Consider the following 288,358-nt stretch of genomic DNA (forward strand, 5'->3'; position numbering starts at 1 on the left):
CCCTCAGCACTGATCCCCAACCCTTACCCCTTTCTTCAAACATTCTAACCAATCTATCACTCACGCTGCAAAACTCAGTTCCTAGCTAACTGAATTATTTAAAGTTATACACTCCTATTTCCTTGCCTCTCTCACTTACCAAAACAATTTTCTATAGCAGCATGCATACTAGCACCTCATTAAAGAGGAAAATTAACAGGGACCCAAGATAGAGTACTGAGTGAATTTTTACTACCAAGCAGGGGCATTCCGATTCAGCTGAGTCTGACCTCTAAGGATGAGTTTGGGGAGAGAGAAAATGGAGTAGTGTTTTAAAGCTCCAAAACCAGAAACTATATCCTGTATTAGGACTGTGTTACTGTGAGCAATCACTGGGCAGGGCAGAAGCGGGGGTCCTCTGCATTTGTGGGGTCCTGCCTCAGGACCATAACTTCTAGCTGCCTGTTGACATATGAAATGTCCAGACCTGTAGAGAATTTTTATTTGAGTCAAATTGATTACATGTCAGGAAACAAGATCTTAAATGTTCCAGAGAATGAAGGTTTTATAGTTTTTTTAAATATACATTTGGAATTAAGGAGGGAATGTAAGAAAGATTATTGAAGGTGGGAGAAAGCAAGGTACAGGGTAGTTAACAAGCTTATGTGCTCCATAAGCTTGTGGAGTGGTTATATCTCCCAGGGGTCTGAAAAAGAGGCATTTCAAAGGTGTGTTAACCTAGATGCACTCAACATTGGACAGGGCTTGCTTAAGGCAAAGATGTCCTTTTCACTAGGAAAGTTGGAGGCAAGAGGCATGACTACTCACAGTGATATACCCAGTTAGATAGAGATTTATGATCAGATCATCCTGTGAGGTCACTTTCAGTTATATTTATTACATAGCCCCATTCTGTCCATATGCCTCTTCTACAAGCTAGGTGGCCAAACTATGATTTTAAACCAGCTTTCTTCCCACTAAAACATCCACACCATTGCCTCCATCTAGAAAGAAACTGGAGTATAATTTTAGTCACCCAAGAGATTCACTTGGGCAGAGGAAAGAAACTGGTAAAAATTTCCATAGAGATAACTTTATAACTCATAAATGAGGTGAAGAAATAAGTTTGCAAAAATCATTCTGCTACCTACAGATCCAAAGAAAAAGTGAAATTGGTTTATGAGAGTGAATTTATTTTGAAATGAATGGTTCTATTAATTAGAAGGGCAAAGTTCTGAAACATGTTCATTTGAATTAAAAGTGTTACGTAAATTATTACTGTTTGTATTAGAGTGATCTGATTATCTTAAAATTTTACTCTTCTGCCTCTTTGTTAAGTACCTTATTTGTTAAGTACCTTTTAAAGCCTCTGTCTTATGTTAGCGAATCCAATATTACTTGTTTTCTGTACGTTTAGATGCCATCTTTTTAAGTTTCATAAAACCTGTAGAAGATTGGTCAATTTTCTCTTTACTAAGAAATAGGTACTGACATTTTCAGAATAATTATTGCCAAGTTGTTAAGTTTTGGATGATAGTTTTACTATTTTGTATATTCCAGATTTTGAACAATAAACATGTTACATTTTTTTCTTTTTTAATTTTGAGAGACGTTGAAAGTACAGAAAAGTGCAGAGACAAATATAACTAATACCTGTTTTCCCATAACCCAGGGCTCATCTATAATGTTTATAGTTAACAAGGTAACACGAAATTAGTATAGGTTTCAGAATGGTGCATGAGATGATGTGCCTACTTGACAGCCTCAGATCCACTTGGTGGGTATTTTGTTTTTGTTTTGTTCTGTGAGGCAGCAAAAGTTATACTCAGAGACTGATTCTATCTTTGTGAGCAATTTATTTCACACGGGTTCACTGTGGAAATATAATAATTTCAAAAGCCAATAACAGGGTATCTTTTAATAAGCCAAATAAAGAAATAATATACAACAAGCAAATGACAGATTAATCACACTATTGTTCCAGGCAAAGGAAAGTGAAAGAATAGTGTCCAAATTTAATATGGCATGTATATAAGAAGGAACGTAAGAGAGTAGGTGACAAACCTAATTTCTTGCAGCTGGTGCAAAAAACGTCCTGTTGCTAGAACATGTTGCCAGGGAACAAAGACGCCAGTGTTGGTAGGTGGGTTGATTTCTTCATAGGGGTACTGTGGTTCATAACCACTATCTACTAGGAGTACCCCAAGCATCTTCAGAGAATTTTTAGGTTAGCAAAGAGTCATCTTTTTCAAACCGAAACTCTCAAAAAGCCCCACAAACTCTCAGAATTTATCATCTAAATGTCCTCTTGCCATAGTTACTCCTCTCTACATGTTCTTATTGATAAGGTCGCAATGGGGCCCATCAACAGCTTGGCTGCTGCTGACTGCTTATCAAGGACAACAGATGTAGAATGATGACATCCTGACACAACTTAGTTCATACTTATGTCAAAGCAACTTTTTTTGTCTTTGTCATAAACAAGTGGATTAAAACAACTTAACCGAAGTCATAAACAAGTGGATTTGAAATCATATTAAGCCAATATACAACAGTGGGCTTTCAGTATGAGCTCCACCTGTATAACCTTTGTGCTGCTGATTTTTTTTTTCACTTTTTCTGACTATAAGTAAAGTAAAACATTATTTTGTAGAATGGAAAGAGGCAGACTGATGGTGGACTCTGAAAAGAGAGGTCATTATTAAATATGTAAAAAGTAAGATAGTATTTTCTCAAGCCCAGCTGCTCTAGAAAGAGTAAAATCATAGGTAAGAAATAATTTCAAAAGATAACGAAGATCCCTTCGACAGTATCTTAAGGCCTGGGGCTAGAAACTGTAATAGTATCACTTCTGCCATATTCTATTTGTCAAGCAAACACAGAGCCCAGATTTAGGGGAGGGAACATGGACTCTACCTCAATGGGAGAAGTGCCAAAGCACTTGGGACCACGTTTTAAAATCTCCACAGTACTTAAGATGATTTCTAGGTTTAAATGGCTGTGATCTCCCAGCTTTTGATGACTCTGTGGCTCCCATGGAAATGAGCTGACTTGGGGCTCTGTTTTAGCTTTCATACTAAAGTTACTTCTCTCATCAACACTCTGGAAGACCTGGAAAGAAAAAAAAATCCACCAGCTCCCATGTTGCACCAGTGTTGACAGAGGTATTTAGACCTCAAACCTTAGATCATACCTCCTGCCACTTATAACAGTCCTCTTATTATGGAACTTTTCTGAAGTGCTTTGTTAGTTTTTCACAATATCCCACTGGGAACTATTATCTTGTAAGCCTGAGTCAGAAGACACTAGAAGAAACAACACACAATACAACCCTCAAAATCAAACTACTCAGCTATTACTCGTCTACCTCCATTCCTGTGTGTGTTCTCTGATTCTCCTACTTCAGGAGGAGTCCTTTTGGTACCTGTTACACAGAGTCTGTGAGGTTAAGAGGAGCTACTATTTCCACAGTACATATCCTGTTTGAGAGCTTCAGTTCCAGGCAACACAGGCTACATAATTGCAAGGCCCAGTGCAAAATGAAAAGGTAGGACTCCTTGTTCAAAGAGCAGGAAACAGGTGCCCTTAAAGGTACCAAAATATAGTTTTTATTTTCTTCAGTCTCTCTCCTGACTTGCCATGGTGTTTTGTTTTTCTAAGTAAAGAAAAATGAAAATATTAGCGTGAATTTTACCATTTATTTAAGTGGTATTCAATGTCAATTTTAAATGCAAAGAAAAGAGCCTTCGACTTACATGCAGAATCACCAAAATTATACAATTAGTATTTCAGAGTTTGTATTTGCATAAGTATTTTGTTCTTACCAAGACTGAAACAGTGAAATACTGAACAAAACTCATCTGTTTTTATTTCACTTTTTTTTTAATACTGTAATTTAAACCTAGATTCTTTTATTTATTTCCAAAGAGAAATTAGAGAGTAAATGTAAATTAGAGGTCCAAATGACTAGTTCCCTGGTTATAGACTTTCCTTTGGGGTGATAGAAATATCTTGGAACTAGGTGGAGGTGACAGCTGCACAACTATTTCATTTCTTGGTATGCATACATTCTACCAACACGTTCTACCTTCAGCTTTCTGGTGAGTAAGGAACAACTATAAAGGAAAGAAAACATGAGTTACCTTGTATTTCTCTTTCCGTTATGCCATCATTTTCACATGACTAATACAAGGGATTAAGAAAGGCAAGAAAGGATAAACTTCCTTGGTGATTTATGTTGTTTAGAACATCATTGCCTTTTTTTTCCAGGCTACAGTTTTGGGAAAATTGAGGGAAGTCAGATAGTGAAGGCCTCAGTGACCTAGGATTAGAAGCTTTCTGTCTTTTTGGCTTAAAGATTTCCTTCTGTCCCAGAGTAGCTGAGAATTCCATGAAGCTGAGATTCTGAAGGATTCAGCTTTGATTCTTCCACTGGGGCCTCAGTTCCTTTCTTTCACAGGGACAGCCTTAGTTCTCATGGCTCTGAAATACATTTCCCCCTTTTCCAACGCCCAACAGCACTCCATGCATCTTTACAAGTGGATGAACTAGAATGGTTCTCAAGTCTCTTAGAAACGAAATTCTTTATCTATGCAGCAGAAATGAAGATATTTCATTGCCTTGGGGCTGGGAAATCATTTCTCCAGGATTCCTCTTCCCTCTCTCGCCCCCTTAGGAACCGGATTGGCCTTAGCTTCTAGGCATATCTGCTGTCTTCCTTCCACTTTCCTTTGAGCTCTTTTGGGTTTGGGGATCTTAATTTTTATTTCCCAGCTTTTTTTTTTCTTTCTGATCAGTTATTTTTTGGGGGGAGGATCCCTCTTTTTTTTCTTCTAAGAAAGCTTTTGCCTCTTTCCCCCTTTCTTCCTCTTTGAAGATAACAATCATGGTAACGGAATGTGACTGCTGATTTACCAATGTATTTAATGTAAGTAAAAAAGGGGGGGGGAGTGTAAAACAAACAAACAAACAAAAAAAAAAAAAACAAGTTCTGGTTCAAGCAGATAATATAGCCTCTAGGGGCTGTCAGGACCTCTGTCCTTACTCAGTCATAGATGTAATATGCTACCTTGTACTTGCTTTGAGTCTCGTGGAACTCCCACACATTGTGAAACGACAGAAATTCTGGGCCTATGAGCATCAGGAATGGTATGTGCAAATGGGACAGCAATGAACAGCAGACACATATATTGTTCATATCTTCAGTGTTCCTGCACGGCTTTCATTGTCCCATCAAACTTTACCTACAAAATATAAGTTCAAAGATGAAGTTATTAAGAATTTTAAGACTGTGACAGCAGAGCATTAAACCAAGTATGGAACCCTTCGGAGCACAGACCCTTGTGCTACTGTGAAGGTTGTATGTTCATGACCCCCACTCTGGTTTTAGGGCCCAAATTCAGCCCTCTCAGTATGTTTACCAGGCCCTGAGCAAGAGGCATAGTCTAGCAAACTATTGTGATATTTGGGGACATCATTTGGAATTAAAATAAATTTTTAAAAATTATTCTATTTTGAAATGGGATGGAGTATTTAATAGCATTAAGAAGTTAGACATTCTCTTACAGGCAGCTTTCTTCCTGCTGCTTGCTCTGTCACTGTTTGATTTTCTAATTTCCTTTTCTTTATCTATTCTATTTTTTGAGTTTAAATTGAGATGTAATTAACATTTTGTTAAATGCACAAATCTTAAGTGTATAGCTCAATGGCTTTTGACCTGTGTGTACACCCATGTATCCGCTGCTGAGGCATGCTATAGAATATTTTCATCACCTCAGAAAGTTCTCTGTGCCCATTCTCAATCAGTAACCAAAAAAACTCCCATCAGAGTTCCCCACAAATCTTACTTATGGTACTCTAGAGTAGATTTGCCTATTTATCTTTTCTAGAACTTTATAAAAATTGAATTAAACAGTGTGTATTCTTTTGTGTCTGCTCTAAACAATGTTTTTGAGATTCATCTTTGCTGTTGCAGGTATTCTTCTTTTAATTGTTGGTATTCCATTATATAAATATGTCAGAGTGTGTTTATCCATTCTAGTGTTCATGGACAGTTGAGTTGTTTCTAGTTTGGGGCTATTATAAATTAAGCTTCTATGAACATCCTGTACAAGTCTTTATGTGGACATTTGTTTTCATTTCATTTGGGTAAATACTTAAGAGGGTCATAGAGTGGCATGTATTTTACTGAAGTAGAAACTGCTGAAGTAGTTATGTAATTTTACACTCCCACCAGCAATGCATGAGAATTTTTCTCATTTCTTTTGCTTCCTCTTTTTTCTTTTTGTTTTGCTCTCTTGCTTCCCCAACCTCATAGTTGTTTCCTTATAATTACAAAGAGAGCTTTTACTTTAGGAACAAACTATGTTCATGGCTAGAGAAGAGAAGGAATTGAACATCTAAAGGTCCCAAGCAATTTAATTCTTAGTAATATCTTAAAGAGAAGTGTGTATTCATACACGTGTGTGTGTGTGTCTGTGTGTGTGTAGATGGAATGTGTGTTCTTCATGTGTTCTTAGATAATTCATGGGGCCAACTGGGAATTGAGAACTTTAGGAACATTGAACATATTCCCCTACTCTTCATATTTCAATTTAATCTTTGAAGATTAGCCAGCCCAGGGTAATGTAAGTAATTATTTTGTCAAAAACTTTGAGATATTTATTAATGGTTATGATATGCAACTTACATGTGACGTTTTTAGAAGAGATAATTTAACAAATAATGCCAGATAATGTTATCTGGTTTTATTGAGTTCACTTAATGTTTTGTTATTTGAGAGGCCACGGCATTTTTTTTTTCCTTCCATAAAATCTTCCTTGTTGGTAAAATGGCTACATTTAAAAGATTTTTTAAAAAGTATGTATGGGTGTGAAACAGCATGGTTAACACCCTATGACAACAATAGAAGAAGAGTCATGAATGTACAGCTGTGATACCTCACCTGCGCTAGCTCAAAGGGAAGCTGACTTAACAGTGTTGCAGGTCAACAGCCATGAGCGGCTTCAGGACCTGATCCCAGAAGAGGGCAGCCAAGAGCTGCCTTCATTGTGGAGGAGAAAACCTGCTGAGACCTTCAAAGGTGATTATGAAAGTGTTTCTTCTCCATCATGCAAATTTCCAGAGAGATAAAGACCAGTTTGGGGCTTGATGAGCTCAAATTTGACTAGAGTAGAAATAAAAGTTAGTGGAGGAAGCTAGGAACCGGCTCAGGTACCTTAGAGTGAGATTAAGGAAAAGAAGAAAGTTGCCAAGTGTTAAAATCAGGGACAAGAGAGAGATAATACAAGATGAAGATCTACAAAAGGAACAGATTGACTGGCAAGCTTTCTCTATTTAAAATATATATATATATATATTTCCATTTTAAAGTATGCATGATCATTATGATACCCTAGAAATTACAACAAAGGTTTGTTTTAATGATGAGTTTGGGGACACTTTTAGGTTTAGAAGCCAGAAGGAAGTTGTGATATACCATACTAGACCTTAAGCCTCTCTCGAAGTATTTTTGGAAGTGAACTAATGCTTAAAAGCTATCCAGATATTAGCTGAGGTCTTCTATGTTATGAGCTCTAGAGAGGATTAGCTTGAATGTTCATTACTTACTGTGGGAAGTCCAAAGCCCTCTCTAAGATTTCTGTGACTCTGGGGGGGATGAGGTAGGTGTTGGATATTAACTTTTTTTGGTCATCTTTATATATGTAAAGCAAAGCATTTAAAACAAACCCCGGCACACTTTACAAGTGATAGTTACTTACCCTTCTTCATTTCTTTCTCCTTTTTTGCTTCCTCCTCCTTCTCTTTGCTGTTGTTATGACCTCTGGCTCTGAGTTCGGGCTTCCACCGCCATGGCCAATCAATGGATTATCTCACTACTTCTTATGCAGGTTGTCCCATTCTATACCATGTAAATTGATTTGTCAATTCCATTACCTTTCTCAATCGATACATACTTATAACACCACCACCACCCTGTCCCCCTCAGAGATGTATCTGTTAAATGAAACATTTTGTTCCTTTTTTTAAATCAGAATTTAGTGAAAATTTGGGGAGACAAATGAGATATAAAAATATTTACAGCTCGATAATGTGAACTCCTTCCATTTGAAAACTAGGCACTTCTTAAAAGTCGTTTTCTCAGGAATTTTTCTATGGCTTCATACTCATATAGGGGCTCAGCAACACACTAGCTATCTTGTTTCTTTTTATCTCTCCTGGATCCCTATCTCCCTACAGTCCTCTTCTTCCTAGATTGCAGTCCCCAATGCAAATTCTTATTCTTTTTGCAGAACACTGGTATCTACTTTCAAGCTAGGGTCCAGACCCACTTTTGTATATTCAAACCCATCCAGATGTTCAGCAGAACAAAAAAGGTTTTTATTTACCATGAAGGGGTTCTCCTTCAAAGGATGTTGTGGTTGTAAATTTCATTTCCCACCTCTTCTTTGCATAAAGCAAATAGAGTGAGGGAGATTTAGCAGGAAACTACCAAGAAGAAGACAAACTGGAAGAAAAGTGGAGCATTAATATTTAGGGAACAAGTATCTGCAGTAACATGGCTGTTTCCATCTGGAAATCCAAAACCTAGAGGAATTCAAAGGAATGAGGCATACGAAGAATTCTATCCAAAACAAATTGAGGGAAAGGAAGAGTGAACAAAAGTCCCCCCAAAATGGAGTTAGTGAATAAGATAATCAAACAACTCAATGCAATTACTAGGGGACTTGATAAAACTCGCCCATATTCCTGGCACCTGTGTTGTGGGTCCTGAAGGGTATGGATGGAGCTCTCTAACTTGAAAAATCCATGTTAAAAGATTTAAGTAAATATCTTAGCTGCTTGACATGAATCTGAAGACCCTCTGACACTCATGATATAATAATTTTTCCATTCTAGGGGGAAGCAGGTATAATTAAATAAAACTTACAGCTCTCTATCACTCTTAGAGAAGTCACTATGTACCCCTTCCCACAAGATAAATTGTACCTATTGCAACAAGGTAAATATTCAATGATAGTATAATTTCACTGAAAATCTATTAAACATTGACCAAGTACAACACAAAATCATAACAATAGTATAGAACTCATGGAGGAAGACAGACCAGTGGAAAAATAAAGAGAGCTCAGAAATCTATGAAACTTGACATTTGATAAAGGTACCACCACAAAACAACGTTGAAAGGTCGTTTCTTAGGTAGGATGTGAAAACTGGCTCACTGTACAGAGAAAAATAGAGCTTGATCCTGCATTTTTTTACCACAAATGATTATTGTGATTGCATAAAATTTAAAAATTCTGTTCAATGAAGTACAAACTTGGGAGACAAGTGGCCAAAAGAAGATATTAGCAATGACTAAAATCTATAGGGCATTAAAACTAGAATATACAACGAGCTCCAGCAAATCAGCAAAAATAAATCTGGAAACGGTATGAAAAAGTAGATAAAAGATATGAATAGGCAATTTGAAGCAAGAGAAGTCCAAGGAGCTAGTAAATAATGAAGATATACTCGACCTCACTAGTAAGCAGATAAATAAGAAATTAAAGCAAAGATGATACACCATTTTATACTCATCAGATTGGCATAAATTAGAAAGAATGATACATATCAGTTTGGCAAGGATATGAAGAAATAGCGTAAAAAGAAAAAATTCTAGAAAGCCTTCTAGCAGATTTCAGTGAAAATAAGTTATGCATGTCTCAGACTCAGTCATCTTAGGGTATATGTATACCAGAAAAATTTTTGCATGCATATGAAGGACAATTATTCAAGCATATTTATTATAGTGTTTATGTAGTATTGGTGAAGATGTGGAGGAACTGGAACCCTTTTGCACTGCTGGTGGGAATGTAAAGTGTAGCTACTATGGAATACGTTATGGCGGTTCCTCAAAAAATTAAAAATTTTAATTTTTCCTAATATTTTGATTCAGTATATGATCTAGCAATTCCACTTCTGGGTATATTCCCAAAAGAATTAAAAGCAGGAACTCAAACAGATATTTATACACCAATGTTCATAGCGGCATTATTCACAGTAGCAAAGAGGCTGAAGCAACCCCAGTGTCCATCGACAGGTGAGTGGATAAACAAAATATGGTATATATACTCAATCCAATATTAATCTGCCTTAAAAAGGAAAGGAAATTCTGACACATGCTACAACACTGATGAACCTTAAGGAAATTGTGCTAAGTAAAATAAGGCAGTCACAAAAAGACAAATACTGTATGTACCACTTATATGAGGTACCTTGAGTAGTCCAGTTCAGAGACAGAAAGTCGAGTGATGGTTGCCAGGAGCTGGAGGGAGAGGGGAAGTGGGGAATCGTTTAATGAGTACAGAGTTTCAGTTTTGCAAGACTCCACATTTAAAGACTCTGGGATTACATTGGGTCCCCCATATAATCTAGGATAATCTATTTTAAAGTTATCTGATTAGCAACCCTAATTCCCCTTTTCCACAGTACCTAACATATTCACAGGTTCTAAAGATTAGGGTGTGAACATCTTGAGAGGGGCATTATTCTGCTTTCCCAGGGGATAAAGTTCTGAGCAGCAAAGAGGCCACACTAACTAGCCATAGAGAGGATCCATAGGGCAGATAGGTGGACCTGTCTCTCATACACAGGTGTGTCTGTCTTTCATAGGTATGTGTATCTTTCTTTTATAAATAGGTGTATCTATTGCAGCTTGATGACAGTAGATAGTAAAATCATTTAATTTCCCTTGTTTTAATTCCACATTTAACCAGTTAACTTCTGATTTTACTGATGTACATATTTTTTCAAGGTGCAGAAACTGTAACCAAACAATATTATGGCTTCTCCATTTGGCAGTTATAGTTCTCATTGTAAATTAACACCTTTGGGATGCTGGTTTCAGTCTTTCGTGTGTTTTCTGGACAATAGAAACTGATTCTCTTGGTATATTCAAAAAGGTGGAGTTTTTTTAATTTGAGGGCTCTACTCTAGACTGTGGTGAGCACAGCAAAGCTCAGCCATTATGTGAGGCCCTTCCCCAGGCAGCACATCTCTGTCTCACCAGGCATTTCTTATAAACATAGCAAGGATCAGTCATCATAAATAGAAGTTAAAATGAGTTATGACCTTTATACAAAGATAAAGGTCATAACTCAAAGAAAGAGAACTTTGCCTCTCATGATATTAAAGCGCAAGAAATTCGAAAGCCAAAGAGGCCATGTGGAAAGGCAGCCACAGCCTCCAGAATGCCCAATATTTACCTGCCTTCCTGTGATATAACACACTGTGACTCCAAAGGCAGCCCAGGTCCAAGAAATAAACTAAACCACAATGCCATCATCAAGTTCACCTTGACCACAAAGTAGAGAACAACATACTGGTTTTTACAATAGATGCCAAGACCAACAAGTATCAAATAAAGCACACCAAAAAAGATGCATAACATTAACATGGCTAAAGTCAACACCCTGATCAGGCCTGATAGAGCCCAGAAGGCATACATTGATCCAGTCCTTGACCATGGTAGCTCAATGCTGCCAGTAAAACTGGGATCATCTAAACAGTTCTAAACATTTTATCATCAAAAAAAAAAAAAAAGAAAGAAAGAAAAGAAAAGAAAGAAAGAGAAAAGAAGGTCGAGGGGTTACACGTTGTGAGTAGAACAATTATTTCCAACAGAAAATATCCAAACTCTTTAGTATGTAGTGTTAATGATATTTTGAAATATTAGTTTTAAATTTCTCCCATATTTTCCACTCTTTTCCATCATTCAAGCAGATAGCTGGCTCTTTGCTTCTGTAACATTGCAGAAAACAGAAGCCTGTCGGACATCCTCTCTTTATGTCCAAAATTTCAATCAGTCCCATAGGAAAACTGAGAGTTTTCCAGAGGAGTTAGAAAGGGTTTGTGGGACAAAGGACTTGCATGAAGCAATTGAAAGAGAAGTTTCTTCATTGAGACTGCAGAAAGATCTCTCATGCTGCAGGGCAGAGAGGAAGAGCCTCGGGTGTTTTGGAGCAGAACCTCCCACCCCCACCCCCCGTGGTGCTCCCAGGCTTATCGGAAGGATGCAACAAGCCTGCAACAATTGAGGATTGATTTCTTAGGATGGGTAGGGCAGGACTGCAAACTCAAATACCTACGGGGCCAGCCAGGTTACAGTAATCAGTGAAGGGCTCTTGGGGGTTAAGCTACTACTGAGCTGCTGCCTAGTATTGTCAGATAAGGATGCAGAACCAGAGTTACCATATCTTCCAATTTAAAAAGATGAATAAATCTGGATGTTGTAGATCAAATCTCCTGATTGTTATATGTTGCATTTCACATGTCTAAATGCCACTATGTGGACCAATATAAAATCATCTACAGAGTCTCATGTCTTGAGTGCCACTGGACTGGAATGAGCTATTTGGGCAGGAACAAGGGCCAGTTCCACTGTGGCCTGTTTGCAGGGATGACCAGTGACCACAGGGCCCTATCCCACTCCAGATACTTTGACTCCGTTAGAGCTTTATTTCCCAAAGAATAATAGGTTCATTTCTTATCAGCCCAGCAGGATGGGGCTTGAAAAAATAATTAAATTCATTCATAAAAGTGATGGATTGTGACGTATCTTTTAGGTGTGAGTATATGGACTGAGATTCGTGCCTGATGTGTAATTAAAGACATCTAAATTCCCTGTAATCGGGTTCATGTCTGTTAAGGGTGGAAAATTTTCAAATGGCCAACTTCTGCTTCCGTTGTTTAATGTTAAACAGGGTATAGTTCTAGGAGATATTCTTTGCAAAGATATGCTAATGTTAAGGGTGTAGTTATGCTAATGTTAAGGGTGTATTATCCTGTGTAAAGATGTGTTAATAGCCAGCCTCTGCTTCTGTAAACCTGCTTGCTTGCTAGAGGGGGTTTTGGGGCTTTTAAGCTATCCCCTCTAGAGGCTTGGGACTTATCTCTTCTAACCCTGTGTGGAAGAGAGTCAGTCGCCAGCCGGCTAATAAAGGCTCACCATTCATCTCAATTGGCTCCGTGGGTCTTAGATTTGATCACACCACAACAATGTCCTATCTTACAACTGTCTCTACTTCAGTCCACCCACATGCTAACTGAACTCAATCACTCCAGATTCTTTGATGACAGAGCCAGAAGGGCCAGACTCTAATCCATTCCCTTTATGTGCCCTCACATCGGCCCTTAAGGCTTTGCTTACTCTGTTCCCTCCTCTGGGATGTCCCTTCCCGCCCTCATTCCTGCCTACCAAAAACCTATCATCCTTTGAAGAAGCCTAGAATTCCAGTCAGAATATATCTTTTCTCCTCCTGTTCTAGGAGCATGATACCTTGCCTGTACCGTGGTTCTTCATGGAGTGGCCTCTCATTCCTAAATATGGATGAGCATTGCCTTAAGATCTATGCTTCTGCCCTGGTCTCAGGATAGGAATAAAAAAAGTGGTGGCTGACTGGACTTGATGAAATGATGCAGTGATGTGACTTTTCTTTGAGTTGTATTGAACTAGTTTCTGTAGTGGACACTCTCATGCATGACCTAGTCCTTCCTCTTTCAGGAGCAAAGGTTTTATTTCTCCAACTGTCAGGAATGCTAGGAGGAATCAGCCCTCAGCTGCCAGCCCTCTTTGGTGATTGCCTGGGCTTTAAGAAAACTGCCTCGCCTAAGATCACCTGTTCTTTCAGGGCTGGCCTCCAGCCAATGACTAACAAGTGTGAGAATATAAAGGGTTGACTCTCTCTCCTAAACTCTAGACAACTCCGAAGGGCCGTCAGTCTTTAGGACAACCCAGTGTGGACAACTGAGGCCTTTGTTGGTCCTGTATCAAGGTAGACTTTCTAATCCTGGTTTCTTCCCCCACCCCTCACCCCAACCCTACCCCTTTCCTCAGGTATTGATCCTAAGAATACACTTTAATAAAGAGGTTACATGCTAACTTCTGTCACAGAGTAGATTTCTGGGAAACCCAATCTGGAAACGGTTTCATACCAATTAACTACTATTTTCTTGTAAATTTGTGGCTGTTCATACAGACAACAGAGGTGTTAAATCCACATTATTTATGTTTATTTTGTGATATAAATTCAGTGAGAATAAAAGTGAAGAAAGATGGATGTATAGGGTGGGGAAATAGGTAGTATTTACTGAACTCTAGAATAATACAAATTAGTGTCATGAATTTAAAATTGAATTTATTACAATTTGGTTAAATTAAATAACTCGTTGTATTAGCTATTATTTCAGTAAAATTAACATCATGCCCGCAAAGATATACAGATCATTCTAGCTTTTGTGCAGTTTGCTTTACATCTCTCTCCTCAGTTTTCTTTAATCCATTTCCCATTTGCCCACTTGCCAGCGGTGCTTGTCGCTGCAGTGTTTACCCCAAGATAACCTGTGGATTACAGTCCTAACCTTATGCCCCCAAATTGCCACTAAATATCTCACTTTTATTATTATTTTCTCATTGCTCTAGTATATCGATAGCCTTTGGAAACAAATGACATCATTCTATTTATAGCATTCTGTTTTTAGTAGTGGTATTTTCATTTGTAACATTCTGTTTTTAGTAGTAGTATTTTCATTTACAAAATATAGTAATTCTCGATCACTGAAAACGTCAAGTCCTAGAAAATATAGCATTCCTACATGTGATGTTAACATCATTCTCAAACAGTTGTTAACCAAAAATTTATTTGACGAATCTGATTTATGTGTACATTTCTGTTACATTAGAGTTAGAGACAAGTTCTGTTTAGAAATAACTTCAAGAAGTTTTCATATTCTATTTTCACATTGAGAACCAGTCAGATTTGCTTCAGCCTCAAAGAGCATGATTACGTAAAATTAATGCTGGCAGCAAGCTGCATTTTTCTTCTAAACAGAAAATGGGTTAATCAACAGCTCTTTGCTGGGAAGGTTTGGGTTTTGGTTTGCTGCAAGGAGCATCCAGGCCCAAAAGCTGTACTGACCTTTTCATCAGCTTCATCTCTAAATGTGCTTGACAAAGATAAGGAAATGAGACTCATCTGTGTCAAGCAAGTGGGCAATAAAGATGCCGGCAAGATACTTTCAATTTGTTTTGCTCTTAACTGTGAACAATAACAGCAGAGATATCTTGAAGGCATCCCCTTACGCTAATGGTGAGCCGCTGAAGGTCAGGAAAGTCTGAAGGTCAGGAAAGGTCAGGAAGGGCAAGTCGCAGAGGTACAAGAGATGGAGGGGACAGAAAAGGGCAGGCTGGTTAAATGGAAAGTTGTAAGCTCATCACTGTTAACATTCAGACTGCTCGAATTCAAAGTTATAGCTGTCTCCCTAGTTGTGTGACTGAACTAGTTCACTTAACTCTTCTGAACCTCAGTTTCCTGAAACTTAAAATAGGGCAAAGGATAGTTCTCATCCCATAGATTTGTCATAATGAGTAAATGAGTTAGTACCTGTAAAGTACCTAGAGTAATGGCTGGCAATGAAATTACTTAGGCCTGGTCCTTCTGGACTGGGAGTTGGAGGCTGAGCTCCCTAGTCCCCCAGGAAAGACCAGAGCGAATCGGAAGCAGCATCAACAGGAGAAGACAGCCTGTCTTTTATTGTATTATTTAAGTCAACGGACATTAATTAGCACCCAATAAATGGGTGACCTGTGGGTATACAAAGATGATGCAGACAGAGACCCTCTGCTCCAAAAGCCTATTGTCAGATGTGGAGCATAAAGTTGCCTGGCTCCTGGTAAGTGGAGACCTATCCTTTCAGATTCACAGTGGAGTGAGCATTGGGGTGACACTCCACTGGCCAGTGGTCATTCTATGGAGAAAGCCCTCCCTTGCATGAAGCCACAAGTACAGGGCAAAGAGCACAGTTTTAGAGGTAAGGTAGCCTTGACTCTGAATCTCTGGTCTGTTTTGGGTAATTTGGGGCATTGCTGTGCCTCAGGTAGCCTCGTCTGTAAAACGGAGATGATACTTATAGAGTTGTTTTAATAATTGAGATGATGCAAGTAAAACATCTAGCACAGGTACTCAGTGAGTATTAATTCACTGAACAAATATTTATCGAATATCTTCTCTCTCAGGCAACCAAAACAAAACATAACAAAAAAAAAAAGAAAGAAAGAAAGAAAGAAAGAAAGAAAGAAAGAAAGAAAGAAAGAAAAGAAAAAAGGCCTGATTCCTAGTGTACCTAAGGAGAAATAAAATTCAGAAAGCAAGAACTATTTCTAGAAAGGCTTGCTAATAATATTTTTGAGTGCTTACTATTGCCAAATGGAATGCTTTACGGCTAACTCATTTGATTTTCACATGATTAGTGGTTATGATTTGGACACTGTTACCATTTATTACCCCCATTTTATAGGAGAGTGGCTAGAGGAGAGGCAAGATAGGTAGGGCGTGTTCTGATCACAGTGAACCTCATAGCAAAGATCATGCAAAAAAAAAATCTGAAGCCTGTGCTGGATACTTTGTGTTGGCTCCTCTCAATGCACTCTCCTCCACTCTGCTCTGCCTTGCTCAGGGCCCAGTATCAAAGACTGTGTGTAAAACGGAGATGATACTTATAGAGTTGTTTTAATAATTGAGATGATGCAAGTAAAACATCTAGCACAGGTACTCACTGGGCTTCAGCCACTGGTTTTCTCTGCAGACGACAGAGGGATGGGTGTAGGTCAGGGTGTTGATTCCCCTGGCTCCCTCCCTGTGAGCTGGCCTTGAGTTGGCTGGATTCCTCACTGAAGGCCACTTCTCTAAGGGAGGCCAACCCACATGACTCTTTCTTCTTGGTTCCAGTTAATGCTCCCTCTCCTCAAATCTCTACACTTGAGGGAGCTAACGTCCATAAGGTCATCAACAATGGATCATTGCACTATTTTGTGGGTTTCCCCACATCTACAGCTTTATAAACTTTATAAATAAACCCATATGCTTTTTAATCTCTCTCCTTTGCCACTTCCCCTGTCCAGGTTTCCCCTTCACTAGATAACAGAATAGCATTCTAATTTATTTTTCTTTATCCACTCTTTTGGGAGGTAGGGGTGGGAGGAGGGGACAGAGGGAAGGGTATACAAATGAAATGGTTTTATTCTTTGCCAATCATTGATTTTTGGTGGTGGTAGGATTGAATCTTGCTTTTCTCTCCCTCAGTGATATCTTGGGTAGATTTCACAGCTTTATGGTTACTTTAAGTTATTAAAATTTAGTTAGCTTTAATCCCAAATTTTATTAATCTATTTTTTTGTTTTAAGATGATACTTATAGAGTTGTTTTAATAATGGATAATTAATTAAAATTAATAATTTAATAATTATATTAAAAATATTTTTATTATGAAAATTTTCAAGTATACAAAAGTAGAAAGAAAATAATATAAGTTTCCATTACCTCAGCTTCAATAATCGCTAACATTTTGCATGCTAATATCCTTTTATCTTTTCTTTGGATTATTTTAAAGCAGATTACAGATATTACATTAATTCACTTGTAAATTATTCAATATGTATCTTTAACATATAAGGTCAGTTTTTTTTTTTAAACAACTCCAATGGCATTACCACACCTAGCAAAACAATTATTTTTAAATTCCACACCCAATACACACTCAAATTTATTCAATTGCCTCCAAATGTCTTTTGCAGTTGTTTTGTTTCAATCAGGATCCAAACAATATCCAGTACTTTCTCTTCATCCTCCTCCTTTCTCTTCTTTTTCATCTCATTTATTTGTTGAAGAAAGTTTGTCATTCCTACACAATGTCCCACAGTCTGGATTTGGCTGATTGTATCCTTGTGGCATTGTTTAACATGTTCTTCTAGCTCTCATGTTTTCCATAAACTAGATCTAGAGGCTTGATTAAATTCAAGATAAATTTCTTGGCATATATGGGGCTATAAACTTCATCTTTTATGTGCACTCTTAATATCTTTCAGTCTATTCTCTGTGTAACAACCAAATGATTTTTAAACATATGTAAATCTGATAATATCACTAGTATCCTACCCTCACCATGCCTGAAAACTCTCAGTTGCATCTTGTGATTCTAAATCCAAAGATTGAAATACTTAACATAGTTATAGGAAACTGCTTTTCCATTTTTATCTTGTACTACATTTACCATATTCCACCCACACTGGCTGTCTCTTCTCATTCAATCATTATGTTCTCTCCTCATTCAAGGCTCCAGAGCTTGGTATTTCCTCTGACAGACATTCTTCCCTCCTTTTTTTGCCTAATTAACTCCTGCTTTTCAGACTTTAGAGACCACCTTAGTTCCTCAGGGAAGCCATCCCTGACTGCATAGATAGAATTCTTTTGTCTTTTAGTTCCAAGCGAAGGGGCAAAAAACTCAAGTAAGCAATCAATCAGATGGTTTAAGTAGAAAGAGGCAAGTTAACTGGCTCACATAACTAAAATGTTTAGTTGATATGAAGCTGGGTCTGTATGTTTAATTAATATCCTTTAGAATCTCTATTTCTTGGCTCTGCTCTCCTCTGATAGTGTCATTCTTAAATATGCTCTCTTCACATTGTGGCCGCCAGCTGCTCCAAATGCATTGTATTAGCTTAGCTGCTCAATTGAAGAAGTGGATCTCATTTTTTAAAATTTATTGTCAATTACAGTTAACATACAATGTTATATTAGTTTCTGGTGTACAGTATAATGTATAGACATTTACGTACCTTACATGCATCTTATTCTTAATGTTTCCTGGAAAAGTCCCTGTAGCTTTCTCACTAGTCTGTCCTGAATCACATAAATTGATCACTGTGGTCATGGGGATGCAGAACTTTCATTCGTCAGAGCTGGTTCATGCGGCTTTCAATGAAGTCAGTGGTGTGGTCAGCCCCACATTAACTGCATTGTCAAAGAATGTAGAAGGGATGGTTCACCAGAGGAAAATTGAAGGGCATTTTCTAGGAGCAGAGAAAATGTTGGACAGGTGAAAATAGATATCTCCTCCTAAAAAACAATAAACTTTTCCCTCATGGTACTATTCACAACTAAAATTTTGATTTATTCATTTGCCATTTTGATTAATGCTTATCTCTTCTGCTAGGCTGTAAGCCCCATGAGGATAGGAATGTTTTTGTTTACATTTTTATTATATATCTAGTGAGTGCCTGCCTCCAGTGGGTGCACAATAAATTCTGTTGAATAAATAGATGAACTGTATTTTGGATATCCTGGGGGTGTTATGTCATGGTGATTTTGGAGTTAGACAAATCTGAATTTTAGTGTTGGCTGAAGATTTACTTACAACATCTATGAAATAGGAAAATACATGGTTCATTGGACCTTTTTACGGATTCAGATAATGCAAAAGGTTGGCATATTGTAAGAACTGATATTTCTTTTATTCCATCTATTATTGCCAGGAAAACTGGCTATCCATATTTCCATGGCAGAATTGCCCTATAATTTAGTCCCCCATTCAGACACTCTTTTAACTGTAATTATGGCATATATCCCAGTATTTTCCATTCCACAGGGGTCCACCCTTCGACTATTCCTGGGGAAAACTACTTAAGCTACATACTAAAGCTCACAGACCACCTTACAAGTGACTGAGAGAGAGAAAGAAGGGTCATCCAATGAGCAACATACAATAGATGGTTGGAGGTCAGGTGTATCTCTTGTCTCTTCTAGTCACTTATTGTTTTGTATATTCTCAGCAGTCAAACTGATTAACACAATGGCCTTTAATGCCCCCAACCTCCCCATCTCCACTTCTATTTGCAACCTTGCCCTTGTCTATAGCCTCATTTAACAGAGGACTCCATCCCAAACTATCCAATCTGCTATAATAAGCAGGGAAATCGATAGGTGTTTTAGACCAACCTGGGTACTAAGCACCAAAAACACCTAGTACAATAGCCAGTACTATTGTACAGAAAGAACCAGGCTGAATGATGCAAAAAGAAATGAGTACTACTCCAAAGATGCTCAAGGCTACATGCCAGAGTTCTGCCCTAGAGTTACAGAGTTACCCTTATTCCTTCCTTAGTCTAGGTGTGTGGGGGCCAGTAGCTAGTAAAGCACAAGGCTTGAATAGGAAGGAAAAAATTCCATGAAAAGGGTTGATATGGGTGTTGGGAGTGGGCAAGACAAGAGACCAGAATGCTGGTATTATATAAGGACAAAAATAAGAGGAGCAAAAGGTGCCTACAGAAGAGGAATTGAAATGGTAGACCATAGGGAATGGAAACAATAGATATGACACCGTTTTGATTTTGAAGGCATTATCAGAGGAGACAGACATGAAAACTAACAACATAAAATACAAAATAAAAATTATAATACAAATCTGTATTAAGTCCTATGCGAGACATTCAACCTTTGCTTACAGTAATTAGAAAAGAGTTTGGTAGAGATTTTAAAGAACAGAAGACATTTGAGATAAACTTGAAGCAAGGTGAGGTTTCTTGAATGCCTGGTGGGTAAAGGTGATCTGCGTAAAAGCAAAACATGAGCAGACATAGAAGCATAAAAGTGTACATGGGTCAAGTATTGGGCAGGTGATTTAAATATAGCTGAAAATTAAGCTATGTTTGCAGGAATAATAAGTATAAAGGTTGGATATGGGACAGCAGTGTAGGGCCAAATTGCTCAGAGTCCGGATGTAGCAGCAAACCATTCAGGCTAAGAACTTGGGTTTTTGAGAAACAACCCTGGCTTTGAAACTTGGATGTAGTGTAAAGACAACACATTGTTATTCCTATTCTACACTTTGGGAGGTGACTCCCTGTGGAGGAAACTATTAGAGTCCTCAAATTCGAAAAATAGATGCTTTTCTTGTGGGCCAACCCCATTGCCTGACTGTTACCTAGTCTCCAGTCACTGACTCAAGTCTCTAGTTCAGTTGTTCAAGGGATGTATTGTCAGCAAGGTCATGTCTGATCTGGTTTCTTAAAACATAAAGCCAGCTGACCCTAAATTATAGATTTACCTTTTTGAGACCTCTTAATGTCAGAGAGGCAAAATTTGGAGAGCGAAGGGCTGGCTGGCAAAAGACCATGGTTGCAATAGAAAACAGAAGGATGGTAGCAACAGACATCATCTGGTGCTTCTGTTTTGTTAAATACCCTCCAGGCTACTTTGGTAAGCCTGTGCTTGGCAAATCCCTTTGTTCTTCCATAGCACTTTGGCTCTAAACTCTTTGTTTAGGCCACAAAGAGCCTTCAGGAATGCCTTTGACTTTATAACTTATGTTGGCCTGACACTAGAGCTCAGATCTTCATCGAATTTGTCATGAATGGGACCTTTGAACACACTGCCTGACATGGGACATATTTGGTCACTGAGTAGTCTGTGACTAGTTAATGTTTCACCAATGTTTCCAAGTACTCACACACACCTAAGATATCTCTTTAATTTTTTATTTTATTCCTGTTTTTATATTATTTTTTATTTTTAAAAAATTGCTGTAAAAATGAACATTTAAGTTGCTGAGGTAATGGCCAGTCACTTCCACAGGGTGTAAATCTTAAGAACCAAGACATTCAGATACATAACTACCAAGTGGTAATCTAACTCAAGAAATTTAATATTGATAAAATACTATTATCTAATATACAGTCCATTTTCAGTCATCAATTGTTTTGATATCCTTTATAGCAACTCCCCCCTACCCAACAATCTAGGACTCTTTCATGTCTCCTTACTTTGAAATGCTGCCTTAGCCTTTCATTGAAACTAAGATATATTAATAATTTTTATCAATAAAAAACACAAATACAGAGCACAAATAATAACAAGTAATGAGGCATATGCTAGGGGATGAATATTTTAAGTGTCATTTCATTTTATAACAGGAGGCCTTTGCCATAGTCCACACAAGAGATGATGAAGTTAAATCAGCTAAAGAGAAATAGATTTCAAAAGATTTATACAGAGGACTCGATTTGGTGTGATGACTCCAAGTTTTCTAACATGGGAATCAGCATGAACAGAGATGCTGTCCATTGCTGCAAAGAATAGTGGGAGGAATCATCTTGAAAGGGAAGATGAATTTGGATATGTTGAGTATAAAAGGTGCCTTAGGAGTGACCAAGTAGAGTTATTTAGTAGTAATGTGACCAATTTGTCCCAGTTTGCTTGGGCTTGCCCATTTTTAACACTGAAAGTCTACATCCTGGAAATCCCTTTATTCCTGGGCAAAATGGGACAGTTGGTCACCCCTGTAATCAGTTGGCCATTAGTGACGTGAGTCTGGAGCTCAGAGAATGGATGAAGTTGGTGACAGAAGGACATACCTACGTAAAGGTGATCATTTGAAACCTTAGGAGGAACTGAGATGTATTGAAGGGAAAAGCTAGGTGAGAAGATCTCAAAGCCTAAAGTGGAAGCTGAAATCCAGAGCGTCTCTCTTTCTGGGCAAGCAATTTCCCTAGCCCAGCAATCATAAAACAAGCATTGATTTACTTACTATGTATTTCAAATTACTTTTCATACCACTGTGAGCTCTTCATAAACTTGCTGTCTTAAGAACAGAAATTAAATCAACTTCATTATCCATCAAAGAGGTTATGATCACCCCTTTAGCCTGTGACTTCTTTACTAGACTCATTATTAAATTTGGAGATTTAACTTCTTTTTTGGTATTACTCACTTTTCATTTAATTCTTTATAGCCAATGGCTTGTGATCATTGCTTTTTAATTCCAAGTTTCCCAGTATAGCCTTTTCTACAATATGGTCCATTTTCTGCATCATGAAGTTCAGCAGAGTGGAACTTTGGTTAAATAAAATGAGAATGAATTTAAAAGTTTGTTAAGTTCTGGATCTTATACAAATCATAGGAACTATGCTTCTCCTCTGTTATTTTCCAAAATGAATGAGTATATTTGGACCTCAGTGAATCTACAGATTCACTGTATTAATACATTAAATGCATTTTTGTCATCTAATTGTTAGTTGGTCATTATTTTGTCAAAAGTGGTTTAATTCAGTAAGTCAGTTATAAATAACTAGTTTGGTTCAAGGTCTTCATTACAGATCTGATAGGGCCTCAAAGGTTATCTGCATTCCCATCCAAGACTATTCCTGCCTTTGCTTCTATATTTAGCCTTCCTGAATACAGCAAATGTTAAACTTGATCCATTTATATAGTATTGTAAAGCCTTATGTTTCCACAGCAGTTTCTCATCTTACTTAATTCCTACAGCTGTCAAGTAAATAGGTCAAGTATTGCTACCACTCTCATTTCAAAAATGAGGCACCTGAGATACAAAAGTGACTTGAGCAAAGTCACAAGATGAATCAATGGAGATGCCAACAGAAGGATACAGAATTTCTGACTCCTAAGCTGTTAGTTTTACCACATCAGGTGACCAGCCTTTACTCTGCATTCATGTGTCATCTGAAGTTATAAAGTACACTTGAACTGTAAACAGATAACCTTGCCGGCCACACTGCTCTTGCTCTTTACCATCTTTTTATAGAATTTGAGCCCTTATATAAAAAACTAGAACCCACGGAATAGAAATTGACTTATTTGATATGGGAGCTAATGCGAAGGATCTGAGAGAATAGTTTTCTTTTGCTTCCCCTCACTGTTCCCCACCAATCACTGAATGCTTTCAGTGGGCTCTGTATATAACTGTGGTACATTGTGTTTTTCCAAAGATAACCACAACAATCTCTCCTATCCTACCTACTATTTTCACAAAGTACTTTGATACTTCTCCCATGGAGAGGTGGTGTCTATGGCTTCTCCCCTTAAATCTGGGTGATTGGGTGATATGATGTGACTTCTGAGGCTAGACCATAAAGGCGATATAGCTTTGCCTGGTTCTCTTGGGACATTTGTTCTTGGAACCTAGATATCATGCTATAAGGATGTCCTAGCAGCCACACAGTTCATGTAAATATGTTATAGCTGATAACTCCAGCTAAGTTCCCATCCAATAGTCAGCATCAACCACTGGATGTGGTAAGTAAGCCTTCAGATGATTCCAATCCCCAATCTAGAGGGACTGTCCTGACAACCCTCAGTCCCGGGCAAACCAGGACAGTTGCTCACTCTACCCCAAGTGATAAATAATATCCCCCTCCCTCAGAATAACTTCTGAGAATTTAGGATCTTCCACTTTTACATGGCCCAAAGCTCCAGGCAAAACATCTCCTTCAAAGTGAAACAATTCAGGCACAACCCAAACCCAGAGGGGACTGAATTTCCTCCCCAGCCTAGCATCTGACATTTAATTTTCACAGTAGAAGATTTACTCCACAGTTCAAGAGCAGTGTGGCCTGCAAGGTTATCTGTTCACAGTTCAAGTTAAACTGTTGTCAATTTTTTTACACACCTGAAGGAAGAATTGGAACATATAACCTCTAAGGCGTATCCAACCCTAGAATGATAGGATTTACATGTTAATATAAATGAGTTGATCATTTCCTCTGCTAGAGGTGGTTTCTTATATAGAACCCAGAAGGGAGAATATGAGAACAATGTGTCCCTGAAAAGAAGTGATTATCTTACTCTACTCATTATCCTTTTTCTCCTGTATATTCAACCTGTATCTGCAGTTTCCTTTTCAGTAGTGTTTATGAGACTGAGGAGCTGGTCACCAGCAAAGAGTGCTGCCCTGGCAACATTTATACATGTTCGAGTTTCTCCTGCCACTCTTGTCTTTCTGTACCTTTTCTCAACCAAGCTACTTTTTTTTTTTTAATTATTTTTCACTTTTAAAAACTAAAATATACCCAAGAGAAGTGAAAATATATGTTCACACAAAGATTTGTATGAAGTGTTCAGACAGTCTTTATTTATAATAGCCATAGACTGGAAATAACTCAAATGTTCATCAACAAGTAAAAAGATCTACAAACTGTGGTACACCCATACAATGGAATACTACTCAGGAACAAAAAGGAACAAACTACTGACAATGCTACCACATGGAATTATCTCAAGAACCATTATGCTAAGTGAAAGAAGTCAGACACAAAAGAGTACATGGTATATGATTGGAATTCTAGAAAAGAAAAAACTAATCAACAGGGATAAGAAGCATAATAGTTAGTGCCTAGAGCCAGGGAAGGAGATAGAGCTGATTGCAAGGGGCATGTGAAAGTTTTTGTAAGTGGTGGAAATGTTTTATATTGTGATTTTGTGATAGTAGTTACACAATGTATATACATTTCTCAAGTCTTATAGAACTGAGTCTTAGGTACATTTTATTGTATGCAAATTAGTCCTTCATAAAGTTGATTTAAAGAATAAAAAATTAAAGTGAAATAAGTCAGACAGAGAAAGACAAATACCATATGACCTGTCTTACATATGGAATCTAAAACAAAAAGCCAACTCACAGAGAATAGATTGGTGGTTGCCAGAGGCAGGGGGCAAGGGGTAAAGGGTGGGAAAAATGAGTGCAACGGATCAAAAGGTAAAAATTTTCAGTTATAAAATAAGTCCTGCGGATGTGATGTAGAGCAAGGCAACTGTAGTTAATAATACTGTTTTGCATATTTGAAAGTTCCTAAGAGAGTATATCTTAAAAATTCTCATAACAAGAAAAATTTGTAACTATGGTGAAAGATGTTAACTAGATTTTTTTCACAAAATATAGAAATATCAAATTATGTTGTACATCTGAAACTAATATGTCAATTATATCTCAATAAAAATATTTAAAAATTCAAATATAACACAAATGAAAAATGTACAAGCCATAAAAGTACAACTTATTGGATGATCACAAAATAATTTATTGACTACCGCCCAGGTCAAGAAAGCGAATATTGCTAACATCCTAGAAAGTCCCTCTCATAATCCTCCCAGTCACTACTCCCTCCCTTATCCTCAAAGGTAACCTCTTGATTTTAACACCACAGTTTAGCTATGCTTGTTTAAACTTTATGTAAATTGAATCATGCATTATATAATTAATGTCTGTCTGGCATCTCATTCTTCATTATGTTTGTAAGGTTTATCATATTGCTTCATGTAGCTATTTCTGTGTAGTATTCCAATGTATATACATACCACAATTTACTCAAATATTCCTTTGTTGATGGACATTTTGTTATTACCAGTTTTTGGATATCATATATATGTTTCTATAAACACATACTTGTACACGTTTCTTGATTAATTTCTGTCGGATATATACCTAGGAGTGGAATTACTGGGTCATAGAATATATACATGCCCAGCTTTAATAGAGAATGCCAAATAGTGTCTAAATTTATACCAATTTTTCACAAGCAGCAGATGAGAGTTTTCTTTACTCCATATCCTTGTCAACACTTAGAACTGTCAGTATTTTAAGTTAAGCTATATTTAAATGTGTAGTATTATCTCATTAGGGCTTCAATTTGAATTTCTTTGGTTATTAGTGAGTTTGAGCATATTTTCATATGTCACTGGCCATTTATATAGTCTTTTTTGTGAAGTGACCATTTAAGTCTACTGCCTATTTTTCCATTGAGATATCTTTATTTAAAAAAATTGATTTGGGAGCATTTTTTGTTTGTTTGCTTGTTTGTTTGTTTACACATGCTGGATATGGCTGCTTTGTCCCTCGCAAGTATTGCAATATCCTCTCCCACTCTATAGATTAGATTTTTACTCTAATTATGGTATCTTTTGATAAATGAAAGTTTATTTTAGTTCAATTTATCAATCTTTTCTTTAATGGGTAGGGCTTTTAATGTTCTGCCTAAAAATATCTTTTCCTACCTCAAGCTATAAAACTAATTTCCTAAATTACCATCTAGAAACTTTTCTGTTTTACCTTTTACATTCAGAACCAAAACCTATCTGGAATTAATTTTTGTATACTGTGTGAGATTGAAGTCAAGTTTTGTTCTTTCCTGTAAGGAAACCGAACATTGAAAATACTACATTTTCTCAACTTCTCTGCAATGCCACCTTTAACATAACTAGCGTCCAAGCGCATGTAGGTCTGCTTCTGGACTCAAATTCTCTTATCTTGCACCTATACCTTATGGTCTTAGTTACTGTAATGAGTCTTGATGTCAGTTAAGCAAGTCTCCCTACCTTATTCTTCTTCAGTGGTTTTCTACTATTCTTAGCCATTTGCATTTTCTTGTAAATTTGAGTATCACTTTCTTAATTCCCAAAATTCTTGTTGAGGCTTTGACTGAGATCACATTAAACTGCAAGTCAATTTATGAAGAACTGACATTCTTTCAACATTGAGTCTTCCAATATAAAAACATGTTATATCAATTTATTTCAATTTTCAAAAATTTATCCCAATAACATTTTTTTGCTGGATTTTTTAAAACTACTGAAAATTATGCCTTTTTGAAAACTTATTTTCTCTTTATTGCGGGGGCATAGAAATAGAATCAAGTTTATATATTGACTTCACACACATCAATTTTAATGACTTCATTAAATCTAATTTATCAATGGACTTAAATTTTCATATTTAAAATTATATTACTTGAAATTAATGACACATTGTTTCATTTCCAATCTTTATACCTATTATTTCTTTTTCTTGCTTTATTCTGGCTAGTACAATATTGACTGGAAAGCAGACATCTCATTTTCCTTTCAATATACATATAAAATATATATATAGATTTGAAATCAGAGGCTCTACTTTTAATTACTTAAAAAAATGTATTTACTTTTATTGAAATGTTATACAGAACTTCAGTAAATAGAGGATAAATATTGAACTTCTCAGCTTTAAGCTGAGATGAGAGCTTTGGAGCCCACTCACACAGCTGTTTTTTTCTTTGCCAGCAAGTAGCAACCTCAACAGCAGCTCTTCAGAACACAGGTTGAAAACCACTGCACCAAATCAACTTGCTTACTTCAAACCATTTCCTTATTCTCCAGAACTATTACTCATGCAGTTCAATAAAAGTGAAATAATAAATAGTTAACATCTATTGAACATTTACCCTGTTCCAGGTATGTTTGTTGTCAAGGGTTTACATTCATTATCGTGTTTCATCATCACAACCATCCTAGGAAGTACATTCTATTAACACATATAACATCTCATTTTATAGATGAGAAGACTAAGGCTTGGAAAGTTTAAGTAATTTAGCTTAAGATCACATAGCTAGCAGGGGGTAGATTTTATTCCATTATCTATTACTCTTAATGGGTAAACTAATCTGTTTTCCAGTATAGACACTTTTCATCCCTAACCAATGTAGCTAGCCATGGTTGAAAACACCTCATGCTTTAAGTTGTAGGAACATCTGTTACACGTTTGTTTTTGCCTACATAGCAGTACAGCTGGCTGAATGGGTGATGAAAGACACATAATGGGAGGTGACAACAAGAAGTGATATTTACTATTTGAAAAATTTGTATCCAGGGTAACACATTTCTTTGAAAATGTATTATTGAGCCTAAATATATTAATTATTCAGATGTCATCTCAAATGTGGTACTTGTCAAAAACAGAGAGAGCTATTTTCCCAAAACACATCACACTCAATACATCTAATATCAGAAGCTGTTTATGCTCATTCTCAATTACGTCAGTACTTCTTTGTGGGCCTTTTCTATTAGACATGCATTGCCTTAGGTGAGTTATTCATTGTGTTAAAATATCTGGGGACTGAGATACTGATTTATTTTATGTTCCAATATGTTACAGTATAGATGGCATTGAATCTGATCTTTCATTTTCATTATATTTCTTTTTAGTGAACTTTCTGAAGGATTTCTCTCTCCTTATTTTTTCCCTCCCTCTTTTTCTCTCCCCCTCCCTCTCACTCTGATTCTCACTCACACTTCCTCTCATTCTCTCACAATCACCAATAATTGTATTTCCTCCCCAGAGATTTATTTTTTTTGGTTTAACACATCACAAATTGGAGCTGTATAAAGCTGTATAGTTAGATGTTGCACACTAATTACATTTTTCTATGTATTTATGTTCATGACCAAGATTCTTCAGAAGGTAAGGCAGACAGCTCTTCCCTCTGAGTTATAGGTATGCTAATGGAAGCCCCCCCAAAGGAAATCCCATATGACCCATCCAGGACTCAACCTCTCTTCACCTGCCATTCTATTTCCATTTCCTCCCCTCTTTGGACAGACCGGGGCATTCCTAGTTCTACTGACCTCTCTTTTCCTGCTTCTCCCTCTTTCCTCTAACAAAGATTCCCTGAGTCCCTCTCACTCTTTCCATCCCCAGTGCATGTCAAGGCCAAGATAAAGAAAGTCAAGAGGAAATGTATCTATTTTTTCCTTGGTAGGAATAAGTAGGTGACATACAAGTATAGTAACCCCACTATGTCAAGAAATAATAGAATCATAGTATAAGCATTGCCTAAAGCAAGGGATAAGACTATGTTAGCACCCCCGAAGTACCTAGCACTCCCTGTGACCCTTCCCAGTGACATCCTTTTTCTTCTCTCCTGGAAGTAACTTTTCTCCTGATTTTGCAGTAATAACGGTTTTTTAAAAAAATTTTTCTTTCTAGTTTTTTATTTCTGTGTATGCATCTACCCATTATCACTGTTTTCCAAAGTCGTACCATTTTGCTTTTCCATCTTAATGTGTGAGAGCAGTGGTGTGTGTGCTATGCTCAACAGAATCCTTCAGAGGCTGCAGGAGAGAGCAGGGTATGAGTTGGCCAAGTTCTGTGTTTCCACCCCAATACACTTATTATAGATTTTATATTTTTCATACTGAGAATCAGTAATTTCTTATTGGCAAAAAGGTTTTCATGGCTTAACAACAACAACAACAAAGATTGAAAAGAATTAATCTAGAACACTGCAAGCTCAATAAATGTTTGCCAAGTGATAGATGATGAACAAATAATTGAGTTAAAAAAAAAACTTAATGAATGAATATATTTCCAGAAATGAGAGTTAAGAGAGAACATCTGGTTCTTTCCAGCTATGGCCTTTGCTCACTGGGAGATAGGCTGCAGGGAAAGATATGTGAATAGCACACATTTGTCTTGCTCTTATTTCTACCTTCTGATAATTTACAGAGAGTCAGTGCAACAGAGAGATAGAGAGGTAGAAGCAGAGAAGGGAGATGGAGACAGAGTTACAGAGAAAAATGAGACAGGGAAGGAAAAAGTGAAGAAAAACGTGGTCTTTTTCTCTATAAGTCATTCTGTTTCACTTTGCTAAGTTCCCAGAGCACAACCTGAAGACCAAGCAGCTACTGGAAACTGCCCTTTCTTGGTCTCATCACTGGTCAGCTCTTCCATTTTTGAGTTATTTTGTTCTTGATGCTCTGTGGGAGCTTGAATTTGTGTTAATCTGGGGAAACTCACTATACCCCATTGGTCTCCCTAGCTGCCCCTTGGCAGGTTCTTACAACTTCTTTAAACACAGTTTACAAGAACTTTTCCATACTGGGCCACAGGGTTCCTCTGGAGGTCAAGACCCTCCAGGAACTGTCTGTCATTAATGCCCTACTTCTTGTTGTCCTTCAACCACTGATAGGCTTGCAGGTTCTTTTCTTTGAGGCAACCCAGCTAGCCTGCTACATATTTATATAATCCTTGATGTTATGTCAACCAAAAAGGAAAGCATTCAAGAATCCTGGGAGACTTTTACCCCCAAAATGATTAACTAAAAGGAATGTGGTCTTCTTAATAACATTTCTCTCTCCTCATTTTATTCAAGGGTCTCATATAATCTAAATTCTATAGGTGATGAGAGTGGTGAGTTATCTGAAGATAATACTGTCTACTTTTACTTTTCTCTTTTCTTTAAGGCTCTATTTCTAGTTCTTTCACCTGTAGATATATGTGCTTTCTAATTTCAATAGCAGCTTTTCTTCTCTTTAGGAAAAAAACCCCATAATTTTCTTTAAAGTTAATATTATATGAAATTCAAACCTATTCATATGGTAATTCCATCATTCAAATTTATAGCTGTAATTGAGAACCTTACATTATTTGATCTAAGGATAATCAAAATGAATAGGGCTATGGTCAGATTAAAGTGGGTTTTCAACACATGCAACACCAAAACTAAATGGGGCGATTTAAGACAGCCTAATATAATATTCAATATTCATGGAATGCTTCCCTCAATTTCCTCAGACAAAGTTATTATTCTCTTTAAAGGACAAACCTGAATAAAGAGCCACCACAGATGTTATTGCATATCAATTTTGGCACCTGGAACATCTTACCGTATATCAACTTTTCAAAGGCGCTTATTCAATCATTCATTCTATTATCATTTGTAGAGTGCCTATTAGACTCTGTGTTAGGTGCTGAGATTACAAAAACAAATCAAAACAAACAAGAAATGATTGGCCCCTTAATGATTATTTGGGTGGCAAAGAGTTGGGGAAAGAGACCTCAAGAAAAAAATGAGGCAGCAATTAAAATTACAGTCATGAGCCACTTACCAATGGGTATAGTTCTGAGAAATGCATTGTTAGGAGATTTAATCATTGTGTGAACATCATTGTATGAGGCTGCTCCCAGCATAATGTGGCATACTGTTTTACAGCATTTTTTTATAAGTAAGAAGAGTACACTCTAAAATAACAATGAAAAGTATAGTTTAATAAATACATAAACAAGTAACATAGTCATTTATTATCAACTATCATGTATTGTACAAAATTGTATATGCTATACTTTTAAAAGTTTAAAGACTGACACTTGACATACAGTCTAGCCTTCGAAGAGACTATTCTCATCTACAGATACAGCTACATGAATAGACATGTTTGTACCACTTGACCCAGCTAAGTTAGGACAAACTAATTCTTGGTATGAAGTAGGATGTTCAAAGACCTCAGAGACGTTGTTGGGATTGACCTGAAAGGTCACACTGGGTCAGAGTAGCTTTAATGAGCCATATAAGAGCAGAAAAGTTTAGTTCTCTGAGGAACACAGTTGATCCTTGAATAACACAGGGGTTAGGGGTGCTGACCCCCTTGTAGTCAAAATTTATGTGTAACTTTTGACTCTACAGTTTGTCCTTCACATTTGCTGATTTAACTTTGATCTGCAGTTTGGACTCTGTGCTTGGGAATCCACCATTGGGAATGTGAAATACTGTTTTCAGTCTGTAGTTGGCTGAATATGTGGATGTGACACCCTTGGATATTTATTGAAAAAAATTTGTGTAAGTGGACCCACTCAGTTCAAACCCATGTTGTTCAAGGGTCAGCTGTCGTTAAAATCCTAGAAAAAACTGTTCAAGTTAATTCGGGAGATAGAGCGTTTGAGGGGAGATAGAGAGTTTGAGAGAGATTCCTTTGGGGCCTAATTATATATCTTATAACTGCCTTCCATGAAATTATCCTTAGGTATATGATAAGTCTTTTTACTTGTCATATCAAGCAGCTTTTCTGTTTTGTAATCACACTATTTATACTACTATACCAGGTCTCTGGCTTGATAACAGGATAGAAGTGCCATTCATTCAGAGGGAAAACAAGTTTTGAGGCAAAATTGTGAGTTCAGATTTTTGACATTTGCCTTTGTGGTACCTATAGGGCACATAGGCAAGTCCAATGTGGACACAGAAGACCTTACAGGAATGTTACAGACCAGAGTTCAGCTCCAGAAGCCACCTCCCTATAAAAATTAATTGGTGCCATTTTATTCCAGTAAATGGGAAAAAAAGAGCTAGAGATGATGGGAAGTCTGCCCTTCGAAGGTCTTTTCTGTTCTGGAAAGGAAGAGAAACCTACAGAGGAAGATAAGAGGAATAGCCAGAAAAGTATGATTCATCTTCTATGCATCAGGTGCTGTGGTGAGTCCATTGTTTTTGTTTGTTTGTTTGTTTTTGTTTTTATTTTAGCAAGGAAGAAGCCACTGCTGGTTTTGGCAATAGGAGATTTGGAGAAGTAATTTGGATAGAGGAAAGACTGTGTGTGGAAATCATAGACTAAGCTCTCAGTGGGCTAGCTATAATAGGAAAAAATGATATATGGGTAACTGGAAGGGAACATAGAACAAATAGAGGTTTCTGGGGATTTTTGACTAAGATGAGAGAGACCTAAACTTGTTTACAGAATGAGGGAAGAAAATCAGTTGATAGAATTTAAAGATACTTGAGAAGTGTTAACTGATATATTAAGGTTTCTAAGACTGTGAGAGAGATAGATGCAGTGCCTAGTTGAATAATTATCTTCTTTCATAGTGGTAAGAGGGAATAAGGTAAAAAAGTAAAAATAAAAAAGATAAGAATGCAAATAAATTTGTAGGTTGAAAAGAAAAGTAAAAAGAATGTAGGAATTGTTTTTCCTGATGCCTTCTAATTTGTCTCTGTGTAGTACAATGAAGTACCAACAATTAAATTTATATTAACTGGAAAAATGTATGAGAAAGGTAATCTGGAATTATAAATTACTTAAGAAACTTCTCCCTCTTCCCTTCAGACTGTCTCCAAATGTGAAATAGGGGTGAGTTCTTGGAATCACTTAGGAAGTAACCCATAGAAGGGAAAATCACCTCTGGGGTCATGAAAATATATATAAAACTTAAACTGGTTATTTGTATAGATAAAATACAAATACCTTAGGTAATACACAGATACAGATATACACATATACATATACATACACAGATACACATATACACATATATACCATTTTAGGTTTGAAAAAGGAGATAGGATCTTTGAGTGGTGAACACACAATGCAATAGATATATATATATGACATACTGTTGAATTGTGCACTTGAAACTTATTGGATTTTGTTGATCAATGTTACCCCAATAATTTTTAATAAAAAAATGAAAATAAATACAGAGAAAGAGATATAGTTGAGGTCAAAGGATTTATAAAAGAATATTTTGTGCATTCCATGGTAGTAAATTCAAAATTTAGAGTGAAGGAATTTTGCCTAACAAAATATAAATGACGAAAAGTTTTGAAAAACCCCAGTACAAATACCACAAAAAAATATTGGAGAACTTAATCTGCTATTTAAAAAAGTGTGCCAGCCTATCTTTCCTATATGAACTGTATTTAAGGGTAACTAAATAGTTGATAAGGGCAGATTCCTGTTGAGGAATTTCAGCTAATAAATGCAGAAGGAATGGTAGAATAAGAAAATAAAATCACCATTTTTGTAAACCCTGATAAAACAATGGCTCTAAGAAATGATCATCAATGGCTGCTAAAACTATTAGGTGAAAGTCTGATGAGGAACTTTAAAATGAATGGATCTGGCTGACAATATTTGAATTTATCCATCAATCTCAGTATCATTATAAGATAGACAACCAGACATTAAAGATAATCATGATGTGATACAATATGGAGTACATCACAACACTTGTAAAGAATCCTTGACAAAAAAAAAAAAAAAATTGAACTTCAATAAAAAATGGGAAAGAGGAACAAGTTAAACAACACTACAAAGATACAATCAAAGAATAATCCAATATCTGAAATATTTTGTAGGCCAAACAACCTGACTTTTAAACAAATAAATGGCATGGAGTTGAGAGAGTAAGAGGAAACTTTTACAAATTAAGAGAAAAATCAAGAGACAGAACAATCAAAATACAATGTTGGAGAACTTGTTTGAATTCTGATTAGAACAAACCAGCTGTAAAAGGATATTTTTTAAACAATCAGAAAATTTTTGTTAGATATGATTAAGGGGCTATGTTTAAAAAAATCAGACATTCTCTGTTAGAGGTACATAGTGAATTACTTACAGATAAATGGTATGAAATCTGAGATTTGCTTTAAAATATTCCAGCAAAATAAAAGAAATGCTAGATGAAATAAGAATGGAAAATTGTGATAATTGTCAAAACTAGATGGTAGGTACATAGAGTTTGTTATACTATTTTTTCTACTTTTGTATATATTTGAAATTTTCATAATAATTTTTTTTAAATAATGAAAAAAGCAACAAGTCTGGACAGTGTTACAGCTGAATTCCCTCTAATATTCAAATCACAGACAATTCCTATGTCTTCTAAACTATTCCAGAATATTAAAAAGATGAATGTGTTCACAACAGTTTTATAAATCCAGCATAATCATAATAATGAATTTTGAGAAGACAAAAAAAAGAGAACTATAAAGTAATTTCATTTATATAGGTTCAAAATTTCTATGTAAAATATTAGCAAATCAAACCTAGCTGTGCAACTTTTAAAAATACAGGACATATGAAACAAATAAAATATTTCCTCTATAAATATTGTGTTATCAAATGTTAATTTTCCCAAAATTAATTTGTAAATTTAATTCAATACCAAAAATGTTTTTTTCTTTTAATCGAATCCTAAAAGGTACATGGAAGAATAAATAATACAAATATTGAATCATTATTTTGTACAGTAATATAATGAAACTAACATAATGTTGTATGTCAACTATATCTCAAAAACATATATGTAAATAGCCAAGAAGAGCATAAAAGAGAGAGAAAGAGGGAGAATGATAGTGTGAGTGAACTTGCCTTCTCAGTGTTGGAATACATTAAAAGCTAATATACTACTATAAAGCTAATGTACCTGTGAAGGAACAAAATAGAAAAAATTTAGAAACAGATACAATATAAACAAAAACTTAATACATGGCAAAGGTGACACTTAAATTTGATGAGAAAATGCTGAATTATTTACTAAGTAGTATTGGTGCAATTGAGGAGAACTGAAATTAACCTTGTATTTTACAATATTAAAAAAACAAATTCTGGTTGGACCAAAGACATAATTGTAAACAATAAAATTAAAACAGTGTTTTAAGAAAATATAAGGGTCTACATGAACTATCTAAGGGTGTGGGGACCTTAATCAAGCCTGGAAATTCAAAAGCAAATTCAAAAAAGTAAATATATTTAACTATATAAAAATAAAAAACTTTTTATAGCGAAAGATAGCATAGATAAATAACATGAAGAAGTTGATAGGCAAGTAATAGATTTGGAAACATTTGCAAAACAGCATAAATCTAAATAACCAACAAATATATTTTAAAGTATTTGAGTCATTGATAGTGAAATGCAAATTAAAATAACAATGAGATACCACTTATCACTCATGTGATGTGACAAAATATTAAAAAAGATCAATAATGTCTATTACAGTACTTATAGGGATTAGTAGAAAGTGTTTCTACTAACATTAATACCTAAACTCAATAAGAACAGTGTATTCTATTGCTGAGGAAACAAATTATTACCAACTTAGTGGTTTAAAACATCACAGACCTATGCGCTGTTCAGGTTAGAAGTCTGAAATGGGTTTTATTGGGTTAAATCAAGGTGTTAGTAGGGCTATGTTTTTATTTTTTTGGAAGTTCCAGGGAAGAATCCATTTTCTTGAATTTCCCAGCTCCCAGAGGCCAGCTGTGTTCCTTGGTTCATGACTCCTTTCCATCTTCAAAGCCAGCAATGGCTTATAGAGTCTTTCTCATATCATCTCACTCTGACTTGACTCTTCTGTTTCCTTCTTCCATATTTAAGAGCCTTGATTTAAGTGATTACATTGGGCCCCACCCAGATAATCCAGTAAAATCTCCCTAATTTTAGGTCGACTGACCAGCAAACTTGATTTCATCTGCAATTTTAATTTCTCCTTGCCAAGTAACATATCATATTCAGAGGTTCCAGGTATTAGGTTGTGGACATCTTTAGGGGACCATTGTTCTGCCTACTACTAATGGTATAAGAAAAAATAATTATAAATAAGGTGACCGACTGTTGTGATTTGCCTGGGACTGAAGCATTTTCTAGAACATAGGTTTTGCAGTTTAACACTGAGAAAAATAATTCTGAGTGAACCAGGACAATTGGTTATCCTAAGTAAATCAATATGGCTTATGAACACAAATGCAAAATTTTAAATAAAAATTTAGGTATGCAAGGTTGTTTTACAATAGGTGATTTTTCCGTATAATTCACCCCATTTATAGATTAAGGAGAAAAATCCTACAAATATCTCAGGAGATCGTAAAAGCTTTGATAAGATCAGTCACTTATATATGTTTAAAAACAAACTATTTAGAAACATGAATAGAACTTTCTTAACTTGATAGAAGGGTATTTGTCACATACCTCTAGCCAATGCAATAGTTAATGAAACATTTCAAGATACATTACCTTTAAAGTTGAGAACCAAATACAGATGTCTTCTGTTTCACCACACTGTTGACCATAGTACTTGACCAATAAAATAAGGTTGAAAAAAGAAACAATATAAGAAAATTGTCATTACTTGTGGATGTTATTATCATTTGCAGAGAAAACCCAAGAGAATCAAGATTGCCAGATACACATTCTTGAAAGATATCCATGAAATATTAAGTGAAAAAAGCAAGTTGCAAAGTAATGGGCATGGTATTGTCCCATTTATTATAAATAAATAAGCACATAAATAAGGAGAAGAAAAAATCCCAACATATGTATATTTCTCTGTCAGTGCCTAGTCAGAACAGAGAAATCATATTAGTTCTATGAAAAGAAAAAAATTAGGTATAACATGATGAATTAGGTATCAATTTACTAACTAGATAACTAAAAGAGAACTTGGAGAATTCTGTTATCATTGTGATAGTAACTACAGTTAGCAGCTACCACCTCTAAAGCTAGGGTGGATAAAGGAAGGTGTCGGGAGTATTAAAATTTAGGAACTTAGAGGAGGGGCCTGTAGAGCCAAAACAGACTTTTAGGAACAAGATATTGGTGATTTGGCACAGAGGAAGGAGCCTAGTGCCTAGGATGAGACTTCTATGGAGCTCCGGCTGCTGGTGCTGATATCTGGAAGTGGGCGTGATGGTTCTGGTTCTGCAATCCTTGGGAAAACTGCAAGCCAGAGTCAGCTACTGCCAGGGACTGCAGAAGCAGATGTAGAAGTAAGCATTGCTTGGGTGATTCCTGGGATCCATGAGCAAACCAGAAGCAAACAAAGATCCTAACAGGAAGCCAGAGAGCAAAGGAGAAATATGATTTGCAGATTACAATCCCAGCATCACAAAACAGGAGTGAGGCTGGAAGTGAGAGACGAGGGCTTAAAAACTGACACCATATGTTTATACATAATTGTGTGGATATGAAGAAAAGCACTGAATGGTACAAACCAATCTGCTCATATGAACAGCAGTTACCTCAGGGTTAAGAAGAGACTGGAAACAAGTGGGTAAAGGGGATCAAATATATGGTAGCTGAAGGAAACTGGACTTTGGGTGGTAAACACACAATAGAATATACAGATGTCAAATTATAATGTACACCTGAAAATTATATAATTGTATTAACCAACATTACCCCAATAAACTTAATAAAAAAAATTAGAAAATAAAAAATAGTAAAATAAAACAAAAACAAAAAAACCCATGTGGCGTTTGCTGGATTACAACGTGTACATACTATTTGTGTAATAATAACTTTAGAAATCCCACATAACCAACGAAGCATAAAAGTAAATTAAAATAAGGAATAGAAATATTCATCCTGAGACGTGGCCTGGGGAGAGGATAGCTGTCAGTGCTCCTGGACCTGAGAGGCAGCTAGCTGGTCAGGAGACTGGTTTGCACTGTTGACTGACTATACAGCTAAACTTGTGCATCAACTTTTTAAAATGTTTCTACAACGTTGGAGGCTTCTTGATGATTGTTGAATGTGTATGATGGTTATATGGGGGTTCATTGTACTGTATACCTTTGTGTAGGTTGATATTTTTTTTTAAGATAAATACTGTAAAATGAAGATTGTGATGTAATTACCATTTATTTTATGATCACAGCCCAAGAAAAGAAGAAAATAGAGGTATTTTTCCTAACTCCAAGAAAATTTGACAATTCCTTTATAATAATTGAATTAATTACACTAAGATTAGTTACAATGTTGATGAGTAAAATTAAAATTGAAATTCCTGTAACAAACTATAAGAAAATAAAATGTCTTGAAACACGTAAAACAAGCATCACTGTCTCAAAATTAAAGGTAATATCACAATAAACCATTATAGTTAAAAATCAAGATGTAACTGGAGAACTTCTTAAATGCAAACTAGCCAGAAATCAACTTCATCATGATAAGAAACAAACCTATCAAGAGGAATATTTACCTCAACCCGGCTAATATTTACATTTTTAGTTTCCTCAAAACATCTAATTGGTTAATAGTGTTCTTCTTTAATCTTTATCTCTTTAACAAGCTGTAGTGGCCAGCTCAGAGTTTCCTAACCTTAAAATGTCTGTGTCACCATCTCATCTACCCAAGGTTCCTGTTTTTGAAACGTAAGGCACCTCTGGTGCAACTGTAATTTTAATCAAGGCTGAATCAAAGATATTTAGAGCTTACATTTAAAAAAATCCTCTGCTCCAGGTCTGTAACTTTGAGAACCTAAGAGTAGAGGAGGCTTGAAAGAGATGAATACTATGTGAGGGAACTTGCCCTCTCTTGAAGCCTTGAGATAGCTCCTGCAAGATCACCAAGGGAGCTGGTAGCAGTACGTCATGATCCAATAAGTTAGATCATATAGGATTAAGTATCAATAATATGTATGCCAGCAAGACGTCATGGAAGTGGTCCTAATCAGACTCCAGAGCCATTTCTACTTGGGTATGGAAGGTACTCTGATCCTCTTTAGGCTGTGAAAGCCCCTAGGACTTTTAGATAATTCAGAAGAAATGTGGAAACTTCAAGAAGGAGATACCAAAGTTCCTGCAAAAAATGCTTATGGGCTTTGGGCTCTGCAGTACCTTGATATCTAAGTATGTGGAGCACCTTCAACAGAATACACTTGTGAAATGCAGTCAGTATCCTCTTCTGAGGCTCAGGATAGGTCTGTAGAGTAGAGGAGTCAAGGAAAGTGGCAGAAGTTTGAAATAGTTGCCACGAGGAGTGGAAAGTAATCTGACAAAGCATTCACCGTAGGACTTTTGGGCGGTGAGGAAGAATAAGTTGAGGTTGTAGAGCCTTACTGCTTGATTTTCTCAGCAGCCATTAAGCAACTTGAGTTCAGGGGCTGAGAGGATAGATAGATAAAGACTGGGGTGAGATGGGAGGCAAAGGGGCAAAAGTGGTGAGATCATTGATGAGACAATGATTGAACTGATACAACACGGGATCTATGCTGAGTAAAGATAGAAGACAGAAAGGAATGGAAGTTAGGGGGAAACATAGGAGACAGTCCCTGGGGGAGAGGGGCCTGACTAGATCAAAGGTCAAATTGGAGGAGTAAGATGTGGGAGAGCCAAAAGGTTGTAGTTAGTGAGCAATTCACTGGAATTGAATATATCAGAGGTGGAGCACATAGATTGCAAAGGTCCCCAGGTGTTCCTATGGGAGGAAGCAGTTGTTATGGAATAAAGGTCATTGAATATATCAAATTATCATGAAGCTAGAGTGCTAGATGACTTATCTTATGGGTGTCAACACTGATGACAGCAAAAAGAAAGACACTTTGGCACTAATTTAGGAGAATACCGGAAGATTGATATATGATAGGGTGCTTTTATTTGGGACTATCAATCCCAGCCTCTGGTCTCTTGGAGAGGAATTCAAGGACTCTGGTCTCCCCCTTTCCCTCCCTCCACCATCCCCCCGCTTCTGGAAATCTTTTCCAACACGTGGGCATGCACACACACACATACACACACACACACACACACACGCACACATGCACACACACCCCAGAGGCCTCTCTCATTTTAAATTAGGAGAGAGCAATTCAAAGTTTCTAAACACAAATCCCTCATTAATTCAAAAGAGAAAAATGTGAAAATGATACTGATTTGTAAGAAAGATGAACAGTTTACCATAATATTATGAGTCGAGAAATCATGGGATTTATTGCAGGTTTACTTTGTGCTCAGCAAAGAGTTGAACTGTATGGGATTTGGATTTCAGCAGTCCAAAGACCAGATCTGTTAATAGCTGCATGAGCAGGACAAATTACTTTACCTTCCAAAACTTCAGATTGTTTTTTTTTTAATTATGATAATACTGCCTATTTCACAAAGTTGCCAGAAGGATAAAATGAGATGCTTCTTGTAAAATATGAAATATTTAGAATAGTAAATACCCAATCCCTGCTAGCTATTATTATTGTTCTACTTCCTTATTCCTGAGGGATTTTTTCACACAGGTCCCTCTTTACTCATTCTAGAATCAAGTAAAATTCATTCACATCTAGTGTTTGCCTAGTAATGTGGTGAATCTGGCTTATACCAACTCGGGGTTGTGTGTTTCTCTTCCTAACTTGTGATTCAGTAATGTTGATAGCTGAGGTCCACCATGTTAGAAGTATTTGCACCATGGAAATTGGCAAATATTAAAAAATAGAGCTTTTGAAGGGTGGTCAGAATTTGTTTACCAGCACACCGCTGCCCTTGGTTTTCAGCTTGAGTGTTCCTTTTTCAGATATGTAGCTACTCTGATGCACAGCTCCTAGTCTGATTCTTACAAATTTTCATTTAGTAACACTATATGGGCCTGAGATCGTATCTTCTCCTGTCCCAGTTGCCTCTGTCATCCTCCAATTAGTGGGATCTGTGAAACATACAACTGCTGATCCCTCTATTTTCACAGCTCTGTCTGTCCTGATGTCTCTAGAATGTTTACTTAGGGGACTACAACACCCCTGGTATTATTCCACTTCCTGCCTAGTTTTTATCATGAAATTTAAATGTTTTTAGAAAGAGAAGGAAGGGAGGACTAGGAGAGAACACTTCAGCTCCCTCAAAACACAGCTTCTATATGGGAAAGGCTGGCTGTCAAAGGTTTCTCATTGCTACGATCTTTAGTTTCTTCGGTCAGGACAAAGGGAAAGGCTTTTTGACCTGCCTTCTGGCCTGCAAGTTTGCTGTTTTCTCCAATGGTGTAGAAAGGGAAAACAATTGATAAATTTTTCTAAACGATTCTATCTTATTAATATTTAATGGAGTTTCTCTCTTGCTTCTGCCCATAGATTGTCAGTTTTTATTTTGATTTTGAATTTTATCTTTTTTCTTAAGTATTTTAATTGGAAGTTGGAAAAGGTATGTCAGGATCTGCTAGCTGAATGCCATTTTATATTGGGGAATTGTCCCAAAGTAAAGTTAATCTTACTTATAAACTTTATTTTTGTCCTATCTTTTTTCATGCCCCCCCAAAAGTTATTAAATATAATTATTTTATATTATAGTTCCTACAGAAAGCACAAATAGTAAGGACAGGATCCAATTCAACTTAGAGTTTCTAGGAATTTTTTAGAATATACAGTAGTACCCTGAAAAAGATTCCTCCAATATGCACAAATTAAGTAACAGAATTATGAACTCTCTTCATGTACTGTTGGTGGGATAACAGATTGGTACAGCCACTATGGAAAACAATTTGGAAGTTCCTCAAAAAATTAAAAATAGAACTACCTTATGACCTAGAAATTACACTTCTGAGTATTTATCTAAAGAAAACCAAAACGCTAAATTCAAAAAGGTATATGTACTCCTATGTTCACTGCAGTACTATTTATAATAACCAAGATATGAAAGCAACCTAAGTGCCCATCAATAGATGACTGGATAAAGAAGTCATGGTACATATATACAATGGAATATTACTCAGCCATAAAAAGAAATCTTACCATTTATAATGACATGGGTGGACCTAGAAGGTATTATGCTAAGTGAAATAAGGCAGAAAGAAAAAGACAAGTACTGTATGATTTCAGTTATATGTGGATCTAAAGAACAAAATAAATGAATAAACAGAAATAGACTCATAGATTCAAGGAACAAACTGGTGATTGCTAGATAGGAGGGGGGTTGGGGCTGGGTGAAAAAGTTGAAGGGATTAAGAAGTACAAACTGGTAGTTACAAAATAGTCATGGGAGTGTGAAGTATAGCAAGTACAGCATAGAGAATATAGCCAATAATTTTGTAATAACTGTGCATAGTGCCAGGTGGGTACTAGACTAATCGGGGGAATCACTTTGTAAATTATATAAATATCTAATCACCATGCCATATACCTGAAACTAACATAAAATAAAATTAAATGTCAACTAATTGAAAAATAAATATTTTTTTTTAAAAAAAGAATTATAAACTGCCTAGAAAGAGAGCTGAGAGCTAGGAAATTCTCAGTTATGTTTTCAAAACTGAGTATATTTTCAAAAATTACCTTTAATCTGAATAGATAAAGCCAATACCCAAATTGAAATTTTAAAATTCCCCCTGAAACTAGTGAATTTAGGTCAAGCAAGAAACAAAGCCCCAAATCAAGTAGGTATTGGATACCATTTACCAAAATAATTTCTGGCAGAGAAAAAATTTATCAAAAGCTATGCCAGAGGACCTGAACAGACTCTTCACCATAGGGGACATACAAATGGCCAACAAATATATGAAAAGATGCTCAACATCACTAGCTATTAGGGAAATTCAAATCAAAACCACAATGAGATACCCTCTTGCAGCTGTTAGAATAGCTATAATCAACAGAACAAGTAATAACAAATGTTGGAGAAGATGCAGAGAAAAAGGAACCCTCAAACCTTGCTGATGGGACTGGAAATTGGTACAGCCACTATGGAAAACTATGGAGGTTCCTCAAAAAAACTAAGAATTGATCTTCCATATGATCCAGCAATCCCTCTACTGGGTATTTACCCCAAAGACTTGAGAACCCATATCCAAGAAGATATTTGCACACCAATGTTCATGGCAGTATTATTCATAGTGACCAAGATATAGAAGCAACCGGTGTCCTACGATAGATGATTGACTAAAGAAGCTGTGATATGTATATACAATGGAATATTACTCAGCCATTAGAAAGGACGGAATACTACCATTTGCGACAACATGGATGGACCTCTAGACAATCATGCTAAGTGAAATAAGCCAGACTGAAAAAGTTGAAAATCACATGATATCACTTATATGTGGGATATAAACCTAAAAGTGACAGATGAACAGGACAAACAGAGACTCATGGACATGGGCTATAGACTAGTGGTTACCAGAGGGTAGGATGTGGGGGAGGAAGGAGGAGTTAGATGGGGTAAAGGGAGTCAAATATAGGGGTTAGGGGGAGGGCAAAGTGGGTAAAGGGGATCAAATATATGGTAGCTGAAGGAAACTGGACTTTGGGTGGTAAACACACAATAGAATATATAAATGTCAAATGATAATGTACACCTGAAAATTATATAATTGTACTATCCAATGTTACCCTAATATACTTAAAAAAAAAAAAAACTATGCCAGAAAGTCCTGTATTTTAGAAACATCCTTAAGAATGAACCTTATACAGTTGATAGTTCACATTTTCGAGTAAGATCTAGTGATTAGAAAGTGAACAGAAAAGGTAACCAGTAAGGCGTCAGTGGACTATTCAAAGGTTGGTCTTATGCTGTGGAGCTTTGTGTACTGTGTGTGGGTGCTGGGAACAGCAGGGGTGAGGCTATAGCCCTCTTCCCTCAGTTTTCACCAAAGGGCAGTCTAGGAGGATGAGTAATGTCAGTCTGACTTATTTTATCTATAGGCTGCCAGGTTGGGATTAGCTGTCAAAAGGTGTAACTTCTCTCCTGTGAGTGAGTCATCCAGTTGTTTTATTTCTGCAGGAGTAACACCTTCCCTTTGACATGGGGAGAGCCTGGAGAGTGTGATTGTGTTAAGCTTTGTTAAACAAATCAGAATCCTTTTATTAGGCAGTATGCGCCAACTTGGGTTAATCAAGAGCAAGGCCTGCCACAGTAAACTCATTGTCTTTCTTACATGAGATTAATATGAGAGAGGAAAGCTATTGATAGTTATTTCATGGTTTAATGAGACATTTGACAAAAAAAAAAAAATCATGATATTCTTATGCATGGGCCCAGGAAATGTCCAGTGGAAAATAATACAGTGGATTGTGAGGATTAGATTCTTGGCTAAATTAAATTAATAGTGGCCAAACATCTCTTATTAGTCAACCTAAGTTGGCTTGGAAGGTTTTTTTTGGGGAGAGGGGAGGATTTATGCAAAAATCATGAATTATTCATGTTTTTATTAGCTACCTAGATGACAACTTAGAAAAACTACTCACCAAATAGGCATATAACTAAAAACTGGAGGAATAGATTACACAGTGGGTGATAGAATCAAGATCTTCACAGACCACAGCATAGACTCTTAAAAGATAAAATTTGGCATGGTTTAATAAGTCTACACTTAAATTTTAAATATCAGTCTCATAAACAGAAGTTGAGGGAGACCTACGATAGGAAAAAAAAAGTCTGAAAAAAAGCAAAGGTTTTTGTTGATGTTTAGCTTATCTTACTTGATAGTTTACTACTAAGAAAAAGAGAATATAACCTTAGGTCATGTTAATGAAAGTATAGCAAAAGAATGAAGCCCAATGTTTTCTGTAATAATCAGACCACAGTCATTCATGATTATTTATTACTATGGTTCAGGCCATCATTCTAGAAGTTATGGGAATCCAGAGATGGATTGGTGTGAATTACTTCAGGCAACTTCCAGTTTATTCAGAGGATAAATCTGTACTTTAATAACCACAGCAGAAGGTAGGCATTGATGTATTATAGGAGAGATATAGGTAAATTGTATGTAAATTCAGAGGAGTCAGTGATTATTTCTAGGACTAGGAATCAATAAAAGTTCATTGAGCAGAAGGAATAGCTGGAGTAGAGAACATGGTCAGATCTCTTGTGATGTGTATGAGTATTTAGGGGCTTAATATCTGTGGCCAGCAGATTTTGGCACATGGGTACAGAGGACAAACTTAAAGTGTCAGAGGTAAAATGATGATTAATTGGAAATCTCCAGTGCGGAAATTATACAGAAAATAATTTAAGTTTAGCTGAGTTTGTCAAAGGCCATGATTGAAAAAAATAGGCAAAATAAATTGGAGCCACATAATTGTGCTTTATTAATATCGGTGGGAAGGGACCTCAGCTTTTCAGAGGTTCTTTCCTCTTAAACAAGGGCTGAATTTCCAAGCTTTGCTTCTGTTTGTTGACCATCACAGTCTTAACTCTGGATTATTATTCTCCAACTCATGCTATTCAGGATTTGATGCCTCCTGCAATCCAGAACTATTCATGACTCTGATTTCCCTTATCTCTACTTTTGCATCCCACCTATTTATACTCTTTCCAAGACCTAAACCAGTCCTTTCATGTCTTATTAATACTTGTAACAACTACACCTCATGCAGAAGGGCTTTCATGGCGAGGAAAGCTGTTTTTATTTTACAGAATAGGCATAGAAGTGGTATAACCACAGAAGTGCTTTGAACACAAGCTACTGTAGAGGGCCGATAGAGTGAAAAGGGAAAGATTGGGACAGAGAAAGTGGTAAGGAATATCAGATTTAGAGTTTTATTTGTGGGAATATGGAGGAGGGAGCCATTTAAACGATATACATAGTCATCTCTAACATGGGATCTTGCTTACTGGGGAAATACTGTACACATTAATTCTCAAGTTAGTAACCAGGCAAATATGATCACCATCTCCATAACAAATTATTTCTAGCAGACTGTACAAACACTCTGTAGAAAACAATTAAAAGGTTAAAAATTAAAAAGTAAGAGACAAAACCATCTTTATTTCCAGGTATGATAGTTTATCTGAAAAAAATTCTAAATTGAAAACAAAATGAAACTTACCAGTCTAACTGTATATCAAATTGGCGATACCATAAAGAGGAAAGAATTATTTTAAACTGTCTATAGAACAGAACTCTGACTATATAATCTTAGTGAGATAAATATCATGAGTTAAAAAAATGGCAAAGAGATCTAACACTTTACTTAGTAGCAACTCTAGTATTACTATTGATATAATTTTGAAACTACTTCATGTATATCATAGGATAAAATGAAAAAAAATTATGTTAACATTATTAAGTACCCGTATTTTCAATGTGAGGGAAGTGATATAATATAAAATCAAAGAAGTTAAGAAAAGCGTATATCATTTTCAACAAACTAGGAAGGGAATTTCACTGATTTGGTAAGGCACACACACAAAACAATAACAACAACAATAGCTAATGTCACTTTAAGAATGAACTATTGAATGTTCCCCTCCTTCTGTTCACAGTGTCCTGGAGATCCAAGCTAGAGCAATAAAAGAGTAAAAAGAAATAAAAGGCATACAATTATAAAGGAAGAAGTAAAATTCTCTTTACTCACAAATGATTTGATTGTATACTTAGAAAATCCAATTGAGTCACAGACAAATTTCTAGAATAATAAGTTGAATTTAATAAAAGTATCTGGAAAAATATTTTATTTTCACATATTAAACTACCATTTACAATAACACAGAAAAACATCAGATACCTGGTAATGAAGTCAATCAAAGATGTGCAAGGCTTTGAAAATGAAAACTACAAAACACTACCAAGAGAAATTAAAGAAGACCTGATTAAACAGAGATCTACCATTTCAGGGATTGGAAGACTCAGTATTGTTAAGATATCGGTTCTCCCCACATTGATCTATAGATTTAAGGTTAATTCCATAAAAACCTCAGTAGACTTCTTAGAGAAATTCACAAGCTGATTTAAAAATTTATATGGAAAAAGCAAAAGATCTATAATTGTCAGTCTCAAAGGAAAATAGATTTGAAGGACTAACCTGCCAGAAATCAAGAATTTATCTAAAACTTAGTCTAAAAGAGTAATTAGGAGAGTGTCCTATTGGCATAAGGACAAATAGATTGATGAAATAAAGAGGAGTCTGGAAGTAGACCCATGAATATATAGTTAGTTACTTGATTTACAACAGAGTCACAATGTAATTCAATGGGAAAAGAATGACCTTTTTTTTCAATGAATGGCGTTGGAAGATTTAATATCTACATGGAATAAAAAGACCCTAGTAATGTGCTCTGCCTTCAAACATGCTGAAAAATTAATTTGAGATTAAATCATAGGTCTAAATGTGAAAGGTAAAACTATCATACTTCTTGAAAATATATAAGACAATATATTCATGGGATTGGGGTAGAAAAAATTATAACTAGGACATGAATTAATCATAAAAAAATGAAAAGTTGACAAATCAGACTTCATCAAAATTAAAAACTTCTGTTCATCAAAAGCACCATTAAGAAAGCAAAATAAGATCATATGTCTACAAAGAGAATTGTACTAGGATATTTATAGCAGTTTTACTCATAATGGCCAAAAACTGGAAATGGCCCAAGTGTCCATCAGCAGAATGGAGAAATAAACCATGTGCATATGGGTAATTACTGGACAGTCCTTTCAACTTTTCTATATTTTAAAATTTTTTCATAATAAGATTTTGGGCAGAAAAGTACAGAAAAGAAACAAACATAATAGAGTGCTAAAGATCCTTTTAAGTTATCCCTGTGTATTTAAATCTGGAATGAATTTGTGAACTGGCAAGGACACGTATCACATTATATAAAATCATTTCTATTTTATTTCTTGTATAGCATATCTGCATATTTTTAAATTTAGTATGTATATTTTAATAAATCATGAATTTTACTTTATCATATGGTTTAAAAGAATAAGAAGCATATGTGCATCCTGTTACTGCAGCTGCACCTGTGATAGATCCAAGGCCAACGTGATATTTTCTATGAGATTTTTAGTGTATGGAATTGTCTGACTTTTTTATAATTGCTCTTTGAGTGCATATTACCAAATAAGATAGTTATTTTTAAAACATAGAAAATACAGATATATCTGTAGTCAGCAATAATTTGGATATCCTTCTTTGCTGTTTAAGCTGGAAATTTCTTATATTGCTTGAACTATTTCTAGAATATTTTTTACTCAAAAATGCAGGGAGTATTTTCACGGAAGTAAATGTACAGTGATTTGAAAAACAATAGCAATAACAAAAACAACAAAATGAAGGTAAAGCATGGCTTTCCAATATAAATGTATGAAGTCAAAATTTTTTAAAAAGAAGACAAGGATGAAAATTGGATGAGGCAGTGGTACAGTCACAGATAGCACAGAGCTTCAGGCATGAGCGAACACAGGTAAACTGAAAAGACCATTGCCTGGAATGCTAGCTCTACCAACAGGCCCTTCTGAGAGTTTCCCTCCCTGAACCCTCACAGAGAAGAACAGCCTATTGGTGCTCCGGCCTTGGCTGACTAAAGTAGATTGTCTCAGAGGAACTGTAGTGATTTCCTGGGCCAATCAAATTCTTACTCTGGAGAGTTTGCAAAGTTTCAAGAGAAAGCTGAGCATTTGGCAAATTGTAGTAGAAGCTTAACTCACACAGAGAGAAAACAATATGAGACACCATGAGGGAGTGGAAGCCATGAGTAAGCAAAAGCCATCAATTAGTAGAAGCCATGAGCACAAGGAAGGATGGTGGATAGTTGGTTGACAGGAGAGGGAAGAAACAGAAATGGCTTTGAATCGTCAGTAATGTTCATTTGGTGCTTACTGCTTGCCAGAGAATGTTCTTAAGTATTTTACATACACTAACTACTTAATCCTTAATGTAAAGTAGATACTTTATTATTCTCATCTTTACAGATAAGGAAACTGAGGCAGAAAAGTATTAAGTCTCTTGGCTATCAGGTTCCCAGGGCCCTGATTTTAGCCACTACTCTTTACCACCTGTTCCACAACATGGTCCCCCCTCCCCAGGAGAGGGGGCTCAGCTGCAGAGGCAGTTCATGCCCTAAGCCATACAGGATTCAGGCCCAGCTCTATGGCTGTTCTTGTTGTTCTTCATGAAGCATATCTGTGCGACCTGTCCTGGGATTTTACGAAGTCTGGTTCTCTGTCTGAGGGTCTTATCTTATAACACACAGGGACAGAGGAGAAAGAAAAGCCACCAGGAGAAAAAAATTGTATGAGTTGACACTTGCGAAGTAAGCAGAGACCTTATCAGCTATGTTAAGATGTTTGAACTTTATCCTGAAAGCAAGGGATGTCATTGAAGTTGTGGGGGATCATGATGACAGCTGCATTTTTAGAAAGATGATCCTGGCTGCTTTTGTGGAGGAGTGAGATAGGAGGAAGCATGAGTGGTGGAAGGCTTCTAGGTGAAGGGCGATGACAGCCTGAATTAGGGAAATTGGCAGTGGTGATAGAGAGGTATGGACAAGTTGAAGAGAGATTTAAGTGGGAAAATTCAAGACTTGGTGATTTATTGGATCTGAGGGATGAGAGAGAGGAAAAATCAAGAGTGATAACCGGGGAAACTGAGTTGATGATGCCATTCATTGAAAACACAGTAGGAGAGAATCCATCAGGTAGGGCTGGCTGTCATGGACATGTGAACTATGCAGTCACACAGGGCCCTGCGCTCAGAAGGGTTTCATCATTGGCTTAATGCTCTGTTGATGCTGCTGCTTTTAGTAATTTTTGAAAAAGAAACTCCACATTTTGGTTTTGCACAAGGCCTTAGATTATGTAGTTGGTCCTGCCATCAAGCGTTTCGGAGTGAATCATCGGAGCTCAGAAAAATAAGGATTTGAGTAATGTTCCCCAAAGTGTGTTTCTCAGGGGTGTTAATAGGTGTTGTGGGTAAGAGGAAGTAAGGTCCATAAAAAGGGACTTTGTGGTCAAGTAAACTAAGGAAATATCAGGTTAAGCAAAGTTAAATTATTGTTTTAAACTGCAGAGTATCCCAGAATTGTTAACATGCTAACAAGCTGTGGTATAATAAAGAATTATCTGGTCATTGTTCTTGGTTTGAGCTTCATAAACCTTTGAGATTTCCTGAGTGATAGGAGTGTCTTCGTGATGCTAATGACATAATATAAAGAGGTGACTAGATAGCCTTAACTTGGGGGTTGATCATCAGAAACACCAAACATGTAATTAGAGGATTGGGAATTTTGGCTACCCAACCTCCAAGGAAGGGAGGGGGCTGGGGATTTGAGTTCAATTACATGACCAATGATTTAATTTGTCATCTTATATAATGAAACTCCAATAAAAACTCTGGACTCAGAGGCTCAGGGCGCTTCTGGTTGGTGAACATGTTGGTGTGCTGAAAGGATGATATGCCTAGATTTTACAAGGTGACAGCATGAAAGCTCTGTATCCCCCTTGACCTTGCTTTATGTGTCTCTTTCATTTGGCTATTCTTGAATTATATTCTTTATAATAAAACTGTAATTAAAAGTACAGTGCTTTTAGTGAGTTCTGGGAGTCATTCTAGTGAATTATTGAAACTGAGGGGATTGTAGTAACCCCCAACTTTATAGCTGGTCAGTCAGAAGTGCAGTGGTCCCTGAGACTTGCAGCTGGTGTCTGAAGTGGGGGCAGTCTCAAGAACTCTACCTTTAACCTGTGGGGTCTGTGCTAACTCTGGGTAGTTAGTATCAGAATTGATTTGTAGAATGCCCAGCTGGTGTCAGAGAACTCATTGAGCTGTAGTGATACTTTGGTGTGCCACCCAACCTAGGTAATCCTTTAAAACTGAAGTACTCATTATCCCAGCAGAGGTATCAGAGGAGCTGGTTGCTGACTGCTCTTACCTCCATCCCTCTCTGAGAGATGCCCTGGAAGAAGAGAGCTGAATTGCCCTGGCACAACTGGCATCCAATACTAGGGAAGTCTTTTCTACACAGAGTGAAACAACTGGATAGCTACATGCAAAAGAATGAAGTTGCTATCGCACCACATAAAAAGTTAATTCAAAATGTATCATAGAACTAAATTCAAAAAGTAAAACTATAAAACTCTTAGGAAAAACGTAGGAATGAATCTTCATGAATTTAAATTAGGCAAAGCCTTCTGAAATGTAGCAATGAAAAATATGTTTCATTGGATTAAATCAAATTTCATCCAAATAAAAACTTTTGTGCCGTAAATAATACCATCAAGAAAATGAAAAGACAACCAGAGAGTGGTGGAAAATAATTGCAAATCATATATTTGATAAAGGATTCATATCCAGAATACATAAAGAATTCTTACAACTTGAATATTAGAAGACAAATAATCCAATTTAAAAATGGGCAAAGGACTTAGGCATTTCTTGAAACACGATATACACATGGCCAGTGAGCACATGAGAAGGTGCTCAACATCATTAGCCTTCAGGGAAGGAACAATTGAAAGAAGCAAATCCACAAGAGAAAGGCTAAAAGGATGAGGCAAAGTTTAGAGAGAAAGAAGGATTCAAAACAAGGATACAAGTGGAACACTTATTTTTGGAAAATAGGATATTTCTTCAAGACAATAGGAAAGAACAATCCGAAACACAAAGACATTTGGAGGTGATAAAAGAAAACTTGACGGAGTTCTCTTCATCAGGTTTTCTACCTTTACAGTAAATCATAAAGCAAGATTATCCAAAGAAAGTGGGTTGACTATTTCATTTGGCTCCGAATAATCAAGATTTTTAATGAGTTCAAAGTTTTAATGAAATATATGTAATACTTTAAAAAAAAAAAAAACTTCTTTCTAGTGAGAAAGTTATATAACCTCTTTATAGAAAAAAAATTTAAGGCATTAAAGAAGAAAATAAATACTTGTGACCTTGCAACCCTGACATAACTGCCTTTAACATTTTGATGAATTTCTTTCTAGTCTTTTTAATGTATTTAAAAATTTAATGTACTTAAAGTGTACAAGTAATTAGTATCTTAAGGGTGTTTTTGTTTGTTTGTTTGTCTTTATTTGAGTCTCTCCACTTCTTTCTCCTGCCTTGCCACCTGTGATGGCATATAGCCTTAAAATAGCAGTAATTTTTAGGTGCTGTACAAAATTAATAAATAAATTTATTATAATTAAACAATAAATCCCCAGGGATTGAACATTGGTTTCAATTTTTCCAATATTATCTATAACTCCAGAAAAAATATTTTCAATACCTAGTATTACTTCTTTAGAATTACTTGGTTAAGAACTATAAATACTTTAGTGCCTCATGATCTATAGTGTTAGTTCAAGTACATATTTGGGAAACTGTTTGACCTCAGCAATAATTAAAATAAAAACAAGGTATCATTTTTGGCCTACTGTCAATTTAGTCTACCAAATTAGCCAAAAAAATAAATAAGTAAAAATATTCATTTTAGTAAGTTATAATTTTTTTAACAAAGCAATTTGACAGAAAATATCAACAGCCATAAACATTTTAATGCTCAGGTTGCAACATATTTCAAGGACATTACCAAGTCAAAACAGGCTCAGCAAAGGTATTCAAGATTTTCCATATTTTTCTATGGAAAGAAGTGGTCTGCTTAAATTTTCAAAACTGAAAATGAGCAGCCTTCAGGTAGATATGACCAAATTTAGCAAACAAGACATTACATTACAAATTCTATGTTTAACAAAGACTTAGTTACTCATCAAAAACAATGAAAATGAGCAAGAAAATTATTCTCGGCAAATATACACTTGAGCAAATAGATGAAATTTCCTCAACTTCAAATTTCATAACAAATGAAGATTTTAATTATTGATTAAAAAGTGCAAATATAAGTAGACTTCATTTATACTCTTGCCCTTGAACCTGCCAATATTAGGGGTGGACCTGTGAAAGCAGAGAAAGGGTGTTAACATTTTGATGGGTCTGGTTTTTTAATCTTTCTCAGCTCTACTTTATACTTTTCATTTCTTTTGTTTGTTTTATTTATTGAGATATAATTGGCATATAATATATTTCAGATGTACAACATAATGAATCCACATTTATATGAATTGCGAAGTGATCACCACAATAAGTCTAGTTAATATATGTCATACATAGTTACCCAAAAATTTTATTTCTTGCGATGATAACTTTTAAGCTCTACTCTTTTAGACTTGAAAATCCATATCCAAAAAGATATTTGCACACTGATGTTCATAACAGCATTATTCACAGTGGCCAGGACATGAAAGCAAACAAAGTATCTGACAATAGATGATTGGCTAAAGAAGCTGTGGCACATATATAGAATGGAATACTACTCAGCCATTAGAATAGATGAAATACTGCCATTTGCAACAACGTAGATGGACCTCGAGATAATCATGCTAAGTGAAATAAACCAGATAGAAAAAGCTGAAAATCACATAATATCACTTATAGATGGGATATAAACCTAAAAGCAACAAGTGAACAGGACAAGCAAACAGAGATTTATGGACATGGACTATAGACTAGTGGTTACCATAGGACTATAGACTAGTGGTTACTAGTGGGGTGGGGGAAGAGAGGGGAGGTAGATGAGTTAAAGGGGGTCAAATATAGGGGAGTAGGGGGAAGGAAAATCAGGTAAAGGAGATCAAATATATGGTAGCTGAAGGAAATTGGACTTTTAACACATAATAGAATATACAGATGTCAAATGATAATGTACACCTGAATATTATATAATTGTATTAACCAATGTTACCCCAATAAACTTAATTAAAAAAAAAAGATCTACTCTTTTAGTAATGTTCAAATATATGATACGGTGTTATTAACTATATTCTCATTACATCCTCAGGACTTATTTACGTAATTTTCATTTCTAAATCAAATATATCAGTATTCAAGATAGACAAATTTTGAATATGTTTATAAAAATATAAATTAAAGTGAAATTTTAGTCTACAGCCATGCTACCTTGAACATGCCTAATCTTGTCTGGTCTCAGAAACTAAGCAGGGTTGGGCCTGGTTATTACCTGGTTAGACCACCTAGGAATACCAGGTGTTGTAGGCATTAAAAAAAAATAAAGTAAAATTTTAAAAATAAATTATTATATATTTTAATATGTTTTACATAAAATTATTTTATATGGTTTATATTTTACCATAAAAATGATGGTTAGTTTGATGTGTCAAATTGGTCAGGCTATATTACCCAGTTATTCAATCACACTAATCTTGGCATTGCTGTAAAGATACTTTGTAGATGTGGTTAGCATCTACAGTCAGTTGACTTTAAATATAGATTACCCTCAATAATGTGAGCGGGTCTCACATTATCAGTTGAAAGGCCTTAAGAGCAAAAACAAGTTTTCCAGACTAAAAATTCTGCCTGAAGATTACAGCATCGGTTTCCGCCCAAGAGCTTCCAGTTTGTGCTAGCCTGTCCTATAGATTTCAGACTTGCCAGCCCTGACGATCACATCAGCCAATTTCTCTCCCTCTCCCTCCCTCTCTCCCTCCCACCCCCTCTCTTTTCCTCCCTCTCTCCCTTTCTCTCTTCCTCTCCCTTTCCCTCCCTCCCTTCCTTCCTCCCCATCTCTCAGATCCTAACACACTGATTTAAAAATTAAGTGTTTTTAAAAATTTTTCATGATTATTGAAGGTAAAAGGTCCAGTACAAATTAGAATTCATTCATATAAAAAATTAAACCCAAAGTATTTAAATAAACTTGTACTTTAGTTTTTTGCAAGTTTAATTAAATACATTAGTAAAAATAAAGAATTCACATTCCAGCACTAAGTGCCCATCAGTTGCACTGTAAAGAGCATTGTTATGCTTCCTGCTTACTACATTCAGACCTGTTATATCAGTCAGGGCCATTTAGGAAAACAAAAATAACACCAGTTATTTTAACAGCAAAAACTTAAGGAATTGAGTATCAAAGGGGTAAAAAACTGAAAAAGGATCATGAAGGTAACATGAAGATTGTATCTATAGAAGCTACCATGCCCAGGCCTGGGAGAACAAAGAAACTGGAAGCTTGGAGAAGGTCACTGCCGAACTGGGATGGAGACTTTTGAACAGGGAGAGTTGTCTGGCCAATGGATGCCAGGATACTGGTTCTGGGACTGCAATAAAAGCTGGGCACAAACCAGCTGTCACTGCCAAGCTGAAGGGCTATTGTGGAGGTGATGCCATAGGAACACCTAGAAAACAGGAAGGAGAATCAAGTCCCTTCCTTCTCCTGCCTTGCAGTCTCCCTGTAGCATTCTCTATTGGTGGAAAGTAGAAATGTAGTTTGCAAAGACCCAGCAACTGCCTCACAAAGCAAAATATAGAAGATGGTTTGGCTCTTAAGGACAATATAAATTTAAGAATAAAACAACTAGTTTAATCTTAAAAAAATGTTCCTCTGCCACCATATGCAATTGTTGTGAATGCAACATTAATTTGTCAGTTTCTCCAGAACCATATATTGGAACACAAAGGAAAGCAAGAATGCTTGGAATTGTTGGGAAAGGTTTTACTACAGGAGACTCTATTGTCTTTCTGCTCTCTGAGAAGGATTTGACAAATGAACAAATTTATCTTTTTTCTAACCTAAGTACTTCTGCTGTTCAGATCTGTCTTGAATTCCAAAAAGATATTAACCTCCAATGTGGGCAGTCGAACTAGCCACATATTTCATAACATTTGACACAGTTGCCTCCTTCTTTGAGGACACCCATAGGGCAAACCATGTGAAGAAGAATTCCCTTAGGACCTGAAGAGAAGCAGATGTTTAGGGTTAGAGTTTGTGCTGTGCCAGTGCTGATGGTAGGATGTCACGTGGCAGAAATGCTCTCTAAGTGTGTGTGTTTGTGTTTATGATATGCAGCGACTGTGGTGTTCAGGGCAGGTCTAAAGCATTAAGCCCAGGACAGAGGTACTTCTTGTCTGGATCTACGAGTAGTGCTGCACAAGTGTAGCCTGGCAGTGTGGCAGAATTAATGCCTCATGTGGAGAAATCTTGACAAATGAAATATGGGAACTTACAGATAAATTTTTCTCTTTTTTTCCCTCTTCCTTTCCCAAGATGAGCTGAGATGCCATTTACGTGGCTTCTCAAGGGCAAGATCTTATGGTTTTGAGTTATCAGTTGTACTCACTGGTGGCCAGCTTGATAAATCCTTTTCACATTGGCTCCTTCTTTTTCCCTGCTTCACTACCCTGGAACCTCGATCCTGTTTTCTGGGTCTACGTTCCTTAGTAAATTACCTACAGGTAAGCCCTGGGCTTCAGGCTCCTTTTTCTGTGCACCTGGGCTAAGACACTGTCAGTACTGCTAACATAAGAGCCATAAATGGAGAGTATTTCTATTCTGGTAAAGAAGACTGAGATTGGCTTTCTAAGGCTAGTCCAAGATGAGAGCGAGGCAAGAGAGAGGCCTAGGTGCGACATTTAAGGGGCCATTCATTCCCTCTTCCTCACACTTGTCTGGCCTTGCTGTTGGAGGTTAGAGGTAATCAGTCAATCAGTCCTGCATTTGGAGTCACAATTAATTGGACGTAAATAGAACCAATATAACAGAAGCTTTAATATTATCTAGGCAGCATCCAAAACTCCAAAATATAGGATTTTTACTAAATTGCATTGGAAGATGTGGAACTTGCAGTATAATTTTCTTCAAATTCATGTAACTGACATTTTTCTGAATGGTTCTGTATAAGTAGACAAACAAATTCATCATTATTTTTCAGCAAAAATGATGTTTCTATCATTATATTTCAGGTGTAGAGAACTGAGTTAATCATTCTCAGTGTGTGACACTATTACTGTTGGTTACAGGATGTCATTTAGACATTAATGGCCTTCTTTTAAATGGCATTTTAAATTTTTATTTTTCAGTTCTATGCTTTCTTTTCTAATTAATTTCTTATAACTGTATAAAATTTGGGAGGCTTATTAAAATATTAAAATACCAATAACTCTACACCCAGTGGTACCATCATTAACATTTTGATAATTCCTTCTAGACTTTTCTCTGTGCATTTTAAATTTTAGAGTATGTATTGCATATACTTTATACTTTAATTTCTTCCTCTTTTACTCAAGGTTATATCATGATCATTTTGCAATGCCATTAAAAACTTTTAGTAAAATTTTAATATGGAAATAGCAACTTGATTTTGGTAACAAAAGCAATACATACTTATTGTAAAACAATGTTGCTAGTATAGAAAAATATAAAGAATAAAGTCAGAATCACCTGTAATTCCATGTCCTAAATATGTACCACTACATATTAGTATATCTTTGTGGTAGATTGTATGCAAAAATTGCCACAATTATTTTCTTCCCTGTATCCACATCCCTGTGCAATGTGACTTGGCAGCTCCTTAATGTAAAGAGGTGGAGTCTGTTTTCCTTCCCCTTAAATCTGAGCTGTCCTTATGATTTACTTTGGCCAACAGAATGTGGCAAAAGTAACGTGCCAGCTCTCAGTTTAGGATTTACTTTTGTTCTCAGAACCCTGAGAGGTACACATGGTCAAACCCAAACTAGTTTCCATGGGAATGAGAGACCAGGAAGAGCAGAGATGAACTGCCTATCTGAGACCACTTTAGACTAGCTAGTTTCCAGCCAACAGGCTGCTGACCACAGATGCATGAGGGAGCCCAAGGCCAGAATTGCTCAGCTGAACCCAGCTCAAATTGTTGCTCTGCAAAATCATGCACTAAAGAAACGGTTGTTTAAAGCCACTAAGTTTTAGTGTGGTTGGTTATGCAGCAAACATTAACAATACAATCTTTCCAGATTTCTTTTCTGTGCTTCACACACATACTTTTTTAAAAAAATGAACTATAATTTTACTCTATGCATTATTTTGTAAGCTGCTTTATTTTATTATTTAATATAGCATGTGTTAAATAAGTACCTTTCTGTGCTACATAAATGTAGCTATCATTATGTTTATTATTAATTTTAATATTATGATATATCAATACTATAATTTATTTTAGTAATTCTCTGTTAGGGGACACTTAATTTTCTACTATAAAAAGCCCCCATTCACATTCTATACATATCTTTACAAATTTGTACTATTATTTCCTTACATTTTTTAGGAATAGAATTTTTAGGTCAAAGGCCATGTTCGTATTTAAGGATAATAATACATGTTATTAAACTGCCCTCAAGAAAAGTGACACCACATTGCTAGTTCTTTATTGTCTCCATTATAGATTTTAATTCGTTATTTCGGAGTTCACCTCACTCATTCCATTTTTATTCCATCTTAGTTCATCCTATGTTTTTCTGAATCTGTTTCAAAATTTCAGTTACTTTGCATTCTTCTGGAAGGTAAAACTATTCAAACTTTTTTTTTTTTTCCAATTCCTGTAGGAAATCTTTTCAAGGGCCTGCAAATTATTTGAGTTTGAGGATGAATCCCCTTCTCTTGTTCTTGGTATTTTTCTACAGGCTCGATTTTGTTATTTGGTAGTTTATTCTAAGTATTTTCTGAAGAAGAAAATCTGCTCAGAGATCTCACTTGGATTTGCCTTTTGCCCTCACTGATGCTCTCTCTTCACATGGGTGCTTATAGGGTCCATAGGTCAGATCTAGAGAATGGCTGGCAGATGCACACTGCTTCTGGCTCAGTTCAATAGTCTTTCATCAAATATCTCTGCTGGAATATGACAGGATCTTCTACACCTATTTGTTGGCTCTCTCAGGACACTATGGACAGAGATGGTCCATAAAAGAATACTAACCCCTGCATGCGCATTTCAAGGGCACTCGCTCTCTCTGCCTTGCCCTTATCTCTAGGACTCTGCTTGAAGGGTAGCCACATCACAACTTAGTTGAGTGTTTTGTATCTAATGGCTTCCTAGTTACTAATTAGATCATCATATAAAGACATTTGCATTAAAAAAACAACATAACTGACATACCTCTGTCTATCAACAGAAAGGCCTAGGAATGACTGTCCACTGTGATTAAGTATTACATTTGTGTTTGTACTCTAGTATACACCAGTTCTAAGCACTTGGGCAGCAAGCATTACCTGCAGTTCTCAAAACAACCTCAACAAGGCAAGTAAGAGGGAAGTGTTTTTGTCCTTGAACTTCTTGGAGAAATAGAGGCACAAAGGGACAAGGTGATTCATCTGCCTCATTAGTGGAAGGTAAATTTGCATGAGTTATTCAAATATTTGAATTGCTTTGCTGCTTCTTAGAAAGTGCTGTTGATGCAGACTGCCCTGCTCATCATTTGAGGTGTGGTGCTGAATAAAACTGTACACCACCCAGCCTGCCCCAAAAGCCCTGTGTCATAAGTTTACCACCCAGACTCTGTAAGTCTTAATCCACTTCATCCTCAACAACAGCTTAGTCAGTATGAAGTGCTTCTAATAATAGTAGCAGCAGATGAGCATACACAATACCCGTCATCCTAAAAGTACTTTAGGAAACTATGCACAGGTGTTTCTGTGTCTGTCTGGTCATAACTTTAACCATGCATTTGGAAGCAGATGCTCATGATGAGGTAGATGGAATTATTTGGTATCTGGGAAATCATGGGTCTATACACTATTCAATAGAAAATGTAGCTAAGCCCAGCTAACCACATTAGATGTGCCACCTGCCATGAACTTGCATTCCTAAGAGAATGCAAACCAGTATTTACTAAGTATGTTTTAAGAATCTTTTGGTTCTTATGGAATGTAGAACCATAAGGGGTCCAGCAGGTGCAGAAGGAAGCCGGCTATGAAAGGGTTAGTAGGCTCAATAGCCTAATGGCTAATATCAGAAACTCAAAAAGTAGTCGTTTGTTGGACGTAACAGAAGTGGAAGTTGGTAGAGAAAATAAAGCGAGGGAGAAACAGAAGGAGAGAGAATAATATTGTTCTTGTTTCAGAGAAAGGGAGATTTACATTATCGATAGGAGAGGTCATGAAGCTGGTTAGGTTCCCAGGGTGTGAGGAAAGAAAACAAGAAAATTCACTTGCAAGTGAAAATGAGGTTGATATGGGATCCAGGAGGACTGTAAAATACTTTAGCCATCCTCCTCATTCTGCAGATGAGATGTAGTCCTTTGCCCAAAGCCGCACGTCAGGTATGAAAAGTTGAGACAGAAGTAATGGGGAGTGGAGAAGAAAGATAATGACAGGGAATCTGTGATGGATTAGTTGCTTCAAGTTTCTGAAACAAATGTATGTAACATATACACAATATATAAGCACATACACATATAAACATCTGTGACTCTTCCAGGAGGAAATTCTGATTCCATGATTTCACTTCATGAATAAATCCACCTTATTATTATTAATTTTTTAATATAAATTAAATTTTACTCATGGACTCAAGTCTATTTAGAAATCTTTTTTTCTTTACAATCTCATTGGCTCAATGACTTATACAAAATCTCTTCTCTGCAGAGGCTTCTCATTTTGCTCTCTACACTATGAAAATTCAGTTTCTAGTCAACTATAGAAAGAGAGATAATTTTATGAGAGTGAGCCTAAAGGTAGAAAAGCACTGTAACTTTTAATATACAAGTCATACTTCTGGAGGGGAATATACTCAGTATCAAAAGAATTACAGTGGGTAGGGCAGTTTCGAGTTTCACTTCCTTCTTCTTCAGCCGTAATTTTAGAGGAGTGCCACGCTAAGCCATTAAACCAGAATTACACTCTAAATTGTACTCACAGGCTTGGGTATGATTTCAGGGATTCTGGAGTGACTAAATATTTTCATTGACCTTAAGTGGCTAAATTGAGCATTCATTTTTTTCCCTACAAATTTATATTATGAAATTTTCAAGCATTCAGAAAAGTTGAAGGAATAGTTTAATGAACACCCATATACCTTCTTCTTAGATTCAATAATGGTTAATATTTTGCCATATTTACTTTTTATTCTATCTGGACATTATATATATATATTTATAACCTTTGAAAATAAGCTGTAGGTATGACATTTTACTCCTAAATATTTCACCAAGCTTGACACTTGTCATGCTCATCAGAAAGTAAGACTTCTTGAGCAGTAAAGTCTTATTTAGAAAGGATGGGGAAGATGAATTGTCAGCATAACTTCTGGGAATGGAGGTTTCTATTGCTTAGCTAATTCTCATATTGATTCTCTGATAGATGCATGATGCCATTTTACAAAACTTGCATAATACATTTCACCTTGGTAGTTCTTGCTTCAATAATTTCAAAAGAGATAAAGCAAATCTATTTTAATTCTGCACTTTTATGTCTATTTTCTTCATTGTTTACTTCAAAAACGCATCTTAGATTATGATGTCCTCTTGCACATACATACTAGAAGATAGAACTTGCTTTTTTCCCTCTTAGCATACTAAGTACTAGCATTATTTTGTAATATGTATTTGGCACTATTAAGAGAGAGTTAAGATCTTTCATTATTTTACCTGTGACTTGAATCATAATAAAATACTTTCCAAGGTGAAAAATGTATTAAATGTCACATGAACATTTATTGATGTTTATAAGACATCATTGTACAGTATATTATAATAATAGTTATCTTCTTCAGAAAAATAATACTGCTTTAATGCAATCATATTATCTCTGCAATATTTAACTGCCGTTTTGTTCCCAGACCATCTTGTACACAAACACAGAGTTTAGTGCCAGTTAATCAGTGTCTAGATCATAGAAGGGAGAAATTATTCATTGGGAAGCTAAAGATGTCTTGTCTTCATTTTAAAACAGACCAGATGATTTAATTCAAAGTTCTAAAAAAAATAGTTCTAAAAAGTTTTTGACAGACAGATGAGATATGAATTCAATGAAGCAGCTACTGAGCAACACTCTCTAATATGTCAAACCCCTTTCTGGAACTTTCCTTTTTTTCTCTCAACTCCCTATTCCTCACAATAGGTCAACATGTGGTATCCATAACAGATCCTCAACAATAATTGTCTAAAATCAGACAAAAGCCATTGCAATTGGACAATAATGGTATATAAAACAAAGTAGGAGCTAGCTGTTTTAGGTAAAAAGTAGTTAGGCTGTAAGTCGACTATCCAGGAACCTGGCTCTGCATTGTGTGTCTTGCTGCAATTCAAGTAGACATTCTAGTTCAGTGGCTCTCAAAGTCCTGGGTGCCTAAGGATAACTGAGTACCTGTCAAATGCCAATTCCTTGGTCCTGATCCTAGAGGTTTTAGTTTGGCAGATCTGGGGTAGGGCTCAAGAATCTTCATTCTACTTAGTTCCCCCATGTAATTCTGATGCAGGTTGAGATGCAACGTGCTTTGATTTATACTGTTTTCAGCACCTAGGATGGCCTGAGATTGGGTCATTGCTCAGCCTGATCCATTGTATGTGAGCTGATTTAATGCTTGTCTTTGCTTAGCACTGGTTGACCAGTGCTAATGGTCTCCATCCCATCTAAGATCAGTCACTGGTCAGAAAGAACAAGGGACTCATCTCCTGCAACTAAGAACCATTGTGTAGGTTGATTCTGAAAAAGATACTTTTTTCTCCTGTCAACCCTGAAACAAACATAGGACAGGACATGTGCCTAGTAGTATTTAAATATGTGTGTGTGCGCGCACGCGCATGCACAGCTATTAGACCCAAGATTAGTCTTTCATGGGTCTGCCTTACACTCCTGATATAGTTCTGCTATAATGTGACTTCATAAAAATCAGCATGCTGTACACAATAGTGCAATAAAAACCACAGAACTTAAGAGAAAAGATGAGATTAGAGAGACAACACTCAAAAACTTCATCAGTGAAACACTAACAAAAGATACAGGAACCTAAAAAAAATGCTAGCACAATTTCATACATGTTAAATGGTTAAGAAATTCATAAGTAGTCTCTTCTCTGGCTGAAACTATGGAGGTATAGAAGAAATGAAAAAAGAAGGTTCCTGCTGTGCCAGAAACCATTAAGAAAAAGCAAAGGAATTTTGCAGAGCTAAAGATCAAGCACCTGAGAAACACGGTTGCCCAAAAGATGCTTCAAAAGACAAGGAGGAAGCTTATCCATGAAAAGGTTAAGTGCCATAATAAAGAAAATAGGTACATGTACAGAAATGAGAATTGAATGGTGAAAATGGCAAGAAAAGCAGGAAACTTCTAGTAACTGTGGAACCCAAACAAATTTATCTTCAAGATGGGACATATCAACAATGTGAGCCCAAAGATCCAAAAAGTGTTGCAGCTTCTTCACCTGTGTCAGTATTTCAGTGACACCTTTGTTAAACTCAACATGGCTTCAGTTAACATGCTGGTCACTTAATAAGCAGTTTTTGAGTCAAAAAAAAAAAAAAAGGAAATTCATAAATAATACAATAAATATGACACTACCACAAAAAGACTTGAAATTTGTTTGAAGAAGTGAGCATTGGAAGGGTGGTAGCTTATAATAAAGTTGTAGGAAGGTATAAGTTATCTAAAATCAGAGGAAAAATTGTAATACTTTGTAATACCAGTCATAGATGGGCCCAGCTCATAACGTACACAGTGATCTGAGGTAGCTGGTCCATATTTGAGGTGTGTGTGTGTGCGTGCACGCGCGTGTGTGTGCGTACGCACATATACATGCACATTTTGTGTATTCCCAGGCAGCTCAGTTCAGCTAGGTGCAGTTTTCTGCTTTCATCTAGTGTTTCTTGCTTGTAAGATCTCACATAGGCAAAGGCATATTTTCATTACACTCATATTGTTTCCTAATATATCAATCACATTGGAACAAATTTGTGTTTTTAAGACAAGCATAATAGCAAAACTGACATATCTGTAAGGAATTCACATCAAAGTATTGGTTTCAAGTTGCCTAGACTCTGAGAGTAGTTAGAAGAACATTACTACCCTACAAGGAGTATTGGCTGTTTGGGAGGGTTTGGGGACTGAAAATATGAAGGTAGAGATAATGGTGTTCCCTTCTATCCACAGGGCCATGAAGGAACTCAGTGTCTTATAGGTATTATCTTATTCTATATTTTTATAGAGTAACCTAGATTAACAACTACTCAAGGGTTTAGGATAGCTAGATGAACAAATAAAACAAACAAACCAAAAAAACAAAAACAAAAACAAAAAAACCAGTATTAGAGTAAGCTTCAGTGGACTCACTTTTCATTCTTAGTTCTGTAAGTCGTGTGACCTAAGGCAAGTCCTTCTATTTCTCTTGGATTCATTTCCTTCTCTGTAAAATAAAGAAACTGGAGCGTATTTCTTCTAAGAGTCTCACTTCTCACCCTGACCTGCTCCAATATTTCGTGACCCCCAAGCCTTCTATGTTAATTAAATGCAGAGAAAATGAACACTTTCAACCTCTTCAAAAGTCTCCACAAGGCTCAGCAATATTTTTTCTCATCCCAGGTTGTCTTTCTTGATCATTTCCCAAAGTGAAAATTCCAGGTTGTTAAGGCCATCATTTTGTGTCTCCACCAACAGTTGGAATTCAAAGAGGCAGATCAAGTCTGAGCTCACAAAGCTCCTTTATTGATTTTGTTAACAGCTTTATTGAAGTAAAATTTACATATAATAAGCCGTACGTATTTATAGCATATGATTTGATAAGTTTTGACATATGTATACACCCATGAAACCATCACCACCATCAAAATAATGAATGTAGCCAACACCCTCAAAAGTTTGCTCCTGTCCCTTTGTAATTCCTCCCTCCCCTTCTGCTCCTTCTGTCCCCACCATGCCCAGGTGACCACCAATCTGCTCTCTGTCATTATAGACTAGTTCACGTTTTCTAGAATATTATATGAATAAAATCATACAGTATGTATTACTGTTTTGTCTAGCTTCTTTCAGTATTGACTTTGAATCTTACAACATTGTTAAACTCATTTATTAATTATATTAGCTTTTAAATATATTCCTTCTGATTTTCTTAGACAATCATGTCCTCTATTAATAAAGATAGTTTCACTTATTTCTTTCTAGTCTTGCTGCTATTTGTTTGTTTATTTATTTATTTATTTATTTATTTATTTATTTATTCTGTTAATATCTATAGAATCTGTGGTGGTATCACTTCTCTCATTCTTGACATTGGTAATTTGTGTCCTCTTTCTGTTTCTTTTTATGATCAATCTGACTAGTGGTTTATCATTTTTAATCTTTTGGTTTGGTGTTCTCTCTTCCACAAGGTAGCCTCTCACATTTGTGGCACTAATTTGGGATTCTGGATTCTGACGGACGCCGCTTTCCTTTGGTAGATAAATAGCTTCATTGAAACTTCCCTGGACAGTAGTCAGTGTCCTTCCATTTCAATATCATAAGCAGAGCAGCTTTGTGAGATGGCCTTTGTGAGAAGCCCAAATCCTCACCTCTCATCCCCATAAAACCACTAAGACCCCAGTCCTTGGCCTCTGAGGCTTATATTAATTTGTCAATATCTTCTTGAACAGTTTGATTCCAACTCCTATTTTGTGTACCTGGCACCTGGCGATTTCCTGTACTTGATTTCAGGCTTAGTTATGAATTAATTTTTTTCCTAGATTTTTTTTTAAATTAGCAATATTATTGTTTGTGAGTGATCCTTTTATATCAGCTCAGTTTGACCTATTGCTTAGAAATTGGAAGTATATCTTTCTCATCTTGAGTCCTCTTTATCATGGAAGCCAGACAAGACATGTAGAAAGGATGAACAAATGTTGAATGTATGAATAAATGAGTCGTGTACAACTGTGTTGATCTGCTGATCCCAGTCTTGCTTTCCATAGACTGATGTCCACAGTCATAAAGTCTTTGGTTATAGAAGGACTTCTTTGTGACCTAAAATGAAATGAGGGCAACTAATGTAAAAACCAAGAACTTTCCAAGTTTGTGGGCATTGTCTTACTTAGCCAATTATAGATACTGACCTGAGTATATATGCCTGAGCAGGGAAAATGCTCCTGACCCCAGAGAGTGCAGCAGAAAAACAATATGGCTATCAGAATTTCACTTGAAGTATCATCTCAAAGGGCCTATGATGACACTCTCATTGCCACTGAAGGGAGAAGCGAGGGTTCTTGGAGGGGGTGGGCCATGGATTACAGTCTTTTATTGGAGGCCTTCCACACTACATTGTGTGGATAATGCGATTCACTTTTGGAAGGATAGGAATCAAAAGGATCTTGTCTGGGATCATCCATGATCATCATTCTTCTAATGAGGTATGTCCAGAGTAGGATATTTTGCAGAAAAAGAATATTAGTTTTTCCAAAGTCTGTATGGAAATGGATGCATGAAAATGAAACAGGACTAACGATTTGTCAGCACTCTGAAGGAGAATGGACTGGAAGAGGCAACTGACATGATGAGTAAAGGGAAGAACTAATTAAATTGAAAACAAGTAATATTTGAAGTCTGGGGTCCAAGAGGTGAGTTGGATTTGGGGTCCCTGTTACACAATCACAGACTGTATACATTTTCTTCATAGTAATCAGTGTCACTACAGTAGAGTAATCATTTGTACAATTATTTGTTAATTGTTTATCTCCTTCACTAAACAATAAATTCCATGAGGAGATAGACTATGTCTGTCTTATTCATCTCAAGGCCTGCAGTGCCAGACACATAGTAAATATTTGTGGAACAAATGAATCAAGTCATGAAATCAACCTTTGTTGAGCCTTTTTACACAGTCCTTTCCTGAATCTGAATTGAATTCTTTGTGGAACCTCCAAACTCACTGACCACCCAGCAGTTCCATTAATAAAGCCAGAGAATGTAAGGTATTGAATGCCAATCTAAGGAATTGAAACTTAATTTCCCATAGGTAATAATAAGCCATTGAAGAATTTTGAACAGAAAACAAATAGGAAGCCTTTGAATGGGGCAAAAACACAATATTCTACATTTAAGTCATTGCTTCCCAAATCAGATGGATTGCTAAAATCACCATGGGAAGGTTATTGTAAAATACGAATTTATAAGCTACACTCATTGAAGTCCTGAGTCATTAGAATCTCTTGGAGATCCTGATTTTTCATCCTGATTCATTCTGTTCTCAGGGGAGGCAGTTCCCCCAGTAATGGTGACAACAGTGGTGACTCCCAGGGTCCAGAGGTCAGCAGAGCCATTAACAACATTCAGTTTACAGCAGTGATGGCAGCAGCAGCACTGGTCTCTAACTAAGCTGGCATGATCTTGGCAGTGGGCCCAGCTGCTTGCCCCACTTGGTTTCATACTCCTTTTCTGAGCGAGTTTCTTCAGGTTTTCTGATGATAAATTCCTACTCTGCTTAATTATCCAAAACCTTTGTTGTTTTCAACAGTCTTCTGACCAGTACAAAAACCAAGTGGAGTTTTCAGGCATGTTCAGTCCCTGCTCATTTCCCCCTATCTACCTATAACAGAAGAAAACATGCAGATTATCACTTTGTCCTCTGAGAGAAAGCCTAACTGCTTGATAGTGTAGTCTACCCTTGGCCATGAAATATGCTGGAAAAAGTTCCAAGTGCTAGAATGTAAAAATGAGATTTACACCAAGCATATCCATCCCCTTTCTCCATTCCCAGTGCCTTGCTCCCTACCTTGACATAGATTTATTTGGTGTGGATTACTTGCCCAGTCAATCAAAATTCCTCTCAACTTTCTAATGCTTTGGCAAAATCTTGAATCTTTAGCCCACTACTTCCTCTCAAATTGAATTCCTCAGATTTCAGAAAAGTTGCAGCTGTGAGGCTGCCAAGACATTTTGGGAAACAAGCAGCTGTCTACTACAGGTTTTAATTCTTTCTATTTGGCATCAGAGGTAACTTGTGTGTCTTTTTTTAAATCCCCGTTTGCCGTAAATAGATTTTAGGAAGAAATGATGTCCCTTAGCTTAGCTGTGGACCTTCACCCCAAGACAAGAATGTGTAATTACATGGAGTCCTGAGCTTTTGTTTTGACAAGGGACTTTCTTCTTGTTCTTTACCATTTGTGGGTTCAGGAACTGTAAAGGTATAAATTTTATTTTAAAATCAGCTCATTTGTATTGTTCAAAAGTTCTCCATTTTGATCCTAAGACTCTAATGGCATGTTTTTTGCCTCCTGGTGAAACTAAATGGGTCACAAGGCACAGCCTGGAGAGGTGAACAAAGATGAAGCTGTTACACACACAGGAAGTAGAAGGCTATGTACGGTCTGTCCCAATAGGAAGCATGTACTGTGAAACAGCAGGAGCCAGACTTTTGTAGAAGATGTTTGTGTAGCAAAGCTCAAGGACTTATCGATTCTACCACTGACAACTATGGTCACTTACAGGTGACCTTGGAACATTAATTTAGAATAATGGGGAACAATACCAAATTTCACCTAAAATAGTGATTTAGTGTGTATCAGAATTATCTAATTGTTAGAAATATAGATTTCTAGGTATTGTATCAGACCTGTAGACTAGGAATATCTAATTCTAGGTAAACATGTGTATGTGTGTGCATGTGTTTGTATGTTGGAGTTATGGGGCTTGGTCATTTTTTTTTTTAATTAGCAAAAAGACTTTAATAAGGGCATAACAAGTAAATTGAAAATAAGTAATGATCAATATTGGTAAAGATGTTAATATTAAACAATTGTGAAATATTAACTTTTTATTAAATCAAACTTTTTATTTTGAGGTAATTATAGATTCACATGCAGTTGTATGACAGTGCTTGTTAATGTTTTGTTAGATTTATATCTAAGTAGTTTATTGGTTTTAGAACAATTCTAAATGGTATTATATTTTTAATTTAAGTGACTATGTGTTTATTGTAGTATATGGAAATACTATTGATTTTTACATGAGTTTCTTGTATCATGAGACCTTGATGAATTCAGTTATTAATTCTAGGAGGTCTTTTATTTTTCATTCCTTTGGATTTTTCTATGTAGACAATCATGTAAAAGGGATAGTTTTATTCCTTTCCAATTTGGGTGCCTTTTATTTCCTTGCTTTGCCTTACTGCACAGGCTAGAACTTCCAATACTATATTGAATAAGAGAGTTGAGAGCAAATATCTCTGCCATTCCAATCTTATTGAGAATCATATAATCTTTCACCAGTAAGTATAAAGTTAGCTGTAGGTTTTCCTGTAGATGTTTTTTATGAGGTTGAGGGAATTCCCCTTTATTTCTATTATAAAGAATTTTTTCATTAATGGGTTTATTTGATAAACTTTTTTTTCCACGTCAGTTGATATAATCACATGCTTTTTTTTCCTCTAGCATGTTGATATAGTGAATCACATTAATTGAATTTTGAATGCTAAACCTGCCCTGAATACCTGGAATAAACCCTTCTTGGCCTTGATGTGTTATTCTTTTAATACATTGTTGGATTTTACTTGCTAAAATTTTGTATCTACTATATAGAGGTGTGTGTTTGTGTGTGTTTGGGTAAAGGACATGGCCATTTTTAACAAACATCCTACGTGGCTCTGATATCTGTGATCCCCAGACCACACTTTGAGAGATGTTGAATTGAACTAGAGATAGTACCAGCTCTAACAACTAGCTAATGATTTAGGTCAGGTAAAACTAACAGACCTAAGAGAAACAGGTGATGAGCTAAGTCAGAATTTCCAGTGTCTAGAAGCCCTCATAATGTCCAGGAGATGGAACTGGAAAGTCAAGAGATAAAACAGAATATACTCCTCCTCCAGAGAATGGGGCTGCTGCGTGGCAGCTGTGCAGCGCGCCTCAGGGATAGGTAGGACGGGCTGTGGGCCCACACAGAGAGTGAAGACTGGAGAATTCTGGATAAGATTTAGAAAACCGCCCTGTCTTACCCCAGTGGTATCCCCAAACTGTCCTAAGCTGAGTTCATGTACTTTAGTCTACCACCGAAGTGGGATAGCACCAAGTTCCTGTGAACCTTAGGAACTAACTGTACAAACAGAACCAGTCCCAGGGTTTTCTAGTTGTATTAGGATCAAGAACTTGTTTTGTGTAGAAGAGCCTATTTCTATGATCTCTACTTAAGTGCTTCAGCTCTGGGGACTAGAGAGACCAGAGTGCCCCTACAGGCCAGAACTGGTTGTGTCAGCAGCTTTCACACCTGGCAAAACTTTAAGTTGCCTGTGGCCCTGAGGAAGTTATATAGGCGAGGGTTTTGCAGGGCTGGAATCAGGAACAATTGGGTGGCTGACCCATTCCTGCACGGAGATGTGCTTCCCAAGGACAGAACAGAGAGCTGTTGGGAACCAGAACAGCCAATAGAGTAGCCTGACCAGTGATGACAGGATTGAGACAACTCTTTCTATCACAGCTATACACATAAGAACCCAGTTGCAGGGTTAAAGACCATAAAATGAAAAAAAAAAAATACATGAAAGGCTGTGCATGAAAGGACTATAGTCATCTAGGTGCAGTAAAGAGAGCCCTTTAGAATCATCGCCTAAGAATGAATAATAATCACATCACTGAATCATCTTTAACTAACAAAATAGTAATAGACACTATATGATAATCACTATGTACTACATTATATGTGCATCATTTCTAATCTTCTTGTGACATGTGAAATATCACGAACATATTAAGCGGATGTATTTTTGTCCTAGGTAATACCTGGTGCCAAGTCATCTTATGGATCCCATTTCTGGAGCCACTCTTGAGGCATTTAGAACATAGAGGTTCATGTCATAGCATAAAGTAGATGCTACTTCCATCAAATGGTTAGGCTATGAAGCCATCTGCCCAAACAAACGAGGAGGATATAACATAGAGAAAGTGAAAAGTTGAAATCCATATCTTTTGCTGTCAGGAAATTTTAAGGGAAAGAAGGTGTATATGTAAAAAGAGAAAGAGAGCTTTTTTCTCTTTGTTCCTCATGGCTGACACTTCAGATAGAGTTACAAACATCCAGTGTATATAAGAAATATCCTAAGATCCAAAGAATATCAGTCTTGGTGACTTCCTTCCCCAGGTGTTTTCCCGGACTGGGATTCTTTCTCTAAGTCTGGGTAAGGAGAGGTGATTGAAAGGAGCTGTGACTCACTGGGATCCTATAGGAGAGGAACCAGGAGAGTTCCTCTCTTCCTCTGATAGCCACCCTTCAGGGCTTCTCAATGGCCAAATACAACTGGAAGCTGATAAGCAAGGGAGCCACAGAAGTAGTCTATAGAAGTCTGCCTCGGGACAAAGAGCAGGGCAAAGGAGAGTGTAACAAGAAGGGACAAATGGAAGACATGTGGAACACCTGCTTACCTTTATCATCTCTTTCTGTAGCCTTCCTATTTCACACACACACACACACACACACACACACACACACACACACACTAACAGTTTCTACCTTGGATTTGTACATGTTCCTACTGTCTAGAACAGCCTTTCCCTCACCTACACTCATCCTTCCAATCTCAGTTGAGAATAATTTCCTCCAGGAAGCCTTTCTTGATCCCCAAGCCTGTATGGCTGCCACTCTTCTACATTCCTACAATAATTGTGGTTAACATATTTAAAGTGTATCTTGTGGCAGGCACTGCTCTAACTAACCCTTAGTAGATATTAACTTATTTATTTCTTAGAACCTATCAAGAAGGTACTATCATTATTCCCAATTTACAGACAAGAAAACTGAGGCACAGAGAAATTGTTTGCTGATTAAAGTCACATGAAGAGTGAGTGATGGGACCTACATGTAAGTTTGGGCAGACAGGAGCTGGAGCCCATGCACTGAACTATTGTGCTAAACTGCTTCTAGTCCCAAACTGTGCTTAGACCATTCGTAGTGCCTAAACATAGAAGACACTAAGTAAATACTAGAAAACTTAACTAATTAACTAATCTATGTAGAACAGAAGTCCTAAGTCATTTTTTTTTTTCCAGAACATCTGGGTGAGCAGAATTTGATATCTAGCTTTTGCTTTGTCTCCATTAAATGCTTACATGAGATTGTGTTTTAATGCCCAAGATCTGGCTAAGAACTTCTTATACACAAGAATTCATTATTCTGGTTGCTCCTGGGAGTACATGTGTTCATATGATGAAGGATCTGACAGTACAATTTCTGCAAAAGCCATTAATGATATCCACTTCGGCAATTATATTTATCATTCCCCACCTGGGAATTCAAGCCCTATCCTTCACTCACTTGGATGTGCAGTAACTTATGGATCTGCTGCTGTGTCTGACGCCACAGTTTCTGCAAAAAACATTAGTGGTGTCTGCCTCAGCGATGAGGTACAGGAATCAGCTCTTGGAAGAAATTAAAGAAAAGAGGAAGGTAGCTATGTAGATGACTTGTGGGAAGATGGTCTAATATACAGGAAGGAAACAGCTTTAAGGGAAAGAATGAAGAAGGCATATCGGATTCGATTAGATAAAGAGTTAAACTGAAATATTGCAAAATGAAAAGGATAAAGAAACTAGAATTTTAGGGTGCACCTTGCATATCACAGGCACCATGTTTTAAATAATGATTCATTTCATCATTACAACAATCTAGAGATATTTTTCAGTTTACAGGTGAGAAAAGTGAAAGTCGAAGAGGTTAGGTACTTGTCCAAGGTTATGTAGAAGGAGGCCATGCTGGGATTCAAAGCCTGTGTTCTTTCTACTGCTCATAGCCCTCATGATACATAACTTAGAGCTTCAATGTCTAGTACAGAGGCCAAAACATCACTCACTCACTCATCCATTCATTCATTCATTTATACGTGAATATTTATTGAGTGTCTACATTGTGCTAAGTAAGCACGTCATATTACAGTGTGATCCATGGCCTCAAGGCTGATATTAATCCTTGTGAAATACCCAATGACAGGATGCTATGGGAGTGCAAGAGCATTTAACCCATCTTGGTGGAGGTGAAAAAAGACATTGGCATTAAGGAAGGCTTGACATAAAGGAAGTTTATTTAAATGAAGTCTTGAAAGACTAGTAATTAGCAAGGAAAACAAGCAGGTAATATATTTCAGGAAGAAGTTACAGATGATATAAAGGTCCAGAGAGCTCCCAGAACTAAAAGTAGCTCAGCAGGAGGTAAGATGACTGCAAGAGATAAGACAGGGCAAATAAATGGGGTTCCAAATGTGTAGAGTCTTGTGTAATATGTAAAGGATTCTAGATTTTATCTTGAGAACCATGAGAAGACAATGGAGTGACATTATAGGATATGTGTTGGGGAAGGATCACTTGACTGTGGTGTGAAGAATTAGGACAGAATGAAAGCAAATTGATAGCTTAAACTAACATCCTGGCACTAGAGTAGAGAGAAAGATTGACAAAATAATCAAGAAGGCAGAATCAACAGGACTTAGTGATGCAGTGGTTATGATGAACAAGAGAGAGGGGAATCAATTATGATTCCATGGTTTCTGGTTTGGACCACCGAAAGGGGAAGGGTATTGGCATCACAGAAATAGGGAAGGCATGAAGAAGAAGAGGCTTGGGACAGATTACATTGACCTTAATTTAGGATATCCAAATGGAAAGTCCCAGTAGGCAGTTGATTATATTGATCTGGACCTCAGGATGGAGATCTAGACTGAAAAGAACAAATGATCAACATAAAGATCACTGTTTTCGAACTTGGCTACAAATCAGAATTGCCCATGGGGCTTTTTGCAAATAAGATGTCCAATTTTGTCTAAAATCAACTAAATCAAAATTTTCAGGAGGCAGGATCTAGATATATATGGTTTTAAAGAGCTCCATTAGGATTCTGATGCCCTGTTATGGTTGAAATTTATTGATATGTGTGTTAGCCATGAAAGTACTAGAGAGTCTAAGCTAGAGGCAATAACAAAAAAGTTTCATCTTCATGGGAGTCCAGTGTTGACATGGAAGTAAACCATGATGCACTAAAAGTAGGGTATCTGGAGGACTTAGTCCCTACTTAGTTTCTGTAAAAAGTCAGCTATGGTCCAGGTTGATTTTATTTTCAAGAAACTCATACTAGTCTAGATGAGCCCATGAGCAATGATAGTACCACAGTTCATTCTAAGATGACATGAATTGACCATGTAATTAATAACAGCTTTTAGGAAGGGAAAGGCAAGAGTATATTAATCATATGTCCTGATTTCAGAAACATTACAGTATGAAACATGTATGCCTTAGAGTCAAGAAAATAAGACAGCTGGTTCTGTGTAACTTTATCACGTCCCTGGCTGTTGGAGGGGGAGACCTCAGACCTCATCAGAACACACTGTGTTTATTACATGAATAAATGATGAAGGTATTGAGTGATCACCAAAGAGAATATGAAGAAATGAGATGACAAAAGTTCAGTCTGGGTGAGGTTAGTAAGAATTTCCTAACATTGATCATTCTAGTTTGGGCTGATCTTTGTTAATCATAAAACTGGGTTTATACTAAGACTTGGTATATACTCTTAAGGGAATCTAAAACAGTGGATTTTCATTCTTTTGAAATGAGTTTCCTGGATATAAACCAAAACCTTGATAATTGCTCAACTTCTCTACCAAAGTGACTTATTTGTCATATTTCTTCTATAATTCTTGTTTTCATCTTTACCCTGCCAGTTTAGACCCTTGCTTATACCTAGGGCAAAGTTTTGTATAAATAAGTCTTCATTTAGTCTTTCTCTGAGACTTGCTTCTTTAAATCCTCAAATAAGAAATTAACCTAAGAAATTTCCTAAATTTCCTCCACTCTATTTACATATCAAAATGAGCATAATGCTGGAGTGATTTGTATGCTTCAGGAGGCAAAACCAAACCACTACTTGGGGTAATTTACTCAAATGCCAGGTTCTCCTGGGGAAACTGGGGTCTCTTTATAACTTTATTCAAATAACTGCTCTGATTCTCAATAGCTTTTTATGAAATTACCATGTAGAAACTAAATTGGTGCAGCTGAATTAAATAAATATCAGAGCTTAACATTCTTAATCGCAAACCTTCAATTTAACCACCCATTTATTATAATCAAAAAGCAATCAATATGTTGATTGTGGTGACATGCAAAATGGAGATAAAATTATTAGTAATTACTCTATATTTGTGGTTCAATGTGATGAAAAATAACTGGAAAGAAATTTTAAAGCACACTACAGTTAAAGGACTGGTTGCTGTGTTTTGGAGTAGTGTGCTATATTGATTGTAGTCTTTAAATAAATTGAATAACACAAGTTGCTGTTAAACATGTGAATTATTCATGACCAGAGTTTGGGAACACTAAAGCAGACTCTGTTATGAATATTCAGATGTGCTAATGTGTAAATGACTGACCTAGCAGTCACCAATTCTTGCATGAAGAAAAGGTCTCAGAAACAAAGTAGAAATATATTAAGCAAACTGATTCACTTGGGTCACTCACTTGAAGCATAACCTGTGTGTAAGATGGAGAATGAAGCATGAACCCCAAGTCAGAGAGGCATTTGGCCAAGAAGAGTAGCATTGGGGGACTTTTTAGACTGAGAATACTTGGTGACATCAAAGTCTTTTCTGTAGGCCCCAGGGACCTTGGAGTTTCTCTGGTAACATTTCTGGTTTGGCCTTGGGTTCTTCCCTATCAATTGTTGGAACTATGTATCAACACACGTTTGGTTTGTCTTTTTTCAGTCTTATTCATGAAAAGATGAAAGAAAATTGTAGAGCATCCATTTCTGAGAAATCCTACGATTTTCTTGTCTCTAAATAAGACTACAGTAGCCTATAAGTATATTTTAATATTTTTAAGTCCTTATTAGGAGCAAAATCCTTGTTTCCTGAAAACTCTGGATATCATTTGAGTCTTGCAATGATATATTTTAGTAAAAAATAAAATGGGGAATTTGTCTCAGGCCATCACACAAAGATAGTTCTCATAAGGAGATAGTGATTTTTGACCAATTAGGGTCACCAACCAATTTGTGACCAATTAGGGTACCCAATTCTCAGAGGGTTCCAAAAATAGGACCTTCAATTTTAAAACATGAGATGAGTTTATCACCCTACCAACTATACCATTTTGACCAGAGGAATCTCCCAGGATGTGAGACTTTCAGTGTTAAAAACCGTGGAAGCAACCAAAGTGTCCTACAATAGCTGATTGGTAAAGATATGGTACATATGTACAATGGACTATTACTCAGCCATAAGAAGAGATGAAATACTGCCATTTGTGACAACATGGATGGACCTTGAGATAATCATGCCAAGTGAACTAAGTCAGACAGAAAAAGATGAAAAACATACGATTCCACTTAGATGTGGGATATAAAACTGAAAGGAACAAACAGAGACTCATGGACTCATGGACATGTAGATTAGTGGTTACCAGAGAAAAAGCGGGGAGGAGGAGTGGTAGATAAGGGTACAGGGGTCAAATATTGGTGACAGAAGGAAATCTAACTTTGGGAGGTGAACACACAATGCAGCGTATTTACCACATTACTGTTGAATTGTACACTTGAAATTTATTTGATTTTATTAATCAGTGTCACATCAATAATTTTCATTAAAAAAGACAATGATTGAGACATGCCAAGTAACTTTTTTTAAACTGCTTAATTATAAAATCCAAATAAGATCTGTAGTTAATAGCAGTGTATCAATACCAATTTCCTTGTTTCGATAATATATTCTGGTTATGTAAGATGTTATAATTGGGGGAAACTGGGAACCCCATACTTTTACACCTTTTGAAGCCAAAACTATTTCAAAATAAAATTTAAAAAAAAAGGTAGGAAAGCCCTGGGCCAACCTGGGTCACCTGACCCAAACCACAAAGTGAAATGAACAGATCGTGGAGGAGGAGGCAGATCAACTCATGTTGATCAACTTTCTAGAAGGCTAATCTACAAAACTGAAAGCTAATGTATTAATTCACAAAAAAATATAAACTTTCCTTAGTGGAATTTATGCATGCCATCTAGGGTACCCTGTCCCATTTTCAACATGGCCGAATTTTTAAATAGAATCTTTCAAGTGTGTGAATCAGAGCCAAGGGAGAGAAAGTGTAAAGTATTAATCACCATAGGAGCTTTGTAAGAATATGAATCCTTGAGCCCCACTCCTAGAGATTTTTCATTTAATTTGGGATCGGAAGCTGTATTTTTTTAAATTAAAATTATTGCAGTGACATTGGTTAATAAAATCATAGACTTCAAATGTACAATTCAATACGTGTATATTACATTGTGTGTTCGCCGCCCAGTTTTCCTTCTACCACCATATATTTGACCCCCTTTACCCTTATCTACCTCTCCTACCCCGCTTCCCTCTAGTAACCACTCTGTGTCTATGAGTCTGTTTGTCATGTTTGTTTGTTGCTTTCTGTTTTATATCCCACATCTAAGTAAAATCATATGGTTTTCAACTTTTTCTGTCTGACTTATTTCTCTTAGCATGATAATTTTGAGAGCCATCCATGTTGTCACAAATGGCAGTATTTCATCTTTTTTTATGGTTGAGTAATATTTCATTGTATATATGTATCACATCTTCTTTATCCAGCCATCTATCAAAGAACACTTAAATTGTTTTCATAATTCGGCCACTGTGCATAGTGCATCAGGATACATATATCTTTGCAGATAAATGTTTTCAAGATTTTTTGAGTAAATACCCAGAAGAGGGATTGCTAAGTTATGTGACAATTCTAGTACTAATTTTTTAACTAACTTCCTTACTGTTTTCCATACTGACTGTACCAATTTACACTTCCACTAGCAGGGCATTAAGGGTTTCTTTTTCTCCACGACCTCTCCAGTACTTGTTGTTATGTGTCCTGTTGATGATAGCCATTCTAACAGGTGTGAGATGGTATCTCATTGTGGTTTTGATTTGCATTTTCCTAATAGCTAGTGAAGTTGAGCATTGTTTCATATATCTGTTGGCCATTCGTATGTCTTTTTCTGAGAAGTGTCTGTGCAGGTCATCTGTCCATAGGAACTGTATTTTTATAAGGTCCCAAATGACACCAGCCAAACTGAAGAACAATTGGTCAAGGAAACACTTTATTTGGGCCAAGATGGAACCTGATAAATTATTCCTGCCCTGTCACGGGGCACACTTCTTAGGTGACCATGATCTTCATGTCCCACATGACACTGTGAATGCTTCGATTCTCGCCTTCTGGTATCAGAAACCCTTGTTTCACTCCTCACTCTGATACTTAAAACTGAAAGCTTAAGCAGGTCACTTATACTCCCTGACCATTTATTTCTTCTTCCATTGAAAAGACATAACAAGAGAAGCTATTTTGTAGAGTTGTTATAGAATTATGTGAAACAATGTATGTGAAGAATTTAGAAGTCTGAGAGCCACAGAGTTCAATGAATATTAGTTAAAGTTATTTAACATTTCTTTCTGAAACATGGTGATGAATAAACTGCAAAATTCTTATTCTTATCTCTCTTACAAATTTTTCTAAAGATCACCTCTTTATATTAGTGCACTTCTTCTTCAGATACAGTGCTTCACATTATTAAGTTTCAGATTAAAATATTTGACTATATTAATGCATGTGCTAAAATTTCAGATCTACTGGTATGATCATGTTTCTGAAGATTAGACCCAAGTCAGACCAGTTTTTCCTGGGTGCTATTAAATATTCAGTCATCTGCCTCTAGCAATCTATTGGGTAACAGTTATACACAGAATGAAGCCATTCCATCTGGCAACCCAGTCATGAGTTAGATGGTTAAAAAAAAGTAACTTTTGGAATATAGGTGAGAATGCCTTTTTTCACAATGTCCAATTAATTCTCTTCTTTACATTGGTCAAATAGGTGAGAATTGGATATATTTCATGAATTTGTGTTGACTTCGGCTAGGTTAATTTTCCTTTCCTCAATTTCTAGTTCTCAGAAGGATGCCTCACTCCTGCCTCCATGGACCATGTGGAGTTACCACATTGAAGTCATCGCCATATTGGTTATCCTAGTGTGGATGCGACTGGCTAGTTGCTTACCAGATTATTTCCTTTTTCCTCACATAACTAGATGTTTCTCAGTTTTCCTTGTGGTTAAACATGGTAATATGACTGAACCCTGGCCAGTGGAATTGGGTAATATTGTGAGTTGCATCTGGGCTTGTTTAAGAAAACTTGCTGTGCACCCCTGCAAATTCTCTCTTCCCTCACTATCTGACCTGATGCAAAGGGTCTAGTACAGCAAGTAGACTGAAAGCACGGTGGTTCCTGAGTCACTGCTCATGGAAGAGCTGCCAAGGAACAGCTGTGTTGGATTATTGGATTTGTGAAAACTAACCTCTCATTGGGTTTAGTCGCTGAGATGTTGAGGTCATCTGTTTCATCAGTTAGACTATCCTGACTTTTCAACTAGGAAGGAGGGGCTGTAATGTCTATGACAGACAACTGTCAAGCAGTATTTTTGGCCTCCAACATTTCAATTATAAAATGTGTTTTTAAGATAAAGTTATGCAAGGCTTTATAAATTTATTCTAGAAAATTTAGGGGAAAAAAAGAAAGTAAAAATAACCCACAATTATACCATATATTCTTCTGGACTATTTTCTATGCATATGCAGATACATTTTTCCCATAAAAAACAAGCTCATCTATCTTTAGTATTTTATAACTTTTCTAATACTTAGCATTTAATGTAGATGTTGTTACATTTCAGTATTCACTTTTAATGTCTGTACCATCATTTATTTAGTGCCCTCTATTGAGCATTAAGATTGTTCTCAATTTTTTCCTGTAAAACAAATCCTGCTATGAGTATCCTTTTACATTAATCTTTGCTTGCATCTTTATTTTCTTAAGATAAATTCATCAAAGTAGAATTGCTAATTTTACATTTTACTCTTATAACTAGTGCAGGGTTGCCTTATTTTATTGGCTTTGACCAAAACCATAACCATCTTTTAATTTTATAGATTGTAAATGGGACCAAAGGAGGGCTTGCCAACTTTAATCATTATGTCATGGGAACAGAAGAAGGAAATGTTAAGTCTCATTACTTAGAATTACAATCTCTCACCATAAAAAATTTTTGAGAAGGTTTATTACAACTGAAATTTCTTGGAAAATGAGATGTGAGCCTAGTCTCGGGTCGACAGGACCTTTGTTATTCCTTTCAGATTTTTCTATGTCTGAAGTCTGCAGTTACATACTGAAGTACATATTAACCTAAGTGCTACATTTAACATTCTGTAGAAATTATCTGGTAAAGAAATGTTTATTTGCTTGTTTATGTGTTCATTTTTATTTTTAAAAAATTAATTAATTAATTTTTTATGGTGACATTGGTTAACAAAATCCAGTAAGTTTCAGCTGTACATTTTAACAGTAAGGTATATATATATATATATATATAATATATACATTATATATATATGTACATGTATATTTACATTGTGTGTTCGCCTCCCACAGTTAGATTTCTTTCTGTCACCACACATTTGACACTTTTTACCCCATCTACCTCCCCCATAACTGCACATCTCTGGTAACCACTAGGCTATTGTCCATGTCCATGAGTCTCTGTAAAGAAAGTTTTTTGTTTTCAAATTTGCATGAGTACTTACTCAGTTAAAAAAAAAAACTTCCTTAAAATTTATCTTAGGATGAACTCATAAAATGTCGTATATACTGCAAGTCTTGCCATCTGAAAGTTTTAAAATCTTAGTGGACTCATAGATTTCATAAATCAGTTATTTCAGAGCAAAGAAGGCTATAGTATGCATTTTTTTAATTTCAGAAAGGAGTCCCCACTTTCCTGGTAATAACACCTCTCTGGTCTCACTGACATTGTGCAACCATGTGGGACGCAAACAATTTCAAAGACTCTTGTCTTCTATCTGTGGATGACTTTGTGTGCCATTGTCAAATGATCCTCTTTGAAGTCTGAGTGACCTTGCAGTTAATGCCCTTCAACAGCTGGCTTCAAAGATGAAGAACAGTGCAAGTGATTGAAGACACAGATAGCACAGGTTATGTGCTCAATTGTTGGCATGTGCAAGAGCTATTTTTGGAAATACAATAGATAGGAACATGCTGCCCTAAACATTTTTTCATCAAGATTACACATGTATTTTAAAAATATTTTATATGGCAACATTGGATTTCGTTTAAGCCATTTGGATGGATGGTAGAGTCTAAAGACAGATGATGTAAGTGCTTCACAGATCCCTGTTTCATAAGACACCCTTACTATCAAAACAGTAACAAAATGGCTGGGCCATTTGCTAGACAAAGGCACACCCCTTACATATCAGTGTTCATTTGTAGCTGCTCAATCACCAAAACACAGTCTAAGAAGATGATTGTGCCTCATGAATAAATATCTTCTCTAGGTGGTGACTTAGTGGCCATGTGGAAAGTGTCACTTTTGGTGGTGTGCCTGTTTAAAATAACAACCTGCTTTCTAGCAACTCAAAGCCAAATAGATTAATGCATAGATCCTTGGAGTGTGAAGAGAACTTAAGCAAGTAGAGGCTGTGGTTTTTATTTTGGCCTTTGCCCAATGAAAAAGTAGTAACTGTTGCAATGCTGAATGATTTCTTGGCTCTTGACAGTAGAAAAAAGTAGCCTGAAATTGGTAGCCATGTTCATAACACTTTGCTGTTGCTTCAGGAAAAGATATTTTAATGGTGATGACGGTTTTTATAATAGAGATCATGTCTTAAAATGGAATCTCATCCAAATTATTCCTGATTAGTGAATATCTCTCCGAATTGTCTGTGACACACTGAATTGGCATTCAATACTTCTTCATTTTTTCCTAATAAAGAGAAACTTCTCTGATAAACATACTTCTCTGATAAATCATGCCCATCTACTATACTTTGTAGGCTTAGAATTAAGGTAAGGCTTAGTTGGCAGTAGGGTTTTTCAGAATGGAGATGGCAGGAACATAAAGATAGGACAGATCTATGGCCCGTACACCCCACACTTGACATGTGATCCTAGCATGTCCTTTCTTTCCCTCAGTCAGATCATCTGACAATCCTCTAAAACTGGTGCTTTGCCCTTTGCAAAAAAACAATTGTGTTTACTGATTAACTTACATTTTTATACTGACCACTTGAATTCTCCTGCAATTTTAGTAGCCATGCTAAGCCATTTGTTAGATGTATGATATTGGACAAGTCACTTTACCACTCTGGCCCTAATTCCTGCCAGTAAGTAAGATGATTGGTTGAGCTTTAAGATCCTTTCAAGCTCCAAATTCTGTGATTATAAAACATCTGAATTCATTTATTCATCTATCTTTTCAAGAAACGGTATTGAGCCTGACTGCGCGGTTTGCATTGTGTTGAGTGTGAGCTGCACTATGAACAACTTCAGATCTAGTTCCTTGCCCTCTAGCAGCTTATATCTCAGCACGGGAATACAGAATCCGGTCTAGGATGCCTGGGGCATGTGAAGTTTGACAAAGCTCCCGAGGAAATCCTGGTACTTGCTCCGTCTATCAGTCGAGAACTTGATATTCACTCTGAAAAGGTCAGGCACAATAGGCATTTAGGACACATTATTCCCCTGTAGATTGGCTAGATAAAATTAAGCAGGAGGTCACTCCACTCTGTATAGTCACAGCACAGTGCATTTGTATTCTTCTAGCCAATGCTAGGTAGCTGGTCTTTCAGAGGCACAGGATTTCATTTGTGGTAAAGCATTGCTTAATATTCTCTGAGTGATTCTGTCTCTTTGTATTGTCAGGGAGTAAACATAAGGGAGTTGTTAGAGAAAGGACTAGTTGAGTGGAGTGTCCTTTGACTTGGGGCCCTCTTTGCTACACATTCCCTGGTTTTATGGGGGGAGAGGAGGGTAGAACATGACAGCTGTTGGCTATAAGGGTGCAGCTGCCACACAAGTCTGCTGCCATTCTAGGGGCGAGGGCTTCTGAAGCACTTTGGGCTCATGACTTTCCTTTAGTTTGTGATCAGTCCCTCTCTAAGAGCCAGAATAGCCCTCTGCGTACCTATTACATTCATCAACACTTTGAACTCATCCTTCATACACACATGCACACACACACTCACACATTCACACACTCATACACATACCTGTATAATGATAGTTAATGGTACATTGCCATTTTCCTCTCCTCATCATTCATTTATTTATCAGTTCATTGATTCATTCATTGATTTGTTTATTCAGCCATTTATTTATTTCTCCGTAGATCAGCTTTGAAAAGCTTTACATACAAGGGTAACTCAACCCCAGCATAAAATGCTTCAGAGAGACATCTGCTTTCTCTCTTTACACCACTTTCTTTTAAGTATTCTTCCATTTAAGACCTCAGTTAGAGCTGGTTCCCTTCCATCCATCTCTTGTTCTTTTCATCCCATCCTTTCTCCCATTGAGACAACTCTGATACTTCACAGTTTTAGAAGATCGGGACTGGCTGCCTAGAAAGAGCTCTGTAGACCGGTGGCACCAGGAAGCCATAGAAATCAGCTAACAATCAATTGCAGAGAATACTGTAAATATTTAAAATCTCAACTCAGAGAGTTTCCCAAGTTTTCCTTTATCTTTTTAATAAGAGCAACCCATGAGGCTCTTCCAGGGACAGCAAAGGGAAGGGATGTCCTGGAGCCTGGAGACTCCAGTGTGCCTGGTAGTGTGCTCACAGCTGGGCCAACTAAAACAATCAAGTGCCCCACAGCTTACTGAACATTGTTAGCCCACTGCCTCTTTTGTCTAGTCTGGAGCCTGGTATCTCTTTTCCTCTCCTCACAGAACAGTCTTTCTACCCCAGCTCAGCTACAATTGATTCACATAGAGGTCCTTAAGCAACACCTACTTTGTTCTTGAATTCTCCATCTTCTTTCACAGGCCCTGTTCCTTAAAATTGAGCTTCTGTCATTGAGCCCGTTCTCAATAATTTGGCTTGTGTCCCTGTCTGCTCTTAGAACAGGAGCTTCCCTTGGCCTTGCCAGTCTAGTCACCAAGGACCAGAATCGTGTGTGTGTGTGTGTGTGTGTGTGTGTGTGTGTGTGTGTACATACATACACATCTCCCCAGTGCTGATAGACTCGTGGCTTGGTGACCTGAACGTCTAAGGGTGATCTATCCTGAATGTTCCAATCCTATACTTCCTACATCTACTGGGCTCCTCTTCTCTCTCAACTGCCTGCTCTGGCCATCTGCATTTGCACTCCCCCTGGGCCATGCTCAAAACTGGAATTCACTGCTGTTGCAGCTGCTGGTACCTTCTCTCTCCCTTATGTTTGACTCCTCAAGACAGAAATTTGTTCAAATCCTGCTGCTTCCTCCCCTTCCATCCGTTAGTGAGTATTGCCAGGCCTGGCTGAAACCCACAGAGTGACACAGGCAACAGTCATGCGTGAATTAAAGGTTGTGGTATTTGCTGTTCTGTAGATCTGTGCCACAAAAAGAATAGCCAAAACTTGAATGACCGGGAAAATTTCAGGGCTACATAAAATCCTTTCTAAGTGAAATGTTTGAAAGAAAGAAAAAAAAAAAGAGCGTGAGAGACAACTAGCTATGTAGTTTTACTATTTCCCAATTTACCTTCTGGAACATGACTGTAAAAGTATCCTCAGTGTATATGCTATGCAGCTTCCTTTTATGCGAAACCCTCTTATAATGTGATTATTTTGTATTACTTTATCAAAATCATTTTCATAGGCCTTCAGAGGACCTACTTAGTAGCAGGGTATCCTGGTTGAAAGAGTATTGGGCTGTGTCCTGGTGCATTCTCTCTGGGAAATACCAATTATTTAAATTATGCAAAGCATTAACCTCTGAGGGGCTCAGTTTTCCCATCTATGAAATGTGAATAGCATTTCTCTGCCTACCTGAGAAAAAGCGGGGGATTATGGTAGAATATATAAACATAGTTATTTATTTTTTTGTTTGTTTATATTTATGCATATATATTAACATATTATGTTATTATATATTTTTTTAAGAATTTGGTTTCTGTGACATTGTTACCACAGACATTTATTTTAGGTTATTTGTAAACCTTTCTCAAAATTACCCTTATGTTATCGTTTTATAATAAACCACTTTGTGAAATATGTTGAAAAAGCATTATGGTTTCCATTTTTATGGTTGAGAAAACTGAAGTCAAATGATAAATATACAATTTTACCCAAGATACTGCTGATAAGCAGTAGAACCAGAGTGTGAACCCAGTTTTCCTCCTTCCCTAGGCCAAGATTGTTTTATTCTCTTCACTCAGGGCCTTTCTCTAACCAGCTCTAACACTCATCTCCCTTTGTCTAATCTCCTCTGAGACAGCAGCTGCAGAGCTGAGGGAAGCTCTCAGGTACTAGGCAGGAGAGCAAGATGCTGAACAGTAGTAGATGAGTGGAGGGGTAGGCTCTCCAGAGAAGTGGACCAAAGTTCAGATATCTAGCCAGAGGTCGGCTACCAAAGATTTTTTGAAAACTCTTAGTGGGTAAATATGACAGGCAAAAATGGTACAAGCAGATCAGGGTCAAATCAATTGCAGTTGACCAGGCGTAATAAATATATACAAGTTGGATCAGGCCCCTTTGAAGGCTTGTGGCCTGACTCTGAGGATGTGCCCTCACTAATCTCTAAGATCTTTAACTCATTTAGTCAGTTTGCATGCAGGTACCAATACATATTTAGTGAGTATTTACTATGGGCTATGGGATGCTAAGTGCTAGAGATACAATTGTGAATAAACACCTATATGGTTACTGTTCACTGGAAACACACAGTCTAGTGCAGGGTTCTCTCGACATTTTGTTGTGAGAACTGTCCTGGGTACTGTAGCATGTTTAGCAGTATATCTGGCCTCTACCCACTAGATACTAGTACTATCTTTCCAACTGAGACAATCAAAAATGTCTTCAGATGCCGACAAATGGGTGGGGGTAGGAAGAGGAAGGGACAGATCATCCAGGGCTGAGAACTGCTTGTCTAGTACTAATAATGATAACAAATACTGAGCACTTACTAGGTACCAGGCACAGTGTTTAGCACAACCAGGCAAAAGGTAGATAACAATGGAAACTCCTTAGTGGACCCCACTAAAACAACTCATTAGATTCTACAAGGCTCTCCATTTTCTTCATGAACCACAAGGATAAATTCCAAGGGCATATGGACTATTTATAGCCAATAACTCTGGGTTGCCTGTGCATTTCTGCTCCCATATGATGAGTTATTTGCTTACAAAAAGAAATCGTCTTTGTTTTCAAATCTGTTTGTGCTTATTGTAATTGTCATAATTGTGCGATTTGATTAAGTAGTACACAGAAATTGAATAAGAATGTGAAGAATTGCTCCTAAGAGAATTAAGTGTAATACTCTGGAATGATATGATAAAAAATATTTTTCTCAATTAAATATAGGTAAGAACAATTGTAGCAGTTTTTAAAAGAATATCTACAATCTATAAGTTCTTGCTATACCTTAAAGAATCCCAAACTAGAAACTGTTGCCAATTCATTATGGATCTGGATTAGATTTAAAAATTTTTTTTGTGAAGTACAGTAAGTCAAAGAAAAGGCCTATGCTCTACATAAAGATGTATAAATAAATGCATATTTATGCTTTAAGTTAAAAAATGTTTAACATGTGTATGACATTTTATGGTTATCCATTTTTAGTTGTTCAACTACCTATCCCAATTGCTTGACATGAATGGAATTCTCTTATATTACCCCATTTTGGAGATGAAAAGTTGAGAAGTAGGTAACTTGCCTAGAAGTACACGTTCAGGAGATGGTGAGCCAGTAATGAAATCTGGGTGTGTTTGGCATGGTTTAAGCTTTTGACCATGAAGTAATGTCAGCAACCCTCCCCTTTCCCAAAGATGCTCTTGATTATATTGCAATTGAGAATTTTTGTTTAGTAAAGGACATTATGAACAAAGTTACTAGATGGTAAACTGGGAAATGTTTGCAATGTTTAAAACCAACAAGGGTTCAGTATCTAGAATATACAAGGAAGTCCTGAAACCCAAAAGAAAAAGAAAGCAATGCCAACATAAATATGGGCAAAGAATGTAACAGGCTATTCATAGAAGATGAATCTCTAAAGATCAATAACTTTAATAATCAGAGAAAAGAAATTTAAAACAACAAAGAGATACTCTATACACATTAGGTGGAAATTGGCTGGATAGTGCTACAAAGAGGCAGGGATGAGAAGATAGAGGAACCCCATATGCTGCTGCTGAGAACAGGAATGGGAACAGCTCCTCCAGGAAACAATCTGGCCCCACCCTATGATCCAACAATTCCTTCCTACATGTACATCCCAAGAAATATTTATACAGCTTTTTTAAGAGATATGTACAGGACGTTTGGTAGATATCTGACAGAGAAAATGGGGAAGTCTCAGAGGAGAGTGTCATACCACAATGTAATTCTGATACCAAGTGAAAGAGAGAGGAACGGAATGTTGGTGGAATGTCCTAGACTGAAAGGTTCTTCAAGTCCACCAGGAAGTCCTCAAGCCAAGTCAGCTGTGAGAGGAATCCCATGTTTCCCAGCAGTGGGCTTGTCTTAGTGCCCCTGCTGCACTTAGTCACTGGCTGGGACTGCCCCTGGGAAGTGTGACCTTGGGTAAAACATAGATGGATTTCAGAGCACAGCAACTGAGGTCTTTGGTCAGCTACACTCCCTGTGACTAGAGGTCTGTTAGGAGCATTCTCATGGATGCCACACATTATTGGGGTTAGCAGAGAGAGAAAGGCAGCCTGTGTGTCAATCATGAGGAGAGTAGATAGAGAATATGTAGTAGACACACACTAGTGAGCAGTTAGAAGCAAAAAATTAGATGCATACCTAACTGCATGGATAGGTCTTAAAAATGATATGTGGAGTGAAAAAAGAGAAGAAACAGAGTGAGATATCCAATGCAATAAGATTTACTAAATTTAAGAATGCATGCATGTAGAACAATAACACTCAATATGCAAGTATACATGTACAAACTAAAAGATGTTCATTATACTCATTGGAATGGTTGCATGGGTAGGATATGAGAGTAAAGTGGAATAAATATAAAGGAATATACCAAAAAAAGGTCTTACATGAGATCAATGAGGATAAAGTGTCTTGAACTGAGTATGAGTAACTCAACTTTCTGATCCCGAAGACCTAAATAAAACAAATCAACACAGTGCCCATCACCTGCCCCCTAAAGACAACTGACCACAGAAGAAGCCTCTTTGGAATTCTTTAATAGCAAATATAAAAGCAGTCTTCTTTTTCTAGCTGATCGCTGGCCCTTTAAATTCAGCCCATCCTATCAGTGCCTCATGTTGCAGCAAATCCAGAGCACCGGCAGCCAAGGCAGCCGGCAGACAGGGCACACCTCGCATAGAACTGCCTCAAGCCACCTGCCTGCTCACTCTCTACTGCAACCACTCCCTTCTGGCTAACCCCTGGTTTTTCATTCTTGCTCTGGTCCCCTGGTTCTTTTTCTTTTTTTTTTTCTTGTAGTAACTTCATTGAAATATAATTCACATACCATACAATTTACCTATTTAAAGTGTACAATTCAATGGCTTTTAGGATATTCGCGAAGTTGTGCAACCATTACCACAAGTCAATTTTAGAACATTTTCATTACCCTAAAAAGAAATACTGTGTTCTTTAGCCATCAACCTCCCAGTCCTTCCATGTGCTACCTCTCCCTCCCCCCATGCCCACTCACCCTAGGCAACGACTGATCTACTTGCAGTCTCAATAGATTTGTCTATTCTGTACATTTCATATAAATGGAATTATACACTATGTGTTCCTCTGTGACTGTCTTCTTCTAATTTCTCTGCATCTTCATCAACATTTGTTATCATCTGTCTTTTTTTTTGGTCCCTTAGTTCTTGCTATTGGCTCCTGGCTCCTCTGGGCCCACTGAACTTACTTGTCCTATAATTCCTTGATTTCAGGGCTCTTCTGGGTCTTATGTAAAAGGCATCCAATATCACACTGGCAGAATTAGCCCTTAACTTCCCCCACTAAGGAAAAGGGGTTGCAGATAGTGGGATTCTCAGATTCCACCTCCCCAAAAAATAGAGAACAAGGAAAGTTGAATGTGACTAACAGTTACCTTAGTCCTCTTTTTCTTCTGCTTCAGTTGGTGATAAGATGAGGAGTCAAGGAGGGGCCGATCAGGGGATAGAAGTCATTCTGGAATTTCAGCCTGAGAGTGACAAGGATGACAGTGTGGCAAGTACAGTTACCAATTTAGAGGTAGACTCTTATTTCTTTCAGTCTTTTTATTTTCTGCAAATGCAAAGATAAGGAAGAGAACGGTCAGCATTAGGCATGGTAATAATAAATCACTGTTTTTACTGACAGTTACATAATTGATAACATTAATTGTTTCTCTTATCAATGACTTCTTTTTTATGGCTGGTTTGTTTGGAAACAATTGCTGGCATTTGTACCATTTCTATTTGTTCCAGGCTGAAGAGTCCTAGTTCAGGATGAGACTGATTTTAAGATTATCACAGCTAAAGGAGAAATGCTGTCAGTACAAAGACAAAAACCATCAGGAAAGTCATGAATTGTGTTTTTGTTTAATTCTCTGTTCTGAGGCTGGGATCACTCAAGTAGAGTTTTCTCTCTTGCAAAATCGACTTGGGTTTGGATTTCTCAAGCATATTTAAATTTTGCCCTAGGAAAGTAGGCTCAGTGAGTATACTTTCCTACAGTAATCATTCTATACACAGCAGAGCCTTTATTTAACAATCATTTAGACCTGAGAATAGATTAAATTTATCAACTAGGCCAGTGTTTTCTCCCTTACCATAGTCATTAACCAAATTGCTAGCTTTAGTTGTAACACAGATAACCACATTTAAACGTAACGTAGACCTACTGTTCAACATTTGTATTTTAATAGGCATGACTAGGAAATAAATTCTTAACCTATTTAGTTTTGTAGACTTCAAGTATAAACTTTAAATATCAACTCTCGAGGTAAAATTCACTTACATTTAAGTGCACCTGTTTTAAAGGTACTGATCAATGAATTATACATTTGTGTGACCACTGCCATAAACAAGATATAGAACATTTTCGTCACCCTTTCTTCTGCCCTTTACTGTCCCACTTTCCTCACCTACTTTCTGACCCCAGGATAGCACTAATTTAATGTCTGTCACTAGATTAGTTTTGCCATTTTGTGAGCCTCGTGTATAAAAGGAAACAGTATTTTTGAGATTCATGTATATTATTGCATATGTCAGTTGTTCATGCCTTTTTTGCTGCTCAATAATATTCCCATCGTATGGATTTACCACAATGATAAAGTTAAACATTGAAATCGCCATATTACCAGAATAAAAGTGGAAAGCCCCACGATCATCTCAATACATGGAGAAAAGGTATTTAACAAAATTCACACCCACTAATAATAAATAGTCTCAGCAAAGTAGTAAAAGCAGGGAATGTTCTAATGGGATAAAGGACATATACAGGAAACATGATACTTAGTGACTGTATTAGTTTTTCACTGTAGTGTAAAAAAATTACCCCCAAACTTAGCAGCCGAAACGATAAACACTTATCTCACTATTTCTTTGAGAGCGGTTTGGTAGGGTACTTCTGACTGAGATTCTCTCATGAGTTTGCACTGAAGCTATCAGCTGGGGCTATAATCATCAGAAAACTTGACTAGGGCTGGAGGATTTGCTTCCAAGACAGCTTATTCATGAAACTGTTGGGATAAAATTTTAGGTTCATACTTGCTATTTGTAGGAAGCCTCAAGTTCTTACCATATAGATCTCTCCATAAGGCTTCTTGAGAGTTTTCAAGAAGCCATTTTCGGTGAATGACCTCCCACAGAGTAAGTGATCCAAGAAAAAGAGAAAGAGAAAGCAAGGAGGAAGCCACAATGCCTTTCATAACCTGGTCTTTTAGAAGTCCCATACGGTCATTTCCAGCAGAGTCTATTCATTAGAAGCAATTCATTAACTCTGGCTCGCATTCCAGGGAACGGGAATTAAGCTCTACTTTTTGGTGTGGGATGAGTATCAGAGAAATTGTAAATATATTTCAAAACCACCACAATGGTAAAAGATAAGATGCTTTCTACCAGAAACATTCCATCAGAAACAAGGAAGAATAAACACTCTCAACATTTTTATTCAACATTGTCCTGGAGGTCCCACAAGAAAAAAAAAGGCATATGGATCAGAATGACAAAAGTAAAACCATCTTTATCCGCAGATGACATGTTTGTGAACCTAGAAAATCCTAAGGATTCTACAAAAAAAAAGCTAGTAAAAAATTAGTTTAGCAAAATTGGATACAAGGTCAGTATATAAAATTTAATTAAATTTCTATATGCTAGCAACAATCAATTATAAAATTAAAAAATTTAAATGCCACTTAAAATAGTATAAAAAATACATAAAATACAGATGAGTTTAACAAAAGTTGTGCAAGACTGGCACACTGAAGACTATAAAATGTTATCAAGAAAGTAAATAAGATGTAAATAAATGTAGAAATATGTCATGTTTATGGTTTGGAAGACTTGCTATTGTTCAGATGTCAGTTATCTCCAAATTCATATAAAGATCTAACACAATCTCTATCAAAATATTGTCAGGCATTTTGTAGAAATTATGAACTGATTCTAAAATTGTTATAGGAAAGAAAAAAAGATGTAGAATAGCCAAAATAACTTTGAAAAAAAAAAGTCAAAAGGTTTATACCTAATATCAAGATTTATTATAAATATTATTATTAGAAGTCATCAGAACAGTATGGATTGTCTTAAGGACATATAGAACAATGAAAAAAAAGATGGAGCCCAGAAGTAGGCATTGTATATGTAATGTATATAATATATGTATAAACATATTTCAGCCTATTCATATATATGTGTGTATGCCTATGTGTGTGTGTATATGTGTGTGTATCGTGTGTGTGTGTGTATACACACATATGTATATATTCAGATGATTTTTGACAAGGGTGCCAATAGGGAAAGCTTTTCAACAAATGGTGCTGAGACAACTGTATATCTACATGGGAAAAAATGAACCAGATCCTTGACTCATGCCATGTCTAAAAATTAACTCAAAATAGATCATAAACCTAAATATTAAAGTTAAGATTATAATATATTTTGAAAAAGGATATCAAAGAAAATCTTTGGAAACTTAGAGCAGGCAAAAATTACATAAGGTATGAAAAGGAAAAAAATGATTGAACTTCATTAAAATTAAAGTCTGTTATTCAAGTATAAATGTAACCAAGAGAAGAGCAGGGATTGGGGTGGAGAAGTCTATATGTACATCAGATCCTGTGAGGGGCAGTTAGTAAATGACAGTGACTGGGAGTGAAGGTAATTTGAATGAGTGCAAGGATTCTCAGAGGGTGGAGCCTCCTGGCTTCCTATCAGAGGAACGGGACTTGGACTTCACCTCTTGATCCTGAGGTTTGTGTACTCTGAAAGGATGATGTCCTAGGGGATCAGGAGAAGGGGGCAGATTTCAGGAAAGGTAGGTGGTGGAGGGAAATGCCTGGGGAAGTGGTTCCAGGTTGGAGAGGTGTGTGATCACAGAGTATGACTTTCTGGGGCTTGATGGAAGGGTTTGGAAGGAAAGTAAGACATGTTAGGAAGAAAAGGTCCTAAGGATGGAAGATAAGGATGGGCCACGTAGAGGAAAACAAGGACATAAGGCCAGGAAAACTTAACTTAGTCTTCTCTGTCTCCTACAGCAGAGGTCTTCCAACTTTTTTGCTTGAATATTCTCACAAAAGAATTTCAAAAAAACCTTTTACTGTTTTTTTTGTTTTTATGAAAATATAACTTTTATAAAATATACAGATCTTAAATATATGCCTCTGAGCTTTTCCATAATAGTGGTTACTTAAGGGTAGGAGAGGGCAGGTGCTGGAAGGTTCTACGTCTAGATCTTGGTGGTGGTAATTTGGGACATAAGGCCCAAAGACTCGCCAGGAGTTTGTTACCTGTGTGAAAGAAGGCACTGCTGCTATAATATTTTTATGAAACTTTTGCTTCATACCCAGGTAACTGCCTCACAGTTCCTCCTTACAGGAGGAAGCCACACACTCTCAAATTGTCCCTTGTTGGGTGCCTTCGAAATTTTTATACCTGGGAACACATATTGGGGATTTGGGAGAAGGGTCATTGTGAAAGGGAGATGGGAAAGGAGAATTGATAAGACTGTGGCAGGCCAAATTTAGTAAAGAGTACAAATGGAAATTGAAGATATATAACCAATCAGCTTAAAATGATCTCTGCCTACTCACCTCTGGGAAGCCTATGTATACTCCTAGAGCAGGGTTTCTTAATCTCAGCACTATTGACATTTTGGGTCATTTAATTACTTGAAGTAGGGGCTATCCTGTGCATTGTAGGATATTTAGCAACATCTTTGACCTCTACATACTATATGCCAGTAGCAATGCCCCCCACCTCAATTATGGCAACCAAAAATGTCTCCAGACCTTGCCAAATGTCCCTTCCGCGGGGGGCACAATCACCCTTGGTTGAGAACCACTGTCCTAGGGTACTGCAGTTTGAGGACTGCTGTCCTGGAAGATAGTAGCTTCACAGAACTTACCCACAACCCGGAAAGGGGAACCACAGTCACAGTGTGGGTCCCTTTTTCCTTCTTTGTTTAGTCCATAGAAGTGGGACTTGACTTTTATTTCCAAATAGTCTAGGTGGCAGCAGGAGTGGGAAGGCAAGGAGCTAGTGAGTATAGACCAAGCGGTCCTTCTTGTAGGGCTGAGCAGAGGGCATAGGCAGTTGTCTTCACCCTTGCTTCTAGCCTTTGGCTCTAAGGATAGGGCGGAGACCTTCTATAAATGCTGTTTGACGACATCATCAAAGATGCCCTTTAGAGATCCCAAGGAATAACAGAAAGACTTTGGAGGGCTAGGGATCTTTTCACAACAGAGAAGGGCAAGTGTTAGAAAAATTCTTTTATATTCTTAAAATAAGCCAACCCTATTCAAATGTGGTCTAGGGCAGGACAACTCAAAGTGTGGGTCCATGAATTGTTACTTGTCTCGGACTGGAGAAGAAGCTTGTGCCAAAATATTGATCAACACACTGCTTCCTTCATTGAGAATACCTTGCTCTGAAAAAAATTGTCAGCTGCATTTAGTGCCTAAAGACTTTAGTGCATAGTGACATAGTTTATTTACATTCTGTCTCCAGTTCCTTAACTTGTCACAGCAGCAGTCGACAGTTTGAGTAGCTTTAGAGGGTCATGAAATCAATTTTGGGACTTGCAACTGTTGTTTAAAAAAAAAAAAATCCAATGAAATAAAAAAAATATAAGAGGATGTGCTACTTAAAAAAAATTATTGTTTCATAGAATTTTTGTTTCAGTTATATATGTATGAGTATAAAAACATACACATATGTATACTGGGTCACAATGTAAAACTATATTTCTAACTGTGAATATTGGTCAGAAAAGTCTGAAAAGCACTGATCTGGGGAAATATGAAAGCGTTAACTGCTGACTTAAGGCTGGATTGAGGCCCATTATGATTCTCAGATCTTTTTCACCTGTACATCAGCAGCAGCTACTGCCAATGCGTTAGCCATGTTCCTCAGTCTACTCTGGAGTCACCTTCAGACAGCACCCGTATGCACCTAGTTTCTGCCTCTTTTTGCCTAAGGGTGTTCTCTGGCTCAGAAATTGAGGTTGTTTCTCCTGAAGGGCAGGCTGTAAATGCCTAGAGTTAATGCCAGGAGCGACCTTCAATGGGGTTGGGAATTAGTAGATAAAATTTCAGTTAAGTATTACACATTGTCTCTAAGAAGGTTACGACACAGATTGAAAAGAGGAAACTGAGGTTCAAGTAAATTAAATGGCTTATCCAAGGTCACAGGCTAATAATATTTGAACTCAGGTCTCTTTTATTCTAATGTTCACTATGCTGTCACTGTTACATTTTTTCTCTCAAGGTGCACTTCCCTGGCCCTGAAAATTATTGACCTAACCATTTCTCCAAGTTAACCTTTCTTGTTTTCTGGGCCAGTCCTTAGCCTCCGCCATTAATTATATTCTATATTCTTCCCTTGAACTGCTCAGTATGACAGGGGCGCCAACTCCTGCAAGCTGAATTTCCCAGGCTCCTGGGTCAGCTGACTTCTTCCTGGATTCAGGTAATGGGAGGCACGTCTGGGAAATCAGAGGGAGGAAGAGAGAAGCTGGGACATTTGTTTCTCTCTCTCTGTCTCTGGTGAACTATAGTGAAATATTGTAATGGCTGGATAACAAGTCCTTTTGCATGTCAGATAGCTTTTCATTCTCTCCTTTCAGCAAAATGGAAGGTAATCAAAATATCAATGTATGAAGATTAAAAGTAATGTTTGGCAGAAGATCACATTGTGGTATATTTCTAAGGTGTTCAAAGAACTGACTGATGGTTTAATAATAAAACCCTTCCATTCCCATCTACTTTTTGTATGAATATGGTTTCTTTGAGCTTACTTCTAAAAAAAAATAAAGAGTAAGAATATAATTGATGCTAAGCTCATTCTCGTTTTAGCATTAAGTAAGATCCATCCACAGGTATAAAAACTAAATTTTTAAGGTCCCATTCATCTTATTAAGAGATTGATTTCCAATTCAATTTTGATTTTTTGTTCAATAAGCTTTAATCAAAATTTGTTATACATGTATATTGTTTCAATCGTGAGTCAATAATATTTATACTGGTAATTTAATCTAGAGGAAAAATATTAATTTTAAGTTCCAATTTATAGAGATTTTTTGTTGCAGATAGTAAAGTATCAACAAAAGACTTCTAGGCATGAAGCATATTACACTAGGATAAATTCTTTGGAGGAAAGAGAATGGGCATATGAATTCAAGGAGAAAAAAGGATCATAAAATTTTCTATTGTTAAAGAAGAAACTTCATTTTTTTAAAAAGAATGATTGATATATAAAATTGATGTGATATTTAGAGTCCATCACATATATTTTAAAGGGTTATACAATAGCTTCATTTTAAAATGACCATTACAATATGTTGGAAACTATATCCTTTGTAACTATTTAAACTTATATGATGAAATTAGATGTCAACTTGTATATGTGGAAAGGGGTACAGTTCTTCAAAATTATTTTGAGAATAATTCTTAAATTTAAAGCCACCGAGTTGTAAGATCTAACTGGTTTGTCTTATAAAGGTATGTTAGCTTGATTCATCCTTCTGATTATAAAGATAGTCTTGACTTATAGATCAGATAAATTCACATATCTATGGACCAGGTTCCCATTTCCTTTGTAATTAACTGAGGATTCTCTCTCTCTCTCTCTCTCTCTCTCTCTCTTTTCAATTTAAATTTTTATTTTTATTTTTTAATGGTGACAAAATTATTCTGTTACTTTGTAAGCTTTTGAGGGACCAGGACTTTTATGGTGATCCCATAGTGGCAGGGTCCAGGATAGCACTTACTTTTTATATAATGTCACTTGTCGAGTAGTGATACAATAATAACAACTACAGTAAAAAGTAATTTTTTATTTCAATTCCCTGGAATAAGGGGACTTTTTTTAATTTGTACCACTGCTTGTCATCAAAAAGAATGAAACATACACGTACATACAGGAGACTTTACACACTTAATCATAAAAGGAATGTGTTATATAAGACTTGGTTAACGAAATCCAATGTTTCAGCTATATACTTTAATAATAAGGCATATATATATTTACACTGTGTGTTCACTTCCCATAGTTAGATTTCTTTCTGTCACCACATATTTGACCCTCTTTACCCTGTCTACCTTCTCCCTCCCCCACCCCCGTCTTCTGGTAACCACTAGTCTATAGTCCATGTCCATGAGTCTCTGTTTGTTTGTCCTGTTCATTTGTTGCTTTTATGTTTATATCCCACATATAAGTGATATCATGTGATTTTCAACTTTTTCAGTCTGGCTTATTTTGCTTAGCATGATTATCTCGAGGTCCATCCATGTTGTTGCAAATAGCAGTATTTCATCTCTTCTTATGGCTGAGTAATATTCCATTGTATATATGGACCACAGCTTCTTTAGCCAATCATCTATCATAGGACACTTTGATTGCTTCGCTCTCTCTTCTTATCTCTATGAATGTTCTTTTCTTTATTTAGGCACCATATACATCATCAACCTTCTGTGGACAATTTTGTTTAAGCAAAGCTTACTGCAATGAATTGGCTTTTTCATATAGTAGGCATTCAAACAAAAAATATTTGAATTTCACATGTAACTGTATATGTTTAGAAAAATGCAAGAAGTTTGATGTGATGGAGAGATGAATTGTGGCATTACAGTTTTATCCAAAGCCACGTTGAGAGGCGATATTAGGAGGATGTTCTAGGTTAGTCTACCAACTGGAAACTCACACTTAACATGACTTACTTAATGTGATTTATTTGGCCTACATTGTTCAAAAATTTTTGGTTGACAATTTTTAAAAACCAAGGAAGTTCACATAAAAATCCAGCTTTCCAGCTGTTCTTGGAAAATAGGAATGTCTGGAAGCACTGGGCTCACATTCTCACAAGGCAAGAGCCAATCTACTGAGCCTAAGTTAGTGGCTGCCCCATTTAGGCAGGATCACATCTGCTGGTTTGCTGTTGCCCCTACTTTCATCTTCACACTGGTCTGCTTCGCTCATTCATTGTCCCTGCCTGACTACTATAGGCACTTGAGATGAACTTCGGATAGTCTATTATTTTTCCTGGGGTTAGATGAACTCTGTAGAAAACTAAATATTTGTATTACTTTACCCTGTCCCTATTAAAACTTTTAGTAGGTCATATATTCAAGGATGGTCACTAAAAAATGAGCTAGTGGGTTTGAGGTTCTGGTAGAGGATATTTTCCTTTACATTACTCTTACTGTATAGGTCAGGCAAGACATTTCTTTTAGAGTGTCCTGAGAACTTTTGCTTCCATTGAAGAATTTGTATATTTCTCCTCAAAGACAATGAACAACTCTTTGCATTTACTTTTGTTTTGCTTTGTTTTTTGTTTTTGTTTTGTTTGTGCTTCAGCTCCAGAAATCTCTAAGCCAAATTTATGGTTTAATTCTCATATTATGTATTACACTGCATTACCTGCATATTCTTGTTCTAACTTTTTCTCTGGTGTTAACTTCTTAGCCTAGTTTCACTGGTCGTCATTTTATACATTTGGATTTTCCTATTTAACTATGGATTTATTGTGAGATATCTCAAATCACACATTCATAATCTTTTCTTGATTTATTTCATTTCTAAAGATGGCTGGAGGATCTATTATATTTCGGTTCTCCTTAGGAAGTTACCATGGTTTCAGTTTTGAGTTTTCCTTGCTCTCGTTCCCATCCACTGCACATAAAAATTATTCTGTTACATTGTAAGCTTTTGAGGGACCAGGACTTTTATAGTGATCCCAAGGTGGCAGGGTCCAGCATAGCACTTACTTTTTATATAATGTCACTTGTTGTGTAGTGATACAATAATAACAACTGTAGTAAAAAGTAATTTTTTATTTCAATTCCCTGAAATAAGGGGACTTGTTAAAATCTGTACCAACTGCTTGTCATCAGAAAGAAACATATATGTACATACAGGAGACTTTACACACTTTATCATAAAAGGAATGTGTTATATAAGACTTGGTGATAAAATTTTTCCCTAGTGATTAGGGGTGGGAAAGTAGCACTCGTGCCTTAAACTGTGAATTACTTTAGCTTTGCTTATCTTTGTATGAACCCTTATTTAATATCCTTGACACAGACTACATAAACTATATATTATGATGGATAAAATATAAAAAATCAAAATTACAAATGCCTATACAGAATCTTTACAGTTTAATAAAAGGAGAATCTGCAGAAATTCTACTTAAGGGGATGAGTCTGTATATTTCTTAAACATGGCAAAATGGAACCTAAGGCCATATTTATAGTTTGGATTAGCCATGTTTTGCTATGAAAAAAATGTTTTTCCTTAGTGTTAAGTCGGAGGCAGGCTGTTGGAGATACTTTCTTCATGACTGAGATCCCAGGCTCTATGGCCAAGTTCAAGACACTCTTTAATGGTTCTGTCCACAGTTGCGTGCTCACTGCCACATTTCTAAAGTTAATCACTTACACTTAATTTCAAGCCATTTTTTACTTGAAAACTCTAAATGCCTCATTGAGGACAGTACCTACATGTGCCAAGCCTCTGGTTTCAAAGTTTAGATGGTTTTGAGTTATTTGACTGGACAAAAGATTGAAAGATATCTTTCACAGCAGGGAAAGTATAATTTTCCATGATTTTATGATATTTGGAAATGGTTGAAATGATTTGTCCATAAAATTTCCATAAATAATTTTTACCAGTGGAGTAACTTTGAGATGCCTTGGCAAAAATATTGAAAGTAACCCTTTCCCTCCTACCCATACTCCAGTCTCCAGCCTCATCCTCAGTATGTACCTTTAGAGGGGAAGAATCAAAGGTGACCCCAGGTTAAAACCCTGAACTTCCATGTTCAGACCAAGAGTATAGAAAGTTTTAGCTTCTAAAAAGTCTATTTGTGAGATTACAGCAAGAATCTCAATTCTATCATTTAATATTACATGTTTCAGTAACAGTAATGTTGTCTGAGATCTTCTCCAGTTCTTTGTAGGGTCCTGTAGTACCTTCCAGATTGTGTAGCTCTCTCACTTATCTGTGAAACTTACAACAGACTTTTCCACATTCTTCGACTTGCTTTTCCATCCATAGTTATTTCTGGCTTCTGGCCTTAAGACAATCCCATGCCAAGGCAACAGGGCATGCTGACTTGAACTCTTTGTAGGATTTACCTCGGTGGCTACCAATGAATTTTTAGTGAGTATTTTTGTGTACTTTGGTCAAAGTCGTTTCAGTATGGATACAGACCTGCCAGAAGTTAGACTACGGCTCCCAAGAAGAGCAAATGGCCATAAGGCATGTGTAGGAGTAAGTATATCTGTTAAGCCTTGCCTTCCTTCCTTCACCCATCCACCTGCCCACAGGACTAGTTTCCATTCTGACCCTAAGCAAATGTTTGGCTTTTGGGGAGAAAGGTGGGAGGTAGAGGTTTTGAGACTCAGTCCAGGGACTTTGATATGCTATTCCTGCCCTTCCATAGGTCTATCAACTGTGTACCTCTGGGTCACCCCCTGGACTATTTGGCGATTAACGACCCCTAGTACTGTTCTAATTTTTTTTTTGTACGTACATAATTTATATTTTATGAGTGTCTTCTTTGAATTGTGCCACATCAATTCTTTGCCCTGTTGATCTTTTACCTTTTCTTCTGTACTGTCATTATTTTCCAGAGACTGTTTGGCAGATGACCACTTCATGGTCCACTCTCAGAGCCATTGTACTGATCTCCAATTCGTGCAGGTAGCTCCCAGGAAACTCAAAGTGCCTGCCTGGTCGTTAACCTCTCATTTTGGACTGACCCTGACGTCCATCACCCATTTCTCCCATTTCTCGGGGCGGGGAGTGGGATGGGGGGGAGGTGGTGGTCGGTCTCTCGTCCATCAGTCTATTCCATCAACCACCTCCTCTCTTCTTAAGGAAGTCTGTCATTTCTCCAAGTCTCCTGCCTGCTTCCCCAAAGCCCTACTGGACCGGGGTGTCTGTCCGTCGGTCTTCAGCAGCCTCGGCAGGCTCTTTCGCCTCGACTGGCTGGACGTGGGTCTGCCCCGCGTTCGTGCTTCCATCCGTATCCCGCATGCCTCCAATTCAGTATGAACTTTACTCCAGCGGAGAGAGGAAGAGCGGGTGAGCGCGGGTACGAGTCCCGGAACCCGCGGCAGGTGCGGGACGCGGCTTGGGGTGCCAACCGGGGTGGTCGTGCACGAGAGCCGGGGGCATCGCGGGCTGCCCTTTCCTGCGAGGGGCCAAGCCGCCGCCGCCGCCGGGCGGGTGCCCGACGGACCGCGGCGGCGGCGGCGGCGGCGGCGGCGGCGGCGGCGGCTGCGATTGGCTCAGGCGCCCCATCCGGGGACTGGGCTCGGCGCTGCTCGTTCGCCCTAAAGGTACCAATATGGCGGAGGTGAGCAGGGAAACCGGGCAGGGGCGGCGGGGCTGGACCGGGCGCCCGGCGGCCTCCCGCTGTCCCCGAGCCGGCCGGGGGGATCCAGGCCTCCCCCGTGGCCCCACGGGAGGCGGCGCGGCGGCGCGGGGGCCGCGGGGCGGCGACCGGCCGCGGCGGGGCCGACCGGGGGGCGGGAGCGGGCGCGGGAGCGGTCTCCCTACGGGACTAGGCCGCGTCGGCTCCTGCCCCGACCCGACCGGACGACAGAACCGGACCCCAGGCGGTGGCCGGCTGCAGCTAGCCTCGGTCGGGGTACGGCGCCGTGTCGTGCCCCGGGGCAGCTGACGCGGGCCGCTGGAGCCTGTGCGCCGCCTCCCCGGGCCGGGGTGGGTGGAAACCGGCCGAGCCCCCCCTCCGCGAGCGGATTGCAAAGACGGGAGCGGGTTGCGCCCGCGCCCTGCGGGAGAAGTGCTCTGTGCTCCTGGCCCACCGGGTCCGGGCTGCGGTGCAGAGGAACCTCACATTCCACTTTGCCCCAGGCGCGGAGGCGAGCGGGATGCGCGGCCGCTGGGCTCCGCGGGAGGCGAGCGGGACTCCTGGTTCCGCAGCCCTGGAGATGCGGGAGCCTTGGGAGTGAAGGTGGACGATCCAGACTCTCTACTCTTCGAGGGGCTCTCGGCAGCCCCACTTCCCTCTGGGCTAACTAAGGGAGGCAAGACGAGCGAAGCTGTCCTGGCGGTGTCCCCCGAGACTTGTGAGCTGGGGTGGGGGGAGGGGGTAGCGCACCAGGAGCCCCTCGGCAGGAACTCGCTGGGGCGAGGGGCTCGCTGGCAGGCCTGTGGAGGGACTGAGCACCCTGGAAGGAACCAGAATTTCTGCGACTGAAGTGCTGCGTCTCCGGATTCGGGGGAGAGGATGGGGATTTGCGCTTGGGTTTGGGGGAGAGTGTCCGGTCGCGAGCTGGCCTATGCTCGGCGGTAGAAGACAGACCCGAAGTTGGGGGCCTCGGGTCCCAGGGGGCGGACCAGGTGTTCAGAGGGCGATTCTCTCTTTCAGGAAAAGGAGTATGTTGCGAGGTGGTGTTTGGGGCTGTGGAGAGCCGGGTGGGATTTGGGGTACTGCTGAGATGCTGAGGGTGGGGGACCGATGTTAAGAATCTACTGCTCTGGGTTTTGCATCTTCGCTTTGTAACTTTCTGAGCTCCAAGGGACTGCTTAGTGTTGCCTGTTACACTCCCGGCTTCATCCCGGGTCTACGAGTTTGTACACTGGGAATTCGGGGAGGAAGGCGAAGCAGCCAAGAGGGGCCCGAAAGGGGCCGGGCGCGATTGGAACGAAGCTACGTCTTGCACTTTTGGCAGCTGCGGTGGAGCGCTGGGCTCCGCCTCCTCTGCGCCCTGTTGCCGGCGCTGCCTTTTCCCCCGGCTTTGCGATCTAACCGCACGTTTTCTTCTCTCTCCTAGGCTTCTTTTGGAAGTTCGAGCCCAGGTTTGTCCTTTTTCTTACCTCTTCAGTGGGTCCCAAAGGGTAATGGGGGCTCAAAGATCTCTTGCTAAAGGTTTTCCCACAAAAATTTGGCCTGCGAGTTTTTCGTCACTTGTTTTTAAGAGTTTCAGTGTACGTTTTGGTAATTAAGTCGTTTGAGGAAGGAACAGTTCTATTACCCCTTTTTTTTGTTTGTTGAAAACATACTTGTTACAAAGCTACTAACAGAAAAGTGTTCTTTTACGTAATATATCTTTCGCACTTATCTCGTTTTTCTTTATCTCCAAGCCTGAAACACTTAATCCCAAATCATCCTTCAACTTTAGGAATTTAGTTTAGATTTTAATTTTGTTTTCTTCGAGAAATCAACTCTTTAATTTGTCAGAACTTTGGGGTTGCTTATATTACTTATTAACCTTGACTCTCATGTCCCCTTATTTTGTCTCATATATTTTTCATAATTGAGAGATGTCTATAGATTGTGTTAAAATTGAAATTTGAGAGTTAGGTAAAGCTTCCTTAATCAAATGAAACAATCTCCAAGTTTAGCACAGGAAGGTGGTAATATAGAATTTTGGAGGTGAGACAACCTTAGATCATCTAGGACAGTGTTTATTAGTCTTTTGGGGGCCGGAAACTCCTGTTAGGATCTGATGAAAGCAAAGAACTCTCTCATAACTCTGTTCGTATACATAATTGCACACAATTTGGGGCTTGTGGAACCCTCGCAACCCATCCATGGTGAGGACCTTTCCTCTTAAGCTAAAATGTAAGGATAGCTTTGTTCCAGTTTCTCATCCCCTTTACAGCCTCCTCTTGGCTGCCTCTTTTCCCTCACATACTCTCCAGAAAAGGGCTTCTGAACTAGTCCAAGTCCCTTATTTTACACTTGAGGAGACTTTTAAGTAACTACTGAGAGTTACCTAGTTTAATAGAGCCCAGTATGAGCTTCCAAGTCTTAACAATATAACGTGTTGCTTTAGAGTGAATAGTCCATTTCCTTGCATATTACTTTGTGTATTTGGTCGACTTCTGGGTTCTCCTTTGATTATCATTTAAGGTATTATGAGATAGTTAACACCAAGTAGAAGAAATTCTGCCTGGTTATTTTAAAAATAGCTATTTATCTCTTTACATTTAAAAATCATTTTAAAACATTTCTCTAATTTTGAGACTTTTTATAACATTTCAGGAAGAGAATATTTACACGATGCCAAACATCTGGATGATAGTGGAATTTTTCCATTTTGTGTCACAGCTTTTAAGAAGTTGCAATCTAAAAATCAAAACCACTTGGTTTTGGTGTTTAAACAAATTTATAACCTGCTTTTAATTGATTAGCCAATTTTAAAGGGAATTTTATAGCCTGAAGAGATTCGAGGTCATTTAAGCCACCCCTATGTGTTTTACAAATGAAAAACTGGACCTAGGCCCAGAAAGTTTAAATGACTTGCCTCAGGTCCCAGAAAGCCAGGACAAAGCCAAGAGTAGACCCTGAAGCCCTTCGTTTCTGGCCTTTATTGAATACCTTCCACTTTAATAGAGAGCCTGCGCCAAGTGATGCCAAGTGATACAAGGATTACGAAAGAAGGCAGAACTCTGCCCTCAGAGGGGTAGAAAAGTTACCATCTAATTCCCTCCCTGACACTCTGGCATACCACAGAGGTTTCCAGGAATTCTTCAAAGAAAAAAAAATGTAATGGTGAATATTCTGCTCTTGAGCTATTTAATACATTTTTTCTTTAAAATTAAGTTAAATCGCCAATCCTTCAAGTTTTAAAAGGAGCAGATAATATTTTTCAATATTAAAAAATATAATGTAAATCTCCTAAATAATTAAGTTCCCTAGAAGTTGTATTATTTTTGGAACTAAAGATCAAAGTTCTTCAAACTTATAATAAAAAACATTGAATTATATCCATACTCCTTTCCATAGTGAAAATTTTTTGGTCTAGTTCAGTATTTTGTTAATCTCACACTCTCTTTAAATGTTCGAAATTTCAAAATATAAAATAGCTTGACTAAAAATAGGTCATACTTTTTATGTTGAGTGTTCTACTTCCTTCACCCCAAGATTCTGATACTTCTTTCCTGCTCTGAGTGTCATTGGTCTGAGCGAATTGGATAAAACAATGGAGACATTCTCGTTTTTCATTATTTGATTTTATTCTCTTTGGATTTTAGATCTTATCTTTTTCCCACTTGGTTTCAGAGTATCCTGTTAACTTCATATTTGCCATTAAAATGAATTATAATTTTATAAATAAGTATGATTTGACTAAAACAACTTGTAATGGGATACATCTTCCAAAACTTTTAGATGATTTTCTATACTTCCTTCACATAATCTTAAGAACTTTATTAGTAATCCAAGAGAAGTATACTCTTACTGTTTAATGCCTGTTTGATTAAAGCTGAGGAGCTTGACATATTATGAAAAGTGATTGTGCTTTTAAAGGCTGAATTGCTGTATATATAGCTGCTTCACAGATGCTTATATTTGTTCAAAAACCGTATTTCTGTTGTGTTTTGCACCTTTGAGTAAAATTTATATTCTCTTATCCCAAAGTGTTTAGTCTTAGCATATAACAGATTCTTGTGAAATCTTTCAATCTTTCTGACATTTTTGTATTGCTTTTGGACAAATGTTAATGCATAAGCAAATTTGACTTTTCTATTAGAACATTTATTTGGGCGGTGGGGGGACTGTTCCATTTACAAGTCACTTTGCTGCTAATATAAATCTTACTCTCATGGATTGAACTTATAAAAAAGTGTTGTTAAATTACTTTGCCTTGTTCTTTTGCTAGTTTGGGTATCTTTTCAAAACTATGATCTTTATAAGCTGTAAAATATATAGTAAGTGCATTTAAAGCTAGCCTATAAATATTAAAAGGAACTGGCAGAATACAAGTTATATGTTTTTTGGTAAATAGCCTTATGAACTTATAAAGTGATTGAGTTTATTTCATTCCAGTTGGGTCTTTGTCTTCTGAGGATCATGATTTTGACCCCACTGCTGAGATGTTGGTCCATGACTATGATGACGAAAGAACTCTTGAAGAAGAGGAAATGATGGATGAGGGTAAAAACTTCAGTTCTGAAATTGAAGACTTAGAAAAGGTAAAGGATTTCACTTTAGCATTTTAATACGAACTTTTAGTAACAATTTTGAAATTTTATTGTAAATTATTTTATAGGCTACCTGAAATAAAAATAGGATTGGCATAAAAAAAAAAATAGGATCGGCATCTTTGTTTTTGACCTTTTACAGAATGTCACTGATTTTTCTCATTGTTTTGGAGGATAGACGAATATGTACATTTTATTTAATTTTTCAAATTTATTTCATATCTGTTAACCTAATTTTTACATTTATACTAGCACAATGACATAACTACATGTGCTCACTCTTACATATATAGACAGCTGTAGGCCCTAAACTTAGTTCCGAATCCTAGCCCAGCCTTCTTTGCATTATACCACACTATTGTACTGAGGGTTAAACTTGAATTTAAGCACTGAAGTAGATACAGGGGGAAGTCTTTTCCTTCAAATTATCTGCTAGAATACTATAAAAAAATCAAGAAAAAAGTTTTTCTCTTTTAAAATGGAAATTGATGAAAGCCCATTTTCTACTCTCAGTCATCTTTTAAAAAATTGACAGGAATAAATGTAGTTTATAAGTTTTTAAACCGAAAATAAATATAAATTCAAATAAACTGGATTTTAAACACATATTTGTACCAGGACTACAAAGAGAGACTTCCATAGAGGTCATTATGAAGAAAATGTAGAGTTATACTTATCTATAAATTAACTACTTGCAAATCTTTCATCAGACCAAAATAACAAAGCCTTTCAAGAATACTATTGAATAATAATAAACCTTTAAGTTTTCATACTTCTTTTTCTTCAAGACAACAAAGCACATTCTTACATAATCTTTTCTGCTACCTTTGTGAGGCAGGGGTGGGCTATCATTGCATTTCTTCCTTTATGTTAATACACAAGGAAACAGAAGGCAGACTTGGGGCTTAGACCCCAGGCTTGCTTTGGTAGGCCTGAAAATTTCTAAACGCATTTATGTGTTTGGCAAGTTAATCTAGCACGGTTGCAGTTAGATATTAGTCATTTAAAAAATATATATATTTCCTCTAAAAGTCAAACATACTTGAGAATATAGAGATGAAGTTGTTAGGAAATTCTCAAGAAGAGAAGTTTTCCCTATTGCTTCTTTCAGAGGTGATAATAAAATATTGCCTGTTGATGAGAAAAGATACCGAAGAGTTTTGAGCTCTGCCTTGGCTTTATTCAGGCAATTCTTTCCTATCTCTTATGCATGGGTAACCTAGGATAACTGAGAGTTACAGTCCAGCTAACATGATCACTAAGCCCAGGACTGTGGTAGGTCCTGGGATTGCAAAAATGAGCAACTTGACAATGTTTCCGAGTTCTAGAAGCTTATAGTCTAGTGTGAAGCGACAATTGAGAACAAAGATTTTTAATATAGTATACTAAGAGCTAAGAAAGTGGTAAGCAGTGAACTATGGAAGAAAAGATACACATATTTAATAAAAGATGTTTAGCCCTATGTGGAAGTTCATGGAAGGCTTCTTAATCACTTCTCTCCTGTGGATTTTTAAGTCAGGACACTGCTGTGGACATGGGGCAAAAATCTCAGATGTTCTCATAAAGCACTTTCCTCGATTATGTGTTTGTTGTTAAAGATAGGGAGACAGTAGTCTAGTTACAGCCAGCATGACATAAATGATATAAATGTGCTAGACTGCATTTTAGCCATGCACATAGCTGTTTTTTCAGTAAAATAATAAGTCTTAAAAATTTCATGTAATGTGCTAACTCATTGACTACTTCAGTATGAGTAATCTTGTAGAAATTTTTATGTTCTGGTAAAATTTTCAGATTTAATAGGTTTTATTTTTCTAGAGATTGTAGTAATAACTACTTTGATCTGTGTTTAGTGAGTTTTAAAAGGAAATTAGAGTAGAAATAATCAACAGCAAAGAGTTGATTACCTGTTCACAGAAATATCTAGCACTATTCCTGTGATTTTCATTTTATTTAGTAAACGCTGGTAATTAAATCTTTGCTTTGTAATGATATCTATCACTGAACTTGTAGATTCAGAAAAATTACAGGCCTTTAAATATTTCAGCTTCTCTGTACTTGGATAGTTCTGTTTCTTGGCTTTTGATCAAATTCTTGGTAAACGAAACAAAATAATACAGATGCTCTTTAAGCAAATTCTAGTGACGACCTAAAAGCTGAGTCTCTATACAGAAGACTGATCCTTCTCTCATTGAGCAAGGGTCAAGAGGAGCTATTTCTAAGAGTGACTGACACTCACTTCCCCTGAACTGTGATTCTTTTCCGTAGTAAAGCATACTATGTAGATGTGCTCTGGATTCTTTATTAGTTTAATGAAGCATGAAAATGAATAAAAGAAACAATAGATAGAGTCACAAATATAAAGAGTAAAGATCATTTAATTTTTTGAAGAAATTTGAAATTATTTCTACATAATTTAAAATAATGTATTCTATTAATTTTGTATTGAAACGGATTTAGGTACTGGTATATGTTAATAGCCTTACGGGCTAGATGTAACTGTTCATTTTCAAAATTTACCGTGTTTCTTTAGCTGCAAATAAACTCAATAGTTTGTAGACTGTAAATATGACCTATATTTTGGCAATTTTTAGTACCTTATTTGGTATGGAAAATTAGAGATACAATTTGCCTATAGCAACGCTTTGGTAAGTATAAAAGATAGATTATATGACTAGATTGTTGTTTTTAAACATTAAAATAAGGTTTATGTCATGTCTTTCTATGTTTTAATTTATTCATGTTACTGTTTCCTGAGAGGTTTTATTCAATAATCCTAGATTTAGAGCTATACCTTTTTAAAAAGTCCTCTACATTTCTTTTATTAATATATAGGTTTTCCCCTGATATTTTTTTAAGCAGTTAAAAAGTTATTTGTATGCTTTTTGGCAGCCCATATTTTAAGATATCAGACCCATGTCTATTCAAATTGATCTGCACTTCACTTAGACAACCTCATTTGACCCACACCATTAGGTGTGTGAGATGAGTATTAGCATTATTTTCTTGGCCTTGTTGCTTGTGAGATGTGCCATATATTTAGAAATCAATAGATGGGGCAAGGAAGAACACTACTATGAGAAATCTGTACATTGGTATTGGGATGCATCCTGATTTCTAATATGTGAGGATATGTATCATAGAATCAAGGAAATTGTGGTATTTTTCTGTTTATAGATAAGGAGATTGAGGGGAGAAAGGCTGGGTGATTTGCCCACAGTAATAGCAATTAGTGAGTACTCTGCCTTTATTATTTTTTATTTATCTTTTTTTATTGTTTATTGGGGTAACATTGGTTAACACAATTATATAAGTTTCAGGTGTACATTATAATTTGACATCTGTATATGCTATTGTGTGTTTACCACCCAAAATCCAGTTTCCTTCAGCTACCATATATTTGATCCCCTTTACCCACTTAACCCTCCTCCTATCCCCCTATATTTGACACCCTTTACCCTGTCTATCTACCACCTCCTGCCTAGATTCTATGCCTGCTGCCTTCAGTTTATTCTCCTACTTATTTTTTATTTCCCCACCCTGCTACCCTTTGGTAACCACTAGTCCATTGTCCGTGTCCATGAGTCTCTGTTTGTCCTGTTCCTTTGTTGCTTTTAGTTTTATATCCCACATATAAGTGATATCATGTGATTTTCAACTTTTTCTGTCTGGCTTATTTCGCTTAGCATGATTATCTTGAGGTCTATCCATGTTGTTGCAAATGGCAATGTTTCATCTCTTCTTATGACAGTACTCTGCCTTTAAATCTTGTTGTCTTCCTGATATAAACTCTTCAACTTAAAAAACAGTTCATTTATAAGTGTACCTAAACTTAAATGTGTCCCTTAAAATTTAAATAGGTTCAACAAAATACCTGAGAAAAAGACAGAAAAATCTTCATACCTGGGGTAAGGTGCTAGGTCAAATTTCTAAGCTGATCTAGTCACCACAGATCCTCAGAGACTTTGAAATTTACTAATCTAGTTTTGAAAAAATGTCTTTTATGCTTTAAAGCATTAAGTGCTTTATAAATAGGCTCTAATAGAAAGCTCATTTGCAAAGTGCCTCGCGGACTGAGTGCACCTTTTCCAGTTGTGCTTTAAAAGTTTTAGGAAAGATTATTTCTGTGTTTTAGAACCAGGTCCCTTTAGGGGACTATTCAGTGTCAGCCTTTGAATGTATTAATGAGGTGTGTCCATTAAGGTGGTCACTTTCTCCTTCAACAGATGGTCAGGATTTAAAGAGTAGAGTTTTCATAGGTGACTACGTGGAACCTCTATTTCGCCCCACACATACAAACTTAAACTTCTATACTCATTCTTCCTTCTTTCTCTCTTGTCCCACAAGTATCTTCCACATCCCAGGCTAATGCCTAGATTCCATCCCCGCTGCCCTCAATTTATTCTTCTACGTATTTTTTATTTCAGCATAGAATCTTACTTATACGTTTTCCACACTTGGAAGAAGTTCTCTTTTGACCTTGTGTTGCTCTTAATCATTCTCCTTTTAAAGTTATGGACTTTCCCTCCTTCCATTCAGTCCTCAGCTTTGCTTCTCCCAACAGGCTGTAAGGTCAGATTTCTAATCGACAGAAACTAAGAATTCATGTCTATCTTTATTTCACTTGATTTCTCTTTGCTATTTGATCTGAGTCACCATCCTTGGTATCTCCATACTCACTTTTTCCTAAACATTCATACTCCTACTTTCTTCTAGTTCTACTTTTACTCTCTGGTGTCTGCCTTTATCATATTTATGGGCTCCACAACCCTCCCCCCCACCCCCACCACACATACACATTTTAATTGATGGTATTCCCCAGGGTTCTAGCTTTTGTTTTCTTAACTCTGTATTCTTTTTCTGGATAATCAAGTTCAAGCCTGTTACTGCAACTTTTACCTTACATCATCATCTAACGTTCCACCATCCACCCTCAAGTTTGTCTTGTGTTTCTGTCTTATGATGCTATAGCTATTTAGCATTCTCAGGCCAGAAATGGGCAATTCATTTAGACACCGTGTCACTTTCATTCATTCTATCAAGTAAGTCAAGAAACTTTTTTTTTTTTTAATTTCACTTGGATAATTCCCTTTTTTAATTCAGGCTCTCGTTCTTTACTGTCCCAGAATGTTATTTCCAGAATGCAAATCATGTTTAAAATTTCTAGATATATCCTGTTGCCTGCAGGGTAATATATCTGAAAGTTCTGAAAGCAGGCATATATCCCCTGCTCTCTCTACCTTCTCTCTGAGTGAGCTCACTGGCTCTATGGCTTTAAATATCATCTAGATGCTAATGAATGCCAGATTTATATCTTTAGCCCAGCCTGATCCTCTGAGCTCCAGGCTCCTGGCCAATTCGACTTTTCCATTTTGATATTTTGTTGTCCTCTCAAACTTAACTTGTGCCCTATGTAGAACTCTTAATTTTTTCCTTCAAAGCTCTTTCTCTTTTCTAGTCTTTTCTGTATTAGTAAAAGTTACCACCATTTGCTAAGCAATTGCTTAAATAGAAATCTGGGAGTCATCTTTCCCTCTCCCTTTCACTCCCACGTCCAATAACCCATTTGATTGCACCTCAGAATATGTATTATCTCTTCATTTTCCTCCATGTATACATCCCTACCTTAACCCAGCATCTTGGCCCTATATGATCTCCCAGGAAGAACTGTTATCTCTCTGCCTCCCCAAACTTTTCTTCCTGTAGCTGCTGGCATTTAAGAAGAAATAAAGTCATCACCTCTTTTTATAATTCTCTAGGGGTTTCCCATTGTCTTGGGAGTAAAGGGCACTCCTTGTCTTCTCCTATGACCCTATGAAAATAGGCCTCCTACACTATTCTGTATTTCAGGACCCTGTTTATTTCCTTTGTATTCATAATAATTGGTAGTTCTATATTTGTGTATTCATAATAATTGGTAGTTCTATATTTGCGTATTGTCAGTATCCCCTTAGATTGTGAGTGGTAGAAAGGTAAGATCTGTGTTTCATAGAGCACCTGACACAGTGGACTCCTGGCACACAGTTTCCGATGATAGATAAGTCCTTAGTACACAACCCTACTCTATCAAATGCCTCTTCATCTTTCAAGTTTTAGCTCAGTCTTTTCCCTCTGTGTGGTACCTCCCTACCCTATACCATTATTCCTAGAGTATAAGTCTTTCCTTCTTTGTACCCACCAATTTATAGCACCATTTCCAGAATCGATTATTGCAGCTGTCACATTATGTTATAGTTATTAACTTACCAATCTCCTTTAGTAAGACTGAATTCCTTGAAAGCAGGAATTTTTCTATAAATTCTATATTCTACATTTCTATATTCATAGCTGGTAGCTTTCCACCCAGTACTAGATAGAACCCAGTAAATGATGGGAAGGTGGATGATTCATGTATGATGAGTGCGCATTTTCATCTCTGCAGCTCATGGAGGGAATCTGAGACTGAGGTTTTGGACAAATACTGCTGGCAGGTGGTTGGCAAACACTGCAACCTAGTCTTCTATTATATGATGACCAATATGAGCCAAAGGGGATGGACTGCATGGACTCTTCAAGGAGCAGTACTAGAGAGATTCTAAATCTAGTTCTGGGCACCTTTGAGGGGTTCTTTGATTTGGGAGAAAAATAATTCATGAGGCTTATCCATGGCATTAAGTGAACTTCTGTCCATCCTGACCATTCAACTCAATGTGCATTAACTCCCTGCATTAACAGCTTTTTACTGATTTCAGACTCAAGCTAAAAGGATTTCCTGTGTGACGTGATTGGTGTGGTCATTGGAAAGGCACATTTCCCACTGAAAATTTACAAATTGGCACTTTCTGTTCTATACTTTATTCTGTTTATTTATCATGAATCTGCTTTAATCAGGCACAGTGAAAAGTGCAAGTTCCATACCTGCAAAGGTGAGGGCCAGATTCTTGGGGATCCCCCAGCTCCTGCATCCTCTGTGGATCCTGGTCGGCAATTAGCTGGTCTCTAGGAGTCATCACTGGCTCATCTCAGCATACTTTGTGACCAGTTGTGGGCATGTTTTGCACACTCTGCTTTGGCATTTTCATGCTGTTTGCTTCATGACTTAGGTATTTTGTCTTAAACCAATAAGCAAGGGTTAAAAATGAATCTATTAAAAGATTAACATAAACATATTAAAAATATTTTTTCAGGCAAATATGTTTCATTTTTTAAAATAACTGATGGCAAAATAAAATATTTACATCACATCTTAAAAATATTTAACAAATTAACTTGTCCATGGATATATTGTTTTGTATTTATTTAAATAATTATAAATAGTTTTATACACTTTAGTAGTTGAATTAAAATATTTTTAAAAATACAGTTGACCCTTGAACAATGTGGAGGTTATGAGTGGTGATCCTCACCCCACTGCACAGTCAAAAATCCATTCCCTAGAAACTCTACTAATAGCCTATAGTTGACCAGAAGCCTTATTGTTAATAAAAACAGTCAATTAATTATGTATTCTGTATGTATTATAGACTGCCTTCTTATAATAATGTAAGCTACAGAATAGAAAACGTTATTAAAATCATAAGGTTTTTCTGTGAGTTTTTCAAATTGTCACAGATCTCTAAAAATTTTTTCAATGTATTTGTTGGAAAAAAATCCATGGCTAAATGGGCCCATGTGGTTCAAACCCATGTTGTTCAATGATCAACTGTACAATACTTATTTTCAGATGGATTATTGGGGGCAAGAACAGTGACTGGGTGTCCGCATGTGGCATGCATAGATACTCATAACACAGGCAGCAGTACAGCCAGAGTATGTAATTTAATCAAAGCAATGTAGCCAGTAAGAGACCTGTGGGTTCTGGGATTCAAACCTAGTACTAAGACTCAGTTTTCTCATTTGTTAGATGGTGGTAATAATACAAACTTCACTAGATAGTTTTTAGAGGGGAGGAAGTATAGAGATAGATGTAAAAGGATTATAAACAGATAATTGTGTTTTAAACATATATAAATATTGTTGGTAAATGTTGAGCAAAGGTTTCCCATCAGGTATCTCCTAATTAACATGAAGAATAAACCAAGTGGTAAACCATTAATTGTAAGGGAACAAGCTGAAATTTACATGAAGTTATTGACTGATTAATTAGAAATGTTTTCAAGGAAAATCTTTATACCAGTGTGAAAGCTAAAAAAAAAAAAAAGTTCATTAAAGCAAAAATTTGAGTTTTTTGAAAAATGAAGTGATTGATGCTAGAAAATAAAAACTAAGATGTTAATTATTAGGTTTATATTAATATACTAATAACAGCTCTAGGTGTTTGAGACTGTTTTCTGGCTATAGCCAAAAAAGAAAAACTAAAACTCAGCTTTGATTTGATACTGCTGTTGCTAATGCGCATTATGAACATTAAGGGCATCACAGTTTATCTGCAGTTCTGTATTGTGACATCTCCTAAGTTCATGTTTGTACCCTGGTTTGATAGGAAGGAAACATGCCTCTAGAAGATTTACTGGCATTCTATGGCTATGAACCTACAATTCCAGCAGTTGCAAATTCCAGTACAAATAGCTCCCCAAGTGAACTTGCAGATGAACTACCAGATATGACACTAGACAAAGTAAGTACAGTCATTCAAAAGAAAAATTCCAGCTACATTACCACTGACTGTTTTTATTAGAGTTTCCTTAATTTAAAAAATTTCATAATTCTGAAATGGTATTTATCAACCCATTGCTGTTATCGTTTTGGCGACTTAAGTGTTCTTTGACTTTGATCACAGTACTTTAAAAGTAGTAGTAGCTTCATGATATATTGCATGTTTGAGTATTCTTCTATAATTTTTCCATCTTTCCTATGTAGCTACTTTCTGTCTAAACTTAGATTTTGCCCTAAATTCTTTTGATCTTGTGAACACTTGCATGCATTGATTAATAAATCCCCCACAAGCCTTCAAACCAAACTGGCCTAGGCATGGAGTGTTTGGAGAGAAGTTCTGTTTTCTTGGGCTCTGCGAGTGACAGCCACTGTAGCAGCCAAGCCCTCGGTGATACATCTCTAACATAGGTTGGTTGTGGGGAAGGCCTAGTCCCTGCTGAGGAAAATTTACACAGCCACTGTCTCTGCTAACAGATCCCTGGAAAGCTTCCCTCGCCTTTCCGATCTCAGGCAGGGAGAGGAATCCACATCTTGGAACCTCTTCCTGTGAGTTACGTTCCCACTTTTCAATCAAATGTGATATTAATGTACCACAGACCTTAATGACAGTAATAACTCAGCAAATACTGAGTGCCTACTATGTACCAGGCACAAAGATGACTATACACTTACAAAAAAAAAATTCAAAAATTCTTTTGAAATTATTTACAAGTCAGAGCTGTTCATTAGTTGAACTTTTTAAATTATTGTAATGGTGGAGTTTGGAGACTATTTTAGGTTTTGTTTTACAGTTGTCCCTTTGTTGTCCATGGGGAGAGGGATTGGTTCCAGAACCCCCTTGGATACCAAAATCTGAGTATGCTCAAGTCCCTTATATAAAATGGTGTAGTATTTGCATATAACATATGAATATCTTCCCATACATTTTAAATCATCTCTAGATTACTTAGAATACCTAATGCAATGTAAATGCTATGTAAATAGTTGTAACAATTATTGTTTAGGGAATAATGACAGAAAAAATGTCTGTACATGTTCAGTACAAAAGCAACCATTGTAGACCTAACTACGGTAATACACATCAGCAACAACATAACATTTTTTAAAATATAATTTTATTCCATGGTTGGTTGAATCTGTGGATGCAGAACCCTCAAATACTGAGGACTGACTATTAATTTATATTGGCTGAAAGTTAGTTCAATTGTTAACTACTTATAGAAGTAAGATGATTTTTGTTGTAAATTCACTAAAAATTAGCCTGTAGCTTCAGATAAGCTCTCTACATATTCATAAATTAGGCAAATTGTTTGTTATACATGTATAATAGTATAGCTATTAAATATCTATAATTAAGTCTTAAATGTTATATACTAACATGAAGTAAATTATTGAATTTCAAATTCTCAAAACTAAGGGAGCTTGAATAGTTCTTAATTATATCATAACACCTTAAGTTTATGAATAATGTTATAAAAAGACATTTTAAAGCTGATGAGATGTAATTATTTCTAACTCTAACACCGTATTTCTATTCTTACAGGAGGAAATAGCAAAAGACCTATTGTCAGGTGATGATGAGGAAACTCAGTCTTCTGCAGATGATCTGACACCATCTGTGACTTCCCATGAAACTTCCGATTTCTTCCCGAGGCCTTTACGATGTGAGAAACCCAGTCATTACTAATTAATAGTAGTATTGATAATCTAGGTTGCAGACATTTTATTATATTTAATAGTTTGTCAAAATAGTCTTAAGTTTTTTACTTGAAATAAAATGCTTTTATTATCTGAATAAGATTATATAACTTTTTCATAGAGATAGAGGTCAACTAATGTTCTGTTTAAAAATTAAAATAATTGCTTATTTTTTCAAGGCTATTCTCTTTTTTAAGAATTATCTGTTGATATGGTAATCCAGCTTAGTTCAGCCATTAAATTTTATAGACATTTTTTGGACTTTACTCTCTTGGTTTTGAAAGCTCTCAGTTGCTCAGAAAGTATTTTTTATTTTAAGTGATTTATTTAATTAAATTTTATTTAATCCTTTCCTTTTAATTCTTGATGTTATCCCTTAATATTTATTAGTAATGTTTAAAAGATCTTTGGAAAGATTTCTTATATACAACTTTGTTTATTTTTCAGGTATTTTTATGGTAGACGAATTGCACAGTTAACATTCAAATACACATACACACATGCATGCACAAAAACGTAACTTACTGTGTACCTCTTGGTATGTGTCTCATTCTGGATTAGTATTATTAGAACTCCAGTGCTTAATATATTTTTTTAAGGTGACCATAGTGATTTGCCTTTTGCCTTCCCAAACTACTTGATCAAACACTAAATAATTATGAGACTATTATACACTATCTTAAGTGTTTTCAGTGTCTTGTTTTGACTATTGTCAAAATGCGTGAGACTAGTACAAGAGGTTTAGTATATTTGTGCCGATCTCATTTATTCAACACATTTTTATAAATACTCTTATAGGTGCTGCGAAAATAAGCAATAAAATACTTTTTTTAAATTTAATTTTTTTCTTTTAAGCAAATACTACATGTGATGGGGATAAGGAATCAGAGGTCGAAGATGTTGAAACAGATAGTGGTAACTCACCTGAAGATTTGAGGAAGGTAAGTTGATTTATCATAATTTAGTAGACCAGTTGGACTAAAGTATTAAAGTAGCTTTTTAAAACATTTTTGAAATAAAGAATTTTTTTGTGTGTCACAGATGAAGTTTCTTTTGACCTGTAGTAATTGATTAATGAGTTGGAATTTTTTTTTCAGTATTTATTTTTGTAATAAGTTGTTTTTACTTCTGAATTTTCCTGTAGGAAATAATGATCGGTTTACAATATCAGGCAGAGATTCCCCCTTATCTTGGAGAGTATGATGGTGACGATAAAGGTAAGAAAGGCTTTTGGTTATGATAATATTTGATAGGCCATGTTACCCCTTGATAAGTTTATTTAAATATCTGATTATAAAGATAGATTTGGAGTCAGGGAAAATGTAGGCCTGACTTAGGAATAATATATCAAAATTAACCATGAGACTCTGAGAATTACCTCTTTCTCTGTACAGTGCTTCTTGGCCAGTATGCTCAGCACCTGTTAAAATAGTAGATCACCTCTTAAGTGTAGCTGCGTGGCCTGTGTCTTGCTCCAGTAGAATTGGGTAGAACCTTATCACTTAAGGTAATGAGAATGTTAGGGATTAATCCTTTTAGCAAACTCTTGAATAAAAAGAAACCAGAAGAAATTCTCTTGCCACAGCCTTGAAAGAGAAGGTAGTGGAATATAAGGATTCTGCTTCTTTTTGTTGTACACTCCTCCTTAAGTGTAATTAGTTATCCTCACATTTTTGGTAGATTTCAACTATAGTTGGTTCTGAAAATATGGAAGTATGAAGTGGTGGGAAATAAAAATTCAGTTATACCTTCCTAGTTGAACTTCAAAACCAAGTAGATTTGGCCACAAGGATTTGGCCTTTTTTCTATTGAGTTGATACGTCCCTGCGAGGTTATGAGGGCAAAACAGCACAGCGACACAACACTCCCTGAGTTGTTCTTTCTTTCCTCTATTTCAAGTTATCCCCCATTTAAAGGAAGGGAGAAGTGGCCACCCTGGGGTCATTAGCTTTGACAGCCCTTAGCATCACTATTTCCCTAAATTGCTTTCAAAGTGATGGAAGACAGTTGTTTTTGGGAAGCAAATGATAGCTGATCATCTTCAGATGCCCGAGCCTCTCCACTTTTACCACCCAAATGCCGCAGAAACCTTTGGAGCCAGTTAAATGCTCAGCACCTGTTGGTTCTTAGAGTAAGCGTAATGAAAGCAATCTTCTCTCAGTTCTACACATACATTCAGAAGGGAAGGTATACCTCTCTATCTTTTGAGGAAATAAACCTAAGCTATTTTATTTATTTCAGTTTCGATCAAAGAGTAAAGAAACTGATTCTAAAAACTTAACGTAAAAGTCAGTCTCATTGCTTCATAGGCACATGTTATTTTTAACTTTCCTGTTCACTGGGATTGATAATGCCTACCTTATACAGTTGTGAACATAAAGCACTTACCATGGTCCCTGGTACATAGTGAGGTCTCAAGAAATTTTTTAGTAGCTATATTTAGGATGGACTGCACTTGAAGCAATGAGAAAAATACTTGGGCCATTTTTATTTATTGTGTGAAGTAGAAGTTTTGAGTATGGTGGCAGTGTGTACATTAATAAAATATATACCTGTTTCAGTGATATTTTGCTTATTCATACATCACTCTCTTTAAGAGATTATGGAAAATTTACTTCTCTTACTGTTTATTATTTTTTTATTTTTGATTAATCTGCTATCTCCTGTAAATAAAAATTCATCTTTTTGGAGGAAATCAGTAAAGGAAAAATATACCTTTCTTAGGTATTTCATTATTGGCATATATTTTGGTTTTTAGTTATTTTTGTTTGTCAGTTTTTAACTTAGAGACATTTCATAGAGCCATTTTGGGAGTTCAGTAGAAAATTTCATTGAGATTATGAAAGAATTCACACAGGTTATTTTTACCCTCTCATTAGGAGAATATAGGACACCACTATGGGTGTTTTACGTTAGATTTTGCTAGGCACAGAAAACCTTCTGGTTGATTAGTAAACTTAACTGCCAAAAAAGCTGCTTGCTTTAGCCACTGGAATATTTGGCCCTTAATAAAGTTAAAAAATTTTTTTAAACCTTTATCAATGAAAGGCTCAACTTGCCAGGTAATCAGATTATTAATATTCTCAAAGTTAGTTACTTGTCCCACTGAATAGCCTATCAAGGAAGAGGATAAACAGTTTGTATACATCTTTGAGTGTGTTCACTATTTTTAATGTGTTAATGGGATTTCCTTTATCAGCATATGAAAATGAAGACCAGTTACTTTGGCGTCCTGGTGTGGTTTTGGAGAGCAAAGTTAAGGAATACCTTGTTGAGACCTCATTAAGAACTGGAAATGAAAAAATAATGGATAGGATTTCTGCAGGAACACACACAAGGGATAATGAACAGGTATACTTCAACTTCTGTTGAAACAATAGCCAACTAGTAGTATGTTACTGATTTTATTATGTTTGATTCAAATATTTTTTACGTGTCAAGTGGAGAGCTCTTTTTCTGATAGGTTTTTAAAACTAGGAAAATACCGGTTTAAAAAAAAATCTCAAGATCTAGCAGTAATCACTCTATATTGTTTCATATCTTTTTTTCTATACATATTACACATACCTTACTTTGGATACCATGTTATATATTTTTAATCACTTAATCTTATTTTTCTTGACATTGGGAATTCTTTAATACCTCATTCTTGATGACTATTCCAGTCTATAGTTATAATGTTACTTATTTAAACATTCTCTATGGTTAGACTTTTAGGTTTTATGATAAAGGTATTTTTGGATTATTCTTGAACTTCATTCAGAAAGTGATTAAAAGTAATGTTATATTCAGATTGTATAAATTTGCTTTAGGAGTTTGTTAAGCACTGTATATCTGTAGATGCAGAACACTCCTGATTCTGTGTTGTGGGGATGTGAATATTGCCTATTAAGAGTTTTTTGAATACCCCTTGTTTTGCCCTCTAATGGCATTTTGCCCCTCTCCTATGCCTTTTCACTCTGTATTGCCAACCTAAGTGATCCTGACAAATGAGTAGGTAGACTTAAACTTGAATTTCCAGGTAACATAAAGAAGTCATCCTAGCTGAACTTCAAAGTTTTGTCAGCTGTCACAAAGAAATTCCTTTGGGTTTTTGTATTATATTTCATTAAAACTATAAATTAATTTTGGAGAAATGAGAACTTTTAAAACATTAAACCTTATGTTTCAAGAACATGGTCTGATTCTCCTGTTCATTTGACTTTTTTAAAATCACTCAAATGTTTCTTTTTGTTTGCACATTACATGCATCTAATTCCTCACTACCTTTTAAATATGTATATGTGTATTTAATGCTATTATAAATGGGAATCTCAGTTTTATAATTGTATATTATTGATATAGAGAAATATTAATTATTTTAGATTTTTTTCCTCTAGGTATTAAAACTAATAGAATGATTTTCAGTTGTTTCTCTTAGGTTTTCTGGTCTAAAAGTCATAGAATTATACTTTTGTTCTTTCCTTACCATTATTTTATTTCTTATTCCTGTTCTGTGTCTTACTGTATTAGCCATAACTCTCAGAGACATTTGGTATAATAATAGTGATTTGAGGCCTGCTTTCGATGGAAGGTAATATATGTGAGAATTTTATATTAAGAATAATACCAGCTCTTGGTTTGATATAGGCTATCTTTATTATAGCAGGGCAGTAATCATCTACTTATAACTATTATAGTTTTTGTCTTTTTAAAAATTAGAAGTGGATACTAATTTATCAGTTTTTTTTAGCAGCTGTTGAGATTGTTTTTTTAATGACTAGTTATTATATTGATTATTAACATTGATGCATTAATAGGTTTGCTGATGCTGACCTGCTATTTTCTTTCTTGGAACAACTTGGGAAGGTAGATTATTATTTAACTATCAGTTTAGTTCTCTCTACTTCTATTTAGTGTATTTTAAATTTCAAACTTAATAGGAAGAAATTCTAATTAAAAAAAAATGACACCCTTCATAGTAGATGGAAAAAACTGAGACCATTGTGAATCCCAGTCACTAAAGTTACCCATACTTCTGTTCTAGGTCTGCTGCTATCCCTGTTATTAAAACTGTCAGAACAGGAAGTAGGTGATATAGAGAGAAGACTATAGTTTTGATTTTTCCCAACAACAACTGCAAAAATTATATAAAATAGGGGAATTCCCCCAGCTCAGAAGGCCTGGCAATAAAAAAGTCAAGAATGATACTGGTAGATGACTTCTGAGAGGTAAAGTGAGGATGAACAATGAACTCTTGGGATGCCAGAGTCAGTCTGCCAGGATAGTTATATAGACTAAATGTAAGTAAATATAACTTAAAGTGTTCTGAAATTAGAGAACATTTCAGCCAGTGTTTGTCAGGATTTTTAAAATACAGCACTCTTTTTAAGAATGCTGTTAAGTATCAACCTTTGGTTGTTTTTATTGAGTAGTTTTTTCCCCTCTCTCCTAGGCATTATATGAACTTCTCAAGTGTAACCATAATATAAAAGAAGCAATTGAAAGGTACTGCTGCAATGGAAAGACATCTCAAGGTGAGAAACACTGGGGATCAACAGAGGGAAATGGCAGGGATGGTCATTTCGAGATTAGAATAAGCAAAGTATCTGAAGGACAGAGCAATCCTATAACACTTGTAAGATCTCTGATCATCTTTATAGCAAATAATTTTTTCCTTTTCTTTCCCTCTATTTTTAGATGTACCAGAGATTGTTCAAATACAAATTAGTTATCCCCCTGGTACCTCCATTTTCTTGAAGAAATAGTTACAGAACAAAGCAGATCCCAGAGATGACAGTATATCCAAAGTAATTAAAAAGAATGATTTTATGATTTCATTGAAAAAAAAAGTTTTTTTCCCTCCTTTTTTTTTAAAGCCAGATAGGAGATGAAAGGAGATGAAAGATTTAAAAGAGAAACTGTAGTCTATTCCATTGAATTGCAACAAGTGTATTTTTAGTAATCATGTAATAACATTTTTACAATGCTTAGGTTTTATTTTGTATGTGTCAAGGAAGATGATTAACTTTAATTTCAGAAGTTTTGTTATTATGTAAATCGATTGCATGCTCCATAATTTTCATTAAGGATATGTAAGGGTGAAGTAATACTTAGTAATACGAATGGCTTGGGAAAATATAAAAGCTTAAAACAGTACATTTAAAACTTGGAGGTTGAGATAGTCTATATTCAAATGTTTCCTTGTAAAAGCTACTTCTTTGAAAAATTATTTTAAACTCTCATAACTCTCAAAATTAAAATGCTGGTTTCTTCCTTACTTCAAACTGTTTTTCACTTATGGTAGACTGCTATTAAGGTCTTTGGGCACCTGGTCCCTTGTCATTAAGTGAGGTACTTCATGTCATCTCTGCCCCAACTACATTTGAATACACCGTCAACTCCTGCTGGGATGTTGAATGAGATTTAAGTCTTTTGAGAGCATGGGCTGTTTCTTATTTCCTTTTTATTTCCAGAGTATAATACTCTGAAAACTGACTTTAAATAAATATGAATTGATTACTTATGGTCTCTAATTAAAGAACTTATGGTTTTGATGTAAGACCAAAATAAGGCTTTTTTTTTCATACAGGAAATAACCCTTTTTTTCCAATTAAAAAAAATATATGCTTACTGTTTTAAAAAATCAGAAAACTAGCATAAATTATAGAAAAACATTAAATTCTTATTCTACCATGCAGAGAAAAAAAATGTTTATATTTTGGTATTATAGACTTTTTGAAAAGATTTATAGTATACATATTTTTGATAATCCTAACTGAAATCTGCCAACATACAGAACGTGTGTGTATGTGTATAGAGAGAAAGTCTGTGTATTTATGACCTTAATAGGGAAAACATACTGAAAGTAAATCGGTGATTCATACAAGAGTTTCGAAGCTAGTGAATTTTGTTTTAAAATTGCCTTAGAGGGAATGACTGCATGGACAGAGGAAGAATGCAGAAACTTTGAACACGCACTCATGCTTTTTGGAAAAGATTTTCATCTTATACAGAAGAATAAGGTAAGTTGAACAAATTAATACAGAGGAATTACTCAGTGATTACAATGAATATAAGTAAGTAATTTTCAAGTCGCTTGAGTAGGAAAAGAAGCAGCAACTTGTTGGTGTTTCCCTGCCATTAACATTTCTAATATTGCTCTTCAACATGACTGGGGTTTACTCATAGGTGCCACTGCCTGCTCATGGGATGGCTAATACTATACTCACGTATCTCATGACATACACAGTTATCATACTCTACTCACAGAAAATGGATTTACTCTATTTTTTAAGAAGTCGTACTCTTCTGCCATTTTCCTTGACTTTCTTTCTAGACCGTTCAGAAGTTTATAGCCTCAGAAATGTTTCTCTTGGGTAAGAGCTGACATTGCTGAAGAAACATAGGTTTATACTAACATCAAATGCTAGTAAAATTGTGCAGCAACAGGAACTCGTTCATTGTGGAAGGAATGAAAATGGTACAGCCACTTTGGAAGACAGTTTGGCAGTTTCTTACAAAACTAACCATACTTTTACTGTACAATCCAGCAGTTATACTCATTGATATTTACCCAAAGGAGTTGAAAACTTATGTCCATTTAAAAACTTTCACAGAAATGTTTATTGCAGCTTTAATCTTATTACAAAACTTGAAAGCAGTTGAGGTGTCCTTTGAGGTGAATGGATAATTGTGGCATAGCCATATAATGGAGTATCATTCAGTGCCTAAAAGAAATGAACTATCAAGCCATAAAAAGACTTGAAGGAACATTAAATACATATTGCTAGCCAAAGAAGCCAGTCTGAAAAGGCTGTAACTGTATAGTTCCAACTACTGGAAAAGGCAAAACTATTTGGAGGCAATAAAAAGATAAACCATCCCAGGGGTTAGAGAGGAGGGAGGGATGAAAAGGTAGAGCACTAAGGATTTTTAGGGCAGTGAAACTATTCTGTATGGTATTATAATAGTGTATATATGTTGTTATGTATTTGTCAATTCATAAAATATGCAATACCAGGAGTGAACCCTGCTGTAAATGAAGGACTTTGAGTGATAAAGATGAATCTGTAGATTCATCGATTGTAACAAAAGTACCACTCTGGTAGGGGATGTTGATAGTAGTGGTTTTTGATAGTGGAGGAAGCTATGCATGTTTGGGAACAAGAAGTATGTGGGAACTCTGCACTTTTTGCTCAAGTCTTCTGTGAACATTAAACTGCTTTCAAAAATGAAGTGTATCTTTTAAAAAGTATGTGCGTATATTCTAATAGTTTGGAATTAAGTCTCCTTAAAGTTTGCTTTTTTATTTATTATTTCCCTTCATCCTAAAGGAACATAAGGTTTGAAGTATTTAGGTGGATAGTTCAATATTTTATGCCTTTCTCTTTTTAATAAATACATTTTATTTTTTAGAGTAGTTTTTGGTTTACAGAAAAATTGATCAGAAAGTACACAGAGTTCTTTTATACTCCTCCCCACACATACACAGCTTTCACTAGTATCTTATATTAGTGTGATACATTCGTTACAATTAATGAACCAGTATTAATACATTATTATTAACTGAAGTCTGTAGTTTACATTAGGGTTCACTCTTTGTAGTATATATTCTGTGAGTTTTGGCGAACCTACGTTGATATGTATCTACTCTTATAGTATTATACAGAATAGTTCCGTTGACCTAAAAAATCTTGTGCTCTAACCTATTCTATCCTGTTCCTCCCACCCTCCTCCTTCCCCACCCCAACCTCTGGCTTTTTACTGTCTATATCTTTGCCATTTCAGAATGTCATGTAGTTGGGATCACATAGCAGGTAGTCTTTTTGCATTGACTTCTTTTACTTAGCAATATATGTTTTTAAGGTTTCTCTATGTCTGTTCATGGCTTGATAGCTCATTTCTTTTGTCATATTTCTTTTTTTTTCTGACTTTTAAAATTTTATTTTATTATTAGTTTCAAGTATATAGTACATTGGTTAGACATTTATATAGTTTGTAAAATGATCCCCCGATTGCTCTTTCTCTCCTCGTGGCTCTATACCTAGCCATGACATCAATACTAACTGCATTCTGTATGCTGTGCTCCTCATCCCCACAACCATCTATCAGCTACCATTTTGTACTTCTTTAACCCTTCACCCCTTTGTCACAGTCCCCCAAACCTCTTCCCCTCTAGCAGTCACCAGATTATCCTCTGTATTTGATATCACACTTCTTTTTATTCCATTCTATTGATATACCACTTTGTTTATCCATTCACCTATTGAGTATATCTTGGTTGCTCTCAAGTTTCGACAATTATGAATAAAGCTGCTGTATACATCTGTGTGGAGGTTTTTCTGTGGACATAAGTTTACCTGGAGGTGTCCAGGTAAACACCAGCAGGTGTAATTGCTAGATCGTATGATAAGAGTATGTTTGGTTTTGTAGAATACTGCAAATATATATGCTATACCATATTACATTCCCATCCACAGTGAATGAGAGTTCTTCTTGCCATATCTTTACCGGCATTTGGTGTTATCAGTGTTTTAGGTTTTGGCTATTTTAATAGATATGTAGTGGTATCTTGATTTAATATACATTTCCCTGATAACATATGATGTGAAGCATCTTTTCATATGCTTATTTGCCATCTATATATCTTTTCTGGTATCTGTTAAAATCTTTAGCCAATTCTTTAATCAGGTGGTTTTTTTTTTTTTTCTTGTTGTTGAGTGTTAACATTTCTTTGTATATTTTGGATAACAGTCCATTAGATGTGTGTTTTACAAATATTTCATCCCAGTCTGTGGCTTGTCTTTTCATTTTTTAACTGTGTCTTTGCAGAGTAGAAATTTTTAATTTCAACAAAGTCCAGTTTATCAAATTTTCTTCCATAGATCATATTTTTAGTGTTGTATCTAAAAATCATTGCCATCCCAAAGGTCATCTAGGTTTTCTCCTGTGTTATCTTCTAAGAACTTTATAGTTTTGCATTTTACATTTAGGTCTCTAATTCATTTTAAATTAATTTTTGTGAAAGATGTAAGATCTGTGTGTAAGTAACTTCCTGGGATTTTGTTCAGGATTGCACTGAATTTGTAGATCAAGTTGGGAAGAACTGACATCCTAATAACAATGAGTCTGGTCACTTATATGAATGTAAACTGTCTTTTCATTTATTTAAATCTTCTTTGATTTCTTTAATTAGAATTGTGTAGTTTTCCTTATATAGACCTCACTCGAATTTTGTTAGATTTATGCCTGTGTATTTCATTTTTGAGGATAGTAATGTAAATGGTATTGTTGTTTTAATTTCAAATATCAGTTGTTCATTGTTGGTATATAGGAAAGCAGTTGACTTTTGTATGTTAATCTTGTATCCTATAATCTTGTTATAATTCTTTATTAGTTCCTGGAGGTTTTTTTGTTTTGTTTTGTTTTGTTTTTTTTGCAGGGGCTGGGGGAGGGAGGGAGTGATTCTTTGGGATTTTCTTTATAGACAATTATATCATCTGTGAACAGTTTTCTTCTTTCTCAATCTGTATATCTTTTATTTCTTTTTATTTTTTGTCTTACTGCATTAACTAGACCTTCCAGTGTGATGTTGAATGGTTTCATGTTTTTTTTTGTGTTTATGAAAACCTAATATTTTCTCAAAGATGAGAGATGAAGTGTTTAGTTTAATGAATAGATAAAATATTTTTTAAAAAGTTTGGGTTGCCCCCAAAACATCAGTTTTGCAGTGACTTATGAACTTTATCTATTCATTTCATAAAAACTTAGGTCTAACATTTATCAGATGTTGTTTTAAACACTAAAGATATATCAGTGAATAAGACAGGAAAGATTTCTGTTCCTAAGAATCCTATATTCTCTGCGAGGACTTAAAGTTAATAATACTTATTGAAAGATATACTATATTTTTTATATATTATCCTATATCATACTTACTAACAAGGATAGAGATACTAAAACTTCCATATTGGGTACTGGTTAAGCAGTGGAGAAAATGTTTATTGGATAAAGATATAGAATTTTGTCTGTATGTTTGAACTTATATCTATAGCTATGTGTAGTTAGAGGATCTTTGGTCTATATGTGAAGCTAAGTTTCTGAGGCCCAGATTTTATTATTGTTGTTTTTACCAAACTCTGTTGGAGCTAAGTGCCAAATTCATGAGGCGGAAGGAACCTGCTTTTAGTTAACAAATCAAGATGCAGTAGACTGCCAAGTTCTTTTCCAAGGTTTTTAAATCTCTTTTGGGTCATGGAACTCTCATAATCCGATGAAGCTGCAGTCTTTCTTTTTAGAAAAGTGTACCTGCATATAATTTTACGAATTAAGAGATTCCAGTGAAGTCCATTCATGGACCCCTCAAGATTAAGAAGGAACCCGGCTGTACTCAGAATCACAGTGAGAATTCAATGAAGAAAAGTAAAGGATGTCAGTTTTTTAGGACTTTTAGTACAGGTGTGAGAGAAATTCTGGATACACATTTATTTTATAAACTAATACATTATGATTTTAGATAAAAATCCTTGGGCTTTTGAAGGTAGCCTCATTATTAAGTCGTGTAAATGTAAAGATGTAAAGACAGTTCACTAATAAAATGTTCAGAATTTCATAATTGGGAGGATAGAAAATGTCCCATAGATTGAAGGTACAGTGTTGCGTGTGTGTGTGTGTGTTGGGGTGGGGGGGATAATTAAAAATATGTTGGGTGTGCTTTTAAAAATCTAACTTTTTTTTTTTGGTAGGTGAGAACTAGAAGTGTGGCTGAATGTGTAGCATTCTACTATATGTGGAAGAAATCTGAACGCTATGATTACTTTGCCCAACAGACAAGATTTGGAAAGAAACGATACAACCATCACCCTGGAGTTACGTAAGTACTGCGGGCTTGACTTCAGGAACTTTGATTTTTAACTGTGATATGCAGTTATAAAATTATTGGGGTGTATTTTTCAGGGACTATATGGATCGTTTGGTGGATGAAACAGAAGCTTTGGGTGGAACAGTAAATTCTTCAGCCTTAACTTCTAACCGACCTGAGCCTATTCCTGATCAACAGCTAAACATTCTCAACTCTTTCACTGCCAGTGACTTAACAGGTTAAATAGGCATATTTTTGTATTCTTTCAGTTGGGCCAAAATTGTTTCCTCTTTGTTTCATGACATAGCATCATTTACTTAAACTGTTTCTTTCTTTTTTTTTTTCCAGCTTTGACCAACAGTGTAGCAACCGGTTGCAATGCCACTGATGTGAGTTGTTTGGATGATAGCTTTCCTCCACTGGGTAGCACACCCCGTGGACAAGTAAATCATGTGCCTGTTGTAACGGAGGAGTTGCTCGCCCTGCCCAGCAGTGGGGAAAGTGACTGTTTCAATTTATTTGAGACTGGATTTTATCATTCAGAGCTCAACTCCATGAACATGTGCAGTGAAGAGTCAGAAAGACCAGCAAAGAGATTAAAAATGGGCATTGCTGTTCCTGAATCCTTTATGAATGAGGTTTCTGTAAATAATTTGGGTGTGGACTTTGAAAATCACACACATCACATCACCAGTGCCAAAATGGCTGTCTCTGTGGCTGACTTTGGCAGTTTGTCTGCCAGTGAGACCAATGGTTTCATCAGTGCCCACGCTCTGCATCAGCATGCCGCCCTCCACTCTGAGTGACGCAAGTGAGGGGCCTGCAAGCAGTGGGTGTGCAGTACCAGTAAACTTGAGGAAAGTATCAGGTTTGCTTAGTCTTTCACTGGAAGTTTGAACATTTTTCACTATGACATCAGTGATGTCAGTATGTATAGAACTATATCTTGATTTATCAAGAGTATTTTCATTTTTCAATCCATAAATGTGGAAATGAACTCAGCAGATTTGGGAACTAAGATTGAACTTTGTGGTGCAGCTTTAAGCTCTGCTTATCTCTTCCTCATCTCCCAATACCTCTTTCCCACTCCCTTCTTTTTCTATTTTGTGTTCCCCACTGCCCTCACTCCTAGTTTTAAAACCTGTAGACAGAGGCCACCAACTCAAAACCAGCACAGATGTTCTGAACTGAATGGATGGCTTCTTTTCGTGTAAATTCCTTTTGCCGTAATGGATGCAGTGGAATAACAATGTTTACAGGTACCGATCCTGATCCCTGCTAAATGTAGCATTTTTTTGGTTTTATTTTCTTAAAAGCAGGGGTAGGTTTCTTTAAACTGCACAAACATGCAAAGATTTTTTTAAAATGGAAACTTCTCTCATGTTGTTCAACTAGAGCACTTCAGTTTACAAAACAGCAAGTCCATCTTTATGGAAGCCAGCACGAGGAATTGTGTGCAAATTATGAAGACGCTTGCTTGGATCCTGTTTCGAAATACTAGACCAGGGCTACCTTATACAGAATCTGTCATTTTATTGTCAGAAGATTTTTGTGTAACTTCATTTATTGGCTAAAAATTTGGCAATTTAAGATGTGGTATTCCAATGGGGTTTTGTCCACCATTGTCAAGATTGTAATTGTAAAAATCATACCAGTCATTGATAATTTAGTTTATCCTGAGGCAGTTGACTGGCAGGGCACAGTCTACAAAGCCTAGGATGTTACCACTCAATGGTTTACATTTTGGGACACCTCTTAAGTTGTTTGTAGCACTGCAGTTCAAAGTGTTAATATTTAGGAGGGAGTTCTAGATTTAACACATAATGCAGTAGAACCTTGAAGTATATTTAAACTCTTGTTTAGCTTGAACAGTTGGCAAGAAAAATGTGAGTTCCTATCTGAAGTAGAATGGTACGTTACCACTTTAAGTTTTAAAAAGTGATAGACATTCAGATGCATCTCAAACTCACTTTTATTTTTGTTGCAAACATTGTGAATGAGAAGCCATGGTCATAAACTTTGGCCATTTTTGCTCTATAGATATGCATCTTTAAGTTATAAGGTGAATACAAACAATATGTAATACAGTATTAGGATGTAATAAGCTTTGCTTTTATATTTTAGTTAAAACAATTTTACTTTTTTTTTTTTTTTGCACCACCTTAATTAAAAATTTCAATTTGTACTAGTTGTCTTGCTTTGCAGAAAACACAAAGGTTTGGCTGCATTGCTGATATTTGTAAGTATAAGACACTTCAAGGTTGTGCTGATGAGTAGATAGATTGTAGTGACCTTAGTAGTGACGGAAAGGGAGGGTATTTATTATACAAACTGTGAACTGCAATGACATCCTTAGTTTTGGATGATGTGTATTCTTGTTTTTCTTTGCAGCATTTTAATGAAGATTGCTTTGAAGTGTTTACACAGTAGCACATTTACTATAAAATTTAGTTTAGCACATTGGACAAAAGTAGATAAATTAATAACTTAAAATCAGTTTCTAATTTATACATCTGAAGTCTAGCATTCCTGTATGCACACAGTAAATAATGGGTAGCCTGGGCTGTATGTTGCTTTCAGATATTTTTATCCAAGTTGTCAGCTTCTTATTGCTGTGATGTGCTAAACTTTGAACCTTACTTCTTTTGTTAAAAATCAGTACAACTTTTATAATTTAGTAAGATACTGGCCATAATCTTTCCTTGTTATAATTTTAATTTTTGCTCTGGGTTTACAGGGGCTGGTCTGTATAAAATAATTTACACAAAGATGACTGAATGGTAATACCAGTTGCACTTAAATGAACATGCCCATTCTCAGTAGCTGATGCAGTAATATATTCAGTTTATCTATGCATTGCTGGGATCTTGATATAAGATAGAAACAGTGTTTCTTATCTAAAGTTTTGATTATCAGCAAGTTGAGTGGACACTTTAGTTATTTAAGTAAAGATTTTTGACCAAAATCCAGAAAATGATATGAGAGAAAAATAAATTCCAGCTAGTTAAAATAGATTTTTAAAATGCCAATCTGATTTTAGCCTCTTAGAGAGTGCTAACTAGCTGGTAACGTTTACTTTTAATTCCTTGTTAAAATGAGGCAATAATTTGCAAGATTTTTGTATATATGTGTAAATTCTTCATACCTTTTTAGATCTAATTCAATATTTTCTGACTGCTCTGCCATGTATAATACCATTTTTGTGCATGCTTGATGTGACATTCATAAATTGTACCACTATGACTTTATCCATGTAAAATAGCTATTTATTGAATTTTCTTTTAAAAGCTGGATTTACTGTTTTTTTTCCTCTTCGTTAAGCATCTTAACAAAGAATTTGTTACTGTTTATTAGAAGAATTGCATTTGAGAGCATGAAAATAACTGATTTGCAATCATATGAAGAAACAATAATGCCTTTATTATATAGTGTTAAGCACAATTCTTATAACAAACTGTGATAAATTCTTTTTGTTTTTGTTTTCCTTTGCTGCATTATTTTCGTATGAACAAACCAAAAATCCATGGTGAGCAGTTGCAGTGTTGGCTGATATATATTTTATGTACAGAAAATTTGAAGAGGACAGTAGATTCATTTAGAAGTGTAACTGGTGCTGTGATTATAGCAATACTTTACTTTTGTTAGTCGTATTTCATCTTTTTCATGCTAGCTTTTTAAATGTTCAGTTTTCCTCTTGTCATGGTCAACTGCTGAATTTACTTGAAGGATGTAGAATACTGTTTAAACAATACTAAAGTGTGTACAATTAGGTCAAAGAATTGTGCAGTCGTTTCCTTTTTAATTTTTAAAATTGAGGGTCATAAATATTTGAGAACGCCAGACCTAATAGAGCATAGTGATACTATTTAATTTAACCAAAGTCTCTAGTAAGTAATTCAACTTTGAATGTAAACTAATGAATAAACCTGACCACCAAGGAGATTGTTTGCCCAGAGTTTCAAAGCACATTGTCTACAAATGGAAATTGAAATAATTTATAAAAATATTGACATTACTATGTTTTTTAAAAAGTTCTTAATTTTTTCACTAAAAGGAGGAAACTATTAGTTTTATTGTTAAATATGGTAGATATTAAAATACCTCTTAGATAACCAATGATTACAATGGTCCCAGTTTGACATAAGTACCCTGTATGAGATTAATTAGTGACAATCAGAACAAGTTTTAGTACCAGATGTTCAAGAGGAAGTTGCTATTGTTGCATTGATTTTAATATTTGTACATAAACACTGATTTTTTTGAGTATTATTTTGTATTTGTTGTACTTTAATACCTGGTGTACAGTTCCAGAAATAAAAATCTGGAAATCTTTTTTTTTCTTGGTTCGTGTGAATATGTGCCACAAATAGATTTTTATTTAATGACTCTTAAGTTATAATAGATGGGTAGATATTTAACCACTACTAAATTGGGTTTAGATGTAGTAAACATTTGATAGGTAAATAATAAAGTTGGTACATAAAATGTTTTCTTTAAATCCTCTATATTTACATTTAAAATGAAATGGTAACTATCCCAAAGTGAGGATTATACTTTCCAATTTAATTCAGGAAATATTTATTGACTGTCTTTATGTTTCAAACACTATGTTAGGTAACTGTCTTTTAGGAAGACGTGATATATGCAATTTTATCATGTTACTTGGCAGACTATATGGTAAACTAGTCTTACCTATAATATTTGTAATTTAGTAGAAACTAGAAATATCTTCCCCTAAGTCTTCATGTTTTCAAGCTAAAGTTCTTTTAGCCTAATTTCATTTGTCCCCATATTTCATTTGCTTTCACCAGAGGTTTCTCTGTCTAGTATCATTCTTAGTATGCAATGATCAGATTACATATAATGTCCATATTTTCTATAAGTACAAGAAGAGGATAAAATGAAAACAGACACCTGGATTGTTTGGTTACTTGCCTAAAACCACATTCTTTCATTCACAGACACCAAAGAGCCTTGATGTGCAGAGCTCTGTGGTAGACTCATACACATAAGTGCCTTCATCAGGGGGGACTTTTGAATGCAGCCAAGAGTGCAACTAACTGTTAAGTGAGAGCTGCACAGTATTTCAGGCTTTTAAGGGTAGAAGGAGACCCTTGTGGGAGCAATCTCTAGTGACTTCTAGACCTTACCCATTTGGGCCATAGCTTCCATCAATGGTATGCTTTTTGAGTGCTGCTTCTGTGACTTCTCAAAGGCTTCATGGTATCTGTAAATTGGACATTTCATTATATACACTTGTAAGTTAAACTAGTCCTCAGAACATAGCACTGTTTGCCATCTCCCGTCCAGGTGATTGCTAATCATTTGTTTCTGTGTGTGGGTTCTCTGACAAAACTGTCCTGGGCACTTGATTCATGGTTCTAGACTGGAAATGCTCATGTATTTCTAGGTTTAATGAACTAGCTAATGTTCATTTTAGAGAGCCTGTACTCTGTACTCTCGTGTACCTCAATTTTGATGAGTCTTTTTATGGAGGTAAAGCCAGTGACTGCCACAAAGTTATTTGCTGGTGTAGAATTCATAAAAGCATTTTTTCATGTCAGAAATGAAATCGGCGATTTATAAATCTAAAAAACTGGTAAAAAGATGTTCTATTTTTAAAAAATCAATGTTTTATTTCCAAAAAATATCTTTCCAGTCCAGACCAAGTTGCGGTACACAAGCTTTACACTCTCACCGTGAGCGTTTTATGAGCAGGAACCATGTTTTATTCTTTGAATCTCCTGGGACCTTTCATGTACTAGGTAGGTATTCACTAAATATTTGATAGCATGTATTACTCTTGAGCTAATGGTGACTTTTTCACCAATTAAGACAAAAGTTTTTTAAAAAGGTACAAAGAACAATCCAGAATGAACTGTTAACATTTTACCATATTTGATCTCTGTAATGTGCATTTTTTTCTCAACTATTTTTAGTCATTTACATTGTAACAGTTCATTCCTAAATAGTTCAGCTCTCCTAATATGTCCATAGGAGTTAGTTTCCACATTTTACATAAAATTCTGGGTAACAGGATCTTGATCAAGTAGATTAGCTTTTTCATAAGATGAATCTCTCCTGGTTTCTTAGGATCTTGATGACACAAAAGACAAATGAGTCTGAGAAAAATAATCAGAGAAGATCTAATGGATGTATGTGTATATACTTGACAAATGCTATAGAGAAAAAGAAGGGAAATAGAATGGGGAGTTTCAGTGGTGGCAGTTGGGGACTGTAAATTTCAACAGAGTGGTTAGGCAAGGTGATGGAGGGACTGAGTTAATATGGCTATCTGGGGGGAAGATCTTCATAGGCAGAGAGAATTAGTGCCAAAGTCCTGAGGTGGGAGTGTGCATAGCAGGCTCAAGGAGTGGCAAGGAGGCAGGTATGACTGGTAGCGTGAGCAAGAGATAAATTCAGAGGTAGTGAGCAGCTAGATTATGTATGTGAAGGACTTCAGCATATACTCCACGATAGTAGAGATGAGTCAAGATCTGACTTAAAAGAATCTATTTTGTAAAGGGAGCAGGAGGCTATTAAAATTTCAATAAATTAAATAAAAAACTGTTAGTGTAGCAGCAAAGATGGTTAGAATCTGGTTAAACAGGTTCTGTGTTAGGATTTGAGGAGCCCAATAAAAATCACCCTCTTCCTTATCCAAGTTTAGAACTGAGAGTTGGATGCAGGAGTCAGGTCAGTGGATATCAAAGTAATTATTACCAATAAAACTCTCCTGAAAAGGTGACTTCAGAGCTTTGGCCAAGTTGGCTTACTAATACTCCACCTCTAGACTCACTCCATTACTGGCTGGGCTGACTATAGGCTACTACTTGCATAGGGCAGCCTAGGACACATTCTCTGCAGGCAGAGTCCACGGAGAAGGAACCACAGGGGTCTGGGCCACAGGTGTCTAGTTCTTCTCCAGAGGTAATCTTAGAAAATCAATCTCCCTCCAGTGGGCAGAGAGAGAGAGAGGTCAAGAGCATTACTAATGGAAGCCTTCCACATGGAAACAGGAGAAATGGGTAATAGGTGTTCTGCCCACGACCACTGTCTTTTAACTATATTCCCATGCCAAAATAATCTCACATTCTGTTTTAAACTGTATGAGTGTAAATGTTCAAATAGAGAAAATAGTATAATGACTCCCTATTTCTCCCTTACCAGCTAAAACAATCTTTAAATTACACATACACAAGCACACTAATGGTACACACACCCAGTTAACTCATGGTAACACCAAATATTTTTGGCTTTAGTTTATTCTACAAAAATGAAGCTTTTACATAAGTTCATATACATCAACAGTACAAGAATTGCTGATGACCTTGCTAAAATTATATAAACCATCAGAGACATATTAAAAACATTGAAATTGTAAGTTCAGGCAGTACCTTTTAATTTAATAAACTGTATTTAGGTGAAAACCAAGTAAAATTGGAATTGCATCACACATTTAAAATTGAAATGAAGCAAACAGCTTTTATAATGGAATTGAAACAAATATCAAAAAACCCATCTCACTCCAACTAGGCTTCAAAATATTTCTTCTATAGGTGGAACTCAGAAATAATTAACAAAAAACATTTATAATTAACAATAGCTGAATAAAAAACCTAATTTTTAATAGAGTTAGCTGACAATTGTATAATAATTTGAAAAAAGCTCTTCTCCTTGTTTAATGTCCCTGAGTGCAACAAGAACAACACATCGAAGTGGGCTGAAAACAAAAAGACAAATATACAAAAGTTAGAAGTATGAACAGATACCAGCTCATATTTTTAATTTAACTATTATGGGTTTTATAGATGTCATTTTATTCATATTCTTTACTATCATCTTAGTTTATGCACTTCATTTCCACGAGGAAATTGTTTTTATCCCTGATGAAGGTATTTTAAAGTAGAGTATGTCTATTCTATCATTTTAAAAGATCATAAATCAACAAGTTTATACAACTGCCACTTCTGAACATGTTGTTTCTATGCTCACCTCCTCAAAACTAGTATCATAAAAAGCATTTAAAAATTATATTCATTATAGTTTAACATTTTAAAATTAATTTGTATCTTTGTAGTCTGCAAAGCTGGAAACATTACTTAAAGTTAACCGGAGTTAAAAAATACTTTTTATGAATACAGCAAGATGTGAAACCTTCAAAGTTCCTACTAAATTTATCTTTTCCTATCCTTGTTGAATACTAGTGACATTATGCCCCAGAGTATATGGCTAAAAAACCTAAACCTAAACACATACATATATAGAAAAATGTTACCATATTTTAAGTACAGGGAATAGTTTAAGTTTTAAGTATCATTCATTTTAAAAGAACGATTTAATAGGACACATACAAAATAAGTTTGTCAGTTAATAGCAACTCAGTGAAATGATATAAAGGTTATATCTTCCTACAACATTGTCATATTTAAAATTGCTACTTGAGTATTCTCAGTAGACTACACTTAATGGACAGAAAATTAAATGTTACATTAAAAATGTGTATCTTCTGAATATTTCTTTTTTTACTTTTTTTTTAAGTTTAATTTTTTTAATTTAAGTATAGTTGGTATACTCCCTTTCTTTCACTGCTAAGGTTCCAAATCTAATAGTGAAGTGGGCAAAAGAAATAATAGTATAGTTTGGCCTCTTTCTTCAACTGGGTGCTCTCATGTGAAGTGAGGAACATTATCCTTAAACTAAAAATGTTTTTGAGGATTTTGTAGTTAGGAAAAACAACAGAATCACTTGATAAAAAACTTTTAAGGTTGATACTTATAAAAGTACCACCTAGAATAAAAAAGGCAATAATAAGCAGAATGAACTAATAAGCTAATGGAAGATTTTTATTTTTAAATAAGTCTACATTAATGCATTAAGGTGTGATGATATAAAAATCTAAGTTATAATTTTTCACTAAAAAAAATTACCCAAAATTCTACATAGCTTTTTTTAAGACAATATATTTTTTTGAAAGTATAGAATAAGATAAGATAGAGCTCTTCTAGAAGACTAACCTTTCTTTATCAAAGCTGTAGGCAATGTTTGGAAGATACTGTTTCAGTTCTATAGGGAAAACTGCAGGTACATCAAATTCCTGGTAACAAACATTAGCTGGTCTGTCTAGAAATGAGGATATAATTTTTAAAAATAGAACCATTTTACAAGGTCATGGAAAATAATTATGACAATGTATAGTTTTCAAAATTATCAGAACATAATCAGATTAATAATTGCTATTATGTTCCAGGCACTGCTAGGTTATACACACACACATGTATATGTGTATGTTTATTTTTTTAAGATCAGGAAATAGGTTCTGAAAATAAAAGGTTAAGTAGAAGAGTCAGGCTTCAAGTTCATATCTCCCTAATACCAAAGCCTATGCTAAATGTAGCCAGATATACTTATGGGAAAGACAAGCCCCAGAGAAGGTAAGTGACTCAAACTTAGCAACAGAGAGGGCATGCCAGTCTACTGTTTATTAGGCTGTATTGAGGCACACACAAAACAATCTCTAAATTAAATATTAAAAAAAATGATAAAATAATGATCAAAAGGGCAGTTCAAGTGCCTATATTTACTACAAAACCAGAAAATAGTAAATTAAAGAATTTCAATTAATGTATGTCATTATTTCCCAAAATTCTCTCTGTGATATATGCCTTTAAAAGTCATAGTTTACTTAAGGGCTTCAAAACCTGACTGCCTCTGGTACTCAGTTATATGGCAAAGGAAGAGAATTATTACTGCTTTATTTATATTGTATTTTTCTTACAGTCCTATGGTGCCAACTTACCATTTGAACAATTGTTGACATACTGTCCTACAGCCAGTGGATTATGAAATTCTGATGTTAGCCATGTACTATCACTCATTTTTAAAGGGCCAAGTCGATCCCTCCCATTGCAAGATCTGAAACATGTGAAAGCATCAGCTAAGGGATTGTTCAGTATCTTAAAATTCAAAAGTTCAAAATTAACCCTACAACTGAAAAAGTAAAATTTCTCTTTAAAAACTTTAATCGATAGGACAACTAAGGTTATAGTGGTCATATTCATGGTGGTGTAGTTCTGTCTCCTATAATTAAATTTGAACATGGGCACCGACTTACCTGAACACGACTTTTGATATTCCTTTGTCATTTCCATCAATGAGTACCCCATCTAAGCATCTAAAAATAAATGGATTTCCAATGGACTGGAAAAAGATTGGCTCATATTTCTGATATACTGTACCTATTATACAAGACAAAGACAGAACAACATATAAAGATCATAAACATGATAAGGGCCTTTTTCTGCAACATACATAACATGGAAGAATGTTTTAATTTCTCTGCCTTTTTCTAATATTTCACATTCAATCTAGATCACATTCTGTTTGGCTACTTTACCCCTAAAGACTACCCAATAGCTGATGGAGCACAGAACCAACTTGTCCACACAGAAGAAAAAAGTATGACTTGGTTAACAAATATATGAACATACTTCAGGCTCAATTATACAAAGTTGTATGTGTGTCTGTGTTGTTTTTAAGTAAAATGTGATTTGACATCAGAGTCTTTTAAGAAGGTATTTTGTTAATAACCAATTAAATAATGTAAACATGGGAATAGGTGAGTTTGTCAGTCAGGTGGTTTCTCCTTTATGTTTCAGGCATGTTAAGCTTTAAATTTATTTTAATATTTGTTGCTAGCTAGTTCTATTCTTTGCAGAGTTAGTTGTGTAGAAATTGAGACATCTTGGGGACAAAAATTAGAAAATAGAAGGACTTTTTTAAAACACAGGTGTATCTGACTCAAATATCCACATATATTTTCCTCTACACAAAATAATGTTAGTTTAACAACATATTCTACTGAGCATTCTAGTCAATATTTTGCTTTAGAAGCTGCTTTACTTTCCAAGTGTAGAAATAGCAGGAAGGTCTTAAGTTCTCTCTTTCGTTTTGACTCATACCATTTGCATGTTTCAACCCATACCTTCAGTTATCAATTATCTAAGTCAAACTGACTTATTCTCTAGTGTTTTCTAAGTCTGATCAGAGTAGGCCATACTATATTCTCCTAAACATTGACTAGAAAATTTTCCTTGAAAAGAAAAATGCATTTCACACATAATACTTTCTAATACATAATTTACAAACAGTTAATTTCGAAACCAGGATTTAAAAATCTATGGAAATCTGAGTTTCCAACTCGACTTCTTACTCTAAGAATTGTAAGGTTAGGTATTTTTTTTTTTTTGAACTTGTATTTATAAGTGTATAAGAAACTCTTGGCAAAGTACTAATTGTGCCATTACCAGGATACATAGATACAACCGCGCCTTTTGGTACCAATCCTTTAGCAACGAAGACACCTTTTCCAGCAGAAATCAATGAGCTAGTTGCTAGGGCAACACTGAAACCCAGTGTCTTATAAAGAATTTCTTCTGGTTTAAAGATACTTTGCTGCTGATGTCTGTATTCAAGCAGTTTCACCCTTGGATGTTGAACTGACAGTAGGTCTTGGTATTTTGATTTAACAGGTTCTGGAAGTATAGTCAAGATATCTGATTGTTTACTGAAATCATTTATGAAAAGAGCCTGGAAAACTTTCAGTAATGTTCCTAGGACATCTTCATCTGTGATAACTTTGTCTTTGGATTCCTCTGGAACATATCGGAGGGTCCTGAAAATGGGAAAAGTTTCTATTCACTACTCTTTAACTGATAAAAGCTAGACTGTCTTAATGCCTTCTGGGTTACTGGTCTTAATGAAGATTCTCTCATGTGTGATGGGCAGAAAGTTTGTAAGAGTTGTTTGGACTAGTTACCTAACTTCCAATAATAGCTACACAAGTTAAAAACAGTAAATATTTATGAAAGGCACAAATGCTGTTGGGTCCTTACACTGATTACATCATTTTTCCAGACAAGGAAACTGAGGCCTGGAGATATTAGGGAACTTTCCTAAGGTACTAAAGATGCTAAGAAGGAAAGCGAGAAGCAGAAACAATTTCTAGGCGTGTAATTTCAAGTAAAAATTTTAGTTAACATACACTTTATCACATTCTCTTCTAGGAGTACTTAAATGACTGCATCACTTTTATTCCCGTAACGGTATTATTTTTACTTTTTAATAAAAAGGAAGCAATTTCCGCCTCAAATTTTTATAGGTAATGATGCGTTTGAAATCAAGTTTCCGTAGTATGGAACTCTGGGAAAACTCTTTGGTTATTAACTGGCCTTTGTCGGAGCTAGCTAGCCTGCCTGTTTGAATTTTATGTGTACTCTTCCAGATCACTAGCACGCCACTTACTACAGCTGACAATAATACAGATCCCATGGTCATCCACTAAGCTAGCTTCCCTAATTCAGACCCAACACTCTGACGTGCATTTAGTGGCTTTTTGTTCGTTTTTAGGCGTCAGCTACTTCAAGCCGTTATCCTCACAGCAGGCAGGGTTGCTTTCACCACATACTACAGAGCTGTGAAGATAAACCTCGGTTTGGCTTTTCTAAGGAATGTCAAGCTTCCAACTATTCCTTGGTGTTGAGAAGATCCCGCACTCTCCCACTGTATGAGTTTTCCTCTTTTTCGGAAGTTTCTTATTTTTGCCCAGACATAGGAGCCACGGCCAGCCCGGACTGTAAAACCGACAATACATGCTGCCGCCCGCGGGCAACACCTCTGTCGGAGACCTCGAAGCGCGGGGTACGATGGGTATAGGCCTCAGGCCCCGCCCCAGAGCTCCGCGCCCCTACCAGGGCCCCGCCCTCCTCCGACTCCTCCAGCCTCCCTATCCGCCCCGCCTACCTCGGGCCCTGCCTACCTCGGGCCCCGCCTACCTCGGGCCTTGCCTGCCTCTGGCCCCGCCCACTCACAACCCTCTCGCCTCAGACTCCACCCACCAGGAGCCCGCCTGCCTCGGGCCCTGGGCCACCAGAAGCTCCGCCTCACCGAGGCTCCGTCCGCCTTAGACTCCATCCCCTTCGGGCCACCTGGCCTCTGGCCCAGAGGCCGCGGTGGGGCGGCGGGGCGGAAGGAAGATGTCCCTGGTTCGGTCGCGTCGTCCTCTCACCTCGGGTTGTGCCGGAGGTTCAGCGCGATCCAGGGCACAAAACGGTACTTGTAACGGCGCCACCGCTGCCACAGGCCCCGCAGCAGGCGGCCGGGCATGGCTGTCCCGCGGCGCCGTGATGAGGATGGCGCGGGAGAGGTAGGTCGCGGTCTCGGGGCCGCCCAGGCCGGGGGAGGAGCGGAGGCCGGGTCGTCCCGCCCCTCCCCGGTTTCCACCCTCAGTGTCGGGCTCCGAGTGTCTGGCAGCCTTGGCTCCTCGCAGGTGGCCTCCGCGCTGCTCCTTTATTTACCCCAGCTCGCTGAACAGGTGCGTGGAGCTGAAGGGAGCCTTCATATTCTTTTTTCTTTCTTCATTTGCTCGTGCGTTCTCCCCTATCACCTCCCCTCCCCACCCTCCCGCACACACACACACTTAGGACAAGTGTAGACAACGCTTAGTTCCAGGAAAGGCAAACTACAAGAATCCTTCAACCATCTTTAAGTCAACAAGTGTTTATTAAGAAATAAATGTGTTGGTGCCATTTCCTCAGGCTGGAAGGTCGGCTTTCCTATTTTTTGCCCGAGTCAGGGTGAATCCTACGACTAAATCGAACAGGTCAGAGCTAGTGAAAATTCAGGTAAATGCAAGTGGGCTAAGGACATTTATTCTATTCCAGAAAGGAATAAGAGGAAAGAAAGAAAATTGCCAAAGTCTCAGTTTCACACTAATATTATAGGATGTTGGCAAACTCTAAAGGCTCTGCCCTCAGGTGCTGTGTTTGGTAAATTGCCATCCAGGTTTACCTTATTTGCTAAATGAAGTGAATTCAGTTCCAGGTTGTATTAATAAATGATATACAAAGAGAGTGATTTTTTTGGTATCTAAACTTAAGAGGACCCAAATGGAGCGAGTTGAATCCTTACCTATAGTTATATACTTACCTTTAAAAAAAATTTTTTTTGTATATATTTCGAATGTCTTCTTATTTTTAATTTTATCATATAGTTTAATCATCTTCAGGGTACATCCAATAGAAAGGAACATTTTGTCTAGACCTTATATACAGAGGTATAATTGATTTATAATGTTATGTTAGTTTCAGGTGTGCAACATGATTCGATATTTGTATATATTGTGAAATGATCACAAAAAGTCTAACATCCATCACCATACATAGTTACAAATTTTTTTCTTGTGATAAGAATTTTTTAAGATTTACTCTTATTAACTTTTAAATATGCAGTGCAGTAGTATTAACTGTAGTCACCATGCTGCACATTACCTTCCCAGGACTAATTAATGTTATAACTGGAGGTTTGTACCTTTTGACTTCCTTCACCCATTTCACCCATCCCCACTTCTGGCAACCACCAATCTGTTCTTTGTATCTGTGAACCTGGTTTTTATTTGTTGTTTTTGATTCCACGTATAAATGAGACTATATAGTATTTGTCTTTCTCTGTCTGACGTATTTCACTTAGCATAATGTCCTCATGGTCCATCCATATTGTTACAAATGGCAGGATTTCCTTTTTTATGGCTAAATAATATATATATTATAAATAGTATGTTATGTATATATTATAAATAGTATGTTATATATATAAATAGTATGTTATATATAATATATAAATACATAAATATATAAAGGTATCCATGAATATATAAATATAATATCTTTATTCCTTTATTAATCTTTGGACACAGGATTTTTTCTATATCTTGGCTATTGTAAATAATGCTGCAGTGAACACAGAAGTGCATTTATCTTTTCATGTTAGTATTTTTGTTTTCTTTGAATAAATACCCAGAAGTGGAATTAGTTATAATTTTAATTTTTTGAGGAATCTTTATACTGATTTCTATAGAGTCTGTACCAATTTACGTTCCCACCAACAGTGCACAAGGGTTTTTTTGTCCATGTCCTCGCCAACACTTGTTATTGTCTTTTTGATAATAGCCATTCTAACAGTTACGAGGTGGTATCTCATTATGGTTTTGATTCGAATGATTTGTGATGTTGAGCATTTTTTCATTTACCTGTTGGCCATCTGTATGTCTTTTGAAAAATGTCTATTCAGATCCTCTGCCCAGTTTTTAAATCTGATTTTTTGCTATTGAATTCTATCAATTCTTTATATATTATGGATATTAGCCCATTATAATTTATATTATTTGAAAATACTCCTTTTCAGTAGGTTGCCTTTTTATCTTGTCAGTGGTTTCCTTTGCTGCTAGAAATTTTTTAGTTTGACATAGTCCCAGTTATTTATTTTTGCCTTAGTTGCCTTTACTGTCAAAAAAATCATCACCGAGAGTGATGTCAGAGAACTTACTGCTTGTGTTTGTTTTCTTCTAGGAGCTTTATGGTTTCTGGTTTTACATTCAAGCCCTTAATCCATTTTGAGTTTATTTTTGTGTATGATATAAGGTAGTGATCTAGTTTCATTTTTTTGCATGTGACTGTCTAGTTTTCCCAACAGTATTTATTGGAGAGACCATTCTTACCCCATTGTTTGTTCTTGGCTCTTTTTCATATGTCAAGTGACCATATATGTGTAGGTTTATTTCTGGACTCTCTATTTTGTCCCATTGATCTTTTTATGCCAATACTATACTGTTTTGATTACTGTAGCTTTGTAATATAGTTTGAAATCAGGGCGTGTGATGCTTCTAGCTTTGTTCTTCTTTCTGAAGATTGCTTGGTTATTTGGGGTATTTTTTGGTTTCATACACATTTTACGATCGTTTGTTCTATTTCTGTGAAAAATGCCATTGAAATTTTGATAGAGATCGCACTGAATTTGTAGATTACTTTGGGTAGTTTTAACAGTATTCTTCCCTATGAGCATAGACTATATTTCCATTTCTTTGTGTCATCTTCAGTTTCTTTCATTATCGTATTACAGTTTTCAATGTACAGGTCTTTCACCTCCTTGGTTAAATTTCTTCTTAGGTATTTTATTCTTTTTGATGCAATTGTAAATAGGATTTTTAAAAGAACTTCTGATAGATTGTTATTAGTGTATAGAAACAACAGATTTTTGTAAATGGATTTTGTATCTTGCAGCTTTACTGACTTTGTTTATTCTAATAATTTTTGGTGGAACTTACAGTTTTCTATATATAATATTTATATGTAATATATTATGTCATCTGTAACTACTAATAGTTTTACTTCTCCCTTTCCAATTCAGATATCTTTTATTTCTTTTTATTTTCTAATTGCCCTGGATAGGACTTTCAGTACTATGTTGAATTTAAATTTATGGTATTAAAATTACTTTTTAGTTATATAAGTAGTTAATGAAAAGAACATTCTCCTTATAACAAATAGAAATATGGTAGATAAGGCTAAACTCTCCTTTAATCACACCATATAACCTGTGCTTCCACCAATCCTGGGCTTTACCTCCTCTCAGAAGTTACCAGGTTGATGTGTTTTATGCCAGTCTCATTTCTGTGTATTTACATACTTGTGTACGTTCCTATAGAAAATTAGAGATTTGTGTGTATGTGTTTGTAAAATACTATAGGTATCTGCAACTTCTTTTATTTATTCAAAAATAGTTTTGAAGTCTCCTTATATTAGTTTGTAAAACTCTACTTCATTCTTCTATTTCTAAAGTTTCGCTGTCAAGTTTAATATTTACTGTAATTTTTTGGTAGGTATACTTTATGGAGTTTGTCAAGAATTTTTGTCTTAAATTTTAAATGAACGATGACTTATCAAAGCTTTCATTAGTTATTTATTGAAATGATCACATATTTTCTCTGTGCTCTTCCTTTAATATAGTGAGTTATAATGAGACTTTGTCAAATGTTGCATCATCCTTGGATTCCTGAGATAAGCCTTTTTTGAATGTTTATAGAATTCACCAGTAAAACCATCTGGGCTTGTAGTTTTCTTTGATAAGAATTTTGTTTGTTTTAAAGATGTAGGGCTGTTCAAATTTCTGTTTTATCTTGTTTTGAGTTTGATAAATTATATTTTTCATGGAATTTATTCATCTAAGTTGTCAGATTTGTTGACATAAAATTGATCATAAATATAGTCTTACTGTTCTCTTAATGGCTGTATGATCTATAGTGATAACCCCAGTTTCATTCCTGATTTTGGTGATTTGTGTTCTCTTTTCTCTTCATGATTGTAACTAGCGGTTTGTCGATCTTTTCAAAGAAACAGCTTTTGACAGTTGATTTTCTCTGTTGTTTGTCTATATTCTGTTTTACTGATTTCTGTTCTTTATTATTTTATATGTTCTACTCTGGGTAAGTTTGCTTTTCTTTTTTTCTAGCTTCTTAAAGTAGTGCATCATTGTTTAAGACCTTTCTTTGTTCATAATCTAAGCATTTAAAGTTATAAATTTTCTTTCAAGCATTATTTTAGTTGAATCCCAGGAATTTTGATGTTGTATTTTCAAGATCTTCTTCAACTGAGAAAAGTTATAGGAGAATATCAGAGGTTCAGATGAGAAGATAAGATGTAAAATAATTCAGAGTGGGAAAGCCAACCTTATAGAGAAATGCAGGAGGGAATTGCTGAACTGTTTTCAGTGCACCTACCAATGTTTATCTGCTCCTAGGTAAGCAAGAAGGAGGACTCTTCCTTCTTTCCACCTTCAGAGGAGGAAGTTAAGGTTTTCTCTCTGGAAAAAGACTAAGTTTATGTTGACAAACTAGCACATATCCAGATATTTAATGAAATCGTGGCATTATTTATTCACTCTTTTTATGGGAAGAATCAGTAAAAAACTTAGGGCTTTGACTTTGTCCAAGAAAGAAGTGTTTTTCAAACTATAAGCTGGAGATAGGCTTACTTTGCATGAATCAGATGATACATTTTTAGTCCCCTTTCCTTGTTTCTTGAGTGAAATTTTAGTGTGTGTGTGTGTGTTGAGCGGGAGAGAGGTATAGGAAGTGAGAGACAGAACTTTGATTTCACAGTTCTCTGATGAAAGAGAGTATATTTAAAGATGGTGGGTATTCTGGAAGCTATTTGAATAGCTTCATTGTCTAAAGTGGGTAACATAACTGGCAAATATTTATTCATTCATAACTGTGTACAGCTTCAAAAGATTAAAGTCAAGTTTGAAAAATATATAATTTAGAAAAACTAAATATTATGAAAGAATTTCAGTGTGAGTTACTGAAGTTCAGGAGTGCGTCAAAGATAAATAGGTAAAAGACAGGTGGAAGGAAGGAAAGGGAGAGCATAAGCCATAGTTCTGAGTGTAGCCTGAGGATACTGTGGGTCCCTAGGACCTTTTTAGAGATCTGCAAGGTCAAAACTATTTTCATAATAGATCTAAGATGTTATTTGTCTTTATTTAGTGCCATTCTCTTACTAGGGTGTGGTGGAGTTTCTAGGGGGTTACATGATGTGTGATAGATTGAAATCAGAAGCTGAAATGAGAATCTAGCTGTCTTTTATTAAGCTGGAAATGACATAGATTTGCAAAAATATAAAAAATGCCATTTTTCTCACCACTCAGGGGGAGTTATCTATTTTTCATAAAGATGTTATCCGTTTTAACATATAAAAGATTTTAAAATTGTTTTAACAAATTAATAAATGAATATTTTAAAATTTATGTTTTAATATGATACACTATCAATAGATACAAACCACATAAACAAAAGCTTCTTGGAAACTTGATTTTTAAAGGTGTAATGGGGTCTGAAGATGAAAATGTTTGAGAATCAAGTGTTAGAACCACATATTGTTATGCAAAAGTTTGAGAAGGCAAGTGTGTGACAAAGCATTTAATTGGACATTGACATTAATGCCAGTTCTATGATTATAGTAGTATATTGCATATTGATAAAATTAGACACAAACTATTTTGAAGTTATTTTGTGCTGTAGGGTCTAAAAATACTGCATAAAAAGAAAAAAAAAAGGTCTCTGCTAGTCTGTGAAAATTAGCAAAAGCCACTTCTAATTCCAGCCACTTTATTGCCATCTAGTGGAAAATAATTATACTAAACATACAAATCTATCAGGACTGAGATGTGAGTGATGCTCCATAGAGTATTATAGTACACGGTTGTGGTAGCTTTGAGCATCAATTGGAAGATTCAGTGCCATTGGTTGTCAGCTGCTTCTCAGACCAAATTATGACACCAAAGAATTGAGAACCACTGGCATGAGCAAAGGTGCTGAATTGGTTCAGAGAATGTAAGGATCCGATTAGAGCAACATTTACATTAGAAATAGTAGGAAAGAAAGTTTTTAGGCAGCGTAAGGTCAGATCGTTGAAAAATCTTGCGATTTGGGGTAGTAGGTGGTAGGTAGTTATTAAAGGTCCTCAAGTAGAGCACTAGTATATAGAAATAGTTTGGGAAGCTCAGAACAGTGGTTGGTAGGATTGATGAATGGATGTGTGGTAGGTGGATGGGTGGGTAATTGGATAGGTAGATGGATAGGTGGGTGATGGATAGATAGGCGGGCGGGTGGTTGGCCACCCAAGAGCAGGGTGGTTTTGAGAGCAGAAAACCAGGAAATAAGGTATCAGATATCTGGATATAGCCTCTTCTTCGATGTGAGTGTAGGAAGGGGATGGGAGAATAAGAATGTCCTGTTTGGTAAACATCAAATCTAGGTTTTAGACTGGAAAATGGAATTCTCAATGATTGCCTTGAGTTTTGTTTTTCAATTTTCTGAGAAGAACACCGAGTTAACTGCTTTATTCTTGAGAAAAAGGTGAGGTAAAGTCTGATTTTCAGATATTTGGCAAAGTTCACACACTGTTAAGATCATCCTTTAATTAAAGAAAAGTTTTACTCTCCTGCCTTCTGGATCTTGTGTAGTTGCCTAAATAATTTTTCCATTGGTTGTCAGTTAACACAGGCCACTGAAATATAGAAACTCAGCTGCAGGGAAGGAAAAAAGAAAAAACAAAAAAACAAAAAATAAAATTAAGGTAAAAGGCAAAAAAAAAAAAAAGAAGAAAGAAAAAGAAGACATTAACAAGCAACCATATATAGGTTCACCAGTTGTTAACATTTTGCAGCAATTCCCCGCCCCCCCCCCTATATACATATACATATATTTTTTCTTTTTGCATTTGAATGTAAGTCCTAGACATCAGCTTTCCAACAATGACATTTTCTCTTCCCAGTACTATTATTGCATCTTTAAAAACTGACACTAATTCAATATCATGAATATATAGTCTATATTTAAATTTCTCTAATTTCAAAATTGCCTTCTTATAGCTTTTTGTTCTTTTCTTATTTGTTTTTTAAATTGAATCTAAGTTCACGCATTGCATTTTGTCTATTTTAATCAAGTCTGATCTATGCCCTGCTTTCATTTCTTTTTCATGACTTAAAACTTTTATGAAGAAACCAGGCTTGGTGTCTTGCATAATGTTCTCTCCCCCCAGCCCCCAGCAGAATTGTAGAAATTATTATTTTTTATTTTTAAATTTTTAGTTGTTAAAAATTTTTCCCCATCTTTCAACCTCCCTCCCCTTTGGCAAGCATCCACTTGTTCTCTATAGACCTATGGGTCTGTTTCTGTTTTGTTTTAAAAAATTTCTTTTATTAAAGTATTGTTGGCATACAATATTTTATTAGCTTTATGTCTACAACATAGTGGTTTGACATTTATATGCCTTATGATGTGGTCACCATACTAAGTCTAGTAAGCACTTATCACCATGTAAAGTTTTTAAAATACTATGAATATATTCCCTGTGGTTTACACTACATCATATGTGATTTATCTTTCTCTGTCTGACTTATTTCACTTAGCATACTATCCTCTAGGTCCATCCAGTTGTCTCAACGACAACAATATTTCATTCGTCTTTATTGCTGAGTAACATTCACTTGTATTTGTATACCACGTCTTCTTTAATTCATTCTTTTATTGTTGGACACCTAGGTTGCTTCCCTATTTCAGTTATTGTAATTAATTCTATAATAAAAATAGGGGAGCATGTTATCTTTTCAAATTAGTTTTTTTTTTTTTTTTCAGAAGTGGAATTGCTGGGTAGCACAGTAATTCTAGTTTTAATTTTTTGAAGAATTTCCATACTGTTTTTCCATAGCGGCCACATCAGTTTACATTCCTGCCAACAGTGCACGAGGACTCCCTTACTTCCATGTCCTCGCCAAGATTTATTTGTTGACTTTTTGATAGTAGTCATTCTGACAGGTGCGAGGTGGTATCTCATTATGGTTTTGATTTGCATTTCCCTGATAATTATTGATGTTGAGCATCTTTTCATGTGGCTGTTGGCCATCTGAATATCATCTTTGAAGAAATGTCTATTCATGTCCTCTGCCCATTTTTTAAATAGGATCGTTTGGTTTTTATATGTTGAATTGTAAGAGTTCCTTATATATTTTGGATATCAATCCCCAATCAGATATATAATTTGTGAATATCTCCCCTGATTCAGTAGATTGTCTTTTCATTTTTTTGATGATTTCCTTTGCTGTGCAAAAGCTTTTTAGTTTGATATAGTCCCATTTGTTTAATTTTGTTTTTGTTGCCCTTGCCTTAGGAGACAGCCCAAGAAATATTGCTAAGACTGATGTCAGAGTTTGTCTATATTTTCTTTTAGCAGTTACATGGTTTCAGTTCTTACATTTAAATCTTTAATTCATTTTTAGTTTATTTTTGTATATGGCGTAAGAGAGTGGTCAAGCTTAATTTTTTTTTGCATGTATCTGTCCAGTTTTCCCAACACCATTTATTGAGGAAACTGCCCTTTTCTCATTGAATATTCTTTGCTCCCTTGCCAAATATTAGTTGACTATATGTGTTAAGTTTTATTTCTGGGCTTTTGATTCTGTTCCGATTGACCTGTGTGCCTTTTTTTTTTTTTTTTTTTTTTTTTTTGCCATTATCATTCCATTTTGGTTACTAATCTTTGTAGTACAGTTTGAAATCGGGAAGTGGGATGCTTCCAGCTTTGCTCTTTCTCAAGATTGTTTTGGCTATTAGGGGTCTTCTGTGGTTCCATACGAAGTTTAGGATTGTTTTTTCTATTTCTGTGAAAAATGTTACTGGAATATTGATAGAGATTGCATTTAATGTATAGATGACTTTGGATAGTATGGGCATTTTAACAATATCCTTCTCCATGAACACAGAATATCTTTCTATTTATTTGAGCCTAAGTGTTTCTTTCTCATCAAAATTTGTTTTCATTGCACAGATCTTTCACCTCCTTAAATGTATTCCTAAGCATATTATTTTTGATGCTATTGTGAATGAGATTGTTTTCTTTCTTCCTTTTTCAGTTATTTTATTGTTAGAGTATAGAAATGCATCTAATTCCTATGTGTTGATTTTGTATCCTGCAACTTTACTGAATTCATTGATTAGTTCTAACAGGTTTTTGATGGTCTTTAGGAATTTCTGTATATAAAATAATATCATTCACAAAGACAGTTTTACCTCTTCATTTCTGACTTAGATGGCTTTTATATCTTTTTGTCCTCTAATTGTTCTGGCTAAGACTTCCAGTACTATGTCGAATAGAAGTGATGTTAAGTAGGCACCCTTGATTGTTCCAGATCTTAGAGGAAAAACCTTCAACTTTTCACCGTTGAGTATGATGTTAGTTGTGGGTTTGTCATATTATGTTGAGGTATGTTCCATTTATACACAAATCGTTGTGAGTTTTTATCATGACAGGATGTGTTGTATCATGACAGCATTTGTTAAATACTTTTCTGCATCAAGATGATCATATTATTGTTATCTTTTATTCTGTTAATATGGTATGTGACATTTATTGCTTTGCATATGTTGAACCTTGTATCCCAGGAATATGTTCACTTGATCATGGTGTATGATCCTTATAATGTGCTGTTGAATTTGGTTTGCTAATATTTTATTGAGAAGTTTTGCATTTATATTTATCAGATATATTGGCTTGTAGTTTTGTTTCTTTTTTAATTCTCCCCCCACTCTACTTCCACCTCTGGTTGCCATCTCCCCTTAAGAACTGGATCTCTGAAGGTGGGGCATCTCCTCCCATGCAGTTATGGCACACACCCAAGGCCTGGCACACCCAGGAGGCCTGGACCATGGCTCCACTGGGGCTCAAACCCAGGACCTTCTGCCTGTAAAGCAGATGTGCTAACCACTACTCTCTGGAACCACTCCAGCCTGTAGTTTTCTTTTCTTGTAGTGTCCTTATGTGGCTTTGGTATCAGGGTAATGCTGGTCTCATAAAATGAGTTTGGGAGTGTTCGCTTCTCTTCAATTTTTGGAAGAGTGTGAGAAGGGTTGGTATTAATTCTTTTAATGTTTGATAGAATTCACCAGTGCAGCCATCTGGTTCTGGCCTTTCCTTTGTTGAGAGGTGTTTGATTACTGCTTTAGTCTCCTTGTTCAGATTTTCTCTTTCTTCATGATTCAGTTTTGGTAGGGGCATCTTATTTGCTGTGATGCTGACATCATTTTCTCCTCAATTTCTTTTATTTATTTTTAATTTATTTTTTAATTACAGTCGACATACAATATAGTATTGGTTTCAGGTATAAAACCTAATGATTATACATTTGTGTAACTTACAAAGTGATCACCCTGGTTAGTACTCGTTTGACACCATACAGTTATTACATTATTGACCATATTCCTTGTGTTATACTTTACATACTCATGACTTTTTATGACTAGCAATTTGTACTTTGTTGAAGTTCTCACTGAGTTCATCTATTCTTCCCCTAAATTCATTGAGCATCCTTATAACCAGTGTTTTGAATTCTATATCTGGTAGATTTCTAGTCTCTATTTCATTTAGTTCTTTTTATAGTGTTTTGTCCTGTTTGTTCATTTGGGACATGTTTCTTTGTCTTTTCTTTTTGGCTGCCACCCTATGTTATTTCTGTGTATTGGGTAGATTTGCTACATCTCCCAGTCTTGTGAGAGTGGCCTTATGTAGTAGGTGTCCTGTGGGGCCCAGTGGCACAATCTCTGATCACCTGAGCCTGGTGCCCCTTGGGTGTCCCTTGTGTTGGTTGTGTGTGCCTTCCTATAGTAGTCGGGCCTTGATTGCTGTTGGCACATCAGTAGGTGGGTTTGACCCTCAGGCTGACTGGATGTGAGGGCTTGCTGTGACTACAGCAGATGAGTTGTTGTGCATGGGCTGAACCCACAGAGTGAGAGTCACTTTAGCGGGGCTCTGGTGCCAGCCAAGTCTACCCTTCAGGTGTGTTGTTTGTGGAGCTAATTGGGTGGTGCTCTGGTTTGGTCTGAAGCTGGCCACCAGCTGTGTTGGGACTAGAGCGTTTTGAGAGGGACTCTGGTGTAGGCCAAGGGCAGACACTGCTTATCCTAGGGTTGGGGCTGCTCGCTAGCAGCTACAAATTGATCTTGCTGTTGGTTGTTGGTTGTGCTGGGCTTGGAGGCACTTGGGAGAGGCTTCACAGTGAACTGAAGCCAGCTGCCACTAGTTCCTGGCTTGGGACCATTTGGTGGGCCCTTGATGAGAGCAGAAGCCAGCTTCCTCTTGTGCTGAGTCTGTGGCTGATTACTTGAAGCTATATTCCAGGCCAAGACTGGCTACTGCTTATTCTAGGCTTGGGGCAACTTGATAGGAGTTATGCACGTTGAGACCATTCACTGTTTGAGCTGGGTTTGGGCTGCTTAGCAAGAGCTACAAGGCATGCCAAGGCCACAGCCACTGCTTATTTGCGGTTTGTGGACTTTTGAGAGATTTCGGGAAAGTACACAATATGATCCCAGACAGGCTGCTTGTATGGAAAAGCTGCCTTGAGGTTTAGGCTAGGAGAGTTAGGTGAGGTGGGTCTCAAGGAATCACCAGGCCTGGGCGAAGTGTTAGGTTAATGGAGAGCACAGATCACGGATTTGGCACCTACCTGCACCTGCTGCCCGGGTGGGGGTAGGGCTCAACAAAGGAACATTTGCACCTGCCAGCACTTCCGTCCCTGGAGAGAGCTGCCCCAGCTCATGCTCCTCCAGCCCTTGCCCTGAGATTAGTCAATTCAGTTTCTCCTTGTATGTCCCTGGCCCAGTTGGAGCTGCTGCGCTTGTGCTGGAGCCTGAATGAGTTTGTGAGCAAGTGAATCTGTGCGTTAGCTCTTAAAGAGAAGCTTGGCTGTCTCCCACAACCTTGTCTCTCTGGTTCAGTCCATGCTGGTTTTCACAGCTAAATATTATAGGGACTCCTCTTACCAGTACTTGTGCCCTTGGCTGGGGAGTCCAGTGTGTGGCTAGGACCCCTCACTCTTCAGAGGTGACCTCCACAATGGAAATATCCCTTGATATCTGATCCCGCCACACTTGGTGTGGGACTGCCTGTTCTGCATCTCTCCTCCTCCTACCAGTTAGTTACAGGACTTCTGTTCAGCTAGTCTTCAGGTTGTTTTCAATGATGGTTGTTCTATAATTTGTTGTAATCTTCATGTGATTGTAGGAGGAGGTAAGCACTCCCGCCATCTTGATCAGAAGTTGCCTGGACTCTCCTCATAATTTCTTTTCTGGATACTGCAATTGTCTTCTGACCTCCTCTCTGCTTCTTGTACTACCCAATTTGCTTCTTGCTTCAAGATGCTGCTAGGGTGATTTTTATGAAATAAAAATATGATTATGCCACTCCCTGTGAAAGATTTTTCAGTATCGCACCATACCTCATTATTTCTTTCTTTTGTTTTCACCCTTGTTAGAACCCTGTCCTCTCAGTATGTCTGCACAGATGTTGAACATTTTCATTTAGCAAATCGACTTTAAAGGAAAATAGCAATTATCTCAAAAATAAAGTCTATATAATAGAAATTTCAGTATTGTATGAAGAGAACTTTGGGTCATGAAGACTTTGTCTCATAGCTTAGCCTAGTGATATTTTGCTAAAATGACAATAGTGTACATTTGAGTAAAAATATCCAGAGAGCCAATTTAAAAGATGTACATTTTAAATCAAATTACTCAGAAATTTTAAAACAGATGTAGAGATACAAAATGGCTTCTGAACTCAGTCGTTCAGTGACATTTCTTACCTTACAGGATTGAATCATCTAGATTCTGATTGTTTGATCATGTGAGAAACAACTACAGAGCAGAAAAATGAAGGATGAAGGTGGAACACACAACCACAAGTACCATCTAAGACTATAAAACCGTGGGGCAGGCCTAGGAAGTTCCCTGGTATACCTTGAATTGCAGCCTGATTGAAACTGCTTTTCTTCATTTGTAAAATGGAGTATAATCAGTTTCAAAGTACTGACAAACAGTAGTAAGTGAATGAATCTTCTCCTTCCCAACAATTTAACAAAGAGGACGATTTTTTTTTTAATACCTTATTATATAAAGAGTTACATGAGCAGAAGCAATTAAGTTTAATGTGTGCTGAGAACAGTGGTAGTATTTAAGAGAAAGTATATAACATAGAGAAGGTCAAGGAAGAACTAAGGAATAGTTCTAGATTGAATGAGCCTGAAGAAACATGACAACTAAAAACAAACATGATCTTGGTTTGGACCCTTTTGTTATAAAGGACATACCTGGGCAAGCTGGCAAAACCTGAGTGGGGCGTTTGGGTAAAGGGTATAGGAGAGTTCTTTGTGGTATTCTTACAACTTTTTTGTAAGTATGAAATTATTTCAAAATAAGTAAAAGTAACAACCTTTGTTCAAAAACTTTTATTTACTATAAAGACAAAACACCAAAATAGGTACAAATACTATAAAATTGGTTCAATGGGGTAAAAATTTTAATTAAAATATCGATATATTTAAAATAACAAAGGATATATTTAAGCCAAATTTTCTTAACCCAGAGATTTTTTTTTTGTAACATTTGTTTACACAGTAAGGTGCTAATAGAAGTTAGCCCTTAAGCCCTGGAAGTCTTAGGAATCATAGTCACACAGCAAATATAATTTCATTGTGAAAGTGAACTTTGGTAGAAGAAAAATCTATAGGACACCTGAGGTAGTAGAAACTGGAATAAACAGCAGTAGACATTATTTACAACTTGAGTACCAAATAACATTAAGAACACAAAAATAATTACACAATACAATTTTCAGTCCAGCTTTGATCCAAAGAAAATAAGAATATTACATCACATTTGCATTGAAAACAAAACAAAACAACAAAACACCACAATTACCAGCAAGCTGAGGGAACTGCAAACAAACTCAAACAATGGATTTTGACATCTAGAGGCTATTTGAGTTTGAAATGTGGTGGGCATGGTGATCTACAAAAGTAATACTGATAGCTGAGGTTCCTCAGTTTATACAGTTTACATTTCTGTCAGACACAGTATTAATCTGACCAATGATCTTCCAGTACATAAAATGGCAAGAGTGCATCCTTTAAAGCTTGCACATGAGAGACTTGGAAACAATCTTATTAGAACTGTGATAATTCTAAGTAGTCAGAAAAAAAAAGAAAATAGAAAGTCAAGTACAACACATGTAGAGCTACCAAACTTCACATTTCGGTACTATTTTTAACTCTTCAAATATTGCCAATCTTCCAAACACAGGAATGTAAAATTTCACTAAGAAGCACATTCACATTAAAGAAAAACTGCTTTTTAAAAAATTATATGCAATATATCCCTGTAAACTTGAAACATTTTTAAATTTGTGTTGTACATTTAAAATGTACTCTATATAGCTTATTTAGTTTATCCTGAGTCTTTGAAATAACCAATTCTATTTCATTCTGCAACAATTCAACTGGCTTCTGAAGAGTTAAAACTTAACATCTCAAAAAGTTATATTAAATATTTAATCAGTACTTGATTTAAAAGACTCAAAAAAAAAAAAAGGTATAAAAAAGCTGCCATTTTCCTTCAAAAGTACATGCATTTGAATTCATTTCAGATGAAAACCATTAGATAATTGTGCAAAATCAAAGGAATTAGTTAAGTCAATGAAATTCACTTTTTAATTTCTGAACACGTTTTCCAAGTTCAAAGCAAATATATTGTTTAAAAATACTATTACTCATTGGTAGTTGAATAATTAAGTTAACTTTAATTATCAGCCAGGCCAACTGTAAATAGATAATGCATGGCAGAAGGAAAATAGCAGTTACATGTTATTATCTGTTACATGTGGTGATGATGAATGATGATTGTTACATACAGAGTAAGACTTAAATGGTGTGAAGTTTCCTACAAAAGAAACCAATACATTAAAAATTCAAATAAATTTCAAGGTAATCTTGATCTTGGTTGTGAGCTGCATCACAAAGAATAGTTGATTTTCACTTAATTTATATTTAACCTGCATGAGAAGAGCAGTGACTGACTCAATGAAGGTAGTATTAAATTCCAATTTTAAAAACAAACAAAATTCTGTATTTAAAAAAAACCTCTTGCAATAGCAAGATATTTAATAAACTCTAGTTCACACATAGTTCTACTTTTTTTTTTCTGATTTAAAACGCTCACCTTTCCCTGAATATTAAAAATGAAGGTGAAATGAAAATATAGAACCATAATTTCCAAAAACGAAATGAATGGGCCAACAGTAAAATGCACAATGAACCACAATTGCCCATTTAAAAAAATAAAGGTCAACTGTGGGTCATAAAGAAGTTATCAACTTTTAAAAATATATTTACTGCTACTTATAGCATATTCTGACCTAGAAGAGGCAGATACTGATTTTCATAACCAGTGACAAAAAACTGAACGGAATTGCAGAACCCTCTGCCTGTGATCACAATATGAAATGGAAGAATAATTGACACATTAAAATAGATCCTGAGCCCCTCAGCTGCTAATATTGCTGAAAAAGTGCTCCAAAAAATAATTATGCTTCTGTTAATTAGTCATGCAAACTTCATTCCTGTTAACCTAGGGCCAGTTCTTTGAAAGGCACGGTTTACAGTTTCTGCACAAATCGTGGACTTTTGCATACCAAGCTTAGGTACAGAGCATGATTTGTCAATCACATACTTAGGTAGGGTTCCTCCCTGGTCTCGTTCATAGCTGTTCAGTGGCACAAAGGCCAGTGTGGTTCCCCACAAAAGTTCTCTTATTGAGCATCCTGTCTCCATTATAGTTTATCTGTATAATTGGCTACCATGTAGTACGGAAGACCGGATGCTTCAGTAGCTCTCTTGACGGAGGTCTGTCCTGAGGTTGAAGTTCTAAACAGCGAAGAGCCACATCTCGTAAACCAGGAGACAAATGTGAAGGGATGGATGGAGCAGTAGTTGCACTAGCAATCTGTAGGAGAAACACCAAAATGTTGAAGCTTTCTACAACTGGAACTTTTGATATAGAAGTACACGTGCATATATTTCATAATCTCTACATATGCATCTGTACATTGAGAATAGAAACTGAAGCAGAAGTGAGTAGACTTTTTGCTAATAAGAAGTCAATGGAAAAATGCACCCAATCAATGGGAGGTTTTTTCTAAGAATCCTTCAAATTTTAGGATTTTTGAACTTGATCAAATACATCTGATCAGACAGATCTACTCTTTTCTTTACTGTCTCAAATGAACAAGGCTAACTGCATCCAAATGATAGGTAAAGTGTTCACTCAAATGAATTCTGCATTCTTCATATTCACTCTACAAGATGGTTTATCCCCTTTGTTTCAATGCACATTTTCTATTTTTTTCAGCAGAGAGACCTATTCAGTTTGAGAGACTAAATCTGGCCAGTCAGTATAGTATATCAGAAACACAACTGCACTGACCTTTTTTCAGGTACTGAGGAAGTTATATAAGTGTGAGGTGCTGCGGGGCTAGCTTAGAGGACTAATACTAGTAGCCACTTTGCACAGAGCTAACTGTGTGGTAAGTGCTTTACTTAGGCTCAGAGGTAATTTAGTTTATCCTTGTAATAATCCCATGCTATATTACACATTTTATGAAAGAAAACAGAGTAGATAAAAGCAATTTCCCTAGTCACATGGCTAGGGATGGAGTCAGGATTTGAAACCAGGTCTATATAACTCCATACCCCAAGCTTTTTAGCTAGCACATGTCTGAGTCAAAAGCTAAAAGTCTCAATCATGCACTATTCTCTGGTGGAAATGAAGAGAATGGATTTGAGAGTTGTCAGAAATGTAGAACAGATAGGATTTGGCAACTGACTTGGGTGTGAAATTTTTAAACACAGAAAATAATTTAGAATTTAAAAAAATATGGATTGTGTACAATACATGAAGAGCTTCTAGTATTTGCATATTAAGTTTGCTATCTATATATGTACATATTTCAGGCAGGAGCAATGATTCCATATTTGCTAATTCAGTGTTCATAGCAACTTTACAGAACATAACTACTGGGAAGAATGAGAACTGACTGTACATGCTGCCAGCATTCACCACACCATATAAATTCCTGGAGATATATAAATATATACTTATTTCAGGGAAGCTATGCCTTTATGTTAGATTGATAGTTATGGAGAACCCAACATGAAAATTTGCCTCCTGTCAATCTTAGCTCACCTTGAATATCAAAGCAAGATGATTGGAATGTTTTTCTGCATTCCAAGGTGGTTTAGCGCAAGCCATTTCTATAATAGCACAGCCAACACTCCACACATCACAGCTCCTACCATACTGCTGACCTCTTAGTACCTGAAATAAAGCAGAGAATTAATTTGGCAATAACTTGTTAAAAAATGAAAAAGTCACTTTATAATTATGGATTCTAGCTTTTTACTTTAGAGCAAAGCAAAGGTACCAAAAGCAATTTTATGGACAATGTGCTGTCTCATTTATCTCATTAATAAGATTAATCTCCTATGTAGCATGAAAGTATTTAGAAGAATTGTGAGGTTCTGAAGAAGAGTCACATGAAATCATAGAATTTCAAAGCAGCCCCAGTGAACTTGGTAAACCATGGGGCAACAAGACAATCAACAATTACAATAAATAAATATGAAGAGTTCTACATAAATATGAAGAATTCTGAACACAACAGAAGAGGCCAATGCTTAAAACATCTTCCACTGTTAAAAGACCTGCTTCTGTGTACTCATCTCCCTTTGGAATAGAGAACAATTTTTAAAACTATTATGTGTACTTTGTGTTTAATACAAAATACTATAAATTAACCAATTCTTTATTATAAATAGACCTTAAGCAAATCTATTAAGGCAAAGATTGAAGGGGTTAAAGTTCTAAAATCAAGGATATCATTAAAACCCCTATTTTTAGGGCCATGGACTTCTAATTGGTAAGCACATACTGTATAACACTGCAAAATAATTTGGTATAATGCTGCCACATAGAACTCAAAAATATTTTCTTTTATCATACTCAAAGCTGCTTCTCACCTCAGGTGCCATAAATGCAATTGTCCCCAATAACTGTCCCTGAAACTCTCCTGCACCAGTTCCTTTTGATGCCAACCTGGCTGCTGCTCCAAAATCTGCAATTCTCAGTCTCTGACCTGTGCTGTCAATTAGCAAATTGGCACCTGTCAACAAAAACAGCAAATGACCTTGTATGTTAAAAACAAAAGGACGGATAAAAACTCAGTAAAATACTACTAATTACAAATGACAATGATGAAAGAAATGGACTACAGGTAAGAGGTTCAGAGAAATCTACTCGTCCTCCCAAATCACTTCATTTTGCTAAAGGCATACAGGTTTCTACAATGTAAAATTAATAAAATCCAGTGCCTCAGAGGGAAAATCTGACAAAGTATCAAGGCACAAGGAGATAAAAGCAGAGTTTTAGTTAGTGAAACTTTTAAGTGTTGAAAATCTTTAATATAATGATTCTAACAAAAATCTTAGAGAAAGTTCAAATTTTAGTGTGATTTACATTTTAAGACAAAGTTCTGCTGAAACATACCATTTCAAACTACTGTAGTTTCATAATAATAGCTTAATATAAAAATGTTATTAAATTACTTCTATATGCTATGTCAAATATTAAAGACATTCACGTCAGAAAACCAAAGTTGCGCTTAACCGAACTGCAAAAGTTTGAAAGGATTTTTCTTAAAAGATATTTATAATATCCTAATTATTCTAAATAAAACTGGGAACAGGAACTTTTGGGAGGCAGTACAGCATGAGACCAAGAGAGGAACTGGAGACCTGCATTCTATACTTGTTTTGCCATCAACTGGCAGTAAGATTGTGAAAAAGTCACAGCCTCTCTGAGGAAGTACGATTATGTGACCCAAAAGGTTCTTTTGTTTCTAATAATTCTAGTGCTTTGAGTAACTCAGGAGAAACAATGCCGTAGTTGATTTCAAGTTAGAAACTATCGCCTTTTTGGTCCTTGCACACAAGGGAACAGGTCGTGAAAAAAGGAGGGCCTGGTGTGCTACCGCCATTTCTTCAGTTTTGGGTCCCTGCCCCTTCTGCAGGGCTTCCAACAGCGCCATCTTGGGACAAAGCATCTAGAGGTTCGCAACCTCAGTGGTCCATAGTAGCCACTATGAGAAGGGCCCAGGGAAGAATTTGCCGTTTTCAGTGGAAAATAAATGGCGGTTGCTAGCTACGATGACTTTGTACTTTGGATTTGCTGTACCTTTCTTTATAGTAAGACACTAGCTGCTTAAGAAATACAGATATTTTAGTTAATCCATGAAACTGATGTGAAGAGCATTTTAAAAGGTGCAGTCCCTTTGAAACATAGATCAAACTGTTGAACTCAACATACTAGATATGTTTGTAAATAAACTTATGACATGAATCCTTAATGCTGCTTCTCTTGAAATACCAAATGTGATAACTGAAAAAAAAAAGAACTGTCAACAAAGATCCAAGTTTCAAAATTACATTTGTTTTGTTTTCTACTTGTTGCCAGTAAATAAAAGAATTCCTACCTTTGACATCTCTATGAATGATTTGGTTTTCATGTAGATATGAAAGGCCACGAAGTAATTGTTCAGTATAGTTAATAACTACTGATTCCTTGAAGGCTCCATATTTACTGAGCAAATGAGCCACAGAACCCCCTACAAGACAAACATATAGGAATAATTATAATAACTTAAGTCACATTAAAATTATTTATTATACTTTGTTTATATAAGGTTGCACTATAGGAGCTCATCACATTCACATTTAAAATGTTCAATTTATACTCTGCATCAGAAATAAAACTGATTTGAAAACTAACACATTCCAGTAATCTCAAAACCTATTGTTTATGAGACATTTTCATGGAACCATCATGAACTAGTTCTCTGGAAGATCAAGATTTCAGAAAGCTTTAAAAGTTAATTTTGGATGCAAATTATTTCTGAACTGTACAATTCACCTCTGTTTTTGACCAAGGTGTACAAAATGCCTTTCTTAAGGACATGAGTAAACAATGCTAACTTGTTATTTAGCAGAAGGTAAAGAGAATGGGAGGAACTAGAAGACCTAGACTTAGACTTCTTATCTTATTTACTACCTCTGATCTGGGACAAGTCACAAACTCAGCCGCATTTAAGAGTTTATAATCATCAACCTAAATATAACAATTAACCTAGCTATAACCAACAACAGAGAATGTACTAAAGAACTGATCTGTAGAAGTGGAGGTTAAGATGGAGGGGAGTAGGTAGATCCTGGACTTACCTCCTGCCATGGGCACACTAAAACTACAACTAAATATAGGGCAACCATTACTGAGAATGACCTGAAGACTAACTGAACAAAATTTCTACATCCAAGGATATAAAGATGATGACACATTGTGATGAGTAGGAGGGGCACAGATGTGGTCTGGTCGACCCACACCCCCAGTATGGTGATTCACAATTGGGAGGGATATCATAGCCATGGTGGTTCTCCCCATTTTATGGGAAACATAATCCATAGCCTGAGAATAAGCCCCATCCACTGGCGTGCCTATAGCAATCATGGCCCAACTGCAACAGGAAAGCATACTCAACTCACACGCGGACACCCCTCTAGCACCTGGCTCTGGTGACTAAGGGGGATTGTGCCATTGAGCCCCATAAGGCACCTTCTACATAAGATCACTCTTACAAGACTGGGAGATGTAGCTGAACTACCTAATAGAAGCAAACACAGAGAGACAAGTAAAATGAGGAGACAGAGGAATATCTTCCAAATGAAACAACAAAACCCCAGAAAGAGAAACAAATGGAACAAAGGTAAGCAATCTACAGATAAAGAGTTCAAAGCAGTGGATATAAAGATGCTCAGAACTCAGGGAGAAGAATGGGTGAACCAATCAGAACTAAGGAATAAAATAACTGAAATGAAAAATATGCTAGAAGGAATCAATAGCAGATTAGATGATGCAGAAAAATGAATCAGCAATCAGAAAAACAAGGTCTTGGAACTCATGCAATCAGAACAGCAAAAGGAAAAAGTAATTTTTACAAATGAGGATAGTTTAAGGGACCTCTGGAACAACATTAAGCATACCAACATTCATACATTAAGGGTCCAGAAGGATAAGAGAGAAAGGGACAATCTATTTGAAGAAATAAAAACTGAAAACTTCCCTTACCTGATGAAGGGAACAGACATTTAAATCCATGAAGCACAGAAAGTCCCAAACAAGATGAACCAAAGGAGACCCACACCAAGACATTTCATAATTAAAATGCCAAAAGTTAAAAGTCCAAGAGAAAAAGCAGCTAGTTATGTACAAGAGAACCCTCATAAGGCTATCAGTTGATCTTTTTCAGCAGAAACTGTGCAGGCCAGAAGCAATTGCACAGTATATTCGAAGTGATAAAAAGAAAAAGCATACACTCAAGAATACTCTACCTGGCAAGGTTATCACCCAGAATTAAAGGAGAGAAAGAGTCCAAGAGTTTTTCAAAGAAGCAAAAGCTAAAGGAGTTCACTACTAAACTGGCTCTAAAAGAAATGCTGAAAGAACTTCTTTAAGCAGAAAAGGAGGCCAAAACTAAAAATAAGGAAATATAGGAAAGAAAAAGCTCACTGGTAAAGGTGAACATTTAGTAAAAGTAGTGGATCACCAATTATAGGGCTAGTATAAAGGTTAAAAGACAACAGTAGTAAAATCATGGGTATCTACAATAATTAAGATATATACACACACAAAGATGTAAAATAAGATGTCAACAACATAAAACATGAGGGGTAGGTGAGTAAAAATGTAGTGCTTTTAGAATGCATTCTAACTTAAGCGATCATTGAATTAAAATAAGTGCTATAAAGACAGGTTGATATATATGAAGCTCATCACAATCATAAACCAAAATCAATAATACATTAGAAAAATAAAAAGGGATCCAAACATAATATTAAAAAAGATAGTCAACACACAAGAGAAGAGTGCAGTAGTAAAGAGTGGGGAACAACTACAAAAACAACTAGTAAAGTGGCAGTAAAGTACATATCTATTAATGATTAAATTTAAATGAATTAAATGCTTCAATCAAAAGATAAAGGGTAGCTGAATGGATTAAAAAAAAAAGGACCCACTTATATGCTGCCTACAAGAGACTCACTTCAGATATAAAGACACGCAGACTGCGTGAAGGGATGGAAAAAAATATTTCATGCAAGTTGAAATGAAAAGCTGGAGCGGCAATGTATCAGATGAAATAGAATTTAAAATAAAGACTGTCATAAGAGACAAAGAAGGACATTACATAATGATAAAGGGATCAATCCAAGAAGAGTATTTAACACTTGTAACATAGGAGTACATAAATACATAAAGCAGATTTTAATAGAGACATAAAGGGAGAGATTGATAGTAATACAATAACAGTAAGGGGCTTTAACAACCCAGTTACATCAATGGATAGACCATTTCGACAATCCACAAGGAAACACTGGTCTTAAATGACACCTTGCACCAGATGGATCTAATTGATATTTTTAAAGCATTTCACCCAAAGGCAGCAGAATATACATTCTTGTCAAATGTGCATGGAACATTTTCCAGGACAGACCACATGTTAGGCCACAAAACAAGGCTCAATAAATTTAAGAAGACTGAAATCGTATCATCAAGGATCTTTTCTGACCGCAGCAGTATGAAACTAGAAATCAATTGAGAAAATTGGAAAAAGAAACAGAAACATGGAGGCTAAACACACAACTAAACAATAGATTAATGAAACCAAAGAAGAAATCAAAAACTACCTTGAGACATGATGAATCCCATTTATAATAGCATCAAAAATAAAATACCTAAGAATAAATGTAACCAAGAAGGTGAAAGTCCTGTACTCAAGAAAACTATAAGACAGCGAAGAAAGAAATGGAAGACAATACATGGAAGAATGCACCATGCTCATAGATTGGAAGGATTAATATGGCTAAAATATCCATATTACCCAAAGCAATATACTGACTCAATGCAATCCCTATCAAAATACCAATAGCATTCTTCTCAGAAACAGAATAATCCTAAAATTTATATGGAATCACAAAAGACCCTGAATAGCCAAAGCAATCTTGAGAAAGATGGTTTCTGATGTTAAACTATACTCTAAAGCTATAATAATTAAAACAGTATGGTACTGGCATAAAAAACAGACACATTGGACGTGATTCCATGGTGTAGCGTTAGCATGTCTGCTTTACACGCAGAGGTCCTGGGTTTGCGTGCCAGAAGTCATAGTCCACGGTCTACAGCCATGCCACCCTGAACAAGCCCGATGTCTGATCTTGGGAGCTAAGCAGGGTCGGGCCTGGTTAGTACTTGGACGGGAGACCACCTAGGAAGACCAGGTACTGCAGGCATAAATAATTAAATAATAATAATAAAAACAGACACATAAATCAATGGAACAGACTCAAGAGCCCAGAAATTAACCCACACTAACATGGTCAATCTACAACAAAGAAGGCAGGAATATATGATGGGAGAAAGACAGTCTCTTCAATAAAAACGGTGTTAGGAAAACTGGACAGATATATGCAAAAAATGAAGCTGGATCACGCTCTTACGCGATATACAAAAATAGACTCAAAATAGGTTTAAATGTAAGACCAAAAGTCATAAAACCAGAAAAAAACAGGCTTTTTGACATTGGTCTTAGCAATATCTTCTTGGATATGCCTTCTCAGGAAAGGGCAACAGAAACAAAAATGAATGGGATCACATCACAAAAAGGCTTTTGCAAAGTGAAGGAAATGATCAACAAAATGAAAAAACAATCTACTGAATGGGAGAAGATACTAACAAATGATATATCTGATAAGGGGTTAATATCCAAAATATATAACGAACTCGCACAACTCAACATATAAAAACCAATCCTATTAAAAAATGGTCAGAAAATGAAAACAGTAATTTGAAAAGATATATGCATCTCTGTTTCACTGCATTATTTACAATAGCCAAGAGATATGGACACAACCCAGGTGTCCAACAATAGATGAATGGAAAAAGAATGAAATTTTTTCATTTGCAACAACATGGATGGACCTAAAAGATATTATGCTAAATGAAATAAGTGAGAGAAAAATAAATAATATGATTTCTTTTATATGTGGAATCTAAAAATAAATGAAAAACAAAACAGAAACAGATCATAGATATATTGAACTGATGGCTGCCGGGGGGAAGTCGGTGGGAGGATGTGTGAAAAAGGTGAAGAAGAATCAGAGGTACAAATTTCCAGTTATAAAATAAGTTACAGGGATGTAATATGCAGCGATCCACATCCTTTTTGGCACCAGGGACCGGTGTTCCTATGAGAATCTAATAACTAATGATCTGAGGTGGGTGAGGCGGTGATGCTAGTGCTGGGGAGAGGCTGCAAATACAGATGAAGCTTCGCTCACCCGCTGATGTATAACAGGAGAAAAGTCAACAATATCTTAACTTTGTATGGTGACAGATGATTAGTAAACAGTGTAGTAAACTGCATCATGAGGTATATAAATGTTGAATCACTATGTTGTACACCTGAAACTAATGTAAAATTGTATGTCAACTGTAATTCAATTCAAAAAATTGATTTGTAAATAGAAATATACTCTTCAAACACAAAAGAGTATGAGAAGTTAAACCAAGCACTTATCTATTCATTCATTATACTTTGTCATTTATTTTTCTGTATACTCTGCATAATACAACATAAAATGCAGTCTTTATTTGTTCAAGTACATGACAAGTTTTGACTTTATGCTTCAGTGTTAACCTACAATAAAATTTTCAAGTTATATCTTAATTTTATTTGTATATTGGCATCTTAAAATATATCTTACACCTGTCCAATTAATGAGGGCCACCTGGAAAAATACAGATCTTATACATAGCAGGCTTAAAAAAAATCATTCCTATAAAACCATGCTAAACAATCATTTTAAAAGAAATACTAAAAAAGATTAAAAGGTAGTGGTAATGAATGTTTATATTTAAATGAAAGACAGTGCTCGCTTTGGCAGCACATATACTAAATGAAAGACAAAGTATTTGCATTCATCCTACTATGTTAGGGGTGATTTGCTTTTAGAAATCTAAACTATTTAATAAAAATAAGTGTTCATTACAATGTTTTTCCTAAATTTAATATCAACACTAAGTTAAACCTGTATATTAATTTTGTAATCTAAAACATGGACATACCTGCCATCCATTCGATGAAGAGATTATAATTGCTCTTCTCACATGTGGCTCCCAACATCCTAATGATATTTGGATGATTCAGATGGCTCATCATTCTTATCTCTTCTCTTAATGCTTCCACTACTTCTTCTTGCTCAGAAGATGTATTTCTGACATATGTCACCTGTTTCAATAAACATATTACAAAGTTTTGCTTTCTAATGAGTTTCAATTTACAGTTTTCACTAACAATCTGATCTAAAATGGACAAATCCAAATGAATATATATTAATAGCAGATGGCATTTGTGCTCATGCATGCAATGTAAGTATATTTTAAAAACCTATTCGAAGTCATTTATATAAGATTCTAGCTTAAGCAGTGAAATATCAGGAAAATTACAAAAAAATTGGGACATAGTCAATCCTCCAAAACTATCTGAAAACAGAGGTAAAAAGTGAGAAAAGCCCAATCATGGGAGAAGAACCAACATGATTTAAAAATGAAAGCTTTATAATTTTCATATCTTGATGAGCATGTTCATTATAAAAAGTAAACCACAGAAATTCCAGGGTGACACTGCACCAGTAACATTGCTGAAAAGAGTATTAAACAATACCTCTACTAACTATAAAAAGCACAAAAAACAAAACAACCTATATAAAGCCCATCTTGATGCTGCATTTTATCATAATCATGCTTCGACTTTTAAATAGAATTCATCATGTTTTTGGTGTTTTGGCAACAACTACTTTGAAATTTAGGTTTCTGAAAACAAAGTACATATACACAGAGACATATCCTTTATTCTTTTTATTTGCTCATTTAATTTTTATAATTTTAATTATTTATATGCTCACTAGATATTTACCTGTTTAACAGCCATTAAAGTTCCAGTTCCCACATCTTGAGCCTGGTAACAAGAAGAAAATGCTCCAAGACCTATCTGCTGACCTTTCAGCCATTCAGTGTCTTCTCTGTAAGGTTGTTTTGCTTTGGTATGTCCTGGCAGAGTCTCTGGTGTCTACATATTAAATGAAAGCAATCTTTTTACTGTTAAGTTAAAAGAGTAAGAGTTTGTGAAATTAGCCTGGCAAAGTATTATTCTTGTTCAGTCTGGCTTCTCAAACCACCTCTAAACTTGACTTATGAATGTACAGTGTTGGTGACCAATGTCAAATGCAAAAGTGATTATTAGAGTATCAACCAGAAACGTCTTTGAAATAAGCAAGGATTATTTGTGTTCAAATGTTACAAACATTGTATAATTCTATGTGAAAAATCTGCTTTTCTAACAAGTAACTCATGTTAAAAGCAGCATTGCTGAATTACATTTATTTGAGCATGGTCCAAAGAAACTCTGGAACCTTAGACTCTATACTTACATCCTGTTGAATAATGATGATATCTTCTCCATTTTCAACTTGTAGTTGAGGAACTATGGGGAGGGCATCCTGAGATGCTGACATTGCCATGGCAATTGCTAAAGCTTCTTCTTCTTCAGCTTCCATCTTTTCTTTGCACTTTTGATTATGATTCACATCATCTTTGTAGGTATCATCATTTTCATCCTTTTCAGGAGAGAGGACAGCAACTTCGGACTTAAAAGTGACTGTTGTGTCATTTGAGGGCATAGACGCTTCAAGAAGGTCTTCAATACTAGAGTTGAGTTCTGTATTGACATCTAATCTGCATTTCTCCTCCACTGGGGTGAAAACTGTCTCGTCACTAGGTATAACAGCATTACTACTATTGCTGCTACTGCCAAAGCTGTCATCACATTTGGAAGAACTGTTCAAATCAAGTGTCATGCTATTTTTTGAGTCATCTCCCTGTTTACTTGTATTACCTGGGGTAGGTCGAGATGGCTTTGGCCTGTGTATATTACTGGAGGGCAGCAGGGGTCTTGATTGAGTAAAGACTGGGGAAAGTTTATCTGAGTCTTTGTTTTCAGAACAGTTTCTCTGGAACTGTAGAGAAAACTTGCGCTGTGTTTGAGGAGATGCAGAAGGTATTTTGCAGGGAATGAATCCCTGAGGTCTATGCTTAGAGACATCTGTTGTGGTGCAAGCTGGTACAGCTGGGGAAGATGAAGAAGGGGTTGACAAGGCTGGGAACATTAATTGGGAATGATGAGATAAAAGAGACGAGTTCAAACACTGACTGTGGGGTCTGCCTTTTGTCTGAACCATTGGCTTTGGCTGCTCCATCGCTGCTGTTGAACTAGGAAGTCCTACCGAAATGCTGGCCAGTCTGTCAGAAATGTCCTCCGAACTGGCACTCAATTTTGTAGCACACAGTCCTTTTCCAGTTTTCTCTAAATGGTCTGTGCACCCAAGGGAACTATTCTCTGTGGTTTCTGGATAGCTGTTAAGAACAGATGCCTGCAAAAAGCTGTCATGTCGACCATCCAAAGTGTCTTCTATGCCCAGCTGGATGGCCTCAGCAATTTCCACCTCATCTGCAATAGCCATCAAACGACGACGCATCCTGGTAAAATGGGTGGAACTGGACACATTCAGCATTTCTAACAGTTTTGAAAATACATGGGGTACAGCAGTAACCATTCTCGCAGAACTCAAATATATCCTTCGGGAGAGTTTACCAACCATTGAGTGGGAATTATCAATGGACTGCAAAGCAAAGGTTAAGAGGGACAGCAGCTTCTTATACCTGAAAGAAAAAAAAAACACATTCAATTACTAGACAAGCGAAAATTGCTATGAAAAATATACAAATAAAAAGATGGTTCTATTTTAAAGCTTGTACATTTTGAGAAAAAAAATATATAATAACTTCAGTACAAAGGTCTATAAATTTCTAACTAGCTTAGACTTCAGGTTTATATTAATCAAATATTGAGGTATTAGAAATCTACATATACGCTGTAATTTCTGAGTCTTTCATGAATCTAAAATGTGTCTTTCTTGGGATGTGGAATGGATTGGTAGGTAGAGGAAAGTAATATATTTTCAGAAGAAAACTTACCTGACTTCAACAGGCTCAGCTTGTGAAACATCTGAACTGACAATATGAGGGTAAAATTCAGCAGGAAATTCCAATAGCAGTCTATCTATAAGACAAAGGCGGCCCAGGAGTTCTTGCCAGTTGTTTGATTCAGTTTGGTTTCCAAGAATACAATTTAAGACATAATCAACACCACCAATACCAATGGATCCTACAAAAAGTAAAGTGAAAGTAAATAACTGAAAAACAGTGGTATTAAAATATAAAACAAAACATGATCAAATGGCATAAGGCCAACAAAAACACTGAATTATATTGATTTTAAGAATTTCTCTCAGATTCATATTCTATTTCTAATGTTACAGCTAACTGAATCAATTTACAAAATTACTTTGAAAACCTGTAAATTCCCTATAAGAGATTATGAGATTAGACAGTCTGCCAAGGAAAATGATAAAACATGCTAGGTTGATTTTAAGTAAAAAGTTATTACCAGCTTTTAGTATTTCTCTGCCAACTGCCAACTCTCCTGCTTGACCTTTGCATAATTCCAACAGTGTTGATATAGACAGCTGACTTGTACGACTAAAAGTGAAAGAAAGCAATGTCAGACTTGAATCTTGGATAAAATAAACATTAAAAAATGTAATGTAATGCCTTGGGAAAAAGTGGGAAAAAAATGTTTTCAAGAGTGTTTACAATCTACCGCTGAAATCGCATTAACAGCGTCACTATAAATAATAATATTATTAGATCTAATTTCATAAATTTTACCTTATCCTCTATGTTAAGCATAGAATCCACACTTCTGGCTCTTAGATAGCAAGTATTGATTTAAATATCAAACCAGATAAAAGGCCTATTATCATTATCTTGTTACAATAAAAAAATACTCATTTTGATTTCTGAATTTTCACGAAGAATCTTCTCTTGAATTAAAAACAAAACCTTCTTATTCCAAACCTTTATATTCTATTCTATACCCAAAGAGAGTTTCAAATATCAAAATATCTCTTTTTAAGTATTTCTTATGATTTCATTCAGGCAACCAGGTAAACAACATAACTTGGGAATTTCAGAAAGTAGACAAAAACATTGAAGTTCTCAGAAAAATACCTATTCTAATATTGAAAAATGACAGGATTTTTCTATGCATTTTGCAAATTGTTAATTTGCCTAATGTTTTTCCGGTATTACAGTATTCTCTATAAGCAAAAAGAAAATCTCTTAATATTTTCAAGCCTGTAGACTTGTGCGGAGAAAACAGTGGAGGCAAAAAACAGACTTCATGGGATGAGAAACAAGTCAAAGCTAAGTACCTAAGTTTTGAGATCTTCTATGAATTACATCATGTGACTTAGGGAAGAAGACAAAGGCTGGACTGAGAGAGCTCTAAATGGGTATAATGGCAGAGGCAAAACAAGGGATGTTCAATGCTTCTTACTGATGAAGAGATGAGAACTACCAAACAGCTGTTTACTGCAGCTATGCTTATTAAAAATGATCTTTTCCTCCCACTTTATGGAAAGGGAAAATTAAAAGAACCAGTGGTCTAATAAGAGCATACCTTACACTCATTTTTATATACCTTACTTCTCTATCTCATATTTTCACTCCTCCAGTTAGGGTTATTTTTATTCCCTAAGGATATATTGCAGGGATATATGGATTTGGGGGGGGGGGGCAGGGGGATGTTGTTATTTGACATAAACTATCATTAAAGAAAAATTCCATTGTACCAAAAATAATGAAATGGGTTGTTTTTTTTTGGGGGGGGGAGGGAGTTCTGATAATAAAGCAAAGCAGGTATGCTTTTATTGGTTCCTATCCTGTGTAACTCATTCTTTAAAATGAGGGGTGTGTGTATGTGTATAAATAATCAGCCATTGTTCTCATCAACTGAACTTCATATTAAGAATATTAATTTAAAATAAAAGGGAATCAATCACAGTATAATAATGTGGAGGTCCATGCAATGTTAGCCTGATTTTACTTGCCATTAATACTTCTCCCTAATCCTTAAAAGCTTCACGTGTTATATTTTAATTTCAAATCTCACTTAGAAAATAATGTCCAAAGCCTCAGTTAATAAATATATATTACTAGGTGCTAAAGAAGATTTGAAGCAGTTCATTGGTAAAGCCTTACCTATTGGCATCTGCGCACTTGACTAGGATGGTATCTACAACTGGCCGGAGAAGTCTCTGCAGTTTGATTCTTTCTGCCAAACTATGGCAAGGAGTATAAACTAGCATGGCTCTCAACGTTTTCTGCAGGGGGAATAAAACTGAAGGTTGGTTTAATTACATTTAAAAAGCACCAGGGACAATAAGCTCAATCTGAGACAATTTGAGAAACAAAAATAACGATAAGAATAGATTGTAACCCATAAATAAAATAAGAATCTGCGATACAAAAAAATAATTGAATAAATAAATAGATGGGGAAGAAAGGAACTCTGAACTATGTCTGCAATTTTTGAAAGTCTGAATTACTTTCAAAACGAAAAGTCTAAAATGAGAATAGGAGCCAACTCGATACAGCTCCCTAAGACCAAAGCTGGAATAATCTGAGCAACAAAATAAAGGATGATAGCTAATCGTGGATTAGGACTCACAAAATAAATATCCATGAATCTATATTGGTATAAATAAAAAACTGAATGAATATATAAATTGGGTAGAAGAGACAGCTCTTCTTTACAGAATTCCAACTAATTAATGTAGAAGGAATGAAGGAAAGAGACAATCACCATTAGAACACCACAGTAATAACTGCTGTAGTCAACACAACAGACAAATGCTAAAATCAATGCCAAAATTTTGAAGAGAAATAGGATATCTGTATAGTCTGAAAGTATCTCCCCATGATATTTATAATAGTAATTTTACAGCGAAAAACCCAGCAGATTTCACCTTAAGTGATAAAGGTAGCATCACCAGTAGTAAGACACATTGATATATACTCCCTGACTAGATGCACTGAGCAGGGAATATCACCTTTGATATTCTTGCAAAAAATGCATAAAGTCAATTTAATCATGAGAAAATAGATAAACCCTAAGTGAAGGACAGTCTTCAAAATAACTGGCTGGTACACTTCAAAAGTGTCAAAGTTTATGATATACAAGGAAAGATTGAGGAATTATCACAGGGGGCATGATAACTAAATGCTTTAGGAAATGATAACTAAATGAGATCCTGCACTGGATCCTAAAACAAAACTGGTGAAATCTCAATAAAGCCTGTAGTTCAGGTGTAAAGGACATTATTGGGACAATTGGGGATATTTTAATATGGACTTTACATTACATAATAGTATTGTTATTAATGCTAAATTTCTCATGTGTGCTGATTGCACTGTGGTTATATAGAAGAATGTATTTTTTCTTAAGAGATACCATCTCAACTATTTGAGGTGAAGTATCATGATGCCTACAATAACTCTCAAATGGTTCAACAAAAAATTGTATATGGGGAGGGAAGGGAAAAAGGGAAGGATAAGAGGGAAGGGAAAGTTCTAATAGTAGGAATGATTTCTGCTTCTACTGTACCTGGAACACTAGATAACTATAGAGGACTCAGAATATAGTATCATTCACAGAGTCCCTGCAATACAGGAGCTCACAGCCTTGGGAAACCACCTGAACTTAGGAAGAAACAACCAGACAGTAAGGCAGTATATTGAGCAGTCAAGTAATGTCTGAAGGTTTGTGATGGAAATAGTAAGAGGAGGTAAAACGTTGAGCCAAGAACTTTGGTCTTTGTTCTACAATATGCTCATATTTATACTATTCTGTAGTATGTTGGTTCCTCAAGATGCTACATGAAAAAAACTGACCATGTTAAGATGAATTTGGGAAATAGTGCATCCTACCCCTTGATCTTAGATTGTCAATGTATATTAGCTTATTGAAGGTTCCTAGAAGCCTTTCAGTGAAAAGACCCATTTAACTTCATGTAATTAGCATTCATCAATTTTAAGAGAGCACAGAACTCTTCTTCAGGGGACTTTTCATAGTCCTGCCAAACTTCCACAGAGTATGCTTTAGGAAATGCTGAAGCAACAGTAACCTCTAACAGGTTCTTACTGGGGAATAATCAAAGTAGTGTTTTCAGGAATAATGGTGACTAATACATACTCAATACACACACTGTGCCAGATATTTTGGCTAGAAGTTTCTAATTCAAATCTAAGAGGTAAACATTTTCACTATTTTATAGGTGAGAAAGCTAAAGTTTAAGTTTTCTAAAGTCACTCTTCTAGCAAATAAGAGAACCTGAATTTGAATCAAAGTCTCTATAATTTTGACCATATCCAGATTGACTGTGCTAGTCCTAATTTAACTAGCAGATTATTCAGGTATCACAGTATGGACCATAAATTAAGGTCACTAAATTCTGACTCCAAACTTATGTACATAATGCTATACAACCTCTCAAAAAGATTCATTAAGCATAGTTGTTATAGGATAAATTAGCAAAAGATTAAAAGTGAAAGTAGAGAAATTAATGAGTTTTAAAACCAGACTAGATAAGAATTATTCTAAAGCAGTGGTTCTAAATTAGGGTGATTTAGACCCTCAGGGGACATTGAGCAATGTCTAGAGACATTCTTGGTTGTCATGACCGGGAGTAGGAGAAGGGGTTGCAACTGGTATCTAATGGGTAGAGGCCAAGGAAGCTGCTAAATATCCTACAGTGCATAAGATGGCACCCTTGCCCCCAATGAATAATTCTGTGGCTTAATAATGCTGAGGTTGAGAAACCCTGTCTGAAAATTACAAAGACAGATACTCCTTCTCTCCCTCTCTTTCTTTTACACATACTCTGGATGAAGAAAGGCAAATTAACTTCCAAAATTACAAACAGAACAGCCTCCTCATCACTCCATCCCACGACAACTTCTAACAGGTTAAACTAGAAAAACAATTCAGTAACAATCTATGTCATGGAACTCTCTTCTGTGAAAACACCCCTGAATTTCCATAACAACGTTTATTAAAAACCACTTCTCTTTAATGTCTACTAATAGCAAACTTTAAAAAAAAATCAAAGGAACTTTGATCACTTTGCTATTCTAAGAAGTATTTTTAATTTGGTCATGTGTAAGACAAAGAAATGTAAAAATATGAACAGCAAGATACTGCTACTTTAGAGGAGAAAAGTATATAATATAAAGAAACTTGAACAGATTAAAATAAGTAAAATCCAAATGAAGAGAGTAAATGGAAAATTGCAATTTCCTGGGATTATGAACTAAAAACAAAATTTGGATTTTACAAAATTAGGTAAAGTAGTTTTACTGGATCGTAAAAATGGTATCAATAAACTACCAAAAACAAACCCATAAAGCTATGGTTACGGAATAAAGCTACTTACTAAAGCAGCAACGTACACTTTGTAGACAGGGTCAGCACAGACCATTGACAAAACGTTGCAGCAGGCCTCAACCACATTTCCTGAGATACTGGTCTGGGAAGACCCACTGGCAGCTCCAGTACTCGGGCTGTTTCCACCATTGCTCCCGGAATTTCCAGTGCTCTCCCCATTTGCCAATAGCAGAGCCCCACTAACATCGTGGGAAAGACGTCTGAGAGCCATCTCTCTTACATTCCAGTTTCTAGAAAATAAGCAGCCAACGAGTTCCATTCCAAATACCTATAATCAAACAACCACAATGAATTTACTGTGAAGAAAAACGAATGACCCTTAAGTATTTTGAATTAAGCATTTTTCATCACTAAAAAATTGGACATTTCTTAAACTTTCCCCATACTACACATTTCAAATATGTCCAGCCACTTAAAAATCACAGAAAGGAACTTTATACTCAAGTTTAACTGGTAATTATCAAAAATTATCAAAAAAACATTTTAACTCAAGTAAAATTAAGAGTGAACTCCATTAAGTAATTAGATGGATATATATGTATATACGTACTTATTCTATACTCCTATGCTTACCACAAAAACAACAAATCAGTGAAGAACCCCAGCTTTGTATTGGTATTAGGGCAGTTTACAAAGAAAAAAGTGAAACAAGATTAAAAAAAAAAAAAAAAAAAAAAAGCCAAATCAAGAAAGGTACTGGAGTAGAGTATTTCTTCTACAGATGATAATGGTAAATCAAAGGGTTTTACTTGATTTTTGTCTTGTACAAAATGGTTAAAACTATAATTAATGGAGTGGAAAATCAAAAGACTAAAGAAAAAAATTCTTGTGTTCAAATCAGCCAAAGATAATGATATACCTATAATTAAAGTGCATGTCATTACAGTCATCATTACCAGGCTTGCAAAGCCAGAGTCTCTAAAGAAAGAAAAGGGTACACGGTCTTGACATGGGCCAGTTAGTTAAAAGTAAACTTAATACTTAAGATAACTTATCGTATGAAAAGTTTCTAAATACTAGAGATGAATAAACAGAATTTTAGGGAAAACAAATCATGACATTTATATGTGTTTTGTTATAAAGTGATAGTAAAGGGGAATAAATCAACTAGAATATAGTGAACTTATTATATATACTTATTTCTGTACTCCTATGCTGTTAAATAGCATACCATTAAGTCTTAAATCTCTTACATGACATTCTTAATAAAAAACCTAGGAATATATAGCCTAGCCCAACCTAAAACTTAAGTAAAAACAAAATCGAGAACACTGCCTTGAACGAATGGCTTCTAACAGCTCAGTCTCAACTTGAGAGTTCTCTTGAAGACTCATAAAGGGGCAGGTGAGGGCTGTGTTAAATGCCATTGATGAACTAGATAAAATAAATATGATATACTTATTAATTCTGCAAATTTATTAGATTCTTACTAGGTTGCTAAGAGAATTCAAAAGCTTCAGGATACCAAAAAAAAAAAAAAAAAAAAAAGGAAACATCCTAATGATAAACAAGCTTAATGAGTTAGTGTATCTATTTACAAAGTTAAAAGTATTAAACAGAATTTAACAGATTATCAAAACTATTTTACTCCCCCCCCCTTCTGTCTACTGAAGACACTGTCTGGTTTTGGATTCTATTTTTTTTAAAAATTATGGACTAAGCATATAATAACAAAGAAAATCATTAGAAACCAACTAACCAACTGAAATTCCAATTTACTGAGGATGAAAAAGCATTAGTCAGAAGAGAAGGTAAACAATGGAAACTGTCCTTACAAATAAAAATGACTAAGGTAAATACCATATATTTTCCACTTATATTCCATATATTCATCCACTTAGCAATTATTAAGCACTTATTACATGTCATGAGGATACAGAAAGGAGAAACTGAGTTTAAATGGCAACAAATAAGAAAAATGACAAGTTCTTAGCAGGAATGGCATTAAAAATTGGAACAAATTAGCAATGAAGAAGAGTTCTAGTGTCTACTTTTGTATAATATTTTGTTTGTTAGTTCAGAAAGATTGTTCTAGAGATGGGCAGTGAAACTACAAAGAATTTCTGAAGTTTTAGCTTGTAATAAGCAGTACAGTATTAACATTAAAGGTAAAATTAAATTTTTCAATGGAATAAGAATTATGATGGAGGCAAAGCAAAATACTTTCTTAAATTATAGACTACTGGGAAACAACTACATTAATTGGTCTATAAATATTTGAGAAATGAAGAATAAGAACTACTTACCTGAATCCATGGCTCAGCCAAATCTTTATAAGCAGGAGGAATCTGCTGAGTTCCATAATGAGTAAGGTTAAAATTGCTCTCCTGATTCCTTCGTTGTGGTCCAGCCAAAGGTGGCTGCTGTATGGTTTGCTGCTGTGCAGCTCGCACAGAAGAAGGGGAATCCACAGGGCTTGACAGCTCGTGACTAAATGAAAAATCAACAAAGCTTGCTAAAAATAACAGATTTAAATAACACTTTGAGAACATTTTTATTTTTTATAAAACATATCCAACTCATTAATCAAAACTATTACCTGTAGAAATCATGTGACCTCCACTTAGACCTACAAAGGGGACATATTAAAGGTTCTTTATTTCTTCTACATTCTTCTGCCCCTGAAGAATTAAAGAAAAAACATTATTATATGTAGTAATTGTTCATAATGGCTAGTATAAGATTTATATAGAGAAACCTCAAAAAATAAGCTGAGATAATATTTACCTGAAAGCAGGCAAACACAGCAGGTTAAATTATTCTGATGTTTGAAACTTTTATAAATGCTATTTTTTAGTTATCATGTACTTTGCTTTCTATATTTTCAAATCATCTGTCCACTTGATTACCTGGTGATGTTATTCCAAACGTTACTTTTCTCTAATGCCTACACAGGCCTTCTTCCACCTCTTTCTCTCCCTGTACAACTTCCAGATCAGAGTGTTTCTAATACTGTACACGCCTTTCATCACCAAATGCATCATACTCTATTATTATATTTCTTTGCTAACATAGCTTATCTCATAACAGATCCTAAACTACAATTTGTTGAAAACTTCACATAAGGCCTAGAATCCTTTTCTTCTTTCACCCATCTTTTCTAAAACATGTTAAAATCCTAAATAATACACAGCTGACCCTTGAGCAATACAGGGGTTAGGGACGCTGACACCCGTCGCCACCCTATAGTCAAAAACTCATGTATAACTTTTAACTCCCTCGAACACTTAATTACTGATAATCTACTGTTGACCAGAAGTCTCACTGATAATACAGTTGATTAACACATATTTTGTATGTTTTATGTATTACATACTGGATTCTTATAATAAACTAGAGAAAAGAAAATGTTAATCATTAAGAGAAAATACATTTGCAGTATTAATTGAAAATAATCCACATTTAAGTGATCTGAGCAGTTCAAGCCTGTGTTGTTCAGGGTCAACTATAGTTAGCTTATAGAATAACCATGTTGAGTAAGCATAGGGAGAAAAAGAGCCACATACAAATAGACATGCAGTGGTGATGCAGCTTGTTCCTGCAGCCATCTTCACACACTGTAAGACTTTCTTCATCAAGCATGCCCAACAAGCAAATAGGACACATCTGTTCCTCTTCATCTTTTATACTAGAAGGAGAAATGAAAGCATTAAGCACAAAATGAAAATATAATAGGATTAATATGTATGAGAATGTTCACTTTGAATGTAATATTATTTAGTGTAATAATAATAATAAAAATCAACCAAATGAATAGCAAAAGGTTAAAAAAATGGTATACCAGACACTATGAAGCCTTTAAAAATGATCAAAGAGATCCATAAATAATGAGAAAGAAAATTATATACAATATACTATATGGTGAAAAAAGCAGATAACAATAAAATTCTAACTTATATAGAGTGATCCCATTATGGCAAATTACAACTTTATTGTGTCTATTTGAATAATATTGTACATAGTAATATTCTTGATTATACACTGCTTTGAAAAGTCAGTAAGAAACATACTAATAATTGAGTAGCAAATTAGGCAGAAAATAAAAATTGAAATGTAAATACCAATAGCCAATAAACATGAAAAAAGTACAAAATGCATATTAAAATTAAGCCATTTTGCCTTTTTTTCTGATAGTCTGACAGACAAAAATTAAATAGGCTGGTAACATCTGACCCTGATAATGGCATAGGAAAACAAGTTATCACACATACTGCTGGTGGGAGTAAAAACTGAAATATTTGGAAAAGAATTTGCTACTATTTCTTAAAATACTAAATGTACATATACAAACTCGAGAGAGGAATTTTGTTTTCTATTTTACAGATATTTGTTTGAACCTTCATGATGTGATGAGCAGCTTTTAAAATCAATAATATTTCCATTACAACATAAAGTCAAGCCTCGGGGATGTTAGATAAGTTGCCCAAGATCATAAAATCAGTTTATGGTAGATCTATCATTAGGCTTTACTTTGAGAAGACTATTCCATAACCTATCTACCCCTATAAATTCCAGAGCCTCTACTAGCTCAGGCTTTCCCCTGGACCCAATATTATACTTCCATTATCTTAAGCTATAATTCCTGAAGAACAGGTCTGAGTGACTGACAGCACAATAGCAGTTCTGCAAAATTTTCTGAAAGCTACAAATGGTTCAGCAAAGTCACAATGTGTGATTCCCAAGGTGAAGGCACACTGCTGATTCTTTCCCTCCCAATTATCTGTCACACCTTTTTATCTCTTTTTATAATTATTTAACTACGTGGAATGGGGAAAAGCTATCAAAATATGCATGTATTAATAATAAAAATTAACAGGAACATTACAGAAATGATTTATACAACAATCTACAATAAAAATATTAATGGTAAACATGATCCGAGGGCAACTAACTTTTCAAAAAATTACACCAAAATTACACTAAAAGCTCCACAATTTAGCCAAATTTTAAGTGCAACTTATTACTTAAAATGCTTTTCTGACTTATAAAAAATCTATTCTGAGATATTTTCTTTCCATCTTTTTTCCAAGTACATGTTTTATAAACATCATTCAGATCGTTTATCTATATACATGTACATATTCTTAATTTTTTTTTATAAAAAATGCACTTGTTAAAGTCTTCATAATTTTTAATAGCGGCATAATATTCCACTGACTAAACAGATCATAACTATTTAAGCATCTACTTATTGTTGAATATTTGAATTGTTTCCATATTTTCACATTTTAAGAAACCATTAGAAACAACTGTACCCATTTTTTTTTTGATATTTCAGATTTTCTTTTTATCACAGTTTTTCCAGAAGTAAAATCATTTGAGTAGAGAGCAGGGATCAGCAAACAACAAAGGGATCAAATTGCCTGTGGCCCACTTCTATAAATAAGATTTCACTGGAATACAGTCATGCCCATTAAGTAACACATCATCTACAGCTAATTCAGCTACAAGGGTAGAACTGAGTAGTTATGAGAGAGATCCATTGGCCCTCAAAGGCCAAAGTATTTAGAGTGTAAAAAAGTCTCCTGGAATAATACGATCTATTAATAACCATTACAGTTTTTACTCATTCCAATATTTATGTGCCTATAATACCTTTTCTATATAAAAACTGGTTTCATGCATAACATATTAGTATTGTAACCTGGATTTTCTTTCATGCCATTCAACATTCTTCAAAAGCATAATTTTAATAGCTGCACAATATGGGCACACTTTAATCATTCACTTGCTGGATATTTAAGTTGTTCAAAATATTTCACCATAATACTGCAAGAAACAGCCTATATGTTAAGTTTTGTGCATTTCTCAGATTAAAATTTTCATCTTAAAAAAGTACATTTACTGGATCAATGAATATAAACGTTTTAAAAAGCCACTTTATGTTTTTCCAGAAAGGCTATACCACTTTACATACAATGAAGCATATCCTTACAAGAACTCAATTGGCTCATTACACGTCTCCACTAATTTTGTAAAATCTGATATCTTTTTTTTTTTAAATGAGCATTTCCATAGTTATTAGGTTGACCGGACAATTTTCACATCTGTTAAGCCCTTAAAATTCTTCTTTTGTGCATATTCTCTTCATGTTCTTTGCCCATTTATGTACTGGAACCCTTAGTTCCTATTTGCAGCTTTTATTTTTTTGATAAGGTTGTGTTATTTTTTATAAGTATATTCAATTTGTTCCCATTGTTTTTTTTTAATGTTTCTTATATACCATTTAAAATTAATACAATGCAACCAGATACTAAGATAAATTTTTTTCAAGATTACATGAAAAATATTAACCTACTTACTTACAAAGTATAATCTCAGTATATCAAGATTACACCTTCTGTGGTTTTCCCCCATGGATACACTAATCCAAATGAACCAATAACAGTCCTCCCTTCCTCAAATTATGGCCAGCCTGTATCTGGTAGTCACCTTTCTTCGCCTTAGAGAGAAACTTTCTATTTTAACTTTGGTATATGGTTTAAGCATTTACTATTTAGCTTCCAAAACATAAAACTATAGCAATGTCCATCAAAAGAAGAAAGACTCTAGAAAAAGTTTTGGGCAGGACGCTTGAGAAATAAAGCTCGTTTTTTCATTCTAATTAGAAGAGACATGGGGTAAGAGAAAGATCCTTGAACTAAAGTCAAGGTACTCAGGTTCTGGTTCCGCCTTTGCTTAAATGTGCTGCCTGACTTTATTTGGCTCTACTTATTATTGAACAGTATAAAAGAGAAAAACTCCAATGTCCCCCAAAACTTATTCATTTAACCAAAAATAAGAAAATTCAAACATTTACTTTTTCCGACTCAATTCTTTTCTTCACCAGGCCCTTGTCAAGATATCATTTTCTATTCTTCATGAATTTTGAAGTAGTTACAGTACTTAAAAGATTGATGGGATGGAGATGGGGCTTAATCACTTAGACCAATACTTCTCAAACTGGGGTACATTGGGAACATATAGGTGATGCTTTTGTAAGAGAAGCAGCACTCCTTTCTGGAGTGATTTAAAAATCTCATTAAAACCAATGAAGAAACCAATAAATAAAACCAGTAAAGAAATCTTAGAAACATAAAATTCACATGAATTTTTTAATACTAGAGACCCGCACAGTATGTAGCAGAAGGCAATGGTAAACCACTGCTGCATTTTCTTATTATTTTTTTTCCTTTTTGTTTTACTGTGAAACCTCTATGATGAGACAGTCCAAAATAAAACATGAGATAGTGCTAAAAGATCACACTCCCAGGTCTAAAACCACTCCAAAAGGGGAGGAGCAGAGATTAAGTACGAATCGCAATGTTTGCTAATGACGTAACTAGACCAAAACGAGAAGGATGTGTAGTGGTGGACATGCACAAAGGAAAAAAGAAGGTACGATGCTGCATAACATACAACATGGAATGTAAGAAGCATGAACTGAGGCAAGCTGGCAATTATAATGATGGACTGACCTCATAAGAGAGGCCATAGGCATGATTCTATAGGAGATGAGCAGGAATGTTGAGTACAAGACATTATGGATATCACACATTCACAGGGTCACCAGGAGTCAGCTGACTTAACAGCACATGCATGCCATACACTAGAGACTTGAAAAAATTTTCACAACTGTCATTTTGGACTACATCTTAGATCTTTCAGGGTTATGAATTCATTCTTATCAGCAGCTAGGCAATAGAAAAGCTTGAGAAGCACTATAGAGTTTAAGTGACAACTGTGATTGCCTATAATGAGGATTCCCTAAAACAGGGGTCCCCAACCCCTGGGCCGTAGACTGGTACTGGTCTGTGGCCTGTTGGGAACTGGGCTGCACAGCAGAAGGTAAGCAGTGGGCAAGCGGAGCTTCATCTGTATTTGCGGCCACTCCCCAGCACTAGCATTACCATCTGACCTCCACCTCAGATCATCAGGCATCAGATTCCCATAGGAGCACCGGTCCCTGCTGCCCTAAAGTATCTATGAAAGAAGTAGTGACATTACACAATTTAAAAATCCTGTTTTTAAAAGTAATTTGGGAAAACCACTTTGCCTTGTGTTTATAAAAGAACTATAGATATATTCTTTACACAGCCTCAGAGTCATTCTCTGCAAAACAGTGATAAAACCTACCTGATGATGTTGTTGTAAAAACAAAATTAGACAATATTAGATGCCTGACACAAATGATTGATAAATAGCAGTCACTCATTATATACTTTCAACTTTTTAAAAATATTCTGATATATAAGGTACTAACACTGTTTTCAGGACAAAATGTCCACATATGTATGAGAGGGAGTGTGTATGTACACATGCACGCGCGCACACACACACACACGTGCACACACACACACTCAGATGACCTTTAATACTTTTTACCCTTAATTTAAACTCGAAAGCCAAGGTGCAAGTTAAATTATTTTTGAGCAAAGTAACAAGTGGATATAAAAAAATTACCCCTAAAATTAAAAAGTACTAACCTGTTTTCTGAACTAGATGTAGAAGTACTAGATGATGACAATGTATGAGAATTTGACATGCGTGAAACAAACTTCTGGATGGTGTTACGAGATGGAGCTTTGATCCTTGAGCTACGCCTACTGTGATATTTCTGGAACAAACTCTCAACCTAACATTGAAAAGAGACAGTAACAATGATATTTGTGCCATAATATACACACAAAGAGTTCTAGAGGTTGAATTATTTGTCTTTTATTTCAAAAGTTTTTCATAAAGGCAATTTAAGAACTTGAAAACTAATAATACATACAGCTTAGTAAGGGCAATATTTTTATAGGTCAGTGTTTACTTGTTTTTCAGTCTACAAGAAAAGACTAATTTGTCAATGGGCTATAAAAGAACTATTTATAAGCATCGAATAATTCTTACATGCCTTTAAAATGACTACTGTTTTTTAGATGTAGAGCTCATGAAAAAAAACTTTAGAAATATACCATAAAAATTTGTTGACAATTTTATTCTAAAGCATTTATTTAAAATTACCTCAAAATTCTTTAAAGTTTTTCTCCATAACATTGGGTCCGAAGGTTCTAGTTGAAATACTCGGAGCATTACAAATAACAGATGAATACAAAATGTTCCACGCCCACAGCTGCAGTTCTAAAAAGTTTAAAAAACAAGCAAACAAACAAAAAACTTATGAGTTATGTGGTTCTATTAGAATTCCTTAGTCTATCACTTTTTCGTATTTCCAAATATATCAAATATACTAAAGTTTCTATTAATTTGCTTCATTATCTTTATATATCAAAATGCAAGAAAAGTCTACAGCTAATTTTTAGTGAATTTATTAAACACATCAAATTTTTATTCTAAAGTTTATTAAGTCATAGTAAAAACCTTCATAAATACATTAAAGATGTTTTATTAGCCCAAAATATATTTTAAATTTAGTTTACTAAAGAGAATTAACTGATCTAAATTTAAGAGTTTTATAGTATATCAATTTGAGTTAGTACTAAATACTAATAAAATATAAAACGGTGACAAATCCTACCTGAGGCCCAATAAACACCCGGTATTTATTGTCTGGACTATCTCCTCCAATCAGGAAAGAGTTGGGTCCTATTTGCTGCAGTAAGTACAGCCTGGCCCGCATCACTTTGTTTACACGGCGGTTTGTTTCCTCAGGGCTGTATGGTGAGAAGCCATCTGGTGAAGGGGCTCTTCGAGGTGGTGTGATTCTCCCACTCTGAAACTTCACGATATTGTTTTTTTTTATTAGAGAAATTGCTCACTTCTTGATTAAGAAACAATTACCCCAAAAAGTCATACTAGACAGTCATGCGGCATTTTATGTTCTGAAAAAATACCTTGATACGTGATGTAAAATAAATAAAATATATAATAAGAAAATGTATTTTGCAAGTGCTTTGTCTGACACACATCATGAGTAAACTTCTAAAATTCCAGTCTTCCTTAAAACTAATGATAAATCTGGTTGAGACAGACAACCACATGGTAATATTCATTATAAATATCTGAGTTTTTTGAAAAATATTATTTAAACCAAAATAAAAAGCATAAAAAAATCCACCTCATGAGCAGGCAAAATGACCTATTTCCAATGATAAAATTTAAACATCTGATTTCCTGGCTTCCACTTAAGGTGCTAATAAATGCTGTTTTATAACTGGTAATTTACAAAAACCACGATGGAATTCCTCCCATGGTACACTATGTAGAAAACTAATGGCAAATGACTCTTCCCAGATTAAGACATTTCTCACTGGAGGCTGACAAAAAAAAAAAACAAAAACAAAAACAAAAAACAAAAAAACAAACAAAAAAAACCTCTCCTGTAATGAGGGTGCCATATGTCCCTCTCACTCCAAAACATGGTCTGTTACTGCCCAACAGAAATTCCAGTTCTTTCTGATACCTAACTGATTAGTTAAAAATAATAAATGTTGAAGAGAACATGAAGCAGTGAACACTCTCATAAAGTACTTGTGGGAATGTAAAATGGTGCAGATGCTTTGGAAAACACACGACCCAGCAATTCCACTCCTAGGTATAAATTGAGGGAAATGAAAAGTTATGTCCACACAAAAACTTGTACATAAATGTTTACAGCAGCATTATTCATAATAGCCAAAAATTGGAAATAACTCAAATGTCCATCAACCGAATAAATAAAATGTGTATAACCATATAATAGATTATTCTACGATTAAAAATGAATGGGATGCTAATAAAAGTTTTATCACGGTAGAACCTGGAAAACATGATGCTAAGTGAAAGGAGCCAATTGCAAAAGACCTACATATTATATGATTCCATTTATATGCAATGTCCAGAATAAATAAATATATATGAAATCATAAAGCAGATCTGTGGTTGCCTAGGGCTAGGAAGAAATTGCTAATTGATCTGGGTTTTCTTTCTGGAATGATGAAAATGTTTTCAAATTTATAGTGATTGGTACAACTCTGTCAATATACCAAAATCCAAACTGTTTAAACAGGTGAATTATATAATATGTGAATTATATCTCAATAAAGCCATTATTTTTTAAATGAGCAGTTACTTTAAAAAAAAAAAAACAACTAGAAACAAAAACGAGAATACATGCACATGCTACTTGACCTTCTAAGCATTCAGACTATGGATATGCTCGGATGTGCAAAATGATATATACATAAAAATATTTTTGTACCATTATTTTTTAGTAATAAAGGGTTAAAAAGGAATATAAATGTCTATTAGTATGTAGTTCATTTAAACTATGATTTATGCAGGTGATAAAATGCTGTGTATCTGTTAAAAAGAATGCAAGGGTAACTGTCTAGCATATATCCAAAGTAGGTGGGAGGCAAGGGAGAGAGGCAATTCTGTATATACTTGTGGTAGACTTTTACTTTGATTGCCCCCCTGAAGCATACCTCCCACTATTTATATCCCTACCACTGATTTTGGATTGGGCATGTAACTAAGCTTTGGGCAATAAGACAATAGCAAACATGATGCAAGTGGTGGCTTCAAAAAAGCTTCTATTGTTGGGATTTGCCCTCTTGAAACACTTTTTTTGCTTAACAGAAATTTATTATCTTACAATTTGAGAGGCTCGAAGTTCACAGTTAAGGTGTCAGCAGGGTTGGTTCTTTCTGAGGGCTATGAGAGAGAATCTGTTCCATGTTCTCTACTAACCTGAAATACTCGTTGCAACCCAACTTCCTTGCTATGAGGAAGAGATGCTAACAGCCCCTAACTGTCTAGCATCCCAGCTGAAAAACCAGACTGTGAGTGAAGAAGCAGTCTTGGATAGTCCAGCTTCAGCAGATGCCATGGGGGGCAGACATAAGCCACTCCTGTTGGGTCCTGTCCAATTTGCAGATTCATGAGCGAATAAATGACTGATTTAAGTTTTAAAAAAGTTAATTTAAAGGTGTGTCAATATAAAGCCAATAAATACTGTTGGGTATCTTTGGCTTCATTGTAAAAATTGTATTTAAATTTGCTCTTTGAAGGATTTATATGCTTTAACAACCTGAGATCTGAGGAAAACCGAAACTCCCCCTTGTGGTCACTATCACAATCATTTTTGTATTGACTAACTTGCTTTTCAAAGTGAGAAGGTGTTTTAATTTGCATTTCTGTCACTAAAAGTCTCTAGCATAAAGTTCGCACCTATCTTTTTGCAAACACAGATGATTCTGTGTTTAATCTGCTATGACAGGATGTTTTCATTAAAGTACATGAAGAAAATCTGGCCTCACACAGACATGTAGCTGGAAAAGGTATTTTAATAGCTTTTCCAAATTATTATTTTCTTTTTGATACGACACCAAAGAAATGGTTTCTTACAGGAGGCTGTAGTATGGAATCTGAAACCACATCGACAGACTTTTCCTACTGTTATATTAAAATCCAGATACGTATCTTACACACTTTGAATGGATCATTTACCCAAGAATGATTTTGTTTCATCATGTACTGGTCATTTGAAGAATACTGGTTCACTAATTTATGCAGATCTTCCAAATGTTCACACATTTCATTTTGCATTATGCGAAAAAAAATCACATTTGATGTTATCACTGATCTCATTTTAAAAGTCTGAATTTTAGAAACTATCAAGCTTACAGTGTTGGAATGAATAAGTTTTCCAAAATTCTAATTTTTGCTTGAAATCTCAAATTTTACTACTTGTAAAAAAAATTTTCAATTGTTTGCCGTGAAGTGAATCTCACTTAATCCATCTTAAGGAAAATGTCTGCCAAATACCCAAATGAAGAATATAATTTCCACTGTCATAACTTTAATTCAGGTGAATGCACCAGACACTTTACCCACCATTATAAATGTCAATGCAATGAAAGAGGCAAATAACATTTCGTTTTTATTACGAAATTAGTTTTGACCTAATGGATCCACAGAAAGGGTTTCAGGACCTGCCCTCTCTCTCTCCCTCAAAGGGTCTGTAGACCACATTTACTTTGAGAACTGCCGCTCTAACAGACAGCAAGCCAATCTTTTCTGTTATAAATGAGTCTAAAAGTTGTAGAAACTTAACATATTTATTAAAATATTAACTTACTGGCACGGGGGAAACTCTTTTTCTCCTTACTCCTGGAGATTCTGGTTTCACTGTGCGACCTGATGGGGAGCTGCCAGGGGAAGGGCTGCGTCGGCCTTTGGGAGCTGGTGAAGTGGTACTCGCCTGGCCCTCTCCTTGAGACTCAGTTGCCAAGTTATTAATTTCAGATCCATCTCCTTTAATAGGGATTGGTTTTACCACCTAAATTAAAATTCCAATACTTTGATTATTTAAAAATACAAAAAAATAAGTAACTTTGAACAAAAGAGCTTAAGAAATGAACTCAGTGAGTTTTATTATGCATTATATAAATATGAGACAATATATCAACTTTTATTTAGTATTACTTTAAGCCATAAATGTAAGACTATTTTTCCCACACAGATTTGTCATTTAGGCTGAAGCACTAGTTAAAATGTTATCATACATAATTTTAGAACCTGGTGTTATGTTATTACATGCCCTAAAATCATTTAACATTCAAAATCAACAAAGGTTAGAAAACAAATGTGAAAAATAAGCACTTACAACTTCTATAGTTAATTTCAACTCATTGAAGTAGATGTTTTCTTTTTCATTAGTATTGAAAAAATGCAAGAATTGAAAATAATACTGGGCATAATTTGAAGTATTCGGATAGCCTGACTAATTAACATAAAACTATTCTGCTTGTTTTCTTGGCACTGTTAAAGTACAATAGTTTTAGACATGTATTTCAGAAACACCAAACGAATCTACAAGTTTAAAGATCATCTCTCAAGCAGAAATGCAGTTTATAAGACATGATATTTCTAATGATTAGGGCTTTCAGACCTAATCTAGCTATGACCAAAAGGCCAAACTCTGTAGCCTTAGTTGTTAAAGTTCAGTAGACCTTTCTGGCCTTTCTCCCACTGCTCCTGATCTATCAGCCAGTAGCTGTGCCTACCACATGCCTAACTTCTCATCATGAGCTTTCACTCACACTCTTCCTCCTAATCCACATCTCCAGCCTGCAGCACTCCAGACAGCATACCTTCACCCAGTGAAAAAGTGCCCATCTTTTACAGCTCCGTTAAAAGCCTACCTTTTACAGAATCTCCCTTAACTCTACCAGCCTAGCATTCTTCCTCATTGCTAAGTCATTACTGCTCTTCTGCCCACCCAACATGTTTGGTTCATAGTTACAAACTGCTTTGTGATATTTCATGCCTTACTTTATTTATTGTGTATTAATCTTATTTTTACTGTTGGAGATTATTTACACCTCTAAAGTTTTAAGGAAGATTTGGTATATCATAAAACGTAGTAACAAAATCATAACTCCCAAGTAGACTATAAATTTCTTACAGATAATATAAAGTCTGTAAATTATAACATGTAGGGTGGTAGAAGAAGCTTAAGGACTATGTGTTGTCTTACTCTTCACATCTCTTCCCTCTTCACCCTGTACACGGATAAGGTACTTAAGTATTTGCTGGAAAGGGGACAGTGAGTTAAAACAAAATTTGGTCTTAGATGTTAGTTCATACATAATAAAGGATAAAAAGTTGGCTTCTTTTTTAAAAAATTTATAATTTCTGCTCTATGGTATTCTCAAAATACTTAGACTCTCTACCGGGCTCAAGGAACTCCAGAAAACAACATATTCAAATTTCACATGGCTTTAATTATTCAAAAGTTCTTCTTAATTAGGTAGAAATTTGCCACCTACTATGAAATGTTTCAACAGAACTTTGTAAGATAAATCTTTAATTTCTTTATCTTCATCCTCTAACATGATTACTAAAATGGTGAGATCTACTTCACATGAGGAATAAATGGAAGTGTGGAAGCACTGCTGAAAAAAAAAGGACTCATGGGTAATGTGGCAGCTAAAAAAGCTGGTATCTAAAGGAAAAATTAGCTCCACAGGTTACAACCAGAGGGTAGAATGTGCAAGACAGATTTCAGCAAACGATGAGGGATATACAGAATCTCAGAGGTTTTTGAGATATTTAAGAGACTAGTCACTGTTAGACATTTAACAGAACTTTCTGAGGAGACAAAAATGTTCTATAACTGCACTGCCCAATTACAGAAGCCACTAGCCACATATGGCTACTGAGCATTTGAAATGTGGCTAGTGTGACTGAGGAACTAAATTTTTACTTTTATTCATGTTTAATTAAGTTTAATTAAACTTAAATGGGCATATGGGATGAATACAGGATGAGATAATCATTTCGCAGTGGTGTAGCTTAGGGGTTTCAAATATCAAATGAGTGGTTTACTCAGTAACTTTTAAGATTCACCTCCCCTTGCTCCCTGATACACACAAACAGATCTAATGAATCTTAAATTGTCATCTCTGTTTATAAAGAACAAACAAAAAAACAAAAACTTGTGGTACAGATTGGTACTGGGCCACTATACAACTGAGATCTACTTCTGCCTTTATAAGAATGAAGAAGCACATTTCATAGATTTCATATACAGGCATATCTCATTTTATTGCACTTTGCTTTATTGTACTTCACAGATGTTACGTTTTTTACAAACTGAAGGTAAGACTCTCCACCAGCAAAAAAGTTATGATGCACTTCAGTGCATACTTGCTTCAGTGCAGTGGTCTGGAACCAAACCGCAATATCTCTAAGGTCTGCCTGTACTTTAAAAGAGAAAAACCATGGCAAAGGATAAAGTATGCCTGCCTTTCCTTACGTAGAAATCTAGGTTTTCTTTCCCCATATTCTAGGCATCTTTTTAACTTATCTCAAACTCATGAATCTATTTAATTTTTTCTGTTTTTCCTGGAAGATTTCTGGAATAAGATCCTTGGATCCCACCTTAGGGATAAAACATCAAAATAAAATTAAGAATTGCCATTCCTTTTAAAGTTTTAAGTACAATATAAATCTCCAATAAAAGGATTTCAGATACTGACATTAGAGGGCAGTGTTGCTTTAAGCATTACCTCTCCATACAACCAACCGGCTTTTTAAAGAAAGGTTTAAGTTGCTTAATGAGCATAGTTTTACCTATGTTTTGTTCCAAGTGGCTAGAATATCAAGCAAATAAACTACTGCATTTAAAATGAAGATGAGAACAAAAAGCTTACAAGAGGATCTATTTATGCTTAATTTTCTATTTCCTCCTATGCTTCCTTCCTGATAGCAGGTCACCAACAGCCACTCACCACAGGGCCTCTCTTATTTCTCCTTTCCAGCCATTCGTGCTTCCAGGCTGGCATACAGGTTGCCTTCAGTTTCTCCCTGATCATTCGTTCTTCTGGGCGATCATCCATCTTGTGCAAACCCTTGAGAGTTTCCTTATTCTCCATCTCGCGACTACAATGGAGGGAAAACAAGGAGAATGAAATTTACATATGAAAAATAACTTACAAGAAAAAATAGAACAATATGGTTCTATCTTATACTTTCCATGGACATGTAACTAAAAAGATAACTGCTAAAAACTTCAAATTTAAGCAAGGTATGAAAATATCATTGTGAAACATATACTATCATCGAATCTATACCGTGGATAGTGTTGAATGTTGCCTGATAACAAGTTGATTTTAATTATGCCTTTAAAAAGAATGTTCCATTTAGAAGGTGCAGGCACATTAATATTAATGCAGACCTTTGTTTCCAGGTAGCTAACAAAATGGATCCTAAGACATGAAGCATTTCATTAACAAATAAATTCATGAAGACTGCGCTGTTTCTAATGACACCACTCTAACACACTCAGATATTTAGTAGAGTATTTTACTACCCTTTCTTTATCCCAGAATATCCAGTAATTTAGGTCAATATAAATAGAATCTGGTAGATATACTCATTTTCTGAAATATGCTAAATATTTAATAAGCTAGGTGAAACCTAATCACATCATCTATGATCCCTTTTTTTCCAAAGCCTAAAAGATTAAATTCTATTCTCAGAATAATCCCATGACAAAGTATTTGGGGTGTTCCATATACAGTACACTCATATCTACCCACATGTGGATGTATATAACAAACGACATGCATATGCATGGTTTTTAAAACTTGGTTTGCAAGCAAACAAAGCAATTACACTCTGAGAGAAGTAACAATTTAAAAAATACTAAGCTAACTTCAATAACTATTTCGGAAATTCTATAAAGCTACAAACTGATTTTCCACACTGATAAGAAAAGGAAATACACAAGGAAATACCAAAGATGATAACCATAAGCTTACTAAATCAAATTCAAACTCTTCTAGGAATTTTCCAGCTAATCACAACTATAAAGCAAAGGTATCTTCAGAGAACCAGCAAAACACTGACTTAAAACTAAATATGCACTATAAAAGAAAGGGTTAACTGGTTTTACTGAAATATCAATACTGTTAGTCAGTGAAAACCAATATGTTAAATACCTCTGTGCTAGAGACTGGCCTAGATATTTTTAGGAATGTGAAGAGCACAGAACATTTGAAACTTGCAAATGGGCATTAAAACAATGTAGGATATTTCCACCATACGGGTATAAAAAACTGTCACAAAGAAAGAGGCAATATGGGAAGAAAAAGGTAAAAAAAAGAAAGAAAATGGAAAGGAACTGGAACGGAAAGAGAGGAGAGGAGAGAGCAGAGGAGAAGAAAAAGTGATGGGGAAGGGGAAAAGGAAGGGTAGGGAAGAGGGGAGAAGAGGAAGGGAGGGAGATAAGGAGGGAGAAGGGAAAGGGAGGGTGGAGAAGAGTGAGAGAGAGAAACGTGTGCCCAAAAATTCATCCTGCTCAGTCAATAATTATCCAAAGAAATTCAGATTTATAAGCAACTGAATTTATTGGCTGATTGCACACCAAAAATTTGTTTACAACTCTCTAGTTTGAAAAGCGAACACTTTCCCCACAGTAACAACGATGCTGATGCGAGGTGAGACTAGGTTCCCAGGGTAGTTCTCAAAAGTAAATCACACTGTAGATCTAGTGTGCACTTTCACACCAGGAGCTCCTGCACTCCCCCACAAGGGTGATTATCTTCTCATAGATGTCTCTCCTTCCCCAGGTTTGTTTCACTGAGTATCTCTTTTCCATTCTTTATTTTCAGTGTCTCTCTTCCTGGCACCCACCTAAACACATAGAGAACTCATCCATCCAAACAGGTAGAGAACTCTCCTTGTCAAAACAAATCTTCCTGGATGATGTGGCCTCCTTAAAGTCAGCATCACTTGCCTCTTTCACTGCAACTTGTATAAAAATAATATAATCTTTTAAACCAATTTCTTATTATAAATAATGTGGAATAAGCATACTAGGGGCTCAATTTCTGCACACAACTAAGATTATTTCTTTAGAATAAATGCTCTGAAATGGAATTGCTGGGTCAAAATGTATACTTTTTGGTATATTAACTAAGACTTTTGATAATAATGGCAAATTATCTTCAAGAAAATGTATATCTTTTCACAACTCCCCAAGTCAAGTTGCCAGCTTAGCTGGTCTGAACTAAGCAACAGACTCCTAAGAGGGCCTCTTCACTCTTTACTCCTATCCAATTCAAGCTTTACAGAGCACCCAAGGTAACTTCCTCCATTAAAATGCTCAGATGGCTTCCCTCTGGACTTAGACTACAAAAAAAAATCCAAAACGTTCAACATGGCCTATGAAGCCCTATACCATCTGCTTTTACCGCAGCTGAAGTTACCCAGGACACCCCTTTACTCCTCCACCCCACAGCTTCCTTCTCTTTCTTTCACTGCCTGAAAAACTCTCCTTCCTGCTTGGCTTCTGCACAGACTGTTTCTCACTTGTCTGTTTTTTACCTCATTAATTTCTATGGACTTTTTTAGCTTTTCTTCAACTCCTTGAGACACTACCAACCTCATTTAGGTACCCCTATCTCCATTCTTTCACTTTTCCTTTAAGGTGCTCATTACAATTTTCAAACCCCCCTCCTCCCGCCAACAACTGTAAGCCCCATGAGGATAGGTGCCAGTGTTTTATCTATCACTGTACACCCAACATCTAACAATGTCTGGCTTATAACAGGCATTAAAATGTATTAAAGAAATGATTATTTATTAACATCTTTGGCAGCCCTAATGACCTTCATAGTTTTAAAATTTAATGACTAGTCATATTATTTAATCTTTTTATTGTTCTGTATTTAATTAAGACTAAATTTGCAATTTAGATATTATTTAGAACAGTTTTCGTTGTTCCTAATCTGTAAATATAAACCAAAGTGTTCTTTCTAATGTCTTCATAAGTAATAACTCAATATAATTCTAAAAAGTGTATTTTTTCATGTTTTAATATCTCTGCAATCTAAATGTCCCTTACAATCGAATGTTGTAATTTAATTGGCAAAGGTTTTTATTTCCTTTCTTTATAGTATAAAAAGTAATGGTACAATTTACAACTAGATCTTAGATTCAATGAAATATACAATTAAATCCTATTCTACATGTTAGGGGAAAAAAATTAATCAAACCTACTTAGTTTCATTTGTCTCTGAAACAGAACCCAAATTAGGAAGAAAAAACTTTTTCTTACGTACTTTGTTTTGTTATAATCCTAACATATAGTTCTCATAGATACATAGAGCGTTTTTATTTTTACCAGATATGTATGTGTGCATACATTGCACACATACATATATAGCAGTGATTTGTCATCCAATTAATATAATAGCTATAGCAGGAAACATCTTTACACACACACACACACACACACACACACCCACCCACCCACCCAGAGAGTTGCAAAATCACCAGATTAGCGGGCCTCTAATTAAATTTAGCTAAATATGAATGTTTTAGAGAGTTATTTCTGCCCTCTCTATTGTCTAGAACCATATCTATTATTTTGACTAAAATAATAGTTCGTATATCTGACATTTTAGCAAAACAAACATGTATTTTGGGAATGCTTTGAAGACTGAAAAAATAAACAAATAAAATTTTAGCCAGATAAATATGAAAATTTAAACATTGTTACAGATTAACCTTTATCTTCTTTTCCTGTTTATTTAGAAAACGTTAAGTTTCTTGTTGTTTTTGGTTTCCAAACATTCCTCAGAATGAAACTGTGATTGACCCGGAGCTTCAAAGAATCTCTCTCCCCTAAGGTTAGGTTTTTAGTTCTAGAATCTTTCTAGACCTACAGAATTTATCTGCTAAAAAACAAGGTACTTCAATGACCCCTTCTCAGTGAAACCACCTGGTCCTACCTTTACACGACCCACTGGTACCAGCCACTGTTGACTGGATTGGCACTTACAGATCTCCTCACTCTTGATTTCTAGGAGCTGATATTTTTTTCCTAGTTCTGTTTCTAACATTCCTATTAACCTCACTGGTATCATATTCTAGATCCTCTTCCTAGAGCCCTTTAAATACCAGCCAATGCCCTCTTCTCACAACACTAAAATATTCACTTAAGCACACCGAGATTTCTCCTACCTCTCTGCATCTGCAGATGATTTTATTTCCTGACATCTCGTATGCCTTCATTAAAGAATTTCCAAGCACCATTCTATAGCAGTTAGCCATTCCCTTCCCCGTATGCTGATATTAATTATAATACAGCATAAACTGGAGTATTTGTTTACATATCTGCTTCCCTCACCACATTGGGAACTCTTCCAGGACAGGTTAAACATCTTACTCACTTTTCTATTATCGGTACCACATGTCCTGGACAGGCCACAAAAGGCACCCAATATAAAACCAGAGGGCCCACACAACTATGTCCCCTTCTAAGTGTGGTGTCTGATGTTTAGGACACCACACTTTATACATTTGAACCCATCCCCCACAGTTGCCAATAATGTGCCCTGATCCAAAGAGCCTCTATACTGGATGTTACTGTAGCATCTTTTCTCTGGGGGTATGAATGCGAGATACACAGACAGTGTCACTTATAGAAAGAAGAGCACAAAAACAGAGAAAAGAGCAAAGTAGTAAGTAGGAGCAATGAGACAGAAGGGAGAAGATAAATTAGACAGAAGATGCAGTTAGGGATGGAGAGAAGGGAAGAAGCAATACAAGTAAACATAAGAGTTGTACCAGTCCCCTGAGAGATAATCACAGCTGCTTTTACACCTCCCTGGGTGGTGAATAACCAAGTTCTCCAGAGGCTCCATGCATGTGCTGCAATAAAGGAAACTTCATGGGTCCTTTGCTTTGCACTGAAATAAACCCTAACATGTCTCTTTCGGGTACCCTCAAAGAGCCTGACTAAAACACTAATTCAGCACATGCCCTGGCACACAGAGGATACTCAATAATCACTCGAAAATAGAATCCTACCAAGTTTACTATAATTTTTAAGGTATTTCTTAAATGGTTCATCTTTAACATGGAAATATTATGTTAATGACAAAAAGAAATAATTGCCAGACTTATATGTCATAATAGAAAAAGTTAATGTTACATATTAGGCAAGGCATTAGATGCTTTACATGTACTAAATTACTTCACCTTCCCAGAAACCCTATGAAGTTGTAACCATTACAGTCTGAGGCTGGGAGGAGCTGGGATATATGCCCAGGGTCACACGGCTGGTAAACAACAGGACCTGGATTCAATCCCTGGTGGATCTGACTGAAGCCTGTGCTCTTCATTGGTACAGCAGGTTACTCTCAAATCTGAGTTTGTTTTTACAACAAGTCAGCATCAGATATCTATGTTGATATCTCTTTGATGAGAATATGAAATTTAAACAAGTTTTTACAATGGTATTTGTAATAATTAAAGAAGCACATTCTATTCATTAGCAGAGTGCTTCACTGTAATAGAAGTAATAAAGATTATAATGATCATATAAAACCTATCTGGAAATTAATGGAGCTTAACTGTAGTGTACATAAAGATTTCCAGAACATTTTAGATTACAGATAACTTTATGTAGAGAGATTCTCAATTCTATCAGTGTCTAAGGAATCTCAAGGAACCTTGGAAAATATACAGAATTATTTAGGACAGGTACAATTCAGAGCCATCCAACTGAGGCCTATCTGTGAAGTCCTCATAGCAGCAGGAATTCACATACTAAAACCCGCAAGCTTTGATACCAAGGGGAGAGGAGAGCAAGGGAGGAACTACCTTCCAAAATAAAACTAGTCCACTATGGGATCCTTCAAATTTAAGTTTCCAGGTAAAAGGCAAAAGGAACGACTTCAGCAAATAAGAACACAGGCTAACAATCCTTTACCACTGACAGGGCACTGTGCTAACAGCTTCACATGGGTTGTCATCTCAATCATGTCTCGTGAGATGGGGCTCTTACTATCCCACCGGCAGAAAAGAAAATGACAAGGAGGTTATTATGTGTCCAAGGCGGAAAAGTCTGTATGTGAAAAATATAGGATTTAAACTCAGATATGAATGATTCCACAGTCTCTTGTTTCCTATAGGGCAAAAGGAAAATCAGTATTTACAAGCACTTAAAATTCATTAACCTAGATCTGAGGCCAAAAAATGTATCTCAATACTGGAATAACTCTTTTTTTCCCATAAGATGATCTCTCCGGAGACATACTGTCACTGGTGAATGCTGGCCTTTTCCTCTCGGGAGCAAGAAGAATTAAATAAAAACACTGGTAAGAGCAACTCTTCCATCTTTATGTCATGCAACACTGACAACATGTCTAATTTTACATAAGTAATGGCAGTATGTAAAAATGGCTGACGTTATGAAAATTAGTCCCCAAAAGATTTTATTCCAGATTATACTCAGTAATGTTTGACCATGAGAAATAAAGATGGCACAACTCCCATTCATTTACAATGAGAAATGAGCAACTACTTTTTTCCCCCCCATATGGAGCAAGTATCTTTTCTCTAGCACACAACAGCTCTGTTGATTTCTTAACATGGGCAAGGCCATAGTCTAGTCAGTTTTATAACGCTAAGTTGAACTACAGAAATCTTTATTGGGGAGGGGTTAATTCCAGTATTGTGTGCAAACTTTCCTATTTAGTCCTTTGAGGGATACAGGCACAGAATTTCATTGTCTAAAAGCTCATGTTCTGGTTAATTACCGTTAACTAATAAAAACTTAAATAAGATGAAGGTCAAAAAACAAAAACAGTAATATAACTTATCAACAATGATTATAGGCAGTTTAATACCACATTAGTGATTTTGATTGATTCGTATTTATAAATTATTCTAAATCGTCATGTATACACTAAAAATCAACTTTTCTGACATTATGATTACTTTTTTATTGAAATATCCCATTTGAGTTTTAAGATTAAAATTATTCTCTAGCAAAAATCACAGGATTTTGAAATCTAGAATATGGTATAGAAACATGAAGAGTACATGTGAAATTAACCAAAATAAACCAAGAGAATGTACTAATGGATAATCATACTGCAAATGCGCACTCACTAGCTGGCCTAGGCCAAACTAAACAAGGAAAGTGCAAGTTCCCTGAGGGCAGGGCCTTTTTCACCTGCATGTCCTGTGGCTGTGAATAAAACACCCAGAGCACTAGATCCCATGGACTTGATAAACGATCACTGATTTGGGGTCAGAGTAGCTGGTTATCACTTCTAATCAACAAAGATCTGCAAAATAACAGTGGGCAGATGTACTCAACACACATAATGGACACACACAGCCTGTTTAACACATAACTTCTACCACAAATTAGAGCCTTTGGGACTTATAAAGAATTTCAAAGAAAACAGGAAGAATATTCAAAAGGTTTCCCTACTTCTAAATTAGTAATTTGGAAAAGATTGGTTTAACAATCATTGTGCAGATACAAATAATGGAAAGTTCACAAAAGGCAGGGAGCTACTAGACAGTATCAAACCATTCTTAAAGGTAGCAACTCTATAAGGAATTTTTTTGCTATTAATTACCTTTGACCTAGTATATGGAATAAACTAAATGCCTCAAAATTTTCCTTTAGAGAAGACAAGTGACTCAGAAAGAAAACTGCATTTACTGTACAGTTATCCTATACTGCATGTTCTTTCTTATATGTATACTAGAATGTATGAGTATATTCAAAACGATTGATGTTCTACAGATATTAATATTCTACTGATAATTACATATAACTCAGTGGGCTACAAATTCAGACACTATTAACATAATTTTAATATGTACATAAAATACTGATAACCACTAAATAGGACACTAACATGATGAATAGAGCATACTTATTAACTGAAGAAAAAAATTCTAGGTTGTTATCTTTTATAAATTGCATTTTTCTTTAATTCTACTGAAGACTAATGATTAAAAGGCAGATTTTTTTTATCATGAATATTCACAGGAATAGTGAATTTGATAATGAATTTTCCTTGCAGGAAAAGTAAACCTTGTAAAATTAATATACAAATACTTGGATGGACTTTAATAGTCTCCAAAGTTATTGACACATTTAAAGTAAAACATCAAGGATAGACTTTCAGATGGACATGCTTATATATGAGTAAATATCATTAAACTAATGGGCCTGTGTTTCCTGTGACTGAGAACCAGATAAACCAAGAAAAACATACAATGCAAAAGGATTTTCTAAGTCACCTCTTAACACCTGCCTAGTCTCAGAAGGAATATAAAGCAGCAATGCAAAAATTTAGCTATTCCTTGGTATATCTATTCTCTTAGAAAGGTAGCTGGCAGATTCTATCAAAAGCCACCACATTCAAGTTATTAACGTACCACAAATAAATCAGTCTAATAATGTGCATTACTGATGAGTAGAAGATTAACAACTTAAAATCAGAAAATATTGTTTTTTAAAAAGCAGTCAATGTGATAAACTGGAGAAGGTGATGGCAGACAGCTCAAGTTAACACCTCTCCTGTGTGGGCACAGAAGAAAACAATCAAACTAAGGTGAAACCAACATGTTGTCAGTTCTACAATGACTTATTAAGTTCAATAAAATTCACCGACTTGCCACAAATTATGAACTGAAATTTTATGGTGATATTTATATAGACAAGTCAAAATTGTAAAAATGGTCAGAACTGAACAGAAATGAGTGTTGTGATTTTGTAAGATGTATCCTCTCACAAAGTATATGAAAATCTTAATGACAAAAACAATGAATGCTCTTCTACTGCCAATGACAAAACAAATGGACTGAAAAGTTACTAGCTGTCCCTGGAATGTTTAATACTTGAACTAAATATTTTTCTAAAATAGTTTTCTTACTCATCAAAGTAAGCACCGTTCTAACAGTGTTTCTAAATGCTAAAATTCTTCCACCCGTCTTCCTGGGGAAAAGATTCATACTATTGTTTTCTTCTCACCCACGAACTTAGAAGATCTACTAGGTTTAATGTAAACTTTTCTAAGCGCTAATGTTTATAGAGGGAGTTTAAGACCAATCTGGTCCCATTTCTAATTTGTTCCTTTCCAACAAAAACCCATGAAAGCTTCAAATGCTTTTAATCCTGTAGGCTTGTATTCTTTTGATATGCAGTGCTAAAAATTCCACTGTTTATTCCTTCCTTTGTTTGTCCTTGATACTTGGAAAAACTTTAGAAACCTTTGGGGCAAAAAATGGGACATATGAGCATCCTCTTCCTTAATTATTGAACCCAGATCAGTAAGCAAGGAAAAGGATGCTAATTTTTTACAGTATGTGTCTAAATATGTATTTCCTTACAAGAATTCCCCGTTTGTACTACCTGACAAATCTAGAGTTGAGAATGTCTAAAAGACAACTGACACACACACACATACATGTACTGAGCTTTTACACTGCATTAGAAAAGTAGATCAGAACTCCATGCACCACCACTGTGGGGAGGTTTTCAGCAAAGCAATGTGTCCTGTCCTCTAACAGCACTGGTACTTAGTTCACAGCACGAAGTAGATATTTGGGGGGGCGGAGAGGGGGGGAGGTGACGGGGGCGGGATGACTGTTCCTTTGCCATTTTGATTTTCATCAAAGAGATCCCAAGTCAGTGTTTTATGGAGGCTCTGGTGTATGTTTTTCTTTGAAATCTTCACCAATGGGTGTGTGACTACATTTTTACTAGGTCAATTATCTTTAAAGCAATGTGACAGCTCAGTCTGAGTATTCTAAGAGATCAAGTCAACAAAGCTAATAGATGGTGAAATGGTCTATTACTGTACATATTTGCTTCCCACAAATTATGAAAAATGGTTTAAAGTTAAAAATGTATCATTCTGGGTGAGTACCTCCTATGTTAATAAAAACCTTTGGACTGTTTTTAATGTTCCCAGATTAATGGAGAAGAGGATATAGTGCTGAATTAGAGTACAAAGCCCTCTTACAGCCTTTGCTAAGAGAATGATTTCTTTCAAACCCCGAAGAACAGCTAGTACTATTTCTATAGTACTTCCTTCTAGCTGGTGGAAAGGCATGTTAACTGGGATGCTCAGAATGAGGAAGAATGACTTCCTGACAAATGTAGCTTTTCTTCTCCATGCTTTTAATGCTAGAAAACCACTCCATTCAATGAATGTTGGCACGCCTACTATGTGTAAGCTCTGGCCCAGGCAACAAACATAAATACAAAGTGGGATAAAGAAACAAAAGATAAATAAGACAGGATCTCTATCCTTCCAGGGCTTAGTCTAATACATAGAGAATATACAATGCTATCTCTACTATAATAGAAGTATTTTAACACATCATAAATAATTTCAAGGATGGAACAGATCTCCATCCTTAATGTTATCTAGGAGAATCCTGGAAAGATCCACGCAGGAGGTGATGCCTGAATAATTTTAAAAGAAAGAACAGGACTGGCAAACATGGAGCTGATGAAGGTCTAAAGGAGATTTTCTGAACAGCTTTGGTGAAAATAATGTCCTATAAAATATTAAACAGCTTATGATTCTGCTGTTTAGGGATTACTAGATAAAATAAAATGGTTTATTTAAAGACCTATATACATCACGATTCTCCAAAAGGGAGAGGAAAAAAGGGTACACAGACTTCTTTACACTTATTTGGCACGGAAGTCCTTTTTAACAGAATCTCTGCCGGTACCTGATATATACTGTCAGCAATTCGTACTCAATCATCTCTAAAGTCCCTTCTGGCTCAAATTAACTTGTATAAGAAGAAAAATCCAGAGAAGAAACTAACATCAGCTGCCATAATGCCTTCATATAAGACTTCTCAAGCTATCACAAAATTCTGCATGTCTTTAATGCAATTAAGATTCCGAGAATTCAAAATATAGAAGGAAAAGATTTGACGACCAGCTAGAGAGACAGATTAAATCATCTGGTACAAATCCATCTTGAGAAGTGGGTGTCAGACATTCAAACTTGGCACAACCTAACCACTAGCAGAGGCCAGAGTCTGTCACTAAGATTTGCCCCTTGCCAAGTCCACTCACTCTCTGCCAAGGACTTAAGTCTGGGGTGAAGACAAAGACATCAGCCCCCCGCCCCCCAAAAAAACCCAATGAGCCATTTTCTCTAAAAATCTCTATATGCCTAGATGAAAGTCCCAGAACATAAAATAAAAAGGAGGCCTGGGGCAAGGTCCTCACTTTACTGTAAACCCCTGGAGCACAGTGGAAGCACTTGTATGTCTTCAGCACTAATGGTCATGTTCCTGGCAGTGACTGGTGGGAAGCAGGTCACAGCAGAAGCACCAGAAAAGTCAGCAAGCCCAACATGGCCAAAGGAGACGAAGACGATGGCCAAGGAGGCAGTACTGTCCTGAGATGGCTACAAGGCAAATGACCAAATTTACTTCAGTACATGTGAGACCCATATTAGGGAGTTTAGATAGTACTGGTAGTAAGAGAGTGATGGTGGTGGGGGGTCTATCAGGGGTATTGATGGGGCAATAACTATTCGAACCAGTAATCTGGGTGGTATATACAACAAAACCAACAGGGTTTCTTATTCAACAGAGAGGATAAAACTTGAAGGACATGTTCCTAGAATAGGGTAGATAAAGTAAAAAGTCATACCATAGCATAATCAAGAAGTATGACACCATGATCAAGGGCATGAATCTCTGGAGGTAGATTGCCTGGATTCAAATCCAAGGTTTGATATTTACTAGCTACATGGCTTTAGCCCAAGTTATTTAGCCACCCTGTAACTTCGATTTCCTCATTGGGGATAATAATACCTACCATATAGGGTGATTATTAGGATTAGATATGTTAATATATATGTACAATGCTTAAAAGGAAGGTAATCTAATTTTCCCCAACTAATTTCTTCTGTAAAACAGAGATAATAGCTACTATTTATGATGTACTTCCTCTGTGCCTTTCACTGTTTTAAGCCTTCTGCATATAGTTCTTGCCTCAGAGTTTTAAAATGAATGAACATGAATGAAGCACTTACAAAAGTGCCAAGTTCACTGTAAGCACAGGACAAATGTAACCACTACTATTATTATTGATGATGATGATGAAGAAGAAGAAGAAAACCATTCTTTAAGGAGCATCTTGTCTGTACCAGGTGCTGTCCATATAGTGGTTCTAAGCCTCACACAAGGTTACAAGATAAGATAGCTCATCTTCACCGCGCAGGTAAAGAAACTCTTGCAGAAAGACTAAGTAAGCTAAGAATCTACAGTTAGTGGAAATTCTGATTTTCAAAACCAGGTCACCCTGGTTTCAAAACCCCTATCCTCCTCTTTCTACACTATGTTGCTTTGTAATTTGTTTTAACAATATGTTACTTGAAAAACAGATGAAAACAACAAAATATAACTATTTTTTCTAGTTTCAGGAGATAAACTGTTGACTAGATACATTTGGAATGTAAAGACTGCTACTACAAGGTGACTACGTGGTCCATCATCTGTGGGTGCAGAGAGGAAGGGAGGAGGACAAAGGAGGCTCCTACTGTCCCTTTAATATTCATTTCTTTAAAGCACACACACCCATGCACCGAACTGCAGCAAATATGTTAAAGTATTAGCATTTATTAAATGTAGGTAAAGGTTTTATCGATGTTCATTATACTATTCTCTAATATTTTTCCCTCTGTATTTTTCTGTATGCCTGAAATATTTTCTTGAAAATAAACCTGTGCTACTGAACTACTCTACATTGTGGGAAGCTTTTGGAACCAAAGAAAAATGATAGGACCGAGGAATGTGGAGATTCCAAGTCAAGTCCTAACTTAATGCCATTAAGCAGCTACATGTTCCTAAGTAATTCACAACCTTTCTGTAATTCAAGAATTTACCAAATCGGATCACACTACACAATGTTATTTTAGGGCTGTCCAGTGTGAACATTATGATTCATTTATTAATGCCACTATCTAAATGCTATAGTCCTGCAACGAAGATTTATCAAAAAATATGAAGCTCAACAGGACCCACAAATCCCCTTTAATTGTTAAATCTAGAGAGTACCTCCCAACAGTTCATTTGTATAAAATATACTTTGCCGTTTCTATAATCCAGTGACCTCCTAGGTGTTTTAAAATGGGAGAGTCCTTAACATTACTATTACCTTCTACATGGTACACATGTGGACCCACAGACCCATGAAAACTCAGACTAGGAAATACTAAACTTTTAGACTCAGTACTTGTGAGAGTCACCATGATAACAGCAATGCAAACCTAATTACTAAAAGGGGTGAGCATTATGTATAAGGGACTCTATCAAAGCTCTCAGAAAGATTAAGCTGTCAGGCAGAACATTCAGGAACGGAGACCACAAAACACAGATTTTAAGGTTTTTTACACTAAAATCATTAACTTTTTTTTTTTAATGAATGAACCACAAATTTATTTTCTTTAAAAGACATATAACCATTTTGTACATTTAAGTGCTATGACTGAAAAAGATGTGGAGTAGTAGCCTAAAATGAGAAATGAAGGGTGGTGGCTCTCTGGCCAAGTGTAAGCTCCTTTTGTGACAATGTCCCAATATGAGTTCTAACTACCCCAGCCAAGGCTCTCCACAGCCACGGAGCCTGCTTTCCTCTTCTGGTATCAAAATTTCAGAAATGCTTGATCTGTGTCAAGTTACAGGAGTGATAGTTTGCCTTTTTTAAATGGAGAAAAGGTTTGCTATGGTGTTAATATTTAATGAGTAATTCTGAGTGATAATCTGAAAACACAATTACTGTTAAAATAGTTTTGCTTTTGTAGTATTAAAAATTTATGTTTTCAGAGAATGTCTGCCAATCAGCCAATACTCTGTACTTAGGTAACATGAGTACATGTCACTGCAATTAAAAAAAAAAAAAATTAAGATCTACTCTCCTAGATGCAATTTATTAAATTGGAAAAAAAAAAGTGACCAACCTTTCATTAATTACATCTGGTGTTTAGAATACACAACCTTGATATATTTGGGTTAAACAATATAGACATTTTATATGGAATGAATTCTAATAACTTACACTATATATATTTTGTTTTTATGTCAGGATTTTCATATAAAATATCATCCCGTAGTGGGCTGTACAATTAATCTGTCTATATCAGCAAATATAAATCAATCTAGTATATAGTCTACCTCCTTTTTAAAAAGTCATTCTACTTGCATAGTCTAATAACAAGTGGAAAAAACTGTCAAGCAATTACTTAAGCCAAACATCACAAATGTGCCAATAAACTACTGATAATGGCCATGTAAAATTCTCAAATAATATCTTTTAATTCCGATCCTAGTATGTTTTCCAGTATTTATGTTCTCGATCTTTTACAAGTGAGATAATATCTTCTTGTTAAGAACTACTGAAAAATATCACGTGAATTATTCTGAAGAAGTAGGTACTTGGATTTGCAACTCAGGAATCTCCTCAAATGGCCTATGGCCAAGTTGTGAACACAGAATCTCATTATTCTCTAGGAGACTAAGATGTCCACGGTAGACCTTGACCAATGACATATGTTCCTCAATCCCCTTCAACTATTCCTTGGAATAATTTCTTCCCAGCCATTTGCTCACCGATTCCTAGTCACTGACTATCAATATACCCAATTGTAAAACAAAACAAAAAAACCTTTGAGCCAGTGAATACATTAAAACAGTGGAAAGGCTTGAAACTCCAAGTGCTAAATCATTCTTATGTTTAGATATTATTTCCATAATTGGTTTTTAAGGCACGAACTCCCTCTAAGAATACTAACCACTCTAGTTAATCCATTAGAAGATGGGATCAGCAGTGATTCTATCTTCTTTGGTCATTGTCTGGCATAAACTGAATCTGCATTAACTACAGCACAAGAGTTAGAGAAACTAAGAATTCAAAATGAAACAGAACATCTAGGATTGGAATGGGAGAGAAGGAAAAAAAAACTTCATTCAGTAGGTGGCACTCTTTCCTTAAAGATGTAACTTATGCGAATATTAATATCAGAGATGTCATCTGCCCACCTAATCACTTGAAAAGGAAGGTACATTAATTCCGACATCCTGTCCTAAATAGAGTCTGAATCATCACATTCTGTCTACTTAAATAATGTCTTCCTCGTTTCAACGGAATTCTGAAGGTGTTCATAAATGTCAATTTCTTTTTGCTGTACCAAAAGCTACAAATCAGTAGAACCAAATAATTGCTTTTATTTTAAACTGGAAGGTTTTGACTTATGACTTAGCTTGGTATATGCTTCAAAAGACATTCATCATAACCATTTTCTAATTTTAATGAATTCAGTTATAAAAAAATAATACGAATGAAAATGGTACAAATGACTGTACTTGTAATATATAAACATTATTGTATTATTTCTGCTTTAAAGCATGACAGGAACTCTTTTCCTAAGCATGTATGTGAATATTCCTTTTGCCTAGAATAACTTGGACTCAATTTGTTATCGTTCTGGCTGATACAAAACTCAAAACTTCTAAGATGATAAATGGAAACAAAGCTGATGATAAAATATGAGTTTATCTAGTATACAGAAGAAGCAAAAATAAAAATATTTGTCTAGTTTTCCTTAGGTATATCACTGTAGTTTCCACCTTATCACTCAAGTTCTAGGGTCACCCATTTTTTAGAGAAACTGTCACGGATGCAGCCTTCAGCCTCCCCATTGGTCACAGGCCCTCTAAAACTCAGTCTTGAGTGGGGGAACTTACTCTGTCCCCCGTCAGCAAATAGTACTCTTATAATGGCCTCTTACTTCTCTGTTTCCAACACTTGAGATCCTTGAGGGCAGAAATGGGTCTTGATGTTATGTAACCTGCCTTATCAGAAAGCTTAGCATATGGCAGTTACTCAATAAATATGTGGTGAATATAGGAACAGATTGATCTTTCCCGTTGGGCTGTATTTTACTTGAGGGCAAGCCCATGTCTTACTCATCTTACAGTCTAACAATATTAACTCCCAAATACTTGTACTTATACATGGCAGGCGATGAGGAAGCAATGCCTTTCCCATATGAACCTCCAGACCAGAAAGATCTCTAAGATGTTAATAAAACTTCACTGAGGCCTTTTGTAAATCAAGTTAGTTCTAGGGGTGCTGAAAAAAGAAAGAGCTAAAAACACCAGTACTGGGAAGACTGACAGATTTCATCCCTAGTAAAATATTAAGAGATGGTCATTAAAAGCTAAAAACCGTGAGCCTAGATGTGTATATTTCAGAAAAAAAAAAAAAAAAACTAAAACAAAAACAAACAAAAAAAACTTTCCCATAACTCTGGAACATATCCATGTCTCTAATTTGTTAATTCCTCTTGATTTTCTCTGGTTAATAGGAAGTCTTAAAGAAAACCCCAAAATTTTTTTGTGCCTGGGAGAGAAGAGGCAGAAGCCATGAGAATGCATCTTATTATAAAGCAAATTAGGAATAAAGGGAACTAGCTGAGGGGTCAATGAATGGGGTGTGTCCAGGTCAGGGACAGTGCTGGAACTCTTAAGTTCAGACTCCTCAAACCTGGATTCTCCTAGTTTGGGGGGTTACAGCTGGCACGATCTGTTTGAAACCACAGCTTAAGCATGAAAAACAGAGCATCTATTTCAAGAATGTCAATTTTATTCCAAGATTTGGGAGAGGGGTGCAGTGATAGTTTTGTGTTAAAAATACAAATACGAGTAAAACATAAAATTCAAATGAACTAAGGTAAACTGCGAGACTGACTTAAACCAATTTTGTCCTTTGTCCCAAGTAAGCATTCCCAGGATGGCAGGCTGCACAGAATGCTCCTTTCTCTTCAACGGAAGTCAGTTCAATAGGTAGCCAAAATGTTCACCAATAAGCTAAAGCATCTGTTCTCAACAACTTTACCATCACTACTTGATGTTCACATACACAAGATATGACAAAGCCTCAAAAAACTGTTTAGGAGACATAACTTAACAATGGCACAACAACTAACCATATATACATAACAAGTCACCCTCTACCTCAGGCAGAGATAAGATAAACTGCCTAACTGTTAAGTATTAGTCGTATCTCTACCACTTTCCATCAAAGATAGACTATCAGTTATACAAGGTAAGGAATATTTATAGGAATATTTCTAAATATGTCTGAAATTGTTTTTCTAAAAAAAAACTTTTTAAAACTTTGATATTTTATTACTACTAAGAAAGTACTCATGGATCACCTCTCCAAGTGTGTCACCCCATCTATACCTTCGGCATAAAAATCTAACTGGCTACAGTTAGGTATACATGCTGACCAAGTTAAAATGGCACCAGGACAGTGTCCCTACAAGGTTACTACTACACATGACAATTAGGAAGAGGGTACAGAAATGCTAGAGCCACCTGAAGGGCTTGGACAGAAAACAATCATCTGAACACTTGGGGCGGGAGTCAACTTTAAAAGAAGTATTCATGTCATCCTAAGAGAAGTCCATAAAACATGAAAAAAACGTGCAAGCAGAAATTATAAAATGGGTTCCAAGCAAACTTACAACCATGTTTCTGTTAGAACATAATCTCTATGAGAGCAGGGATTTTTGTTTCATCACTGCTGCGTTCCTAGTTATGTATTTCATGACCATGTCAAACTGAATCACAGTGTTGCTTTCTATTCATCATCAGTCAAGTACCCTCCAAGCCTCTTCCTTGACAAATGTTTCAGAAAAGCACACTCACTACTTTTAACAAAACTTCCTCTCTTTGCTCCATCTCTTCAGCCTATAAGCATTCTCCCCTCTTCTTGGCTTAAAACAAAAACCAACCAAACCAACCCCAAAACACTTCTTTGCCTTTGCAAATGCTTGGTCTTCCACCTCTCCCTGACCCCATTCTCCTCCAGCTTCTCAAGAGGAGCCTGTGCTTCCTCACCACCCCATCACCCCTTAACAAAGCAGTGGCTCGACACCATCACTACACTAAAACTGCTCATATTGAGGCAGTCACTGCCACCCTTGCATTCCTTGCCTAGTGGCACTGCTGCTACTATCATTTTCTCCTTGGACAAACTCCTCTCCCTTGCCTTTCAGGTGTCACCTGTCTTAGGCTCCTCTGAGGGTTCTCTACTCTCTTCCAGGAAATCCTGGCACTTCTCAGAGGGAGGAATCCAAATGAGAATTTCTTCTCTACCCTTTCAGAGGTATAGATATGAACCTGGGTCTATCTATCAAGAAATTAAATTGCCCACAGGAACTCCCATTCATTCCTTAATCTCCAGCAACTGTGAAAGATTCTGAGCAACATAGGGTTCAGCTGTGCAAAGGTTATCATTAGCAAGAAACACTCGTGAGAAGTCATGCAACTTCAACCCAAAACTGGAATCACTAACCATGTAATATAATAGAAAATTAAGCATATCTTACTATCCAAAAAGTTTTTTCTTAAAAACTGTATATAAATAAAATACACATAATAAAATTATTTTCATGAGTCTGACACGGAATGATTTTTGATTGGGGGGGGAGGGTCAACTAGCATTTTTATTAAGAGCACTTTCTTAAAGCACAACAGTATTTCTTCCTTCATCTTTTTTCCTCATCGTCTACATCACCGGTATCCTAAAAGGACAATCATGAAGCTGCACTCATAGCCAGTGTATACGTAAATACTGTCAAATCCAGGCAGAACCTCCTACACCTACCCCCTAGTTTTCTCTAAGAGTTTCTCATGAAACTAACTACCCAGTAATCAATAGCTAGCTAGAGAACAGATGCACTGATTATCTTGTTACTTCTTCAGCTCTTATCTGTGGATAACTCAGTTTCTACTACAGTAGTATACACATAGAAATGTTGGTAAACACACACTGAGTTGAAGTGATAGATCTAGTGTAAGTTTCCATAAGCAGCACATATACTGTATAAGACGAATGGGACAGCAAACACATTACTACTATAATTTAAGAAAACAAAATAATGGAATATCAGAGACACAATTAAGGGCAAAGATATTCATCTTGCCTTGAAGGAGATTTCAGTTTTACCTACGTGACCTTTCTATAGTTAAACACAAAGATAATCTCCTTTGTTTGCTGGGAAGGCATAGAGTCAAGGAGATTACTGAATTCTCTCAGAGCCACTAAGCTCTTTTAATTATCATAGAATATGCTTGCTAAACGCAAAATAAAGACCCCACACTTAGGCAGGCTTTACTAGTAGAGAAGAAACATCAGTAAGAATAAATGAAATGAAGTTAATTCAGGTACAACTCTATAGTGAATATTAGCTTTTGATATTAATATCTTTACTCACATAGTAAACAGGCAGAACCAACAGTTAAAACATACCAATTAAAAGAATGCTGAAGTCTGAGTTGAGCTTAAATTTAAAACCACTGAAAATGAAAACTAGCTTTTTTTTTTCCAAGACCCATATAAATGAGCTCTAATAACTAGTATGTTTAGTTTTAAAGAATAAATTTCAAAATGCTTGTGGTATCCAAGACAGTTACCTTGGAGTATGCACTAGGACACAGGTGTGAGCTGAGGAGAAACGCAGAGGGTCGGGAGTTTTCACACTGGCTCTCACTACTTCACTTGGTTGGGGAGGCCACCTCATTTTTCTGAGCTATTCCCATCAACTGCAAAATGCTAATAATGCCTGTGTTACAGGGAAAGGATGACTGCAAGCACTCTGTAAAGGATGAAGGTTCCCCAAGTGGTGACAATGACCACTTTTTAAAACGCACACACTACAAGCACATCCCTCATTCTGCTGGCAAAGGTCTGAGCATGCAAGAAATTCAACCATACTTGCAATTAGGAGCCTACTCTTTTCTCTGGCACAATAAACACACTAAATCTAAATTTATTTGTTTATAACTGGCCTTATTTTATAACAAGTTCATGTGGCAATAAAAAATGTTAAAAACTTTCACTGATGCTCCCTGCATATTTTGGAAAATCTAAAAGTAATTTAAATAGATCATGAAATTTGTGTTCTGATGTAACTCGAACCCATCTGCCAATTAAAACAACAACAACAACAACAACAATATGAATAAAAGATTATCATAAAGGTTGTAATACAGTACTATAGTCGAACTGCCAGGGTTCACATCCAGGTTTCACCACCTGCTAGTTGCCAAGTTACTTCACTTCTCAGAGTCTCTTTCTCACTTATAAAATGGGAATAAAAAATGCACTTACTTCACAAGGATGGTGCAAGGCTTAAATGAAACAAGCTATACAATGCACCTAGGCACAGAGGAAGTTAACTATTATTACTACTTCCATTAAGACAAGAAAGCAGGAGAATACTGCTGGACTAGGATGAACTAGGGTGAACTAAGCATGGTCTGTCCCCGCTCATGCTCAGTGCTCCACCTCCTGACAATGACTAAACCTCTCTAATGCCACCGTGATATCTTAGAGCCAGGAGGCTGTACTTTTTAATTCTAAAATGCTGTAACCTCAAATTCTAATGCTTTATTTCTACCCTTTGAAAGCACTTTCACATCCATCATTTCATTTGATCTTCTCAAATTCTGGAAGTAAGCGAGGTATTATTTCTAGTTCACAGATGAGGACAGTCAAACTCAAAGTGGTTTAAGTAGCTTTAGTCAATATCCTGCAGAGGTGGTAGGACAGTACTAAGACAGCTGTGACAAGCCTGAGCAAATACTTACATCTTACCACAATAAACAATTGGAGAGCAGGTTAAATAACTTTCTGCTAAAGAGACCTGGCAATTTCCTATCCAAGAGCTTATAGGAGAAAGAAGAAATCAGGTATGTCCATAAGGAACTTTCGAATATAAACTGCAATTTGATTAGGCTTTTCATTTTAACTGAAATAATAAAGGAAACGGTAAAATTCTGTAACAGTAATTTTCGTTTTCAAAGTAATATCCATATTGTCTCACCTGCAAGTAGGGCTACTTGACTCCTGAGAGGTCAAAGAATTCTCATGGAATTCATCTGCTTCTATATTTTTTCCATTAGTTCTACATAAGCAAACACAAATATCTTGATACTAGAATGTTAAAAGGGGTTTTATTTTTTTAAAAAGTTTAAAGTTCTGAGAGAAATAGTCAATGTTTACAAATACCATTTTTAATAAGTGCAGAAAGTAAACATGCTACCAACTTTTTGAAATGGCAGTCAAAAGGCCCATCTGATGGTTTGATTAAACTTGAATTATAAAACAAACAATTAGGAAAACATTAAGTTATAAATCAGGGGTTAAAAAAATTTAATTCTAGGTCTTTTGTGGTCCATCTTCCTCTCTCAAAAGAAGCTTGATTAGGTTTTGAAGTTTACTGGTTCTAGGGACTGACTCTAGCCGCTGCCACCACTACCACCAGCCCTTCCTGCTCGCCAGCCCATTCCTGACGCGGGCTCCCAAAAATGTCCCATTGGCTGCTTCTATCCTCCAGTAGGCAAGAACAGGTCAATATGTTTTTGAAAAAGTCTAATTCAGAAGTAAGTAGTTCTCATCAGTATCGGGAATGATCTGTGCCAGGAAGTCCATCCTGGCTTCCGCTGCATCATAGCAGCCAATCCCCCTGTTGCCCAGGATCCAAGGTGAGACCTCGCAATGTTTCACTTCCCAGATGTATAGGAGAGACTCCAAAATAGTTACTGGGCTGCAGGGGAGAATATGAAAGCCACAGCAGCTAAGAACACTGACATCATCATTTCTGCCATGACAATCACAGGTGACATAGTACTGACTGAGGAGAGTTGGTGATGACTATCCAGTGACCACAGTCTCTGAACCTAAATTCACACACGAGCCTAAAAAAATTTATCCCACTTTCACAGGTAAAGTTGTGAAAGAAAGAGTTGCAATGCTGAAATCATGAAATTTCGAGGATTATTTTCATAGTTTGTGGAAAGAAGACAATATTGTATTTAAAAAAGATTTGATACATGTGGCCATCTAAGCATATGGAAAAGAATTAATCAACATTTGAATATATTCCTTAAGCAGAAACTTTTTACAAGACGTGTTATTATCAATGTTTTTAATGTAGGCAATCTCCCACAGTACACTAAAATCAATCCTATATTAGGTACTTAAAAAATCGATATTTGATGCCTTTGGGCTTACTTACTTTTGTGACATTTAAGAACTCTCTGGCTTTGACCAATATAAAATGTAGCTCACGTGCTTTATATTCACTTGAAATGATATACTGGGCAAAGGTAACTCAGTAGTATGAGGACAGAAAGTCAGCCTAGGATAAAAAGTAAGGTACAGGTAATCCAAAGTACAGAACAGAAGATTTGATTATAAATACAAACCCCATCAATGCTCAATAAATGATTTATATTTAATAAAGAACTAAGAAATACAGGAAAAAGTGCGAGTGTATTGGCACCACAGGAACCTTGCTATAGCACAGAATTCAGTGTAAGTGGCTCACTGACGGCCCTGCAACAGCAAGTCTCAATAATAATTTGCCAATGTGGAGTCAAGACAGCATTTTAGCAAGATGTGTGTGTGTGTGCGTGTGCACGCGCATGTGCACACGCATATGTGTTGTGGGGTGATGGTAAGAAATAGAACTTAGTAAAAACAATTTCATCTTGGCTCAGAGTATGGCCAACCATATGCTCTATTTAGATAAGAAAGTTCTACTAATTCATTTTTAGTAATTAAAATCTGTGACATTCAACATTTTGAGGAGCCTTCGACAAGAATAAAGAACTACATTACACAATGTAATTCTGAACACATTTCTTTAGCAAAGTTGCTGCATTTAGAGATAAGCTGACTTCAGACACTAATGGTTTTATATCTTATCACCAAAACTTGGCCCAGGAAGTAAGAAAGAAAAAAGAAAGCAAGAAAGTTTTTGAGCATAAACCTTTTCTCTATGATGCCAAACTGCCTTTAAGGGCCTAAGCCCAAAAAAAGAAGGCTTTGTTCCCATGTGTCTTTGGCACTATTTAAAACTCTCCTAGCAAATCCTCTTGTAGTGAAGAAAATGTTCTATTACCCACTTATAAAATTGCAAGATGATTTCAGTTTGCACTGTGTAAATGACAGTCTAGCTGCTTTATTTATTGATGACAAAACCAGTTACCCAGTTATCCAATTGGTGACATAGCCAGTTATCACAGTCACAACAGGCTAGAAGGATGATGCTAAGGCAACTAAGACTCAAAAGGACTCTCTTTGTTCTATTTCTTATCATAGTCTTGTCTAGAAATCGTATGCTGGTACCATGTAGTAAATGCTCCCAAATATCTGAGTAACTAGGGACTGCATGGGTTGTGACAGAAGCAGGCAGGGTCAAGTTTTCTTTACTACCAGGAATTTAAGACAAACACTAACTACTGTTGGATGTCCATGTGCTCAGCAATGAATTATAGGCAACTTCAGTTCTGTGTATGAAGAGTATCAATGAGCAAGAGAGTTTGGTGTAAATATGCTTCAACCTGGTACAATCACACGATTAAAACAGTTAAAAAGCCCTATTCCAAATCTGTTTGAGTCAAAATTTTCTAGAACTTGAGCTCCAAATTATTAGATTAGAAAACAAAAAAAGATTCACAGTGAAATTAATATTTTCCAGTAACTGCAAACTGTCCGAATTATGTGAAAAGAACCCCAAAAATAAAATTAAATCTTAAGTTTCACAATTAGGAAACAATACAACTGTCACTGAACAATGTATCTTATGTACACATTCTATACATAATATATAACAAAGTAAAAAAGTCTGTATATATGTGTTTTTATGAAAAAGCCTTTATAAAAAGCAGGAAAAGTGAAAGGGTTGCCTTGTTTATTGGAGGTTATCCTTGGGTAAAGTTCCTTCTTATACAATTACTGTTGAGAGAAAAAAGGTCGTTTTTAATGATAATGTTGCCAAAATTAGATTTAAAATTATTTTCAAAATGCTCTCTAATCATATTTACTAAACAGATATGCTAACTACTTTGCCTTAATTAATTTTCTCCATTTGCAAAATACTATTCCTCCAGCACGGTTATGTTTAAAAAAATATATTTTTGCGTCATTTAATGTCAGTTAACAAATACGATTTCTCTCTTTTCTGAGCCTTCATTGCTTTTCATTTGTATTTCTCCATGCAGTTTGGTACCCAGGTTTAAAATTCCAAGAGTTTATAAGTTCAAAAACATTAATTGTTGTTTCATTAATTATAACTAAATTTATCCATAATAAATAATTTTAAAATTAAATTTTTGGAAAGTTGCTAGAGCTCGAAGGGAACCAAGACATTATGTAAGCCATTCACCTTTCCTTTCCACAGATAAAAAAATGACCCAGGAGACTGGCATTAGGTCCTCACCAAGAGATGAGAATCCTGATCTATGTACTCCCAAGGATATGCCTATTCCATATCACATAATTCTGAAAGCTGAAGTTTTCCATTATTCTAGTAAATAATTTCAAAATAATGGGGAAAAGTATATTGCTCTAAAGATGATGCATAATTTATACAAACCGCCTTTGCTAAAATAATAATAACCAGTAAGTTAACTGTGAATCTCTTAATTTCATCATCTGTATAGTCAGAGGTTTAAGTAACAAGACTACATAGTTACGTGCAATAATATTAGTGATGGTTAATGTTCACCGATTGCTTTTTGGTCAATAATCGTGCTTCATTATTTCATCTAATCACCACCACTCACCCCATCTTCTAGAATGAGGAATTTGAAGTTCAGAGAAGTGCCTTCCCCAGAGCCCAATGGTAGTAAGTGGCTAACAGGTCTGACTCCTAGGGTCCAGGTTCCTAACCACAAAACTGTGCTGTCTGTCTCTGAAATATAAATGTACAGTTCCAAAACTACATTCAGGATGAGAGTGGATGGGATTCATTTCCCATGAGCACATTTCCCAATCTGTGAACCTCTGAAACTATGAGGAGCTGTTGGAAGAGCAAAAGCCACAGCTCCCAGACTTGAGGCCTCAGACTGTCTTGTACCAGCTCTGATATAACTCCTCCTTTGGGCCTCCTGACCCACTTCCTAGTGCACTGTGGTTACCTGTCACACTACAAAAGCTTTTTATTTTGTCCTAAGCATGGAGATCTAAGGATTGAATCCAGCACCACCCTTATCATCAAGTAGATAATTCATAGGATTTCTCCCTGCTGAGTCCCCCACACCTTGGTACCTGGCTCACAGCAGTCACTCAAAGAGTTCTTGAAGGCATGTCTGGAGTGATGACAGCACTGACAACAGGCATTCATCTTGCCATGTTCACTACTCTGCCCATAGACGAGATAGAGACTTGAAACGATCCCACATCTGATGTACCTGTTTTCCTACAACATATCAGCTCCCTGGGGCCTTGCCCATGGAAGCCTGGCAGCTGATATAAACCTTGTGACAGAAATGCCCAGGCCACAAACAAGTTCTATGCTTGAAACATTTGAGTATGTTTGTTCTCTGAGCTGAGACTACACCTTTGAAATTTTAACAAAAATTAATAGGAAAATCTAATTCACTTTACAATAATATATGCTTTATAAAAAACTGTAAACAATTGTTTGGCACGACATAATTGCATATGTGACCACAGAGGAAAAACTGAAAAGGTTTAAAAGTAGCACATCTAACTCAGACACTGAGGAATTCTAAACAAGAGTTCACGATACAGTACTCACTTCTGCAAATAGCCACATTTATGTATCTAGAATACCAATAACTATTACAAAGAAAACAAAGCCATATTAAAAAATATCTCAAGAGGAGACGAAATGACTATTCTAGATAAAGGAAACAGCATTTATCACAGTTGAGAAAGGAAAAGCACAGGCTAGTGGAACAAATAAGTTAACATGGCACTGAATGATTGGAGCACGGTGTCCTGGAAAGGGGAGCTGAGACGGAAGCACAGCTGATCAGCAGGGGCTTCTGATCTACATGAAGGAGAATGGATTTTGTTCTGAGAATTAAGAATAGGTTTCGGGGTCAGAAGTGTCAAGATCAGACATGCACTGTAGAAGCCTCATTCTAACTTCAGTGTAGAGAAAAGAGAGAGGAGGACGTGTCCAAAAGCAGCAGGCTGGTTAGAAGGAGGCTTTGCAAGAATTGGACAAGGTGACGGCGGCCTGACTCTGGGTCAGCAGCTGTGGCGTGGATTTCAAGGCTGGCAGGTAAGTGGCAACATTAGAACTGGAGCCTGTACGCCGAGGGTGAGAAAGCCAGAGAAGAGTACAGCAATTTGGGAGATCGTGGCAGGGATGAGTGATGGGTGCCCAATATGAACAGATTTGAGGGGAGGATGGAATGACTGGGGAGGACAAGGATTCAGTTTGGACCCTGGTGGCTGCAGTACCTGGCAAAGGTGAATCTCCTGGAGAAACTGTCCCTATAGGCAGTTGGATACATGGTTCTGTCACTGAAGCCAAGGCATTTTAGATATCAAAATGTTAACAAGAACAAGTCAGCAAAGATACAGCTAATAACCTCCTCACACATCCTTTTCTCTCTAGTCAATGACTTTACTTAATCTTTGAACAAAACTTGAAATGGGGTTATTTAAGAATTTAGGCCCTTGGAGCAAAAAAAAAAAAAAAAATTGAAAAAAATGTATTTGGAAATTTCCAAATATTTGAAAATCTAATATGTAATAAAGAGGACACTTTTAATCAATAAATAGTGCTGGGATACCTAGCCAATCATTTGGAGAAAATAAAGTTGGAACCCTATGTCACCCTGGAACTTCAGATGGATCAAAAATTAAAGTATTTTTTTAAATCTACAAAAATACTATGAGGAAACACTGATGAATTTTTCATAACTCTGCAGTAGGAAATAATAACAGCTAATACTTATAATGTTTGCCACTCACCAAGCATTGTTTTAAGAACTATACAAATACCTTTAGTCCTCACAACTCTGAAGTAGTATCCTCATTTTACAGTTGAGGAAACTGAAGTGCAAAGAAGTTAACTTCAAAGTTATACTACTTGATTGTGGTGAAACTGATGAGAACTCAGGCATCTGTATTCTTAACCTCTATATAGCACTACCTTCCCAGAAGGCTGTTCTCTAAGACTTAAACACAGAAATAAAAGAAAAATATCATAATTGAAATCTATAAGTCATAACACAAAAATGGAAAATTGCAAAAAATGTCGAGTTAACATTCTAATATAAAAGGATGCATACAAATCAATAAGAAAAATGAACAATTCTTCCCACTTGTGAAAGGAAATACACAAAAGAAGTCTGAAAATGTCAACAGACAAGTTGTACAATGATGCTAAATAGCTAAGAAATGCAAATAAGAAATCATCTTTCATCTACAAGAATAGTAAAAATTAAGGATTGATGATATATCCAGTGTTGGCAAGAATATAGGGCAATGGGCACTCTCACATACTGTGAGGTAAATGTAAACTGATGCATATTTTATAGGGTAATTTGGCTATATGATCAAAATTTTAAATATGCATGTCCAGCAATCCACTTCTGAATGTTTACAGAACACACCAATACATCAAAATGTACATACAGTGGTAGTCACTGAAGCTTAATATAACAACCAAAAAGCAAACAATATTAATGTCTAAAAATAGAAAAATGATTAATGAAATCCATGTTATGGAGTACTATGTAGTCATTATAAAGACAGCTGTATATTCATCATTAACAAAAAATACTGTTAAGAAAAAAGCAGATTGTATAGCTGTCTACACAGTACAATCCTTTTTGTTAAGTGATAAAGATACAAAATTTAAAAATTGTTCTGTTGCTTTCAAACCTATAGTCCAATTATTTCATTAAGTTTAATTCTGTAAATTGTGAATCCCAGAAACATCATGAGGACCTTGTACAACAACACAGAGGTGCCAGTGTACCAGAATAACTGAAACAAATTCCCTAAATTTTCTAAAACTTTTTCAGAAATATTAATATCTACATTAATATCACCTTCTAAAAAAATCTAAAGTTCAATGAAAATAATTTATTACTTGAGAAGATTTTAAGACTACCAATAGAAATCAAGAAAATAGATGTTGCCAATTAAAGATTTCAAAGGAGGAAAAAAAGAATGTGAAACGTCTGTTTCAAAATATTTATCATCTTAGAGTACACAGACATTATGAATGCTTTCACAAATAGCCATCTTATTAAACCAAAAACCTTCCAGTAATTAATAACTTGGTCAGTGTTAACAAAGCTGGAGTTCACTGCCTGACTCCTCATAGTCTAGCTAGGAGAAAAGTCGAATCTATATTGATGACAGTGGTGATGATTAACTAAAGAAATCATGGGGTATAATATTATTCAGGCCAGCAAACAAAGCACAAAAAAATTTCCCACATAAACAATCCATAAGACGATTCTAATAAGCAACACCCAATTTTATGTAATTCTAAAGAATACTTTATTTATTCAGTATAATTAAGGCTACAGGACTACCTCTTTCAGGTAATTTAGACATTTAACACTTTAAAGATCAAATACTTTCTACAAGTATCTTGGATGGAAATCTTAATATATTATAAATTTTCTAACTTTAGTTCACTAAGCAGATAGAAACATGACAGCCTTGTAATAATGAGCCACAATAGCCATTATTTTAAAAAATCATAAACTTGACCACATTCATTTTACAAAAAAGGGAAACTGATGTCCAAAAGATAATGTTGGACGGTGCTGTGATTTAATAAATTTATGATCTTAGAGGCTATCCAGGTATGTGGAACTAAATGTTCCAACACCAGGTGGCCCCCGATTGCAATGTTTAATTTCTTCTCCCTACCTCCCTCCTCTCTTGCTGTCCAGGAACCTCTTTTTCACACTGCTAGTCCTTCTCATTGGCTGCTTTTAATTGCTGCATAATAGGGACACCAAATGGATAAGACTGCAAGAATAATATTTTAAGTGTCAGCGAATCCCGAGTGAATGTCCTTGGAACTTTTCTCAGTGTAAAATAAAGAACTTCAAAGCACAGATTTTGTTACAAGCCCTTTGGTGGCTCAGAGCCTTTTTCCTTACTTCTTAGTGCTAAACCATGTTCTAGATAAGGGAGGCTGCAGGGTTTAGTTACCACCAGTAAACTTTAAAACGTTTTCTGTTACGTGGGTTCTTGGCTCCTGAAATCTCATATAGTACTTGCCTGGCAAATCTTTTCTTTAATGCAAATGTGAACTTTTACTAATCCCAAGTTGAATTATTATCAATAACAAATTAGTAAATTTTGGATGAAGTATGGTTATTAGGACAAGAATCCTAAAAGTGTCATGTTTAGATAAAATATTCTGAGAACTTGAAAAAAGGAATCATTATATTAATGAATAACACTTTTATGCATATATTTGACTTTACGTATGTACATACACACAAACACACACACACATTCTCTCTCTCGCTCTCTAACTCCCTAGCAAGTGCAAAAGAATTATATATAAATAGAAAACTCTTATCTATAGCAGATTGTCATGCAGCATAGCTATTTCTTCTAAACCAAGAATCCCTGACCCCCAGGCCATGGACTGGTACCACACAGCAAGAGGTGAGTAGCAGGCGAGGAAAGCCTCATTTGTATTTGCAGTCGCTCCCCAGTGCTAGCATCACTGCCTCAGCTCCCCCTCAGATCATCAAGTATTAGATTCTCTTAGAAGCACTGGTCCCTGGTGCCAAAAAGGTTGGGGACTGCTGCTTTATACCACATTAAGCTGTCCTACTTCATTTGAGGTACTTCATGTGTCTAATAATCCAAGTGCCTTCCAATGAATCTATCACAAATTGGAAACACCAATTGTCTATGCTTTTGCCAGTAACCTCATCTCAGTTAGGTCCTAGCCTACATCTGACCAAAGGGGAAGAACAGATGATCCACAAGGCTAAACTTACCAGGTCATTATCATCCTCATCCTTTGTTCAACAAATATTTATTGAACGTCAATTGTATGCTAGGCATTTTGCTAGGTACTGTGTCCCTGCCCAGCCATAGGCTCTGTCCACTCAGGTCTTATAGTCTTCTGGGAAAGACATGAGATAAATATCACAACACTGACAGTGGGAAAGCATCAATTAACTAAAATCTGAACAATGAGGAGTAAGGAGTTGACTTAGGACTAGGTAGTGTTCCTGGTAGGAGCATGCTGCACAAGCAAAGGCCCGATGGCAGGAGGTGCTGTGCTGAGTTTGAGGAAATGAAAGAAGGTAATTTCACAGAGAACAAGGGCAAGTATGACCTGAGAGGGGTCTAGAAAGGCAGGCAGGGGCCAGACCAGGCAGGGAGGGACTAGATAGGGCATGGTAAGGATTCTCCTGGTCTTTATCCACATGGAAAAGCATTTGAAAGTTCTTCAATTTATTTACTTCTTTAGTGGAAAATTGTTATAGTCACATTTAAATGATCACTCTGGCCACATAATATAGAGAATAGATTGGAAGAGGAAAAGTAGCATATAGGGAGCAAGTTAGGAAGCTACTACCAAATGAGAGATCATGGAAGCCTGCACTAGGGATGTATAGAGGTCAAACCATCAGCCTCTGAGAATGGACTGAAGACAAGGAGTTCTCAAGAACAATTCCTAAGTTCTGATTCTGCCATAAGCAAAGAATATATCAGTAGGACAAGATGTAGGGTAAATCCTGAATTTGGTTTTAGATATCTAAGTATGCAGACAGTGAGGTATAGGTCTGGAGTTTAGGAGAGGTCATGGCTAGAAAAATAAACTCTGCAATCATTTGTGAATGGACAATAATTGATCTAAAGGCATTGAGACTGGAGTAGGGGTGGAGGAGAGAGAATAACAGAAGCCCTAGGACCATCCTGAAGATCATCTAATAATATTAATGTTCAAGAGGATGGTGATGTACCATCAAAAAAGTATTGCCAGGGTTGAGAAAATCAAGAGGGCTTCCTCATTAGCCCAAATAACTAGACACTTTCAAATACCAGAAACTCAATTTTCTCAGTATTTAACAGTTTGAGCATGGCTCCAATTACTTTGTAACTATACTTAGTTATTAAATTATTTATTGTAAACTTTATATTATTTACAATTGGTCAATATTATCAACCCTTGCTTGTTAAAAACCAACTACTGCTACTAAATATCAAGCAATGTACAAAAATGCATAAAAAACAGCTCTGGCCTTCAAAACTTGCTTAGCTAGTCCATGATTAGACTCACATCACAGTATTTAATTGTAAACTTCCAATACACCAATTTTAAAATAACCACTTTGAGAAAATTAATTCATCGTATCATTCATGGGCACCTAATATTCAGGGGTGCCAGACATTATTCTCGGTGGTGAGCAATGGTATAAAGAACAAGGCTGTTCCTTGTCTACTAACAACTGATACTTATTATTCAGAATGCTGTAAAACCAGTTTGAAAATTATTTAATATATCAGTTAAATGATTATTTAGGCAATAAAGAAAGATAATGATCACATCTATTCATAGTCAAGAGTAAAGCCTCCACCTACTGCTCAATATCCACCCTCTTTTCACTCCACGTACTCATCATCATTATGCTTACATGTGATAAACTTAGTTAATGCACTGATCGCATCACTGTGTAAGTTCCAGGGACTTCCTCCAGTCTTCAAAAGGTTTGATTGTCTCGTTAATTCCCAGGTAACATACTGTACTTTCAGAAAAATACACTTGGTGGGTCTTAAGAACTTAACAGTTCTTGACACTACAACATCTCAATCTATTAAACCAAACTAATCAGACTGGTATTCCAAAGGACTCAATCACTAACGATACAGAACTCTCTTCCATACCAAACATACCTAGACCAACTGTGATATGCACAGAGTAAATGAAGAGAAGGATATCTTCTTGATTACCTTACGCCCTAGAGCATATTTTACATTTCTCTACATTGTTTTCTTTACTAGTAGATTTGCTGTTTCTAATAAGACTGAATTTTAAAAATGGCATTGGCAGATACTGAGTTTCTTGCTCCCCATATGCCCATTTTTATTTCCTCTTTCAAGAAAAAGAAATCACACATGAACTTGCAGTTTCATATACACATTCCTCTTAAGAGTGTAGGCAGAAATAGTTTGAAACTAATCTGTATTTGGATTCCTTTATCCATTACTGTGGAAATGTAAAAACTACAGCATATATCTATCCTAAAAAAAAGGAAAGAGCAAACATCAGCAGACCAAATGACAAGCAGAAAGTAGAACAAAGCTATCATCCTTAACTACAAACCCGGAAGGATAATTAATTTCTCAGAAAGTTATAGAGAGGTGCCACTGTATTTACTGTAGGAATACAGTGTGAAATGCTGTGGATGAGATTTAGAGCACTAATTTTCTGGGGGCCACGCTACATTCCCATTTCTCTTAGAGCATTTAACCTGGTATTGCAAAACATGTTCCTACTACCATCTACCAACAGAAACAGAGGCTGTACATTGATGATCTTTTTTTCTACCAGCCAGACCATCACTACCTTGTAGAGGTTTATACATGTTGGATGAATGAAATCTGGAACAATAACAAAGGGGCAGGGTCCAGCTATACTGGAACAGTTTCTCTCCATGTGATGACTAAGATGAATGAGTGATGTTAATGTCAGCTTCATTTTCTTCTACTTATGAGTTAATACCAAACAAATCAAGAAATCTAAGAAGCACTAAGCACTAATCAATGATTCTCCCTGCCTAACATGATGAGGTGATCTAAGTACAGTTTACTTGTATTACACGTACAAGGCCATGTTACAGAAAACTATGCATTATATTATACATATCAAGAGACAAATATATTGGCAATGGCACTAGGTAGAGACCTATCAGTCTATTATGATTCCTGCAGAACAACTTCCTCCTTAAAAATCAATTAGTTTGACTATTAATTTGAAAAAGACAATGGAGGGACATTGAGTAGAAGAAAGAAATAGTCTGTGGAGTCAGACAGACTTGAGTTTGAAGCCTAGCTCTCTAGCTGTCTTCTAGATGTGTGATAATGGGGTTTTACCATCACAGATGAGTTTCCAGCTCTGGAAAACAGAAATTACAATGCCTCAGAGAGCTGCAGTGATGATGAAATGAGAAAAAATTATATAACTCATCTGGCACACGGAAGGCAAGAAAGATGAGTATATAAAAGGTATCTAAATACCTATATGCTCAATAAACATATTTTAGCCACAGCTAAAATTCTTTCATTTTCTTGCATTAAGAACACCTGACTAATCTCACTGCTTTACAATGAGCCATTTGCTTTAATTCTGTTCCTGATTACTTCTTTCATGTTTAAAAGTATTCCTAAATTATTCCTTAAAGACAACTTGGATTTATTCTTAAAAGAGCACATTTCCTCACATTAACCTTCTACTCATTTTCATTTTTAAACAGCTCTAATTTTTAACAGGATATAACAGAGGCCAGGACTGAGGAATATAATCAAGTCTAAGGAATATACTTGGTATACCTGATATTAGCAAAGCAATCCAAGGTTAAAGGTGCAATATACTGCACCTCTTAAGCAGCCTCTGGAGGCTATTACTTTTCCATGCCACATTTTCCTATTGCTTTTTTCATAAAGAAATACCTTTTAGTGCAAGAAAATGAGTTACAGAAATGCAAAAGTTGTGCTTTCAAACTCAGAGCACTTCTGAAAGCTCCATATTTTTCCTCAGGGGAATCCATTCCCCATTAACTGCCTTGCCACCCCATCATTTCTTCTTCTGAAATGCTCACAGCCAGTGTCAAGGACTGATCACAGACAGCCTAGGCAAGCTGTAGCTGGTTCTTTTGCTCTGGTTGAAAGCAAAGAACACTCCTTTCTTTGCAAATTTTGAAATCTTCAAGTCAACAAGTCAGTGACCATTTCTAAAACATGTGACATATGCTTGAGGTACTATGGAAGATGTGAAAAAATATCAATGAACAGGGCCACTTCCTCTTTTTTGCATCTAACAAAATGGAGTTATTATAGTGTATTGGAAATCATATATTAAGGAATGTTGGTTAACCAGTCACCCTTGCCAAAATCAGATATGAAAAGAAAACAGAAGCTGGCAACAATTCTAGCTCTGATATTTCTCTTTCAGAATTATATTTAAAAGGTTAATCTCTGAAGAATGCATTAATTCTCTTACCTGATTTTAAACAGAATTTGGAGACAATTCATAACTCCAAAACTCACAAATTCATGTAAGACTAACTTATGTAACTACTACTGTTGTTTTATAAAATTGCCAACTTAATTTTTTTTAATTTATTTTTAGGTAATTATGTTCCTCTACTTCCTCTAGTAAAAAAAAATCACTAAATCATATTTTTAGCTTAGCAGCTTCTAAAAGGGAGTGAAAGCTGAGGGCTACATAATAATATAAAAGCAGCCTATGAAACAGCTTTAGTTTTAAACAAAAACTAACATTAACGAGTACAGCATATCTTGTTCTTTCATGGGGCCAGCAAATTGATAGTTAGGTTTTTTTAAGTTACAAAAATAGGATGAAGTAATTATATCTACCAAACTCACAAAAGCCTGTTCAATGGAGAGTAACACTGTAATTTTTCTTCAAAGACAGTAAATAGGGAGAAAAAAGTCCCTAATTCTGTAATATAAGGAAAAATTCCAAACCCTTGGGCGCCACTTACAGGCACAAAGTTTTCATAGATTTCAGTTATTACCCCGAAGAAAGAGACAGACTTAAAATCTATTTTTAATGATTATTTATATAATTTAGACTTCATAAATGTATCTTCTACATTTTCAATTTCTACAACCAAAGATTAAAAACTGATGGAAATTCTGAAATTAAAAAAATAATAGAATTTTCTTTAAAAATGCAAAAGGTCTTTAGACAGGTGTCCTCAGACCCATACCACTACTGAAACATAAAAATAGTTTTAAAAATCTATTTGATTTTCCTCCCGAAAGCATGAATGTAGTTACTGTCAAAAAAAAAAAGTAAACTGAGATTTTAGTGTACTGCTTATAAGTGTTTATAACAATAGATTCAAATGAATTTCAACCTATTGACAAGGAAATTGGGGGAGAGGAGATCACTGTATTTCAAAAGATGGGGAATCAAAGTTTTACTAAAATCTTTAGGTATGACATCTGGGGTGAATGCATGAGCATTCTGGCTAGTAAAATTCATTTAAAAAATACTTATGCTGATTAGCTCATTATTTCATATACCATGCAATTATAATCCACCCCTAAAACAAAGGGGAAGGGGGAAGACCTAGGTTATAAAATACAAAAAATTAAGCATAGAGTACTGTCTCTGAATTCTATCTGCCTCCACCTTCTTCTGTGTGGAGACAACACTAAACGACTTCTATATATTTTATGGTGGTTGCTCTTATACTACATTCATAGCTTATTAAGATGACTAGAATGCTGACACTAGCTAAATTATTTACTGTCTTCAAAAAGGTAGTCTCGTGAGAATATATAAAATTAATTTCTCAAATATGAGGGTTAATATTTTTATCTGGAGTTCATTTGTAGTAACAATTGTCTTCAAAGATTCATTTTAGTGAAGTTTTAATCCAAAATGCACCGAAGCAGGAAAATGTAGAGGAACGTAACTCTTGTAAGACTAAGTTACATATACAAGCGTACATAAAACTATCAGTCACAGATCTTCCTTCCTTTGAATATTGCCATGGCACAGTATATATCTTAGGGAATTTTTGGAGGGATAGGAGGAGCAATTTCCAAGCAATAAACTGTGATTTAAATAAATAACCAAGTTCAAAAAAAGTGCCAAATCACTTCAGAAAATTAACCAAAACAAACGATTCGTACTGTCAAATTTGTCTCACAAGGGAATAAACATGGGACACAGTCTTTAAAATACTCAGAATAAAGGCCAGGAACTCTACAGGGCAACGGGTGACTATCACAAAAACATTTCCAGCAACTCAAAATATCCATCAAGACTGTTCTTTGCATACATTAGTTTGATTTTCAAAACAAGGATTACCGCTGTCACACTTAAAAGAGTTTCCTTTAACATAAAAAGTTCCAGTTGCCAAAATAGGGTCAGAACTGTGGTCTGAGTTACCTTACACATACATACCGTACTGCGCAGGCAGCACAGAACTATCTGAGCCGAAGCCCACTTGCACTGTGGCCCCTGGAATCCGGCAGTCCGCGGGCGGCCCGCGCAGCTGCACGGAGCAGGAAGCAGCGCACCCGCGCGCGCCACGGTCTCCAGCCACGCCAGAGAGGCTGCGGGGAGCAGTCACCACCGCTTTGAAACTGAATGGCTGACACATCCGGTCCTGGTGCTTACACCACTCCGCCAAATGCAAACTTCAAAGGCCAAATTCAAACTCCAAACAGAAGTCACTCAAGTCTTAGTGGTGCGGTCCGCATTCTGAAGAACACTCGGAGCCCCCTGGGGGACGCAATTAGAAACCCCCAGGTCCTAAAAGATTGCCAGCCCCAGCGAGTCTGCAGCCCGTCATACCGCACCACTTTTGACAGGCGTTACTGAGCTGTCCACCCAGAGGCCCCAGCGGCAGGCCCCCAGTGCCCGATGAGGGGCTCCTCCTGTCACGGCCCTGGGGACCTCTCCGCTTTCTTCTCAGCCCTCCGCCACCCACTCCCCGGCCTTAGGCTGGGGCTCCCCACCCGCCGCGCCCCTTTTTTGACCACCGCCTCCCTGCAAGCTCGGGCCTCACCCCCAGCGTCCCCGGTGATTCTCATATGGGGCCGCCGTCCTGATGTCCGCCCCCCAGCCGGGCCGCGAGGGCAGCGCCAGTGTTCCGCGCCAGGGCTCCTCCGAGAGCCCCGATTCCAAGAGCCCCACAAAGCCAGCCAGCCCGGGCCCCCACATCTTATCTAGACCCGTACCCGCGGCGCGGCTCGCACGCCTGTCACATGTCTGCAAACAATAACAAACTCTTCGGCACGTCTCCGCCCCGAGCCCCCGTTCCATCCCCCAGGCCAGGTCCGGGGCGCCACCCGAAGCCAGGGGGGTCAAAGGGGGTGCCCGAGGGCTCGGGTCCTGGAAAGCAGCTTTGCTGCGTGGGGGCACGGGACACCGTGCCCCGGAACGCCGTGCGCCGTGCCTGGATTTCATTCATTGCCCTCGTCCGTCCGTCCGTCCCCCCAAGTCCCCGCCGCGCCCCCGGCCGTGCTGCTCACCCAGCGGGGGCCGCTGCAGGAGGCAGCTCGGCGGCGGTCGTCCGCTTCTCTCTGGGCTCGGCCCCCACGGGGCTTGGGGCGCCGCTGTCCGGTGCGGCCGCCGACTCGGGAGGTTGGGCGCCGCAGCGGCTCGCGGCTCCGTGAGGCTGCGGCATCGCCACAGGCTGGAAACCGCCCCCGTCCGCCGCCGGGTCCGCAGGCTCCGGCGACGGGGAAGTGGAGGAGGACAGCGGCGACGCGGCGAGGAAGAGCGGCGGCTCCGGCAGCTGGTCCAGCTCCACACTCCGCACTTTGCGCAGCTGCCGCCGCCTCCAGTCCGCCCGCTCGCGGCCCCCGCTGCCCGCCTCCCGCAGCACCCCCGCAGTCGCCCCAGGCACGCTGCTCGCCTTAAGCGGTCCTCCGCCGCCGCCCGCCTCGGGGGTTGCCGCCCCGGCGCCCGGGAATCCCGACGACGAGGCGCGATTCCCCGCCGCCGCCGCCATTTTCTCTCGCGGGCTACATTCGCTCGGCCCCTGCGAGGGAGGGAGGGGGCGGGGAGAGTGCAGGGGGCGGGCGGACCGGCGGGCGCTGCGCCGCTAGCGTAGGGCCGCTGCGCCGGTTGCGTGAGCGCGGGTCGCCGGGCTCCTGGCCTGGACTGACGGGCTAGCGCCCCAGGTTCTGTTGTTTGAGACTGCGGGACCCCAGGCCGCAGGTAGAGAGAGCAGGCTGAGTGCTTGGCTCTGCGCGGGGGCCGGCGAGGTGGACTCGGACGGGCCGCCGTGGGGGACGCCCTGGACCCTGCGCGCTGCCCGCGCCACGCCGCCAGGTAGTCCCGGGCTGCACCGGCAAGAGGAGGAGCCTCGGTGGCGGCTGGCCGCTTCCTCTCTGCTGCAATCTCGGCCGGCTCGGCCGGGCTCGCCCAACTGGAGATGCAGTTCGAACTTAGGTGTGTGATGCGTGAAGGGGACGCAAGCGAGAGTGTTTAGTCTGTCATTCGTACAGCTCTTAGCTTGGGACGTCGGGGAGTCCGGGCTCGGACCAACCCCACCCCCACTCTGCTCGGAACGCGCAGGTGGCTCCCAGGCCGTCGCCTGCTGTAAAGCGAAAAAAAAAAAAAACCAAAAAGCCCAAAAACTAACGTTCAACAGATGGGCTGCCGCAAATTTAAAAAAACAAAACGAAAGTTTTTATTAAAAGCTTTTCTCTTTCCCCCTCCCCCACTCGTGCTACACGTAAAACTTAAGTATCCTAGGATAAAGTCACCGATTTGGGACACCCATCTCACCCCCTTCTCCTCCCCCGGCTAGAGAGGGACCTGGAGGGGCGGGGTCCCTGTAAATTTTTATTTTTTCCTCCGCTCTCTTTGGGAAAGGCAGTAGTATACAGGACCACAGAGAGCACGGTTGGGGAAGAAACCAACGATGGGCCAGCAAGTGCTCACGGTGTCATCCTCCGCCAGGTTCTGGCCCTTCCCGAATCCGACGCCTCTAGCGGCACGTCCCTCTTCCCCGCAGGGTCTGCAGTTCGGGTTCCCTCCGCCCCCAACCCTGCAGTGCCCGAGTCGCCTCACGTGGCATGTCCGAACCCTTCCAGCCCCTGGGGGCGCTTTGGTGATAAGGTGCTTTGGAATAGAAAAATAACCATTTGCAAGTTAATGATTTTCGACTTCTCTTCAGCAGAGTAAAACTCCTGTGTCGCGTTTATTTCTCCCCTCCTTTCCCTGGAGCCGGTTTGTCTGTGATGGGAAATCTCCCACAACCCGGAGCAGCGTCCGCAGATTTATTTTGTGACACTTAAGACTTGAGGGGTAGAAAGGGAGGGTCCCTCATGAACAGAAAGGAGAGCGTTGGTTTGTTAGTCTTCGCATATGCAGAGGAAAGACTGAACTATTTACAAAACAATTGCTTCGATTTCTTGGAAATAGATGACATGAAAGTCCCCTTCCCGGGTATAAATGTTAACTGAGGAGAACGGTGATATACAAGGAATTTTTCAAAACAGCCCTGATTTCATATTCGCTTAATGTTTTGTATACTTCTACAACATCTGCCATGAGATAGTTTTAGATAGTTAACTTCCAACGGTACAAATTTTGAAAGTTTAGATAAATCTGTTAAAAGTTTAAGTCCACATTTAGGCTATAATTATACGCTCTTTTAATGGTAGCCAAGTGTATCATCCAAACCAAACAGTAGTTATTTCCCAGGTCTTCCCGGATTGCCACACCCACTAAATTCTAAGTCGAAATGATACTTTTCTCTTTCGTATTTAAATTGAAAAACCTATAAATTTGCACACACATACTCAGGCACCTGCAAATGAAAAAAATAAGTAGATGCCTTTAGGCTATCAAAATTCTTTTCGTTTTGAAGTTTGGCCAGAGTAGCCAAGTAGAAAGGATTCCAATAAAACATTTACTTTTATCCTCTTTATTTGTACACCGGGATGAAAATGGGGCCCAGATGAGAGGGCTCCTAAATACAACAATACCAACTAGCTGCAGTTTTCTGACCGCCTCCATCCACCACACACCACCATGGGGAAATCTAAGTGGCTGGGCTTTCACCTAGTTTTTGGAGCTTTGAGTCATTTTTCCCCTAATCTTTTGTGTAAATATTGGGTTGTCATTATGCATCTATACACTGAAAAACTGATTTTTTTTTTTTTAAGAGAGAAAAATAATCAAAGGACATGCTTGACTGAAAGGTGTTCTCCCTCTGCCATATGTTAATACAATCTTCTTTGAGGTGAATTTAACCCACGGTACCACAGTTTCTGTCTTAAGCGTGAGTAAGATTCTAGCTCTGGTTTTGGTGCCATTGAATCCTGCTTTATATTACTTCACAAAGTCATGTGTCAAACTGCCTTAATTTGATTTCTTTAATGACATAAAGGAGACATGTCTCTTCAAAGATTACTTGTACACTGAAAACTTCAGTTACTATTTTCAAGCCCTTTATTTACATCCTCTCTTATATAAACGTTGCAATGATTTCATTTATGTGTGACAACTTCAGTGACCTTTATGGCAGGGTTTTACAGATCACTGCTTCTGGGAATCACCTAAGTCACACTTCAGTTCCTACGCCACATTCATTTGGAGGATCCAGCTTAATATTGGTGCATTTCCTCATTGTGCATAAATATCACTGACATTAACATGAACAGATTTAATATGCTCAAAAGACACAGAGCTAGTGGCTAGTTTATCAGACAAAGCCCTTGAGCCACCATACCTAAGACTTAGGAGATTTATGGATTGTTAAATACCTGGTTAGGCCAGATTAGTGTATAACAACAACAACAACAAAAATCCACATTTATAGTTCAAGAAATAAAGAATCACAATATAAATTAATAACACATAACTACCTCCAGTAGCTAACCTTGCAAATAAATTTTAGACACTATTATCAAAGTTATTTTTCTAAAACTACAGTTCTAATTCTGTCTCCTCTTTTCAAACTCTTTAATGGAGAATCTAGAATCTAGATGTCTTCTTTCATTCATGAAACAAATATTAAGTTCTTTAACTCCTCTGCTGGATACTATGGAAGACCCAGGAATACCATAGAGATCGGCGTGGGAATGCTTTCTACCCTCATGGAACTCCCTCCCAGTCTATCACTGCCCTCAGCTTTCCACCTTTGATTGTTCAGTTTTTACCTTAGCTTGCCCTGTCCTGAGTCCTGGGCTTCAGCCACAAATATCTGTTTCCCAGGTCAGATCTCTTTTCTCCATGTTTTCACCCATGGGGCCCTCTTCTGAAAATACTTCCTTAAATCCACCCCACCCCCACAAACCCTGCTTACCACAACCTAGGGCTAGGCCAATTTCTAATATCTGAAGGGCCAGAGTGAATACAGATGGAGGCCTTATACAACATTTTTAACTATTTGAAAGTTAAAATGTAAACCAACAGTAAAAATATATATATATCCCTAGGTGCCTATCTTGTTAACTACATTTTTATCAAGACAAAACAGAATACTATATGCAAAGTTAGGTTTTTATGTAACTGACATGACAAAACATCAAAGACAATTATATTTAATTGCACATATCTGGGTATTCCATTGATAAGCTGACTGGACAGAGAATAAAATAAAGATATACATTAACTTCCTAGCTTTTATCTCAACAAAATTACTACTTATGTCATTATAATTAAGATTGTCACATAATTTGTGATCACTTGAAACAATCCAATTATCTGTTATTACTAAAAGGCACAATTCTAAAATACAAATTTGGCGAATGTTAAAATTTTAAATAAAATTATTTAAAGAAGCTGATTTTAAAAACTTAAAAATTTAATTAAATGTTATAAAATATTTTATTAAAATAAAACTTTGTAATCCTAAAATTCAATATCCATAAATTTTCTAATGTAAGGAATAGCAACACACTTTGCAAGTTTTGTCTCTACCTACATAAATACAAATATACGTATTACTTAATATTGTAAGATGTTCCTGAGCATTTGTATGCAACTACAGTGAATATTGCCCTAATAGGTAAGTAGCTTGGGACTCATGAAATGGAACACAAAAAGAAGCAGATGACTAAGTCATTATTTAGGAATTCATTACATTCCTGTAATCTGAGGATATGGATTTGACAAGTTAGCTCATTTGTCTCTTCTTCTCTTAAACTTTCTATTAGTAAGATCCTCTCGGACTCCTAAGTGATATTGTTCTCCAGCATCAGAAACAGCACAGCCGCAGAGCTTCTCAACAACAGTCACGGCCATGGGACAAGGAATATGAAGCTATGTTTCTTTTCCTAGGGCCCGAAAAGTGCTAGACAAGAGAACAGATGTTTAGGGTTATGGGTCATGCTGAACTGGCACTTTGCACCAGACCCAAGTGACCAGGGGTGCTGTGCGTTCTTTAATAAATTTGTTTTTCCAAATTTGTGACACATGGTTCACTCTAAAGCACAGTGCCAACAGCAGAGCCTCCTTCTGCCCAATTCTGAAGGAGGTACTCCTAAGTACCTAATAAGGGGCAGGCCCTGTTGTAGATGCTGGGAATAGAGAAAATGAAACAGTGAGTGCCCATTTCCTTAAAGAACTTCTAGAACCTGCCTTATGTTAAAGCCAGTTTAGTCCATATCCACATTTTCCACCCACTTATGAGACGCTGGAGAGAGGGACCATCTTCTCTCATTATCCTTGTCTCCTAAGGGTCACTAGCTCAGTGGCTTGCATGTGGTAGTGCCCAGTTAATAGTTGATTTAGATGGTTACAAAACACCAACTGTCTAAGACTCCTTAGGATTAGACCATCTGTCACAACATTCCCTTGCTAACAGGGAGTTCTCTTTCCTTAAAATGATACTACTTGATTTGCAAATTTAATTGTGCACTTCCTTTAGAAAATGTGAGATCTTATTTCTTTATATATTCTAATGGTCTCTTGGGGATAATTGGGAGCGAGACAAGGAGGGAGGAGAGGTAGAAAATGAAAGAGAACTGGGAGTGGGAATCAAAAAAGGAGGTGAGAATGACAGAAAAGGAGCAGAAAGTTTTGCAATGATGCCTCGGGGAAGTTTAAGGAAGATGAAGGGTGATAAACTCAGGCCTTAAAACTGTACTTCAGGGACCTCTGTGAAGAAGAAGGGACTATTCATGATTGGAGGCAGGAGCCTGGGGTAAGGGTGGTGCTGGGAGTTATCAATTAAAAAGGCATTGAACATTTGGATAGAAGCTCATAAAGAGAGAGAACATCTCTAGGTGAGTGTACTATCGGTAACAAAAAACAAATCTGAAAGTTTGTGCAAAGAGAATCCTGGAAAGTTTACAGGGGGCAAAAGGACTTAAAAATTATCAAGAATAATTATAAACATTTATTGAACATTTACTGTAAGCCAGTACAATGATTAATGCTTCATGTATATTAACTTACTTAATCTACACAATAACCATATGAGATAAGTAGTATTATCATTTCATACATGAAGAAACTGAAGCACAGGGAGGTTAACTTAAGCAAGGTTACTCAACCAGGAAGTGGTGGAGGTGGGATTCGAACTTAGATACTCTGGCTCCACGGCCCATTCTTTTAACCTCGAAGTTGCTATATTTATTATTACTAACATAATATATGAAATATCTTAGTTGTTTTCCTATGGCTAGATGTTATTTTCTTAGTGAACATAAAAATATTTATGAGATCTTTTAAGAGTTCTTGCCTCAGTGCAGTTTTTATTCCCTAATGCTTTAAGCGTCTCAAGTGAAAATTTTAACATGTGAATCTTTACTAACACATCACTTCAAAAGGAGAAAAGGGGTACAACACTCTGTATTATTACTTTTTGTATTATTTTTTTAAGCCAAAGTTCCAAGCAGTTTCAAACCTTAAATTTAAAAAATCTTTGTATACTAGATATAAAAATTTCCCCTGATTTACTATAAATCTTAAAATTCATTATATAAAGAAATGAAAAACAATACCTAACCTAAATATTCTCTGGAAAGGTGCAGTAGAGACAGCTAGCTGCCTATCAAATTCCCTCTCCCCAACCATTACTATATAGCTGTAGATGGGAAGCAGCTGCCCAGCTAGAGACATTTCCCAGTCTGCCTTGCAACTAGGTATGGCTACGTGACTAGTTCTCATGCACAGAATGAGCCATGGCTTTAATGAAATGTCACTGGCAGGGTACAGATGATTACAATGCCCCATGGGATGACAGAGCAACAGACTAAAAGGGCCCCTGAATGTCTAGATGGAGGACAGCCCCTCTAAAACTCTTGAATTCTTTCCTAGGAATTAAAATCTATTGTATTGAGCCATTATTTGTTTAGATCTATTTGTTACAGTAATTTATTCTATGCTAAGCAATCCAATATAATTTTCTTTGTGATATTTACAGCTTTCTGTGGGAGAAGCAGCATGACATAGAGACAAGAGGTCTTCAGTATCAGCCAGGTCTGTGTTTGAATCTCAACTCTTCCATTACTAGCTATATAACCTTTGGCAAGCTGTATACAGTTTAGTCATCATTAATATGGGGATGTACTGTTGGAGGCTCGCCCATATCCTCTTACCCTTACCACTACTTTGTAGCACACCAATCAGATTTCCATGCCAGCAACTGCATCTCTCTGGCCTCTGAAGCTAACTGGCTTACTGTATGGCCAGCTAGAAGTAGGCCCCATATCCCTTAACCTTAAGCAGTAATTGGGAGTTGCAGTGGTATACTGCACATGGTTTGCACCAACTTATGAGAACCTCAAGTGCACATGTCTTCCCAACTATAAGTTCAATGATGTCATGTTGGTAGTTTAAAATTGGCCATGATGATTGCTTTTTCCCAAGGTGGCTTTGTCCACTACGGTGAAATGACCAATGACTTTTTCAGGCTGAAAGGCTGTGTGGCAGAAACCAAGAAGAGAGTGTTCACCCTCCACAAGTATTTGCTGATGCAGACCAAACACTGGGACCTGGAGAAGATTCATTGTAAGTTAATTAAGAGCATCTCCAAGTTTGGCCATGGCTGCTTCCAGACTGTGGAGGAGAAGAAAGCATTCATGGGACCACTTAAGAAAGACTGAATTTCAAAGGAAGGAGTAACTTAATGTCAGGAACAGCTGATCGGATCCCAATAAGAATCATTTTCCAGTGGGAAAAAAAATTGGCAAGGGTGGGAGTATTTATACCACTAGAATTAGTAATTTTCCAAACCTCTCTCAGAGCTGTTTGTAAAACACTGACTAACATAGCAACTCTCTTCCTGTTGGGTAATCTAACTCAGGAGTGTCTTCTACAATGGTTTCTAAATTACCTTTCCAGCAGGGCTAAGTTCCAGTTACTCACAGTGGTATCAACTTGGAAATACAACCTTTATTAGCTGCCTTCCCTGTTTTACTTCTCTACTGCAAGTGTTTCCTTTATCTTCCAGATCAACTATTGGCATTAGACCTGTCACCAGGTCTTCTTCTAGGGGAGCTCAAACTAGGACAGAGACTGGCAATAAAAGTTCAAATTATGTAAAGTACATAGCACTTAGTAGGTGATCTACAAATATTAGTTCATCCCTGTGCTGAAATATATATGGCTAAAACAAACTTGCAGAATTATTTATTATAGGTTAATTAACCATAATAGGAATTGAAATTGTGCATTTAAAACTCACTTCTCCTAAATATACAAATCACGTCCAATGACTTTTTAAAACTTTCATTATTTTAAAGAGTTTATTTAAATAATAAATAAAAACTATACATATGAAGATTTAAAGTAAATCTCTAACATATCCAAAAATACAAATTTCCCTTTATTTATTTGCTGGTAGCTATAGACTTCTAATAAATTTCAGGTCTCTCACCACTTTATTGATTTTGATTTTGCATTAACAACTGTCAGTTTTATTTCCTTGCTATTGTCTTTGTCATGTTGGTTTCTATGTGAAAATGGGAAAGTACTATTTTCATCTAGGGATGAAAAAGAAAAGAGGTAACTGTTTTTCCTTAAGATTTTAACATTAGAAGAAATAATTAATTTTGATTGTGCTTTATCTGCTATTTAAAAGTGTGTTTAACTTAATATGAATCAAACATGCAAATTAAAACAGTGAGATTTCTTTATTTTCTATCATATTAAGAACATTTTAAATGTGGATAACCCAGTGTAGCTGAGGACAAGAAGAAAGTCACCACTGGCAGAATTTAATCTGTACCTGTGTTAGTTGAGGTCCTCCCAGAAAGCAAAGCCTGAGATGGGAACAGGAGTAGGGGAGTACAAAGAGGAAAGGGAAAGTGAATTCAGGGCAGCCTTTTTCAGCTGGTCACCACTTTTGTGGACAGTTGCGGCTGGATCCCTCTGGGACCTTCTGAGGAGTTACATAGACTGTACCTCACAATTGCCCACCTGAAGAATGAGACAGGGGAGGGAGCATTTACCCACCAGCTCCTGTCCTCATTGCTTTTTAACAATTCAAGGTTTATGCATGTGTAAAAGCTGATCAGGGTCCTATAGGCGTCCCTTATGAAAGACTCTGGGGGAGAAATGAGAGAGAATGAGATGAGACTGAAGGTCCAGTGAGGGCCTGCAAGGCTGCAGACAGCTGCACAAAGCTGCAGCAATAGCAAGAGTAAAAAGAGGGCAAAGAGGCATCAAATGCAGTACATAGTTAGAGGGCAACGTGCAATATCTTTCAAAAATTTAAATAAACCTTTGTTCTGAAGCAGCTTTTCTTTTCTGCAGAGAACCATTTCTATTCTGCAGAGAATCAAGAATGTTTTTTAGAGCAGTGTTTGTATTCATGAAAGAGTAACAATAAACCAAATGCCAATTAACAGCGGTTAGATTAAAATTTTATGCTACCTAAATGAATATTCAGTAATGAAGACAGTGGAAAAGCTTGCTCTAGCTATCTACTTATAGTATTGACAAAGAAAGGTATCTAAGATGTAGTGAAGTGGAAAAAGCAAGTGGCACAATATTATATAATTCCATTTTTATAAAGTCTATACATGCATTTTATTTTACATATATTTATATTATATAATGCTGATATAACATGATCTAAATTTTTATGTTTCAGACACATGTAAGATGCACTTTCACTTTTTACTCCTATGTTGTCTGTACATCTCAAAACATGTTTCTTTTTTAAAATAATAAATTATAAATAAGAAATCTTTTAGAGTAATACATAAAATATAAAATAAATCTTTCAAAAACATGCATCTTTTTATCAATGATTTTGTTTTGGCTAAGTTTTAATTAGACTCATATAATTTAACTAACTTTTGAAACTAAAAGTTTCTATAACAAGTCCATCAATTTATGAACATTATGGAGTTTACATTTTGGCTGGGGTAAGAATGTTACAGTAAATGCTAGAATGTAAGATTCTCTTTTGGAAACAAAATATTTTGTAACATTTTATCTACTTATTGTCCCCAAACTTCAGTGGCAAAACTTTTAGTTATGAAGCCTTCAAACTTCAGTCTGAAATCACAACACTATGATCCTAACACTATGCTCACTGTATGCTGTGGACAACACACACAGTATACTTTTCAGTACACTGAATAATTAATAAAGTGTTTTTGCTAAGTTAAAAAAAAACTAAAAATAAAACTCATGAGGTGGAGGAAACAATCTTGATTTTTGGACTTAGTTTAGTGCCACTCTGTATTTCCTAAGAGGAACGCCTATCACTGACTTCCATCTCAAATTCAATTACAAAGAAAAATAATTTCTAAGATGAAAAAGTTTAAGTGTCATTGTAGCAACCGCTCTAACACAGGAAATCTCTGCAGAGAGCCCTCTCCTTCACACATATTTATTGGCAGTTGCAGGATACATCTGTTGCTACAGATGATTTAGTGGGCAAAGAATCTGCTGGGCCATGTGGTAGGAGAATATGGCCATATGTGGAGGCTTGAACAGAAGCATTTACTCTCCTCAGATTTGTAGACCCCAAAGCAAGCTGTTCCCTTTCCCAACTGGAGAAAGGCAAAGCTCTTTGAGAAGTGCTCAGAATGGCGGGACAATCACAAGACTATCTTCTTCATTACTAAATAGATCAGTGTAAACTGGGTGAGCATTATTGTTATATAGCTCGTTGGAATGCCAACACATTTTAAAGTAAGAAAACATTGGACTAGGTAGAGAGTGAGACCATGGAAATAATTTTTTTTTATCTTATTTTCAATCACCTTTGATATCTCAGAGCGTCTCAAAATTTTGTTTTAAAGACTTATCTCCTTTAGAAATCAAATATTGACAAAATGAGTTGAACTAAATCAAGAAAGATTTAGGGTTTTTTTATTTTTCAAATATTAAAATGTTCAGAAATGAAAATCATATAGAAATATCATTGGACATCAAAACCTTCTGAAATATAAGAACATTTCTAAGTGAATTTTTAAATCGCCATCTTTTCCTAAAAGCAGTTTTTTTATCTTCTTGAAACAGATGACTGTATTGGTACTTAATTCTGCATCGAGGGCTGAGAAGACCCAGACGTTTGCATTTTGTATTCTCCTACTGCCTTGCAGGCTTGTTGGCTGGGACTGGTGTCCTTCACTGCAGTTTCAGCTCCAGGCCCAGCTCTGCCTATTCATGTGACAGTTACTGATCATCATCTGGTCTGGCAGAAGAGAAAGGGCAGCTCTCAGACAGTCTGGCCTGTCACATACTGGAGCTGTCAGTCTCTTAAGAGGCTGAGCATATGTTTAGAGTGGCTTCTTCTAACTCAGCTGATTTTTGGCCTCTTCATTGTATCTCCTTCATTTTCCTTAGATGCTATTTTTAATTTTATTTGAAAGGAAGCATCTCAGCATCTGTCATAACTTTTCATATTAATCTAATCAAAAATAATAATAATGTCAGCTCAGCTAACTGCCAAGAGGCTGCCCTTGATGAGAAGATGACATAAAATTATAATCAGTTGTGCTCTCTGTGAAAAGCTGTACTTTTCCTTACCCAGAGAACTTATTGTTGGATGCCCTGCCTCTTACCGAGTACACTCAGGAGCCTGGGGCTGCTCTGTGAGCTTACTCCTATCTTAATCCTTTTTAGTGACATTTAATATTTAATATTCCTATTATTTTTGCTTGCTTCTATACTTTGCCAAAAGAGTTCATTATTTTTAAGGGGAGAAGGATACTAGATAATATAGAGAACTGTGCGCGCGCGCACATGCACACACACTCACACACACACACGCAGATGCGCACATACACACGCATACATATATATATAAATTATTGGTGGAAAGACTAAAATTAGGGACAAACTCATTCACAAGAATGAGTAACTTGGATTCAATTCAACCAACATTCAACCAACAGGGCCCTGTGTTTTTGCACAGTGTCAACCTTCTTTAATTCTCCCATAATTCTTCTTCCAGATAAATAGTTCTTCCCATCTTATAGACTTGGAAATGGAGCCTTACGGAGATTTTTTTTTTTTTTAATCTTGCCCCAAATTACTTAGCTGGCAAAATGGCAAGATTGGCTGCTAACTCTAAATTTGGTATTCTTCCCACTATCAATCACTGCTTCCAGGAAGAATAAATGTATTTTTTGTAGAACGATGAGACATTGCTTAATCACTCAACAAATATTCATCAAGTGCCTATCAGGTACTATGTTTTTGAAGATTTTTTGAGTAGCGATATTGTAGTAATTACTCACAGTCCTCAACTAGTACTATTTTGATCAGTAGCACAAAATTTTCCAGTAATTCACAAGGGTTAGAAGTTTGGTTAGTGGCAAAAGTAACAGAGTTTCTTTGAATGATGCTAATTAACTCAAACAGAGCCAGTGCCTGCCATGTCACCCCATTAGTATTATGCGCCAACTCACTGAAGTACCAGGCCTACACCAGAACGTGGGACACTAGAGTTTCATACCAGATTCTTATGCATTTCACTAGAATTATCGAACATGAATGGTAGGCATTCAGGATACTCAAATATTGATATAATACTTTCAGTTTTGTATTTTCTCAGTTTTGCCAACTGGGTACTTCACATTCATCTTCTTAGTAAGTCTGTTTTAAAGTTCAACTCTTTCTTCTTCTTTTACTTCTAAAGATATTCACATGGATAAGGAAGAAAAAAAATCTAATAAAGATGCCAAGAAAACACTTTGCTTTATAAAAGCCTCATAACTGAAGGAATGCTAATCAAACTTTCTTCCTAAATTAAGGTTTTGGCTAAGTCCAATATGGAAAGCTCCAACTGCAAAGGATATAATCCCAGAAATTTGCAAACCCAGTCATACCTCGTTTTATTGCTCTTCGCTTTACTGTGCATCACGGTAAATGTGCTGCTTTTTACAAATGGGAGGCAAGACCCTCCACCAGCAAAAGGATTATTACTTATTTTATTGCAATACTTGCTTTATTGCGGTGGTCAGGAACTATGCTACAGTAACTCTGAGGTATGCCTGTAAGAGAAAAGGATGCCATGTGGGACTGATGGCAAGTCTCTGTGGAAGAATTCTACTACAGAGAGCTACAAGTGTTAATTTCTGGTTCCCACAAAACCCAACCTATGATCAGGGTAAATGAGATGCTTCTGACATTGCTGCATGGAAATGATGCAATATAGAAAGAGATAGAAATACAAACTTCATGGGAAGAATGTGTCAAGTGTATCTATATGATGTTTCTGTATTTAATGAAGGGAAAGTGTATCCACAAACATGCACTTCATTACTTCTGTGACAAAGGTTCTGCAGAGTATGGTCAAGGTCACTGTTTGTAATCTTTCCAAAGTCATTTAAGACTCAACACTCAGGCACCAATACCAAAGCCTGGTCCTTGGTTTCACTGACGAAGATCATCATAGAACCAAAGAATTACAAGTGCTGGAAATGGAAAGGATTTTGAGGTCTTTATTCTTACTGATAGAGGCTTCAAATGCCTGATGGTCATTGTCCCACCTTCCTTTGGACTTTGGCATGGGATATAATGAGAAATCTTCTGGGGTCTTCTAGGAAAGATTTCCTCCCTAACAAAAAGACTCATGACGAAGTAATCCTGTATTCTCTCTTTTGATCTGATGTACTCTTGACACCTGGAACTACAGCAGCCATTTGCAATCATCAAGAGAGACATCATGCTAAAGATGACAGCACAGTAAGACAAAAAGACCTGTGCCCTTGATCATATGAGCTGTTGAATCAATCTATAAAATAACTCTGAGCCCAGAATTTTGATTTTGACATAATATGTCCCTATTTTTAAAGTCATTTTTACTTAGGTATTCTGATTTGTAACCCAACGCACCCTGATTAGAGATGCTAATCCAATAGTTTTGTTTCACAAATAAAGAAACAGAGACTCTGAGTGAGTAACTTGTTCAATACCCACAGTGGTTAAGTGACAGAGCTACAACTCAAATGCTGGTATCCTGATTCTTAGACTAAAGCACTTTCTGCCAGTCCTCAGAGAACATTCTAGCTAAAATCAAAGGAAATAAGACCAGCGAGAGGCCTGGTAGGCCCTGACGGGAAGCACTCTCACACACTCAGGGTAAAGAGAGCTTCTGCTAGTAAGTACAAACCAACAGTACAGGATTCCAGCCAATTGCCAGTGACTCTCCTGCCTTGTTCCTGACCTCTTAGCCCACTCTTATGTCCTCAGAAAGCCAATTAAAAATAAGCATTGACCATGTCACTGTCCTAGAAACATAAAAATAACATTACTGTACATGACCAAAAGTGAACTAGATTCTCTGAATTTTTTTCCGACTTCCAAAAATAGTTAGAACTTTCTGCCAAAGAGAGCAGGGCTTGAATTCCCATGAAAAAACATCAGTCCATGGCATTTGCTCCAGTGTAGAAATAATTAAATACACACTGAAGAATGGAATTTTCAGTGCTCTCTCACCCCACAAGCCTGTCTTCTGAAAGTAAGGGGGAAAAATTGTGGCACCCACAATGTTGCGAAGAAAGCACTAGACTTGGAATCAGGAAAACTGGGTTCCAGTCTGTAGAAAACATTTGCCATTCTTTTTAATCACTTAGGATCTGACCTTTACTTTACTGGTTTAAGATAGTTATCATCTTAAGACACAGAACTCATTTCTCATTGCATAAGCTTAAAAGATCAGATACTTATTTTCCCAGCCTCCCTTGCAGCTAGAATTTGGGTACATGACTTAAGTACCTCTGTGATGGCTAATTTGATGTGTTAGTTTACTGGGCCACACGGTGCCCAAATATTTGGTTAAGCAATATTCTAGGCATGTCTATGAGAGTGTGTCTGTGAGGGTGTTCTGGAGATTAACATTTGAATCAGTAGGCTGGGCAAAGTAGATGGCTTTCTGTAATGTGGTAGGCCTCATCTAATCCATGGAAGGCCTGAATAAAACACAAAGACAGAGTAATTAATTTTTTCTGCTAGACCTTCTTCAAGCTAGGACATTGCTCTTCTCCTGCCTTCAGACTCAGACCAAAACTATACGATTAGCTATCTTGGATCTCCAGGCTTGCAAGCTGAAGATGCTGGGAGTTCTCAGCCTCTATAACCACATGAGCCAATTCCTTACCATCAAATTCCTTACAATAAATTGTATCTCTTATCATCTAATTCCTTATAATAAATTATCCTATTGGTTCTGCTTCTCTGAAGAATCCAGACTAATATATCCACCAAAAAACACTGTCCCAGATTTTGAACATGAAGGCGGTATGGCAAAGGATTAGTGAAAAGGGGAGGGTATAGAGAAAGTAGATTAGACACTCCTAGTTGACATTTCACCTCAAATCACATGAAACAATTCCATAACTTTAGAAAAAGACAAAGGGTATGAGACTTTAATCTCTCGATGCCAAGGCACTGGATATTACAGACTCATTAGTCAATCATTAACTCTTGGACAGACTAGAAGTTACATGAGGAGAGAAACTTTCACTGGCCTGTGCACCTCTGTATACCCAATACTTATCTCAGCACTTAGAACTTAGTATCTACTCATAATGTTTGTTGAATGAATAAAGTCTTTTTCATATAGGAGCACATCAGCCATTTCTTACAGATAAGATTGTTTTGCTTTGAGATCTTTGTACTGACCAAATCAAACCTTGCTAAATGCAGGAACTTTGAGGAAAACTCAGGCTAACAGAAGCATAATAATAAGCTAAGAAGTTTGGATTTAGACTTAACTCAAGTCTTGACTTTGACTGGGAGAAGTTACAACATTGAATATTTCTCTAATAATGAAGAATCTAATGATTGGTGCCTTGGCTGGGAGGCGATATCCTGCAACCACACACACTCTCATACATCATGTCAAAATGAGCTGGGATATAGAGCAACAAGACCTGCTTGGACCACCTCCAATCTAACACACTCAGTAGTGGCCCAACAAGCATTCTGGTCTTGCCTATGACATTTCGCTGTGACTGTTAAAGGGTGAAAGGTGGATCAAGGGAGGGAGCAGGTTCCCTCTTTACAATTTAGCTTGTCCTTCAATCTTTAATCTTTATTTTCTTAATACGTTTATTGTATTACAAGAGAGCTTTAATTCAAAGGTAGCGGAAGTCTAAAGTTAGATTTGTATAAACATTAAAAATGCAGCTCGTTTTGTCAGAGCTGTACTTCTTTAGGTCAGCATGTGGGTGTGTCAGTAAAAAAAAGGCAGGACACAAACAGACCCTTGACCATCCTTAACTGAAATAGAAACTTCTCTAGGCTGATCCTGGGTGTCCTAACAAGCCTTAGTGTATGACAGAAACAAGAGCTAATATTTATGAGTATATACTATGTGCTAGCCACTATCTAACCACTTCCCATAATTTAACTCCTCACAATCTCAATGAGCATGTTACCATCATCATACTCATTTTACAGATGACAGAGAAGTAAGTAATTTGCCCAAGCTCACATAGCTAGGAAGAGAAAAACCAAGATTTGGACCCAAACATCTGGCTCCAAAGTCTGTGCCCAGAATCACTATTCAAGTGAACACTAACCAGAAAACTCAGTGCCTCCTGCCACAGATAACACGGTACTCGTTGCCAAAAGATGAACCAGGGCTAAGAATCAGTTAATGGACAAAGGGCTGAGGAACAGAAAACAAGGTTAAGGTCTTGAAAAAAGCCACAAACTCACCTCTGGTGTTATTTATTTCTAATTATAAAAATAATATGCTCAGAGAAGAAATGTGGAAAATATAAAAGTATTTTAAAAATTAAAATCTCATGGAAATTTGAGCCCTGTATACCCCTCCACAGGTCAGATCCATTCATCTGCCCATCTATCAATTATTTCATCTTCTTTTGCTAAGCACTGTGCTTGGCTCTGTGAAGCAAGTGCAAGTCACATAAAGGAAACCAGCTTAGTTAGTTCATAACAGGAAATAAAGCATACTCAAGAAATGCTTTTATTATCTACAATTTGAGGCAAGCTGTAATTAAAAGAGATACAAATGGAGCATAGAAAGATTTTAGGGTGGCAAAACTATACTGTACAATACTATATTATACATTTGTCAAAACCCACAGAATGTATAACACCAATCGTGAACCATAACATAAACTATGGCCTTTGGGTGATAATGATATATCAATTGTAGGTTTGTCAATTGTAACAAATGTACCACTCTCATGTGGAATTTTGATAGTGGGCAAGGCCGTGCGTATTTGGAGGCAAGGAATACATGGAAATCTCTGTACCTTCTGCTCAATTTTGTTGTGAACCTGAAACTGCTCTAAAAAATAATATTTAAAAACTACTCTAAAAATATTTAACACTCAAAAAGTTTTTAAAAGTTGATAAAATTCTAAAATGACAACTAATGCTTTGTGAGAGTTTACTATGTGCCACACATAGTTCTAACAAACTACAAGAATTAACTCATTCAATCCTTATCACAACAAAATGAGGTGAGATTATCTTTAAATCTTCCTTTTATGGATGAGGGAGCCTCTGTCCAGAGAAGCCAAGTAAATTACCCAAAGTCACAGCTAGTAAATGGAAGAGCCGCATTTGAATCAGGGCAATGAGCTCAGAAGCCACACTCTCAAGCGCTATTGTCCCCTGCCTCTGAGCAGGTTTGGGACAGCTAAGGAGGAGGGATCACATCCAATGAAGGTCAGGTGAAGGGGGAAGCTCGAGTGATATAAGAAGGGCAGAGGTGCATCTGAGGCAGATGAAAGATGAGCATAGACCTCATTTTTTCCCGTTTCTGAAGAATTTCTAGGTCTTGTAATACCATGTGGTTACGTTTCCACCAGGGCCGACTGCTAGATTTCTGGTCTTTGGGTAAAGAGTTCACACCACAGAGTTCACACCAAGTGAAATGGCAACTCTTTCCAGAACAACAGTAATAGCTGATGCATGCCCAGCACTGCTAAACATTGTAGATATACTGTATCTTCAGGCCAGAGTTGGAGATCTGTCTCCAGTTAGTCATTTTGTTCTGCGCCTCCCTCTTCCTTCCTCTTATAGCCCTCTCTATCTCAAATCCCTTCACAGTGACAGCTTGTCCTTGTCCCTCCAGGGCTGACCCAGGACACTGCTCTGCCAGCATTTCTCACACCCCTCTGTCCAGGTTGTGGTTTGGCCTTGGAGGTTCAGACTGGCCAGGGACAGCCTGAATTGAACCTCAGAGAATGAGAAAGTTCAGTGTGTGCCTGAGGCACAAGAAGTCATTCAACAGTAACTCTTACTAGTTAGCATTCCATCTCGGCAGTACATTGTACATTTAGGACAGCAAAACTGTGCTGTATGATACTATATGATACATTTGCCAAAACCCACAGAATGTATAACAGCAATCGGGAACCGTAATGCAAACTATGGACTTTGGGCAATAATGATATAAGCCTTGATAGGCCTGCTTCCCTCTCTCATCCTCCTACAAGGGTCATTAGCAAAATTTCTGACAGAAATTTCTTTCTGTGGAATTTAGCGAGTGTTCAGCTACTTCACACATTTGTTTAAAACTGTACCATTTAATACATCTTTAAAACAAACTACATTTTTTAATACATTTTCAAAAATAATCTGTGGCAGCTTGATTCTAAAGATGGCTGCTATCAACTCCTTCCCTCCCCACCGGTGCATACCATTCTTCCATCAAGAGGTAGAATCTATTCCGCCAGGCCCTTGCATCTAGGCCTATGACTGCTCTAAACAACAGACTGTGGTAAAAATGACATTTGTGTCAGCTCTGGACCCTTGCCTTGAAGGGACTGGCAGCTTTCCTTCCTGTGTCTTGGATCCCTGAGTGCCATGAAAGAAATCCTGGTCAGTTCACTGGAGAAAGGCCATGAGGAGGAACTCTGCAACATCAGACATGTGCATAAAGAAGCCCTGTTGATTGCCCAGCCCAGTGAAGCCTTCAGGTGATTTTCAATTGACTGCATGAGATCCCAAGCAAGAAGTGCTAAGTTTAGCTCATTCAATGCACAGAATCATGAGAGACAATAATAAGCTACTGTTTTAAGTCATTTGGTTTTGGATTGGTTTGTTACATAGCAATAGATAATTAAATTATGATCATTTACTTTAACCCAGTAATTCTAGGAATCTAGAAAACAGTCTGAAATAAGGACCAAGATAAGTACTATATCATTGATAAACACTATAAAATGTAGGAAAAATACAGGACAATAGTTAAGTTGTACAATCTATTATGTAGCTATTTAAATAATGCTTAAGAAGTGTTTTTAATAAAATGTTTATAATATTTAAACAAAAATAAAAGACAAGTCCCTACATTGTAAACATTGTAAAATATGGTACGATCACATACACACATGTACAGATGATTGGAAATAAATTTGATAAAAATGTTAGCATTTTTAACTAAGTCTTAGGATGAAATGACTGTTATTTTCTTCTTTATTCTTCTCTGGATTTTTCCAAGTTTTCTACAGTGTGCATGTATTTTTATTTTTCTGATCATAAAAGTAATAAATGCCATCAGGAAAAACCATTCAGACAACAGACAAGTTCATAAAGACAAAGTAATAGTCAACTTAAGCCCACCTTATAGAAACAATTGTGAACATTTTAGTGTTAATATTTTGGATTTTTTTTCCTTTGTAGATTTCTATGTATAAATCCACATGTTAAAATAGGCCAGGATACTATATATGCTGTTTTGTATACTGATTTTTGCACCTGTTTTATAACCAGAAGAAAATAAACCTTAAAACATAAAATTGATGTAATTTTTCTCAGAACATCTCATTGCCTTCTATCTCTTCCTTTACATATAAGTTCACAGAGATGTGCAGGTATGTGAAGATTATGTAACCACAGGAGTATTCTTTGCCCCAAAATAACAGTGTAAGAACTGTGCCACTAAGCAGTAATTTATACATTAGGAAAGTTGATATTTAATAACTTGGAGAAAAAGTCTTCTTGTTGCTGTATCTTCCCTTATGGTAGCCAGTCTGCCTTGGAGGACCTTGAACTTGACACCCATTGATAACAAGTGAGGTTTGTAAAAAGGTTACAGGCAGGGCTACTGCCATTCCTCCTCCTCCTTAGGCTGGCTCTCTGAACTTGAGCAAATGACTTAACTTCTGTAAGCCTCCATTTCCTTATCTAAAAAACAAAGACAACTTTCTAAATGACCTCAAAGGGATGCTCTAGAGATTGAATTGGGCCGTCCATGTGATGTGTTAAGCACGTTCGGTTAATATCTAGGTAAAGGTGATATCATAATTCTTTCTTTCTAGAAAGTGTTACATTTTATTTGGCTTAAACCTCACCCACACAATCAGCATTTAGTTCTTGCACATATTCTGCCCATATTATATTGAAAGATTTTAATTTAGGAAAAAAACCAGGCAGCAGGTATTATACATTATATAGCATGTATATCATATAACATAATGTTCCGTGGTTCGCTGGTATCTTGTGGTGAGCATTAACAAAGGGAGTTTGGAAATGGGAAGAAAGTTCTACATTTAGGTTTTTATATGTTTTGTCAGGCATTAAACATAATAACCACAATAGGAGGTGGAGGGAAGGAAAAGAAGGGCAGCTACAATTTTTGTATGCTTTCCACATGCTAAGCAGCATGTTCAGGGCAGGTATAGAACTGAATCTTTCCTACAAGTATTATTACCCCCATTTTACAAATGAGGAAACTGAGTACATTAAACAACTTGCCTCAGGACACATACCTGGTAAATGGGTGAAGCAGAATTTGAACCCAGTGTGTTTGGTTCCAAACATTTGAGCTCGACCACAAGGATTATCTTCCCAACAAACTCCATGAGGTAGCATTACCTAGAGTGTTACTCAAGGTTACACCTAAGAGGGTTTCCATGCTGGAATTTACAAGATCTTTCCTGGAATAGTCACTCCCTCTTACCCTACATAGAGTAATTACCTGTTCAGAAGCTGATTTCATGGCTGTGCATTAAAATTATCTGCAGAGGATTTTAAATGGAAAAACCCTCTCTACAGAGATTATAATGTAAGTACATCCGAATGGCCCTGGGCCCAACTTGGCCTAACAGCCACCATGGAGAAGCACTGCCAGGAGCGCCCACTGCTCCCGAATGGACTCTCGAGCGGTTTCCGCATCCCCTCAGTTCCCCAGTGATTCCTATTCCATCCTGCAGCACTCAGTTTTTGTGCTAGGTTTGCTCTTCTCTCTCTCCTTGATTCTCTGATCCGTCATCGATGACTTTCAGTCACTTTCCTGAATAACCACCTGCTTCCAAAGTTTCCAAGAAAGCTTTGGTAAAAGCATGTTCTATTCTTTTGTTTCAGTGAGCTTGGGAAAGCACTTGTTCTGTGGTTTTAACAATAAAATGGGGTAAAAAAAAAGAAAAGAAAAGAAAAAGGATGATCAAAATCACTATTCATCATTCCTAGGAACCTACCCTCTCAGTGATTTTCAAGAATAAAGAAAGGAAAATTCATCAGACCCTTCCTGCCCCCAAAATTGCCTGGAAGGAATTTTGCTGGCTTCTTAGGAGTGTATTTTCCGGGATAGAGAGTTATTTTGTATCTTTAGAGGTAGCTGACCCTCAGGAGTTATAGCTTCTGTCTTTTAAATGTTACATTACATAGTCTGGGGAAGACTCTTACTACATGAATCTTATTGCACAAAGAGTGTTCAGTTCTTTAAAATCTCAGACTTTCTAACTGCCAGTGGGGAAAACCACACTGATTTCTTAACCAGTTAAAACCATATCAAAACACTGCCCCAAACTAATGTACTTAGGTATTTTGGTTAAAATGATGTATCATTGTTTCTATTCACTACTTCCTTCTGCACGTTCTATATTCACATGTGGAACTAAATTCTGAAAATACTTCTTTTGACCTATTTAAGTCTTTATCTTCCCATTTCACTTGTTTATCTCTACCTCAAATAGTTCACAGAGACATCAGTCAATGTAAAACTTGCGCTACTTTTCACTGATAAACTCACAGAAAGGAGCTTTTATTTGAGATGAATTCACTGTTCTCTCCATCTCTGACAGTTTAACATCTATGTGACCACAAGAAAAGCTTTAAATAGCTCAACCTTCAGCTCTGCCTCTGGTGGAAACCAGGAATAAGAATGATGATCTTGTTTGAACAACCTGAAACTGATTCCAGCCTCTGCGGAAGGTTTCTGTAGTTTTGCATCCCCCAAGGATCTGAGACTTTAAGCTGAATGTAAGAACTGAAGCTGTGATATTGCTGGTACAGGTTCCCCTTGAAAGGACTTTTGGCTTAACTCGTCTGCATCTCATTATTAATTTACTTTTTGCTGTAGCAGAGACCAAAAGAAAAATACCCAAGGACCAAATCTCACAGGGGGCGCACTGAACAAAATGGATGCGGTTTACCCTGCTGTTTCCAGAAAGCAGTTCCAAACTAGCACAGAATTAAGAACAAATTGTTTCAGCAGCTCAAGCCTACTTCTTTTACAAACTGGCCTTTAAAAATACATAGAAAAATAAGGGTTAAGCAATGCTTCAAAAAGTTACTAAATTAGGCAAAAGCATCTAAACTTGGATAAGCAGGTCACTTAGGGATAACTTACTGATAAGAAAAACAAAGTGAGAATTTTGAAATCTTTATTTATAAATTATATAACTTTTTATGTTATCTCTTAAAATCACTCATAAAATCATATACTCTTTTAAAATTAAATATCATTATACATTTTATTATTGAAAATTTGGGGAAAGAAGAAAGCCATTATGTTAAAGTTAGAGCCGGTAGAAAAACGTTATGGAAGATATTCCCTAAGAATCCCAACAGAATTATGCCAATTAGTATTTTTATTCCACTGCCCAATCATGACCGGTAGATTTTAGTTTGGTCAACAATTGTGTTCTAAATTTTTTTTTTTAAGTTCTAAAAGAGTTTCATGAAGTCTACTGTAGATTTTGAGTATAGCACGTTGTTCCTCAGAGCTACAGGTACTTTTGTGCTTCTTTGTTCCTCACAAAGTATTATTGTTTCATATTTTCCATAGTACAACCCCCAAGAACCTTGACTGAAAAATCAACCATCTGTGCTAGGTTTCAATTCACCATTAGCAGTCAGGGCAACCTCAGACCATAGAACGTAAGAAGACAAATGAGCCAATGTTTGTGGAGTCCAGTGGTTGAATCTGCTCTATGACAGAAGAAATGCCCCAATTGTCTTCCTAAGCAAAAATTGCCATGATTCCCCATAAACAAGCAGTTGTCCATTGACTGTTACAAATTTTAATACACAACCAGCTTTCTGAAAGAGTTTATAACTGTGGACCAAAGACACAGTAGGGAAGGGAAATGGGAGATTTACACATAGCAGGAGAATGGCTTGTGCGCTGTGAGTGAGGATGCATACAGAACCACCCCCCACCCCCACACACACACGTTTAAAATAGGTCAGCATGCTGGATTCAAGCTAAAATTAGGGGACAGCACAATGGGCTTCATGTGGGCGTCTTTTCAAATAGAGACTGTATTTTTCTCTCATGGACACTCTTGAATTACGGATTGTGTAATATGTGGCAGTTACCAGCAGATATCCTGTAAAATGCTGGTCAAAGGAGATATTTTAGCCGATATAGAGCAAGATGCACCAGTTTGGCTGTGATAAGAACTAACCTCTGCTCCTGTCTCTACCCCATTTCCTGTCTTCCTTTCCTTTATCTTTTTTCTTTTTTCTCAACCTCCTGAGATAGCTATTCTTCTAGAGAGTGTTCTGAACAGTTTATTTTAACCAGATCCAATCCTTGAGGCAAGATGGTGTCTCAAAAATCTGATGGAGTGTGACAGAGAACAGGGCCCAGAGCAGCCAGCCAGGAACACATGCCTCTCTGAACTGCCCAGTTTCCCACCCACGGCTGCTCCAAGTTCTGACCAGCCAGCCAGAGATAACTGGATGTGCAGAGGCTTAAAGTGGATGGGGTGTTGTTGTGAATCTCAGTAAAACCAAGCAGGGAAGAACAAACATGCCTGAGAAAAACAAAGATGGACATAAAGGGGCAGATAGAGAAGACAGACACAGGAGGGAATAGTCCAGAAGAAAAAACTTATGAGAATGTTTCTTGCCCTCATAAAATAGGTAGAAATGAAGAAAGAACAAAAAGATCATTTTTAATAGAAAATCGTACACTATATGCCATTTAAAAAATGTATCTTTTCCTAAATATCTGTGAAATATACTTTGAGACACCGATTTTTTTTTGCAAGTGAGTTTCTAGTTTGATCCCTGTCTCCTAAAATATTTACGAATTCTTTTAAAAATTTACCTAGTTAAAGACAAGCTTATCATGATTACTTTTGAACTACCCAGAGCCAGTACTCACTGTATGTTCCCAGCTTACCATGAAATTAACATGAATGAGAAAGTTTACTATTAGTGTAGATTAGAGAATTTCTTCTTTCCTTCTAAAAAAATTTATTTATTTATTTATTTTAAGAATTAGAAGTTCTAGTGTAAAAATAGGAAAACTTCAAACTAAGTAGGCAAAGGAATGGACCTCCAGAGCGTATACCCAGAAGACTGGAGATTTTTGACTTCCCTACTACTCTTTTCTCAAAAAAACTACTCTTTTCTCGAAAAACTGCTGGTCCCCAGTTTCCTCTTTAATAAACCAGCACCTCCCTCTGAGTGTTGTAAGAGGGTTAAATGCATAAATAGAAGAGTGATTTGCACCTGGCGCTCCGCAGCATAGGCTATTACAAATGAATTCTTCCTGTTGAGACTTCCCATTTCCTTTTCTTCCAGGTTAACATTGTATCAGAATATAGCATTCAGACAGAAGTCCATGTAAGCACACAGCTTGATGGATTTTCACAAACCACACATACCCATGAGACCCCACCCAGATTAAGGACATCCCCTAACTCCTCAAGGGCTCTCTCATGCTCCCTGCACCCCGACTGTCCCACCCGCCAGCTGGCAGTAACATTATCCTAACAATATTAGTTTACATTTTAAAAAATAAATGTTTCTATCTTTAATTGTGATAAAATATATATAACATAAAAATGGTTAAGATGGTACCTTTTAAGTATACAATTCTATAACATAAAGTACACTCACATTATTGTGCTACCATCACCACCATCTACCTCCATCATCCCAAACTGAACCTCTATATCCATTAAACAATCTCTGCCTATATTCCCTTTCCTCTAAGCCCTGTCAATCACAATTATACTTTCTGTCTCTATGAATTTGACTTTTTAGGTACCTCATGTAAATGGAATCATACAGTATTGTGCTAATTTTGCTTATTTTTGTTCTTTATAAAAATGGAACTGCACCCATATGTGTTCTTCTGGTATGGCTTTTTCCCCTCAACATCATGTCTGTAAGATTTATCACTCCCGCTGCAGACAGTTGTACATTATCCATTCTCAGCATTACATAATATTTCTCTGTGTGAATGTACCTTAATAAATTTAGTTTACTGGCAATAGGCATTTGAGTAGTTTCCAGTTTGAGGTTTTTGCATAGAGAACTGCTATATCTTTTGGTGAACTGTATGCGTAAGAGTGAAATTGCTAGGTAATAGGGCATGCAACATGTTTAGCTTTAGTAGACAGCTCCATTACTTTTTTAGTACAAGTCACCATAGAGAAGTGATCTGTTAGATTATGTGACTTATGTGATTCCTTTCATGAAGAGAAGCAATAAATATTTGAATATATATGATGCCCAAGCCCTGTTCAGGACAGTGCTTCTCCTTCCGGGGCTTATCTGCCTGCCCCACTCACCTCATCTCCCCTCACCAAATCTGTGATCCAGCTCCACTGAGCTTTCTGCACTTACCCAAAGTCGGTTCTCTTACTCCTCTTCTCCTTAGGCCGTCATGGTTTCCACACTGTTCACTCAAGAAACAACTTGATACCCCTACTCTCTTTCATCTGGTTTGATTGCTGCTTGCCATTTAGACCTTACCTCCTTTGAGAAGTTGTTCCAAAGCACACAGCATTCCTCCTCAGAGCACATTTTATGGTATTGTGAGCCTATTTTCCCTGTTAGAATATAAGATCTAAGGATGAGGCTCTGACAGTCTCCTCTTGCCCTGGTCTTAGCACTTATTACCTCTGCTTTTTCTTCTAAAAGTTATCTGCAGAAGGTGATTAAATGTACTTTGAATCTCCATCCTGGGTTCACCACTGTTGTAGATAAAACACAATGCTTAGAATATACACGGATCCAAACCATGTAGATTGGCTTTAGCAGTCAGGTTCTATTCACTGTCCAGTAGTTAATTGCACATAACACCGTCTTGCTGTTCTAGATGGTATAAACTCTAGGGACTCATTAGTAGTTAATAAGTTAATAACTGCTTAATTCAAACAGAAGAAAAAAAAAACTATTCAGTGAAACATTCCAAAGGACCAGAAAGCATTGGATTCTGAGTTGGTCTTTACTGTTAGAGAAAAAACAATACTCTGAGTCCACACAGTTTCAGTTACTGATGGGGAGAGTAATATGGACTGATGAAATAGAAATAAGCCCAGCTAACAGTACCTTTCATATTTACAATAGCAACTTGGACCATTCAGGACTAAATCTAAGTAGATATAGCCATGGTCTAAATGAAAAATATATATATATATATATTATATATATATATAAAAATATATATATATATATATATATTAGAGAACTTATTCAGGTCTTTCTGTCCTTCATTAAACATAAAATTATGTCATGTTCATGTTCAGAAGAAGTAGTTACTAGTTGTGGCCCACCTGCTCAGTGATAACCTAGGTCAAGGTACCATATCCATGGGCCAATCACCACCTGTTTTTATACAGTTCGGAAACTAACAAGGGCCTATTATCTTTTTAAATGATTGAAAAGAAAGCAAAGCAATATTTTGTGACAAGTGAAAGTTACATGAAATTCAAATTTTAGTGCCACAAATAAAGTTATATTGGAACACGGCTCTGCTCATTTGTTTACCTTTTGTCTGTGGCTGTTTTCACAACACAAGGGCAGAGTGGATGTCACAGAGGCTGTGTGGCTCAGAAAGCCTGAGCCACCTGTTCGTTTACAGATGAAGCTTGCCAACCTCTGCCTTAAGGGACCCAAGCTCGTCGTTTCAGCTTTCTTTTTTGCCGTCTTTGTTATATTGCCCCATCAATGTAGTACTTTATTATTACACACTAGGTCCCAAGCTCCAAAGTCAAGCTTTTCTGGAAAGTTTGCCAACTCCTACTTACACCTCATTGACCAAAATATCACACAGCCATCCCTAGACACAAGAGAATCCGGAAGACCTCCATCTCTCCCCACTCAGAAATGAATTTCAGAAGAAACATATAAACAAAAAAACAGAAAGTACAGAATGAACATAATCTTTTTATAGGGAAAACTTAGTAAATGTAAATGTGTAACCCAGAACTCATAGAGGGAGTGATTGCCTTTCCTATATAAAATCTCCATATAGAAAGATAACTTAAACTTTAAGAAGATAAACTGGAGTATATTTGCCCCATATTGTCAAGTTCTTATAAGAAAAAAAAAACACAAAGATGATTGATAAAGAAATTTAAAAATGTAAATGTCCTATTAAGAGGTATTCAAGTTTTTGTTTTTAAAGATGCAACTTACAACAATGAGATAATCAAATTAACAAAAATTAACTAGCCCAGTGTGACAGTGTTGAAATGGAGACTCATGGTTGATGAGAATTTTTAGAGTGAAGTTCTATAGTATAGCAAGACCAACCCACATCTCTGACTAGCAGCTCTATATCTACCACTTTTACTTATAGAAATTCTCCTAGTACATGAAGATAAATATCAAAAATGATCATAGTACTATAACAGCACGTGACACTAAATATCCTTTGATTGTCCACCAATAAGGAAATCAGTTAAATGAATTATGGAACAATAAAGTGCTATAATTTTGAAATGTCTTCATAACAGCTTAAAGAGTTACAAGAGTTTTTTTTTTTTTTTTTTTACACTTCATTTGTATGTAAAGCAAGCAGTCTGGCAGGGCACATGTTAGAGCTTACAGTAATTACCTCAGGATAGGATTGATGGTTGAAGATGGGCCTTTTATTTGTATACTTTGCTATTCCTCAAGTTTAAAGCACAAAGTACTCCCTTTGTTAGAACTTTAGTTGCAGAAGAATTAAAAATCTAGGAATCAACAAGTTAGTGCATCCCCACATCTTAAAACCCACCACATAGCTGAGCTACAGCTTGGGAAAGGAAGGAGCCAGGGATCAACTACACAGATTATGCTGCAAGACACAGGTTCACGTGGAGAACTAGGAACATCTGCTGAGCAAGTTAAATATGGCAATCTTAAGATTTCCAAATGTAACTGGTGTATTTTTCCCCCTTCCTAGGATTTTACGACAGATAATGTAAAATTGTTAAGGCGCTGAGTAAATGCAGTGTCATTTTTAACTTTCAGTTTCTCTTCTGCACCAAAATCTAATAAGTAATTTTTGCATTTATATCCACACTGGAGTACTTCCTTATATTTTATTCTGTATCCGCAATTTAGAACTTAAACTAGAAGTCATTTGAGTAAACAGCATAATGGACAAACATTCATTTCAGCAGAGTAGTTGAGAGGCTTCTCTTTTCTGTAATCCTTGACAATAAGATTTGAGATTCAACATTCTGATTCAGATGCTTAAGGACATTAAGAGATTAATATCTAACATAAGAGACCCATAACACTGGTACTATAGTTAAAGAGTTTTATTAAAGATAGTAAAAAAGCTAATTAAACCGTCATTATGCAATAAGTTCCTTTAATGACAAGGAGAGACTTAACCAAGGCCAAAGGCTCTCTCCACCAAGGATCAGTCTCAAGGAACATTCTCCATGTCTAGTGATCTCCAGGAGCTCATCTGACACTCACTTATAGCTAAGGTCTTTGTGTCCTGCACCTATGGCTAGCCCGTGACAGAATGCTCCTTTGGATGGAGTGCTCACTCAGTCCAGAGAGACCAGGAATGCTAAGTGGGAAGGAATGGACATTCCAAGGCCTAGGGCAACCTTGAACCACATCCAGGCCTATGGTATAGAGAGGACAAGAGCATGGAAATAGCTTGAAAGGGTCTAAAATGGAGCCCTGTTCGACACCGGTAATAGTTGAAGCCCCATTCCAAGGGCAGACACATACCCATTCCAGCTTCTCCTTGCTCACTGAAGTGTCCCCACAACGTGGTACTGAGCATGGCTAATGCTCATTCTAGGACAGAGTAATATTCGGACATGCAGACACCTGAGGACCCACTGACCCCAGTGAAGGGGTGGTGAGAAGAACACTAGAAGTCCCTCTGCCCACATCAAAGACAAGTGTCCTAGGAGGGGTTACTCTTATAACTCCACCCTTCTAACTGTGTTTGAGAAATAGAAACCAAAACTCATTCTCCCTTTGAAGAGCTCTCGGAACTGTGAAGACCACATTACCATCCTGAGATTGGATTGGCCCTGGGGAGACTCCAGGGATGCCTAACCAATGTACTATATACCTGAAACTAACAATAATAATTTTAAAAAGCAGCCACACTTTTCTATTGCAGATGTGCTTGCATGGTGCACCCTTATCTTGTGTTCATCATCCAGAGCTTTGATAGCCGCAGGCCCACACTTATGGGCAAGGAGAAGGAAGGGGTAGGGGGGAAGCTCCTGGGTCAGGGCTACTTCAGAACAATCTTTAGGAAACTGATGTTTCTTTTGGACAAAGATAGGGGATAAAAGATCACAGTGTGAGATGTGGCATACTGCATCAGTGCTAGATTATACTAGTGCTACCTTCAACAACTTCTTTGGCTAAAAAGGAAGCAGGCCTGGAGAATTGAACACTTAGTGCTTTCCCAATGCTCCCCTAGAAGAGAGAGAGGGAAAAAAAAAGTTTCCACGACTTATCTTAACGTACTTGAAGTTGGCCTGATGGCACTCACTGTTCAGGGCTAGGCAGGTTCCCTGATGGTAAAGAAACTTGAAAGTCTTAGATGCAACGATATACTCACCCCAAGCAGCTCTGTAAAGTTTCATCTTGTGATCCTGCAGATGATAGAGCTTCTCTGCTGAAGACTTAGCCTGGCCAGGCTCTATCTTCTAGTGTCCCTGGTCTGGAGGCTCCAGGACCTGCTGCTCCACATCTGAGTTAAAGGGCTCCTGAATGTTAGGCAGTGAAACAGTGGTGGCTGTATGAGGAGCAAGGACACAACAGCAGCATTATACCCACTTGCCTTTGGTACTGACACACTCAGTGAACAGGCATCGGCTCCATCCAATACTTTAGTAAACAGAGGATCTCTAATAATGATCCTCTCTATGACTAATACGAGGGAAAGATAATGGAGAAAGAACCCAGGAGGAATTTTCTGGTGTCTCTCTGAAGGTCCACCAACTCTAGAACCAGCTCAGTGCTATGGGAGCCCATACTGTACCAAGGTAATCCCCAAGAAAGGGGCCTGCTTTGGAATGGAGAAGTCAGCAACTGTATAGGAACTGGGAGCCTGTAGGGAAGCAGAGAGGACACGCCAGGAAGCTATCGCAAAATGTTCCTCGGAGGAAGCTTATTCAAAACTATCATCCTTTTGGCTTCTTCTTCCCCAGTTGCAAGACAGGGCTGAGATTTCGCAGGCCCAGCCCATGTACATCTACCCACAAAGCAAATTCTTGACTCCACAGTAGCCAGGGATGGGCATAGCTTCCTCTACTCCCCTCACTCACCACTAGGACTGACAAACATCCCAGTCACAATGACCCAGGACAAGCCACTCGCCCAGTCATGTCTCCTAACACACTGTAGTTGCTCAGACTACCAGCTGCATACTCCACACTAGAACACACTTTCAAAGACGTCAGTCACAGAGGTTAAGAATATCTCACCCTTCGGACCTGTCGAGCTGAGACCAGGAAAGAGATTCCTTTCCTGCTAGACTAGGCAGGAGGATTTCCTGCCCCTAACTACTTGCCCTATCCTCAAGAGGCTCAAACATCTGTGGTCATTTACATCTCACTCTCTTACTGGCCCCACAAAACGCTAGCAGGCAGGTTCTGGAAGATTCCTTTCCTGGTAGGAACTAGAGCTTCAGCTATTTACTTCCAGATGTGAGGGAAAAGCCATACTGCCTGGCAGAAAAGATGTCTTTTACCTGGGAACGTAGAATCCAGGTGAGACAGTTCAGTGGCTGTACTCAGTTAAAATGTCATGCACCAAAATCCAGAGCCAAAAAGCATGGGAACAAACCAAGAGCTGCCCCACCTCCTGCTGCCAGCCCCTCGTCATGCCTGCTCTCAGGTGCTTGGCTGCCCTCTTCAAGGTGTTTGTCCTTCTGCACAGGCATGGGCCCTTACCTAATACCCACAGTGGGGGGCTGGTCATGAATCCAAGAAGAATTGAATTCAAGTGAGAGAATCACCCATTCCCAGGACAACCTCAATGCCTACTTCTTGTAGAGTGGAGGTGCAAAAAGTGATAACACAGATTGTTTCTAACACTAAACCTGAAAGAACAAGTACGTAATTAGTAAATAGATGCACTTGTGTGGAAGATGTGCACTGACAGACGAGGTCAGTCCAAATGCTGGCAACAAGGACTGATGCAGACACTTTGGAAGTTACAAACAATCTAACTAAACGCAGTGTTCCCCAGAGCACTGTTTCTCAGACTCTGGGGACATCAGAATCACCAAAATGGTTTGTTAAAACACAGATTGCTGGGCATCATTCCCAGAGTTCCCGATTTCAAGGTCCTGGGTGAGATCCAGGAATTTACCTCTCTAACAAGTTCCCAGGTGCTGCTGGTACTGAGACTACACTTTCAGAACAATTTAGCATCATCTAGTAGATAGAATATACTCACTACGTGTATGTTGATTCATTGAAAATATGGTGTGCTTTGTGCTTCCCAATACTTATGGGTTGTTATGAATATTATAAGAATAGTCTGTCAATTAATATTCAAGGTAAAGCATGCTTCACTAACAAAATAACCAGTAGTTTACAGTATTTGTTTTTTTTTTTAAAGACCAGATCACATTGACACATATACACAATCAAGAGAAACTTGAGGTTTATTAATTCTCAATAAAAAATTTAGAGTGAGTCCCAAATTATATAAATAGGTACACCACAAGCAATGATAATCAGAACATTTCATCTTTTGGAAATGCTTCACCAACATTAGCTAATGGACTCACATGGCAAACTTATGAAGCAGGCATTATTATCCTTGTTTTGTGGATGGAGAAACTGAGTAAGGAGGAGGTAGCTGACTTGCCCAAGGCAGGCATGAGTTAGCACTGAATGCAGAGTAGATGCCATGTTAAGACGATTGCTTTAGATTTTTGTCTCTTTAAAATCAAGAAATACAAAACAAAACCAAAGGAGAAAATACCTCAATTTATAAAAACGAGCTTCGGTAAAAGGAATATATATATTTTTAAAGCTGAGAACACAAGCTAATAATTTGCATGCCCCCTAGGTTCCTGCCATTTACCACCACCTCCTCTGTTATTTTGCTAGTCAACAAGAGGTTGATAATAACTCTCTTTCGACCTGACATGCTTTGCTTCTTAATGAGCAGGTTCTTATGAAACTCCAATTAAATATGTGGTGAGCTTATGAAAGTTCGGCAAACATGGCTTTCCTTTTTGTTTACATAATTAATCTTTAAATTCTCAGCAAAGGAAATCCTGTAGAATTCCCAGACCTTCTCCAAATGGCTTCAAAGGCTATATGAAATGTAAATCTCTTAAGTAAAATCCTTCATGGATTTGTAAATTGCCTTAAAGCCCTTCAATAATAATCTCGAGGGAGAAGCTTGTTTTAGTAATTTACAGCTAAGCATCTGTTGTTTTGGTGGCATCTTCAGTTTCTTTTTCACAAGAAAATTTGAAAATGAGTCATGTGGGCAGGAAGTCGAGATTGCTTTCCATAGTAAATATTTTCATATGCTTGTCTCATAGACCTTTTAAAGTTTCGGAAAAGTAAACATCAAAAAAGATCATGCATTAACCATCACACTGGAGAAAATGTTGGCCAATGATATGTTCGACTTATATTCCAATGGATTTTATATTTTATGTGCCATTGCCATGCTATAGCTGAGAGTATGTGAACACAGCATGATATGAGGCCACTTCTCTGAGGCCCTGCAAACCTAGCAAATGCCTCATTAGGGGTGTGAGGACTGACTTCTCAAGTCATTTCCTCTAGCATGTCTGTGTTCATACTATTTAGTTCTAGCCACTTGGACGTGGCAAGAATCATAAGCTGATGAAAAGTATATATTTAACTAATATGCTCAGTGTCCTCTTGGCACTGGAGGTAATGTATGTAAAGTATATATTGTACGTCATAATTGCAATTCCCTTCTGAAGACAGGGATGTTATATACTTCAGTAATGCAATTATATCTGAGTTTTTGCTTGAGTATCAGTGAAAAGAAATTAACATTTACCTCCATATCTCTATATGTAATTATTCATTCATGAATAAACTATATATGTATTTTTCTCTACTAGTATGTATAAGACACACAAAAATAAAAATCGAAAAGGGATCAAAAATAAACAGGAATAAAAGTTCTAGTGTTTTCTTCCTGCTCCCAATGAATTATCTTTGGAGACTACTGTCCTAATGGAATGTTAAGTCTATCTTGAAAATAAGGCGTGATAATTATAATTAGTATTTACATAAAATATGTAAATTCTGCTAAATATTACTAATTCTAGTGTTTTACATATATTAACTTGTTTTATCTTGGCATCGGCTTTATGCAAGAGGTATAATTATAATCTCCATTTCACAAATGATGAAACTGAAGTACAGACTGGTCACTTAACTTGTCTCTGGCCACACAATTACAAAGTAGGAGGGGTGGGATTTAAACCCAGGCAGTCTAAAGCTAGACTCAAGCTAATCTGAAACTCTGAAGGCCTGACAAGGTATTATCATAATAACCAGTAAATAATAGGGGTTCTTATGAATTAGTTTCCATAACGCCTGCATGATGACATGTGTCTCACCAGGCTTCAATAGTTTCTTCAAATGTTTGTTTCTCCCATTAGAATGAACTCTTTGAGTTTGAGGACTCAAGTATTTTTATATTTGTATCTCAGCATTGAGCACAATGCCTAGTATCTAGAAGGTACTTGGTAGGTACTTGTGGAATGAATGGCTGAATGATAAAAAAGAGATTTTAAAAATGTGTGGATAAATGGATTTACCCTAAAATACTAGATATCTACTGAAAATTGAGATTCCTCAAAATAGGGACAGGAAGCTATCTTGCCAACAAAGATATTCTCAAACTTTCTTCTTAATAGGGTATTGCTTCATTGTTAAACCAATGCATCAAAAAATAATAACCTATTTATGTTATCCAAGCCCCTTTATGTAGAAATACTCTCCTACCCATTAGCCTTCTAATCCTTTGATTCTAGAGAAACCAAAAAGGTGAAAATAGAAAGATAGAAATGTTGTTTATGGAAATACTATGTCTCTAAGGAGCCTTACTTGTATTTTCTCTCATAAAAAGAACAAAACAAAAAGAGAATCTACTGTCCTACTCAGCTGTCAATAGGACATTTATTTCATTACTAACTTAGCCTATATACTTGCAGGGGAGGAAAAAAAAAGATGTGTGAATGAATGAATGATGTCCTTGACTTCTATGAAACATAATCCAGATACCCTGTCTTAATCTAGGGTTTGTGGTTACATTTCTATCAGCAATATGCTTTGCCACAACACAAACTACCTAGACTGCAAGACTGACACTTATCTTCAAAACATGAGAGTTTGGATATTTCCCTTCCTTTATTTTGAGTGGCACAAACCAGCAGCAGAATATGTTAGCCAAACCTTGGCAAGTTCCTTTTTATATGTGAAGCTGTAAAAGCTCCAAGGAACTTTGACCCAAGCACACACTAATAAAAAAAAAAAATGTGTGTTTCTTCCATACCGGTTACTTCTGTATATTGCTTAAGGTACAGAAGCCTCTGACTCAAAACAATGATTATATAATTGCTTTAGAAAATCAAATGATGTACTTAATGTAATGATGTGGATTTCAATTAAATATTATTTAATTTATTTAATATGTTATGAATATAGCTTTTGTTCATTTTTATTGCTTTATATTTTTTCAAATGAAAGATGGTTTTATAAAAGTTGAATTCTGGACTTTGTTATAATTATATGTAATGTAATTATATATGAATATTAACTATATATACATATCACATATAATATATATTTTGATTTAGGCTGATTAGTGTTCTTTAGAGTTTTCTCATAGCAATAGAATACAATAACCACTGTTCTATAACACTGTCTATCAAATTCATTATTTCCCTCTCTGAGAGCTGTGCTTGCCTGTCTTTATTTTTTCCCTCTTCAAGATAATGTCCATTGTAGTGCTGATACATCTTTACTGAATTGGATCACTATTGAACTATTTAGCAAAGGTAACACTTCTCAAAGGTATTATTCATTTTAAAGTTTAGAGAGTACTGCTACTTAAGTGGTCCAGCAGAGCAGCATCAACATCACCTAAGAGCATCTTAGAAATGTAAACTCTCAAAACTATCACCTTCATTTGTATTTGAACCAACTGAGGACTGTGTTAAAAAGCAGATGCTGACTCAGAAGATCTGGGGTGGGGCCTAAGATCCTTCACTTCAGTGACCTCTCAGGTGACACCTGTGCAGATGGTGATGTGCTTATGCGAATTCATAGGCAGAACAGTAAGCAAGGGCAATACTATTTCCCAGGGGTGGGATTTAATGCCCATATGGGGACAGAGATGTGTTCTGGGCCCTTCATAAAGTTAGAACTCCCCTTAGTAAAGGAGAATTAGAAAAACTTTGCCCTCTGCCCAAGGAAGCTGATCTCCTCTTTAGGCTCTGAGTAGCAAAAAGAGGGATTGTGTAGATTTTGGTTCCCAGCTGGGAATGTGGAATCTGTTTTAACACCTCTAAAGGGTGTGAAGTTCCCAAAGTTAAACACCTGAAACCCTCTGGGGCCGGCAGAAGCAAACATGAAACTTCCTTGCAGGGATGATTTCACAGCCCCAGGGAGTGGGGGGTGGAGGGGGGAGCAGACTGTCACCGGAAGATAGAAAGAGAAAACATAAGTGTGAAAAAATGATATTTTTCAAACAAGGAGAGTCTATCATCCAAAAGACCTTGGCCAAAGGAACTACTAGAGATTGTATCTCAGTGCCAAGAAAATTGAATTCAGAATTTCTAACAACTCCACAATAAAATGACAACCCAATTAAAAAATGAGTAAAGGAACAAAATAGACATTTCTTCAAAGACAATAAACAAATGACCAATATGCATGGCAAAAGATGCTCAACAACATTAGACATTAAAGAAATGCAAACCAAAATCACGATGAAATACCACTTTATACCCAATAAGACAGCTATAATTTTAAAAAACTGATAATAGTAAGTATTGATGATGATGTGGAGAAATTAGAACACTCATACACTTAGGGTAGGAATGTAAAATAATGCAACTATTTTGGAAACTATTTTGCCAATTCCTTAAAATTTTAAACAGAGAGTTGCCATATGACCCTGAAATTCCACTCCTAGGTAAAGAACTATGAAAATTGAAAATATATGTTCACACAAGAAATTTTACATGAAAGTTCGCAGCAGCATTATTCATAATAGCTAAAGATGAAACAACTGAAATATCCATGAACAGATGAATTAATTAAAATGGAATATTATTTAACAACAAAAAAGGAAGGAAATACTTATACTTATTACAACATGGAAAAAATTTTAAAACATTATGCTAAGTGGAAGAAGTCAGCCACAAAACCACATATTGCATGATTCCACTGATGTGAAATCATCAGAAAAAGTAAATCCATAGAGAGAGAAAGTAGATTAGTGGTTGTCAGGAACTGAGGGTGGGGAAGAGTAGAGACTGACTGCTAATAGACATAGGGTCTTGTTTGGGGGGTGACAAAAATGTTTTAAAATTAGACAGTGATACTGGTTCCATAATTTTGTGAGTATACTAAAAACCATTGAATTTTATATTTTTAATTGGTTAATTTTATGGCAGATGAATTATACCTCAATAAAGTTGTTATAAAATAAAGCATAAGAAAAAACATATAGGATAAAGATAAAGCCAGACTGAGAAAATGCATAAATTCAAATGCATTTGTTAGGAGAAAATTGAAAACTAATGAACCGGTTTTCAACTCAAGATAGTAGGAAAAGAATGACAGACTAATCTCAAAGAAATGGAAGGAAGAACGTAATTTGGATAAGAATAAATAATAACAGAAAACAAAAGAGAGTATGAATAAAACTAAATTCTAGATGTTTGAAATTTCTTTTAAAACAGTAAAAAATTAAAAATCTCCTGTTATGACTATGAATAAAACCCATATGTAAACTAGGAATGGGAAAAAAGAATATTCATTACAGATATAGTAGAGATTTTTTAAATTGTAAAAGATTCTATGGGATACTTTAAGATGGAAAATTTAAATTCTTAGAAAAATGGTATTTTTGCTAGAAAAAAATGTATAAAACCTTTATGGAGGAGATTATAAACATCTATTTAAGACAAATGAAGACTTAAATATTTGGTGGAAATCTTCCACCATACTTTCCAGTGGTAACTTTCCCTATGGTAACACTTTAGGACTTTCTTCACATTCCTTAAGTGAGTTTTGATAGAGAGATGCTAAGTCTGACATCCGTGGGTACCATTTTCTCTGCTCAAAGGAGGTAATCTATTAAATTGCTTCAAGCAGTGGAGTTTTACCTTCTTTTCTTGTCCATCGAAACTTTAGCTGATGTGAAGTAACAAAGATCAATGGTGTGTCTATGTTGCAAGCCCAAACCTTCGCTACATCTCAAGGTCTTCTCCATTGTATGGGGAAGAGAGTAGAGGAATGTTAGCAAACCATGTCTTTACAGATCTATAGCAACATTTCCTAAACATTTTTATCACTAACAAAAGTGATGTCTTGATCACCATTTATCCGTCTCCTGTAGAGCAATCTGGGAGGGAAAAGGGGGGACTTATTTCATATCTCCTAAAATCCCAGCACTAATAATAATATTGAGTGCTTTCTAGGTGCTATGCATTATTCGAAGTACATTTTGTAAATTAACATTCTTAATCCTCCAAAAAAACTTTGAGGCAGGTACTATTGTTAGTCTTCATTTTGCATATGAGGAGAGTGAGGTACACTAAGTAAATGAAAGTACACATCATGTCATGAATGGAAAGATGCAATAAAATAAAGAGGTCAATTCTCTTCCAAATTATTCTAGAAATTCAATGTTAACCCCAAATCTCAACAGGTATTTTTATGGGAAGAAAAGAAGCTAGAATAAAATGCAAGCATATTCAAGGTTTTGAAGAAGAGTAAGGATAGGGATATTAATCCTCTTGGATATTAAACTTATAAATAGGTGTGATTTGTAAATAAATTGATTATTGGAGCAGATTAACAAGTTCAAAAATAGAACCAGTGTCTATGAGAACTTGGTGTATTACATAGTAAAGAGTATATTAGGCTGATAGCTATCCTTATGAAATACTAGATTAGGCCTAAATAAATCAGAAACAATAAATTAGGACTTACCTCACAAGTTCACAGATTTAAATCTATGCTGATTAAAACTATAAGTATGAAAAATAAAACTTTAAAAACTTTTTTAAAAAATTAATCACATCAAAATTAAGTATCTAGGGAACAAGAGATGCCACACAGAATATTAAAAGACAAATCACATACCAAGGGAAGATTGGCAGGAAATTAAAAGTTTAATAACATAAACATTGAGGATTATGTGGGGGGAAAGCGAGCACCCTGTTATAAATTCAAAAATTTGGCAATATCTAGTAAAATTGGAAATATACATATCTTACAAACTAGCAATTCTACTTCTAGGAATTTACCTATAGTCTTGCTCCCACATCTCCACTGGAAAGCTATATAAGGATATTCCAAGTAACATTATTTATTTTAGGAAAAATTTGAAAGTGGCCTAAATGTTTACTGATAGACCAATAGATTAAAAAAAAAAATTGAAGTATATTTACCCAGTAGCGCATGAGTGTCTTCGAATAAATGAGATCTTTCTAAATACATCAACGTGATTAAATCTCAAAACCAATAAATCTCAAAAACAATGTATCAAGATAGACTTATACATATTTTTACAAACCATGAAACAATATTATATTTTGTTTATGGATACAAACACATGTAGTAAGAGTATAAAAATATGGAACAACTTCAGAATGGTGATTACCTTTGAAGATCAGGGAAGGGAATAAGGAAGAGAGGTCTTCATCTTTACCTGTTACATTTTATTTCTTAAAAGAAATTGAGGTAAGAGCAGTAAAATGTCACCACATATTAAAACAGGTTAGTGAGTATCTAAATCTCTACTATTGCAACCAATTTTCATAATTTTATATGGTTTAATGTAAAAAACAATATTTATAAGCTTTATTTATTTCTGTGTTCCTCAAATTTTTAAGTCATCAGCTAAATCAACATTCCTTAAGCACATAGGAGAAAAGTATTCCTTAAAAACTGATAATAAAAAAATGAAAGGATTAGGAAATACAAACTGGCAGTTACAAAATTATCACAGGGATGTAAAATACAGCATAGAGAAAGTAGGCAATAGTATTGTAATAACTATGTAAGATGCCAGGTGGGTACCGAACTTATCGGGGGATCACTTTCTAAGTTATATAAATGTCAAACTATCTTAAACTAATATAATATCGAATAATAAAAAATAGTTTCTAAGTGAATAATAAAAAGTAACAAGCTTTATTTTTCTCAATTGTCACTATGATATCAAATATAAAATTGGGAAAAAAAAACAAAAAAATGTATAAATAAAACATTTCAAATTGGTTTCGAATTCTTTTTTAAAATGCAAAAAAGAATTTTCTATATCTTTTCTGATGTAGAAATGAACTTGAAGGCTAAAAGGGGAAAAAGAAGACCATGATTTATCCCCATCTAGAATGCACCACTTAAACAAACCCAGAAGTGGCTGTTCAGTGTTTTCTTAGAGGACTTGAGTGACTTACTTAGACACTCGATATTTGTAATAGGATAACTGGCTTTAAGGCACATCTAGGCCTTAATTCCAACTGATTTATTTCTGGTAGGACAAAGTTCCCACTTGCCCAGCTTCTAAAATGTTATCTTAGTAAACTTGAAACTAATATGAAATAATATTGAATATCAACTGTAATTGAAAAATTTTAAAAAGGAGGGGAAGGTGAAGGGGAATAAGAGATTCAAATTTCCAGGTATAGAATAAGTAAGTCATGAGGATGAATGCACCGCATGGGAAATATAGGCAATAATATCGGGATAGTGTGTGGTGTCAGATGATTGTTGGTCTTATGGTGATCCCTTCTTTAGGTATAGAAATGTTGACTAACCGTTTGTGTACACCTGAAACTAACATAACATTGCATGTTAGCTACATTTTAATAAAAATCTTCTAAAAATATTATCTTAATTTCACCCACAGAAATTAGATTATCCAATTTATGTGTGGGGAGTTAGAAATTTTTCACTCGACTTTCTGTATATAATGTGTGCCTTCTTGCAGCCAGGGCCCTTTGGTGAGCATAAACATTGAAAAGATTATGGAGTCTTCTCTCTCCATTGGTACTTCAAAATTTTATTATGACACAAAACTTCCATGCATGCTGAAATTAAGTTTCTTTCTATATTTCTATATTTTCTATATTTCAGAAAGTATGTCAAAGTTAAGTTTATTTTTAGGGAGAGGGTGCCCTTACTTTGTTGATGCTTTGAGCATATCATAATTTTTTGAGTAGTCCTGCACTGCCTCAGCTATCAATAAAGCTAAAGGGCTTGTTAAAGCAACCCATCATTTTAATCTAGGTGACAGAAAAAGCTACTAGGGCTTCTAAGTTTTCTCCCTGGTTTCTGGACTCAGATTTTAGTCTGAAACAGCAGATACTCAAGTAATTGAATGACTAGCCCCACATGGCTGAAGCCTAGCATTGAAATGTTCATTTACACTCTCTCTTCCTCTGCCGCGAAACTAGAATGTAAGACATCAGTGGAATTTGGACCTACGACCTTCTCAATACACTGCATGAACCCTTTTTGAAAAGACTGTACTCTTCAGCTTCAGGACAGCTTTTGTTGTGTTTGATATGGTGCAATGACTAAAATAAGATTGCCGAAATGCCTTTGCCAGCCAATGCTACAGATCTCTGCAAATAAAGGTCATGTAAAAATATGCTCATTTAGGGTTCAAAAGGTTAATTGTAACTACGGGTATGGCTTTAAACCAATTAATTTTAAGCCCATGCAATCTTATCAAAGGGCTTTATATTTTTATAAGCTTGTTTTAGCTATCTTGCTGAGAACAGAGACTGTTTCTCTATGACATTCTGCATTGTACCCAATGAGATTGTGGGTGAAACGTTCAGTTATTATGTTGCAAATCATAAGTTACCTGTTTTCAAGTTACATAAAGACATTAGAAAGTATATATTAACATATTCACATACATCTAAAAGGTCAACATACTGATTTTAAAAAAAGCACCAAAGGAATCACATGCAATACAACAGTAGGAAATACCACTTGAGAACTTTATAAAAAACTTTCCTTTTCTTTTTTTTAAGACTCCAAATCACTTTAGTAAATCCAAGAACTCTATCAACCAACTTGTCAGTTAATCAATGTTACTGAGTCCCTGTTATATGAAAAAAAATCTTTACAGTTACCACGGGGAATATAAAAAGCAAAAAGTAAGGTTTTTGCCTTGAAGAGATTTATAATTTAGCAGGGAAGAAAATTTATGCTTTAAGTACATTAAAACATAAATTGCAACGTAAGAAAACAACACAAAGCAGACAGAAGCAATACATGATCAGTGGTATAAACTCTAAAACATAATGCTTTCACTAAAGAAAAAATATCATTGCAGAACAAAACTTTGTATGTGAAAATTTCATGATTTAACCAAGAAACACTGAAGGACAAGCAAGCCGCAGACCAGTTAGGCAAGAGGGTTCCCTTGCTCTGATGTTAAGACAACACTAAGTCAAAACTATTTGGCTATGTATATGTGTTCAAGAGGTCAGTCTCTGGGGAGACCTAAAACATCTGCCACTCGAAATATTGAAAGTATTGTGCAATGAAACTTAATTGAAATTTTTTTCTTTTCTCTTTTTTAAACACAGGTATAGAGGGCTGAGATAATCATACACCTCAGCTGATGATAAGCTATCAAAGATGGTGCAATGCCCCTCTCTCTCTCCCTTTTTCTTTTTAAATTTTGCATTTACTTATACCCTTTATACCCATGTTTCACTCCCTTTTCCCTCCTCCCTCATGGATAGCCATTCTGATGTATTTGATGTGTTTAACATGTATGGTTACATTTGCAAGTGTTTTTACAAAATGGATATCATTTTGTCTGCATGTATTTTTTGTAACTGCTTTATCAAGATATAATTCATACACCATACAATTCACTAATTTAATGTGTACAATTCAATGGCTTTTTGTATATTTACCATTGTGAAACCATCACCAGAATCAATTTTACTATATTTTTATCATCCCCAATGAAACTCTGTACCCATTAAGGAGTTACTCTGCAAACCTCATCTGCCCAGCTCCTGGCAACCAACCACTAATCTGCTTTCTGTCTCTATGGATGTGTTTCTTATGAATATTTTACTAAGGAGAATCATACAATATGTGGCTTTTGCTGTATATCTTCTTTGGAGAAATGTCTATTCTAATACTTTGCCCATTTTTACATTTGGTAGTCTTTTATTATTATGTTAAAAGATACAAATTACTTATCAGGATTTTTTTTTTGAATTTTTTTGATAATGTCCCATAAAACAAAAGTTTTCGTTTTGATGAAGTTCAATTTGTCTATTTTGTTGTTGTTGTTGCTTGTGCTTTTGATCCCATATCTAAAAAATGATTATGAGGCAGTCTCTACATGATCATCCAGGTAAGGGATCAGGAAGAGAAGCTCTTAGAATTATAAAGCTGTCTGAAGATATTTGAAAAATGGCAATAAATGAAAGTGTCAGCATCTTTAGTTCAGCATCCTTGACTGTGGATTATGTAGTTTCACTTTTACCTGAGAATCCTCTGCAAAAACCATTTAAAAATGCTTGCAACTACAGATTAGATAATTATACAAAGTTCTAGATTGCAGTATGGGAATTCTTGATAGTTTATGAGACCCTTTATTTCTTGCTCAGTTTACCTGGATTTTTGTTTCAATCTATACTTTACATGAAAAAGTATAAAATTCAGAAGGATAAACCAGAGACATGGGAAGGCCAATGGAAATGCTTTAAAGTATCTCCCTTTAATCCTTTTGTATCCAGCTTCCTTTGACTTGTGGAACTTATTTTGTAGTATTTCAACATTCCTTATGATTAGGGAAGAATGCCAAGATGGTATAGGCTTTTGGCAAGATGCCCTGGCTGTGCGGTGATTGAAGATACCTGGCACTATTTCGTACATAGGCTCTTACACGACAAAAAATATATAAACATATTCATGAAAGTCATCATGAGTTTTAGACTCCATTTGGATATGCATATCTCCTGGAAAGTCTAATTCTTGGAACTGGATTTTTCATTGGAATTATTCTTTTATGTGATCATGTAGTTCTTTGGGCATGGGTGGCCATTCATTTACTAGGAACTATTGATGTCCACAGTAGTTAGGATATTCCTCTCAACCCTTTAAATCTCATGCCTTTCTATGGTGGTTCTTGGCACCATGATTTTCACTACATGACCTTCATTAGAAACTATGCTTCACATGGTGGGATAGGATTTTTGGAACAGACTCTCAATTTATTGCTTATCCTAAAAAGATGAAGAAGGTTGAGATGAAAAAGACTGAATAAATATGTAAACCTTCCTAAAGACACACATTTTTCCTGAATTAAAACTAGTAGTTAACATTGCTTCTGGGGAATAGAAATAAACATGTGTCTTGGCTGTTAAATGATGAAAAAAAATAACCTTTATCTTCCTAGTGGAAACTTTTTCTACTTTCTGTTCAAGTTCTGTAAATGTAGAAATAAGTAAGGACATTTTAAGGCGATATTCTTAACTTTACAGGAAGGTTTACATAAAGTAAATGGAAGAAAGATTAATTTATAGTAACACTATAGGCCTGAAATTGAAATTGGTCTTTAATTCTTTAAAATATATAGTGGCCATTTCAAAAACTCTTAATAGTGGATGTTGGCCTCATCCTGAACTTTAAACATTTTTTAGAATTTGCTTAAAGATCAAAATATGGGCTGAATGACATCAATTGATACACTATGAGTGGGGCTGCAAAATCAGGAATAGCCAATGCCAGGAATTTCCACTTTTGTCTGGAGCTGATCAATCTGGGGTGATTTTCTTTAAGAAGTCTTTTTGGGTCCTAGTGTACTACTGGCATCTATAAATTAAAGCAATTTTGAATTGATGTAAGTGGAATATTTTAGTTTAAATGTTTTCAAGTTTTTTGAATTTTTTTTTTTAAAGGAAGCTTTCTTCCATTTACTGTTTAATGTTTGAAAATCGGGATTTTTAAAATTTTTCCCTCTTTTAATTCCTCTCTCCCTCCACACTTCCACCCCTGACCTATTGATGTTACCATCTCCCCTTAAGAACTGGATTTCTGAAGGTGGAGCGTCTCCTCCTGCACTGGAGCCTGGCACACCTGGGGTCTGGAGTACCTGGGGTGCAAACCCAGGACCTTCTGCATGCATAGAAGATGTGCTAACCACTACACCATGGAGTCATCCCTGAAAAACAAGTTTTTATTATACTTAAGCTGCATCTTGAAAATTTGTGAACTGATTTGGTGTATTTGCACTTGCTATTGAAATAAATGTGATTTTTTTTTATGCCTACAGATGTTATAGGAGTAAAATATATATATATATATATATATATATATATATATATATATATATATATGATTGTAAACTGATAAGGTCCTTGCAATCTGTGAGGTCAACCAAGGGTTGCCTCACTTAAAAACAATAGATTTATTCTTATGTTTTATAGTTTTAGCTCTTACAATTAGATCTTTGATCCACTTTGAGTCAGTTTTTATATATGTTCTGAGGTAGGGGTTCAATTTCATTCTTTGGCATGTGGCTGTCTAGTTGTCCCAGAACCATTTGCTGAAAATATTCTGTCCCCATTGATTTTTCTTAGCACTCAAAAATTGATTGGCCATAAATGTCAAGGTTTATTTCTGGATTCTCGATTCATTCCATTGATCTGTATGTCTGTCCTTACACCAGTACTGCAGTGTCTTGTTTCCTGTTGCTTTTTAATAAGTTTTGAAATCTGAAAGTGTGAGTCTTCCAACTTTGTTCTTTTTCAAAATTGTTTTTGTGCATATATTTTTTTATTTACAACATGTTTTATTTTTTTAATCTACATATCTTTTTTATAACTGATTTTGAAACAGTTCTAATGATAATCCTATATAAAAGCTGCCTTTTCCTCTTTGTGAAGGTGTCCTGTCATTTTCTTCTTTAGATTGATGTAAACGTGAACGCTGTTACTGGAGCTGAGTGAGGCAATGTTTCCAACAAAGCCCTTCTGTGAGGGTTCTTCCTTCTTCCTCAGAGAAGAACCTTAGATTAGGTCTCCTCTCTTTGCATTGCCCTTTAAAATTTATGGGACATTTAGGACAATTGCTCTATCTCTGCTAATTCCAGTCTAATTGCTCAAACTGAAACTGAGAGAATGCTTTAATAATAGGCTTTTTTTGGGCATACTTTAAAAATATGTGTCTATAAAACATGCACACAGAAAGAAGCACAAATCAAATGCTATAGGTCTATATGTATATTTTATATATATATTTATATATATTAAATTTATACAAGTGATAATTGTGAGATATAGATATATTTAATTTTTTTCCACATAAATTTTCCACGTACAACTCCTTTCATAATTTACAAAATATACATTTGGTTTCACTCTTTAATTAGGTAGAGTGTAAATTTTAATTTACAAACAAAAATTTTTTTCTCACCAGACATTAGACTATCTCTGTTGACTATTTTTATGTCCTGAGGAACACAGGTCCCCTGATGCCACCACAGCACAAACCTTGAGACCAGTGGCCAGTGGTTGCCACACACCTGCTGTGACTGTCAGCTAAAATTCTGAAAGCAAGTGATACATAATGAGTGGATTTACCTGGAAGGAGAAACTGACTTATTTTCTTTCTTTCTTTCTTTCTTTCTTTCTTTCTTTCTTTCTTTCTTTCTTTCTTTCTTTCTTTCTTTCTTTCTTTCTTTCTTTTTTTGGTGGGGAATTCAAATAGAATATTTTATTAATAGTTGTCTTTGTAACTGATTTATTTTCTTAAATTTAAACCATATAATATATATCTAAAGAAATTATCTGTTTAGAAAAATAGCAAAAAGACTTTCCATAAAAGCTGACAAGAAGCTGAAAAAAGTAGGCCACGTTCTGCTAATATAAAAGTTGTGGTGTGTGGAAAGGACCCCTATGTCTATTTTAACAGAGTTTGTAACAAATTCCACTTATCCTTAGCAAACTTAAATGACCAAGGCTATTCAAGTAAAAGTGACAGAAAACTGACATGACTGACAAGTCCAAAAAAGATAACTTGCTATTAATGCGCGTAATAAATACTGTATTATACCACTTTTTAATACCCTTATATTTTGAAAATAAACTGAGGTATTCAGTTTTTATTATTTGTTCTACATTCCCATTAGATGAATATTGACCAAATGTTTAAATCACATCTATTGGAAAGGTGCTGAATTGTTAGCCTGGCTGGAAATGGGGGGAGTTCCATAATCTCAGTGCAATACAACTTGCAGCAAAACAAATTTTTTATCTTCCAGCAGAGGAATTAACAAAGGGCCAGTCAATCTTCTGATAGGCTTGATGGGGAGAAGGTAAGAACATAAGCAGAGATTTTCAGGTGGCTCCTGTGGCATGTTACGTGAGAGAAGTAGTCATCAGCACAACAAGTAAGAGGTTGAAGGAAAAGACAAACAAGAGCACATTTGATGGGATTCTCTGATGGCAGGTTCATTGTGAGACCTGAATTACAAAGTACCCCAGGGGTTTCGCTTATGCACAAAGGAGGACATTTGCAGGTGTTGGCCACCTGGGAATTCTGAGGATTGAAATGCATGAAGTTGCTTCCTTACTAGATCCTCCAAAGGAGTGCAAGACACCGGACATTAACATTTGAAAAGAAATGTTGCATTGCAGGGATAATCTTGATGAATACACATTCCCGGGAACAAAACTTCTGTGTATATAGTTGTTGAAGGTAAATCCTGAGCTTCTAAAAGATGAATTAATAACTATCTCTGAGGAGCAGATGGATTAAGATATTTAGAACCCTAAAACATAATAACAACAACTGTTGTTGTGAACTGTGAATAATGACCATGATAATATAAACACTGAATTCTTAGATAACCCAAATTACAATTTAACTCTGCTCGGAGGATAGGGTCTGTATGATGAGGATAAAAGAAAGAAAGAGAATTAAATCTTCTATTCTGGTGGAAAGACATCAGAGAATCCCTAACCTGAATAATCAAGAAGTAGTAATACAGCCTGCTAAAAGATACATGAAGATAAACATAAAAATAAGCAGATAAAGAAGGTGAAAATTATTTAATAAGTGGGAATAGTGGGAAAGAAGGCAGGGAATCATTGTTTTTCATAAAAACTTACTAAACTATTTGAGCCCTTAAATTAATTTTATTTATTAATTTAATTAAGAATTAAAACTAAAAAAAAAAGAAAGGAAGGAAGGAAAAGAGGGAGGGAGGGAGGAAGGAAGGAAGAAAAAAGAAAGAAGGGGTGAGGAGCTTGGAAAATAACCCAGCAAACAATTGCAATAATCCATGAACAACTGAACTCTGGTAGAGAGGATGGAAATGGATACAAAGTGGGAGAAAATTGAAAGAAAAAAATTTTAAAGAAAAACTAGAAAAGGCTTAGGGCTTGACTGTGGAGGAGAGACACTAAGGTGGCAATGTCAAGTTGGTTTATTAAGAGAATAGTGTGTGCTTAGAGAAAATTATAATTTATTATAATTATATTACACAATAATCTAATTATATTAAAATGATAATTAATATAACTAATATTATATTGCACACATCGTCCATCTCCTACAATTAGTGCGTTATTATATACTGCACTGTTTTCTAATTATGTAAATGTAGAATTTAACACTTTATTTGTAGAAGGCTGTCATTCTCATGAACTGCTTGCTTCATGTCATTATTATTTTTATTATACTGTAAACTCCTTTGTTTTATATCACTTTTGAATGCCCCCTCAGTACCACATAGCTGGGGATGTAGTAGTTTTTCTATAAACAGTCCATGTTTAATAGATGACATTAGGCTTTGAATATTGATAGCTGATAAGTAAAAAGAAATTCAAATCTGTAATTCTAAAGTTACTTTATTTACAAGTTGTTTATGTATGCTATTTTATATAGACGTATGATAACTAACACTTATAGAGTAGTTTTTTTGTGTTCTGGGCGCTATTTTAAGTACGTTACATATTTTAATTTATTCACTCCTTTCACTGCCCCCACAAAGTAGGTACCTTTATTACACTCATTTCATAAATCAGGAAAGCAATGCACAGGAAGATTTAGTAATTTGTTCAAAGTCATACAGTTACTAAGTTGCAGAGTCAGGTTCAAACCCAGGCAGTCTTACTCCAAAGTTTGCAGTCACGCACATACATATGGTATACATATATCATAGTTTATACTCACGTATTATGGTACTATTATGCAGTATAAAGAATTAGAAGATAGCACAGCATATCATAATGTACATTGTAATTCAAAGAACAAATGTACAAAAGATCAGAGAAGAGAGAGGCCTTTATGAATGAAAAAGATTTGAAATGTATTTCCTAAGGAGAGAAGACATGAGCTGGTCACAGGTCAGTTTGCTATAAGTCAATTTGCTAAATGACAAATTTGCTGAAATTAAGAAAATTAATTTTTAAAATAAAAAATTTAAATTAAACGTATTGGAGTAACATTGGTTAATAACATTATTTTAAAGATTTTTAAAATTAATTATTGGGGAATAAATGTGCTGAAATTTGTTTGAAAATTCATTGCAGTTGTGTTACTACAAGAGTCATCCACATGGTCGGGGGAAGGAATGGACAGAAGAATCTAAATTGTGAGATTGATAGCCAAAATTGATGGTTGTTTGACAAGTCCAATAAATCTGTAGCTAAAGAAAACTAGAATGTGAGAAATGTCTCTAGTAAGAAAAATAAACTGATGTGTCAGTGAATAGATTATTTGTGGAATTGATTTTTGGTGAACTGTCTTGGGGCAAATTCACTTTCAGTGAACTGATTTTTGCTCCATGGGCCTGATTCAACATCCAGAACTGGATTCTTTTTTAAAAAAATGCTGGTACAACCCAATAACATGGTTCCTAAACATTCAACTGGTTATGACCTACAGTTTAGAAAACCTAGCAACCAAAAATCTATTGTAACTTGAATATTCAGTACAAGGCTAATGGTTTAATAGAACCAAACTAATATGTTTAATACTGTTAAAGAAAAAATAATTAATATAATTCTAACTCGGTGTTCGAGGATACAATTCCCCACTACAATGGAACATGGTCTATTCTATCTACTTTAAATCCTGCTAAGGGACTGTAGGAAGATCTTGCAGCTCGAAATTACTGGTTTGACTGTCATTGCTTGATGGGTCACCAAGTCACTAAAGGGCTGGAAGAGATATGTCTTGATCACCGGATGACTTACTACTTGAGACCTTTCTTTCTCACCACCAAACCTACCTGTTCCACTTCCTGTTGCTAAAACTTGCTATCTGCTGTCCATAGAAATTGCTCTTTCCCTTGTTCCACTAATAAACCAAACACTATCTTAATGTTTTCATTTTTTTGTCCTAGAACCAAGTCACCAATCCGTTGAGGCTTCCTAAGGGACTATACTGGTGGTTATAAGAAAGTATAGATGGGTTGGAAGTTGTCTCTGTATTTGCCTCATGTCTGTTCTTTTTCCCTTGGGCCCAGTAAGAAAAGACAGACTTGCACATCGATTCTGGGGTGGGTTTTCAGGTACAGTAATGTTGACTCATCATCATTTCAAGAAAAACCAGAGTTGGGTTGTTCTGATTGGGCTTCCAAGTCATCATTTTATGATATTATTTCTAATTCTGTGTCATAAATGTAAGAGGAAAAATGATAAAAATGTATGCCATGTGTTATTATGTAATGTCTCTTCATTTAGTCATGCATTTAAACAAATTAAATGCTGATTATACTTCAAGTGTGAAATGCTAAGGGCCTATTCTGCTCTTTTAAATTCAATTAAATTTTCAATTAAAAATTGAAGGGAAGCACTTCAGGAAGGAGAGGTGATATTTTACCCAAAGACTTTTCTAAAGAGTTGAGGAATAGTATTTTATCTGCTATTGTTCATTGATGATGAGCCAATGCTTTTTTTCTGAACTCATTTTGTTCACATATTTTCCAGTTATGAACATCTTCATTCATCCCTTTCTGATGGACTTATATCAGCCCTACTAGATGCTAATAGAAAAGATTAAAGTCAAAGATAAAAAGTAAAATTCCATTGGTTTTCAGGAACAAGCATACCTCAGAGATATTATGGATTCAGTTCCAGACCGCTGCAATAAAGTGTCACAATAAAGAGAGTTGTAATCTTCTTACTGGTGGAGGGTCTTCTTTAGATTTATAGAAAATGTAACATCTATGAAAAACAATAAAGCAAAGCTCAGTAAAACAAAATATGCATTGTACTGATACTTCCTAAGCCACAGTGTATACAGATCACAGTGGCAGGTCTACTTTTACCATAGACTGAACCTCCTGTAGAACCCTTTTTTTGCTCTAGGCCACACAAAAATCTGGCAGTTTTTCGTATCATCCAGTACATGGGCTGGCAAAGTATCCCTAAATGTGGAATATGCTATCATCAGATAAGAGGCTCACTGGGTGTTATGCTTCCTTCTTAATGATATATCTGGGTCCTTCCTCCTGGTGACTTGTCCACATCTCCAATTGTGGGTCTGGATCTGGAAACTGGCTCAGGTTCGGAAACTAGGCAAGGATTGTGACTTTTTACTGAGAAATGTGTCCTCGGCTTCTCAATCATCTGTCCTTAACTTTTTTTGCTGGTGCAAATTGAGTTATATCCTTGCCTGTTATTTATTACTTTGTTCCTTTGAATGCTCCATTCACAGTTAGGCATCCTACACTGCCTCTTCAACCTTGCTGATTCCTGCAATTATTGCAAACCTGTGACTTCTGGCGGTTAAGGGTTGTTTGCTTTGGAGTCCTATAATTCCCTTTGTTCTCAGTAAATCCAGTTCTGTAATGATATCTTCTACCCTAGTCAGCTCTGGTTTACAGAATGGAGCCACCACCAAAGTTTTTACCCTTCTTGCTAGTGTATACCTATGGCTTGACAAATGGTGCATCCTTTGCATAATCCTGTGAAATGTACTCTTCTGGTGAGTATTCTGGACATGTATAGTTATCCATTCTAGCAGGCTCGCTTACCTGAACTTCTTAGTCCCTTCATCCACCATCTCCCATTCTGGCATTTCAACTTCTCTCCACATGTTCATCGCTTTTCTCAAATTTCTGGGAGCCATCGTAGTAGGGAGTTTGCAACATCTCCTGGGGCCCTTTCCAAGTTATAAATCCTGTATTTCAGAAAGTCCTGAGTTAACACATTATTCACTATTCAATTTTATGTTCTAGCCTTACTGATCAAATACCTTAGAATCCATTCCTACATATCCTCCCTTGGGCCTGCTTACGCATACAGGTAGTTAGTTCTTGGTTCTCCTTTGTGGTAGAGTCCCCGATAGTACCTTTCATCTCTTATCCTCTTTGTACCAAGGAATATTTTGGTGGCACAATTTCATGTCTCCCACAATTTCTATCCTAGTTGTTTATTATCCTAAGTATCAAACACAAACAATGATGTCTTTAGGAAAAAAAATGTTAGTGATATTTGCTATGGGTCCTGGGGCTTCCACTGAGGGATTATATGAATCAACATAGATTATGCAATGCTTTGGTACCATAAACCCTCAAATCTCATTGGCTGCATGAAACAAATATTTATTTATTGTTCACATCAGAGTCTAGCTCAGATCAGGTGGTTTTCTCAGCAGCTCGTCTCCAGGCTGACTCAAGGATCCAGTCAAACTTTCTTAGTTAGACTGTATTGTATGAACATGTGGTTTCGAAGGTCACCACAAAGGGAGAAGAGAGTGTGTTAGAATTGAGGGAGATGTTTTTGGTGATCAAGGTAACAAATGGCTTAATTACTTTTATTCATATTCCATTAGTTCACAATTGTTCTGCAAAGAAAGTTGGGCAATGCATTTGTTTTCTGTGCTCAGAAAGAGTAGTGAACGTATGGTATTATCTTTGTCACAGAAACCAAACTAAAAAGTTCCCATTTCCAAAATAATAGCAACTTCCCCAATTCTACATTTGCATACGCTTTTCTTGTTTTTGATTCAAGCTCCAACTAAAGCATCACCCTTTGAAAGCCCTTAATAATGACAGAGTTTTGAGGGACCAGGTCCATTCTGAGTGTATATGTGAGCGACTATCTCTGAGGGCACCCCAAAACTAAGTAGAGACTAATGGAATTGTTTGTAGCTTCTCTCAAACCCAGTGATGTAGCCAGTAGAGAGCCTATCTTCTGTTATAGCTAGGATAAGACAACCTGTCTTTCAAGATCTCATTCTAACTCTTTATGTTCCTAGGCCTCAGCTAGGTACCTCCTGATGAATGCAGCAGATCACGTGGTTTGTGAGCACACATGAGACTGAATCTCCTCTGTGATTCTTAAAAATAACTGAGAAGGGGTATACATTCCAGAGGGGCAGCAGCCAGATACTCTATGGATACAAGTGAAGAAAAAATAGAATTTGAACATTATTGACATTTCTGTGACTTCTTATTGAAGGCATGTTCTGAGAAAGCATGTGAATACTCGAGCTATATTTTTATCTTTTCTGTTTTACTATTTTAAGTCTTTATACTTCGTAGCATGATGGTTAATTTTGGAATTAAAGAGGCATGCTTTTGAGTCATAGTTCAGGCACCGAATACCTTTTGGTAAATCATTTACTTTTCCCGAGCCTCAGTTTCATTGTCAGTAAATTGGGGATAATAACACCTACTCAAATAGTTAGGGAGAAAATAAGATAATATATATACAGTGCTTAGAATAGTATCTTCAACATAAGGTTTAACAATGACATACACTTTATAATTATTATTATCTTCCTGCCTCTAATTTAGGCTTCAATAAGGCAGGGACCATGACTTATTCATTTTTATATCCCCTGCAGTGACTAGCATGTCATAAACATTATAGGCCCTGAATAAATAGTTGTTAAAATGATTCAAGATCGTTCAATGGTGCTTTGATTTCCTCAGTTAGATATGCTCTGTACAAATTCAAGACATAATAAGAATCACATACTCTTTTTTGATCATGCTTTTGATTTCTTGTCAACAAAAAAGCATGTTGGAAGGTGTTTGAAAACAGCGTTGGCTTTTAGTGAGTCGGCTCTCATTTCTTGCTTAGCCCCCTTGGTGAACCTGTAGAAACCATGATGCAAGATGGCGAATTGGGGCTGGCGCAAACTGAAACCAGTGGCGTCAACAGATAGGCAGCTGCAACTTTGGCTTCTTTATCACAATGTTCTAATTAAGAGATAATTAGTTATTATCAATAATTTAAGTATCCATAATAAGCTAAATGCCTAGACGAGAGATGGAGGATAATGACAAAGGTAGAAATAAGCGATGGGAGAAGCCATCGTTATTCCAATAAAATGTTGCACCAAGTATGGATGTTCTCCGTGCTGCAGGAAGCTTCTTAATTTCATTTCTACCTTTAATTGAATGAAGCCTTAGGAACATTGGGGCTTGGGCTATGATTTTATCAGAGTACATTTAGTATTATAAATCAAAATCCAACAGAAGCTCTTTCTACAGAACAAAGATAGGGGAAACAGGGCGACTAGGGTCACGGATCGATTCAAAGTAGCACATTTTAAATTAAGTATTAAATTATAGAGTACTTTCTGTAATACAAATATAGATCCAACAATCAAATTGAAAGAAGTTAAGAGTTCTGCATCCAGGCATTAATTAAATGTGGTATCTGCTAGATAGAGTAGAAAGGGCTAGTGAATCAATACTCAAGATTTACATTAAAAAAGTGCATATTTGGAACATTTTTTTGTGACTAAAAGCCACCATGAAAAAGCTTTTCTAGTAAACTTGTACTTCTTTTCATGTTGCTGACTGATATTTGCTGTCATTGTCACTCTTCTAATTAACATTGCAGATATCAGCATATAAATAAAAGTTGAATCAGATTTTTTTGTGGGAGGTGGTGGTAGACAGGGAGGTGGAATATGAGTCTAGGTCCTGAAATCCCCAGAAGCACTGACCTAAGAGAAAACACATTGGGCTGAGAGTATTCAAATGTCTGTTTGCTCACTGACACAACCATATCACCAAACCCTAGATGCCTCAATTTCTTCAGCTATAAATTAGAATTACTTACAGATATTATTAATATCACAAGAATTGCTTACAGATGAAATTATGTAGAGTATGTGAGAGAACTTTTTCACAGTGCCTCTTATGTATTTTCTGTTCCCAACACAAAAGACCTTGTATGCTCCTCACCTCAGATGTTGCTTCTTGTTAACTAAACAGCAGCAAAAAAAAAAAAAAAAAAAAAAAAAAAAAAAAAAAAAAAAAAAAAAAAAAAAAAATCTCAGCAGAATCAATGGAAAGAGAGACGCCATTCCTGAATAATAAGAGTGAGAGTTTAAAACATACAACATCAAAAAAAGAGTAAGTGATTCACATCACAAATAAAAAGTGCAAGGTTGTGAGTTCTTAGAGCCAAATCATGACATCTTTATTCAGGATCTGGAGGTCCAATTTTGAGGTGTGAGGAGGAGAGAAGCTACTTAGTTTTTTCCTTGAAATTTCATTGTAAATGTGGGACCGGAGCATGGAAGTATGTGCTGGAAGGGATTTAGGAGGATGCTGACAAGGAAGTCCTGCCACCTAAGCCATAAGAACAAGGGGGCCCCCATGGCCTCAGGCATAACTGTTCTCATTGGAAATGCTCATCTCACAGATGTCAGCAATCTCTGCCCTAGCTCCCTCTTGCCTGAGGCTATCTAGAATGCCAGATTCCAGGCCTCTCTCCCTTACAGTTGCTCCTAGTGTTTCCACTGCTTGCCAAATGTGGAGGTTGGGCACTGCCTCCCAATCACTAGGTCAGGTCTGTCATTGGGAATCCTGGGTCTTTCCAGTCTCATCTCCCTGATCTCCTGCTGCAGCATCCTGTCCCCACACTTAAGGTTACTATCATCTACCATGCGATGACATATAAGAGTAATACAATTTTTCAAAAGAAGATGACATTTGAACACATCACATTGGATCCTCAGTCAAAAGTCTTCCTTCCTGTAGGTCGTCTGCTCAGCAATCACACACTATAGAATTGCAGAGCCATTGTTTCTGACGAACACATATTACATGTGATGAGTTTTTATGTGAGCTGTAGTCTACTCCAGTGGTTCTCAAAGTGAGATCTACTGACTCCAGGGGAGTGGGGTTCCTGAGACCTCTTCAGGGAGTCTGGAGGGTGAAAACAACATTTATAATAATATCAAAGACTTAGCTTTTTAACTGAGCTAATGTTTGCTCTGATGGCACGAAAGCAATGGTGGGTAAAGCTGCTAGTGCCCTTACACAAATCAAGGCAAAAACACCAAATTGTACCAGTTGTTATTGTATTTATTCCTTAGTAAACAGTTGGTACAATTTTTTAACGTTCTGTACGATAATATGAGAAGTCTGCTTCATGAAGCACTTTTGCTGTCAATCAAAATATGCTGCCTTGAAAAAAAGAACGTATGAGATTGTTTGACTTAGAACATTTTTTTGGAGCACCAATTTTACTTGAAGAAATGACTGACAGACAAATTATGAATGTTCAAATTTGGGTATTTGGCAGACATTTTCTGAAAATTGAACAAAGGGAAGCTGACACTTTAAGAAAAACAACTGGCAATATTTTTGCCAATGTTAAAATCTGAGATTTCAATCAAAAATTAAAATTCTAGAAAAACTTGTGTTCATCACTATGAGCTTGGCAGCTTGCCAATATTTAAAGATTTTTAAATTATATCAGTGTTATCTCAACAAATATTAATATATACTAGCATTATTAATATTATTTATTAACAAATGCAAATTTTTGTTACCATATAAAGAAATGTGTCAACATTTGGAAAATTTTCATAACTTTAGGGAACTAACATTCCAAATGGCAATTGCATAGTGTTACATTAGAACATGGGTAAAAGACCCATTAAAGTGCATAAAGTTAATAGATTTTAAGGTAATTGTATGAAAAGTTTATTAACATAGTTTTGAATTCCACATTGAAACTAATCTTTAAAAATATTTATTGACTTTTGATGTAATATAAAAAAAGAATATTCACAATTACCTACAAAAGTTATTAAAATATTCCTTTTTTTCCAAATGCATATGTGCGTGAGGGTGGACTTTTTTCATATACTTCAACCAAAACAACATATCAGAACAGATTGAATGAAAAAGTATGATGATTGAGCTATATTTTACTAAGCCAGACATTAAAAAGATTGACAAAAATGTAAAACAATGCCACTCTTCTCACTAATCTTTTTTGCCTTAGAAAATAGTTTTTTTGTTGTTAAAAATGTTAATAATATTTAAAAATGTTCTTAGTTTTAATTTCCAATACAGTAAATATTGACAGACATAATCTGCATAAAAAGAAGCTTTTTGGGATTTTCACATCATTTTTAAGAGTGTAAAAAGCTCTGAATACCAAAATATTTGACAACAAATTTATTAGAATAATTGGTTGAATTTTACGGGGAAATCATAAAGTCTGGAAAGATAGCAAATCTAAGTCATTAATTAATTTTGTTATATATTATGATTTACGATGTGTTCCTCATATTGTTCCTCATCAGCAATGCATAGTTCAGTTCTCTGTGCAAAGTTGCAACAAACCTGTGTGTTAACCAAGCATTTCCATCTATCTCTGCACACACATCTGAGATGACTGGCCTCAGATGAATGTGACTCTGGTTTTCATTACATAGACTGGTGCCTTTAGCATAACCCAAAAGAAGTAATCAAAGGGGTCCAATCTGTAACAAAAAATAAAATAAATAAGTAAATAAAATTACAATACCATTCTGTAGTTCTGACTCCATTCATGATGCAACTTCTAATTTTGCCATTTCTCCCCATATTTGTGAGGGTAAAGAAGATAATTAAGAAAAATGTACCTAAGGTCCTTATAATTAATTACTTTGATTAATGACATAATTACTTTTCTTTTGTTTGATTCTTTGATAGTGTTTGATTTGTAATTGCTAATTTTAAAAGAACCATTACTCACTTTTCTGTGTCTTTAGGAAGCCTCTTTGTCTCCCTTCTTAAGTTAAATATATCTTTAGTGCCTTCAGATCTAAGAAATATGTGCTATTAGAATCTGGAAGAGTAAGATAGTCATTTGACCTCTGGCAGGCAACTAAGCTTTGAATTACATTTTATTGAGAAATCTTTTTGAAATAGTGACTTTGTCAGTAAAAAGTTGTAATTTAAGACTGCAAGTGGGATTGAAATAGATTGCACTTTCTATTTTCTGACCCGATACCATCAATACCCTTCAATCCTTCCTTCCTCCCACCCTCCCAGAGTATGTGCTCTCCAACATTGGCACAGCAACTGAATAGATGATTCTTGAATCAATGTGACCTCCTTTGGAGCTATTAATATTTTATACATATATAGAACCCTTCTATTCGCTGTTGAAGTATCAAGCCCAGAAAGGAAGAACCTCGTTTTTGTGGAGGGAAGTAAGACATTTGGAAAGGAATTCATTTACCTTAGAAATAAAGTGTGTTGATATTATCCAAGCTCCAGCTTTTTACTTCCAGGCCTGCATTAGAGCTAGCCATTCTTCAGAAAGAAACCTCAGCACACCTCTAGATTTTAGCCTTCGTGATACGAACTACCCTAAGTGACCAAACTGAACTGAATGATTCAATAGAGGCATTAGTGATCTTCCACTTAAATATCATAGACTCCTTGCTAAATATAAAAGTTTTTTTTTTTGACAGAAATTAGCTAGTAAGCCCATATGTTTCTAATGACTGCTCTAAATGAGAGTAAATAAAGACCTTAAAGACCTATTATTGAGGAGGATGCTTGCTGTAAGAAAGAGGCATGCTTCCAATTTACTGCCGTTCTATCAAGCAGTTTCGAGCAGATCCGTTTGACATCATTTATGACTAGGATTAGCAATTACTATTAAAATGAGTAATTGGGAGTCATGGTGATGAACAAGATTCTAAAGTGAGAAACTGCCACTTTGTGGCTTTAGACATGTTATTTAATTTTCTGAACTTCTTTTTTCTTAACCGTGAGTTGGAGATGATAATATGTATTTCACAGGGTTATTATAAGGATTCAATGAGATAATCTATGAAAAGCATGTAGAACAGAGCTTGGTAGAATTAGGGCACAGACAAGGTTAGCTGTTATGTACATGTTTATTATAACCGTTATTCTGTTTGGAAGAATAGGGTACAGATTCCAAAGAACCATTGACCTAGGATATGTGTCAAAAATTTGGTTTGGACTAAAGACGATTCATGCCTCTGAAATCACAAGCTGATGAAAGATTAGTGCACCCAAAAATAGCATTATGTTATTTAAAACTTTGCTGGATATGATAAAAACAAAAACAAGCTCAGCAATGGGAAAATTATGCCTGAAATCTGTTTACTCTTAATCAACTATACTCATTTAGATAACCCTACTGTTTGATTCTGAAAAGGAGCCCAGTAGGCTGATGGTTAACTGGAGGATGTAGAGGCTTTCTCTCTTTTAGGCAACAGGATGGATAACATTTGTAATAGTGTTCCCAATCCTGAGAATATGTCCCAAACTATGCATTCATTAAGGTTTTGACAGCTGAGTCAAAGTTTCCACTTTAGGATTTTAAAAGGCAATGTAGTCTTTGTGAAATATCTTCAATGGTTAAGTTTAAATTGTTTGTAATTTTGCTTTATGGTAGTCTTTATCAAACAAATTATAAGACGATGAGTTTTTCATTTAAGAGTAATCAAGTCTGACTTCAGTCCTTTATCATCTAGAAATACATAATTAAGAAGAGACTTTCAGATGAAAGACAATATATATAGAATGCTGTCATTCTTCAGATTGGTGTGTCTGTGGACCAGAGTATTGAAGTTAAAGAGGAGTTTGTTAGAAATGGAGAATCTCAGGCCTTTCCCCAGACCAACTGAATTGGAATCTGCATTTTAATAAGATCTCTAGGTAATTTGTATGCACATTAAATTTTAGAAGCTCTGTTTTAGATCACAGAAAACTAATCAAATAATTAGACTGCCTTTAATACTTTATTTCATTTTCTCATCATTCTACTTGACAATCAGGGGTCAGAATAATGTTAAGAAAAGATTTTCTTCAAATTTCAAAACAAATTGACCAAAATTAAGCTGAAACGGTTCAAATAAATAGAAAAGTACAGAAATGAACAAAATGGACCACCTGTAAACCTATCAATGGACTTAAAATGATTTTAATTTTAACATTTTGCCATTTTTGGTTCATTTCTCCTTCCTATTGAAAAACATTTTTTAATCGTGATAAAATATATGTAACCTAAAAATTAGCATTTTTAAACTCTTTTTGAGTGTATAATTCAGTGACATTGAGTACATTTGCATTATTGTGCAACATCACCACTACCCACGTCCAGAACATTTTCATCACCCAAAACTGAAATTCTGCACCCACTAAATAATAACTTCCCTTTCCTCCTTCCCCCAGCCCTTGGGGGTGATAGGGGGAATAACCACTATTCTACTTTCTTTATGATTTAGCTCTTCTAAGTACTTTATATAAATGGAATTACACAATATTTTTGAGTGTGTATCTGGCATATTTCACATAGCATAATGTTTTCAATAGTCATCGATGTTGTAGCATGCATCAGAATTTCATTCCTTTTTAAGGCTGCATAATATTCCATTGCATATGTATAA

At 36.3% G+C, this 288,358-nt stretch overlaps 3 protein-coding genes, 1 long non-coding RNA gene and 2 pseudogenes across 11 annotated transcripts; 4 read left to right on the forward strand and 2 right to left on the reverse strand.

Annotated features, from left to right (window-relative positions):
• The first annotated feature begins 101,149 nt into the window (after window positions 1-101,149).
• On the forward strand, window positions 101,150-132,317 carry MIER3 (MIER family member 3). 4 transcript variants are annotated; one of them, XM_036226300.1, is made up of 14 exons: window positions 101,150-101,212; window positions 102,657-102,681; window positions 105,656-105,801; window positions 114,272-114,406; window positions 114,919-114,990; window positions 115,988-116,108; window positions 116,998-117,083; window positions 117,287-117,359; window positions 119,342-119,493; window positions 121,577-121,658; window positions 123,052-123,146; window positions 127,869-127,996; window positions 128,080-128,222; window positions 128,333-132,317. In XM_036226300.1, exons 1-14 carry the CDS (start codon window positions 101,204-101,206, stop codon window positions 128,788-128,790), a joined length of 1,725 nt encoding a protein of 574 aa, XP_036082193.1. In that variant the 5' UTR covers window positions 101,150-101,203; the 3' UTR covers window positions 128,791-132,317. The 4 variants fall into 4 exon arrangements, with proteins under 4 accessions (XP_036082193.1, XP_036082194.1, XP_036082195.1 ...); XM_036226302.1 differs by lacking the exon at window positions 101,150-101,212 and adding an exon at window positions 101,657-101,833; XM_016160460.2 differs by lacking the exon at window positions 101,150-101,212 and adding an exon at window positions 101,867-101,948.
• Window positions 132,318-133,605: 1,288 nt separating this feature from the next.
• On the reverse strand, window positions 133,606-141,200 carry SETD9 (SET domain containing 9). 3 transcript variants are annotated; one of them, XM_016160467.2, is made up of 6 exons: window positions 141,051-141,200; window positions 139,291-139,658; window positions 138,099-138,222; window positions 137,784-137,899; window positions 137,002-137,107; window positions 133,606-135,707 (listed from the first exon to the last, which is right to left on the reverse strand). In XM_016160467.2, exons 1-6 carry the CDS (start codon window positions 141,146-141,148, stop codon window positions 135,620-135,622), a joined length of 900 nt encoding a protein of 299 aa, XP_016015953.1. In that variant the 5' UTR covers window positions 141,149-141,200; the 3' UTR covers window positions 133,606-135,619. The 3 variants fall into 3 exon arrangements, 2 of the variants coding, with proteins under 2 accessions (XP_016015953.1, XP_016015954.1); XM_016160468.2 differs by lacking the exon at window positions 137,002-137,107; XR_004952685.1 differs by lacking the exons at window positions 133,606-135,707; window positions 139,291-139,658 and having other exon boundaries at window positions 141,051-141,196.
• Window positions 141,073-155,797, forward strand: LOC118606923. The gene is made up of 2 exons (XR_004952686.1): window positions 141,073-141,188; window positions 154,023-155,797. It is a non-coding gene; the product is annotated as an uncharacterized LOC118606923 (long non-coding RNA).
• MAP3K1 (mitogen-activated protein kinase kinase kinase 1) lies at window positions 154,707-228,671 on the reverse strand. Of its 3 annotated transcripts, none has more exons than XM_016160455.2 (20): window positions 228,170-228,671; window positions 191,031-191,181; window positions 187,874-188,074; window positions 184,331-184,531; window positions 183,817-183,933; window positions 183,294-183,442; window positions 178,335-178,456; window positions 177,368-177,449; window positions 177,075-177,258; window positions 174,818-175,096; window positions 171,585-171,706; window positions 169,930-170,021; window positions 169,458-169,647; window positions 167,855-169,142; window positions 167,341-167,493; window positions 166,491-166,653; window positions 160,792-160,923; window positions 159,281-159,423; window positions 158,448-158,579; window positions 154,707-157,208 (listed from the first exon to the last, which is right to left on the reverse strand). In XM_016160455.2, exons 1-20 carry the CDS (start codon window positions 228,649-228,651, stop codon window positions 157,059-157,061), a joined length of 4,533 nt encoding a protein of 1,510 aa, XP_016015941.2. In that variant the 5' UTR covers window positions 228,652-228,671; the 3' UTR covers window positions 154,707-157,058. The 3 variants fall into 3 exon arrangements, with proteins under 3 accessions (XP_016015941.2, XP_016015942.2, XP_016015943.2); XM_016160456.2 differs by lacking the exon at window positions 228,170-228,671 and adding an exon at window positions 227,704-228,128 and having other exon boundaries at window positions 154,711-157,208; XM_016160457.2 differs by lacking the exon at window positions 228,170-228,671 and adding an exon at window positions 227,097-227,112 and having other exon boundaries at window positions 154,711-157,208.
• On the forward strand, window positions 164,541-164,656 carry LOC118607031 (annotated as a pseudogene).
• Window positions 228,672-271,138: 42,467 nt separating the features above from the next.
• Window positions 271,139-271,994, forward strand: LOC107518623 (annotated as a pseudogene).
• Window positions 271,995-288,358: the final 16,364 nt, after the last annotated feature.

This window comes from Rousettus aegyptiacus, unplaced genomic scaffold (assembly GCF_014176215.1).
Source record: "Rousettus aegyptiacus isolate mRouAeg1 unplaced genomic scaffold, mRouAeg1.p scaffold_m13_p_8, whole genome shotgun sequence".
Lineage (NCBI taxonomy): Eukaryota > Metazoa > Chordata > Mammalia > Chiroptera > Pteropodidae > Rousettus > Rousettus aegyptiacus.

What these genes read in the sequence shown, in the direction of transcription:
- MIER3 (XM_036226300.1), top strand. An exon ending in CACCTGAAGATTTGAGGAAG is followed by an intron (nt 117,084 to 117,286) that starts GTAAGTTGATTT and finishes ATTTTCCTGTAG; the next exon opens with GAAATAATGATCGGTTTACA. An exon ending in AACCATCACCCTGGAGTTAC is followed by an intron (nt 127,997 to 128,079) that starts GTAAGTACTGCG and finishes TGTATTTTTCAG; the next exon opens with GGACTATATGGATCGTTTGG.
- SETD9 (XM_016160467.2), bottom strand. Translation starts at nt 141,148, where the DNA reads ATGCCCGGCCGCCTGCTGCGGGGCCTGTGGCAGCGGTGGCGCCGTTAC. An exon ending in GGTTGTATCTATGTATCCTG is followed by an intron (nt 138,223 to 139,290) that starts GTAATGGCACAA and finishes CTTGTATAATAG; the next exon opens with GTACAGTATATCAGAAATAT. An exon ending in ATATCAAAAGTCGTGTTCAG is followed by an intron (nt 137,900 to 138,098) that starts GTAAGTCGGTGC and finishes CACATGTTTCAG; the next exon opens with ATCTTGCAATGGGAGGGATC.
- MAP3K1 (XM_016160455.2), bottom strand. Translation starts at nt 228,651, where the DNA reads ATGGCGGCGGCGGCGGGGAATCGCGCCTCGTCGTCGGGATTCCCGGGC. An exon ending in GCTGAGCCTGTTGAAGTCAG is followed by an intron (nt 169,143 to 169,457) that starts GTAAGTTTTCTT and finishes TTTTTCTTTCAG; the next exon opens with GTATAAGAAGCTGCTGTCCC. An exon ending in TCATCATTATTCAACAGGAT is followed by an intron (nt 167,494 to 167,854) that starts GTAAGTATAGAG and finishes TTTAATATGTAG; the next exon opens with ACACCAGAGACTCTGCCAGG.